The 288,358-nt window shown below is 42.9% G+C and overlaps 2 protein-coding genes across 7 annotated transcripts; one reads left to right on the top strand and one right to left on the bottom strand.

Moving 5' to 3' along the window:
- Positions 1-107,049: 107,049 nt before the first annotated feature.
- Positions 107,050-240,483, top strand: unc5a (unc-5 netrin receptor A). Of its 3 annotated transcripts, XM_062970193.1 has the most exons (16): positions 107,050-107,749; positions 210,519-210,740; positions 219,063-219,206; positions 219,553-219,656; positions 220,091-220,271; positions 221,043-221,210; positions 222,149-222,313; positions 227,500-227,688; positions 231,271-231,570; positions 231,820-231,907; positions 233,925-234,093; positions 235,292-235,525; positions 236,310-236,459; positions 236,842-237,006; positions 238,757-238,935; positions 239,339-240,483. In XM_062970193.1, the coding sequence occupies exons 1-16, from the start codon at positions 107,647-107,649 to the stop codon at positions 239,502-239,504; spliced, it is 2,727 nt and encodes a 908-aa protein (XP_062826263.1). In that variant the 5' UTR covers positions 107,050-107,646; the 3' UTR covers positions 239,505-240,483. The 3 variants fall into 3 exon arrangements, with proteins under 3 accessions (XP_062826263.1, XP_062826265.1, XP_062826264.1); XM_062970195.1 differs by lacking the exon at positions 221,043-221,210; XM_062970194.1 differs by lacking the exon at positions 222,149-222,313.
- A 197-nt stretch (positions 240,484-240,680) lies between these two features.
- On the bottom strand, positions 240,681-270,807 carry hk3 (hexokinase 3). 4 transcript variants are annotated; one of them, XM_062970189.1, is made up of 17 exons: positions 269,731-270,806; positions 263,823-263,971; positions 257,596-257,715; positions 254,989-255,087; positions 254,779-254,878; positions 251,964-252,147; positions 250,798-250,953; positions 248,421-248,654; positions 247,516-247,820; positions 246,688-246,836; positions 245,947-246,066; positions 245,195-245,290; positions 244,083-244,182; positions 242,581-242,764; positions 242,337-242,492; positions 241,513-241,743; positions 240,681-241,070 (listed from the first exon to the last, which is right to left on the bottom strand). In XM_062970189.1, exons 1-17 carry the CDS (start codon positions 270,413-270,415, stop codon positions 240,944-240,946), a joined length of 3,195 nt encoding a protein of 1,064 aa, XP_062826259.1. In that variant the 5' UTR covers positions 270,416-270,806; the 3' UTR covers positions 240,681-240,943. The 4 variants fall into 4 exon arrangements, with proteins under 4 accessions (XP_062826259.1, XP_062826260.1, XP_062826261.1 ...); XM_062970190.1 differs by lacking the exon at positions 241,513-241,743 and having other exon boundaries at positions 269,731-270,807; XM_062970191.1 differs by lacking the exons at positions 263,823-263,971; positions 269,731-270,806 and adding an exon at positions 259,512-260,021.
- Positions 270,808-288,358: the final 17,551 nt, after the last annotated feature.

Below are 288,358 nucleotides of genomic sequence, written 5' to 3'. Positions count from 1 at the left end.
TTAGGGCTGCTCTATATGGCTTTTTAGGATCTCTTCCCCTTTGTTCATCCATTTCCCAGCTCCTGGTGGAATGATAGCAGAGCGGCATATGCTGCAGCTGCCGAGTGGTATAATTAAATGCTGTCATTAATCCCAGCTCCAGGCTTGAGATTTCTGTTGTGCTTTTCAGCGCAACAAGGTGGGGAGCTTGGGCATGTGGGGCACGTGATGACAACCCTTGCTTCTGTTTGCAGTGCAATGAGTGCCTGCTTTTCCTAGGCTCATTCAAGCTCTCACCACAGACAAGTGTGTATAATGGCACTCCACACTGCGGCAAGAGCACCCACCCTCTGCCATTTCCCCCAGAGAAAGCACCATGGGGGCCCTCATCCACACCATGCCAAGCATCTGTATCAAAGAATTTTTTTACCCCCATGGGAGTGCCTGTTGCTTGCTGCCTCTATGGTTCCTGATCCCTGTTCTTACTTTCTTCAATTACCCATTGAGATAACATGAATTGTAGCTGCAATCAATGAATCCGTTAAAGCTCCCCATTTATTGGGTTTTGTGACCTCCAAAAGCTGACTGTAGTGCAGCAAAGGGATGAAACCTGCATGCACACACTGAGGAAGGTAAAAGAGGCCTAATTCCTATTCAGTAGCATTTTCTATTAAGGCTGGGTCTATTCAAGCAGCACAAGACATTTTGCTGCCAGAAGTGTAGTTAAGAAACCATGTTTTGGCCCTCCCACAAAAGGTGCACAATATCTAAAGTCATTTCTTACAATATTTTGGCAGAGAAAACAGAAAAATTCTTCATATATTTCTACCCATCTTTAGCAGCAAAAGTGAAATAATAACAAATTAAATTACTATTTTGTGTCCTTTCTTGACACTCCAGATCTGCTGCTCTTGCCCCACTCTGCCAAATGACAGGGCCAGTCCTGATGCAGCAGAATGCAGTGGTAAGAAGGTAGCGCAAAACACTAATAGAATGGAATGGTACTGTTTTAGGCTGCATGTTGTAGACTGCCAAAAAAAGTTCAAAAGAGCATCAAAAATCAATTTAAAAACAATAGAGATTGAAACATAGCATGCAATCACAACTACAAAATCTGAAAAAATATTTCACAGAGACAAAGTTCCTTTAAGGTACAACCTGGTCAAAAAGAATTTACATCTGTTTATGAAAACTGGGGAGTCTTCAGTCTTCATCAGCATAATAGTCCACAAATAGGCCAAAGAATTATGTTGATGAGTGTCAACTTAACATTCTTGCCATTTTTATGTGTGCTGGGAGTAGGTACTTTAAGTCATGGGTCATAATTGCCCAAGACACACCAACTTGCATCACCACCAGGATTATTCAGAACACTAGTATGGCTGGGGGAAAGCTTTACACACCAGAAACATGGGGGAGCAGAGAAGGTGAGAGAGCTTGGCAAATGACATCACTGTTCCTGCTAATCAAAAAGCCACAGTCTTCTGACCTTGTGTGCCCTGTTGACACCACATCACTGCTGGTGATAATAAAATGTTATCTGCCAGGCACTGAAAAGCCATTAAGGCATACCATCCAACTGTTCTGATTACATAGGAACAGTCTCGGTTAATTCTCAGCCACACCACTTTTTCAGCTGCTTTTAAAATGGCCCAGTCTCCCTCTCCTTCCACTTTAGTTATTGCTGAGATCAAAGTGCATCGGCTGTTTGCATTCAATTAAGTCAACAGGTGAGAGAAGGGGTAGATTCAATAGATTCAAGGAAAAGCAAACTGCTGAAACCTCTCCTAGCCTAGCTGTTTTTCCTCATTAATAATTTTTGCCATCTTGACCACACTATGAAGTTCCCTGGCTACATATGTTCTGGTTATTATCTGTGAGCTCCCAGTGGTGCAGTGGGTTAAACTCCTGTGCTGGCAGGACTGCTGACTGACAGGTCGGCAGTTCGAATCCAGGGAGAGTGGGTGAGCTTCCTCTGTCAGCTCCAGTGGGGACATAAGAGACGCTTCCCACAAAGATGGTAAAAACATCAAACATCTAAGCATCCCTTGAGCAACGTCCTTGCAAATGGCCAATTCCCTCACACCAGAAGCGACTTGACGCAAAAGTCCTCCTGACACAAAATAATAATAATAATCTGTGAAATGTAGGACAATATGAGTTTATTCTGTTATCTTGGACTATGCCTGACTTTGAAAAATAATTTAAAAGAAATTTGACAATTGGACAGAACTGGGGACTATGTGGCCCTCCAGATGCTGTTAGACTCTTGCAGTTTGCCCATCCACTCCTGCTAGTGAGGGATGAAGGGAGTACAGTATAACTGAAAAATCATGAATGGAAAAATGATTTCTATTTTTAAATCTGAGATAGCACCTCTCTAGAAATTTTTAGATCTTCCAGTACAACTTTATGGTCACGTTCCACTGGAAACTGAGATAGAATCACATCAGAAGGTTTAGAGATGCTTAGACAAATGTTCTCTCTTGAAATCTCGATCCTCCATCATGACTGGAGGAAGTTGATCATAGAGTCACAATGAAGGACCTAACCATTTTTAGAGAATTTTTTTAATCAAATCTGTGAATTCTCAAATGGCAAAACTGCAAATGTAGTGGTGACTTTAGTTGTTCGCCATCATCTAGAGGGCCTCAGGTCCTGAAGAACCACTCCTTGAAATAGAGTTTGGCTTTTTAAAAAAATAGTTTTAATATTTTACCAACACAACAATGGATAGACTTTAAGAAAAGAAATTGGTTATGACAACTATTTTTGATGTTTGTTGTAAAGTAGACAAATGTTTGAATTGTACTAAAAGCCCAGGCAGCAGCTTCCTCTGCTGACTTGTTGCAGGGTTTTTGTTCATGGCAACTGCCTCCTTGAGGCAAATGGACTTGTCTGTCCTGAGCAGACGTTGCAACGATGCACAGCATTGCTCAAATGCTCACACTGAGAAGGTCTGCTGTCTTGTGCAAAATTGCAGCATCTGCTTGTGGCAAATTAGACAACCTGTTTGTCACAAACAGGAATGCACTTCAAGGAAAGAGTAAAGGAAATGGATAGGAACAGCCCGAGTGTGTGCTGGTCTTGCATGTTTTGCTGTTTGCTGCTGTCAGCAAGCACAGCCGGGTCTAAGTAGTGGGCTTATTCTTGTGTCATCCAAAGTCAGGTAAATAAAGCAAGAAGAGCCAAACTATCCACCTCTCAGGGCAATTTTAATACCTTAGTACTGCTGCCACCAGTTGCCGTTTATTTTTTTGAATCAAGGGAAATCATCATCATCATCATCATCATCATCATCATCATCTCATCCCCCCCCCCCCCAACTGAGACTGTGATAGGAGAATTATGGCAAAAGATCCTCAATGGAGCCAAACCCAGGACTAGTATTTATCCAGCATTTTATTTCCCACAGTGGCCAAGCATTTGCGAATGGTGATCAAACACAGATAACTAAACACACACTTTTTCTAAATTCTTCTTCTACCTCTCTGGACCATGGATGTTCAGTGTACTGCTGTAAAGTCAATGCTGTAAAGCCTCTCCAACTGTCCTGATTTGGTGGGGACAGTCCCATTTAATACTTTGTCATTCCACTTTTAAATGTTCCAGCTTCCCTCTTTTCCTCTTTCCACTTTGTCAACACTTCAGCTGCTTCAACATAAGGCCCCATCCAGACAGGCCCACATCCCGGGACCTGTTTTGGTTTTACCTGAGGCATCCAAATGATGCCTCATGTAAAACTGAATTAATTTAGAGAAAACTGGGATTAATAAAACATCTGGAAAGATCCGGACCTTAACCTAAGGTCCAAATCTTTCCAGGCTTTGCAGTCCCTCAGGTCAATCCCCACAGCCATCCTAGTTCTTCAGGCTCTAAGAGCCTGGAGAAGTAGGATGGCACCCACCAGCCCCCCTCCCCTCCCCTGAAATTTACATAAGGGGCCTACCAATAGCACAAACCCCTCCAGACAGTGTGGGGGGGGGGATCTCAGGGTTATGTAAGGGTGTGTGGCCTTAATCCAGGGAGGAACTGGATTTAAATAACCCAGTTCCTCCCAGGATTAAGGCCTGTGTGAAAGGGTGCTAAATTCAAGTGGAAAAGTAGTTTGCACTCAATTAACTCTGCAGGAGGGAAAGGAGAAGAGGAGCCAGCCACATGCATCCCAGTTTTCATTCAGGTCCAGAGATACAGATCAGTGTAGATCCAGCCTTAGGATGCTTCCAGACAGCATTAAAATTCATATTAAAGAAAATTAATAAAATTGCAGGACCTAATAGTAAGTCCAGACACAGACCTGTCAGTCCTGGGAAATTGTCCCCTGCCATCCCGACCCCTTCTTTTATAGTAGATTTTACAAATCTGCAAGATGAATAAGGGGACATCTGGTGGAAGTCTTTTTAATGTTCTCTCCAAGATGTGCTGGATCTTATATGCACCCATGTGTATATGCACTCAGTGTACACTCTCTTCTCACTCAACTATAAATCCAAGCTCTGTTAATATCATAAAGATCAAAACAAAGGAATGGTTACAGAGAGTTCTAATTGTAATTGCTTTCCAACTGTGCTTTCATTTAGCCATCTGTGTGGCTGTGGCTCCATTTTCTGACAGCCCTGATCAACTGTTTCAGTCTTTTAAAACGTGCATATGCGCTGGAGCAGTTCATATAAGGGTATAGGAAGGAAGTCACATATTTTCTATGACTACATGTGAATATGCACCTTTTTTGGGTAGAATCAAGGTTTAAGCACACCTTTTAAACATGTGCTTTTCAGCTGTTAACCCAATTCCACTTGCACTTTTGCGAAACATAATGTAGCTACCCCCCCCTTTAGTTTGGTTTCTTCCAGGTTTTATGGCATGTGTGGAAGGGTCCTTAGTCATCCTAATTTCCAGGAATAACCTAGGCTTGATTTGCTCTAATATACTTTTATTTGTCTTTTTGTAGACTATAGTATTAATTGATTGAATGTGCAGTATATCCCTCCTTTCTCTCAGGCCCCATCTACACTGCTATATAAAATCCAGATTATCTTCTTTGAACTGGATTATATGGCAGTGTAGACTCATATAGTTCAGTCCAAAGAAGATAATCTGGATTATTTGATTTGATAATCTGGATTACCTGGCAGTGTAGAAGAAGCCTCAGGTTGAATCTACACTGCCCTATATCCCAGGATCTGATCCCAGATTATCTGATTTGAACTGGATTATATGAGTCTACACTGTCAGATAATCTGGGGTAATCATATAATCAGGGATCAGATCCTGGAATATAGGGCAGTGTAGATCCAGTCTCAAAGTGAGGTCCAAGGTGGCTTATGATATTTTAAAATATATAAAGTTAAAATATTAAAGTACAAAAGATAAGAAGAAATTAAATAATTAATATTGTTAAAACAACATTATACAGTAGTCTCTCACTTATCCAACATAAATGGGCTGGCAGAACATTGGATAAGCAAAAATGTTGGATAATAAGGAGGGATTAAGGAAAGGCCTATTAAATGTCAAATTACGTTATGATTTTACAAATTAAGAACCAAAAACATCATGTTTTACAACAAATCGACAGAAAAAGCAGTCCAAAACATGGTAATGTTATGTAGTAATTACTGTATTTATGAATTTAGCACCAAACCATTGCAATATATTGAAAACATTGACTACTAAAACATTGGCTACTAACGAATTGACTACAAATAAAGATAGAATTGCATAAAATGAACTTACAGTAGCCACATTGTTGGAAATTAAATCCATAAAAAGTTCAATCCTTGCTGCCTAGAGAAACAGCTGCGGATCGGGGCAGGAGGCAAACTGTGTTGGATAATCCAGAATGTTAGATAAGCGAATGTTGGATAAGTGAGACTCTACTGTAGTTACAATATTTAAAATATAATGTAAAAGCATACTAAGACTAATACAGAGGATTAGAACATTAAAGCAGCACACCAATTGCATACATACTACATATACATATAATAAAATATCCCCACATTTTTCTCATTTTTCCAATATTTACTAGAACTGTCTTTATACAACTTAGAAAGCCTCTCTGGCATCAAGTACCGCCTATACATCATCTTATAAAATTATTCTTTCAAATCATTACTCAAAGTAAATTTCACACTCTTTGTCCAGACCTTCTCTCATTGTTCCAATTGAATACGTGTACTTATATTTTGAGCCCATTTAACCGTACAATCTCTCACTTGTTCTTCCCCCATTTCATATTTTAATAGTATCTTATACATTTTTGCAAACAAATGGTCATCTGCAGAATATAATAAATGTTCAAACTCCTGTTTAACTGTTACAAATCCAAATAAGTTTTTATCCCTCATAAACCACTCCATAACTTGTCTATGAGCAAACCATTTTAGTTTACTCCTTTCTCATCTTCAGCCTGTGTTGGTCATTACATACTATTAACAGACCTTTGTAGGTCAACCATTTCCCTTCCAAAGGAATTTCTCTTTGAAACAAAGCTTCATGCAGAGAACACAACAGTGACATCTTTGAATAAAATCTATTATTGTATTAATTCCACACTCCTAATAGTGATCTCTCTCTGAAGTTATTGTTAAGGTTTGAGTCTGCTTTTATTTTCTCATACCAAAGATAAACATGTACTCCAAATTTCAGACCATCTCCTTCTAAGTATAATAATCTTTTTTCTCAACGTTAGCCAATTGTTCAACCATGCCTGAAGAGTCTCCTCTCTTATCTGTAGAAACTTCACTTTCTTTTTGGCTACAGGCAATGTCTTTTTACATTCCCCTCTTAGTGCAAATATATGCTTAACATTATCTTTGAATCCTGTTAATACTACTGCTAGCATAAACCACCAAAATTATTCTGGCCTTAGTCTTTACTATTCAACAGAACTGCTGTTTTTAGCAGGATCTTCCTGGAGGCACACATTAAAATGCTTCTGGTGCCATCACACAAAAGGCAGTGCATGCCTATAGTATCCTTAATTCAGCAATTGGCTTTTTTAGTGTTAAAAAGATGGAAGGCATGTTAGGGAAACACTAACATGTGTTGGGAAGATGGAAGGGGGGTTTAGAAATGGAAGACTTTCCCTTGCCCACACACTTAAAATTCTGTGAATGAAACAGGATGATTACATAATAAAAACATCGTTTTGAAGTAATATTTGCTTCTGAAAGAGAATAGGAAATACAGAGATAGCAGAGAGAATTCATGGAGCTTATAGTTCGCTCTGTCATGACTGCCTTTCCTTGATTTCTTTTTTGCAGGCGGCCAAGACTGTGCCAAGCTGTAAACACACCTGCTATTCCCCCTACGGACAATATAGAGAAAGTGTATGACTTTACACCATGATTTTGTAAATCAAATCTCTGTCACCCCTGGAGACTCCTAACAATGGCTCATGTCCTCCATAATGCTAATCAAACAGCATTGTAAGTTACTTTCCCCTGCCTGTAGCATATTCACAGAAAGGGGCCATTATAGATTTTCTCGCTCTTGCTTTGTCACTTCTAGCCCCATTGTTCTTTCCAGGCTGGGTACTCATCATTGATTCTTCTTTGTCTGTATTTTAGGCTGAGGAGGTAATGCTGTGTTGGTCCCACAAAACGAGATAGAAAAGTAGCTTACAATGATTCTTTTTAAAGGGGCAGACACTGTATGATATTCAGATGATTGTAAAAAGCCTTGGCTTTTGAAAAAAAGAAAAGGAAATCAGTTTCTGGAGGATGCAACCTTGAGCAGGAGGGGGAAATGCTTAACTATTTCCTTACCAGCTATTTTCTTTCTTAAAATTATACCATCCCGATTCATTATCTTTCCATAGGAGGAAAAGCAGTGTTAGGAACTGGGAGGAAGGATTTAAATATTTTCTTCACTCCATTCATCACCTGCCCCAGATAGCCTCCTGTGATGGCCTTCCACCTGGGTTTCATTATATAAACCTGCATATGTTGCATAAATCTGTCCCAAAAATCACTAACAAAAATGTATTGATTGTAACTGTGCAGTCTACAATCTGTCTTGGGAGAATTCCTGGGCTTACAGGCAATTTTTGCTAATTTTTACTCCGTAATTGGTGCCTAAACAGACCTTTACCTGTTGAGCAATTCAGGAAGTTTTGCATGAATGAATTTCCTGTATGTAATTCTGGGTAAGAATCAACTGATGGCACTACAGCAGTGTCCACAGTTTCAGTTCTAGTGTAACTGTGTCACAGGTGTGTCTCTATTCATTTTATAATTTTAACTATGGGCAATTACACGCAGACAGCTGCCCTGTTGTTGAAACCCTAAACTGTGCTATGTAGACCATATGAGCAGCTGTGTCTTTGCGAAGAACCTGCCACACCGAAAGGTCCACCATTACAGTCAGTTTTGCTCCATGTAATACACAGGTGGCTGTGGATCATGCTGGCTTAAAACAATGTGGTTTAAAAGGGTTAATCTTGGCAACCACTGAACCTGGGTATTCACCCACAAACTCCACCAGGCAGGTCACACATGTCACAGTGTAAATATAGTAATTACTACATAATGTTACTATGTATTAAACTGCTTTTTCTGTCGATTTGTTGTAAAACATAATGTTTTGGTGCTTAATTTGTAAAATCATAATGTAATTTAACGTTTAATAGGCTTTTCCTTAATCCCTCCTTATTATCCAACATTTTCACTTATCCAACATTCTGCCAGCCCATTTATGTTGGATAAGCAAGACTCTACTGTATACCTTGGAAATACTTTTGTACTCTTTAGCTTGGAATGTATTTTGAACTAGTTTTCTCTATAGAACATTATTTTCTTTAATAAACTTTTAATTAGTTGATTGATTCCTGTTGACTGAGCTATATTTGGGCTAATTAGCTCTCCATCTTGGGTGAAAAGGAGTCACATAGGTGGCTGGGCTGCAACAGTTTGCATGCTCAACTCCAGACAATCTCAGAATATTTATTTATTTATTTCTGCCTTTCTCTTGGTATAGGGGCTCAAGATGGTTAACAATAATTCTAAAAGAATATAAATTACAACTATGTAAATGCATTTACATATAAATATAAATATTTAAAACAACTAAGCCATTTGTGTAATTAAATTATTAAACATGAAAATGCATTCTGGATTTTACAGACCTATTTCAATTGTTTTTCAATTCTGGTTTTGGAGGAATACCTTCCTTAGAAAACCTGTGAGGTGATGACCTTTGTTAAGAAAATGGCAGAATGAGATCTGTCTATTTTCTTGGTTCTTTGCAATGCTTTAACTATGGAATCTTGCACAAGCTGCCCAAACTTGATATCCTTTCTGTACTTCCATTTCTCCTTTGAAAGCAATTTCTTGATGGTGGTACTAGTAACCTTACTGCTTATTGGCATTTATATTTTGAAAGCTACTTATTTTAGTCCTTCTCCTGCACTGTTCAACATCTCAATTAAGCTGCAGAGGTAGTCAGAAGTTTGAAGGGAGCAATCACCAATATGCAGGTATGCCCCCTTCTGTTTCATTCAGGTGAAATTCAGATGAATCATTAGATATCCGGATATGGCTGTGGCATTGAAATGGATGAGAGTTAATATACAGAAGATCAGTTCAAACAAGATGGAAGCATCTTTATTGTTGCTATAAGCTGCCCAGAAAACCTTGCTATAAGGATGCATATAAAGAAGACAGTGTTCTTTTATTTTTGGCAGAGGATCACATCACCTTCCAAATGGAGGCACCTGTAGCATATCACTCCTTGGTGGTTCTGAGCGGTTTTAGAATGGGTACTATTCTAAAAGTACATTTCCTGGGATGTTAGAGAACTAGACCGGAAAGGGTTTTAAAGATCAAAGCTGGAAGGATCATGGAATGGGACTGGATATAAAACTGTATACAGTGCAAATGTTTTGAAACATGCAGTTAAGCAATCCCTGATGTACACCATGAGCCTTGGGTTTATCCAATTACAAGATGCAGTAGATTTATTGAATTACAAGATACTGACTACATTTTGAGGTATATTCCGTAGCCCTATTTTAATAAAGGGGGGATCACAGTTATTCGATCCCATCAGTGTAAGAGTGTAGCCTTCACACACAATCTGTACACATAGATGTTGTCCATAGCCACATAGCTCTACTGATGAATGTATCTGTGACTGTATGGCTGTGTACTGGCTCTTTCAAACCTTCATCTAAACATGGGTAGGAAATGGGGGTAGATTTTGCAGGAATTAATCTATGACTCCAATACTTACATATATTCTGATTGCTACCCAAAATATATTTAGGTCTTCTGTTCTATATCTAAGTTGCATGTTCTGCTGATTCAATTTGTACCAACATTGTTGTCACAGAGACTCTGTTAATGGCAACCTTACTGGTTCTCTCTAGTGGGCAATGAGAATAAGCTCTTGCTCTATATTCTCCACTGGCAAACTCACTCTATGGAGCTTCTCTCAGGCTGTACTGAGACAGGCAGGTAAGCATCCTCATTGCTGTATGCCTTTGAAAGAAGCCCATTCCCTACTGTTTCTCTGCCTGTTTGCACTCACAGAAGGAGCTGAGCTTCCTTCTGCTGTCTCTCTGGTTATGTAGCACAGCTGGCACCTGTCTTCTTTCCTCCTCCATATGCTTGTCATGGTTTGGGGCTGCCGGCACACAATGTGTCCTCCTTCCTGCTCCATGAATACATGCACACATGCTGATGCCATAGTGACCCACCCAATCTATTAAGCCCATAATGGAAAGAGTCTACACTGAGGGGATTTTTCTGGACTCAGTCACCCTCCTCCTCATGCCAGAGATTGGACCTATACTTGTTGTGTGAAGCTTATCCCTCTTTCCATACTACACCATTATAGCACTATTAATTCCATTTTAACTGTTATGGCAACATTCTGTGGAATCCTCTGATTTGCAGTTTAGGGAACAGCATTTAGATTCCTGATCAGAGAGTGCTTGGGCCTCACTAAACTACAAACCCCAGACTTCCACAGGACCTTACCATAGCAATCAGAGTGAAATAGATCAGAGATCCAGAGGGAATCCTACAAACCATCTCTGAAGCCATAACCAAAGCTAACCAAGCCCCTTTAAAGTGGGGTCCCATGGGATAATTTCTCTGGTCCCATGTTTGAGTTCAGCCTTGTGCATGAAGTGGCCCATGTTTACATTGGCATTGCTGCACCACTGTAAACTTGTGCCTTTCAAGAAAAAAATCAAAAAATGTAGGTTATTGTTATACTTGCCAATGGCAGCAAGAATTATCTATGCTCAAAGATTGAAAGACTCAACTATTCTGACACAAGACAATTTGCTAATGAAAATAAGTGAACTTGCGAAAATTGATAAACTTACTATGTTGATTAAGGAGAGGTCTCTAACTTTAAGAAGGACTGTGGCCTATTCATTGTGTTCCTCCAGCAAAGTCAAATCTTCATCACTGGTTTTTTGGACTAGAAGAGTATTATTATGTGGGGAAAGGATGTATCAATTGTTCTTTTTCATTTAATGGGTGCAGAAAATTGAGCAAATAGAACTATCAGACAGAATTAGATTAGATGTAGAATTTTATGTAGTTAATTTTTTTGGTGTTTAGTATGTTGTAGTAGTATGTTTTCTTTTATTCTAGAAAAGGTATTTTAACTTTGTTTTTATTTATTTATATGTAGGTTTTGTATTAATTTGTCTAAATAATAATTAATTTAAGAAAAAGAAAAATAATGAAACCAGTGGTGGCCTATTTTTGTCAAGACCGCATGAGCAAGATGATTGCAGCCACAGACAGTGCTAAAAGCATTATGTTTAAGAATTTTTAATTGGCCTCTCCTTTGCTTTTCACATGATAGGCAGGAAAGAGAGGTGGAGGGCATCAGGGCCACCAGATTCTGGGACAAAGGGTAGATTAACTCTTTGATCCTACTCTACTGTCCTGACCGAAATCACCCTCTTAAATTGCTACTTGTTCTATTGAGACAGATACCATAGGAGTGCTTCTATGTTTTCCACCATAGAGCAAGCAGCAGCCTGGGGATGTAATGCTAATGCCTGCATAAGACATCATGCTCCATGAGAACAAGGAGTGCCCCCTTCAACATAAACATTTAAAACATTGTGCTGTAGCAACCAAACAATGGCCACCTTCTTCTATTCCTCCTAACTTTTCAGAGTGATCTCTTAATAGTATGGGAATGAGTAGCTCCTCTTTCCCCAGCACCATGGTACTACCTGGGATCCTATCACTAATACTAACTTCTGAGAGAAAAGGAGGAAGAGGAAAAGATGACATCTACCACTACCACCAGTACCAGATATAAGTAATTGATTTCCTTGTAGAGTGATCATAAAGAAAAGAGATGGTGAACTTAAGATTTCTCTTTCTCTATATACAACAAAAAATAGGCCAGCAACCTCATGTTCATCTGTAAATCACCATCTAGTCCAGGGGAAAGGATGCAGCCTCTCAGATGTTGATGAGCCCCAGCAAGCCAGACCAATTTACAGTCCACCAACATCTGGAGAACCAGATACACCACATCTCAGACCATTGATTTCATGATTACAGCCATACACTAATGGAGAAATCATGTGTGTGTGCTTTCAAGTCACTAGTCAATTTAAGGTGCCCGCAAAAATATCATTGAATTTTCTTAAGGAAAGAATTCTCAGGGGTGGTTTTTCTAGTTTCTTCCTTTGGAGTATAGCCTATAGTACCTGACATTCATTGGCAGTTTTTTCCATCTAAGTATTATCTAGGGCTAACTGTTCTTTGCTTCCATGACTAGATGGAATCTAGGCTTTTTAGGGCATTCAAGCTACAGAGAAATCTTACACTCACATAAAACTGTGGGAGTGGGATGAAGTGGATGGGTTATTACATCAATATGCCAGCAGAACAAAGTATTAACCATATGCTCTGTCCAGATGGGCAGGAGAAAACACAATACACAAAAATTGCATTAAAATGCCAGAAAACACCAATAGCACCTCTGGAAACACTGTGACAGACTGCTAGTAATGGCAGTAAACACGTGACAGAAATGTGGAGGGTGAGTTTTGGAGGGAGTTGACCAGCATATCACCATGCAAATCACACTAAAGGGAAACCTACAGAACTTTCTGGCAATGGAGAACTGTCAATGGTGTATTCAAATAAGTTCTCTTTAGTAAGCTATTTCCACAGTTCGGAGAAGACCCAGCTCCTAACTGTTGTTGAGTTTCTTTAGGAATATGGAGCAATATCTTTTTGTGTAGTCTCAGAGGAGGAGGAGGAAGAGGAGGAAGTGGGATAAGGTGTTTTTCAAAGTAGGCTGGATAGGGACTCTGCACAAAAAAGCAGAAACAAGGTGAAATTGGCAGACATGCACCAGATACTACCCTATTCCTTGTAAGTGATTTCCCATGTTAGAAAGGTGCACCAGTTCCATTTCTACCTCTGACCATTTAAGCAAAATGTGTTCCTCCATTCAGATATGTAAACAGGTTCCTTTCATAAGATTATAGGATTTCTTTATTTAATTCATTTAATTAAGATTCTCCTATGATTTTGTGAGTAAACTTGGAAATGTCCTGAGATTGTAACTGCACCAACTCACATTTTCCTACTCATTCACAAGATCTTGCTTTGTCAGTTTGTATCTCCAGATGCATTTTTGCACCAAAGGCAATGTTGGCACTGGGCACATCCACATAATGTAGTCAGGTACAGTTGTGCTTAGTAGTTTTCTTATCTCTCAGTGTAAGCCTCTTATCTCTGCTCTTGACAGTGCTGCTCACATAATTTTTCTTTCTTTGCACTTCAGTCATGTTACACTTCTATATGTTTCTCTTCACTGACTTTCTTTATTGTTCCACTTTGAGTTTAAACTTCTAACTTTTATGTCTTTTCATGGCCCTGCACCCTATTATCTATCTACCTTGTTTTCTCTCCATTCTCATCATTGGCTCCCCTATTCAGTAAATATAGCCACTCCCTTATATAATGTTATATAAGAAAAATGCACAACAACCCAATGTTATCTGTTTGCTTCCTCTCTTAGGGCCCTTTTACACATGCAGTAAAACCTGGAAGTAACCAGGTTTTAAAAAAGGGGGAGGGTTGGCTAAACAACATTTGGGGCAAGTGCAAGCAGAATAGGGTGAACAGCTGAAAAGCATGTGTTTAAAAGGTGTGCTTAAAACCTGATTCTGCTCCAAAATACGCAACTTCATATTACTATATCCCTGTAGTTATAGAAAATATGTGACTTCCTTCCCATCCCCCCATGTGGACTGCTTCAGCGCACATGTTTTAAAAGCCTGAAACAGCTGATTGGCCTGTTAAAAGTGCAGCCACAGCCACACAGGTGGCTAAAGGGAAGCACAATTGGAAAGCAATTAGAACTCCTGCAAACATTCCTTTCTTTCTTAAACAGAGCTTGAATTAACAATTGGGTGAAGAGAGAGATAAGAAATCTACTTGTGTGTACATTGGGATCTCCACATTTGCACATAGAAAGCCTAGCACATCTTGGAGAGATTTTTTTTTTTTAAAAAAAACTTATGTCGGATGTCCCCTGTCCCCCCTCCATCTTGATCCGCTTCAAAGGAAGGTGTGAGGACAGTGGGAGACCATTTCCCAGGACTGACAGGTCTGTGTGTGGACTTGCTGTCAGGTCCTGGGATTTTTTGCCCCAGTTTTTAAACCCACATTTTGACACTGTCTTGAAGTGCCTTTAGTCCCTCTCTGTTTATTTGATATTCAGCCACCTCCTTCTTTGCTTTGCTTCAAAAAATATTAAAAACACATTGGTTCTTCGCTTATATTTCTTTCTTGATGTTCTATTTGTGTTTTGTTTTTTATTTGTGTTTTTTAATTTGGTAGGTTAATTATTGAACAGTTTTAAACTATTCTTCTTCTTCTTTTAAGAGTCTCATCCACCAAGAACAAAGTTTTTCCTCACCCTCTAGAACCTCTCTCTCTTTTCTCTCATGTATTTTAAATTGTGAGCCTGCAGGCAGGGGCCTGTGCATTTTATTCATGAACAGTGCCTGGTATATATTAGTCATTTTATAAATAATAAAGGATGATGATGCCATGCAGGCACTTGATGAACTCCGATGCAAATGGTTCCAAGCTATTGGTACAAAGAAACAAGAACAAAAGACAACAACCCCTAACATTAAAGCACTGGTGAGACAAAACACACATTTCAGGTTTATAAAACCCATACACCCCAACGAACCCTGGCACCTGAACATGACTATAACAGCTCACCAGCAGAGTATGTGCTTTTAAGTGTGAAGATGTGTGTGTGTGTGTGTGTGTGTGTGTGTGTGTGTGTGGTCAGAAGTTTCAAACACTGGTAGTCAAGTCCCAAGAAGCCATACAAAGCTAGCTGGTGTTTTGCAAATGGAGGCTCCTGGAAACAAGCCATCGACTGAGTGCTTTTGCAAGCCCACAGGCAGCCTCCATGAGGACATAAAGATCTGCTTCTCTTGTCCTCATGGCTGGGCGTTTCCCCAGCACCCCTCCTTCCCTGGGCTCCCAGGACTGTCAGAATGACTTTGTCTAATTCTACCTGCTGCAGAGAATCAAGCTGATTACCATCCTTGATGTAGATTTATCTGAACAGCGAGTGGTGGGGGGACTCCATTATCACCAGCCCAGCTCTCCCAGAGTGCATGTAGCTCCTGACAGGTGAGAAGCTCTGTGCTTTGCACAGCTCCTGCAAAGGCTGAGAGCCAAGACCCAGCGGTCTGCATGGAGGGTGGGAGCATGATGTGAGGCAGGGCCACCAAGACACGCAAAGAATGAAGTGCTACAGGAAAGGAGGGTTGCCAGAAATATGGGCTCCACCAACAGGCCTGCATTTCCACACTACACAGTCTTTTCCACACCATGCAACCTTCATTTCATACTTAAAATCTTCCTTCTTGAGCAGGCAAGCCCGCCAGAATCCCCATGTGGATGACTATCTGAGCCAAGTATGGGATTACTCTCTGGTTGAGTACTAGCTCTGATTATTTACCATTGTTAAACTCTAATTAGCTCTTAGGAAAATCCAGTCATGGCAACCAGTATCGAATTGTGCTATACAATATTGCTGTAATACAACGGAGAGGATTCCTTCTCTGTGATATAACTGTGATAGATAAGCATCCTTAAGTGGGCAGTGTACCACAGGTGACATACTTCTAGTTTGCAGGGCAGTGTTAAAAAGCCATGTTATTTATGGCCAGCACTTTAGAGCAGCCTAGCTGTGTCTCCTGTTTTTTCATCTCCTGCACACACACACCAATGCCTTTATCTGGGTCTCCCAAAAACTTAATGGGAGGTCGGTTGAGATTTCTTTTCTTTTTGGTCCAGCAGAGCACATGGCTGGATAAAAGGAGACAAGAAGAAAAGAAGGGAATGTTACTGATTCTATCCAGAGTTGGTGTATAAACATGTTATGAGAGCAGACAATACAGCTTTATGGGATAGATGTTGCATAGCCAGTTTCCCCCCTGGGAAAAAGAATGGGAGGGGAGGCAGGGAGAGAATGGTGTTTTTATGACTGCCAGAGAGAAATTGGTGACAAGAACTGGGGTCAAGCTGAATGGAATCAAGCAAAAAGCAGAGGCAGGTCAACTTTCAGATTAGTTAAATGTCAAGAAGGAAAAGGAATCGATGGCAGAAGGAAAAGTGGGGGAGGAATGGGTCATCACTACTGGCATCTGACAGCAAACACAAATGCAGAGACTGAAGAACTACTCTTTTTGCATCCTCATTTGCATTTCTGAAATCCATTTCCCCTTTTCTCCATCTATATTTTCCCTCCACCTCTCCCCTTCCACCTCCTGTAAGATCAGGTGCACTTGCTTCAGGGATGGAGCCTTTGTGTTGAACTGTAATGAGATTTCTGCTTGGCTGCATGGAGAGAGGATCCACAGCAGACATCTTGCAGTGTCTCTCTCCAAGCCAGGCTATCAGCCAGCCCCATGTAACTCACTCTCCTCAGCTTCTGAGGGCCCAGACCTTGTACTAACCTGACAGAAAGAGTGTATGACAAAGCCAGGAGCAATTGCTACAGTGACAATTATTTAAAAATCTGTAGGAAACAAAAGTCTGGGTGACATATAGAACCATAGGATTGTAGAGTGTAAAGTGTCCCCCAAGAGTTACAAAGTCCAATTCCCTGCCAGTGCAGAAGTCCATATCTAATCTGTTTTTTTTTTAAAAAAACAACAACCCTAAAATGAAGCAGAATTCACCACTTTCCAAAACAGCCCACTTACTAATTCCCAGTTTAACATAGATTCTGTTAAGGAAGTAATGACCCTGAGTTTGGAGGACCTGAGCAGGGTTGTTGATAAGCAGATGACTTAGTGACCTAGAGAGTTTCCCAAAGTCAAATTTGAATTGATGCAAATTACCAAAAACAGCAACGTTAACATTATGTATGTATTTGAGTCTGATCCCATCTTCTCTCAAGTGTTTCTGAGAAGTGAAGAGAAATATTCGCTTTTGTTCTTCTGTCATTTCAGTCAAAGCAGAAATGGTGGTTAGTTCATACCACAAGTTCTTTGAACAAGCAAGGATCCTGTTTGCTGTTGTTTTGGATAATAAAAATTAAAAACAATCATGATGTATCTTTATTTGGACAAAACAACAAGCTGTGGCTTGTTGAAGATCAAAGTGGGTGCTTTTCCTCTCCTCCTCATGCCTGCACCAGAACAGAAGAGAAATAGAAGGGAGAGAATGAGTTTGAATCTTATTCATGTAGCCCTGAAGTACTGTTTAGCATTCTATCAAAATTCAGTTGTGCACAAATGGTCAATAAATATTTAAGGCTGGGCAAAGGTGAAGTTATTAGAAAGTAGAATTAGTATTAGCAAAAATGTTACCAAGCCACAGTAACCCCCCCCCCCACTGGAAAATTTATAGTTCACCAAGAGACCACCATATGATCCCCCCCCCTTTATTATTAAAAAGGCTTTTTCGGAGGTCCACAGTTGCACAAGATCAGAGCTTCAGAAAATCAAGGATAGACCCAGCAGCAGCTGTACCCCCATGAAATATATTGTATCTAACCCTTCAATAAATTGTATCTACTTTATGATTTTGTGTAACTTGTATCTTTCAGCTGTGTACTGTATCTTTTTCCTGTATAAAATGTATAAATTGCCTTACAGAGATTATCAAAATGTAGCCCAGAGACAGCCACCACTCTGTGACCCTGCTGAAATAATTATAGAATCATAGAGTTGGAAGAGACCTCATGGGCGATCCAGTCCAACCCCCTGCCAAGAAGCAGGAAATCCTCTGAGAATAGAAAGGTTGAACAAATTCCTCTGGCTGTTTCCCAGACCAGATAACATAGGTGACTTCCTTTGCCAGCCAGATAAGCAAAATGTTTGTATAATTAACCTGAGGCTGAGAGCCTGATGCTCCCTTGAAGAATCAGGGGCTCAGAATATGTGCATTTATTCCCTCTTTTATTGACAGCCATGCCCTTGATTGCCCAAAATCAGCACCTTCGAGTCTCGCACTTTTGTTTCTTCAGCTCCATATCTTTGTTTAGCATGGAAATGAATAGTTGAGCTAATCAAAAACTTATCAGCATATCATTAGTATTGTTTACCCCCAGATCGTGCCCTCCCGGGGGGTGTCTCTACAGCTAATTGATCCTTCACCCTGATAAATCCCCAGCCGCCATTCCCCCGCCAATAGAATCCCCACCTGGAAGCCATGACATCAGTGGAGCTTTCAGTCAACCCCAGTGCAGATACTAGCCAGTTTCTTTTCTGGCCAGTCACGGGAGGGAGTGGGAGGTTTGAATGGCTGTCAGAATTGTATAAAATGTCTTGAATTTCTCTGTATGGTTATGCATGTACATTTTGAAGCAAATTGCTTGTACTTGCATCCTTTTTGCGTGAATCGTAATAAACTTCTGTGACTGGTCTTAAACCTGGTGAGTTGGTTTCTCTGCCGTGGCCCTTCTCGTTTAGCATACACTCGTCAGGCACAGATTCTATTCTCCATGGTCCTAGCTAAATCACTTCAAAATTTATAGAAATTTTGCAACAGCATGAGCAACTGGGCAACTTTATTACCACATTTGCATCTTGTCCTTTGTCCAGGCCCCAATTTTAACCTCCTAGCTATTTTGTAAGATGAACTTGGCAGAAATTTCTACAGGAGTGGAAACTGTGCATATTGTCATGTGCCTACAAATTGAAGAAATTAATGATATCGGATGTGCATGACTAGTTTCTATAGTCATACTTCCTGCTTTTTCCATGTTACTTGCTGCCTATCAAATTATCTCAGTAAATGGGGACCTTAGAGCTTCAGAGTCTTCAGTTGCTGTCCCATGTTTCCCTTTAAAATGAGTTTAGGGGGTTTATTTTTGTGGTGTATATGAGTAATATAAAAATGAATAACAAATTTAAACTATCCTTTAAAAACTGTAACAGAAAGGTAAAGATAAATGTTTTCCCCTGACATTAAGTCTAGTCATGTCCGATTCTGTGGACTGGTGCTCATCTCCATTTCTAAGCTGAAGAGCCAGTGTTGTCCGTAGACACCTCCAAGGTCATGTGGCTGGCATGACTGCATGGAGCATCTTTATCTTCTTGCTGGAGCATTACCTATTGATCTATTGAGAGTTCTTGGAGAACGGGAGAAGTCCCAGCAGATTGGAGGAGGGCGAATATGGTCCCTATCTTCAAGAAGGGAAAAAAGAACGACCCAAACAATTACTGTCCAGTTAGCCTCACATTGATATCAGGCAAGATTCTGGAAAAGATCATTAAGAAGGTGGTTTGCAAACACTTAGAAACAAATGTGGTCATTGCTAATAGTCAACACGGATTTACCAGAAACAAGTCATGCCAGACTAATCTGATCTCTTTTTTCGATAGAGTTACAAGCTGGGTAGATGCGGGGAATGCTGTGGATGTAGCCTATCTGGATTTCAGTAAGGCCTTCTACAAGGTCCCCTGTGACCTTCTGGCAAACAAGCTAGTCAAATGTGGGCTAGGCAAAACTACAGTTAGGCGGATCTGTAATTGGTTAAGCGAACGAACCCAAAGAGTGCTCACCAATGCGTCGTCTTCATCTTGGAAAGAAGTCACGAGTGGAGTGCCGCAGGGTTCCGTCCTGGGCCCGGTTCTGTTCAACATCTTTATTAATTACTTAGATGAAGGGTTAGAAGGCACGATCATCAAGTTTGCAGATGACACCAAAGTGGGAGGGATAGCTAATACTTCAGAAGACAGGAGCAGAATTCAAAACGATCTTGACAGATTACAGAGATGGGCTGAAACAAACAAAATGAAGTTCAACAGGGACAAATACAAGATACTTCATTTCAGCAGAAAAAATGAATGCAAAGATACAGTATGGGGGACGATGCCTGGCTCGACAGCAGTACATGTGAAAAAGACCTTGGAGTCCTTGTGGACAACAAGTTAAACATGAGCCAACAATGTGATGCGGCGAAAAAAGCCAATGGGATTTTGGCTTGCATAAATAGGGGTATAGCGTCTGGATCCAGGGAAGTCATGCTATCCCTCTATTCTGCCTTGGTCAGACCACACCTGGAATACTGTGTCCGATTCTGGACACCGCAATTGAAGGGAGATGTTGACAAACTGGAAAGTGTCCAGAGGAGGATGACTAAAACGATTAAGGATCTGGAGAACAAGCCCTATAAGGAGCGGCTTAAAGAACTGGGTAATGTTAGCCTGTAGAAGAGAAGGCTGAGAGGAGACATGATAGCCATGTACAAATATGTGAGGGGAAGTCATAGGGAGGAGGGAGCAAGCTTGTTTTCTGCTGCCCTGCAGACTAGGACACGGAACAATGGCTTCAAACTACAGGAAAGGAGATTCCACCTGAACATCAGGAAGAACTTCCTCACAGTGAGAGCTGTTCGGCAGTGGAACTCTCTTCCCCGGACTGTGGTGGAGGCTCCTTCTTTGGAGGCTTTTAAGCAAAGGCTGGATGGCCATCTGTCAGGGGTGCTTTGAATGAGATTTTCCTGCTTCTTGCAGGGGGTTGGACTGGATGAAAGTCCAGGGCTCATGAGGTCTCTTCCAACTCTATGATTCTATGATCCTATGACCTACTCACATTTGCATGTTTTTGAACTGCTAGGTTGGCAGAAGCTGGGGCTAACAGTGGGAGCACACCCCGCTCTGCAGATTCAAACCACCAACCTTTCAATCAGCAAGTTCAGCAGCTCAGTGGTTTAATCCACTGCACCACTGGGGGGCAGGAAACATATACAAAAAAAACAAACAAAATGTGCTCTATGTAGGGCCAACAGCACTCAAAATAACTACAAACTGCCCTGCTGTTTAAGAGTTTTATGGATGCATGAACTGAGCCTTTATTGATGAATATTATTCAGTCACTTTCTCTTTCCATCTCTAATTTGCATTCCTGTGGCAGAACATAATGCTCTGCTAGATATCCTTGTTCTGTGCCCAGGGCTCCCAGCACTTCCTCAACTACTGCGATTTTAAAAATCTTGATCCTATGAAGTAGTGTGCATTTATATAGTACATAAGCATGCCCCACTTTGCATAGGATTGTATCATGGAAGGTTTGGATGTTACAACACAGCTGAGAACTCCCACAATTCAATCTTTATTATACGTTAGGAAAAAAAATTCTTGTGAACTTATTCTTTTAATGATATGTTGACATTATCTTCTATCAAATGCAGCATTTTGTAATCTCCAGAGAAGTTCTCAATGTTTGGGTTTTTCTGCACACACAGGAAAACAGTAATGGAAAAAATCTGTCTCTATTCAAGCACTAAGCACAGGTTTGTCTCATCTTATCCACTAAAATGGCTGAACTAGACTTGAACTCAGATCCCTGTATTCAAAATTTAATGTCGATTGGTAAAGTATATTCATTAAACAGGTCAGCTGTCAGTCCTTCACTATATATTTTCATGGTATGAATTAGTATTGTTTAAAATTTTATTGAAGCAATGTAGTAGATAGAAGTATTGCACCTCAGGGTAACAGATTGGACAAATGACCTGAGATCACTTCCAACCTTGCAGTACAAATTCTGCTGTGACTCAGTGCTTGTTAGACTAAAGGGCAACCGATGTGGCCACAGTCTTGGCTTAATTCAATCTGTGCAGCCACCATCCTCTGCCTCCTTCCCTCCCCACTCCTGAATGGATTGAACATGTGCATGGCAAACTGGTCATGTGCATCAAACCTCCCTAAGCACAAACTGACAGCATGCCATCGATAAGCTGTGGGAGAAAATCCACATAGCTCATTGTGAGCATGCTAGCGATTTGTGCTTGTGCCAGGCCAATGCACATGACCAGTTTCCCACAAGCACAGTTCGCTTACACAGGATGCAGGGTGGAGGGTGGGGAGTAAGGAGCACCTGAACAGTTAAAAAACCCAGCCTCCAAAGACATGGACAAATACCGGTAAAGATTGTTTCTCCCTGCACAGCATTCAGCTGAATTTTGTATACCGATAAGCAATGTGGATTCCCTCTGTCACAATACAATTTCCTTTCTGACAGCCTTCAGGGAGGCCGCTCCATTTGCCAGCCTGCCCATCGGCTCAGGGTGCTTTTACAAGTGATTCTAAAAATGTCTTTTAGTCTAGAATGTGTCAGTTGTGAATGTTATTAATGCAGAAGCATGGAGGGAGAGAATGCCATTTACCAGCTGAATGTACACGCTGGCCATTGTAGCCTTTACATTTGCATTGCAGATGTTTATACCAAGTACCTCGCATTTGTAAAAATGGTTTTAGCAAACAGAATGGAGTTTTTTAGATACCAAATAAGATAATGTATGACAGGCTATCTGTGGAAGAATTTGTGGCCATATACAGAAGTAATAGCTATGTAAGGAACAGCTTGTGAACCCATTTAACATTTTACCCTTTCCTTAAATTTCATTATATATGCTAAACCTGGCTATCCACAAACTCTGAATCTAGCTACTTCATGACCATGTCTTATACTGTTTTTTTCTTGATTTCAGGTTGGGGTGAGAAATTCATGCCACATCACACTTTGGGGAATGTGTAAGTGGATTTTCACAAAGCCAGGTTAAAGACTAGTGGGAAACCTACACTCTCTATTCAGGAAGGGAGAACACAGTATATATGCTGAACATATTTTAAAAAGGAGAACAAAACTGAAATAAAGTGAACTGCAACAAAGGTAGGTTGTCTGCAAGTGCCATTAGCAGTAAGAGTGAGTGTGTAAAAGGCTGTAGCAAGGCAACAGCTTCTGGAAAGTCTGACTACAAACTGGATTGAGGAATCTAACATAGAGTGAAAATACAAAATTGTCCCAAGGTTTGCACAAGATTTTTGAACTGTGCTATCCAGTGGTACTCTCAAGGTCAATGCCTTTAGGACAGTTTGGCGGCCCTGGCTATACCCATTTATTCTGATGCTCAGCCTCCACCAGAAAATGACCCTAATCATCTTGAGAAAAAATGTGGGGATCAAACATATATGAACTCTATGAGCTTATTTGCCACAACAGTGACAGGGAACAGGGGTACATAAGGTGCAGAGTTCCCACAGCATGTTGTCCATGGTTGCAACCTAGCCAGATGGGGGGATTTTAGCATCGTAGGACACTTTCACCCCCATAATGGACAGAGCCCCATGCTGGCCATCGCATGGCGTCGTGTGACTTCTGGCGGAGGCCCTGCCCCCAACCCTGTGATGGGGAAAGCGTTGCCAAGAGGGAGTTGCGCATGGATTCACCTCGCTTCCCCTCTCCTTTCTTTTCACCTGGCCTTTGTGATGAGGCACCTGATGCATTTTCTACAGTTGTTTCTGATCGTTTTAAAATATATGCATTTGAAATATGCTTTAAATATGTGTCTGTTTTGGTTATGCTTTATTTCTTTTGTTTAATTATTTGATTATGATTTTATGTTTCTAATGACTATGTTTTCCTAATCCTTCTGTCTGTCTTGTTTCAATATCTCCATGACCATAAAATAAATACACTGTCTTGTGCTGAACTGATTAAATTTGTGACCCTTGTTTTCAGCCCTGCCACCAATATGCTGAAACATTTCAAATAGAAAGAAAGATAACCATATACGAGTATATTGTGTTTGTATTTCATTCAGTTTGTGTAAATGAATTGTCAGTCTAGTTAGCATCTTGACTGTGAACTGAGGAGAATGCCATCTTGTCCTCAAGCAAAAGAGAGAGAAAAAGTCTTGAACTAGCCCTGTTTAATAAAGTATTGTTATATAATGTTATTTTTGCCTACTGGTGACTGCAGCATGTCCTTACCAATCTCAATAAGAGAACTCTGAGGCATTACATGAGCACACAACTTTAGAAGTAGTTACTATATTTTAAGTAACATTACGGAACATTTTGCTGTAGTGGGAAAGAACAGGGCACTGACAGTCTGTGACTTGTCCTGGGGATAGTTGTTGATAGCAGGTTCAGTGTTGGGAAAAGGGCTGGGGACACACAAAGAGACTGCCTGGGATAATTGGCTTTAAAGTGCTTTATCTCAATGAAGAAGAACACTAGAATTTGGAAAGGCAGCTTGGAAGGAACTAGGCAAAATCCGGAAGGGTCAATATATAGTTGAATATTAACATTAGGATTGTTCACAACATCTCATTTCCCATTTGTGGTTGTGAAAGCTGGAGAGAGAAGAAAGTTGATAAGAAAAAAATCTACTCATTTGAGATGTGGCGCTAGAGAAAAGTTCCACAGATGCCATGGGCTGCTAAAAAGATAAATAAATGAGTCTCAGAGCAAATTAAATCTGAACTCTTTCTAGAACTGAAGATGCTTAAAGTAAGATGGTTGTACTTTGGCCATATCATGAAAAGACATACAGTAGAGTCTCACTTATCCAACACTCACTTATCCAACATTCTGGATTATCCAACGCATTTTTGTAGTCAATGTTTTCAATATATCATGATATTTTGGTGCTAAATTTGTAAATACAGTAATTACTACATAGCATTACTGTATATTGAACTACTTTTTCTGTCAAATTTGTTGTATAACATGATGTTTTGGTGCTTAATTTGTAAAATCATAACCTAATGTAATGTTTAATAGGCTTTTCCTTAATCTCTCCTTATTATCCAACATATTTGCTTATCCAACATTCTGCCGGCCCGTTTACGTTGGATAAGCGAGACTCTACTGCATTAGGAAAAGAAAAAGACAACACTCCAGACAGAGAGAAACCATGGCTCTGAGTCTACCAGACCTGAGCTGGGATATTGGTAAGTGTGGCTTGGAAGTCTCTCATTCAGTGAGTCACCATAAATCAAGGTCACCTTGACAACAGTTAACAATAACAAACAGTATTTGGCATCTCTTGTTCAGGCTCTGGTTTTGGTGCATCACTGGGCTCGAGATGTCTTCCGTTTGGTAGAGGGGTTGATTGATGAGGGATAGACATGTGTGGGCAGAGAAGGATGAAGAACTGGGCCATGCAGAAGCAAAGAAAACTGTTGACAGTAAATGTGGAGTTGGGAGATGGCCAACCAAAAATGACAAGCAAAACAGACAAGGGTGCATCTACACTGTAGAATGAATGCATTATGACATCACTTTAACTACTATGGCTCAATGTGATCGAATCCAATGATTCCATCACATTGAGACATGGGCAGTTAAAGTGGTGTCAAATGTAGATGCACCCAATAACAAATGGAGAGCTATGCCCCTAAGGGGCCGGCATTGAGGACGGGAAGAGGAGAAGACTAGAAAGGGGAGCTGGTACCCCCTCCCACTCCCCACTTCTCAAAGCCAACCAGCCACATGCTTCTGGGTGACCTCCTTTTGAAATACCTCCATGGAAACTGGGACAGATTATATGCTCATCAAACGAGGAGCAGCCGCCGCAGCCTGGGGCCGAGGGGGCTTTTTCTTCACCCCTTTTCCCGCCAAGCAAAAGCAACCTTCTTGAGAGTTCACACACGCACGCAGGCTCCCTCCTCCCCAACTTACACACCATTCCTTGACAACTTGTTAGTCTTCTGTATGACAAGCTATGGGCAGTGGAGAGGGAGAAGTGTGGATGTTTTTTCTTTTTCTTTTGAAACCATGAGGACCTAAGCCTTGGGTCTTTTTTTCTCAGCTTGGCAAGGCCATGAAGCATGGGATGGGTGTCAACCAATTTTCAGGCAGACATAAGTGGGGAGGAATGAAGAGGAATAATTTCCAATGAAAGTGCCTCAGGTGGGGAAATAATGTGTCACTTGACTTGTCAACCCTTTTCCTTGCCAAGGTCCTGGCACCAACGCAGACACAGTCCACTTGAATTATTTCCAGGCAGAGAGAAAAGCAAAGGCCTTTCAGGGTGTGTCTACACTGTAGAATGAATGTGATTTGACCCCACTTTAACTGCCATGGCTCAATGCAATGGAAACATGGGAGTTGGTATTTTTACCAGGTCTTTAGTCCTCTCTAACAAAGAACACTTAGTGCCTCACCAAACTACACCTCCAAGGATTCCATGGCATTGAGCCATGACATTTAAAGTAGTGTCAAACTGCATTTATTTTACATTGTAGACACTCTCAAACTGAGGGAAAGGGGCTGGTGTGTAAACCTTCACCTTCACACCTGCTCTGTGTTGCTATTCCTGCCACCACCTCTCCTTTTGAATTCATTCCCAGCTCAGCTGCTTAAAGATGTATTTCGGCTCTGATCTTTGGTTACGAATTTGCTGGGCCTAAAAAGTGCCAATCTGGCAGTCTGTGGATTTGGACTAACTTGAAATCACGAGGAAAACGCTGCAGCTGCTTGTCTTCCTCCCAAACACACCACTGGTTTGGATAGTGTGTATACGGTGTCTAGAGGGCAGGAAGAACTGCTTTTATTGGAGCTGTTTTAAATGTATTTGTGGGTACTGAATTGGATAAAACACAATAAAGATGCCATGCCACACACTCTTCTTTCACAGATTTCATCACTCATTTCAATTTTAATTTCATTCATCCATGTATTACAACTTAAATACTTCAAAGCAAAAAATGGTCATTTTTGGATTAGGAACAGGTTTCTACAAAACCAGCATTTTAAAAGCAGTTTTTGACCCTCAGTTTTGTTGACCTGTGTAATGTTCCCTGAAGCCAGGGAGGTGCTCTTGATGCACTCTTGCTTTGTGTGGCAGGTGCATTTGCAAGAACAAGAGAATGCTCATGTTAGTTGCCTTTTGCTGGAATGCCTTTAGCTGGGTAGGATGCAACACTACTTATACATAGTGGGAGTACAGGCGGTCCCCAAGCTGCGAACAAGATAGATTCTGTAGGTTTGTTCTTAAGTTGAATTTGTAGGTTAAGCACATTTTAAGTGTAAATCCAGCCAAAAGTATATATGTTCTAGCTTTAGATGGCATAGGGAAGGGCTAACACCCCTGTGGTTTTTGTTTTGCTGTCTGTGCCCCAGTTCAGAAGATTTCACCTCACTTTCTGTCCCTGTGATAATTAGATTTTGAAAAAAATTGGCTTGTTGGAAACAAGGATTGGTGATAAAGTTTTGGTGGAGGCAACTTTCTCTATTATTCAAGAGTGAATTTCCCTTCCTAGTGGTAGATTTCTCTCACTTTCTGTTGTCTCACCCCTGTTCCTAACTATGAGTAATTTGTAAGTCAGATGTTTGTAACTCGGGGACTGCCTGTACATCTACTATATGAGCTGGGAGTTCATCTCACCAAGCCCTAAGGGAATTACTTTTCATGTTTAGGAAAGCACTGCAGAGGTTGCAATATCTGCAAGTCACACATTTCTAAAGGAGCTGGAAGAGTGTCCATTCACGTGATGCTACTATTCTAGGTGGAGCTGAGTGGCAAGCCAGAACTTCATGGATTCTTTATAATGTGCAACCTTCAAAGTCTGCCATCTTTCACAGCTCATCACACCCTAAGTGCTGTGGTGACATTACTCCCTTTTGGCTGAGCTTTAGCTAAAGATGCTAAAGAGAGAGATCTCTTTAAAGCCCTAAATCTTGGGAAAAGGAGAAGTGATTGCAAAAACAGCCTTAGCTGAAAGAGGGGCCTCTTCCCACCTTAATCTGTTAGATTCCTGTTGTAAATTAATCAAGAGTCTCCCCTGGACTCTGCCTAACTCATCAGCCGCATCCTTGGGACTACATGATGCAAAGTACACATTAGAGGGCAAGCTACCTTGGAGAGAAGCTTGTTAGCACAATGCTAAATCTCTGGTAAGTTTCTAAGGAACTCAGAGAGAAGCATCCTTGGGTTCTTGGGAATGCTTTACCACCACCACGAACAATGAGAAACAAGCTGAGGACAGCAGAAGTAGTTTTCTGGTCATTCCTCCTAAGCTCAAATTCACAAATATGTATGCCACATGGTCTGTCTTCCACATCCCAAACTTGTCTACTACCCTAAAGTGTAGTGGAACACAGGAACTTTCTTAGCATTGTTGAAGTACAGTTCACCTACCAATTCAGTTTGCTTCTATGATTTCATGAAATTCTGGGAAAGCGTGGGTTGTATTTCATACATATTGGCAGGAACATTTTTGTTAATAATCCCACAACTGGGCTTTAAACTGAGTTGTGTGTGTGGTAGGGAGGCAGTATAATCATCCTTGACATATACTCCTCCTCCTTTCCTGTTCAGTCTGTTTCTCTAAAATAGGTTATACCCCTCTACTATTACATTCCGGTTATGAGATTTATCCACCAGGTTTCAGTGATGTCTATTATATCATATTTGTTTTGCTGTGTTAAGAGTTAAAGTCAATCTCATTTATTTTCCATGTTCTGTGCATTAGTGTAGAGAAAGTTAAGGACTTGCCATTATCCCAAACTGCTCATTTAACCTCCCCCCCACCCACCCACCCCCACTGCTGAGTTCTTATATCTTTTGCCCAGTTATCTCTTTAACTGTCAGGCTTTTATCTCTAGCTCCTTTTGTGGAGAGGTGGCTGCCAAGGTAGTGGAAATTGTCAACGTTTTTAAATGTTACACCATTAAGCTGCATTCCTGGCATTGCAGAGGGATTGGCTGATGCCTGCTAGAAGACCACTTTGGTTTTTTCAATGTTCAATGAGAGGCCAAGCTTCTCATCTGCTTCTACAAAGGTGTTTAGAGTGGCTTGTATGTCTTCTTCTGAATGCGCACACACTATGTTATCATCAGCATATTGGAGTTCTATAACAGATGTTGTGACATCTGGATTTATACTTAGGTGACTAACTGAACCAATGGCTCCTCTTCATCCTGAAGAGAAGTGACTAGTGGGGTTCTGTCCTGGGCCCAATGCTATTTACCATCTTTATCAGTGACTTGGATGATGGAATAGAGGGAAGGTTTCTTAAATTTGCAAATGACACCAAATTAGGAGGGGTAGTTAATATCCCGGAAGCCAGGATCAGAATTCAAAATGACCTTAATAGATTAGAGAGCTGGTCCAAAACTAACAAAATGAATCTCAGCAGGAAGAAAATTAAGGTACTACACTTTGGTAAAAATGCACAGAAATAGGATGGGAGATACCTGACTTGATAACAGTACAACATGCTGATGACACTTAAATCTATTGCTGATGACACCTTTCTAATCACTTAGAAAGAAATGCTGTGATTACTAAAAGTCAACATGGATTTATCAAAAACAAGTTGTGCCAGACTAATCTTATCTCTATTTTGATAGCATTAGAAGCTTGGTATATGCAGGGAATGCTGTGGATAAAGCATATCTTGATATCAGAAAGGCTTTTGACAAGATCCCCCATGACCTTTTTGCAAGCAAACTAGTCAAATGTGGGCTAGGCAATACTACTATAAGGTGATTCTGTAATTGGTTAAGTGACCAAACCCAAAGGGTGCTCACCAATGGTTCCTCTTCATCCTGGAAATAAGTGACTAGTGGAGTGCCGCAGGGTTTGGTCCTGGGCCCAGTATTGTTCAACATCTTAATTAATGATTTGGATGAAGGTTTAGAGGGCGTGCTTATCAAGTTTGCAGATGACACCAAATTAGAAGGGATAGCTAATATTTCAGAGGACAGGATCAGAATTCAAAATTACCTTAACAGATTAGAGGTGGGCCAAAACTAACAAAATGAATTTCAACAAGGACAAATGTCAGATATTATACTTAGGCAAAAAAAAAAAAAATGAAATGCAAAGATACAAAATGTGTGATGCCTGACTCACAACAGTCCATGTGAGAAAGATATTGGAGTTTTTGTGGACAACAAGTTGAACATGAGCCAACCGTGTGATGAGCAGCTAAAAAAGTCAATGGGGTTTTGGCCAAATCAGAAGTATAGTGTCTACTAGATCGAGGGAAGTTATGGTGCCTTTGTATTCTGCTTTGGTTAGACCTGTCCTAGAATACTGTGTCTAATTCTGGGCACCACAGTTCAAAAGAGATATTGACAAGCTGGAAGGCCTCCAAAGGAGGGCGACTAAAATGATCAAAGGTCTGGAGACAATTGCCTATGAGGAGCATCTTAAAGAGCTGAGCATGTTTAGGCTGCAGAAAAGAAGGCTGAGAGGAGACATGATCACCATGTATAAATATGTGAAAGGATGTCACAAGGAAGAGGGAACTGGCTTGTTTTCTGCTGCCCTTGGAACTAGGACTTGGAGTAATGGGTTCAAATTACAAGAAAGGAGATTCCACATGAACATTAGAAAGAACATCCTTACCATACGAGCTGTTCAACAGTGGAGCCCTCTGCCCCGGAGTGTGGTGTAAGCTCCTTTCTTGGAAACTTTTAAACAGAAGCTGTATGGCCGTCTGTCTGGGATACTTTGATTGTGCATTTCCTGCATGGCAGAGGGTTTGACTAGATGGCCCATGTGATCTCTTCCAACTCTATTATTCTATGATTCCATTATTCCTTTCCACAACAAGCCATGGAGGCTTAATCCTAAACTAGTGTCTGTCATCAGTAATGGACTGGATTAGGTTTATAAATAGAGGTTGAACAGCCATCCATTGGAGTGGTTTGATTATGTACTCCTGCATGGCAGGGAATTGGACTGTGTGACACATGTGGTCCCTTCCAATTCTATTATTCTATGTATGTAGGGAAAGGGGAAACATGCCATTTTATCTGTTACCTCAGGGAGCAAAATGCCATGGGTGTCACGACCCAGGCTGCAGAGCACCAATAACCATACACAGAGGCCAGAATCTATCTAATATCTTTATTGTAGGAATATATAAAGTTAATAAAAACAAGTGTAGAAAATAGTCCAGAATTAGACCTTTCAGGAAAGGTCAGAATTAGTCCAAAAAAGCAATGTCCAATAAGAAATATTAAGGTCCAAAGTTGTAATCCAATAACCGAAACACTCACTTTGCCAAGCAAAGTGAGGGGAGATGACAAGGTCCTTTAGTCCATGAAACTTGAGCGAGGCTAGGAAATAACTTGGTACTTGAAACAAGGCTTGAACGTGGAACAAGGCAACTAAGAACAAGAACAAGGTCCGTGGAATAACTTGATAAATCCGTGGAACAAGGCAAGGATTGATCCTGGGAAACAAGGCAAAGTCCGTAGATAAACAAAGGCTGGGAAGCAAGGCGAAGGCTGGATAGCAAGGCAAGGCTTGAGCAGGAGCGAGGCTTGAACCGGAGCGCGCTGTCCAGACACAACTCGCTCCGTAGGCTGACGAATTGACTCCGCGAAGTTACTACGCGGGTAAAACACCTAAATAGAGTCTAGCTTCCCGCCGAAGCAGTTCTCTGGGAATCAGAACCGAAAGCTAACTCTGAGACCAGATGTGAGACTCCCCAAAGATTCTCACGAGAAGCAGTCTTAATTGGCCACATTCTTAGCTGCAATCCTCGCACTCCTGCGCGAAGCTGAATCCAAACTTCTCTGTTGTTTACAAAACTCCCGGCGCAAGAATACGGGAGAAGTAGGCTCTGGGCTTGTTTGACATACTTCTGGGAGACAACTTTCTTGCAGGTGCAAGGTTCCCAGATCTGCCTGGGAAAGATCTGGCTGAGAGGAATCCAGTTCAGACTGGGAAGGTAAAAAACCCAAGTTTTCATCTTCATCAGGAATTACAATGTCCTGAGCAGGACTACAAGGCCCATGGGTCATCACACTATCCCCCTCCTCAAGGCCCCTCCCAAACTGGGGCCCTCTCCCCGAGGCGCGAGGTCGCGGTTTGGTGGGATAGGTCTGATGAAAGCGACGGGTTAGATCAGGAGCATGGACTGTGGAGGCGTCTTCCCAAGAGCGTTCCTCAGGGCCAAAACCCACCCAGTCAATGAGATATTGTAGGCGGCGGCGGTGAAAGCGAGAATCCAAAATGTCCTCAACCTCGAACTCCTCCTCCCCATTCATCAAAACAGGAGGGGGGGCCGGTTGGTCTGTATCAGGTCGCACACCATCCGCCGGAAGGAGCAGGGAACGGTGAAACACTGGGTGAATGCGCATTGAACGCGGAAGTTGGAGTTTGAAAGTCACGGGGTTTAATTGCGCCACCACTGGATAGGGACCAATGAAACGGGCATCTAACTTCCGGCAAGGGCGGTGGGAGGGCAGAAAGCGAGTGGACAGGAAAACCCGATCTCCTACCTTGATTTCAGGGCCCGGCTGGCGATGTTTGTCAGCGTGGCGTTTATAGTCCTCCTTGGCTTGGTCCAGTTGCTGGAGCAAAAGTTGTTGCACCGCTGTGAGTTCCTGCAGCCAATCCTCTGCTGCGGGAACCTCTGAAGTTTCAATGACAGGGGGAAAGAAACGTGGATGGAAGCCGTAGTTTGCAAAGAACGGCGTTTCTTTTGTAGAAGCTTGAACTCCATTGTTGTAGGCAAACTCAGACAGTGGTAACAGAGAAGCCCAATTGTCCTGTTGATAGTTTACATAACAGCGAAGATACTGCTCCAAAGTGGCATTGGTGCGCTCCGTTTGCCCATCTGTTTGGGGATGATGAGCTGAAGATAAGCGAGAGTCTATGCCCAATAGTTTTTGTAGTGCCTTCCAAAAACGAGAGGTGAATTGAGATCCACGGTCTGTGACTAAACTCTTGGGCAATCCATGTAGTCTGAAGACATGTTGAAGAAATAGATCCGCAGTTTCCTTGGCCGTGGGGAGGCCTTCGCAGGGAATGAAATGGGCTAACTTGGTGAATAGGTCCACCACCACTAAGATCGTGGTGAATCCACAGGAAGGTGGTAGGTCAGTGATGAAATCCGCGGAAATTATTTCCCATGGGCGAGATGGGGTAGGAAGGGGGTGTAAAAGCCCTGAGGGCTTCTCCCTTCGTATCTTGGAGCGCTGGCATACTGGGCAGGTGTTGACATATTTTTCCACATCCTTGCGGATCTTGGGCCACCAAAAATCCCTTAGGATCAAATGCATAGTTTTAAATAGTCCGAAGTGTCCTGCTGGTTTGCAGTCATGACACAGACGAAGCGCTTTTTCCCTGCCCGGTCCGGGTGGGATATAAACATGATTTCTATAGCAGAGCAGCCCATCTTTAAGCGAAAAGGGGAAATGCAGACCTTGGCGAAGTTGGTCCTGCGCCCAGGCATCTGCTTGCTGACTAGCCCTGATTTCTTGAGCACAGATGGGTCCTGGAGTAGGGGAAGTTGAACCAATGGGAATGGATTTGGTGTTCCCCACCGTGAGCGTGGCAAAGTTCTCAGGTTGTAGCAGTTGGGATTCAAAGGTCTCCTTGCGTCCTGCAGCGTATTCCGGTTTACGTGACAGGGCGTCTGCTTGCTTGGTTTGGGCTGGGGTCACATAATGGATCTGGAAGTTGAAACGTTCAAAGAATAAAGCCCAACGTTGCTGCCTCTGATTTAGTTTGCGGGCAGTTCTTAGATGTTCTAGATTACGATGATCAGTGTGGACTTCAATGGGAAATTTGGCCCCTTCTAGCCAATGTCTCCAAGTTTCAAAGGCTGCCTTTATGGCCAGTAGTTCTTTTTCCCAAATGGTGTAATTCCTCTCTGGTGTGGTTAGTTGACGAGAATAAAAGGCACAGGGGTGGAGGTGATCTCCCACCGGTTGTAAGAGTACAGCCCCAATTGCCACATCAGAGGCGTCCGCTTGCACCACAAAAGGGGTTCCAGGATTTGGGTGCTGTAGAATTGGCTGGGAGGTGAATAGTTTCTTTAGTTGCTGGAACCCTTTCTCTGCTTGATCAGTCCAGCGGAAAGGCTGCTTTCCACGGATGCAGCTAGTGATGGGGTCGGACCAGCGGGCAAAATCTGGAATGAACTTGCGGTAGTAGTTCGCGAACCCCAAGAAACGCTGCACCTCTTTCTTGTTAGTTGGCGCCCGCCATTCCAATACTGCTGAAACTTTGGCTGGATCCATGGAAAGCCCTAGAGGCGAGATGCGGTAACCAAGGAAATCTACCTCTTGTAGATCAAAAGCGCATTTTTCCAGCTTGGCATAAAGTCCATGATCCCGCAATCGTTGTAACACCATTTTGACGTGGTTCTCATGTTCTGATTGTGATCTGGAAAACACCAAAAAATCGTCCAGGTAGATTATCAAGAACCTGTCTAGATAGTCCTGAAAAATGTCATTGACAAAATGCTGGAACGTTGCGGGGGCTCCGCATAAACCGAAATTCATAACTCGGGACTCAAATAATCCGAATTTGGTCTGGAAGGCGGTCTTCCACTCGTCCCCTTCCCTGATGCGAACTAAGTTGTAAGCCCCCCGAAGATCCAGCTTGGTGTAAACCTTGGCTCCTCGAAGCCGATCCAGTAGATCCGAGATTAAAGGCAGGGGATAGCTGTTCCGCTTGGTGATATTGTTCAATGCTCTGTAGTCCACCACCAAGCGTAGTTCCCCTGACTTCTTCTTCACAAACATCACTGGGGAGGCGGCTGGGGATTGAGAGGGTCTGATGAATCCCTTGCGAAGGTTTGTCTCTAGGAATTCCCTGAGAGCTTCTTGCTCTGGTTCAGTCAGGGAGTAGAGATGCCCTCGCGGGATCGGGGCCCCCTCCACCAAGTCAATGGCACAGTCATAAGGTCTATGTGGGGGTAATTTTTCGGCTTCTTTCTCATTGAATACATCCCAATACTCGGAGTACTTCTTTGGCAAGGTGATGATGGGCTCGGTGTCTGTGGCATGGCATACCTTGGCTACGAGGCAATGGTTTTGGCAGTACGGTGAAGCAAACTGCAGTTCTCTGTTGGACCAGGAGATGTTAGGGTCGTGGAGAGTCAGCCATGGAATTCCCAAAATCACAGGGAAATGGGGGACCTCGGTAACAAAGAAGGAAATCTCTTCCATATGTTCCCTTATCCACATCCTGGTGGGTTCCGACCACTGACTTACGGGGCCCGTCTTGAGGGGACGGCCGTCTATGGCTTGCACCACACGGGCATTCTTGAAATCATGATATTGTAATCCCAGAGAGTCGGCATACTCTCTATCGATGAAATTGTTGGTAGCTCCAGAGTCTATCATGGCGTGGATCATGACGGGTCCCCTTTTTGCTGACCATAATGTGACCACGAGAAGGAACAGGACCCCGGTTGGCGGCTCTTGGATGGATTTTTTGACCGGGTTGGCGAGCCCCTCTACACCCGGTCGTTGGCTTCCCCCGCCGGCTGTGTGCCAGTCGGCTCAGACGCCTTCGTCTCCGTGGAGGACGCCGCCGCAAGACGGGCGGCAGGCTTCCCTTTGGCTGGGCACTCTCTGGCGAAATGGCCCCCGTTCCCGCAGTACCAGCAGAGGTTTAAGCGTTGACGACGGGCCTTCTCGGCGGCATCTAGTCTGGGACGCACATTGCCCAACTGCATCGGCACCTCCTCGCCTCCTCTGGGGTATGGGGTTGGCGGTGGGGGTCTCCACACCGGACGTGGCTGAACGCTGGCGGGAGCGGGGGGTTTTGCCCCGGCTCTACTGCCCTGGCCTCGAACCCACTGTTTCCTGTTGGCAATCATGACTTCAGCCCGTAAACATTGATCAATGAGTGCCTCGAGGGTCTGGGGAGGATCCACCTTGGAGATTTCTTCCAGCATTTCAATGTTGAGACCCTCCCGGAATTGTCCCCTGAGGGCTACATCGTTCCAGCCGGTGTTGTGGGCCAGCACTCGGAACTCGGCTATATACTGAGACATAGGTCTGTCTCCTTGGAAAAGGCGACGGAGTTTGTGACCGGCTGCCTCCAAATTGTCCTCGATTCCCCAAGTCTCCTTGAGGTGGTCCAAGAAGTGTTGCGCTGATCTTAGGTGTGGAGAGGCTTGGTCGAACAGTGCCGTCGCCCAGCTGGCCGCTGGCCCGTCTAGAAGACTGTAAACCCATGCCACTTTGATGTCTTCTTGGGGAAACTCGGCAGCACGGGCCTCCAGATAAGCTTGACATTGGCGACGGAAGACATGAACCTTAGAAGCTTCTCCAGTAAACTTGGTTGGCAACGCCATGGCCGGAAGACGAACTCCGCGTTCCTTCAAACCCCTTATTTCTCCATCCTGTGCATTGAGCTTATCACGGATTCGGTCCACCTCTTCCTTGTCGATGGTGTAGGTAATCGGCTGGCCGCTCGGCCCAGGTACGACTCCGGTAGACATTCTGGCCGAGGTTAATTGGTGCTTAGGGTGGCGGAGTCAAACTGTCACGACCCAGGCTGCAGAGCACCAATAACCATACACAGAGGCCAGAATCTATCTAATATCTTTATTGTAGGAATATATAAAGTTAATAAAAACAAGTGTAGAAAATAGTCCAGAATTAGACCTTTCAGGAAAGGTCAGAATTAGTCCAAAAAAGCAATGTCCAATAAGAAATATTAAGGTCCAAAGTTGTAATCCAATAACCGAAACACTCACTTTGCCAAGCAAAGTGAGGGGAGATGACAAGGTCCTTTAGTCCATGAAACTTGAGCGAGGCTAGGAAATAACTTGGTACTTGAAACAAGGCTTGAACGTGGAACAAGGCAACTAAGAACAAGAACAAGGTCCGTGGAATAACTTGATAAATCCGTGGAACAAGGCAAGGATTGATCCTGGGAAACAAGGCAAAGTCCGTAGATAAACAAAGGCTGGGAAGCAAGGCGAAGGCTGGATAGCAAGGCAAGGCTTGAGCAGGAGCGAGGCTTGAACCGGAGCGCGCTGTCCAGACACAACTCGCTCCGTAGGCTGACGAATTGACTCCGCGAAGTTACTACGCGGGTAAAACACCTAAATAGAGTCTAGCTTCCCGCCGAAGCAGTTCTCTGGGAATCAGAACCGAAAGCTAACTCTGAGACCAGATGTGAGACTCCCCAAAGATTCTCACGAGAAGCAGTCTTAATTGGCCACATTCTTAGCTGCAATCCTCGCACTCCTGCGCGAAGCTGAATCCAAACTTCTCTGTTGTTTACAAAACTCCCGGCGCAAGAATACGGGAGAAGTAGGCTCTGGGCTTGTTTGACATACTTCTGGGAGACAACTTTCTTGCAGGTGCAAGGTTCCCAGATCTGCCTGGGAAAGATCTGGCTGAGAGGAATCCAGTTCAGACTGGGAAGGTAAAAAACCCAAGTTTTCATCTTCATCAGGAATTACAATGTCCTGAGCAGGACTACAAGGCCCATGGGTCATCACAATGGGTCAATTTTGCTTACCAAGTTTTTCTTTGTTTCACAGCACCCATAAATAGAAGTATTTGCAAGACCTAGAGCTCAAGAGTGGAATCCTATTAGTGAGAGCATTTCCAGACAGGACTACAACCCATACTGAAGTGGATTTTAAAAACTCGCTTTAGTGCAGGTTTGAGTCCCCACTTACCTCAAAAAACCCGGACTGTCCTGGGGTGTGTGTGGCTGGCTACATGCCATCTTGATTAAAATCTGCATGGCATGTAGCCACCCGGAAGCCCTCCAACTTTCCCCTAAAAGTTAAGTAAAAGGTACCTGGCTGCCATAAGTTCCCCCCTCAGAAGTGAGTTCCCACAGGCCCAATAGCCCATGGGGTATCAAATTAATTTGGAACAAACTATGGAAACCTTGGTTTGTTCCAAATTCATGCATTTTCACCAGAGGCGTTGTTTGGACACCTCCGGTAAAAACTGAGACAGGTCTTGTTTTTTGAGCCTGTCTGGATGGGTCCTGAGATACACTCACATAAGGGTGGCTTACATGTTTTTGTATGTATATATCTCCTTTTTGGAAGGGGCACGGTGGTTTTAGCTGCAGCAGCAGCTTACCTATAGGGAAGGAAGCGAGGGGGGAAGCAATTAGACAATGAAGATGTGGCTTGTCTGGGCTCCAAGAGGAAGAGAAAGGTGGGTGTACTCTATTTCTTCCCTGTTTGACCCAAGATCAGCTGCTGCTTCATCATTGGAATTGTTTTCCCCTCCATATTGGTAAACACTAGGCTTGTGCATTTTGGCTGAACTTTGATCCATTTCTGCTGGCCAGATTCTGGTAGACCTCCACATCCATTTTTGCACACCTCCCAAAAATGGGTGAGCAGCCGAGTGGTGTTTTTGGAAAAATACAGCTAGATCCAGCCCATTGGCAGCAATGGGGGGGGGGGGCGCTCCTCGGGCTCCCCTTCCTGTCATTTTAAGCAATAGCATTGTTTGTTCTTATATCCTTCATTAAGACCTGGATTAAAAAGCATCAGAATTAAGATACCACTCTTTCTGCAATCTTTTCCCCTTCCGTCTGTAGAGGACACCTGGCTTTAATGCTTTCTTAAAGCTGTTTCTACTGTAGAGGAGACAGGCGCTATAGGCACTGCAGGTGCTCTCGTTCTCTCCCTGCATGAAGGTTTCCAAGGCATTTTAAGGAGGTTTCCCACTTCCCAGGGAAGGAAGAGCAATGACCTGGAGCTATCCTGCCCTGGGCTTCCTTTAAAAAGCCCTCTCTTTTCTCTTGATTTGCACTGCAGGCACTGCCTGGAGTGGTGCCTGCCTTTTCCCCCTCACACCTTTCTGCTTCCTTAAAGCTATTTCTAATTTCTACTCTAAAGGAGAGGTAACTAGATGGTAGCAGTTTTCTGAGAATAAGACTTTTCTTTTTGTTTGCTGGGATTAGTATTATTAATGATAATACTGATCTTTTAGAAGTATTTTCTGAAGGAGAGAAGGGGAGGAGAAAAAGAAGCTAAAGGGTGACCCCCAAGCCCCCAAACATGCATGCACACTCCACCCACCCATCCCACATATTCCTAACTCCCAGTCCCACTAAATAAAAAGAATCCAGAAAATAAAGAGAAATCAAAAAGATTCAAGAGAGAGGCCAAGCCAGAAGCCAAGCCAAAAAATACACTGAAGCCAGGATGCAACTGTGATGCTGAATAAGGGAGAAGGAGCCATGATCGATTGCCACGTGGTCCCATTATGGGTGGGAAAATGTGATGGCTGGGCCCTTGCAGTTACAGCCATCCAGTAGAGCCGAAGAAGCCCGTATGACCAGAGTAAAAGGGCTAAAATGGATCTGCGCACAAGCCTAGTAAGCACCAATCCCTTTTAGACCTGACTGCTCGAGGGCAAGGAGAGAAGATGGATCTGTGCAGGCTTTCCACTCCGCCTCCTGACCGTAGGCATAATTCAGCCATGCTGGTACTGGAGGCTGCACAAAGAAACTGCCTGACTTAAGATATCCCAAGACCTCCCTTGAACCAATTGACTTGCTATTAATTTATCTCATATTCAGCATCTCCTCATCCCAACCCTTTTACCCTTTTATGTCTCCCCAGCTCTTGGAAGCCTATACGAGCCACATGAGTTCAACAGCTGTCAGATAATGCGAGAAATGTTCAGGCCTGATTGATTTAAATAAGGAAAAAATTCTCCACCACATTGACCAAGTGACATAACATCGATCTGTGATGGAAGGAAAGTGGCCATCAATCTCCACGCTGCCTGCCCGTGCAGAAGGAGGGATGGGTAGAAGGTAGGTCTCCTTCTCCTAAGGGATTTTAAAAGAATGAACCATAGTCAGTGAAAAGACCAACACACTGGCACACTATCTGAAAAGCTGCCAGCTTTTGACATCACAATGTCACTTCTATGTGCTTAAAAATTCTGAATTGTCTGAGCCACTTATTGGAAAAAGAGTTTGAAAACCTTTGTGTATGGAAACATATTTCTGAGCTTGACCACAGCCAGTCTGGTACTGAATTAGCTGGGAGAAAGGTTCAGAGAGAAACTGGGTGGGAGAAGACATAAGACATTGCTGTGCCTTTTTGCAAGCAACCCCACTCTCTTCTTCTATGCAATTATGACTGCATGGAGAACATTTATAGGAGAATCTTACTAAAGAAGCAAGTTGAACTGGAACTTTTTTTTGTCTTTCTTGTCCAGAAAGATCCTCCCTAACTAGCCTGAGTGGGAACTGGGCAGAGTCAGTCAAAAAGACTGATAGTGGCAAGGGCAGCTATTTAGAGAAGGCGCTGTAGTGCACAGTTCTGTGACTTACTCAGAACTTGCCAACAAACCTATTAGTTCCAGGTAAGAGCCTAGCTCTTGAGAGAGAGTTCCCAGATGTACAAGCTGGGTTTAGAAAAGGCAGGGGAACGAGAGACCAAATTGCCAATATCTGCTGGATAATGGAGGAAGGCAGAAAGTTTCAGAAAAACATCTATTTCTGTTTTATTGACTATTCTAAAGCCTTTGACTGTGTGGATCATAATAAATTGTGGCAGGTTCTTGGTGGTATGGGGATACCAAGTCACCTTGTCTGTCTCTTGAAGAATCTGTATAACGACCAAGTAGTAACAGTAAGAAGAGACCATGGAACAACAGACTGGTTCGAGACTGGGAAAGGAGCATGGCTGGGCTGTATACTCTCACACTACCTATTCAACTTGTATGTAGAACACATTATGCAACGTGTGTGGCCTGATGAATCCACGTCTGGAGTTAAAATTGCTGGCAGAAACATTAATATCCTCAGATATAAAGATGACTGAAAGCGAGGAGGAGCCGAGGAACCAAGGTGAAAGAAGAAAGTGCAAACGCTGGTTTGCAGTTAAACATCAAGAAAACCAAGATTATGGCAACCAAACGGATTGACAATTGGCAAATAGAGGGAGAAAATGTGGAGGCAGTGGCAGGCTTTGTATTTCTAGGCACAAAGATTACTGCAGATGCAGAATGCAGCCAGGAAATCAGAAGACATTCACTTCTTGGGCAGAGAGCAATGACCAACCTCGATAAAATAGTAAAGAGTAGAGACATCACACTGGCAATGAAGGTTCACATAATTAAAGCAATGGTATTCCCCATAGTAACATATGGATGCGAGAGCTGGACCATAAGGAAGGCTGAGCGAAGGAAGATAGACTCATTTGAACTGTGGTGTTGGAGGAAAATTCTGAGAGTGCCTTGGACCGCAAGAAGATCCAACCAATCCATACTCCAGGAAATAATGCCCAGCTGCTCACTGGAGGGAAGGATATTAGAGGCAAAGTTGAAGTACTTTTGTCACGTCATGAGAAGACACAAAAGCTTGGAGAAGAGAATGATGCTGGGGAAAATGGAAGGAAAAAGGAAGAGAGGCTGACCAAGGGCAAGATGGATGGATGGTATCCACAAAGTCAGTGGCTTGACCTTGAAGTAGCTGTGGGTGGCCATGGCCGACAGAGAGCTCTGGCGTGGGCTGGTCATTAGATCACAAAAAGTCAGAAGCGACTGAATGAATAAACAACAACAAGAGCCCTAGTAGCATCAGATAGAACATACTTTCCTTCCTATATCAAGATGAATAACATCACTGGGACAAGGGGACAATTTTCTGACCTGGGAACCTTTGCGGGTCTTCTGGATTGTCACAAATGAGAGGGGGACATGAAGAGCCTGGAAATTTTTTTTGAAAAATTGTTCCCCACCCCCACCCCCAATGTTACATAGTATCAGGGGAAGCCTGCAACATATCTGAAATATGAATTGTCATTTCTAAAAGCTTCCAGAAAAGGCAATCCCTCCCTCCCATCCATCTGTGGGAGTTGAGGGCCATGCAAATAGCTTTAAGGACCACACTTTATCTGCTGTTGCTCTACATTAAATGACCTCTTGCCATATATAACACACCTTGATCTTGACAATCTTTAGTTTGGCCCTTTCTCAAAGTCTCTGGAGTACCCTATCATGTTGTGAAATCCCATATGTGCATTTTCTCTTGGCATGAAAAACCCACGGATAGATTGGACAGCTATCAATGTTGGCATCTCAGTGATGGAGCTATGTCCTTTCTGTAGTACAAGAATCTTGGAGCTATTACCTTCTTTTGGACCATGTTGACTTTTGGAGGAGGGGCTATAATAATTAAAAGTATCTTCCCTAATATCTGTGTAAGACTAGCTCTGCTGTGCCATTTAGAATTATCTGACCTAAATGGGTTATTCAAATGTTATTCCACATTACCCCATGTAAATAGTGTCCAGAGATGACTGGTAATGATGATTCTGGTTGCATCTACACTGTAAAATTAATCCAATTTGACACCACTTTAGCTGCCATGGCTTAATGATATGGAATCATGGGAGCTGTAGCTCACTGAGGCTCCAGTACTATTTGCCAGAGAAGGATAAAGAGTTTATAAAGCTACAGCTCCCAAAATTCTAAACACTGAGTCTGGGCATTAATTACCACATTGTAAATGCACCCTCTTTAAAAATGTCACATTTTGAACTACTGTTCCAGTCCACAGGCCAGCAGTCGCGTCCAATCTCCTCTTAGCCTGGAGAGAGCTAAGAGTCCTTAAGAGCAGTTTTCCTGTCTCTGCATTTCCATAAGAGCAGCTTCTGTCCCATCTTTCACCCTCCTTTTAAGTATGCCAACACCCCCTCTCACATGGGGGGACTTAAAGGCAACTCTGGGCCCCTGGCCAGCTGCTGGCCTGTTTGCTAGCAAGACAGCAGTAAATTAATGTCCTTAACCAGCTCTGCACATCTCCTTGCCCAGCCAAAAGTTTGCAGAAGGCACAACTACCAGGCCATGTGGAATGGCAAAATAGCATTCACTGCATATTTTAATAGATGCTTTCTACCCCCAGCATTAAAGGTAGTTAATCTGCTCTTGCAAATGGCTAATTTTGAAAATCCTCTTATCAGCATTAGCTCCTCAGCAGTGGTATTTATTTACTGTTCATTTTCATAATCTTTCTTCCCCCACCCACTCCTCTCCATTTGTGTGACTGAGGCTGGCTCCCTTTCAGAGAATCCTGACAGAGAAGAGAGGTGAGAGAGGAGGACAGGCTGGTGGAAAAGAGAATTGTCATGTTTGGTGATGTCAGAGAAGCAGAGAAAAGAGGACAGGGGATGCAAGGAGGAGCACAGTTTCTTTTGTGTGTCAAATCAGGCGAGGAATGCAGAGTGCAATGAAAACCTTGAATGCACTGGGCTTGTTGTTCACTAATGTGCTATTATGTAATCAGAGGAGTGCAACTGCAACATGTTGCTGGCTCTATGCATCTACATCCCATCCTAAAATCTTGTACATCTTCTGCATCAGTTTTTGTACCTGGCTACATATCATACCACTCAAGGATAAGACTTTGTGTCTTTCCATTGACATTTCTTATAGCAATGGGACTTGAGTGTCTAGAGAATCACCTGTCGAAAAGTGAGGTGTCTTGAACGCATTCTCTAAGACAATGTCACTCTTTTCTTCTGGATTAAAGAGCTGTGGTCACTGTTTTACTTTGTATCAACCTGGAATAAAGATGGATATCTAGTTTGTCATACTGCAATTTTAAATGGTCATTTGGAAGCTGAGATGCTTGCATTGACATGATCTCACAGTCTCTGCTTTTAAAAATGTTATTTTGGTTAGTTGCATTTGGAGTTAACATGGAACAGAATAGTTCATTATAACTTATTCTCCTGAAGAATAATAAATATTCCCCATTTTGCCATTCTTTAAACCACTTTTCTCTGTTCAAAAGTGCTTCAGATGCATGTAATAAATATACATGTACAACACAATCCTATAAATTGTCTTTGGAAGTGAGTCCCAGTCTGGACAGTATTTATTCAAAGCATTTTAGCCCTCTCATTAGCTAAAGGGGCTTCAAAAGTGCTCATGTACAGACATTACAACCAAGAATAGCCCTGCTTGCAGGTGTACCATCTGAAAGGCACCACACTCATACACACACAGAGAAGGAAAGAGGAGGAAAGAGACAAAAAGTAAACTCAGGCACCAATTATTCAGTTTTCCCGATGGGATTTGATCCCATGACAGCTTCTGTGGTAGTAGTTTGAGCCTCTGATTATGACTCTGGAGACCAGAGTATGAATTCCTGCTCAGACTGAGTGACCTTGGGCAAGTCACATTCTCTCAGCCTCTGATGAAGGTAAAGGCGAACACCTTCTGAACAATCGTACTAAGAAACCTCCATGATAGGTTTTCCATAGGCTTGCATAAGTCAGAAATTACTTGAAGGCACATAACAACAAAGTATGCATAAGAGTACAAGTTAGTCTTCTGAGTGTTTCCTTTGTCTCCATTTCAGCTTTTTTACTCTATCTCAGATTGATTTGCGATTCTGAGTGATTACTGCAAAATCTTTGCTCATATGTAACCCAGCCTGATCCCGTCTCTGATTGTTTCCTGCCCAGGGAAATAAGGCTGGCTTGCTGAAGGCTCCTTTAGTCCCCATTCAACTGTTTCACTTCTGTTCAGAGAAAGATCTATATGTAGCCTCATTGAATAACAAACGGCAGTTATGCTGCTTAGTGAGAGACAAGGACAGTCCACCCTGGGCCTTAGCTTTTTTTTCTCCGTCTTGCTGTAGTCCTTGCATTCTATCTGCAGAATTCAAATGAATGGCAGCACCCATTATTTATTAACTCTCACCCCATGCAGCCTCCTTTCCGCACCTCCCTTGGGTTAAAATAAGAGAGAGAGAGACTGGAAAAGCGAGTGAAAGAACATATCTTGGGTCTCCTGCTCTGTACTAACCCAGCTCGAAAGGATCACGTTTTCCCCTTGAGCAGCAGAGTCCAGTCTAAAATATTAACACCTAAGAATTCTGAAGGGGGAAGATCACAGAATGGTCAGTTGATGGGGAGGAATGGTAAAAGCAGCCAGGGATGTGCAAAGAAAGAAAGGGGAGGAATGAAGAAAAAAGGCATGTCACTCACACGTCCCTGTCTCTTCTCTTTCACATGGCTCTCCCTAACTATCTCTTTTGTCAGACAGTGAACAAATGCTACTGCCAGTCTCTGTTCTGGGAGATGAGAACAGGGATCAGGAAGCACTAGTTTTGCCAAAGCTTTCCAGCTAAGCCTCTGGTTATGAGCCCTGATGTGGGGAGCATTCATGACAGTTGACATACATACAGTTTAAGGGGAAAAAATCACATAGGATCTCTTTTATTTTCTACATCTGCAGGACAATAACTGACATTTTCTGCTCCTTCAATGGTGCAGGGTGCCTGGTTTTCAGTAATGGGCAGCCCAGAGCTTGGGGAGAAAAAAAATATTTCGAGATTACCACTCCGTAGCTACCACTGGTTATGCTGGCTGGGAGATGCTGGGAATTGTAGCACCTCAAAAAGAACTCTTTGAAATTGGCTAACTAAAATGTGGGGGGAGCTCTAGAAGTGTATTTTATCTGGGTTAGGGTTAGCCCTTTGTTAGAAATTGGGCTGTGGGTTTCATTTTAAAATAGAAAATGAGGTGCCCCCTCTATTTGGACTATGAACCACTGATGATCTGGAGTAAAACTAGTAGAACAGAAGATTGGTTTGATGTCAGGGGTGTGACATAATTTAAAAAACCAAAATGTATAATCCACACAATGCCTTGCCAGATATGGCTCAACCAATCAGCTTCATGCATTTTATTTTGCAGTCCAAACACACACATTAAATGATTTCTTACATATCGTAACAAGGCGTAGCATCTACCAGGAATTTCTCACGCAGGCCTTGTACAATAAAACTCTCAATGGATTGTGTCTGTGTTTGTGTAATCATCATTTATTCAAGTTATTTAAACCATTTTCTTTAATCAAAGGGTTCTCAGGTAATCAACAGGTAATCAGTCATATATTACCACTGTCAAAAACTGATAGGCGGCAGACTGTCATTCAAGCTCTTAGACTACCACTCTGAAAAGCACTACCTTAGCAATCCAGCTAATGGCTGGGGCAGAGTATACTTCTCTTTGGATGTGCATTTGCAGGGCTAATGGTTATAATGTAGAGCCAAATGTTCTTTCTTTGGAGGGGGCAATTGTTTCTCCTCTGCACAACTTGGAAATTTACTTTGAATGAGAATGGATATGATGACATTCTGAAACCACCCGCAACTCAGTTATATCCATTCTGAACCCCAGTTATAGCCATTATTTTAGACTGACTCTTCCAGTTCTGCTGATCTGGCCAATAAATGGGACTATATTGATTTATCTTTTTAAGAATGATATTCTGCTAGGAAGGCATGTTGGTGAAACTTCCCAATGGTCCTTTGAATCCTGGCCAGAGGCCAATATATGCTATGCATATCCTCCGCCTTCCAGTTTGAAGACAAGTTGGAACTGGAGCCAAAATGAACATACTTCCAGACAGAGAACTCTTAGCATTAGTAATGAAAAGCCATTGTGCAGTTATTTTATTTCCCTTGACAATGGAGCTTCTGTTGTACGAAAAGAAACAGGGGCACAACACAAGGCAGAAGATGATGATGTCTCCTGGCTGTTCTGCCAAAAATAAACAAAACCATGAATGAGGCTGGAATGATAAAAAAAAGCCTTGTTTGGAAGGGCCCCAAGTATCAGCAGGGGTGTCCCAGGCACTTTGGGCCCTCAGCACTAGAATGTGCCTTGAGCTGCTTCTGCCAATTTAAAAACACTGCCATTATTATTCCTCAAGGGTTTCATAGCCTCACAGAACAGAATGATTTGTTTCCCCACCTCCTTGGTGCCTTCTGCACACACCGATTACTGCTTCCAAGAAAACAGTGCACTTACCTCCAGAACTATCACCAGTTCCACACTTGGTTACAAAAATAAAAAATGCACAGCTCTTAGGCATGCCTATAATAAAGCCAAGTACAGGCTTATTTAACAGGTTCTTTGATAAAGATTCAAATAGTGGCAAGGAGAAGGATGGGAAACAGATGGCTACAGAGAAAAGAAAAGAAAAGCTACAATTAAAAGCCTCTGCTCATTAACAAGATTCTTTCCTGACTAATAAGGTATGTCTCATCCAAATGGTCAATCCATACAGAGCTCATTTAGCCAAAAGAACTAGAATACAGTTTTCCTGAGACGCTCCTGCTGGCAGGGTTCCATTCCTAAGAAGTCAGAGAATGGTTTCTTCTCATTCCATTGTTGTACGGGGTTTATTCTCCTGAAAATACACAACCTGATCCTTGCCATTCTGATTTGGCCCCAATAAATTCAGTGGATTTAACTTCTACATTAATGTGCACAAGAATCTAGCCTTTGATTTATTGTTGAAACAAGAAAATAATGTTATAGTCAGAAAATGGTTTCACTTCTAGGTTTATGATTTTTTTTTGAACTGGACTTTGTCTTCATATCAAGGGGAGGTCTGGCTCTATTTGGGTGCCTTAAAAGCAGAGGTGCATGCTAGAAAAGCTCAAGAGATGCCAAAGTAAATCAATGGGGCAGATCTTTGACACATTTGTCCAGAATAACTGAAGCAAGATAGATGTTGCTCCTATGATGTGTCTGGTATAGTGGTCCGAGTCCTAACATAACTTTAACTGCCATGGCTCATAGCTATGGAAACATGGAAATTGTGGTTTTACAAGGTCTTTAGCCTTCTCAGTCAAAGAGTGCTGGTGCCTCATCAAACTACAACTCCCAGGATTCCATAGCATTGAGTCATGACAGTTAGAGAGATTTTTAACTGCATTCTTTCTACAGTGTAGATAAATTGTTCTTCTCGATTTAATATCCAGTCCACAGAAGAGTTCTGTAGAGCTCAAAAAACACCACCCTTCTTTCCCTCTCCTGTCATACTGTTCTAACCTCACAGTCTCTGGGCACCTGGAAAACAGGAAAAGAGGCCTTGCCCAGCACATAATAACCCCTTTTTCACATTCAGGTGAGCCAGGAGCATTGGCCTGAAAACTTTGAAATCCTGGGCACCACAATTCAAGAATGATATTAAAAGGCTGGTAAGTGTACAGAGAAGTCGACCAAAATTATCAAAGGTTTGGAAGCCAAGTCCTATGAGTAGCAGCTGAAGAACCTGGGTATCTTTAACTTGGAGAAAAGAAGGTTGAGAAAAGACACAATGTCCATGTTGAAATATTTGAAGGGATGTCATCTTGAAGATGGGTTGGACTTGTTTTCTGTTGATCTGGAGACTGACACTAAGCAATGGGTTCAAAAAGAGATTCCACTTAAACATTAGACAGAACATCAATGGCAAGAGTTGTTTGGCAGTAGAATATGCTGCTTTGGAGTGCAATGGAGCATCCTCCTCTGGAGGTGTTTAAGCAGAGCCTGAGTGGCCATCTGTTGAGTTATCTAGCAATCATGCATGCATTTTCAATGTGGGATGGTTTATGTAGTTAGTTTTGTTTGTTGCTTAGTAACCTGAGCCAAGCTGCATTCCAAAGTTGATGGCACCATTTTAAGGGTTGTGCATGTGAAGTGAGAAAGGGGAGTATCCTTTCTGGGGACACACAGGAAGTGATGTACACCTTTAGAATTTGGGGCATAAAAGGGGAGACTCTCTTCTTGCTCTCTCTCTGCTCTTCCTATTTTCTTGATCCAGCCATCCCATGCTGATGTTACTTCTTTGTTAAGAGATATGTAGCATCCTGAACTGTATTCTTTTGGAACTAAAATGTTTTTTGCCTGTATGACCATCATCATACAAGACTGTGAGTAAACATATTTTTACTATTTTACTTTTGATGTCTCTGATGCTTATTTTATGCGCATGACTCTTTAAAGGGAAAAGGAGGCTGGCTATTTTGTTTTTTCTCACTTCTGCTCACATAAACCCCTAGTCTTCTGCGTTTTTGCTACTCTGCACCAATATCTAACCATATTAGTATCATAATCCTAACAGGTTATGAATATATTCCTAATACCATCTGTCAGGAGTGCTTTGCTTGTGTGTCCCTGCATGGCAGAAGGGGGTTGGACTGGATGGCCCTTGGGGGTCCCTTCCAAGTCTAGGGCTCTGTGAAACCCAGGAAAATGAATTTTGGAACCAGGTCTCCCTTTCTCGCCCAAAAAGGCATGTTCTTCCCATAGCCAGTAGGTGGTGCTGTTCCACAGGGGCGAGAGCACAAAGGGCACCAACCTCATGAGCCTCCTTCCCACACGAGGAAGACAAAAGGCCCCACTCTTCGCTTCCATGCCTGATGCACCCCCCCACACACACACACACTTGCTGTTTTTCTACTCAGACATTGCTCATCTGATACAATGGTGCTTAATTCTAATAATATCCCACTTGCCTAAATACCACAAAATGGAGACGGGCCAAAGTCATTCATTCTGTCAGGGGATGATGGGTAGCAGAGTGGATTCCAAAAATCATCATTCTGGTCTCACCGCCCCCTTTCTTCCGCAGGCTGACTTCTCTTGCGGAGAAACAGCACTGGCCAACAGAATTCCAGCAGCCGGAGGTTCAGTTGTAAATCCAACTGTTGTTAAACTTTATTTACATATTTACAGTTACATTTCCCGGCTTCGGAGCATAGCATTCATTGTCCATCTCCAGCGAAAAGCTCACGCCGAACACCGGAGATAAGATAACACACACATTCCTCTGTCCAGAGGAAGTTCCAACCCTCAAAGGCAGGAAATCAATCCTGATAGGTCACAGTAATCACAACAGGCTCTCAGTCAAAACTAGCCTGCTATTAACTATTTCATTACTGAAAATACACATTCTAGCTCATCAGCAGTAAACACTTGATTTACATTTCATACAAATACAACCATACTCCAACACATTCATCACGAACCTTAGATACACCTTGTTAAATATTTCATCAAAATTTAGACAAAAGAGTCTTGGGGCTATGAGGAGGTGTACTTTCTTGGAGTAAAAAGGGCACTCAGCTTGTGGCCCCCTGAGGCGAAAGGGAAGAAGGCTCCACCACTTTTATAGAGCCCCATTGAGTTGGTAGAAGGACTGTTAATAAGGATGATTGGAGAAAGACATCCACCCTTCACTTCAGATGGTTGTTTCAGATATAAAGGGTATGACAGGAAGGGGGAAAAGGGAAAATGAACTAAGATGGACCACAAGACGTTTTGCTGTGGTGTAGCAAAGGAGAAGATGGTGGCCTCCATTCTGCTGTCTAGACTAACAACTGAAGCTCCTCTCAACAATGGCAATGGAATAGCTTCCCCCACTATTATGGAGGGATGAAAGCAGCCTGTTAACAGGCAGTGCCTGGAAAATTTACTGTTTTGGACTTGTGTCCCTTTAGACAGTGTGCCTTCAAGTTATAATGACCCTGTCACAGGATTTTGTGAGAGTGTTTGACTCACCAAAGTCACCCAGTGGGTTTCCATGGCCAAGCAGGAAATTGGCCCCATTATCCAGAGTCTTAGGCCTCATCTACACTGACTACAGATAACAAACTCACAAAAGCCTGTGAAAGAAAGCCCTTTATAGGCATCAGTGCTCTGTGCTTTGTGCAACCATCATCCAGACCTCAAACTGGTTCCAGGATTTTCTATTTTCTGCACAGCGAAACTACTTTCTTCAATATCATTGTGAAACTGCATTAAATAGTCAGCATAAATGGGGCCATAGGTTGATGCTCACACTGCTTCACATTCTAGCCCTTTGGAAAACAGCTCCCAAATTTCCACAGTTGTAGTGGTCATGCTGATAATGGCTTCTGAGAGTTTTAGTCAAAAATAAATAAATAAAGGAATCAGGAAGTCACAACCACTATCCAGGCTATTCATCATTTCTGCTTAATGGGCAATAGTCACACCTATAAAAGAGAGATCCTTTTAGGATCTGGACCATAACAGAAGAAGGCATTGTCTCTGTACTGAATCTGAGCCAGATGTTTCTAATCTACATGTTGATTCAGAGTGACATGCTGGAGATTAGACTGATGACTATTCCCGTAAACTAGAACTAGTCAGAGAAAGTTACACAACGGGAACGATAAGCCCTGGAGCAGACTTGGAGGTGCTTCTTCTGAGATATATAGATATAGATATACGTATACACACATGCACACATACCCAGAGCTTGGGAAAAATAGATTTTTGGATTACAACCTCAAGCACATCCTCAACACTAAACCAGGATGGGATTCTGGGCAAAGTGGCCAGGATATTCAGGGAGCAAAAAAAAATATTTTTTTCTGCATGGATCTCTATTACAAATTAAGAAAGCTAAAAAGCTGCACAGCCCACTGGGTAGAGTAGGTGAAGAGACTGGAGCCCCAGTTTTATGGAGCCAAAGCTTACTATGTGCAGTCCAGAACAAATAGTCTTCTCAGGATTTGTGGGCTTGCTATGTGTGCACCACAGGAAAGATATAATGGCCTACTTCTGCCGGGATGATGAACATACTGTGCAAATTAAAAGTTCTACATGCATGATTAATAGAGGCTAAATTAGACAAAGAAAAGGCCAGGAGGAAGGGGCAGCACAAGATGTGCTAATGAAGAAGTGACCTTCTGGGTTAGGGAATCAAAGCCACATATTGCTCTAGATTTAAGTCTACACAGTAATCTATATAGACTAGACCCAAACTGCAGCATATGTAAATATTCAGCTGCCATGTCAATATCAAAAGATCAAGGATGTTCTGCAGCAGTGGTACTGGTTCAGTAAAAATGATAGGTTACATTCTACAGGAGGGAGAGCTGATTTCAACAATATATTCAGAGCCCCAATCAAACAGGAAGGGTTTCTGTGTGAAATAAATTACCTGAAGTCAATCTGAGGAGCTGGTAAGTGCTTATCTCAGTTTTAAAATATCAGTACAGTAGAGTCTCACTTATCCAAGCTAAATGGGCCGGCAGAAGCTTGGATAAGCGAATATCTTGGATAATAAGGAGTGATTAAGGAAAAGCCTATTAAACATCAAATTAGGTTATGATTTTACAAATTAAGCACCAAAACATCATGTTATACAACAAATTTGACAGAAAAAGTAGTTCAATACACAGTAATGTTATGTTGTAATTACTGTATTTATGAATTTGGCACCAAAATATCACGATATATTGAAAACACTGACTACAAAAATGGCTTGGATTATCCAGAGGCTTGGATAAGCGAGGCTTGGATAAGTGAGACTCTACTGTACATGTTTCCATACTACACGTTCATCTTACTCTTGCATCTCTACATATATCAGTCTCTCATGCCATTTATGTTCATAAGCAAAGTGTGAGAAAGGAATGCCATCAGGGTGGGAATGGTTTCTTCTCCACTTTGCTCTGCCCTGGAATCAAACTCTTCAAGAGACTGACTGTTAGTTCTTTCCTATAGCTTGGGAAATGGTCTTCCTGACCTTGTAATAGAGAATAGCCATTCTGATAAGAATGTGCAGAGGGTCAGAGGGCCATATCAGGTCCTTCCAATGCTGAGCAGACCACACACAACATTTGCCAAAGAAGTAACATTGTGATAATTTCTGTTTATTTGCAAAATAAGAGTTTCAGATATTTTGGATTCTTTACAGGCATAAACATAGGCAAAAATTTCAGAGAAAAATAGCATGTTTTCAGATTTTTTTTAAAAAAATGCAAAGGTTTGGGAAATTAGCAGCGGTGCAAGGGAGGCTGCAGGCAGCCTGTAAACATTATAGCCCCCACCACTGTGCTTTAGGAAGCTTTTAGGTGTAGTGAGTCATGGGTTGAGGTTTTGTTCCAGTTGGATTCTTGCTTAAATGCAAAGCTGAGTCAGTCACTGTCATCAGCAGTTCTGTTCAGATGTCAAACAGCAAGGGGAATAGGGAAGGGAAAAATAGACAGTTTAACTGAGTTTTAATGGCCATGAGGCAAGACAGTAGACCTCTAGCCTCCTCTTCTAGCTTTGACCTTTGGCAGAGCCACCAAGTTTTATTCTGGCTAAGTGACCTTGAAGAATATTATCATCAAAACCATAGTGATTGGGGAGTTCTCTGTGTTATAGTCCAAAATAAATATTTTACAGCTCTGGTTGAAGTACTAAACTACTGAGATGTCTTAAAGAACCCTTGTCTGGTATCCTTCATAGCTCCGTTAACAAGGCAATTAAACAGTTTCAGTATCAGAACTAGGTCAGAAACCACGAGAATTGTGTTTGTGTTGGCATATTGATTGTTGTCTTTTTTTCTTTTATACATGAATACTAGAGGTGGAGAGGTTCCTGAGAATATGGTTTACCAAGATGAGTTTCTCCCACCATTATTTTGTCCTGGAAATAAATAGAATTCAAATATAGAGACTGCCAAACTATACAACTGTAATCTGCAACACTGGCATCCCAGAATAATGCTTAGAATGGGGAGAGGAGCCTCCATCATCTTAAGGACCAAATTGCACACCCTCCAGCTGTCCCAGCTTGGCAGGACAATACCAATTTATGTCCCACTTTTTCAGTTACTTTTTAAATGTCCTGGATTTGTTCACCTCATTCAGCATTCTCCCTTTGTCTTTAGCTTACTTCAGTTGTCACTAATAGCTCAAAGTGCAAAGTATTCAGTTCTCAGGAGGCAGAGGGAAGGGACAGAACCTTACCCTAGCTGATAGGTTCAGGGAAAATGAAATTTTGGCAGTATCTCCTAGCTTGCCCATTCTTCTTTTTTAATTTGACATTTTGACCACTCTATGATGTTGCTTGTTCACATGCAACCTCCAAAGTGCCTGCACTCTCCCTTGTGCAAAATGCACACACTCCTATGCACACACACACATACAGATGCACAGGCTCAGCATCCACCAACAGAAGAAAGGCCAGGGACATGGGCATAACTATGGAACGAGGGGGCAAAATGAGGGCATTGCCACCACAGATGACTTTTGCTTCAGCCAAATTAAATTTTCTTTCATTCTTCAAATTTCTAGCACTGTGAAGAATAAGACTGGAAATCATTCACACCTAGCACTCTATTATTTGCTGTGTCTGCACTCCTTTGATACTTTTGCTGGCCTTCATTTCTTTGGGTGCGCAAACTGTTTTCTAAATGCTCAAGTTACTGCAATGCTAGAAATTTGGGGACTCAAGGCAAATTATATCTAAGGGGGAGAATTCTATGAGGGTAGGGCATCACTTGCCCACTCCACTCCAATAACTGAACTACTGGGGAATATTGCATTTATTCATCTATTATTTATTTAATTTATATCCCATCCTTCTTCTAGCATGGGTTTCAAGGCAGTGTTCAATGTTATAAAACATACAGTGTCTCTGACTGAGTTGTGGTCTTGAGACATATTACTAAAGTCATTCATGAGAAGTATCTCATTCATTTCTCCTTTTTCCCCTCAATGGCTTCGGTGCTTGGAGAGGAACCTCTCCTGAGGCTTCCATAAGTTAGATAATGTGGTTTGGAGAGCCAGATTGAGCCAGATTGGGAAAATATAACTGCGCACATAGGTAAGCTAGGCATGGAAGTGACTCTAGAACATTCAATCAGATATTCTGGCCTTTTTGTTTTTTGCCAAGCTGGACCTTCATTGTTTGATACTGTCATGAATTTTTGTTGTACTGGCAATTTCAGAGAATTTGCAGAATTCCCTTACACATGCCTGGCTGGACTGGCTTGCAGAAAGCATGCTAGCTTCTACAACCCACTCCAGAGTTTAAACAGAGTGGAATGAGTCCATTTCACACTCTCCTAAAACCATTTTTTAAGCAGAGTCAAGAGATTATGCCCACCTCTAATTCAGTTTTAGAGGAAGGAACTGGCAAAACCACCTCTTGGTATCCCTTGCCTAAGAAAATCCTATAACATTAATGGGTTTGCTATAAGTCAACAAACAACTTGAAGGCAGATATGCATGTGATCAGTAAAGTCAGTGATGGGCAGATAGATAAGCAACATTCTGTACTGAGAAAGCAGTTCCCTAACTTGCATACCAGTATTTGTATAAATCAAGCACAGTGGTAAAGTCTTGCTTATGATTTCTTTGATTTCTGTTAGTCAGAGGGAGAACTAAACACACATGCAGAGCACTAGGCAATTATTCACTGACCACTGAATATCTGGTCAATAGTGACAGGCCACAGATATGAGTACTGGATGTATTACACTACAAAGGCCCCTGGCATTCACATTTGTGTCCTAACACTTTCTTAGACAGCTCCATAGTAGCACTTAGGTTTAAAAAGAGAACTACCAAAATAGGATCTCTATTTGAAATGTTCCCTTGCTCATTAGGTCTTAGACACCTGGTCTCAAGAAGAACTTGCTTCCCTAAGTCGCCAGCTTTATCCAACAATGTTGGTGGAATGTACTGTGTAGGCAGCGCCCTGCCCCACCTGGGACAAGAAGAAAGACGACAGATTCCTGTGACAAGAGAATGGGGCCTGCCAGCCAAACAAAGAGAGGCCCCGCTGAGTATCTCATCAAACCAAGACATCTCAGTCCAAGCTCATTTCTCATGCAAGTCATTTAACAGGCGGTTAATCCCTGTCCAATCTCCCCCGCCCGACACAATCCAATTTAATTTAGAGAAAAATCACACAAAGGCTGTAACATCCAGCTTATCCCTTGAAATGCAATCGCTCTGTAGAAAAGAATTAATTTTTAATTCCATCTTAATTACTCAGAGTAATAATCCATTTACACAGACCGGCGTGGTCAACCCCATACATTCCATCGTGCTGGAGGGTCAGAGTCATGTGACTAATGCCCTTGTCAGCTGACCGGCTGAACTAATCAATCAGGGGTGATTATTATGCCAGGAGCCCTGAGAGAATCTGAAGCCATCGATTAGTCCCTTTGGGTTGTGTGGCTGTGTCTTTCCCATTGCTCACATTTAATTAGTAATTATTTTGGCACTAAGCAGCACCACTCAGCTGCCTTTGCTACAATGACCCCAACCTTCGTCTTGTAAATATCTGCCTTCCCCTTTAGCACGGGCCAGGATTAAAACAAAATGTGTGTGTGTGTGTGTGTGTGTGTGTGTGTGTGGTATAATGGTTTGGAGTGTTGAACTGGAACTTCAAAGACCCAGGTTCAAGTTATTAATAAGTTGTGTCCAGCCACTGGGGAACTCTCTCTTAGCATGAAAGGCCATTATGAGGATATCATGTAGGGAAAGAGTGTCATCTACTCTGTCTTGAGCTCACTGGAAGAACAGTGGGATATCAATTTAATTGAACAATGAAAACTGTGATGCCCCTGTATTTCTGTTCAGTTTTGACCTTCAGGTGTTAAACATCACCCATACAGCAAATGCCCCTTAAGTTCCTTGCCCAAGCCCCTTGCTTCTTTGACGCATTACCTGATTCCTCTAGTCTCTGCCTTTGGATAGATTGACTCTCAAACTGACCATATGATGGTCCAGTTGTTTGGTCATTGAAAGTGGACATTCATTATATACACTAAGTTGCTTCTAGTTGCTATAGTTAATGTCAACAGAACCTAATACTCTGGCAAGTGGCCCTTAGTAAAATTATCTGAGGAGGAGACCAGCTTCTAAAAACCATATCTGCATCCTAACTGACCAGCAGTGGTGTTTTGCTATAACCTGCCTCAAGCCACGAGGAGAGGCATGTAAGAAATAAAATTATTATTATCGATAACCCATCAAAATTATTATTATTTATTACATGTACATAACAACACACGCATGTGTCTGGGATTCATCTCTTCCCAAGGACCTAAGATATTAGAGATATTATTATTAATAATAATAATAATAATAATGACAAGGATGAGAGAGTCAGTTAAGCCAGCAGATGGGAACATGTGGGCATCCTCCCTCCCTAGGCTGGCACAGTGGTCTCAGCCTGGGATGTTATGATCTGAATAATATAGACTGATCTCTTGTAGTCATATGTAGACTCCAGTCATCTCTTTCGGCAGGCCTACCCGGACAGTTTTAATGACAAATTTTAAACTTCCATTTTATGTCTGATTTTTGTTTTGTGTATTTTAATATGTATTATGGAAATATGTTTTAATATGTGCATTCTATGATTATGTGTTTTGATTATGTGTTTTAGCAATGTTGTAACCCACCTTGAACCATGTGGAGAGGCGGGTAAGAAATTAAATTAAATTATTATTATTATTATTATTATTATTATTATTATTATTATTATTACACCCGATACACATAAACAATTTGGTGGGAGGGATTTTTGCCCCCAAACTCACAGCACAGCAGTCCTCGTCCTCCCCCAAATTTCTAAGAGCTCCACTTATCTTGAAAATTGGTTGAAGATTGGGAGAAAACAAAACTGGAAGTAATGTGACATCACCTTTGATTGTATCAGGTGTTCTTTGGTTGCCTCAGGCACCGGGAGGAAGATTGTCACCCACTGTCTCCATGGTTGCCCATATCTGGTTTAGATCACAATAATCCACAATCTGTTGGAGAAAATCTCCCGGTAACTACATGCTAGCAGTGGATGCTGTTGAAACGGGTGATGTCATCTTATCTTCTTTCATATACATGCATAATAAACAGATAGAACAGTAGATCCTTTTCAATCTTATTTTTCTTGTTTTCTGTGCTTTTGTGGTCCCATCTGGGTTTTTTTCTCCATGAGATGCTCTGCGTAAAGAATTGACTGCACTGTGACCCCACTTCCTTATGCATGCTGACAGCGGTGGTGAAGAGTGTAAAGCTAAGAGGATGCTTCCTGAATCCACTCCATGTTATTACTTTTATGCATTGTCCTTAGTTTCAAAGATGAGAAGTAGGAGATCTGTGATGGAATTGTCTAACATTTCCTTTTCTTTATAAAAGCAAATTGGAATTAAAGCAAGGGGTTCATTGCTGGGTGAATGGCATTTTAGGCTTTTCCCCACCCTATGTTCCCAGTCTGAATCCTTCTCTAAATCTTTTTTTTTTCCTATTGGTAGCAAAAGGTGGGAGGTGCCATCCTGTTACTGTTTGCACCATAAGTCAACAATTGGGTTGAGTATACAGGTTGCTGTTGGTTTTCATCAGTGAAAGATGTAGCACAATTGAAAGAAGAGATTTAGATCAAGAAGAGGGCCATGCAGCACTTCTCTATGAGCCCTGAGTATGTTTTTGACACTTTATTTTTTATCTACAAATATACAGAAAGCATCCAGCAAAAGCAAATACAGTCTTCCAGCAGGCTGCCCTGCTGACAAATCTACATCAGATACCCAGAGCAACAGTGTGGTTCTTTGTGGTCCTACGAGCTTGCTTCCAGGTCATTGAAATTCTTAATTCCTTCTCTTCTTCTCTTTTTGTTCTGTTCCACACTGTGATCGAGGTGACCACCCCCCCCCCCCCCAGGACTTTGTAAAAGATAGTTCAAAAATCAAGACTTTATGTTCTATATGTCATATATTTATAGTAGAAGGTGATTGAGTCTTTTTACTGGAGTTTACTGTGGATTATCCCTGCACTCTGAGGCAAGAGATAACAACTTCATGAAGTGTAAAATCATGCTGCTAAAACTCCACTTTTATGAATTCTCCCTTATTTCCATGAAATCTATCTATCTGCCTATATGTATTTGTACTCTTTGGGATCCCCGGAAAATATGTATTTTTCCCAGCATGGTTTATATTCCAACTTTATTTTATTTTTCATTTTATTTCATATAATTGTCAAATCATGAAATCAAATAGGAAATATTTTGAACCCAACATGAACCCCAGATCCTATGACCCAGGCTTCCCTTCCCAAAAACAAAAGGATAATCCTCCACCGCTTAACCCAATCAAATTCAGATTGCATGGACAATATAGGGCCTGAGTCGCCGAATTCCTAAAGGTGATTCGCCCCCAAGGCAAACATTGTCATATCTCCTCCAAAAGGAAATCCAGGACACCTCAGGAAGGCGCCCTGCAGAGTTTGTCAATTATGGCCCATCACCACCCCAAGGCATATCTAAAATCTGTATACGTGACAGGAACCCTTGATTGCTGTCATTAATCCCTTTAGAAATCGGTCTAGCAGGAATTAATATGATATTTCCTGCCCTGTCACTTCATTGTTTCAATAACTCCCGCCTTCTCCTTCCTGATTGGCTCGAGTGGGGACAAAAAGCAGCTCCCTATTGGGCCAACAGAGCAAGGCGGGAAACGAAAGCCCGCCTCGTTCAACCTTCTAGCCTATCCGCGATCAGATGGGCGGGGGAGCGGGGCGGGAAATTCAAAGGGCTGTCAGACTGAAATTTTGTATAAATATGGCTGTATTTTGATTATATGGTACCCTAGTAGACTGAATGATCACTACTAGAGTCCTTTTCAGCTGAATCGCTCAATAAAGACTCCTTGGCGGATTTTCCTTCAACTTTGGCGGACCTTCTTCATTTCGGCTTCAGGTTGTATTGCGGCTCATATTTTCCTATTGGCTCCGCCAAGGTCCGTTCTCTCAGGACCGGATCGGGACTCTCCTTAAGGGCCCGATCCCCTAAAGCGCGGTCGACAACATAATTTGGCTTTACCACGAAGGGACTTGCTTGGAAGTTCCAAAAATCAATTTTTAGGCTAAAATTCCAAGCGGCGACCTTGGAATATATTCTGGAACAGGTTGGGGAGAGAAACGGCTGCAAGGAGGGCCCTCCGACCAACAATTTGACCTCATTTCACATCCAAATTTCTCTGGCAGTCCCTTTCTCTCTCTAGATCTGATTCAGGGTACTGAACAAAGGAGCCAGATAGGAGGAAGCAGATTTTTAGCTCCTCGAAGGAAAGGCGCCAACGTGAAACAGGGGACGCCCTGAAAAGGAACCGGTTCCGTTGTTAAGACCCAGGTGGGAGGAGCTCTGGAGGTATTGCACTTCGGATCAGGGCTCGGTAACAAATTCCTGGTGAAACGCGGGAACATCTGGCACCTGAAAGCATGTGAGAGCAGTCTAGCTTGCAGATTGCAGGTTCAAGGATCGTAGGGTAGGGGAACAGTTGTGCTCCCTGGTCACCTGCGGATTCCACGAACGCTAGCCATTCAGCCTTAGTGGAGGGAACTCTTGAAAGGACGAGCTGCATCCTGCCGGTTGGGTGAGTCGTTACTCCATTAACTGTCGGTGTAGGCAGGGGCTGAGCTAAGGATGGGTGTTTGTTCAGCATGTCTAGGGTGTCCCACCCCAGCAGACATCCCCAGGGATTCTCCATTGGGTAAGATCCTGGCCAATTGGGGTGGGTTTGCATCGAAAAACATGGTGCAGGCCAGGTTGGGCTAACTCAGCGCGCAGTCGAAGCACTCTCTGAATCTACTTTAATTGCTATGGCATCATCTATAAAATCCAGTGGCTTGCAGTTTAGGGAGGGATATATAGAACTCCAAGCCTAGAGAGCATCTCTAGTTCCTCACCAAGGCCCAAGATGCTGTAGAAACAGGGGTGTCCAATTTTTTTGCTTCCCTGGGCTACACTGGAAGAAGACAAATTGCCTTGAGCCACACAAAATATGCTAACACTAACAATACCTGATCAGCAAAAAAAAAAAAAATGAAAAAGGTCCGTGCATACTTTGTGTAAACAAAAAAATGTCCTCACGTAATAACCCTAATTACATGCAACCACTTTTAGGTGAGTCTTTTAAAATCATGGAGTGGGTCTACTGGCCAAACTGTTTGCAATTGTAATGCAAATTACATATAGGTACTCTTATATTTGTAGATGTAACATATTTTGCCATCACTGAGATTTTATGTTGGGCTGCATTCATAGGCATCCTGGGCTACATGCGGTCCGCAACCCACAGATTGGACAAGTCTGCTGCAGAATGATGCCATAGCAGTTAAAGTGAAATCAGAGTGCTGTAGTTGTGCAATGTAAAAAGGCCTTTTGATCCTTCTGCCAAATGAAGACATTGTAGTTGGTCCAAGTAAGTGCATTGTCTTTCTGTTCAATTTAGAGTTCTAATGGATCAAAATGATTCCCTATATTCATGCTCTATACTAGGTATGGGCGAATTCCTCGGAACCGTTGTAAATCAGAATAAAATCGGATCTATATCGATTTTCGAACAGGATTCCAACGCACCTTAATGCATTGGAATTAACCCTCAGTTCCAAAGTGTTGAAGCTCATTCATTTAATGGGCTCGTAATTTAGATTGGATATATGAGAAAGCGTTTTTGAAGCAACCCAAACTTGTTTGCAGGGAAGAGCAGACTAGCCTGGGCTTGCCTCCCTACCCAATCGGTGTGGATGTTCATGTAAGGGGAGGGGTTTGGACGTCCTCTTTTAAAAGCGTCTGCTGCATGCCACAAGGCTCATTCTGGCTTGGAAGTTGGAGTGAGGAAGGTGGTTGGTCTTTTGCTGCCTGTGAATGCCTGCCTGGCCTGTTGTTGTTTGTTGCAGTAGGACCTAGAGCACTGGCAGCCATTGGGGGAAAAAAAAGGAATCGACTCTTTAGAGAGAAGGCATTTTTTGGGGTGGGAAAGGGGTTGTTGTTTTTTGTTTTAAAAATCTAAAATAAAGGAGTAAAAGAAGAAGTACAGTAGAGTCTCACTTATCCAACACTCACTTACCCAACATTCTGGATTATCCAACGCATTTTTGTAATCAATATTTTCAATACATCGTGATATTTTGGTACTAAATTCGTAAATACAGTAATTACTACATAGCATTACTGTGTATTGAACTACTTTTTCTGTCAAATTTGTTGTATAATGTGATGTTTTGGTGCTTAATTTGTAAAATCATAACCTAATTTAATGTTTAATAGGCTTTTCCTTAATCTCTCCTTATTATCCAACATATTTGCTTATCCAACGTTCTGCCAGCCCGTTTACGTTGGATAAGCGAGACTCTACTGTATTTATTTTTTGAGACAAAAGTGGGGGTTGGAAGTTTGGGGAGGGGAAAGGGGTTATTTAAAAAATCTTCTAAAATCAAGGAGCAAGAAGAAGCACTTTTTTTTGAGACAAAAGTGGAGGTTGGAAGTTTGGGGAGGGGAAAGGGGTTGTTTTGTTTTAAAAATCTGACGCCTTTGTCCTGCTCAAAGCACTGTGTGTCCCATCATTCCCAAAAACCCTCTCTGCTGTACCCCCTTAGTCTGGGGAGCCCAACGATGTTACACAGCTGAATCCTTCTCTAGGTTCAAGCCCTTTCTGCCTTTTGGGTTTGTTTGTTTGTTTGGCCTCCTCAAAACTGCGTGTCCCATCATTTACAAAAACCCTCTCTGCTGTACTCCCTTAATCTGGGGAGCCCATGATGTTACATAGCTGAATCCTTCTCTGGGTTCAAGCCCTCTCTGCCTGTTGGGTTTGTTTGTTTGTTTTGGTTGAGCCTCCTCAAAGCACTGCATGTCCCATCATTTCCAAAAAGCCTCTCTGCTGGTGGTGTACTGCCCTCTTTTCGTCTGGGGAGAGGCAGCAACATTACATAGCTGATTCCTCTGGGTTCAAGGCCCTCTTTGTTTGTTTGTTTGGCCTCCTCAAAGCATTGCGTGTCCCATTATTTCCAAAAACCCTCTCTGCTGGTGGTGAACTTCCCTCCTTTTGTCTTGGGAGAGGCAGCAAACGTTACATAGCTGAATCCTTTGGGTTCAAGGCCCTCTCTTTGTTTGTTTGTTTGGCCTCCTCAAAGCACTGTATGTCCCATCATTCCAAGGGGGAGGCAGAGAGGATCTTTTAAAAACGTGGATTTAAAAAGCTGCAATAATTCCCTAAAATTCCATGGATAAATGAAACATGAAGTTCATTATGAGTTTCAGCCACAAAAACAAAATTCCTGAAGTAGAACAATGACTTTCAAAGTAAAAACAACCCAATGAAACAGGAAATAACACTTTCAAACCAGGAACAGATTTCCTTATTCTGAGGCTGATGGACATCTGCCGGGAATGGTTTCATGGTGTGCTATGATTTCTGTTCCTAGTTGATAAATGTCTTTTCCTAATTGGTTCTGTCGCAAAAACATGGCAAAACCTTATTACACTGCCAAAACTTTGCGCAAGGGACATAATTCTATAAATAGGACATTATGGTTTCCTGGGTGTCCTTTCCACCAATTTAACAGTTTCTGCCACAAAAACAAAGTTTCTGAAGTATAATAATGACTTTCAAAGTAAAGACAACCCAATAAAACAGGAAATAAGACTTTCAAACCATGAACAGATTTATAATGTAATGACTAAAAATGTTTTTTTTATAAAAGCTATGAAAATTCGCCAAAAACCAGAGGATAAGGGAAACGTGAGCTAACAGTGGTAAATGTGTTCTACCACAGTAGCATGTTTGATCATGATAGCACAAAAATGAGGGTGGGAGAATCCCCTAAAGTCCCCCCCCCCCATGCTGCTTTTTGCTATTGCACATGCGTGTCCACCATTAACAAATTAATTACAAATATTCTGAAGTTTTGGAGAGTTTGGATTTTTTTGCCTCAAAATTTGGAAATGACTTAAGAAACGAAGTGCCAGCAGCCCCTACTTTCGAAGAGAGTTTAGAACCTTTTTTTTCTGGATCGCACAAGTCTACTCTATACCTGTCCCCCTCTCAAGTTCAGAGTTCAATTGTGTCTGTTTCCTTTTCTTTCTCGTCCCTCTTTCTCATCTCCATATCTTCCTACTGTTCTGATTTGTCAAGGACAGTCCTGATTAGTACTCTGTTGCTTCACTTTTTCAGATGCTTTTGAAATATCTGTTTCTCTCTCTACCTCTGCTTTTGCCTTTTGTCCTCAGCTTGCCTCAGTTACTATAAACTGAATTTGAAGTGCAGAAGTATGAATTTGCGTAGAGTCAATTCAGCACTGGAAAGAGAAGAAGACGCATCAGAATCTTGCTCTTTTAAATAGGCTGAAGCCCTACTCTAGCCTCACTTTTCAGATGCATTAACAACTATGGCCAAATCCCAAGGAATAGGTAGCTTGCAATCATGGCCCCATTTATAAAAAGAAAGGGGGAAAGGATGACCCTGCAAATTACAGACCAATCAGCCTCAATACAATCAGCAAACTATATGCAAGACATCTACAATGGAAACTCCAGTACTGACTGGAACAAGAAGACATACTTGCTGAGGAGGAAGCTGGATTTGGGAGAGGCCAATCCACTATAGATTAATGTATGGTACTACAACATCTTATAGAAAATACTTCTCCCATAATGTATTTTCACTCTATGTCATCTTCATAGACTTTAAAGCAGCTTTCAATTCCATCTCCCAAGTTAAACTATGGGAAAAATTGAAGACCTTCTAAACTGACCAACGACTATTCTACGTAATCTGCTTTTTCCATGAAGGGATAATATGTTAACCTCACCAATGTAGTTGGAACTGAGAGAGGTGTCAAGCAAAGTTGCATCCTGGCCCCACTATTATTTAACTTTTACATCAACTCCATGGTGAATCATCTTCACAACACAGACTTCCACCTTACAAGGAAGACATATCTCCATCTTACTCTATGCAGATGATGTAGCACTACTCTCAAGAACACCTATTGGCCTTAAAAGAGCACTGAGAGCACTAACACAATACTGCAACACAGGTCAGCTACAACTTAACTACCAGAAAACAACATGGGAGACAATGCTGAACCCTGTGGCACCCCACAGGACAAAGGCTGTGGGGTTCAAGCAAGTGCCCCCGAGCAACACATTCAGAGAGTGATCCTCCGGGAAGGACTGAAGCCACTTAAGGGCAGTGCCTCCAAGCCCCATTCCCGCAAGGCATCTAGCAGAAAGTTGTTCAATTGAGTGGGGTCCAGTGATGATTTTTTTCAACAGTGGTTTTATCACGGCCTCCTTTAGGCCTGCTGGAATTTATCCTTCTTGTAAGGAGGCATTCACTACCATCTTCATCAACTCTTCCAAACCCCCTCTGGCCTCCTTTATCAGCCAGGATGGGTAGGGGTTCAAATGCATGTGGTTGCTCTCGCCTCTCCAAGGATATTATCCATGTCCTCAGGTTGCACTAATTGAAATAAATCTATTAAAACAGGACAAGCAGATGATCATGCTACATCTTCAGAGACTGCAGTTAAAGTGGTGTCCAGGTCAGAACGGATCAGAGCAAAAACTGAGTAAATGCTTCACAGTGACCTGCCAAATGGCCAGGGATCCCATCTTGCGAGGCAGGATGTAACAAGCCTTTGACTGTTATCATAATTCCCTCACAATGCCCTGGAAAATCCCAGGACACGTAATGGGTTTTTCTCATAAAGTAACAGAAAGGCTTCCCACCTTTATCTGATTTTATCTAAAACTTTATCCTGGGAACATACTATACCACCTATAGTAACCCACTCTGTGAAGTTAGCATTGTAGGTAATTGCACCTTGAACACCTTTTGTCTATCACCAGTACCTTCTTTGTCTAAGCTGGCATTGGACCATCAGGACCCATCAGCCACCCATCAAACCACATTCCACCCAGATGCACCAAGTTTTTTGGAAGGATTCACAAACAGATGGAAGATTTGAAATCCACAAATGACTGTTTATTAAATTTCCCACCTCACCTCTGTTAGGCTCAGAGGCTGAAGTGGACTTGTGCTTTCTCCAATGAGGCTTTGGATCCTAGCTGGCACCCTCCAGGAACAATGAGGGACTGCCACTGCCATTCTAAATTGTTCTGCCTTTCTGTCAAATGTACTATATATGAACCCATGAGTACTAAGTTGCAGTATGTCAGTTCATTGGAGTGGTGACTCCATTGACATCCTCCCTGGCCATTGAGTATAAAGCCTCTGATTTTGCCTTCAGCTCATCTGTGTCTTATCTGGTCCTTTAGAAGCCTGGCACTCTGGGCCCCGAACCTGCAGTTTTAGCAGAGCTGAAATCACATAACACTGGGAACAAGGAAACCTTTTAATGAAGGCTGATCAGTCAGAGCCCATAACACAGCAGGAATCTTTCTCTTGCTGGAAGCACCTTTTCCTAGTGAATACAAAATTACTTGCTATGGCCCTTGTGCCTGCTGTGCGCATCCAGGGGTAGAGCTGATAAGGGCTGGGAGGATTTCACCTTGGGTGGCTAAGGAAGTGACCTTCCTTTCACCTCTCACTTCATTCTGCCATATAGAGCAGCCACCTGAGCTTCATATGCACCCCACATATTAGTTGAATGGATGTTGCTCATACAAAAACAGGCCTTGCTACCTTCCTACCCATCAAGGGGGAAGGAAGGTGGAAAGCAATACAGGAATCCTGAGTGGGACAATAAGAGAAAAGGAAGAATTCCTGATAATCAGATTTTTAATGGCCATTTCCTGGTGCTGTAGTGCTTTCCCAGATTAAAAGCTTCCGAAGTTTCTTGGACCTAGAATTGCTATTGATCCAAAGGCTTTGGACAGATGCCCATGCAGGTGCAGAGAAACTGGTTGACAGCAATTTCCCCATTGGATCAACAATGTCATGAGCTGCTGGCTTCTTAATAGTAGAGGAGGGCTTAACCCAAAGGGAATGGTCCTAAACGTAAATGCTGCATCGCTCGGTGACAGAGCAATTGCTTTGTATAGAAGAAGTCACTGGTTCGATCCCTTGTACCCCATGTAGAACTAGTGAAGAACCCTGCTGAAATCACGCAGAGCGGCTGCCAGAACATGCCAAGTATGTTGCACTAGGGAGACCATTGGAATAAGTCAGTTTCCAGTGTACCATCAGAAATATAGACATGGTTATGAATTTGAAAGTTTCCTTTGGAACAAGGAAGCCTATTTGCTTACTGTTTGTCTTTCTTTCTTTCTTTCTTTCTTTCTTTCTTTCTTTCTTTCTTTCTTTCTTTCTTTCTTTCTTTCTTTCTTTTGTGAGGAGTTGTGCCTGTCAATAGAGCCATAAAAGAATAAACATTTTCTTCAATGAAATATTGATATAAAAGAGGAATATGAGGTTCTTGAAACAACAGGGCATTGCTTCAGGGTCAAGCAATTTTACGCTACATTTTTTTCATTTTAAGGATCTGTATGAGTGTTTACCTGCTACAGTTAGTAAAGATGCACTCTGTGAAATAATCCTTTAAAAGACAATTACAAAACAGTGTTGGAAACAAAAGGAAGTGTGAGTGACCTTTCACCATGTATGTTATGAGCATGCCTAGTTGGCATTTGTGTCAACTACATGCTGCTGTTAGCTTTCTGTTGAGCAGAATTTTCCAGCTTTTTCAAAATATAAAATCCAGAATGAAACATCTCAACTACAACTTAAGGGTAAAGGAAGATAACAAGGAGCACTGGCTGCCCATAAGACAGCCAGAGAGCTATTACATTTCAGAGAAGATTCTGGGCTGGATCCAGATGTTGGCATATTTAATTTAGATTGATTAAGAGTCTACCTGAGTCAAGACGATCTAAAGGCTCATAAATTCTTAACAGGTCTCCTTTAAATATGACTAAATCTGGATCCAACCCATTGTTTTGTACCTTTTATTTTCCCCAAGTGAGCAGTTTTCCCTGGTTTACTTTACTGGAGTGAAAAGAGATGTGGCTGTGCTTTAAGTATTGTTTATTTACAAGTGCAAAAGCTAGGCAGGTTAGAAACAAGTATATGGAGGCAATACTGAGTATAAAATCACCTCAGCATACAATAAAATCCTCAAAAAGCCAACCAGAAACCTTTTTCACAGCTTTTCATGGCTATCTCTAAATTACGGACAAGGCAGATCCTTGCTATTAGAGCTCTGGATCATTTGCCCTGGACTGGCAGGGATCTCTTAATTATCTAACAATAGCAACCCACAAATTTGGATGCTGGAAAAGAACGGAGCTGGGAGAAAAGTGAAATTTTATGTGAAAGGAACAGTGTGTTCGGTTCTTATGCTGCTTACAAATTCCTAGTCTCAGGATGTATTTAGAGACATGCAGCTCTGTAGTCAGAATAAAATGAATAATGGAACTGTAAAGGCACCCTAAGGATCCTTCTTGCCAATAACAAGAATCCACATCTGAAGCACTCCTGATGGTTTATGGCATGTCTGCCCACTTGAACTATTATGTTGCATCTGGCCCTAACCAAATGTTTTTGCAGGTTCCTTGAAAAGCAAAGTTAACCTGCAAAGCCTATTAACTTCTATGCTATAACAGTATGAATGATGTATATGCTTACAATTCCTGTCTTCCCTGACCACTGACCATGCTGCCTGCAGGATGATGAGAGTCAGAGTTCAACAATATTTGGAGGACCACAGACCACTCAGTATCACTGTAAAAGGTTTCACTCCCCTCATGGAAAATAGAAAATAAGAGGAAAGGAAATGGAGTGCCATGAAAGAGGACACATTTGACTGACTGACTGGCACCCTAAACATAAACATCTTATTGTAAGCACGATGTCAAAAAGGAGGAATACCTATGTTAAAACTAACAAAATAAATTCCATCAGGGAGGAAAAAATGGTACTACACTTAGGTAATAAACATGAATTGCAGAAATATAGGATGGGTGAATCTTAGTAGACCACAAGATGAACATGAGCCAACAGTGTGATGCGGCAGCTAAAAAAGCCAATGCAATTCTAGGCTGCATCAATAGGAGTATAGTGTCAATACTGAGGGAAATCTTAGGCCCTTTCTACACTGGCCTATATGCCAGGATCTGATCCCAGATTATCTGCTTTAAACTGGATTATATGAGTCTACACTGTCAGATAATCTGGGATAAGCAAATAATCTGGGCTCAAATCCTGGTATATAGGGGCAGTGTCGAAGGGGTCATAGTCCCACTCTATTCTGCTTTGGTCAGACCTCACCTGGAATAACACTGAGTCCAGTTCTGGGCACCACAATTTTAAGAAAGATATTGACAAGCTAAAACATGTCCAGAGAAGGGTGACCAAAATGATCAAAGGTTCGGAAGCCAAGCCCTATGAAGAGTGGTTTAGGAAGATGAATATGTTTAGCTTGAAGAAAAGAAGGCTGAGAGGGGGCATGATAGCCATGTTTTAATATATATTTTTTAAAAAAACATCACATTGAGAAAGGTGCAAGCTTGTTTTCTGTTGCTCTGGAGACTAGGGCATGGATTAATGAATTCAAGTGCAGGAAAAAAAGATTACATTAGGAAGAAGTTCCTGATGGTAAGAGCAGTTTGGCAGTGGAATATGCTACATTGGAATATGGTGGAGTCTTCTTCTGGGGAGGTTTTTGAGCAGAGGCCGGATGGTTATCTATCAGAGTGGGGGTGATTTTGATTGTGTGATCATGCATGGCAAAATGAAGTTGGATTGGATGGCCCTTGTGGTCTCTTCCAACTCTTTGATTCTAAAACATTCCACCAAATAGCAAGTTGTTTGAGAGCCTAGAGTAGGGAATATTTTTCTCTATGACACAAACAATGATTCCCCATCATTGGGACATTTCAAAAAGGAAGAAGCATTAAAAAATAAAGCAGCAGCAATAGCTAAATATTTCTGGAGACATGTTGCCATGCTGTCTCCCTCATCTCTCTGGGGAGAAGAAAGAAAAAAGACTGAGACCTTTCCATATGGTCAGGAAACTTGAAGAAAGAGGTGTATCCCTAAGAAGAATCACAACACCACAGGAAATATAAAGGGAGAAAGAGGTAGGCGTAGATGATAAGGTGGAAGGGCTTTCTCTACAAGCTATCTCAGCTACCTGCCTATCTCCTTATTGAGGACTATAATCTTGTGCAGAATATTGTTGATTTCCAATGCTCATATCATCTTATGGATTCTAAACAAAAGAGTTCTGGCTATTGATTGCCATAATACTGGCATAAAGGGAGTAAAAAAACCAATTTAGTCTCTGGTTAGGATTCTTCAAGAAGCCCCCAATTAATGTTTATTGCAGCAATGAGTTCCAAGAAATATGGGGATGAATAAATTATTTTCAACTGTTGATAGCTGGAACAGATCCTCTCTGGTGGCAGTTGTTTAGACTCATTCTCCCTGGATTGGAGTGGGGAGTAAGGCATGTTTAGGTAAGGATTGGGGATAGGATAGGGCAGATAAGACAATCCCCTTTTCTTTTGGGGTCCTTGGGGCCCTGTCCCTGGTGGTCCAGCATAGCTAAGCTCTAATTAATGCAGAGAAGGTTCAGGCAGAAGGGCCTCTGCCTTGAAGGATCAACTTAAGTTGAAATTGAAGCTGAAAATTTCAGTTTTCTAATGACCACGAATATGGAGGACCGCCTGGTGAGTTCTGGTAACCGCTAATCAGAAATCAGGACCTCACCAGTTCAAAGGCAAATGACAGAAACTTTATTCAATCTCCAGAAGGGATGCTGTGTACCACAATGAATGCTAAAATGTACAAGCATAAAGCATATGGGAGATGCAGTCACTTTTATACAAAAGAAATGCCATGCATTAACATTGCAAGGATTGAAATTCCCTCCCCTCTCCCTGATTGGCTAGCACTAAAAAGCCGGCCGGCATTTTCCAGGCCCCTGACTGGTTGAGGGGCGGGCCTATGCGTCACATGCACTAATTGGCCTGGGTGGTGATGATGCAACTGGGGATCCCTCCCTGCCAGGTGGGAAATCCCTGGGGCCTCCAATCAGCAGGCTGAGGCATTTCCTGGGGTGGAAAGGCTCTCAAGATGTTGCACCGACCTCTGCGTGTTTGAGAATGGCATTTGTGAAACAATGAATGTCCGGGTGGGTAAACGATGAGATTAGGCAGATATCAAGTCCAGGATATAGGAGGAAACTGGGTGGTGAGTCCCCAGGTCCATTCCTATGTTGGGAACATAATGATTAAGTTCAGAAAATGCCCATTGGAAATGGTGGCGTCATTAGCGTCATCATGATCCTTGCCTAGGTCTTTGTCCGGCTGGCGACCCATGTCCCCCAAAGGGGGAGTTCTAGATGGCAATTCAGTGGTTCTCAGTAGGGTGCCAAGAAGGATACTGTCGGAGTGATCATTGTCTTCTGAGCCCTTACTGTCAAGCTCTTCTGGGTACATAGTAGGAGATACACTGTTTCAAGTATGCTGGTCCAAAACCATAAAGAGTTTTATAGGTTAAAACCAGCACTTTGAATTGTGCCCGGAAACAAATTGGCAGCCAGTGGAGCTTTCTCAGGAAAGGGGTAGTATGTTCCCTTAGCCCAGCTCCAATTAGAATCCTGGCTGCTGTCCTTTGGACAAATTGAAGTTTTCAAACACTTTTCAAAGGCAGACCCATGTAGAGCGGGTTGCAGTAATCCAAAGGGGATGTAACCAATGCATCTACTACCATGGTCAAGTCTGACTTTTCCAGTAGCATTTGTAGCTGGCGTAGCAGTTTTAACTGAGCAAAGGCAGTCCTGGTTACTGCCACCATCTGGACTTCCAGATTTAGGGCAGAGTCCAGGGCTATCCCTAAGCTACAAACCTGTGATTTCAGGGGGAGTGCTACCCCATCCAGCACAGATGGTGTCACTATTCCCAGTTCTATCATACAGGAGACCAGGAGTACCTCCCTCTTGTCTGGATTAAGTTTCAACTTGTTAACCCTCATCCAATCTATGACAGCCGATAGACACCGGTTTAGGTCCTCAACAGCTTCCTGTTGAAAAGGAGTGATAGAGCTGAGTGTCATCCGCATATATATGACACCAAACCCCAAAACTCCAAATGACCTCTCCCAGTGGTTTCAGGTAGATTTTGAAGAGCATGGGGAATAAAATCGAGCCCTGTGGTAACCCCTAGGACACAGACCACGAATTTTGTCAGCATCCTCAGATGTCACAAGTTGAAAGATATCCAATGAAAAAGGACTAGGTGGGTCATTGGCTACATCCACTGGAGCTGGGTAAATTGTGTTGTCTAAATCAATGTAAATCTGACTGATCTCATTAGCAAAATAGAGGTCAAAGCCTCACAGTGGGCAGTTGTGTGGAATCAATGTTCATTTGAGTCATGATGTAAAAGACCTTTGACTACATGAAAAAGCTCAGATGGTCTATTACTGGCTGACCCTATACAATCTGAGATTTCTTTGCTATCTTAATTGCTGTCTCATACCCTTTATGATGTTTCATTGCTAATTTTAGTTGGATTTCCACTTAATTTTCCTCCACACATGCCCTTCCACCAAACAAAACATGAGGTCAAGAGTGTGTCCAGCATGATGTGTGGCTATATACCTGTTGGGACAGACATATGGTTGCCATGGTAGCCATGAAATCCTGAGGCACTCCAGTTAAGGTCCCCTTGGCACGAATGTTGAAGTCTCCCAAGGATGATGGCCCAAGGAGACTCCAACACCAGGTTTGAGACCACCCTGGTCAGCTCAGGAAGGGCAGCGAGGTGGCCGGTATACCAAGGTCAGGAGTGAGAAATTGTACAGCTCAGAATAGTAAATTGAGAGATTGGGGACTACTACGGGGTGAAGAAAGAGATACCACATAGCAGGGATGAAGGAAAAAGTCATAGGATTCAATTTGGGGTATGTTTGTGTGTAGAAATCTCCCAAACTGAGTCCTGTGGAGACTATATTTGACTGTCATACTCATCTGCAGAATTATTTCCTTTTCAGTATGTTGCAATCCAGTTTACAGCTCAGTCACACATACACACGCACAAATGTGTGCACATAAAGGAAAAATGAGCACAAAATACATGCAGATTTTTTAAACTGTTTCTTTGCCACTGTTGCAAAATGATGTAAATGCTGCACAACAAACATGCAAGCAAGGAAATGAAAAAGTTATCAAAATCTTTATCTTCAACAAAGATATGCATGGGATAAACACATAGAAGCTGACATAGGTACCGCTAGGGGTGCGCACTCATAATCTTTTGAATAGTGCATTTGTATGCTAGATTTAATAAAGAGTGGGTAGACAGAGCAAGAGAACGGGAAATGATCAAAACGATCAAACAAATGATTAAAACAGTTAGGAATTCTGAGCAGAAATGTTTAAAGGCCTAGAGTTCCATAAAGAAGAATCACCTGAAAACTGACCTTGGTTTGGAAAAGGACAACAGACTGGAAAAATAGAAAACTTCATCATCAGCTGTCCAAATCCCAGCCCTAGCATTGGAGAAGGGATATTTTTAATGAATGTTTCCAAATTTCTAATTTGTTCCTGGGTTCCATGGTCTCAAAACCTTATTTTAAATGTTATTTGTAACTTTCAGCTTCTGAATGCATGCCTCTTTAAACTCAGATACCCCACCAAAAAAACTTTCTTAGTAGCTGTTTGATCCCATTTTCTTGACTATGAAAAGATTTCACTGAACTTGTTGCGTGTGTATGAAATTGCACATTGCTTTGATCCTCTTATTTGTGTTGAAATGAAATGTAGTAAAGAGCCCCTGTAGTGCAACGGGTTACACTGCTAAGCTGCTGAACTTGCTGAGCAAAAGGTTGGGGTTCAAATCCAGAGAGCAGGGTGAGGTCCTCCTGTTAGCCGTGGCTTCTGTCAACCTAGCAGTTTGAAAACATGCAAATGTGAGTAGATCCATAGGTACCACTCTGGCAGGAAGGTAACGGTGCTCCATGCAGACATGCTGGCCACATGACCTTGGAGGTATCTAGGGACAACGCCGGCTCTTCGGCTTAGAAATGGAGATGAGCACCAACCCCCAGAGTTGAACACGACTAGACTTAATGTCAGGGGGAAACCTTTACTTAAAGATATTCTCCAGTTCTTCATTTACATCATTTGCTCATGTTGAGAGTTTGGATTGTGTATATATTACACTTTTAAAAAGGATTCTGAAAAAAGACAGATTTTTAAAAATGTGATTTATTCTAAATTACTTTAAATTACATCAATACGGTGAATGCAAACTATACTGGGTGGCACCATCAAAGTGGGCAACAGCAAAATGACTGTGTATAAACATGTTGCACAATGTTTCAGCCAAATGTTCTTTATAAGTGTGCACTCTTGTTTTTGTTGCTGCTGGGGTTTTTTTAGAGTCATTAATTTTGTCAAATTTTCTAATATTTTAGCTACAATATTGAAGCATAGTATAAGGTTCATGAAGGTAACACTATGAATTAGCATACTGGGTGACACCAACTCTAGTGATGCCACTGATTACATGTTTTTCTCTTAAGATTGGGTCTTGAGGACATGTCACCTGGATTTTGTGTAGTCACAAACCCACAATTAGTTCTGTTATATACTACCTTTTAAAGATGTGAACCCCAAAGGGCTGAGTGTTTCCAGTAAAGATGTCTTGAAGGAACTGAAGGAAATAGTCTGTGTTCAAGGCACAAACTAGGAAGAATCATTAGGGCATGCATAATCTCTGAGAACAGGCCTTTTTCAATTATTTTTTTCTTTTAATTTAGACATCATTCTCTGTCCTAAGTTGTTTTAATCAATATAGTTACCTTCCAACATTTCACTGATGAAAACAAAGGAATATGTGGCCAAGCAACATCAAGATGTGGTTAAGATGACAAAAATAATTAATGAGGAGGAACATAGAAGCAGGATGAAAATTTGCTATTGTTTGCTATTGCCTGAGTAAATTGGGAAGAGCTAGATCTCCTCCCTCCCCCGCCCAGTGGAACACAATATACTTTTTTGCTCTGAACTCAGTTTGCAGCAATGGAAGTAGGCTGAGAACAAAGGAGGAAAATAAGAGAAAGTGAGAGAATCAGGGACATTTTAAAAGCATCAGGATAGGTAAAGGTAAAGGTTTCCCCTGACATTAAGTTTAGTTGTTTCTGACTCTGTTGGTTGGTGCTCATTCTAAACCAAAGAGCCAGTGTTGTCCGTAGATACCTCCTAGGTTATGTGGTTGGCATGACTGCATGGAGGACCGTTATCTTCCCACCAGAGTGGTACCTATTGATCTACTCACATTTGCATATTTTCAAACTGCTAGGTTGGCAGAAGCTGGAGCTAACATCAGGCGCTCACCCTGCCCCCCAGATTCGAACCGCTGACCTTTCGGTTGGCAAGTTCAAGCGGTTAAACCCCCGGCACCACCAAGGACTCCTTAATCGGGATAGTCCCTTCCAAATTAGGACAGTAGAAAGGTATGGTTACCTGATGACATGTATGTGTACCACTCTTTACCATGCACAAGAACTTCTTCCTCCTAGAAATCCAGGTGAAACCTAGTTCCTTCACCACTAGCAGAAACGAATCCATTCAGTCTTCAGTCTCCACATTGAGATTATGGGTGGTTCTGGGTGATGTGTATTATGCAATCATTCTGCTCGGCCTCAGGATTTTACTAGGGGTCCAGATACTGATATCTGCCATGTGCAAAACTTCCATATTTACCTAGCACTTGTATGCTTTTTTTTTAACACCAGATGAAATCCATTAAAGAGAGGAAGATAGTAGAAGTGTACAATATCTTTTGGCTGATAGCACTATGAGTCTTCCATTTGGAAACAACCAGAGAATAATGCACTCTATGGATACAATGCATGCAGTTTGCTCAGTCTTTTCCCTTGCCTCCAGCATCATGTTGAAGATTTCTGACGTTTTGATCCTGTTTGTGGGTTTTGGTTAACTGTGAATTTTGGAGTTGCAGTCAAAAATGTGGCCATTTGTACAATCAATATCCCTTATTGCCAGTTCAGTTTCCATTAAGCTAAAACGCTGCTCAATGCCACACTAGCTCATTTTCCACGGATGAAGAAAAGCCCTGGAGAAGATATAAGACCTTTGTTCTTGGTAATATTCTAATCTGTATAGCAGAGCCTGTAAAGTTGCTTTTAAGGAGAATGAATATAATGATTTGCTGAAGCCATCCAAATCCTCTCAGTGGTAGGATGATGCTGTGAGAGCGAGAGCATCCTCCTACCGCTGCTCAGTTATGGATGGATTCAGCATGTCATTGTATTCATTCTTCTTAAAAGTAATTTTCCAAGCTCTGCTTCATAGTTCTTTGTATGCTTGTCCTATTGTTTAGCCTTCAATGTCTACACTAGGGCAGAATATTAGTGAGATGAACACATTTGTTTCCTTATTCTCTTGACTCTCATGTCATGTTTTCACTAAATAAACCTTTCTCTCATATTAGATTATCCACTTGGCCCCTGGGAGATTCACTAACTCTGTCCTAAAGCCACATAACACATGAACTCTGGTTTCCTGTTACTTTGCTCAGTAATAGAGTTTGCACGGTGGATGGTGAGAAATAAAACATTAAATGAGGATGGGTATGGTAGCAGTGGGAATTTTGCAGCACCCTCCCAATATGTTATTGGAATTCCCATTATCTCTAGTCATTGGCTATGTTGCCTGGGGTTCCTAGAAATTAATAGCTTAACATCAGGGGGCTGCATAACTGCTACATGATATTGAAAAAACCTACATCATTTCACTCTGTTAATTTGTTTACATGGATCAGAAGGGCAGCTGCCAGGAGTTGAAGGGCCACATGCACCCTACCAAGCCCTCTGGCTGCATTTCCCTCCTTTTTTCCTTATTGATTGTGGTTTTTGAGTGGATGAATTTTAAAAGCAAAAAATCCCCCCAAAAAACAAATACATACCCTTAATTAATTTATTGGGGGAAGGCTGGAGCCACTCAAAAACAGTCCTGATTGATTGTATGTGGTTGTGGCCACAATTTCTGCACCCCTAATATAAGTAACATCCCACTTTTCCAGCTTAAGGATGCTTAGAAATGGTTTAGAGCAGGCCTGCACAACATATGGCCTGTGAGCCACATGCGTTCCATTGGTGCAGTCCACCAAGCTCTGGCCCAGCAACCCCACCTACTGCTACTGCCTGCCACTGTTTACATGCCCTGCAAACATCTTCCCTCACCTGCCACCATTTACATGCCCCGTCACACCTGCCTGCCTCCTCCAGCTGCCATTTGCATGCCCCGCCGCTGCTCCTGCCCCTGCCATTAACAAGTCCTGCTGCAGTCCCTGCCTGCTACCACTTGCCACTGTTTGCACGCCCTGCCTGCCACCATTTGCATGTCCTCCTGCCACTGTGGCATGGCACGGCACAGCAAGAATGTACAACGGAGGAGAGGAGAAAGAAAGAAAGAAAGAAAGAAAGAAAGAAAGAAAGAAAGAAAGAAAGAAAGAAAGAAAGAAAAGAAGATAGGTGGGAGAGGGAAGGAATTCAGAATTCAGAAAGCATGATGTAGTGATTTGAACCTCAGACTATGGCTCTGAATCTATGCTCAAGGCAAAGACAAAATCTCTTTAAATAAGTTGCTCTAGGGTCACCCTGAGTCTGAAATGATGTGAAGGTACAAAACAACAACAATCTTAATTAATTGTTAATTGTACCTTACTTTGAAACTGAGCCTATCTAATTTTGGCCCCTTATTACTGGCAAGTTGTACAGGCCTGGCTTGGAGTTTAGTTCAACAAGAATATTGTTGTAGCAGAAAATTATTTTTTACACAGATTTACTCATCTATACCAAGTGAAGTGCCAGTGTATAAAAACTCCTGTCTCCTTGATTAAAAGTCACCCTTAGCCCAGATGAGAGGTCAAATCTAAGACTCTAAACATTTCCATATCATATTTTCTGCCTTCTGGATGATTTCACTACAAGAAGAAAGAAGTCTAAACTTAGCAAGGCCAGAAGGAAGAGATGCACAATAACCTTTCTCTAGAACACATTGGAAAACATTGGGCCATCCAGTTGATTTTGGCCTACACTTCCCAAAAAAACGCATACTAGAGATTTATAGGAATTGTAGGTCCAAATATATGTAGGATCAAGCCTTCCCTACTCCTATTTTAAAATGTAAGGTTCTTTACTCACTCTGAGATGCAGAAGGGGTTCCATCTCATGTCTCCCTAGCTTGGCACTGAGTCATCCAAAGCCAGGCCACAAGAAGTCTGGTAAGGTCCACTCTCCTGGCAAGAGTGGTGACATTTTGTGTGGCTCAGGTACAGTACTACTGAAACTGACCTTCTCATGCCACCTTGAGGAAACCAGCCTCTCTTCCTGTGGTCCTTGCAAAATCCATCAATTTCGGCCTAGGCTGAGCAGCAATTGGGAGATGTGGTGGAGGGGGAAGTGTTGTTCCTGGCTCTGCATGAAAACTCTCTACAGGCACTACAGCCAGCATCCACTGCAGCTCTTCAGCAAGAGGGAGAGCCAGGGAAATTGAAAGTGATTGCCCCAATCTGTATTAATTAGAGTCTATTAACTCATCAGAGCGCACAGAGGCGGCTGCACGGACTGCTTCCCCCATGAAGGGAGCTGCCATTACCATCGCTTGGCAGAAGGGGTGCAGGGCTGGCGAGGGCGAGAAGCAGGAAAGGACGAGAAGAGACCTCCCGGTAACCACTTGGTTGGGACAAGGCCTTGCCCTCTGATATCAGTGTCCTGCAGGCCACAAGGGATCCATGCTGGCCAGACAGGGTCAGCCTGGCACTGTCTCTATAACACTCTTTTTTTGCCTCCTAATATTTTGCTTGGTAGGAGAAATGAAGGATGAAGACAAGGAATGGAGTGCATCTGCAGTAAAATGACTGCCAGTAAGAATGACATGGAGAGTATCACCTGAACTTGGAAGAGTTACATTTCTCTCTTGTGAATTCCCTGAATTCTTCCAGCCCCAAAGGGAGCATTTAAGGAGTAATAACTGAAAAGGGTAACATTTCCAGGCTGCTGGGGATTACCTTGATATATTTTGGTCCTGCTTGATCATTGAAATGCTCCGGCTCTGACTTAGGGTGCTTCCAGACAGCACCAAAACCCATGCCAAAGTGGGTTTAAGTAACCCACTTTGGCGCAGGTTCCTGTCCCCACTCCCATAACCAAACCCCGATTTAGCTCCAAAAACTTACTGAAATGTCCCTGGACACCATAACATCTCTCCTCGCGTCCTCCTGGTGCCTGAAAATGATGCCTGAGGAGACGAGAGGGGCAGGCAGGAAAATCCATCCTTTCCTACCCTCCTGTCTTATCACACGTCACTTTCTCACACCAGGAGGATGCAAGGAGAGAAGTTATAGTGGCCAGACACAGTTTTAGTAAGTTTTTGGGGTAAATGGGAGGCTGGAGGGGAGGGTTGCCCTCCCACACCTTTGGACTCCAGGAGCCCAAAAGCTGCAGAGTGGCAGTGGAGACTCATCCCCGAGGCGTCCCAAGAGAGAGCCCCCACAGAGCCAATACCCCATTAAACTCAGCCCTTTTAGGAAGGCCCAGATCTAATGGGGTATCTAATGGAGAGGAAGAAGAGTGGAAATGACATGAGGGGAAAAATCTTGTCCTTCCCAGGAAATTTGAACAAAAGTAAACTGCTCCACCCTCTCTTTCTCATGAATAACTTTTGCCATTTTGACAACACTCTGCTGTTGCTTACTCATATATAGACCCATTTTCATTATTCATGGGGATGCAATAGCAGGGATTGGAAGCCTGTGACACTCTAGGAGTAGTTAGACCACAATAGTCATAATTCCTGACTATTGGCCATTTTAGGGAAGCTGGACTAGCACAGCTTACATCTCCTGGACTGAGGTGTAATTGAAAGCCCTTTCCCAGTACACCAAGTACCAGGATTCTGCTTTAACTGCCATGTTTCATCCTAGGGAATAGGCACATTGGGCCATTCTTTGAAGTTTTGTGAGGCACTAGAGGAATTCTCTGGTTGGGAATTCAAACTACCCTTCCATGACCTGCATTCCATAGGATGGAAACGGGGCTGTTAAATTGGACATATAGTGCTATAATGGTGTGGCTCGAAAGGGCTGGAAGGCAGCAGAAAAGCAAAGTTTGCGGCTGAATGTAAAAAAAATACATTCATTGTTATGACAACAATGCATGTTTGTGATTTGTGTACATTGTGGTGGGAAACTTATTAAAGTCTTTCATTGGAAAAATCTTCCCTCTGTCTTCTGTAGCCATGCTGGCCACTTTCTTCCAGTGGAGAGCTTCTTGGAAAGGAAAGCGATCACTGGGGGTGGGGGCGATGGCTGCCAATTGCTATGGGGACTGGAAAGAGGATGGTTCCTTGATCAAACAATATATAGCAGCCTTGGGATGGTGGACTTAGGATTTCTTTGGGGCGAATTCATTGTGTGGGATCAGTATGCTTCCTGAGTGAATCTGCATTCTAATCTTTTCTTCTGAGTCAAGGGCTTGACTGAAGAGGAAATTCTGGTATTTTTAACCCATCAGGTGGTGGTAGAAACAAATGGATAAGCTTACAGTGCCGCTCGGTGGGGGTTGTTTTCCTGCTTCTGAAGCCAAATGAGGAAACTGGAGGTCATTTACCTGAATCTACTTTTCGGGGTTCCAGTTTTGGATATATGGGATAGTGGTAGTCCCCTTAAAGGTAATGGCCATAATGGCAACAATGTGAGCATGTGCATTTCACCTTCTTGATTTCACACTGCACTATCAGCACTGAGACCCACTTGGCTTCCTCCATCTAGCTCATTGCTGGAGTGCCATCACCGCACCGTATCTTTTTAATTTTTGTCCCTTGAGCAGAGCTCAGAGTAAAAAGTTGTTGGCTTGCTCAAGATAGGAAGGATGAGACAGGACATTAGGTTATCCTGAAAGCAACCTGACTTGGCATAAAGAATTTCTCACCAGAAGGAGGCATGAAACTGGTCTAACTGCATTTGGGATGGAAGCCTTTAGAGTTACCAAGGTAACAAGGACAGAGTCAACCAGAGACAAGGAAACCTATGAAATATCACCTGCTTCCTTGAGTGGGTTTTCTCTACCCCTCTGTTTATATGAGGGGGGAAAAGAGAGAGAAAGAGCACAGTTTACCCCTGTGAATTCTGCGGCTCTCTAAGGTTTAAGGAAGAAGAAAAAGCGGAGGTTAAAAAAAACCCCAAAAGCAGAAGTGAAGCATTTTTAATTAAAATTGCCTCTATAGGTCTGAGTTCATACTTCCACATGAAGGTCTCTGTTTGAATGCTCAGAAATGTTTTTGCAAATGTTTTATCATAGTTTTAGCTTCTGGCATTTGAGCCAGAACCAGCTATGGCAGGACCCTCTGGTGAATGGTAGGCAGGGTGGTCAACAGAAGGCAAAGTGTAAGAACTTTATTACACTACCCTGTTGTCTCATCACAATTGCATTCTTAAAGCAAACAGAGCAGTACCGTTAATATAATGATCACTTTCATACGTTATATAATAATAATAATAATAATAATAATAATAATTATTATTATTATTATTATTATTATTATTTTATCCTGCTTTTCTCCCTCACTGGACCCAAAGCAGCTTACAATATATTAAAATAATGTAAACTACAATCCAAATACATCAGTAATAAGTATAAAACAACATAAAATAAACAATTTAAAACAACAATCATATATATAGCTGGTTCTGGCTCAAATGTCAGAAGCTAAAACTTTGATTCACATTGTGAATGTTGCCACAGTAGTGTAATGGTGGCACTTTCTTGATACAAATTCCCATGATCAGTCTGCTCCATAGCCATGCTTCCTAATTGTGTTTGTTCTGTTTTTTTCTGTTTTCTCTCACCCCCTTCCCCTTTGCAGTTGTGGCAGTTTAGTGAAACCTTATTCCAAATTGTGATATCAGGATTACAGTGGAAGGACTTCATATCACAAAGAAGAATGACAGAAGAATAGAAACATTGGATTCATTGATGAGTTTTTCTCATAAATGAAAAGAGATAATCCAGTCATGATTCAAGCATAATGTGAGTACAGGAAACATCATGTATGATAAGTTCCATTTAGATGTGTTTTGATCTACTGTAATTGCACTATCAGGCTCATGTGATAAAGTCTTAGGTCAACTAATTGTGGCTTTGTCCCTTGTCCACAGCACAACCCCTTAGTAATATCTATCTAAACAATATACACCCTTATGTTGGTTTAGTAGGCCTCCAATCTTTCTTCTGATAGGGAAGGTGTCATCTTTGGCACTTTTTCTTGTCTTCCGGTTAAGCTACCATTACCTCCTGCTGAATTCTGCAAGGACAAAGACTGAGGGTCATCCTTCCACAATATTAAATTATAATGGTATGGTTGCACTTTAATAGCCATAGCAATATCCAATGGGATCCTAGGTTTTATAATTTGATGAGGTTCTAGAATTCTGTGGCTAAGAATTTTAAGCACCTCCCTGAACTGCAATTCACAGGATTCCATAGGATGTTTCTATGACAGTTAAAGTTCAATTATAGTGCTATGTTTGTGTAGTGTAAAAATGTTCTGAAAGATTGGCAAAGGAAGGAGGTAAAAGCTAATGCCTCCCTATGGATTGGTTATAAGTAAAGAGGCAGGCAAGAACAGACTGAGTGGTGACAAGGAATGGCATGAAACTAGGGTGGAAGACTGCGGCAAAGGAAATACCCACTTTCCCCCAACAAATCACCCTTCAGGATCAAATTCCTTTTAAGGGGTGCTTTAAAACTCAAGCTGCCTGAACCAGAAAACTGAGTTTTAGTCCTCAAAACTAAGGATTTTATGAAAAATTAGAACATTTGCAAGTTTACCAGATTGCATTAAGCATTTGCAAATGAGAGGAATGAGTGGAATTCTTCCATCCTTGCCATGTTTTATTTCCACACTAAGCAAAGAGGTGTAGGCAAGACTATATTACCAGTACGCCTCCTCCCATCCTCATCCCTGCAGGGGGCTTTTGGCCAGCTTTCTACTAAACTGGGTGTGTGTTTTTCCTGGCATTGAATTGCCAGCACAGAAGCCAGAGCTGGAGACCATCCTGAACAGGGAGAAGATAGAATAATAACAGAGGGGGGAACAGATGGAGCGTTTGAGCGCTGGCCGTTTTGGCAAAGGAGAGATATACCACTGTGCTTTGCCCTAAGATAGCTCCACTTGGAAATGTGTGTAGATGCATTTCTGGGTGGGGGATAGATATGGATGACCTGGTTGTCTGATGTTTGCATGCCCAATGTGCACTTTGGGCATGTGTGTGCAATGCTTTGGTTGCTGTATCTACATGCAGAGCTTGCTTCTGTTTGTCCTGTTATCTGATGTGTATGCGCTCATGGGGAAAGCACCTAATCCATTGCTGTGTTCTTCAGCACCCCCTTGTGGGGAAAGGAAGCATTGGGCTCCCACTTGCCCTCTGCAAGGCTTCTAGGGCTGGTGGTTGTACGGCTTCGGTTTTTGATGTACAACACCTTGGGGTTGACCCAGACGAAGTGACACATTTGCCATGTTGTGCATATATTCTATAAGCAACCAGGGCAGGCCAAGCTGCTCTTGTTTGTACAGCCACCTGTTAGTTCTGCACAGGAGCTAGGCTGCTGAACAGCTGCATCCTTCCCTCCCCACCTTCCCTCCATTCATGCGCCTTTGATGGTGCTTTTTCAAAGACCAGGCTCAGCTGCGCTCAGCAGGACCAAGCCCAGAGGCCAGCTGCCTCCCCCTGCGCACCTTCTGTGCTCCAAGATAGTGATGGTCTCTGTCTTCATGCTCCAGCCTCCCCTTTCCTCACGTGTTCTAATAGAGCATGCGATGCAGAAAATGAGGCGGGGGGTAGAAGGGACAGAATGACAAATGTGGAAGGAAGATAGTGCCACCCAAGAAGCAGCAGTGGCAAAGAAGAATATACATGCAAAAGGTGAGGGCTCAGACTTGCATTTGGTTCGGGGAACATCAAAAGAGGAGCCTTGGACAAAGGAAAGAGAAAGGTATTAATGCATTACCATATTTAGGTGAATCAGAAGGGTGCAAACTGCTCATGCTTCTTTTGAGCAGAGCTTGACTACTACTCATAGGTTCTGGAAAGTGATACCTTTTAAAAAGGAACTTCTGAAGCTCTGCTGAAATTTTACATGCATAGTTGTGCCATTCTGGGTGATCTAATGAAGGCGGTTTTCACAGTGTGACCTGTGGAGCCTCCGGTGGCCTAGGGGATAAAAGCCTTGTAACTTGAAGGTTGGGTTGCTGACCTGAAGGCTGCCAGGTTTGAATCCCACCCAGGGAGAGCGCGGATGAGCTCCCTCTATCAGCTCCAGCTCCATGCGGGGACATGAGAGAAGCCTCCCACAAGGATGGTAAAACATCAAAACATCCGGGCGTCCCCTGGGCAACATCCTTGCAGACGACCAATTCTCTCACTCCAGAAGTGACTCAAGTTGCTCCTGACATGAAAAAAAAAAACCCAGTGTGATCTCTGCCCAATCTTTAAGATGAACTAGTGATGAGTGGTTATCTGCAATTGTTTAAAGTGGCTGCAGACTGATGTGCCCTTGTCATCACCAAGGTGCTGAACAAAGAGTGTGCCCACAGAATGGGAACAATGACTGACAGAATAGCATGCTTGGCTATATCCCTAGTCAGGAACTGAGAAATGAGCCAGCATGCAATGCTGCAAGGACAGAAAAGCTGAAGGCTGTCAATACTGCAAGCTGTTTGTGGAGATTTTGTTTATATTGTCTTTTATCACATACAGTGACTTCATCAGATTACACTGGGAAGTGTTCAGAAGTGTTCAAAAGAAGACAGTTCAGTCTAACCCCATTCCATAATAAGAAGGAGTTTTTTCCCTACCTTGGGATCACACTGTTTAGTGCACTCAGTTGTCTTGCGTACTTTTCAATGAAGAGGTTTCCACACTGCAGACATTTGGCCCCGCCCACCATCCCTCTGGTGCTTTTTGGTATTTCTAATCCCACAATTCCCAAAAGCAGAGAGGAAGGGAGAGGGAGAGAAAAGGGGTGGGAGAAAGGGAATCTTATTTGGAAGGGCAGAAGCAGAGGCTCAGCTGGTGTTTTGGACTACAACTCCCACAATTCCCAACAGCAGAGAGGGAGAGGGAGAGAGGGGGGGTGGGAGGGACGGGATCCCATTTGGAATGGCAATAGCACTGGCCTTCCCAACAGAGGACACAGACAAATCGTGGAAGGAAGGGAAAAGATACCCTAAAAGGCTATTTTATTTTTTTGCTAAGTAGAAGTGTTATGAGGTACAGTAGAGTCTCACTTATCCAAGCTAAACAGGCCGGCAGAAGCTTGGATAAGCAAATATCTTGGATAATAAGGAGGGATTAAGGAAAAGCCTATTAAACATCAAATTAGGTTATGATTTTACAAATTAAGCACCAAAATATCATGTTATACAACAAATTTGACAGAAAAAGTAGTTCAATACGCGGTAATGTTATGTTGTAATTACTGTATTTACGAATTTAGCACCAAAATATCATGATATATTGAAAACATTGACTACAAAAATGGCTTGGATAATCCAGAAGCTTGGATAAGCGAGGCTTGGATAAGTGAGACTCTACTGTAGCTTTAGCTTACAACCAAACCTTTCTGCTTGGGGAGCAAAAGAAAATGCCAGAAATTGCCCAAAAATGTTTATTTTGACTCCTCCCCCAATTTCTCCTCTCACAAATTGGGTGATTCTAACCTGAGAGCAATGAGGGCTACTTCATTAGAAATTTGGCAAAACATCTGGAGTTTTGAGAAAAATCCATTTCCTCACCTCTTCCTGATATGTTGGAGAAAAATGCTGCCCTCCGTTTGAAAATGCTCAAAAACTGCACTTTAACCAAAACGAATGTAGTGGACCCACAGAATACCAGATGTTAAGCGTAGAACTCAGTGGAATTTAAGTTATGTGATGAAGTGGCAATGTAGCAACTTACAGAAAGTGGAAACTTAATTTCAAAAGAATAAAAAAAAACAATTAAAACACATAGAAATATACACTATACCTCTAAAGTAGCTACCAGCAGCTACATGCAGAATCAATCCAGTGGATGCCACCTGAAACAAAACTATTAACTGATAACTCAGAATGAAAGCAAAGGAGCAAGACATTTCTTATAGAAAAAGAATGAGTGCTACCACAGAGAAGCCCCTATTTTGTGTTACAGTGAGCCACAGAAGCTTTAACAAGTTTTCAACTGTAATTGACAATGCAAGGTAGAGAGCTGAGATTGCTAGCAGCCTGGATGGGCAGGGTGGGACGCTCCTTTGCTCTGTACCCATGCACATTGACACTGTACTGTGCGTTCGCTCTGCTACCCCTGCCATTGAGGTCACTAACCCGGCTCATTCCCCTTCTGTCCAGGGGAGTATTCCTTCACATGTGAGATCATGGTTGTCACCATGGCAGCCCGCAATGAGCTCATGCTCAGGGGCTGTGACTTCAGCAGGAACAGATGGAGCTGAGAGCAGCAAAACATCCTGTTTTTATGCAAATGCTGTTAGTAATTTTTAACCAAAAAAATGGAGGGAGGATTGTGCCAGGAGATGCTGTTTTTCTCTGTATCGTGGCGTGTTTACAAGTGTGTGTACATGTGCAAAACAAAAAAAAAAGCTCTTATTAAAAACCTTTTGCCCACATGGGGGGAAAGAGCATGAACAGTTCCTCTTCTTCTTAACAAGGTGACCCCCTGGGCAAAGGTGTTCCTTTCAAGGTAACAAATGACATGCCTCCTTTTGTGGAAAGTTGACAAGAGTGTGACCTGCAAGTCAGGGTGATAGATTTGAGATCCTGGAGCCGTTGGTTGCCTTCTTCTGGGTTGAAGGGAGAAGATGGGAAGCAAGATAACATTAGTTCCAACTCTCCTTTCATCCCTGTATCATTCCCACCCCCCAACACTCCTGAAAGCTTGCCCTTCTGCTTGGCACAGGCCTCATTCATATTCCAACCTGATGGGTGCTGGTGATCAGATAATTTCTGGAGGGTTTAATAAGCTCCTGGTTATTAAAATCAGACACAGAATCTGTTGCCGCTGACCCCGTGTCAGAGATGCTATCCAGGTCTCTCAGAAACTGCATAGCCTTCTAGCAGCACCAGTCTAATTGCTGCCTCCTTCCCTTCCCTGGCAGGTCTGCTAGGTGGTTTCTTGTTCAAAAGTTTGAGAGGTATCTGTACTGTACCTTTGTGTGTGAGAGGGAGATGTTGCTAGAGTCTGGACTTGTGTATGAATCAGTTTTGCGTGCTCCTACATAGCCAAGAGAGTAGCAAGAGAAGCCAGCTGCTTAGTTGATGAAATGGACAGATGAAGATATTTGGAGACTCCTAAACTGACCTATAAAGCCCTACACGGCTCGGGCCCTACCTATCTCCGGGATCGCATCTCCTCCTATGAGCCAGTACGGACCTTGAGATCTTCCGGGGAGGCTCGTCTCAAGTGCGGCTGGTGGGGACGAGGGAACGAGCCTTCTCGGCAGTGGCCCCCCGGCTCTGGAATGCACTGCCAAAAGAGATCAATCCCCTACATTATCCAATTTCCGTAAGGAACTGAAGACCTGGTGGTGTCGACAGGTTTTTGAGTAATTATATTGGACTACCGCCGATTTCTGAGCCTGAATATATTGCATAAGATTTCCCTTTATGGTTCCCGTCCCCTTGATCTGGTCATGTAAGTGTGATTTATTGTTATAATTGTATTATTTTACTTTGTTTAATAATGTGTATTATGTATTATGTATTATGTTGTTATGTAATGTTTGTGTTGCTTTTATGACTGTAAACCGCCCTGAGTCCCATCCGGGCGATAGGGCGGTATATAAATAAAGTTTTTATTATTATTATTATTATAAACCAGGGCTTTTCTGATGTTTGGGACCAGCATTTTCCCCCTAATGCATTGGGGACTGGTAATATATTTGTGCTCATTGGCAACAACTTTTTTTACTTTCCAAAAAACCTGCTATGAACTGTCAGCCAATGGCTTGTTGATTTGTACTGGTCCACGTATCCCCTCTTTGTGTAGCACTGCTCTAAACTATATGAAATGTCAGAGATCCCATAACTCTATCCCCCTCCCCAAGTGTATCATTCTAACAGGATATAACTTCAAATTTTATATTAACTTTATTATTTTGTATTTAAAATCCCTTCATAATTTGAGCCCCCATGCTGTAGTTTAAATCTGACACTAAAAAAGGCAAATGAGTCTGGGTTGGAGAAACAGTTTGGTCTGGATTGAAGATACCAATATAAGGAGATGCCTGCAGGGACACAACCTGGGTTTCTGTTATTGTAGTGTCCCAGTCTAGACCTATAATAATAATAATAATAATAATAATAATAATAATAATAATAATAATAATACGAAGAAGAAGAAGAAGAAGAAGAAGAAGAAGAAGAAGAAGAAGAAGTACAGTAGAGTCTCACTTATCCAACATAAACGGGCCGACACAATGTTGGATAAGCGAATATGTTGGATAATAAGGAGGCATTAAGGAAAAGCCTATTAAACATCAAATTAGGTTATGATTTTACAAATGAAACACCAAAACATCATGTTAGACAACAAATTTGGCAGAAAAAGTAGTTCAATACGCAGTAATGCTATGTAGTAATTACTGTATTTATGAATTTAGCACCAAAATATCACGATATATTGAAAACATTGACTACAAAAATGCGTTGGATAATCCAGAACGTTGGATATGCGAGTGTTGGATAAGTGAGACTCTACTGTAGTTGTTTATTTGTATCCGCCTCCATCTGCCCCGAAGGGGACTCGAGGCGGCTCACAGAAATATCAGATACAAGAACAATTATCTATATATATAAAAGAGTGATGGCATCACGGCAATTCACAAAACAACAAAAGTACAGGCCCCCCAACCTCAAAATTTGACAACACAACCCATCATCCACGCCTCAAGGTTGATACAACAAAAAGAAAAGAAAAATAAAGTCCTAATTAGAGGGAGAGCAATAATTTTTTTTATCCAATTGCTGCCAGTTTAGAGGGCTAATCTCTGCCCACTTGGTTGCCTAGCAACCAAGGGACAGCCAGGTTTCAGTTAGGGGACAGGCAGATTTAGGCTTCACTTAGACTTCTTCCACAGATTATCTAATTTGCACTGGAATTTATGGCAGTGTAGACTCAAGGCCCTTCAACACAGCTATATAACCCATTTATAATCTTATATTATCTGCTTTGCACTGGATTATCTTGACTCCACACTGCCATATAATCCACTTCAGTGGGCATTTTATAAAGCTGTGAAGAAGGGGCCTCATATAATCCAGTTCTAAGCAGATAATATAAGATTATCAATATACAGTAGAGTCTCACTTATCCAACGTAAACAGGCCGACAGGATACGTGAATATGTTGGATAATAAGAAGGGATTCAGGAAAAGCCAATTAAACATCAAATTAGGTAATCGTTATACAAATTAAGCACCAAAACATCATATTATACAACAAATTTGACAGAAAAAGTAGTTCCATGCGCAGTAATGCTATGTAGTATTTACAGTAGAGTCTCACTTATCCAGCACTCGCTTATCCAACGTTCTGGATTATCCAACGCATTTTTGTAGTCAGTGCTTTCAATATATCATGATATTTTGGTGCTAAATTCATAAATACAGTAATTACTATATAGCATTACTGTGTACTGAACTACTTTTCTGACAAATTTGTTGTCTAACATGATGTTTTGGTGCTTAATTTGTAAAATCATAACTTAATTTGATGTTTAATAGGGTTATCCTTAATTCCTCATTATCCAACATATTCGCTTATCCAACGTTCTGCTGGCCCGTTTATGTTGGATAAGTGAGACTCTACTGTACTGTATTTACAAATTTACCACTAAAATATCACAATGAATTTAAAACACTTGACTACAAAAACATTGATTATGAAAAGGCAGACTGCGTTGGATAATCCAGAACATTGTATAAGTGAATGTTGGATAAGTGAGATTCTTCTTTAATATGAAATAATTACTGGGATAGAATAATGCAGAACAATATAATCTCTAAAACCAGGACAGTAAATAAACAGGGGAATTCCACACAGGAAACAATCGGGGCCAGCTAACACCTCCCAACAAAGTATTCCCATCATCAAAGTCTGGCAAATCCTCTGTTTTCTCAGGGCCACAGACAGTAGAAGCACATAAAATATCGCAAACAACACCACTCTGAAAACAAGGGAATTCCAGACAGGAAACAATCAGGGCCAGCTAACACCTCCCAACAAAAAATTCACTCAGGGAGGAAACAGCCAGGCTTTAAAGCTGCAAGGCCATTACATCCTAATCATTTTTCCTAATTGCAGCATTCATACTTGCCTCCAACAAACAAAAAAAACCAATCAGAAATATTGTATATTCACAACCTTTAGGAAATAATATCCCCTGATGGCGCAGCGTGTTAAAGCGCTGAGCTGCTGAACTTCTGGACCGAAAGGCCACAGGTTTGAATTGGGGGAGCGGAGAGAGCCCCCACTGTTAGCCCCAGCTTCTGCCAACCCAGAAGTTTGAAAACATGCAAATGTGAGTGCATCAATAGGCACTGCTCCGGTGGGAAGGTAACGCCGCTCCATGTAGTCATCCCACATGACCTTGGAGGAGTCTACGGACAACGCCGGCTCTTTGGCTTAGAAATGGAGATGAGCACCAACCTCCAGAGTCAGACACGACTGGACTTAATGTCTGGGGAAAACCTTTACCCTTGACCTTAACTACCACCAATTCCTCAATACTTTATTTCCCATACCACCAGACTTCGCCACAGCAGCGCGTGGCCGGGCATAGCTAGTATATATATAAAAGAGTGATGGAATCAGGGCACCGGACAAAACAACAAAACTACAGGCCCCCCAACCTCAAAATTTGACAACACAACCCATCATCCATGGCTCTAGGTTGATATAATAAAAAGAAAAGAAAAATAAAGTCCTAATTAGAGGGAGAACAATAATTGTTTTTATCCAATTGCTGCCAGTTAGAGGGCTAAGCTCCGCACATAGACCCCCCTCTATCGTCACCACTTTCACAGTACACAAACAACCAAATGCATACTAAACATTAAAGACAACCATACAACACACATTCAATACCACCACTACCTCAACAATTCCTCACCAACACCACCAGACAATACCACAGCAATGCGTGGCTGGGCACAGCTAGTTACAATATACAATACATCAACAAACAATAACATGCACCAGTAATAGCATTTACACAAAATGGAATTCCACATAACCACAAGAGACTAGGCATTTTGCCAAAACAGGCCTTGGGATTTTTAAATGGTAGCCATTGATCCTGCATCATGGAAGTGTGGCATAAAGGTTCCACATGTGAGACTATACTACTAGTATGTCTCCTATCCTTTTCCCTTTCAAATACACCTTTTCGCTACAAGATCATCTCTCATTCACAGCCGTTTAGTGACCAGTGGAGAGCAGAAGGTCTTGGCAGATGGCATCATATTTCTTCCTCCAGCTATATCATAGGAAGTGCAGAAGCATTTTTCAGTTTTTGGTCCCCTGGGTCATTTTAGGGTCAAGAGAGACCTTTTTAAAAACAGGAAGTGTCTTCTAAGCTACTTCATGTTGTCTAAAGGACCCTAAAAGTAGCTCCTCTAAGGGATGTTTAAGGAGCATTTGGGTTCCTTTATTTTTTTTGTTTTGTTATTTTTGTAGCAGGTGAGGGGAAACATGACACTTCAAAGTCTCTTGTGGGACTAATGCAGTTCCCCAATCTCCCAAAGAGCCAGGTACTTCTGTGGTGGATCCTGCTCTCCACCAGCCACTAAATGACTGTAGAGCAGGGGTCCTCAAACTTACGACTTCATCAGATGGGGGAAGAATCGGTGACACACTCCACTTTGTTACCCTTTTAAGCACAAAGCCCGCTGGCTCCCATTACATGACACAATGCCACTTCCAGCGGGGCTCCATGCTTAAGGGACAGTGAAGTGGAGCATGCTGCCACAGCAGCAATGCAGGAGGCTTCCTGTGTTGCCTTGGATCAATGGGGGGAAGCCGGATGGTCGACGCTTCACCCCTCCCCCTCCATGGGATCACCCTACCAGGAAGCCAGGCGGTGCAGGGCATGGGGATTCGCTACGATGCTTGGTGATTCCATCAGCCAATGTAAAGAAGTTGTAAGCCTGTGAGCCAGATGTAGCCCTCCAACATCATTTACCTGGCCCCTGCCCTAAATTCTGGGCTTAGGGGCACACTAATTTTGAAATGACTGGAAGGCACACAAAAACAGCAATCCTAATTAACTTGACTTTCTCATCAGACAAAAGCAGGCCCACACTTCACATTGAAATACTGGTAAGTCTATGTTGATTGAAATTGTCCTTCATTTTAAATATTGTATTGTTCTTTCATGGGTTTTTTTTTCACTACAAATAACATATGTGCAGTGTGCATAGGGATTTGTTCATCTTTTTTTCAATCTATAGTCTGGCCCATCAGCTTAAAAAGTTTGAGGCCTCCTGCCATAGAGAATGGAATTCTTTGGCTTAAAGATGGGGTTGTGTGAGGTTGCCATATTCCACTTCTTCAAATCTGGGTGTCTAATCTGCATATTGTGCATATTATTCTAATTATATCACTACATCCATTTGAACACTTTCCCTTCCCTCTTGTTCACTTCCTCACTTCACCAGACTCTCTCAGAAGATATCTCCCTGGTTTCTTGTGCTCCCCTGCTTGCAACACTCATCACTTCAACTCTCCTGCACCCTCCCTCCCCTCACCTCATGTCTTCACGGTGCACCCCGTATTTATTTGCTTCTTGCACATCACTGCTTGTATTGCTAACTTTCCTGTCTCCTGTTCCTCCCTTGCCTCTCCTTGCAACTTTGTAATGAGCTCCTTGCTTGCTTCTTGCACTCGTCATCTCTGCTCACTCTCCCATCTCTTCTACTCCAGCCCTCAATGAACCTCGCACTCAGGTGATGTGATCCTTCCTTGTTCCATGAGAACCACTACTCAAACCCTTGCAGTGCAATCCTTGCTTGTTTCTTATATTACTGTCATTTCACTTTTCCTTTCCTCATGCTTGAAATTCCTGGGTGGACTTGATTCATGTGAAATTATTTTACAAAAGTGTTTTCCATGTTTTGCCCCACATCACAATTTTTACAAGGGCTAGAGACTTAATTTTTTAAAAAAGGAAAGCTTGGAATCTGGACCGAATAAACAGGCACTGAACAATTTGCCTGGATTTGGGTAGAATCTGACTATCCAGTTGATATATCAACCCTAAATTGTGGGGGGTGGGGGATTTTGGTCATTGCACAGAGAATTCTGACCTCTGCAACAGACAAAAAGTGACATGGGGGATGCCAACTAATACATTTTATATGTCAGCTTTGGGATTTCAGAATATATTTGTTTCAACTCTGATCTGAATTGGGTGATAGTAAGCAAAAAAAAAATCAGAAAAAAACTGCATCTTGAGGAAGAAATGAGGTGATAGAAACAATGTGAGCCTTACTCTTAAGAAGAATAAGACCACCAGTACTTGATTTTTATTGACATAAAATGACAACAAAATGTTAGTTGTTAACTTGGCAGGTGTAATATTTCTACAGTCAAATTGTGATGACTCATGGGCCTTGTAGTCCTGTTCCTAGTACTATTGTGGCAGACGAAGAGGAAAACATGGGATTTCTGCCGTTTCAGCCAGAGCCGGGGCCTATCCACCTGGAGGATGTTTGCCCTCAAGAATCTAGCCAAACAGGCCTTGGGCAGAATTCCCCCCCGTTTTCCCGGAGGGACAATTATAATAGAGATAGAGGAGTCAGAGAGGCTAATCGCCGGAGCCTGAGAATCGCTGCCAAACAACTAGCTGATTAGGTCTGCTTCCCTTGGGAAATTCTAAGGAGTCATGCATCTGGACCGAGTTGGGTTTCGCTTCTCGTTCTCTAGGGAAAGTGTTCTGTTGGCGGGAAAACGAGACCCGATATAGGTGCTGGTCGCAAGGGGAACTTTGCGGAGTCAATTGATCAGCTTGAGGAGAGAGATCGTGTGTGGACTTCGTACCCCAGTTCCTTGCTTTCCGGATCAAGTTTCAAGCCTGCCTTGTTTCACGTTTTGCCACGGACAGTGTTCATGCTTCATGTTTGCCTAGTTTCAAGTCTTTGATCTAGCCAAGAATCAAGTTTATTTTCCAGCCTTGTTGTCAAGCTACATTGGACTTTAAAGACTCTGTCATTTCCCCACACTTTGCTTGGCAAAGTGTGTGTTTCGGTCAAGTGGATTAAAACTTTGAACTCTAATATCTTATATTGGACAATACATTTCTGGACTATATTTGACCTCATCTGAAAGGTCTGCTTCTGAACTATATTCTTCACTTGTTTTTATTGACTTTATATATTTCTATAATAAAGATATTAGATAGATTCTGGCCTCTGTGTAAGGTTATTGGTGCTCTGCAGCCTGGGTCCTGACACAAATGCACAGTGATTTGGTGTCTATGGTGGTGGGATTTTGGGTGTGTGTATGTTGTTTTGGCTTCTTTTACCAAAATAACTTCTTGAGTCTTTGATAATGTATACCTTGATCTGGATAAAATGGTGGCATGGGTTGCTGTTTACTGCTCAGATTCAAATAGTAGAATATCTTGGGTTGACCTGCAGAGAAAAATCATAAAATGGGATTTCTGGAAACAGTTGGCATTTAAAAGCAGAGTAAATGGAATTTTCTGCTGCCAACACACATACACAGAGCTTTTTAGAAATGTCAGATTTTGGCACTGAGTTTTAAATGTTGTGGTTTGATTCTGAGCTACTGATAATCTTACAATTGTGACATTTATGGATGTGATTGACTATTTTCTTAATCTCAGTATAATTTTCATTGTCTCCCACTACTAGTAAACAGAAGGAAGAATGGCCTTCAGTGTTCTGGCTCAAAGCATGCAGGTGTGTCTTTTTCAGCCATTGTTGGGACAGTTTATCACTGCTCTTAAATTACAAGTGTTGTTCTTTTTAGGGGTTTCTCTTGTCCACAGATCCTTAATCCAGGAAATCAGTTTGGCAAAAGCCATGTCCTTACAAAACCCCAGACCTTAGACAAAATTGTTTTTTATATATATATTAGAAGTAGGCTTGTCATGGTGTGAAGTGGTATGCTATATTTTTAATCTTAGGCTGATCTTTTAAAAATTGTTGTAAGTCGCCTTGAGTCCCAGCTAAGAAGAAAATCAGATATAAATTCAATAAATTAAATAAATAAGAGATTTGGTAAAACGGTGATTTCCAAAGGCTTTAGCCAGCTAGACCTGGGATCACTAATTATAACTCCTGGAATCCCTAATCACCCTGGTCTTGGGCATTCTGGGAGCTACAGTCCAAAGCAATAAACTTTACCAAGCTCTGCCAAGAACTTTACCATGTGTTTCCCTACCTCTCCCCGAGATCTGATGCAGTTGCATATTGACTGCTAAAATACAGAAGGGCAGGACTAAAAGTGGTTGATATAAAGCTGCCTTCCTCTTCTCCCACCCAGTTTCCTATTTACTAATTCTCAGTTCCAGAAAACCATCTGGGATTTCACCCTTCACAAGGGGAAGGAGCCTCATCTGGAATGTCATTTTTCCCCCAGGAAAGAATCAAAGAGAATAATTACTTGAACAAAGGCAGTAGGAGGAGCTAGAAAGTTCTATCTTAAGAATAAGTTAGAAAAGCAGTTTCTTTCCATCTAGAATTATTGCTGGGCTGCCACCTTTAGCTGTCCTCAACTGACTGTAGAATATAAATAAATAAATATTTTCATACATGGAAAAATCACACATTTTAAGTTATGTAGAGCTAGCCTGGGCAATGTGTTATTTCCCATTTGTGGTTGCTTTGAGCAATTCCAACCAGGCCTGGGGGATGATGGGAATTTCATTCTAACAGCTGTTAGAAGATTTCAGGTTTCTACTGGCTAAGATGACTGACAGATATCTAGGACTGTATGCTGTTAGTTAGTCCCCAAAAGAGTGGACACATTGAATTTATTGATTTATGGTGAGTTGATGCATATGTCAATACCATAAATGCAGAGAGTTTCCTCTAGTTGAGACTAAGAATATGATTTAGGCTATAGTCCAAAAAAGTAGGTTTTCAAAACTCTTTTCAAGTTGATTGAAGGCTTGTGTGTTTGGGGAGAATCTATGGTCGTTTCCAAGCAGTGAAGGCAGGGTAAGCTGGTAAAAGTCTTTGCTTTAAAGAAGAAAAACATTTTTAAAGGACTCCTAGGAGGAGTCGTGTTATCCTCCTTGAATGAAATCAACTGGTGCTTGTCTTCCAATGCAGATGGAGCCTGACAAGAATACAGAATAAAGCCATGCCCTCCCCATGCCACCATCCCAATTCAGGTCAGAGACCTTGAAGTTTTTTTATGATATGCAGTAAAAATACAAATATGCAAGACAGGGCCAGTCCTACCTTTTCTAAGCTAGAATTTAGAAAAGTTACTTTTCAGGATCACAGCTACAAGAATCCTCCAGGCACCTCTTCTGGCTGAGGAATTATCTGAGCTGCAATCCAAATATGTTATTTTTTTTTACCAGCTGTTGTTGAAAAAGCATGTCATCTCTATTTCTGGAAGTGTGGTTATTGGTCTTCTGTGGAGGAATCTTCATGTCACTTGGAGCAGCAGGGATGGGAAATAGGCAATTGGGCATGTCTCTTCTGTACTGGTTTTGTGGGCAATCCGAAGGCTGTCCTGAACCTGAGATGCCAAGCAATACACCATTTAGTGGCCAAGGCCATGTGCTGAAGCTGAAGCTGAAGGGGTGGGGACCTGACCTTGAGCACATGTGTTCTTAGGGTGAAGGAAGGCAGCAGCTGGCCTAGCCTTTTCCCCACCCCTTTCAGCTCTTAAAGGCATCAGAGCATCTTGTTAATTGTTCATTCCCCTGGAGCTACCCATGAAATTAGCTCTGCGGAGCATGCAGGCACATGGCAAGGAAGAAAGCACGTCGTCACTGCAAAGAAGGCCCGTTTTCCCCTCTGCCATTCCTTTTTCTGCTGTGACCCCTTTTCATTGCCTTCTCTACTAGTTTTCACCTCTGCAGGTTTCTTGGCCTCCAGCTGGCCCACATTAAATGAATGTTCAAAGGAATTCACCTTTTCCTTTGCTGCCTGTGCCCTGCCTGGCCCAACCTAAAAACAAATGGACTCTGGAAGACAGGGTGAGAATAAACATTTGGCAGCGGAGGCTTGTGACTCCTAGGTTATTGGAGTGAGGAATCTTCTCCAGTATTTAGTCTATAAAGGAGCTAGCCAAGGTGCTGAATCTGTTTTGAGAATTGGATAAGTGAATTAATTTCTTTAGAGTTAAGACTAAAACATTGGGTAGATTCATTGTCCCTCTGATATTGGTTATGGCAGGTGAGAATAGATGTGTGGCTATTATAGATCTGTCTGTCCGGAAAGGCAGGTACTGGAACATGGAAGTATATGAATCATTTCATGAGAGCTGTTCGGCAGTGGAACTCTCTGCCCCGGACTGTGGTGGAGGTTCCTTCTTTGGAGGGTTTTAAGCAGAGGCTGGATGGCCATCTGTCGGGGGAGCTTTGAATAAGATTTTCCTGCTTCTTGCAGGGGGTTGGATTTGATGGCCCATGAGGTCTCTTCCAACTCTACGATTCTATGATTCTATGATTTGTTGGTTTGGTTCACAGAATGTCCAAGAGAGTCATGGTTTGCCAAAGAAACCCCTTAAGTATATTGAAATCTTACAAGGAATCCCTCAGTGGGATTAGCAATGGCATTTGAGATTTCTTAAAAGACAGTTTTCTAACCACAAATTATCTTTAGTATTGGTGATCTTTTTTAAAACCATGGATGATTGGTAATGCTCAGTTTTTGGAACCCCAGAAAACTTCTAAGGTAGACATCAGAAACCTCTGACCTTCTAGATGCTGTTGGACTATAGCTTCTATCATACATCTGTACTGGCCAAGTTAGCAGTAGCTTAGGGAACTGGAGTCAAAAATACTTAGAGATCCACAGACACTCTTCTTGGTCTAAGATCTAGTTTATGCTCATCTATACTAGCGCATGCTTGTGCTCTAGGCCAGGGATGGATGCTGTAACCCATAACAAGTTTGCTGTGTATTTTTGCCTGAACTTTAAATGAGTTATCTAAGGTTCGTAATCCTATCTTCCAAATGTGTTTAGTGTCTTGGATGACCCCTTTGTGGTTCAGAGTAAAAATGGAACAGATTCACCACACCATTGTGACACCTCTGTCCTAAGCCTGGAACATGAGCCATAATATGCTGAGTCCAATCAATCTTCATTCTTTCACAATACAGTTATAGCTCAATTAATGAAGTCGATATATTCCTGAGCATTACCAGAGGCAGAATAGCATGGAAAGAATAAGGATAGGTTCCCACTCCATAAAGATAATGGACATTCAGCATATATCTACAATATTACATCAGTAAACAAAACACTTGGGACTTACTGGAGACTATTCAGAAGCTTAATCCAAAACCCATCCAGGAATGACTCTTTCTTTCACCAGCCTTCACTCTCCATATGATTTCTATTTTGGTAGCTAAAATTTTCTGCTTTTTTAACATCCTGGGAATAGCTGGTGAGATGAGCTAGTTTCTCTTCCCTTTTTTCTCTGTTTTGCTGTTTGTCCATACTCAGTGACAGATTCTGGAGGCAGTTGCTGTTTGCCTTTGCTGTTCTGAGGAGGTACACACAGCTATGTTAGGATAAGCTGTATAATTTTTATATATGCGTTTTATTGTAAGCCGCCCTGAGTCCCCTGTTGGGTGAGAAGGGCAGGATATAAATATTGTAATAAATAAATAAGCTAAAGTAGAATCCCATTCTTTCCCAACTCAAGCTTTATTGTAGACATACTACTTCAACCCAACACTGAAAGTTTCCACCCTCCATCAACATCTTCACAATGCTAATTTTGCGAAATACCTTCAAGCAAGACAGAAAATGAGGTAGGACTAGAGGAGATGGTTGGGCATTAACAGACAAAAAGGAGCTTCTGTGTCAGAAACTATGTTAATTGAGGTATGTCTGTATTGTCTTCCCTCGAGTGGCAATTTTGAAGGGGTTGCCATGTTAGTTTGTTAAATACTCCATGCCTCTGAGCAAAGGAATCATAATGTATGAAAGCACATATGAATAGAAATCTGTTAGTCTTCAATGATCAATTTAAGGATTTAGATATTAATTTCTCAGCAACAAACTAAGATGTTCTCTAGCACGCCTTTTCACTATCTCCCACAAAATTCTTCTTCATCTAACTATGAATCATGCTTTAGGATGGTAGGACGCATTTTTGTAGTCAATGTTTTCAATACATCATGATATTTTGGTGCTAAATTCGTAAATACAGTAATTACTACATAGCATTACTGCATATTGAACTACTGTTTCTGTCAAATTTGTTGTATAACATGATGTTTTGGTGCTTAATTTGTAAAACCATAATGTAATTTGATGTTTAATAGGCTTTTCCTCAATGCCTCCTTATTATACAACATATTTGCTTATCCAACATTCTGCTGGCTCATTTATATTGGATAAGTGAGACTCTACTGTATAGACGAAGGGGCTAGGGACAGAACTTAAGGTCTTAATGTATGAAGTGTGTGTGCTACAACTGAACTATCGGTGACCCCCTGCTGCAATGTCCCATCATTCAGCAGTAGACAGAGCCTTAGAAAGTTATGTCTTTAGGATTACAGCTCCCAGAATCCTTCACCCAACATGGCCACTGGTCTTAATTTCTAGGGGTTCTGGGAGCTGCAGTCCAAAAAGTAATTTTTCCATAGATGTGCAGGGAAGTTGATTTGCAAAGATTACCTGCACAAGGCACAGAGGTCATAGTCCTAATGTTGGTACAGCATAGTGGCTCTCCCATAGTACTTAATGGTGAATAATCATTTACATAAATCTCAGTGATCCAATGAATCAACTGTAGTTGAGAGTAAGTGTAGGATTATCATAGGCTGCATAGCATAAAGCTTTGCATTCAAAGTTACACTGATTGCTCTATATGAGTCTTATGCAACATTGTAACCCAACATGCAAATTGGAATGTGTACCCAAATGTGCAACCAAAGGAGTATTACCAGAAATTTCAGTTGAGCACATGGATACACATTGGCCAAGAATACTCGTCTGCATGCTTTATGGCACCTGTGTTCAAGAGCACTGCATGCACAATTCTGTGTCTGTAGTATTGAGCTAGAAGGGAGCATATGCTGGTGTAAAACAGGGTCAAGGCCTTCAGAAATCTGAGTGCAAGAGAGCATTCTGCTTGTCTGATGTCTGATTCTTGCACTATTCATTGTACAGAGATTATGTCTGGTGTATTCAAGTCTTAAGAACCAGCATGATGTAGAGGTTTGGGTATTGGTCTACCAGAGTTTAATTCTCTGCTTAGGCATGGAAACACACTGGATGATCTTGGTCAAGTCATATTCTCTCTGCCTTAAAGAAAGACAAGAGCAACTCCCCTCTGAACAAATTCTCCAAATAAGACCCTGTGTAAGATTGCTTTAAGGTTGCCGTACACTGGAAATGATTTCAAGGCACACAAGAACAGGAACACTTACAACCATTGGGGTAGCCAAAATCATATTTTTTTTTTTTGAATCCATCTTTCATTGGGGCCCAATTCCGTTGCTTGTGCTTTTAAGCCCCGGTGCACCCAGAGTCAGCTGGTCTGCCACACAGCACTTCAAACAGAATTTATAGTGCAACATCAACAATTTTATTAAGGAAGGTATGAGATAATCTAGGTTGGCTGGCCAGGCGGGATGATGTTAGCAAGATGCAAAATGGCTGTGCAGAGATAAAACACCAAAGAGTTTCTATTTTAAGATTTAGATTCCTAATTAATATTCATATTTGCAGCAATTCACTATTATGATCCCAGAGACCTCCTAATCTTCCTCATATGGAAGAGAGAATTATATGGGGTGGTGTTGGGGTTCTCTTTTTAGGGTGTTCCACCCAAACTCTTTGACCAGAATCTGTTTGCAGTTTTGTGCTTCTTGTGCAAGTGTAATTCCTGTTGCACAAGAAGTTGGGTTTTCTTGGTTTTGAAGTATTCAGACCATGTCTGTGGAATTGATATTCTTGTTATTTTTTTTATTGTATATCATACTTTTCTCCTGACATGTGACCTATGTAACTCACTGCAACAAGATACAACCAAATATTGACTTTTTGCAGCAGCGCTGTGTATGTGTGTGTATATATACAAACCCTAATCGGGACATGTTCCTTACTGACAGTTTTACAAGACATGCTACCTAAATGCTGAATAGGATCTTGGCCTTTACAGTTTGGTAAAATTATGAGAAAACACTGAACTAGATCCTTCTATTTTCCATGGCTGACCATCCCTACCAAATGTATTTGGTTCCCCAATGAGAAATATCTTAGAACTGATTTGAGACGGGAACGGTTGATCTGTTGTGGTTTTTACAGCCAGGAAGAAGAAGTATGGGGATTTTAACCAGTCTTGGGAATTATATTCTGCCACTTCCAGGAAGTAGAACTTTTGCTGCTTAGCCTCAGACAACAAAATACCTTAAGACAGCTGCGGAGCATGTCTTGGTGCTGTCCCATGGGCATAAACATTATTATTGTTGCTGCCAATTCTTTTGCCAGATTCTGTCAAGTGGTAGCTTTTAGTAGCCACATTTGTCCCATGGGATCACCTTTTGTTGACCCCCCCCCCCCCCCCCTTACATTATAAATAAGGAGCCTGCACTTTCTCCAGAAGGTTGTGCTTGTAGTTTTTCTTAAGTTGTGGTCAACATGTTGTGTATTGAATAAGCATTGCCTCTGCTTGCAAGAAATGAAAGACAGCAGGGAACTCCTACTCCATCTGCAGAAGCTTTCCCATGGCCAGCTCTAACATGCAGCAGATTGTGCTAGGTGCCTCAGGCAGCATATCTGGGGTGTATAAAAAAGCAACAAGTTATTATTGCTTGACTCTTGTTATGGTGTTCTGAGAGACAGACACGGAGAAAGACATAGCAGTGCTTTTGGGATTTTCCGCCAAATTAACTTGACTGGTTTTGGGTGGTATTGTCTTGACCTGAGGGCATACATACCATTTTCTGTTCTGCCTCAGGTGGCAAAATATCACCTGAGCTTTCCTAGTGAGACCATCTGATCTTCCCCCAAATACAGCAAGTAGTAGTGTTGGCCCAATACATTATGCTGACTAAGACATAATGGCAAATTACCTCCTCAAAACGCACACATACACACACAATGCAGGAACAGGCACATACATACAGATCATGTTGAAATCCCTTGTAACCTAGGCTGGACAGTGGGGACAGTTACTTTGCCAGTGGAGGCAGAACATACATATGCAGGTTTCTCAGTGAATTTAAAAATGCAGTAGTCATCAGTTAAGTAACTAGCCCTTTTCCATTTAGATGGCATCTCTTTTCAGATTGCCTGTGGTCACTGCTTTGCTCTGCCTAATGGTAGGGCTTGCTTTGGCATTGTTGCCTGTTCCTGTGACCAGCAACTGACCAGGACATGCATATTCATGTACAATAATTTGCATATGCAACACACGACTAGTAGGGAATTAATCCTGCATGCCACAGCCAGGGAGCAGTGTGTACTGCTGGGAAAGAAGAACCTAAATGTGGCACAAAGTTCTCCTTAAGGACAATTTCATTAGCTTTGTGCAAAACGGCTAATCATTCAACAACTTTGAGCTCCCAAATGTAAGTGAATATATATTCTACCAAGAGGACTGGTAAGTGGGACCAAATGTGTTTTTGTATCTCCCAAACCAACCACAAAGTGTTCTCAAACAGCAGGGAACTGTCACGTTATTTGCAGAAACTGATTCCTGTCAGGCACACAGGCAAGAGGCCATTGGGAAAGACTTGGCAAGAAAAGCCAATGTGGAGGAATAGAACCTAAATTTGGAACTGGACAGAGTAAAGTTTTTTACTATCCTCAATCATAGTGAATAAACAGCCAGAGGGGAAAGCCCCCACCACAAAACCTCCTCCTCCTTCTGCTGGAGGAGTCCTCTGACAAGAGAAGAAGGGTAACTAGAAGTCAGTCCAGTGGCTGTAAAAGGTACTATTTCAGCACCCAGAATTGCATACATCTGAAAGGTGAGCAAAGTCTCCCAACTCAAATTGGCATAGGAAAAGCCGAGAGCTGTGACCATATTGTGCCAACAAAGGACCTCATGAAGGACGTTTTTGATAGATTCTGCTCTCACAGCATACATTTTCCAAGCTGGTAGCATTTGTTCTCAGTCCAATAATAGGTATCTGCAAATTTGGACTATTTTGGCAAAGATTATAAAGGCAAGAAAGCAAGGCACTTGGGAGAGATGCATGTCTCAAAGGATGTGAAAGCCAGAGGGCAAAAGGGACTTGGGAAAAGGGAGCTGAGGGAGATGAGGGAATGCTGAAATATTCAGCTCAAAATCCCCATTTTATTTTGACCTGTGAAAAACTTTTTAAAAAAACTGCTGAGATGTCAAGCAGACATGCACAACAGCTTTCTGGGAAGTAATAAGATGTAAAAATATGGCCATGAACCCCAAACCAGGGGTGGGGCAAGGGGATCATGCCCTAATAAAATTTGTTTTTAGTGCTGACCCCTCTCCCTAAAATGATCTAGCAGAATTGGACCACTAAGCTCTGCATAGCTGACCCCTTCAGGAAGTATCAATCAGAAGCGCACAAACTGATCCTCATTTTGCCTGCTTCAGCTGGATGATGGTGGTGATGACAACAATGACTGTTTTAACACAACATACTCCGCATTTTATTGTTTTGTTTAACTATTTGCCTTGCCAATGTTCAACACTCCCTCCCACCTGCATCTGAAAAATAGTTGTGGGGTCCCTGTGCCTGTCTTTCTTTCAAACAAAACTCTGTTAATGACTAATTCCACATCATAATCTGTGTGTGCTTTTTTGTCTATAAGAGTGAACGTTGTTACACCTGCATAGTGCAGAATAGATTCAGAGACATTGACTTTCATCCATGGTTTTGTTTTGTTTTTTAATTATAACTCATTCTTGGGCTAAGAGATCCTTCATCTCCTGACCACTTTCATGGGCATGGGGGACAGCTTCAGTCCCTTTGCCATTTCTGTCTGCTCCCCTTTCCACAAGATGGTGAAAGGGAGTCATGTGCATGTTTGTTTGTGTATTTATATCTCCCAGGCTGCCTCCAGCCTTCAGCCTGGGAAGGAAGCTGGTGGAAAGGTGGGGTGGGGGTGATATCAAGTCATGGGGGGGGGGGGCTTCTGTCACCTTTCACTGACATCAGGAGAGCAGCCAAATCACCGGAACATGGCCACAAGCGGGGATCAGTGCATTCACATTTACTTGATACAGCTCACATACCTGCAATCCCTCTCCCCACCCGGTCAAAACCTTCCCAGGGATGATGAGCATCAGCTGGCACATGGCCACAGCTTCCCCCGCCCCACTCCCCTCTCTCCATCAGCTCAGGGTCATTGTGTGTTGGAAAGGGGAGGCTCTATAGCCCCCCCCCCCATATTGGGCAGTAGTGCCCCTGCTGACACACTGTCTTATGGGGAGTGGGCATGGCTGCTGGTGTAAGTACCCTCCTCCAAGAGAGGTCAGTGCTTTTCTCTGACATTTAAAAGGAGCCTGTCTTTGCCCTCTGTCAGATGCTGAGGTCAAGATAACCAAGATCTAGCAAGTGCTGTCAAAAACAACAGTCACACTGGTTATACATGGTATGGCAACCCTCCCTCTAAGATACCTGAGGGTAGGGTGGGCACCCCAGTAAGTCAAGTAGAAAATTCCTTAAATCTGTGCTAAACCAACCCAAAGTGAATCTGTAGAGTAGAATGGTTCGAAGTTGTAAATCAGACAATTGCATTCAAAAAGCCTAATGCTTTTGGGGGGCTACTGGGGAACAGTATGTGTTAAGGAAATGCATGCTTTAAGTAAGCCAAATAGCTTTTTGTTTTGCTTTGCTTTGAAAGGTCCTCCTTGGTCTCTTTCCTCCATCCGTCTGCTCCTGTGGCACATTCCCACCCGCCCCCATCCTGTTAGCAATCATATTCTTGGGCATCCAAACCTGCTTGAGAAATAAAGGACCCTGGAGAGGGGATGGGGTGATGGCATTGCCTTGTTTCTTGGCACATGGGGGGAGTGCACTCCTGATGCTCACTGCCGCTGGGCACACTACAATGCCGGGGGCTTCATTATGGCAGGAGGTTTCATTCTCTAGTGCTAAAGTAAGGCAGGGAGGGGGAGGCTGCATGTCAGGAAACCTTGGGGGGCTTTTTGCTTCCATGTTGGATTTTCTGTCAGCGCTCAGCTCAATCTGTGGGTGGATTTTGGTCCTCTTCTTTTCCAGGATTCCACAACACATACAGCTTTGCCACTGGCATTGAACCCATGGAACTGACCAGAACCATACAAAGACTTAATAGTTGCCTGAGGCAAAGGCCAAGAGAGTGTGCATACCCACACACCAGCACACAAGTCCATGGACAGAAAGTGCCCAGACTGACAGCCGAGTCTCACTTCAAGCTTAGCAATGACTCCCATGTCTTCTGTCACAACTGGAAGGAGCAGGGCTCTCTCAGGCAGTGATGGGCAGGGTGCAAGGCTCTAATACAACCATGGTGCCACAACTACACATCTTCCCCACACCTGCAGCCTGAAGTGGCTGCCTCACTGGACCTAGCTGCAGGGCCCGTCTGGATAGTGCTATAGCCACTGGTGTCGGGAGAGCCCTTCTTTCAAGCTCCACAGACCTTGTGCAGACACAGGGAACTTTTCTGAGGGTGGGTGTGGATTTGTGCAGAAACCTAAGCATGAGTTCCACACAAAAGCATCTATGTATATGTGTGTATGTGTGTGAGAGAGAGAAAGAGCGAGCTGCATGGGTTTCTGTGAGTTTTCCGGCCTGTGTGGCCATTTTCCAGAAACATTTTCTCCTGACGTTTCACTTGCATCTATGGCAAGCATCCTCAGAGGTTGTAAGGTACTTCGACAACACAAAGAGCTGCATGTATGTATGGTGCGCACCTCATTTACTGACACAGTGACTCCACGCTGTCTTCGTGTGAACAGGGTCGGTGCCTGTTTTGCTGGGTCTGGGGAAGAATGTTTTCCTTCCTCTGGCTCTGCCTGTTTGTTCTGTGCTCCTCGCATGTTCTCGGATGTCCTTCATGCTCCCCTCCCCTACAGATCATATTATTGCGCCTGTCTGGAGCATGCCCATGGCCACGCGTGCCCTTCCCCCGGTGCCTGCTTCTCTGCCCGCGTGGCGCCGGAGTCTGCCCGTATTGTTCTCTGCCTGTTTTGCCCCGTCCTTTGTGTCTCTCCGCCGCCGCCGCCGCCGCCGCCGCCGCAGCGTGTCTCGGCGTTGAAAGCGGCACACGCGGGTCCCTCCCTCTCCTCGGCTGCCCATCCTCCTTGTCTGACCCTGGCTCCGCCACCCCCTTCTTCCCAACCCCGAGACCCCTTCTGTTTCTTCCCGAGACCCCCCCCCCCTTCTCCTCCTCTTCCTCCTCCGTCTCCTTCCCGCTGCGGCAGAGGCGGCGGGCCCGGGAGAGCGGCGCGGGGTCGGTCCCAGGCAGCGGCTCCTCGGGGGACGTTTGTCCAGAACATGAAATGCGGATGATTGGCAGGCCCTGCTCCAGACAAGCGCAGGACTGGAGTCCGGAGGAGGAAGGGGAGGAGAAGGCCGGATCGGGCTCCGGGCCCCTGGGGGGAGGGGGGAGGGGCCGGGAGGAGCTCCGCGGGGCTTCCCCAAAGGGGCTCGCTCTCCTTCCCAGCGCCCCACTCCGCGCCTTCCGCCCTCCCTCCTGCGGAGGCTTGCGGCGCGCTCTCGGAGCAGCGAGGTGGTGGAGGTGTGCTGCCTTCCCCAACGCCGGAGGTGTGTCTCTGGGTGTCTTCCGAGGAAGCGCGAAGTGCTCGCAGGCTGCGGCCGCCGGCTAAGAAACGCCGAGACTATTGCTCGTTTCCAGAGTTATCATTTGGAGTGACTGAGGGGGGGTGGAAGCAGCGAGAGACGGGGCGACCTCTTGGCCCTCTCCTCGGGGCGGGGGCGACAGAAGAGCCAGGAGGGTTTCCTTGGCTCCCTTCCCGGCCCACCTGTGGATTCGCCAGGCGGGAAGAAAGGGAGGGAAGAAGAGCTCGGCTGCCAGACCAAAGCGGGGTATAAAGACATACAACAATACAATAATAACAATCATAATAATAGCCGAGGCCTTGCTGAGGGGGTAAAGGGGAGGTGTGGAGCCCAGGTGGCGATTAATCCCCCCCATTGAGCGGGAAAAGGGGGCTCCCTTAGACGGGCGCCACAGGCAGGCCCTCCCCTCTTCCTCCCCCTCCCGCTCCTTTTCTCCTTCTTCTTCTTCCCGAGTCCGAAGAGGAGGCGGAGGAAGGCGCGCGGGGCTCCTCGTGGCTCCCTCGCCCTCTGCCTCTTCCCTCCCCGCCGAGGCTCGTTTGCGTCTCCGGAGCCTGTCAGCCTGGAACCAGCTGTTGCTCCCTCCTTCCTTCCCTCCCTCCCTCCCTTCCCGCGGCGGAGATTCCAGTCCGGGTTTTGCGGCCCCTCGCTGGCGCCTTTCTCCTTCCCTTCTGCAGTGCCGCCGCCGCCGCGGACAAGGTGCTCGCAGCCACCCAGCGCTGCCTGGCGAGGAGAGGAAGGGAAGGAAGGAAGGAAAGAAGGAAGGAAGGAAAGCGGCGGCGACGGGGGCAGTGGCGAGACACACCACGGAGGAGAGAGAGGGAAGGAAGGAAGGGGGGGGGGGGGGAGACCAGAAGGGAAGGCGGGCGCTCCCGCCCCCTCGCCCGCCCGCTCGCTCGCTCCCGCGCTGCCTCTCTCTCTCTCAGTCTCAATCTCTCAGACTCGGCCGGCGAGGGGTGGATGCGGCTGGACCGAGTGGCCCGCTCCGTCGCCTCTGCCTGCTGCTCGCTTCCAAGTCCCGGCGGCGGGTCCGTCCGGCTGAGCCCCAACCAAGGCGCGGGCGGCGAGGAGGCCGGGAGGCGCCCATGGAGCCTGCCTTGAGCCCGGGGCGCGCGGTGGCGGCGCGGAGTGGCCCCCAGGTGCCCTAAGGAGCCGCGCCTGGTCGGGTGGCCTCAGCGGCGGCGGCAGCAGCAGCGCCGAGCGGACCCCAGCCGGGACAGAGCCCCCCTCTCTTCCCACGGGCGCCCCCGCCCCTTCGAAGCCGCCCGCCTCGCCGGTCCCGTCCTGTCCCGTCCCTCCCGCTGCCCACTGGGATGGCTCTATGGCAGCCGCTCGGAGCCGGCGCCCGCGTGGGCCCGGGGCTGTGGCAGGTCCTGCTGGCTGGCACCCTCCTCACCAGCCACGTCCGTCCCAACGGTGAGTCAGAGCGGCTTTCGCGCGCGGCGGCGGCGGGGGTGGGCTGTCCTTGGACGGCGGCGCTGCTGCTGCTTCGGCTCCTGCGCCCGCCTTGACGGGGGAGCGAAGGGGGCACGGCGATGGGGTTAAGTGGGGCTCGGAGGACGTCGTAAGCGTGGCCGGCGAGGTCCGTGGGGGGGCGGGGCGGGAACGCAGGAGGGCGAGGGGCAACTCATGTTCCCTCCCTCCCTCAAACTTGCGGCGGGGTCGCCGTCTTCGGAAAAGTGGGGGCAATGCTCGCGGCAGGACCGCTGGGCTGCAGGGAATGAGAGAGAGAGAGAGCCTTTGGCACCACGAAGCAAACTTTGCAGCCTGGTTGCATCTTGCACCCCCTGAAAGGATCCATCGGGCTAAATGCCATGTGCCGTTCTGCCTCCGCTCCCCGCCCCCTTTGGCCTCGGCGATGCCCCGCTGCGGGGTTGGGTGTGCCGGTATTCCCGCTCTCCCAGGGCTCCATCCCGAACAACCTCTTGGCCAGTTCTTTGACTATGTCCCTAGGTGTGGGGCTAGATGGGGCTGCCATCATTCCCCCCCCCCCCGCCGCCCCTTCTTGGTCGGCTACACACCCCATATCTTCTGTTGGCTTCAGCGGTGAACACTGGGCACCCATGTCCCCATCTGTCGCTCACCCTTCTAGATTTGGCTACCAGCTCTTTTAGCAAAGGGGCTGGAAGACTTCTTAGGAAAGCTGTCAAAGAAAGGTCGCCTGGGCTGGGCCCCACTCAGAGAGCCAGGTATCTCTGCAGGTGAACTATACCAAAGTGAGACCTGGGCAGCTAGGAAGGTAGTTGTACCCAGCGGCTGGCAAGGGAAGCTGCTGTCAAGAGGAAAGGATGAAGAGCACACACATAGTTTCCCCTGATTAGCCCTGGATCCCTGTGTGGGGCACCCCAAGGTGAAGTTTTGACAGGAGCCTGGCAGCCTGGGTTGTACTGAAGGACTGCCTGCCAAAGAGAGGCGTCCTGATGTGGTGATGCTTACTGCCAGCTGGCATGTGAGCCTATGTATGATCAGGTTGACAGGGAGGGGTGTCTTTGGAGATCTGGCCGATAAGTGTTCCTCATTCCTCACCAACAATGACACCCATCTGTTCGTCACGGCCTGGCTGGGCGCAGAAGCAGTTTAACGATCGTGGCAGCATCTGGTTCTTGAAGAAGCAGACCGTGCGGTCCCCCAGTCCATGGGAAGCAAGGTTTTCATTCCCCGAGTGGAGGTTGTGGACTGAGACCCAAAGTCTTAGAGACTTTGCCAAGGTCAACAAGCAGGTCAGTGGCAGCACGTAGATCTGGAGCCTTCCCCCATTTTCCCATGGTGCTTTGTTAATCCCAGAAAAACGAAACTGGTGCACAGGTGTCTCTTACTTACTCTCAGAGACACAGTAGCTGAAGATTTTCTAAGCTACGGTCCCAGTCACTCCGTCATAATGCACCAAAAAGACACATACACGCACACACATGCACCCTCACTTGGGAGACTCTCTTGAGGATTGAAGGGTCTTTTATAAATTGAGGGACAGATTGAAGCCACCCCTGATGAGCCTCAGACATAAGCAAACTGCACATACCGAGGTACACATACACATACCAAAGATCACATGCACATTTGGGGGTTGCATTAGCAACACACATGTTCACATGTGCAACATGGTACCCCCAATCCTTCCTGTGCAGGTGGGCCCCTCACTAGGTAACATTCCCCCAGTCCTTTATGGCTGTGCATTTGCATGACAGGAGTCATTACGTCTCTCCATACATGGGCAGAGAATATTTAGCAACAAGGCATGCCCCTCTCTATAGAGCAGCCGCCGCACACACAGAGTTGCATACTGTCCTCCCATTTACAGCAGTTCTGTGATTATTTTAAAACCCACACATTCCGTATGCTGCTATGAAGGGGAGGATCTGGTCCTGGAAGCAGGACTAGATACTGCTTTTGTCTTTCCCTCCCCTTGCCCGCAGCTCTCAATGCCAGCGCATGGGAGCCAACCAACTCTCAAGCCAAGTCGGGACAGGTCTGCCAGCCTGGAGACACAAGTACTAAAGGGGCCCATGGAAGGGTGACATCCCTGGCTGAAGAGGGATAGTGTCTTGTTGTATGTGGACAATGAATGGGGCTCACAAAAGGAGGAGACATGATGCTTGGCCAAATTTGACCTATTTGTACTAGGCCGAAGGGGAGGGGAGCAGACAGTTCCATTCTTCAACCCACTAGCCAGAGCCAGTTGTTTCCTCCCTCCAACTCATATTATTGTGTTCTCAGGAGTCACAGTGCCAGGCATAGCTGGGCACATTGTAGGAACTGGAACAAGCTTTACAAAATCACTTGACTAATTCCACTTGCTCCCCATTCCCTGCCACCCTGACTTCCCCAGCTCTCTCCCTTTGAAGCTCACAGTTGTCCTTCTGTCTCAGATTATATTTGTCCCTTTTGCAGGGAAAACAATTAAGACTTGCAGAAGCTTATAAACTAGTAAATCTATTATAGCACAAGCTTGCATGGATTACAGCCCATTTCTTCAGAGCCATAAAATGCTAAGAACAATACAGTTGTGATTGTCAGTGCTTTCTGCATGTCATTTTGATTTGTCATACTGTCCACAATCTCCTCCTCTGCCCCACCACAGTTTTGAATAACACCTGATGATGTGGACTATAGTCCATAAAAACTTCCTTCTTTTAAAGAAACAATAGGTCTTGTTGTTATTCCCTAGTAATAGTATATGTCTTCAAGTCACCTGTCAATTTCTGGGTCTGAGGAAATGGGCTGTTGTTTGTGAAAGCTTGTGCTATAATAGATGTGTTAGTTTTGAAGGTGCCACGGGACTTGGTTATTTTTATTGTGACAGGCTGACATGGAAACTGTACAAGAAATGACCCCTATTCTTGATGAATGTGCAGAGGTGTATTTGTAGAAATGGGCTGCCCAGCTCCCTGAGAATCTCATTTTCAGTTCTCACTAGCAGACCTGAGAAATAGGATCTGGCACTGAGATCAGTAATGGGAAGACATAGATATTAAAACAGCTAATCTTAATAGGGCCAGTATTTAAGAACACCATGAGACAAAAATCGGAGGAGAGCTGAATGTATCAACTTATGGCAACCCCAATGATTTCACAAGGTTTTTTTTAAGGCAATGAATGCTCAGAGGTGGGTTGCCATTGCCTTCGTCTGAAGAATAGTCTAGGATACCACCTACTATTCCCTGGCAGTCTTCCTCACAAGTACTAGCCAGGCCTGATGCTGCTTGTAATACCAGACAGGGTCTGGTGCCTTCTCTACATAATCACAAGAATAAATCATTATCCCCTCACTTTATCTCCATGAAGTGGGGGATAATAAGTGTGGGGATTAAAGCGGTACCCCCACTTGTTTCTTTTGAATTTCTCTGATCCTTAATATGCAATATGCTCTTGCAGCACCTTTCAATTTGAGAGAAAGGAATTGTAGGAGACAGAATTGTAGTATAAGCTTTCATAGATTTAGTATACTTCCTTAGATACAGACTAAGTCTATGAAAGCTTATGCAGCGATGTCTTTCAATAAGTCTCAAAGGTGCAACAAGATTCATTTGCCTACTGATATTCCAGATTAACACTGCTGTGTCTTTGCATTTTGATATTTTAATGTGTTGGTAAAAGGACATTAGAGGGCAAAGAGGAGATGTGTCCATGCTGAATTTCTGTTGTGGCCTTTTAGGAAGGGAACACTGCTGGACAGATTGCCAAAATCTGCTTGACCATCTCCAGTGAGACAAAGCAACAGCTGAAGACAAAGGGTGCCTCTGAGCTCTGTATGTGGTGGGATGCAGGAGCTTGGCTTCAGTTGAGAGGAGGAAAGGAAAAAGAAAAGTGGATCCTGTAATTAAGTTGGCATATTACTAGAATGCTTCTTGATTGAGCCCCATTTGTCCTTCGTGGCTGCCAGTACTGTAGTCAGATGGAACAAGGCACTGTCTGCTCATTTGGCACCAGAATGGAGCCTGGAGATCAACCATCTCTCTTCCCCTTCTTTCTTTGAGGTAGGGTACATATTAAGCAAAGAGAAACAGCACCCCACTTCATTTGACAGGCAGGAGAAAAGGGTAGGGTTGCCAGATACAACCAAATCAAAACAAAAGGGTGTTCTGTTTGCTCCACATGAATTCTGCAGAGATGTCATTCTTTCGTGTGAAAGGGGCTAGCAGTCTCTTCACTGTTTTTGATCTGCTCAGAAGAAAGTCACAGCTCCTAATAAGCCCTGACACTTAATCAAACAAGCAAACAAAACACACATATACAAGGATGTCTGCTGAGCTTGGGGAAACTGCTTTGGATCCCCCTTTTCACTTCTTGACTTTAATCCAGACTTACTAGGTTGGGTGTTCTGCACATACTTTGGACAACCATTTCCAGCATTGTCTTGCTGGCTGGTGCTGATGGGGCAAAGCATACATGGAGCAGATAAGGGAGGCTGCAGCCCAAGGGCAAATGGGCCAGTCACTATTTCTCAGCTAAAACTGCCTCATAGGATTATTGAGAGGACAAACATAAGAAGGAAACTCACTTATGCAGCTTTCTGTCTCTTGGAAAGAAAGGCAAAATGTAAAAGCTGAAAAGAGAATTCCTACACAAGCTTCTTATCTGCCCAAGATGAACAGGAATGAACATTTACCCCCATTCACACAGTGAGAGATGCACCTTCCTTCCTTCCTTCCTTCCTTCCTTCCTTCCTTCCTTCCTTCCTTCCTTCCTTCCTTCCTTCCTTCCTTCCTTCCTTCTCTGTGGTCATAGAGCAGCATGTAGGAGAAGGACTCCGCTTCAAATAATTGTGAGAAAAATCTTGGGCCTGGGTATCTTGTCCCCAACTCTTCTGATTACACTCTTATCATTATCAAATAGTTATGGTAGTAATTACTTAGCTGGACAGTTGTGAACCAAGGACACTGCTGCACAATCACACAGCAAAGAAGAGATGTTACCTCCAAAGCTCCTACAGCCCAACTTGACAACATCTGTGAGGGAATGAAAACACAAGGAAAATTTCCTATCCATTTGGTGGTTTCAAAGCTCAGTGGTCCATTATATTAATTGTATTAGCATCATTGAACTGGAATAGCCTGACTAGAGCACGTCTGGAGGCTGCATAAGATGTGGCCCAAGAGCTCCCCTTTACATGCCACAGGAACAAAGGCAAACTCCAGAATCAAGGTTGCATCCACTAACAGTGTGAATAGCTCAAGAACCCTTTGGAAGCCTTAGTTGCTGATGATATCTCTCATAGGAGGAAGAGAGATAATGTAATGAGAAATGTTTTAAGATACACTGCCTTTAATTTATTGGGTCTTTGAGGTGGGTGAGAAGAAGCAGCCAAACTATAGATGCTTTCTCATAAGGCTTCTCTATGCTGTGTTTTGGGGTGCCATCTCAGTTCCTTCTTCTAATAGACAGAAGAACAATTTTGCTGGAAACTGTCCAGTGTTTAAAATCACCATCAGCACCAGCTAGTCTACACTCTGCTGGTGACTGTTCCTGTTTTAAATGTGCAGGAGGAAACAGCAGAGCCTGGAGTGGCTCAAAGGTCCACTGTGAAAAGTGCAGATAAAATTTCTATGCTATTCACAAATCACACCTTTTTATTCCAGAGTAATCCCCATCCTCAACATGGATTTGAACCATTCCTTCATGTGGCTGCTCATGATTACTTCCCTTTCTTTAGCCATCCTTTTGTTCCCAAATTGCAGGACTTAAAGCACAGGAGGTTGATGGGTTCTCACCTGAAAAGCTGTCTTTCTCCCCGCCCCCAGTTTTTAATGCCCGTCCCAAGGAGTGTTGCTCTCCCAATCCCTTGCTAATCTGCCACTTTGATTCTAGGCTAATTAACCTAAAGTGTTCTTCGCAATTATTAACAGGTATTATAATCACTATTGCATTCTTGGAACCCTGTTTGGAACAGAAGGTTATCAGTGGATATGGTGGGAAGTCCACCTCTCACTATTCTTCAGAGATCCTGATGATAAAAATACTGTTTAAAGGTGCTTAAGGTGTGTGAAAGGTTAGCATTATGTTATTTTGTAAACAACCCTTTTAAATTAGCAGGGGTTGTTGCAAAAGGAATAAGGAGGCAGCATTGCCTTCCTATCTGCGTAGTGTTAAAAGATCATAGCTAAAAACTGCATCCAGAGCTGTGCTTATACTGCAAAAAAAAAAAATACGTGTCCTTTTTTTAAAAAAGTGTTGATAAATCAGAGGCAGTATGTGGAGATGCTGTACGAATGACTGGAGGGCTAGCAGCCCTGGCTTACCAAAGCAGTTCGATCTGTTTAGTCTCTCCGAGAGAAGGGTAAAGGGTGACTTGATCACAATCTCTAAGTACCTACATGGTACGGAAAGAGATTTCTGACGGCAGCCGGCTCTTTAATGCAGCAGACAAAGGCAGAATGAGAGCCCCTGGCTGAAAGCTGAAGGCAGACAAATTCAGACAAGAAATTAGGTGCAGATAAGCTGCACCCTCTTAGCACAGAGGAAGAAAGAAAGTAACCATTGGAACAATCTCGCTAAAGAATTGCCTGTCTTGCCATTGCTTTATGCAATAAAGCTTCCTTTCACAATAGCTCGTTTGGCAGGATGAGGCACGTGTAACATCTTTCCATATCCCCATCTTCTAAGCAGCCGTGAGCATCTAGCACTGCCTCCCGGCATTGGGGTGGCATCCGCTAGGCCCATGGAAACTTGAGCTAAGCTGACCTGGGACTCCTTGGCAGCTTGTGCAGGGGTCAGTTGAATCCAGCACCACCTCCCCTCAACGGCATACAGAAGTGGGAAGGAGACCAAAGGAACCGTTTCTTCTCTCCTTGAAGAAGAAAGATCAATAGTGAGAAAAAGGGCTAAAAGCAAACTAACACTTCTAGGAACTGTGTGCCAAGATTCTTCTAGGGGGGAAAATGGTTGGATAAGACTACTTGGCCCAGTTTTTGCAACAACTCACCACAGACACTTTGGATGTTACAGTTTTCTTATGCATAATTCCTGCATTTGGGTGCTCAACCAATTTCCAACGTTTTTTCTGTGCACCAGAAGTGAGCACTTGAAACCTCTCCCCCCCCCCACCCTACACAACCCTAATAGCCCCCTCACTCCCATTTATAAAGACCAAAGGAATGGTTGGTCTAGAAACCCATTTGTCATGACATGAATCCACAGCACTGGGGGAGTTATGAATGTTCAGTACTTACAAGAAGAAGTGCATAAATAGGAAGGGAAGGCGACTCGGTGACCTCTGCTAATATTTAGTAGGTGTCTGGAGAAGGCACTGCCTCAATCTTTGCTTGCCATTGTGCTTCTGCTGAGCACATAATGCTCCTTACTTGCTCAGCTTAGGCTTGCATTCACAGTATTTCCATTGTGTTGAGGAGTGCTCCATATAATTTCAATTCCACTGCAACAGATCCAGACCAGAGAAATTCTCATCATAGAATAACCACCTTTAACTCACAGTCTAATGCAATGGTTCCCAACCTTTTGTCCTCCAGGTGTTTTGGACTTCAATGCCCCAAAATCACAGCCAGTTTACCAGCTGTTAGGGATTGTGGGAATCGAAATCCAAAACACCTAGAGGACCAAAGGTCGGGAACTGCTGGTCTAAAGGCACCAGATCCTGTCTGATCATGGAAACTGAACAGGGTCAGGCCTGGTTAGTATACGTAGGCTGGATTAGCAATAAATACCTGGTACTGTAGAGAAGAAACTGTCAGGAATTAATTGCCTCAGAAAATGCTGTGAAATCCATGGAGTTGTCATAAGATAACAGGTGACTTAAAGGCACATGCCCACATGGGTTGGGTGGGTTAAAGCATGAGATACCCTAAGACTAGTTTTAAGTTCAATACAATAGTATTGAAACCATCTTCCAATCAGATCTGAGTCTTACCTGTGCTTAATCCCAACTGCCCAGCCTGTAGTTTAGAAAAATTACATTTTTGAATTACTGTACAACTTTCCGGGGGAAAGGGGTTCTGGGAGTTGTAGTCCAAAAAATAATTGTTCAAAGCTCTTTTGGATTCTTTCCTCCCTTCTCATCTCCATAGCCCAGGTAACTCTGATGCTGATGTTATTGTTTAGTAAATGTCAGGCCCTGTCCACAACCCCATGTACTCGCCAACTCTGCTCTGTACTTGAGCTTCAACTCACTGTGTTTTATTCTAAAGAATTCAAGGTATGACCAATGTCATCTGCTGGACTGTCACACTGCACTGCAGACATACAGGTTTGGAGCATTCATCCCATGATAAAGTCTGTGTGGTGAGATGTATTCACACAATCAGTCTTTTAGGATAACAACCCTTTATCTCCCTGCATTCAGTCAATTTATTAGCTCTTCAGGGAGTGAATCATAAGAAGAGAGTCTCTTGGGGTAGGGGGGATTCGATTCAAAAGCCTTTGTCTTGCTTTTCTTTTATCCTCCAACTAAGTGTACACAACGGAAAGATTGTTGTCTCTGATTTGAATTAGTGGTGTATAGGGTTCCTGCCATAATCAAATTACTGTACACAATCCAAAACAGTAGGAATATTGGATTACATAGAGAGTTTGGGGAAGTTACTTTGTTGTACTACAACCCCGGAATTCTTCAGGAAGCATGACCATTGGCCATGTTGCTTAGAGGATTCCATCAAGTACTCTAGACAGAATTTGTTTTATGAGTTTTAGACACAAGAAGTTGCTTTATATGGGGCCAGACCAATAGTTCAGTATAGTAAGACAAATATAGATTCATGTATTCATGCAAAGTGCACAGAAATTAGTACTGGGCATGGCTTAGACATGTCCATAGTCCCTTTATTTTCAGTTACAACGTGGTGCTATTCCAATTTGGGATTTCTTAATTTCTGGCCCTGCTACTTCTCCCAGTCCCAGAATACAAGCAGAGCTGTTCTAGTTACATATCCCATTGGTACCACTGAGGGTGCATCTACACTGAAGAATGAATGCAGTTTGACAGCACATGGAAGCTATGAATTTACATGGTCTTCATGATACTCTGCTAAATAGTATTGGTGCCTCACCAAACTAATCCCAGGTTCCAGTCTTCAACTATCTTTGAGCTGATGTTCAGATAATTGCCAATAACAGCATGAAAGCATAAGGATGGCTTTCTTGGGTCAGACCAAAGACTCACCTTTTCTAAAACAGGAAAGTCAGATGTTCCTAGGTGGACTTTTGTTTGTCCCATAGTCAGTGACATTTAGAAATATGCTGCCTCTCAATTACAGCCTGGAAAGTTATTTTTAAGTAGAATTAAGATAATGACATGCTGAAGCCATTCATAACTAAGCAGTGTGTAGGATGGTGCTTCGAGTTCTCAGAGCATCCTCCTACCATTGCTCAGTTATGGATGGCTTCAGTGTATCATTATCTTCATTCTTAAAAGATCTTTCCAAGCTTGCTTCTTAAGATGGCATTCTTTTCTTAGTTCACATGGCCAATGCTCATTGACAGAAGTGCCTTGAATTAATTTGAATTCTAAAGCTAGTGGCTGTCACCCCATCATGTGGCAATGAATTCCATATGCTAATTAGGTACTGCATGGGTATGCTGAGCCTACTGTCAGTCAGCTTCATCTGGATAACCAAAAGCCTAACACTTTGTAGGGAAAATGTTTTTACATCCCTCTTGATTTTTTTAATAAACTGTGAGATCCTCCAATTTCTTTATGTTAACCTCTGCTGCATCTTCTCCAGCTATAGTGATGAAGCCCCTCGCCAAGACCTCTAGGCTTTCCATGCTTTATCCCAACTTCAGACTAGGCAGACTTCCAGAAACTGATGACTGTTTTTTGTTTTGTATAAGCAAATATTGGCTGAAAACTGATTTCATTCATGACATCAACTGTACTCATATGTCAGTGCTTCTTAAAATACACCCATAAGTGTATTCTAACCCAGACAGGCCCATTGTTCCAGTGTCTGAACACAGGCAAACCATTCTGTGCATTCGGAAATGTAAACCAGCCCTACTCTAATGCTGGCCCACAAGCCATCAGCTGTCGTTCGATGGTGTATCTCTAGGAAACTGTACAAACAGGAAAATAATGTGGTGCAAATATGAAACAGGCTTGAGCATCTCTTATCTGGAAATCCAAAATATTCCAAAATCCAAAATTGTCCATGTGAGGGGCTGAGAGTGACACTTTTGCTTTCTTATGGTTCAGTGTTCAGAACTTTGCTTCATGCATATTATTAAATAATTGTATAAAATAACCTGCAGGCTATGTGCATAAGGTGTATATGAAACATAAATGAATTTTGTGTTTAGACCTGGACCCCATCTCCAGGATATTTCATTATGTACATATATGAAAACACAGGTATTCCAAAATCTAAAACACTCCTGATCTTAAGCATCTCAGATATTGGGAGATAACTGGGAGCAGGGGGAAATTGCTGGTTCATTACATCAGATAGCTTGACTATCTGTAGTTGCTTGGAAGTGAACGCAGGAGAGCAATGTTGCAATTGAATGGCCTCCCAAAATTAAATCTCCTTGACCTCAGAACATAATTATAAGAAAAGACATAAAAGGAATACCAATCAACCAGAAAATAGTGTTCTTACAGTGGTCACTGAGAAGCCTATGGGAATGGCACATGCAGAACATGGAGGTCTACCCCTAGTTTTGGCCCCTGTGCAACTGTTATGATTCAAAGAAATGCTACTTCTTTTTCAGAACTTAGGAAGCTTGGGAAAGGTCTTCTTTTGAATTATAACTTCAACAATGCCCTAACTAGCATAGTCACAGCTGAAGGTTTCTGAGAGTTGTAGCCAATGACTGAGATCCTGTTGGTACATTATGTCAGCCTAACTGATGGCAGAAGAAAGGGCCATGGGCATTGCATCTGTGAAAGAAGCAAACTGTTGGATTTGGCCTTCTTTCCCTTGCCTCTACTGTAATTATCCCAGATCCTGTAATCAGAAATAAGGAGATGTTAGAAGAGGGATTGGAAGAAAAGCATTAGAAAGTAACATACTTACAGTAGAGTCTCACTTATCCAACACTCGCTTATCCAACGTTCTGGATTATCCAACGCATTTTTGTAGTCAATGTTTTCAATATATCGTGATATTTTGGTGCTAAATTCATAAATACAGTAATTACTACATAGCATTACTGCGTATTGAATTACTTTTTCTGCCAAATTTGTTGTCTAACATGATGTTTTGGTGCTTCATTTGTAAAATCATAACCTAATTTGATGTTTAATAGGCTTTTCCTTAATGCCTCCTTATTATCCAACATATTCGCTTATCCAACATTCTGCTGGCCCGTTTATGTTGGATAAGTGAGACTCTACTGTACTTGTAACAAGTTACTGTTTGTTTTGGGATAGCAGTAGTATCATATGTGAGAATGATGCTATTGGTGTGTGTAAGTAAGTAAAACTTTATTTGTATCCTGCCCCATCTCCCTGTGAGGATTCAGGGCGGCTTACAACATAAATGGCGAACATTCAATGCTGAACAATTACAACAATACAGATGAATAGTATAAAACATTCAACCATGTAAACAAATCACATAAAGAGCAATAAAACACATTACACAATATCAGTAAAAATGGGGATCAGTAAAATGTGGTGTGGTGAGCAATGCTTTCTGGTTAGTTTTTAAAGTTACTCTTTCAGTGTGCTTTAGAAGAATTTTCCATGCTGTATTAAGCCGAAAAGAAAAGAAAAGAAAAGCAAAAAAAAAAAAAAAGACAATAGAAATATAATGCGTAAATAAACAAGTCCTCTATGTACAACACACCAAAACAGAGAATGGGGATTTTATAGCAAGTTAAAAGTTCATTTCCACTGCCTGAGTTGTTTCTTTCTTCCCAGTAATTCCCAGTCTTTTCTAGGGTGGTGGTGTAAATGTTGGGCCGTATTCGCTCATACAGATCCATCCCCCTTTAATTTTGAAGTGGAACACTCCCACACACCTGGACCATGTGATAATTCTGAACATGTATTTCAGTTCTGAATTCTCTCCCTGTTTTTCTTGGCTGGGATTGATCTGACTGCCTAAGGGCCCTTTCAAGTAATAATCCTGTCTGAGTCTTGGATTTTCCTTCATTTGTCCCTGCATTACAAGAGGAGTCTCAAGGGGTGTGTGCTTTGCATAATGGAAGAGCAAGGAGGACCAGAGCGGCCAATAGTATTTAAAACTTCATTGGGTGGCCTGAGCTCTGATCAGAAAAGCAGGCAGCCAGCCTGAAGGGTGGATGTGGCAAGTGCACCTCCCAGGGCTGATGGGGCTCCCAAGGGAGATTTTCATAGCTTCCCATTTCTGCATGGATATTGGTGTGACGATCTGCAGAGCTGTGCCGGCACCAGTGGATTGGGCAAGGCAGATAAGTATGTTTGCCTCATGCAGCGTTACTGTGGAAATAGGGATGAATCAATCTATGTGAATATGAGCCTGGGAGTCTATACCAGCTTGTGTTTATATCAGAGATTCTGAAAATTACTTTTTTGGATTACAGCTCCCAAGATCCCTCAGCCAGCATAAGCACTGCTTGAGAGTTATGGTCCAAAAAAGGAACTTTTTCATTCAGGTTTTTATGGTGCCATGTTTCCTAATCAGCAAAAAGGGACAGCCAAAATTCATGACATGCAGGGCTGACAATTAGGAAGTAGCTATTAACAAGTTTGTGTTCTACCTAAATACCAAATGAAAGTATTGATTTCAGTTAATTAGCCATGTATTTCTCTGTAAAGTTAACATATTGTCTACACTTGGAAATCACATGATGCACACATTTTTGTCCTTATGAAGAGCCCACATCCCAATATATGGAGGTTGGGACATTTCATTCAATCTATGTAAAAAGGCAAGCTTCTCAACCCTTAACGAGTGAACATCTGTTAAACTAAGGGACACTAGTCAATCCTATAAAAGACAAGATTCTAACTCTCAAATAAGGGACACCTGCTAATCCTATCAGATTGATGTAATGGGTGCTTCATAGGCCTACTCTTTAGTCTCGATGCAATCATTAGGTTTTTTTTGTGTCAGTAGTAACTTGAGAAATTGCAAATCACTTCTGGTGCGAGAAAATTGGCTGTCTGCAAGGACGTTGCTCAGGGGATGCCAGGATGTTTTGATGTTTTTAGCATCCTTGTGGGAGGCTTCTCTCATGTCCCTGCATGGAGTTGGAGCTGAGGGAGGGAGCTCATCTGATGATTTGAAGGTTGGGTTGCTGACCTGAAGGTTGCCGGTTTGAATCCAACCCGGGGAGAGTGCGGATGAGTAACCATTGGTGTAGTGGAGCCAGTGCTCACAAGATCAGAATGCATAACTGGAGCAAAACTGGGTTCTCCCAGCAAAAAGCAGATTGTTGTGAGCTGTCCTTGTAATCCAAAGTATTTAGAGTGGTCTGGTCTTGAGTGTGCAATCTCTATTAGATTTACTCATCATGAAGGTGAAAACTGCTAGAAAATACATTTTTACATAAAGAAGAAACAACACATCAACCAACATATCACTGCCACTCAAGGAAGTGTCCCTGTGGTCTACAACAAGAAGAAAAGAAATCCTTTGCCCCAAATCAAATCCAGGACTCAACACTGAACATGTGAATTTTCTCTAAATTACACTAAAAATCATCCTTGTGTTGTTTGCATACACAAGTGAATGTTGTTCATGCAGGCTTGTGGATGAAAAAAGAGTGGATTGAAAATAAATATATTCAAACCAAGCAGACAGCCCATGGAATTGCAAACGAAATAGATGCAAGTACATCCCCTAACCTTTGGAAGAAGGTTATTGGCTTTTGCTGTATTGCTGGGTTAGATGGTGGAAGAAATTCATTTAAGCTTGACCTGACCTGGTCGTGCATAATACATCTACAGGTAGTTGCTGCTGTTTTTCTTCCTCTTCCCTCTGTGATGATCACTATGGTTAATGGGATTGTGGGTTGTAAGAGACTGTTGAGATGCAAACAGCTGGTGGAAGTGCTACTTGCACACAAACCTGACTGCCAACAATTCCCTGCTTCACAAGTCTGTCTGCTGCATAATTGCCCTCTCTCTACATGGATGCATTTCTTCATGGGGCCAGGAGATGGTGAGAAGGAATGAAATGGAGGAAGAGCTGGCAGATTACCTAAGTATAAGACTGAGGATGCTGAATTTGGGAGAGTTTGCAGTCAGGATTGACTTGCCCCCTCTCCAATCTAAATTTTTTGTTTCTAATACAGGTAGGGCCAACATGATGTTATTGTGCACTTTCAAAACATTTCCAACTTATGGCAAACCGAAGGCGTATTAATGGGGGTTTCTGGGCAAGATTTGTTCAGAGGGAATTTGCTTTTGCCTCCCTCTAAGGTTGAGAAAAAAGTGTGACTTGTCCAAGGTCACTAAGTGGGTTTCCATGGCCAGGTGGGGATTTAAATGGGTAAAGGTAAAAGTTTTCCCCTGACATTAAGTTTGGTTGTGTCCGACTTTGGCGATTGGTGCTCATCTCGATTTCTAAGCCGAAGAGCCAGCATTGTCCGTAGACATCCCAAGGTCACGTGGCTGGCATGACTGCATTGCGCACTGTTACTTTCTCGTTGGAGCGGTACCTATTGATCTACTCACATTTGCATGTTTTCGAACTGCTAGGTTGGCAGAAGCTGGGGCTAACAGCAGGAGCTCACCCTGTTTACCAGATTTGTACCGCTGACCTTTCGGTCAGCAAGTTCAGCAGCTCAATGGTTTAATCTGCTGCACCACCAAGGGCTCAGGGATTCAAATTCATGGTATCAAAAACGTATGTTTGGCTCTTGGGACAAACACATATATCTATCTATGCATGCTGAGAAGAATTAAGAGCTTTCTCTCTGCACTGTGTTATTCTTCCTTGTGTGGGGCAAGGCAGGGGTCCCATGGCTGGATGTGGGCTGAGTATGGGGAGAGACTTGAGGAGCAGCCTCTGCGTGCCGCAACCCCTTCCTCCTTGAGGCCTGTGTCATCTCCTCCTCTCTGCAGCTGGAGGGACCAGGGCTCAGGGTGACCTTGAGGCTCCAGCAGGAGCGTTATTGAATCCATGCGTTTGATCCTCAGCTGCAATTAAAGGAGAGACTGAGAATTTTGCTCGGCCTCCTGGAGACTCTGCCACACTCCCTGCTGGAGCAATGACTGTAGCGCTTCCCTGGGAGGAACATTGAGGGGGGAGAGGAGGAAGGGAGGAAGAAGGCGGCACAATGGGACAGGGGAGCCATAGCAAAGCAAGCTTGCCTCTCCAGAGGCCCACTCTGCCCTCCCCCCATTTGTGAGCCTTCTGATGCCCTTCAGCTCCACTAGGCAGTCTCCTTGCTCCCTCTTCCCCCTTCCCAACCCCTGGGGAGTCTTCCTTGTTTAAATCTGGATATCTTTAGTTCCCTACCTGCCAACCCCACCCAGTGCTCAGACCCTCTTCACAATTTCTACTTCTTCACCACATTTGCTGCAGCCCCTAAATCTGGGCAGGTGGAAGTGGCTGTGGCAAGCGGTTGCTGAGGTGAGTTGTTGCCACGGCAGCACGGCTGATGCCTGACGACCGGGAAGCATCTGCCATTAATCAGGGCAATAAGTGGGTCTCTCAAGGCAGGATGCCTGGTGCAGATCAGCAATTACCTAGAGCGGCCTCCCTGTAACGAGCCATTGTGGTAACAAGGCGGTGGAGCACAAGGTGGGGGCGGAAGGCCCAGCAGGCCAGACCACACTGGACCCCCTTCCCTTCTCTTCCCCCTTCCCCACTTCCCCCATAGACCCCTCTGGCCATTAAAGAAGCTGTTAACAGCTTCTGCGCTGAGCCACGTTCAAGCCCAGCGGCCTTTTCCCCAATTAGCCTGGTGCCCTTTCCACTCCGAGCTGATGTTTCCAACGTTGCTTTCCGTCTGGCCTTTGAAGAAACCACTATAATGTATTCAGTGACAACCAAGGAGCTGTGTTCAGTTCTCACTGTCAGAGCAGCATCACAGGCACCAGATGGTGGCTGACCCAGGCACCCTCATGAGCCCCAGTGAAAGGAGGCAGGGAGATGAGGGGTGATGGAGGAGGGAGACATATGAGGAGGGACAGAGTATAATCCTCCAGATCCTTTTGGACTGCATATCCCAACATTCTTCTCTGTCAGCTGATGCTCATGGGAGTTGCAGCTTGACAGCAGCTGAGGAGCCTTTCTTTTTCCTACCCTGCTCCAACTCCACCTTCCCCAAAGACTATATCCTCAGATATTTTGGATTAGAACTCCCATCCTCCCCAGCCAGTATGGGCAATGCTTTGGAATGACAGGAGGTATAGTCCAAAATGTCTGAAAGGACCAGGTCTACAGGATGCAGCTCTTCAGCATCAACCTCACATCTCCCATTGTTGCTGGATTGAAGCTCCTTTCAGACCATGCCAGCATAGCCAGGGGTGAAGGATCATGGAAGCTGCAGTCCAAACATCTGGGAGGCCACAGTTGCCTACTCCACCTTTTGCCTAGCACAATGGGTATAGCTTTGATAGCAGGGACACGAGGGCATTGTCACCACAAATAATAATTCAACTCATGAAATTTTCCTTCAGCCCCCACATTTCTAGCATTGCAGAAATCTGAAACCTCACGTGAGGATTGAAAAATACAGTTTAGCCATCCAAAGAAAAAGGGCATGCCAGGTTACCAAGGGAATGCCAAGAAAGCAAATAGAAATAGTAGAGTTCAAAAGGTGAACCATTTTCCATGTCTCATTCTCTGCAGTGGTGGAAAATTGTGGACTGAATAAAAAAATTCATGCAAAGGGGCTAAGTTCTTTTTTGGAGAAGGAATATCCCCATTTTGTCTCCTGTCTCCAATAGCTCAACCGTTAGTCCAGAGTTCAATGCTTCATAGACACAGATATGGGAGTTTTATTGTATAACTACCTGACAATTGAGATCTCCAGGAAAGGTCTTTCTCTATGTCCCAGCATTGGGGGAAATGCAAAGGGAGGACATGGGGAGAAGGGACTTTCTTGGCTTTGGCTGTCTTATTGTGGAACACCTTTCCCTTTTGGGGGCCAGTGTTGAATTCTTTTCAACACCAAACCAAAACATGGCTCTTTATTAAAGCCTCTGGGGAATAATTCATTTTGAAATACATATGCACTTGTTTTTAAAATGTAATTTCAAAAGTGGTACAGCTGTTGCAATGTCCCATACATTTGTCTTCTTCAAGTTATTTTTGTTTTTAATCTGGAAGTGTTTTAAGTTGCTTATACTGAATGAGGCCTTGAGACCCTGTGATAAAATGCAGGAAGGAAACACATTAATAAATAAATAATAAATAAAATGATAAGATATGTTATTGCCTAAAGGGGAACAGCAAATAGAACCCACAGCAAGGCAGCCCATTGGAAAAAGTGGTAATAGCCAGCCACATGATGTGGTAACCTGAGACAGAACAACCCACAAACACTTCTTGGCAATATATATTCCAGCATTTGTAAACGGAATAAGTGACAATTTGCTGCCTTCTCACAGCATCCCAAAACAGCTGCCTCAGTCTGTCAAATGGTAAGCCCTGTTTTGAGCTCCAGGGCTACCTTTTAATTGTTGTTTTCATTTTTAAAATGGGTGATAGCTGCCTAAATACCCTAAAGGTACCAAATCCCAACTGATATTGGAAGTTAAGCAGCATTTGCCCTGGTTAGTACTCGAGTGGGAGATTGCCAACAATTGCCAGGAACTATAGGCTATATTTGAGGGGGGGGGGGGGGAATGGCAAAAGCACCTCTGAGCATTCCTTGCCTAAGAAAAACTTGCAAAATCCATGGGCTCATCGTAAGTCAACAGGTAACTTGAGGGCACATACGTGCACACAGCTGCTCCAAGGAATGAGAAAGCAAACCTGATGCTGCTATGCATGTTAAAATGAGGCTGTAAATGTCACTGGGGAGTGACAGGGTGTGATGACAGTCTTTCTTCACCCAGGGATATTGCACAGACAAAAAAGATGGGACGTCATCATGTCTCTCTGCTCCCAGGGGCACCTGCAGACCCCTTTTCAACATGTACAACACCAGCCATACTCGTTAGTTGCTTGGAGCAAGCATCTGTTTAAAACAAAGGCAATACAAGACATTTTTTAAAAAGCCACCAGGCCACCATGGAACTGTGAATGCATTCCTCTTTTTTGGGCTTTAAATTGTGTGTGGAATGCTTTGGGGCAGAAAAGCTTGTGAAGGGAAGAAAGGGCATAAAAAGAAACCCAGGCAAAGTGGGATGAGCTGAAAATGAGCATATTCACTCCTCCATGGAGCAGACTATAGATGGGGGCTCTCCAAATCATGTGAAGTTTGAAGTGTTTTAATATTGTGGCTCACTTAATTCTATTTTAATATTCACTTTATGAATACTGGTTTGAGTGTTGTACTACAACTCTGGAGACCAGGATATGATTTCTTATTTGACCATGGAGACCCACTGAGTGACCTTGAGTGAGTCACACTTTTTCAGCTCCAGCCTGATAGGTTCACCATAAGTCAGAAATGACTTTAAAGCACTACAGCGACCATAACTCTTTCAGTTCTCATGAGGAAATGTGGTTATGTTAAACCCTGTTTGTACATTCCAAATAAAAAACAAATAAACCATCACTCTTTCAATGAACAATAACAATAGTAATAAAAGCATCTCAGGAAGATCAAGTGAATTTGCTGGCAACCCAAATGGGGCAAGTGGGCTTTACCTTTAATAGTTTCTCAATAATTTATTCCCCTGGGCAATTGTTTGGGTTGTACCACAGTGTCTCGGTTATGTAATTTTTGCAGGACAAGAGATCAATTTGGTACCATCACATTTAGTTACCTGAGCCTGGGAAAGTTACTATTTTTTCTCTACAATTCCTAATTTCCTCAGCTAGCAGTTTTAGTGACTGAAGGGATTCTGGAAGCAGGAGTCCTCAAAAGTAACCTTTTCAAGGTCTGCCAATAATGATAAAAGAGTGATCTTTATATCCACTCACATTTGCCTTACGAATATTTGCCCGGGCCCTGGGAAAAAATATAGAAAATTGGCAATTTTGTGGACCACTAAACACAACTTCCATTCTGAGCTGCTGGGTGGTCTTTGTAGCCCAACCCCAGCCCTCGTTGGAGGGGAGGTAGCACAGATCTTTCCAGCCTCTAGCGTTTTGCTAATTGCATGTAATGGGAGAAGTGTTATCAGCTGAAATACTTAATTAGCTAAATTCCATTGTGATGCAAAAACACCACTGACAAATTCATTTATAACAATCACTGACTTAATCATCACTTGGCCCTACCGTTTATTGCGAGTACAACATGAGGCTGGGAACTGGGAACCAACTTCTGCCTCATGAGCGCAACTCTGCTTGGCTTCCCTAGTCTAGCCTTTGGCAGCAATAGGGAATGTCATACACTGCTGCTGCTGTTTGAGCTAAACGCTGAGAAGAGAACTTCCCAACAGCTCTCCAGGTGGAAGGAGGCAGGAGCAGAGCTGAGCAACATCACTCTTTTCGATGACAGCTCCAGGCATCCCACAGCCTGTGGCCATTCTGGCTGGGATATTCTGGGTGTTCTTGTTCAAAGGGATAATATTTCCTGGTTCTGGACAGGCAAGCATGGGGAAAGGGCTACTGCCTTTATTTTGTAGGGGCCTGAAGGGTTTTATAACATCACAAATGATGACAAATTGAGGGAGGGGGGAAGTGATAGGGGTGGATGGAAGAAACAGATGGAGCAAAGCCAGATCCAGTCTGTGACAATAGATAGACAATGAAATTGGGCTGTGCAGTAGCCTTTGTGCAGGAATCTCAAATATATCAGGCTTAAATACTGCCAAGGCTGACCCACAGATACCATATCAAAATAATGGCTACATCCTATAAATTAATAATAAAGGGTTAATGTAAGGGTACCTCTCCCTCTCCCTGCCATCAGAGGTAGATGTTGGGTTCGAGGTTAGTGGGGCAATGAATCTGCTCTGAGTTTGAGTCCAGATTTTAAAGAAGCTATTCAAAGGGATGAACTCGATTCCCCAAAAAGGTTCAGCAAAAGGAGGCATGCCTTGACAGTTTGGATTAGAACCCAGCCCCAATTCATCATCCCATTGATGTTGGAATCACCATATTTTCCTGCCAGTGAGGAAGCTCAACCTGTCCTACTTTAACTCAGAGTCCATATTTTAAAAGGGGCGTCACTTGCTCTTGTCTTGTTCTGGGTGGGCTCTGCCAGGCAGCGTATGGGGACAATGCCTTATAAATACAGTAGAGTCTCACTTATCCAACATAAACGGGCTGGCAGAACGTTGGATAAGCGAATATGTTGGATAATAAGGAGAGATTAAGAAAAAGCATATTAAACATCAAAATAGGTTATGATTTTACAAATGAAGCACCAAAAAATCATGTTATACAACAAATTTGACAGAAAAAGTAATTCATTACACATTAATGCTATGTAGTAATTACTGTATTTATGAATTTAGCACTAAAATATCACAATGCATTGAAACATTGAATACAAAAATGCGTTGGATAATCCAGAATGTTGGATAAGTGAGTGTTGGATAAGTGAGACTCTACTGTAGTACATTGTGCCCTGTCACTGAGATTCCTGATCAAATTTGACAGGAGAGTTACAGCCTGGCCCAGTATGTACATAACCTCTGCCATACAGATGTTATGGTAAACTACTTTCAGTGGCTTGTTCCCATTAGACAGTGTCCCCATCATGTACATGTGCCAATTAGTTTGGCTCTCCAAGTCGTATGAGTATTTTACATGCCTGCAGTGCACAGTGCTGCCGATGCTAGGTGTTTTTATGCATTACAGTGCCAGGTGCTGGCCCCTGCTGGTGGACTGTTGGGACTCACAGTCAGGGAGCTGCTTCATGGGCCCAATCAGGCCCCATAAGAAACAAAACATACACCAGTGGGACATCTTAGGAAAAAAAGATGGCATCTCTGAGCCTCCTTGAGCTTTGGAATTTTTTGGTGTGGGATTCCCGGGGATTACTCCAAGCAAGAAGGAGGTGAACATGGATGATAGTGTGCAATAGCTTTCTGTAAAACTCTTCATGGCTGACATGTCCTCCCATGCTTTTGCTGCTCCTGGCTTTTGGCAGGCTGGCTGGCGCAATTCCAGTGCTGACAACCAGGACTTCCTGCCAGTTCAGCTCGGTCCAGGTGTGATGGATGTATATGAGCATGTGGCTGATGCAGAGTCAGTGGCAGAAGCGACACAGAGGTGCTTTAAGAACAGCCTTTCCCAAGTAGATGCCCTCATGTTGTATCCAGTTAAATCTCATTTTTTCATGAAAAATGGTTTTGTGTATTTGTGTACTATTCTGCTCTGCTTCCACTGCCTTGACCAATAAGAAATTTCAATACCAGTGTGGGCTAGTGAAACCAAGGGCAGTTAGCACAGATACAACAAGGGACTCATGACAGGTGGATCCAGTGATAGGCAAAGGATGGCCCTGGGCTGACAGGCATTTTTTGTGACCTTCAACCCACTAGCCCTCCCCCCAAAATAAAAAAAACCCAAATTGCTTCTCATAGATGGTTCCAAGCAAAGAAGGGTCCCAAGGGGGTCTCCTACAACACTGAACATTTTTTTAAACCCCTGTTTCTCAAAATCAAAATCCTGTCACTTTCAGCTGTTTTGTTTTCCTTTTGATATTGGGGCATTTTAGCAAACTTGAGTTGGAGGACAGGAAAGCAGCCTGTGGGGACATCACAGATAGACAGAAAAGACAGAAAAACAGCTTTTGAACCCAGCACTATCTCATGAAAGGGCAAACAAAATTCCATTTAATTTAACATCATGCTATGGAAGATGCGTGGATTTTTTTTTTGGATTTTTTTGGTGGTTGGGGAGGTATGATAAATTCCTACAGCAGACTGTAGAAAAAAGTTCTTTGAATTCTGTAACAGCCAATAGCCCCTAGAACAGAGAGGTGAAACTGAGCATATGAGCTAATATAAAATTCACATTGGAAGCAAGAAGAAGAAACCTTCCGGTACAAAATCCATCTCATGCATGTCTCCTCAGAGCTAAATGGAGTACACTATGCCTATCCAAAAGACCAACATCCTGGTGATGTGAGCATTTTGGAGGCTTGTGAAGTTCAGCAGCAGTATGGACTTACGTATACCCAAATTTTCATTCAAACTGTCTGGGTACTTCATAATAAAATACTGGAGAATTTAAAACTGGTAGAGGAGGTAGGAAACAAGTAGGCACTTAAAGCAGTGCTAGTTCCAAAGTCCTGTCTGTATCCAAGAGTGATAGCAGCACTCAAGTTGTTTTTCCTTCAAGATGTTTAGGAACGTAAGAAGAGCGATGCTAGTTTAAATCAAAGGGGCCGATCTATTTTAGTCACTCAGTTCACACCATGGGCAACCTGTGGGAAGCCCTCCAGCAGAACATGAGTGCACTAGACTTCACCCACTCATGAATTCTGCCTCTGGACAGACATCTTGGCTATCAGTTTCAAAATACATTTCTCTCTCTGCCCAGAATCAAATAATGAGTCATAGGAGCCCAACAATCTCCTTGTGGCAAAGCAGGCCATTGTTCTAGCTAGACTGACTCTATGTAGATTGGTCCAGCTAGTTTAATATTATCTCCACCAGCCTTCCAGCATCTGATGGCTTTCAGAAGGTTTGGGCTGCAATTTTCATCATCTCTGACTGTTAGTCATGCCAGAGGGTGCGTGGACTATGCAAATAAGGAGAAGGCAAGTTTCTAGTCTTATTCTTCCCTCTGTCCATTCTCTGGCATTTTACTTGCTTTCCTTGCCTCTGTTGGGAGGGGGGAAAGGCTATGTGCAAGGTCTGATTCACTGTAGGGCAAACACAGATTTTCTTGAGATGTTCAGCTCCATGCCTCTGTGCACTGAATATATCTCATAGATCTGGCTTTAAAAAAACACAACAATCTGTTCAAGATAAGGGATTTCATCTAGGCTTCACCAACCTGGCATTTTACAGATGTGTTGGGATGATAAAAACTCATCATATCCAGCCTAATGCTATTTGGGAATGATGGAGGATAGGTTGTCAAGACAAGCTTGTGTCATTAAACTAATGCAGAATGCTCCAGGACGTGATCTCACTGGACTGTGGATCTGGATTTTCATACAGACACTGTCCAGCAAGTCCTACATTGGTCTATTTCTCATCTATAAATTGAAATGAGTTCTTGCATGAGCTTTTTTGTACTTAATCTTCTCCATCAGACACACAAAGAAGTAGTCTGTATGAAAGCTTATGCTACAACATACTTCAGTTAGTCCCAAAAGTGCTTTGAGATCCCTTTGTGTGCTGACACTCCAGACTAACATGACTTTGGGTACATCTACATTTTAGAATTAATGCAGTTTGACACCACTTCAACTGCCACAGCTCAGTACTATGTAATTCTAGAAACTGTAGCCTTCAAGTCAACTCTGACCTATAGCAAGCCTTTCCTAGAATTTTCTTGGCAAGATATATTCAGAGGCTGAGAGAATATGATGTAACTAAAGTCAACCAGTGGATTTCCAGGGCTGAGCAGGGATTTGATCCATCAGTTCTTGGAGTCCTAGCACAATAATCAAACCACTTCATAGTTTGCTACAGAGAGAGAATATTCTGTGAAGGGAACACTTTTACCCACTCTGAAGTAGCACAATTCAGATGCAAGTGGACCACTACTGTAAGAACTAGGCCCTCATATTTTATGTTTATTTATTTGCATAAATATTGGCACATCGTCTTCACCAGAGTTAGGAGGGAGCATCCTTTGTTAACCTCTGTTGCAATAACCAGACTACCTTCTGATCTTTTTCTTTTCCTCCTTTTGCAAAGGGCATCTTTTAAGATCCTATTTCGTTTATACTAAAGAATAAGTACCCATCACATTCCTTCTACCTGGCAAAAGATAGAGATCCATTCATTCATTTTAGTTTCTGCAACTCCAGAGTGATTTGGGTACCAGCACTAAGTAAGGTCTGATATTCTGCCATTCATTAACCTGGGACTGTCACTTCCTCTCCACATCTATGCCCCCAAATTTCCTTTTCCTTAGGGGACAATGGAAAATTCCACTGAGAGGCCTTCCTGTTACATGTCTGCTTAGAGCTAGGGAGCCAACCAGCTTGTCTGAGCAATAAAAAAGTGCCAGTCCTTGTGAGAAGTTGGCTGACCCAGACAGCCTTTGATAACCTCACTTCCCAGTGGTCTAGAGACACCAGCCACGGCTTGCCAGCCCTAGCCTGTCTTTGGCTGCTAACTCACTGGAGCTCTGCCCAGGTAGAATTGGTGCTTGACAACTCCAGCTGGCGTTTCCCAGTCTTCTAGTATTTGCCCAGCTGGATGCCCATCAATATAACATTCCAGTGTCATTAGCAATAATGAGTAAGGCATACTTCCTGACAGTATATATATTCTTGATTGCCAGGTAGTTTCACATAAGGCGCTTCTGAGTATTAAGTACAATGTAGACATTGTACATTTTTGTTGTGTTTGCCTTCAAGTCATTTCCGACTCATGGTGACCCCAAGGTAAACCTATCACGGGGGTTTCTGGGAGTATGTATCTTGTCCAAGGTCACATAGTGGGTTCTCGTGGTTGAGCAGGGGTTCAAACTTTGGTCCCCAGAGTTGTAATTCAACACTCAAACCATGATGCCACATCAGCATACAAGCAGTGTGGAATTGGCTGTATACATGTCACAGGCACCTGTTGGCTAGTAACTTTAATATCAGGAGTAATTGGTAACAACCACATTCTCCCCTAGCCTAGGGCTGGACCTACCATTAAGCAGAGTGAAGTAGCTACCTCAAATAGAGAAATTCGGGGTGATATGAAGCAGCCACAATTTTTAAATTACTTGATTTATGTTCTTGTATTTTAGTGCTAGGATGAGGTACTTTATCACATTTCAAAGTAATTTGCCTGGCTCTGAGTGTTGTGCAACCTGATTTGGATGGGTAGGCACCATTTACTCTTTCACCTCAAGAAACAAAATGTCTTAGACTAACCCTATGCATGCACTAAGTAACCCTAATGCATTCTTATGCATATTCTTTTTAGAAACTGAATATTTAGCACTGTAGTTTCCATGCACAGCACACATCAGACCCTTGTGATGGCCAGCATTAGCCCTTTTGCCTCCTCACCACTGATGTGCCTATTTTCTCTATTGCAAACTGTTTCTTGCCACCTCAAACACTTGTTCTTTGGAAAGAACATTATGCTGTTGGTTCTGAATAAACATGAGCACTATTGCCCTCCTCAACTGCAAAGATTCAAACTGCCTGAGAAGTTTCTGAGCTCATGGCAAGAACATTCAGAGTACTTTCAAACAGCAACAAAAATGTTAAAATCCATATTCATGTAATACTTAATCCAACTTAAAGATCACAAAGTACATACAGTGCAAGCTTTCACGTTGTGCAGAACTCTTCATTGGGCTCGAGAGTAAACGAGGTTGTCTGATGAAGAGTTCTGGAGAACATGAATGCTTGGAGAGTATTATCATTTTTCTTTTTGGAATTTTCCTTTTGGTCAATACAACTGCTTTCAGTTCCTATCTCCCACAGTATTTTTATGCTCCTCTGTGACTCACCAGAGTCTGGATTCAGTGGATCAGGCATTATGGAGTGGTGAACCAAGCATGGATGACCCACCTTTAAAGGGAGAAGTTGAGTAAAAAAAAAATCCCTGTTTCTTCAAGCTGTAGCATTCTAGGCTTACTATATATTATGAAAACCAATCATAAGCATGCAAATATCCTTAATTAGCATAACTTGCTCAATTGGCATATTTTATCCTTAACCAAATATTTGAGCATTAGGAGAATTTGCAGTTCTTTTGGCATGGCTGGATGACAATGGGAGAAACAACGGTGGAAAATACAAAGAGCAATCCACAGAAGCTTGATCATCTGGTTGTTAATTGTTGATGTTACTGTTGTTTACCTCCAAGTCTTTTCTAACTTATGACCCTTAGGCAAACCTATCATGGGCGTTTCTTGATAGGAGTTCTTCAGAGGAGGTTTACCCTTGCCTTCCTCTGAAGCTGAGAGAGTGTGATTTGCCCAAGGCCATCAAGTGGGTCTCCTTGGATGAGTGGGAATTCAAACCCTTTTCTCCCAAGGCCCTATTCCAATGCTCAAACCATTACACCACTCTGGTTCTTTGTTCCTTGAGTACAAGGGTTTTTTTTTTGCAGATAGCTGCTCCACTACATACTATGCTTATAGCAATGCCATGAATTGCTATGTCCCTCTGAGTACATGGGTCTCCCCTATAATGTGGCGCTTATGGACTGACCACTTTCCCCTGCTTAGTCTCTGAGGCACCACCTTCCTCTACTAAAATAAGAAGATGAGCCTGTGCTCATCTTCATTTCTAAGCCGAAGAGCCGGCATTGTCTGTAAACACCTCCAAGGTCATGTGGCCAGCATGACTGCATGGAGTTTCGTTACCTTCCCGCTGGAGCAGTTCCTATTTATCTACTCACATTTGTTTTCAAACTGCTAAGTTGGTAGAAGCCTGGGCTAACAAGGAGAGCTCATCCTGCTCCCAGGATTTGAACTGCTGACCTTTCCGTCAGCAAGTTCAGCAGCTCAGCTTTGTGCACTAGAATATGCAAAAGGCTCAGGATAAGAGTGACTGTCATTTTAAAATCTTCCTTGCACGATGAGGATGAGACACTTGCATTTTTTTTTTAAAAAAAGTTAAATTTATCAGAAAGCCAAATTGTGCAAATAGAGCCATGTGTAACAAAATGCATGAGGGAAAAAACAGGGATGAAAAGAAAAGACGCTTTACAGTGGATCACAAGTGCAACATAGGTCAGTAAGCATAATGTAGGATTTTCTTTTAAAGAATGAGCCATGCATAATAATATAATTTGACTTGGCACTGGATAGATTAAAGCTGGAGCACTGTTATGTCCAGTTTCAGCTACCAGATCTTAAGCAGGCTGTGGACAAACTCCACAAGAGGAAGTTCAAAGGAGGGTAGCTAAGATGATAAATGGTTTGGAATGGCAGGCGTATGGGGAAAGGTTGAAGGAATTGAGGATGTTCAGCTTAGAGAAAAGAAGATTAAGAACATGATAACAGTCTTCAAATATTTAAAAGGCTGCTAGAAAGAAAATCGGATATAGTTGTTTTCCTTCACTACAGACAGCAGGACAGAAGAAAATAGCCTTCCGATGCAGGAAGGCAGATTTAAGCCAAATATAGGGAAGTATCTATGTACAGCAAATACTGGGCTACTGAATATACACTTACCAGTATATTGAAGTTTAAGTCCTTCTCTAAAGAAGACACTATTCTTTTTAGCAAGAAGCTCAAAGACTAGCACACATATGATTTACAGGATTTAGACTGCCAAATATATCTGATCTGGTAAAAACCAAAGCAGCAGCCAGCATCCTTATGCCCACATCCCTCAAATTTAGTACATGCTGCTTAAGGTATTTCAGAACAACATTATTTTTGTCATATCCTCTTTTTTCCTCCTCCCCCCTTCCTCTCAACATCTCTTGGAGGAAGAAGCCCTGAAGCTCCAAGGGTTTCCTTCCCCCATGCTTCATAATGTGAATCTATCAACCATAAAGTGTATGATCATCTTCATTGCAGCAGGCTGAAAATTGATTAGGTCAAAGGGTGGGTCGATCTCTGAAGTTTCTTTCTGTCGGGTCATGGTGGTTCTATTAGCAAGGCATAGAGGCCACTGCCAGATTTTGCTCTGTGAAGATGTTGGGAGGGGATTTCTCAAACCTTCTTTCCCAGGTGCAGGGAAAGGAAAAGAAAGAAGTAGATATTATTTGCTAGATTAGGACTGGGAAACATTCTGCCCTCCTGCCGTTAATGAACTGTTGTTCCCATCATACCTCACCAGGGATTGGGTTGGCTAAGGCTGATAGAACAAAGTCTGGTGCAACACAGGTTTTCCAGTCCTGCCCAATGGAGAGAACTACAATTCAGCACACACAGATGGCTATATTAAACCATTCCGTCTTCATAGTCCATATCAAAGGAAGCAAAGGACTGTGAGATCCCTGTAACTAGTATGATTCTTGAACAACTGTTAGCCCTTGAAGTAGACCAAAGTGGGCAACATGCAGTCCTAATGCTAATATCTCAAGCCTTCTGCAAGTTAATATTTTAGGCCTCTTGCAAGAGTAATATATTCTTCATCCAGAAACTCATTTGAAAAAGAGAGAGGAGAGTGAAATAGAAAGTATGTACAAGAGCCCAAAAAAGGGGTAGAGGTGGGGGTAGGGGTGGAAAATCTCCCCACTTTGGTTCTGGTCTTCCCACATTGGCACATGCCTCTCTCATTTGCCATTGATCATAGAATCATAAAATCATAGAATTGGAAGAGACCACATGGGCCATCTAGTCCAAACCGCTGCTATGATAATCCTTCAAGGAACAAGACCTTCAGCAAAATGGTTTCCCACCATGCTGTAGATGAAGTGGGGCAGGAGAGAACAAGGGCCCTTCCACACAGCTGTATAAAATCCACATTGAACTGGATTATATGGCAGTGTGGACTCAGATATTCCAGTTCAAAGCCGACATCTGCCTTGATAAGGGTTATATGGCTGTGTTGAAGGGCCCCAAGGGTCCTCAAGCTTTTTTAATGATTTCTCTTACTGCCCCTCTGTTCCTCCAGCTGCTGATGAACTACTCCTAGCATCCCTCTTTCAGATAGAGACTGAATGGCCATCCATCAGTGGTACTTTGAATGTTCTTTTCCTGCATGACAGGGGGTTGGACTAGATGGCCTGTGCGGTCTTTTTCATCTTGATGATTCTATGATTCTGGTCGTGCTGGCTGGTGCTCACAGGAATGAGAGTATCTACAGCTGAAGTAGCATAGCACCCCCTGCACACACGCGTAGCAGTGTGTCTCCAAATAGACAACAGTACAAAGAAGACAGAAGAGCTGGGCTGCATTATTAAAGTTCAAATACGTCTAGACAGTCTGTTGTTATTTGTGTTCTCCTTGGACAAAAATTGAAGGAAATGCCACCAAAATAAGCAAAGCAAAATGAAATCTCAAAACAGCATTTTTGTGCTGACCCACTTTTCAAGTCTGTCTTTTACCTTTAGAAAGAGCCACCTGCCAGAACTAACCTCAGTCTCTGCTGTATAACTCATAGAAAAGAACTAGCTAGGTTGCGTCTAATTGTACCTCTCGGTTCCCCACATCCCTTATGCATAGGCAGAGCCCCACAAGCCCCCACTCTTGCTGGTGCATTTTCAATTCTGGGAGAGATTGAAGGCTCCCAGAAAATCCAGCTCAATGACAGAGTTGGGCACGCTCTCCATTTATCCTTGAGCTTTTGAGGCAATGCAGAAGGAAGCGAGAGGAGGGGGTCCTTTGCTCTACAGACAGCTGCTTTTCACTCTTGTCTTTTCCATCTTTCCACTAGTTCACAGCCTTCCAGTATGAAAGAACAGGGATGCTATTTCCAAGGGGTATTTTCCCACTTCAAAGAGCCAGTGTGGCATTGTGGCTTCAGTGTAGGACTATGTTTCCAGGGGACCAGGGTAAAAAATCATTGATCCTGGAAACCTGTTGGGTGACCTTGAGCACTTGCTGTCACAGGGTTTTGCCTTCTGCGGAGGTTGAGAGAGTATCACTTGATACTCTCTCAACCTCTGCAGAAGGCAATGATAAATCTCCTTTGAATAATTCTTGTCCAGAAAACCCTGTGACAGAGTTGCCATAAATCATAGTTGACTTGAAGGCACATAAAAACAACCATGCCCGTTAAGTAGCACATGTATGTGTTAGCCATTACCATAGTACAAAGTGGATCACTTTGGATCACTAGGTATTTTGACTATAATTCCTTTAAATCGTTTTCTGTTGGCCATGCGAGGTGGGACTGCTGGGAGTTAAAGGCTTAAAACAACATGAAAGCTTATGATTCCCTGCTCCTACATCTGGTACACACATTCCATTTTGGCAGATAGTTGAGCTAATGATTTCTGTGCTGCAAAGCTGCAACAAGGCCATGCTGGACCCCTCTGGGAGCTGGGGAATTCTGGGAACCTGGCTGGTATTGGTCTGTGAGAGATTTCTATCAAAAAATTAAAAGGTACCCCTGAACTGAAACACATGAACACAAAAATTATAAATGCATTCGCCGCTCATGGTTGCCATAAGTATCTAGATTGCCTCCAGAAAGGAGCCTGTTCTTGTGCCTTTAACAAGAATTTTTGATCTTCAGAGGGAACTTTTCATGGTCACCTCCTGGTGTTTATGAATGAAGCTGATGTCAAAAGGCAGATGAAAGGGATGGTAAAAGAAGATAACAGCAGTGTTCTCCCCCTTCCCTTAGCCACCTCTGCTCACTCCATTTGGATTACCCCGGTTATCTTTTCCCAGCCATGGAGGCTGGAGGCTTCTCTTCTTTGTTGCTCCCTGAATAACTGTGCAAGTTTGCGGCATGAGTTGGTGCTTCCACATAATAGAATTCAAGCACTAAAAAAAGACATGGGTGAAGAAAACAACAAAATACAGAACTGCCTTTTTGGCAACAAATAGCCTACTGCTGCATAAACACTGGGTTCACCTTTAATTTGGCAGTAGATAATAAAAGAACACATGGCTGGATAAATACCAAAACCCCTGTGTAGAACATTCCTGCTTTATGAAATTAAGCTACTGAGAAAGACATCCCCTAATGGGACTAGAGTACTGAAATCTGGCAGTGAGGGACAAAAAGCGATAGGGCCTTGCTGGTTCAAACCACCAAGCAATGTTGGACCAAGTAACAAGCTGCTCTTTTTCTATGATCAGGTTAAGACGTATTTATTCAGGCAGGCATTTGAGTTTTAAATTATATCATCATAATGTCTCCAGTGGAGCAGCAGGTTAAACCATTGAGCTGCTGAACTTGCTGACTGAAAGGTTGGTGATTCGAATCCAGGGAGCGGGGTGAGCACCCACTGTTAGCCCCAGCTTCTGCCAACCTAGCCGTTCCAAAACATACAAATGTGAGTAGATCAATAGGTAAGTTCTGGTGGTCCATGCAGTCATGCTTGCCACATGACAAGCATGTGTCTATGGTGTCATGGACAAAGGTGTCTATGGACAAAGCTGGCTCTTCAGCTTAGAAATAGAGATGAGCACCAAGCCCCAGAGTTGGACATGACTAGACTTATTATCAGCGGAAAACCTTTACCTTTACCCAGTGTGCGCAAAATAGAAAAGAGATTCCACCTAAACATTAGGAAATACTTCTGATGGTAAGAGCTGTTTGACAGTGGAATATGCTTCCTTGGAGTGTGATGGAGTCTCATTCTCTGTAAGCAGACACTGTGTCAATATGTTATCAAAGGCTTTCATGGCCGGAATCACTGGGTTGCTATGAGTTTTCTGGGCTGCATGGCCATGCTCCAGAAGCATTCTTTTCTGATGTTTTGGCTGCATCTTTGGCAGGCATCATCAGAGGTAATTAGGTATGTTGGAAACTAGTCAAGTGGAGTTTATATATCTGTGAAATATCCAGAGTGGGAGGAAGAACTCTTGTCTGCTTGAGGCAAGTGTGAATGTTTCAGTTGACCACCTTGATTAGCACTGAATAACCCTTCAGCTTCAAGGTCTGGCTGCTTACTGCCAAGGGAATCCTTTGTTGGGAGGTGTTAGCTGGCCCTGATTGATTCATGTCTGGAATTTCTCTGTTTTCAGAGTGTTGTTCTTTATTTACTGTCCTGATTTTAGTTTTTTTAAATACTGGTTAGCCAGGTTTTTTTTCATTTGCATGGTTTCCTCTTTTCTGTGTAGTCTGACATGGCAGTTGTTATGAGTGGTCCAGCATTTTTGTGTTCTGAAATAATAAACTGTGTCCAGGATGGTTTATCAAGTGCTCTGCTATGGCTGACTTCTCTGGTTGGATTAGTCTGCCGCGCCTTTCATATTCCTTGATTCATATGGTGCTGCATTTGGTGGTTCCTATGTAGACTTGTCCACAGCTGCACAGTATACGGTTGACTCCTGCAGAGGTGAGAGGATCCCTCTTGTCCTTTGCTGAACGTAGCATTGTTGGATTTTCTTAGTGGGTCTGTAGATAGTTTGTAGGTTGTGCTTCTTCATCAGCTTGCCTATGAGGTCAGTGGTTCCCTTGATGTATGGTAAGAACACTTTTCCTCTGGGACAGTTGTTCTCAACCTTTGGCTCCCCAGATGTTTTGGCCTTCAATTCCCAGAAATCCTAACAGCTGGTAATCTGGCTGGGATTTCTGGGAATTGTAGGTCAAAAACCTGGGGACCCACAGATTGAGAACTACTGCTCTGGGAGGATCTTTGTCTTTACTGTCATGGCTCCTCTCACTGCTGCAGATTGACGCCACTTAAACTGCCCTGGCTCAATACTATGGGGTCATGAGAGATATAGTTTTATGTGGTCTTTAGCTTTTGCTGCCAACGAGTGCTTGTGCCTTGCCAATCTACAACTCTCGGGGTTTCATAGCATTGAGACCTAGCAGCTTAAGTGGGGTTAAACTGTATTAATGCTACAGTGTAGATGCACCTATAGTCGCCTGTGCTAACTTCATACACATCCATTCTAAGCACAATAATATCGAAGTGCAGGTGTGGGAAGCAGAATGGGACATTCCGGGTCTAGGTCATGACATATTTTGGGGAATTTGGGGAAGAAGGAGTTGGAGGGGGCATGTTGTCTTGGGGGATGCTGGGAGCTGCAATTTAAAAAAAATCCAAGCATCACCTTGATGGACTGTAGACTCAACATATGCGCTCGTGTGACGCATAGCAATTGCCGAGATGTCGCCTCGTCTTTGCAAACAAACAGAGCTGCTCGTTTTCAGGAGGAGGGACACAATCACCACCGGCAGGCTCCTTCGGAAGAACGATTGGGCATGCGCAGCGGGAGAGGTTGTAAAGTTCTCCCCCCCCCCTTTTGCGGGTCTCAAGGTGGGCGTGGTGTCTGCTGTCCTAGGCCCCGCCCCCTTTCCTCCTCCCGCCCCGCGGCGCCCTTTCCGCGCTCCAAAGGGTTAACCCCCAACTTCCCCCGTTTAGGCAGCGCCATCAGAAGCAATTATGGCTTTAATTACCTGCTGTCGGCGCGGGCCGGGGAGGTTGTAAAGTGCGCTCAAATCTTTCATGGTAATGGAGTGCCAACCCCGCGGCGGGGACGCGATTTATAAGGCTCCAGATGGTATCTTTAACTCCGCCGGTGCTCTAAAGCACCCCCCCTTCGTAAAACCCCCTGGGGCGCCGGCGGCTTTGTTTCTGGGGGAAGCGGGAGGGAAGAGGGGCCAGGAGACCGGCTTTGGCTACAAAAGAGCCGGGGCGAAAGGGCGACGGGCACGCTGGCTTGTGACCAGGGAGGAGGGGAAGGATCTGAGGGGATCCCGTCGCACGCCGCTCTTTTGTCTGCTGCGCTTGAACTTCTGAAAGGGAAGCGAAGCGAAGCCTGGCTGTCGAGAATCTGCCTTTCCAGTCTGTCGAAGTTGGAGCGCTGCTTTGCTGGGTCTCCGTTCGGAAAAGGGAGACGCGCCGCATGTTCGCACGAAGCCATGCCCTTCTTGCCACCCCGAGTCCTTGCAGCGGATTCTTTGGCTGCAAAGGGCAGAACGAGCAAATGGGAGTGCGGCGGGGTCGCCCTCCCTGGAGGTTTTTAAGCAGAAGCTGGAGGACTATGTGTCGGGAGGGCTCAGACGGCGTGTTCCTGCAGAGCAGGGGGTTGAACTGGGTGACCCTCTGGGTTTCTTCCAACTCCAGGGTTCTGTCATTTGGGATCTCCGCCCCGTCCGCCTATAACACTGGCCAACACACATATTTGACCTGCTGGGCACATCACTACGTAGTTGGGCACCTGGGCAAGAGAGGGGACTTGGGAGATTTCCTCCTTTTTGGGCAAAAGGCCCAAGCTACATTGTAGCTTAATCCTGAGACATGCATAGAGGTGAACTATGCATTAAAAACAGTGGCTCCCAACCTTTGGTCCTCCAAGTCTTTTGGGCTTCAGCTCCCAGATACCCCAGCCAACGTGGCCAACTGTCAGGAACTCCGGGAGTTAAAGTCTAAAAATCCCCAGAAACAAAATTTGGGAACCAGTGCCCAATGTTAGGAATCTATTGAGCGGTTAGACTAAAAATAACCCTCTCTTGGGATGATTCCACATAAAATACAGCAGAGTGCCAGAAGCACACTTCACAAACAGCAGAAACTTACCTATGGTGAGCTGGGATAAGCCTTTGTTCCTTAGGATAGCAAAGGATTGCAAAGTCAAAATTATAGGTTCAAAATATTTATTGTGGTTAAAAAGAAATCCATTCTAGATAGAAAAGGTTCTTGGAGCTGACTAGCTCTCTAAGCTATCTTCTAAGAAAGGAAAAATGGTAAAAATATCAAAATACCCATGTAGCTACATTTTGCCTGGAAACTAGGAGAACAAAAGGTAGAAGGAAGTAAGTAATGGTCAAAGCCTAGGGGCAATCAAAATACCAATAGAGAGGAAGTTACCTCATACCTCAAAGAGATCACGTTACTACATCTTCAAATGGGGGAGGTGATAGCGGTCAAGCAGGAAGAGTAGAGACAGGAAAGGCCCCTTCTTGGAAGGCATGCATGGGAACAGAGGAAGGGTTCCCTCATTCTAATCCTGTTTTCTAGTCTAGCTACTCATTGGAAACTGGAGACTTGTGGAGTCTAGGATGACACCCAACACCCAAGACATGTTTCTGATCAGACTTAGATAGATTTCAGGGTTTTTTTTGGGGGGGGGGGGTTGGTACACTTAATGGGAAAAGGTCTTAATTTGCAAGAATCAGTTCTGATCTGTTGGAAATAGCAACCTCCCAAACCTCTCACTATTTGTTTTTATATATATATATATATATATATATATATATATATACACACATATACATATATATATATATATATATATATATATACACACACACACACACACACACACACACACATATACATATACATACATGCTAACCTGTATCCTATGTGTATGTTGATGTGCCAGTTTGACTGTGCCTCTTTGGTGTGGGAGGAGTTGTAGACATGTGATTGTACTGAGCATATTCAGACTCAGGACTCCATTTTGTATTCTTGAGTTTGTATCAGATCCCAGTGGAGGTGGATGCATGTATGTGCCCTACCTCAGTGGAGGTGGATACATGTTGCTGTTAGGAATTCAATAGAGAAGTATGCTTATGCCCTTCAGTAAGTACAACTAAAAGACTATGGACTATTGATTAAGAATGATACCCTGTGTACTCAACACAGAGAGAAGCTACATCCTATCCATAACTGAACTTTAATAAGAAATGTGCCTGTATGATGAATTAATACAAGATGTTTATAAGTAAACAAGATATGTTATTTTTCAACTAAAGAAGACTTTTTTTAAAAAAAAAATTAAACTAAAAGATTTAAGGGAGTGTATAAATTTTTGGGTAACTGCAATTACAACTGCAACTTCAGTTTCAAAGAAACAACCATCATCTGCTAACCAAATATATTTTGTAGTGGCATGTCTTTGTCCTTGGCAGTCCAAAAACATGGTTCTTCAGTTTAACAGCTGAGTTACCAGTGTGCACATTAATGCTTGTGAATATCACTTGTTCAAAGAGTTGACTTCTAACAAGGTCATGCTTTTCTTGACTAGTGGTTTTCAAAAGATGGTCTCCATATGTTCATGTGGATTCACATTTGCCAGACGAATGTGACATCATATTTTCCTTTTCAACAAGGTTATGATTGTCATTTATTCCCAAAAGGTTATTGCCCCAGAGAGTGGGTGCAGTAATTCCCAATATGAGCCTACCAGTTTTGTCCCAACTCATGTGTTAGTCCAATTCACAGCTGGAATACTCTCATTTAATCCCATGTTGCAGTTGGAATATTCCCCCTTTCCACATTGGAACTGTGTTCCTGGACAAAAAAGTATAATAATTATAATGTGTACTGTTGTTATGTCATGGCAATCACTCATGATTGAGTATGATTGTCTTCCAAGGGTAGAGTCTTAGAGGTGGGTCCATAAGTGACTGTGGAGACCTATTTATTTATTATTATTTATTTCAGACATTTGTATCCTGTCCTTCTCACCCTGGGGGCGGGGAGGGCTCAGGGCGACCTCACAACCAGCAATCATTAGATGCCAGATGCTGGCTCTACATGGTCTTTCACAAGAGGACCTAGATTTCCAGATAGAAGGTAGTCATGACAAGGGTTTGCTTGATACACCTTCCTCTTGACCCATTTCTCTCTTTTGCCCTTTATTTATACCTCTTCGAAATCCACAGCACTGTTGATAATAACTGACCTCCAGTTACAATGCTCGAGGGCTAGAGCTTCCCAGTTCTCTGTGTTTATTAAACATTTGTTTAGGTTAGCTTTAAGCCCATCTTTAAATCTCCTTTGTTGTCTACTGACATTCCATTTTTAAGTTGAGAATAAAGTAATGCACTGTGGTAGTACACAGCTCACTGGTGACCCAAGTGAGAAAACTTGCAGAAGACCCAAAAGAAGACTCACTGGACTACCCATGACTGGTGAATACTAGGGTGAATACCACTGGTGTCACTGGGGTTGGTGCCATCCAGTGTTGTAACACTGGACTTCATCCCATCCCAGACCACAGTGTACCAGACCACAATCCAAAGTACCAGAAAATTTGTCAAAAACTGTGTGTGTGTGTATATATATATATATAAACCCAGCAGTAACAAAAACAACAGTGTGGTGTTTGTAGCTCTTGTAGTCCAATGAATCCAAATGAAATGGAGTTTCATTATCTTTGGGTAATGGTGACAGTTATGACCATAGTGCATAGGCATTGGAAGTTTCAAAAACTAAATTAGCAGAGAATTTTAGCCTTGGAGGTATTCTGCTACACAACATATATGATAAAAATGGTATACAAAAATATTTTGTGGTTGTATCTAATGGCAGAGATATTTTTTACAAACACAATGCATTTTTGTTGAAATACTGCACAAAAATCTTAAGTCATTTTGGTGTCTCACAGAAGGTGAGACACCAAAAAAGAAGATATATATATGTATATATATATTGCATAGTTCTCCTGGGGGTTAATGTAGGCCCCCTCTCTTCCACAGTTGCCCATCCTTGATGTCTAGGGCAAGGCTGGAGTGATGGGTGTTTGGAAAAATAAAGGCATTGTCTTCCCCAAATAAGAATTTGAATCTGTTGGCTGAAGTCTTTCCAGAACTGCAGTAATTTAACACTTCAGCTGATCATTTAGCAATACAGTGAGAATACCCCCCATGGGTTTCAGCATCCAAAAAGGAGGGCAGGAACAGTTACCAAGGGAATGCAAGCACTGCAAATGTAACCATATGAGTTGTGAATGGCTTTCATTGCCTTGCTCTCTGCAATGCTAGAAATCTGGGAACGAGGAAGATTTCATTGGGAGACAGAATTTTTATTTGGGAGGGCAGTGCCCTCAATTTGCACGCACATACATCCCTCCATCATTACACTCCTGCTCCAGACTAAGCAGAGGGATTTACATTCTTGCTGTGCATCCCCAAATAGCCAAATCTAACCCAGTAGAAGATGCTCCTTGATGGCTGGGCTGTGTGGCATACTGTGACAGGATTTCGTGATTCACGTGGGCTAGTCTCACTTTACATTAATCAACACGATGGTGAAGTGGCAGGGGACAGCGTTTCATAAAGTCATCAGGCAAATTTCTCTAAACGGATGCCGTGTAATAGAATACACAGAATCTATTTCAGGTCATTGCGGGATATATTAAAGTAGCCTTTGCAAAGCTGGTAATGAGAACAGTAGAAATACGTTGTTAAAATGATGGATCAGGGTAAGCAATTGCTGTGATTCTATGCTACCTTGAGCTACAGGCATAAGGAGAGGAACTGACAAGGCAATACATTCTTGTACGCTAGAGGGGTGGGAATCACGCGATCCTCCAGATGTTGTTGGGCCATCTCCCTTCACCACAGGCTACACCGGCAGGAACTGCGGGGACTTTTAGTTGACCACTATCAGAAGGGCAGCATGATTTCCACTTATTATACAGTGATATATATTGATGAGAGAAGATGAGACTTTTGAGATATGCAAAATGCTTCCTTAGGCAAATATTCTCTCTCTCTCATACAGATTCTATGCTTACATACCCCTGAACCAGGGATGGGCAGAGTGCAGCCCTCCAGTGTTGTTGGACTCCTCTGTTTATGCTGACTGGAGCTGATAGGAGTTGCATCCTAACCATAAACAAATGGTTAGCACTTCACCCACCAATAACAGGCCTTGTTCCTTGCTCTCTGATGAAGGGTGCATCTACATTGTGGAATTAATGTGGTTTGACCCCACTTCAACTGACATTTCTGTGGAATCTTAGGAGTTGCAGTTTTACCAAGTCTTTGGCGTTCTCTACCAAAGAGTGTTGGTGCCTCACCACACTACAACACTCAGAATCCCATTGCACTGATCCACAGCAATTAAAGTCATGTCAAACCATATTAATTCTACAGCACAGATGCACCCAAAGCCATCTGTTTAACAATACAGCTGCCTATTGCAACACTAACTAAAATGCATCACTGCCCCTATTCTGCATCTCATTCCTCAGGGCCAACAGAGAAACAGTGGTTATCCCAATCCCTGTGTCCTCTCAGACTGGTTACACCAGATGGTAACAGTCAGGAGTTGGACCTTTGGGGCTGCACTATTGTTCTCTCCTCTTGGTGCCTGGCTCTGTAGTTCTCTTATGGAATCTCAGCTCCAGAGCTGCAGCGCTTGGGGGCAATCCGTGGGAGAGGCTATTGATTTATAACTTGTGAATCGCCATTGTCAAGGAACAATAGCATCTTATCTAATCCATTTTTATCTTTATAAACAGCTGTCCGCAGATCTTTTTAGCCTTAAGCTGCAATTACTGAGAATTCATTGACTGCATTTCAAAGTTAGCCGCTATGTTATCTTTGTACCTTCAGATTTCAATTAATAACATACTTCCCTTCTGGGCTGTCTGTAGTGTTCACTTACATCAGAAGGAGAAAAGGAAGAGTAGGTGCAAGCTTGTATAGGTTGAAATAGCTGTAGATGTGAGTCTCTATGATGCCCAGAGTGGATAGACATGCATCTAAAAAAGGAGGTTGTAAGGGAGAACAGCCATTCTTTGGGAAGACCTACCTTGCAATGTTGTTGGCAAGACGAGTACAATAAAGACCTCATAAGGGCTGTGAAAGGCAAAAGTATTAAACAGAGCAATAGTACAGTTCATTTGTTTCCGATGATGATGAAAGTAACAAATTCATCTCCAAGAATTCACCATCATGTGTAATAGCTATAATGGCAGTTCCTTCCTTAAAGCTATTAGATATCATAATGCTGAAACAATGAAAATGATAACTACAAATACAATCATTAAAAAAGAAACCTTAGGCATCAAGCAATGCGATTTGCCATATAGTATGCTTTTATTTTAGCTGTGACAGCAAATGTCACCCAATAAACAATGTTCTTATGCCACATCGATAAGCAGCCATCTGATTGCTGTAATTTTGGAGATGTTCTTTTTTTTAAAAAAAAAATATCCAGCTAAAACAGCACTAGCTGTTTAGGGAGACCTGGATCACAGTGACCTCCAGTTTTGTGACTCACAAATTTGTTAAGAAGGCCTCTGTACATTTCCCATCCACCCCATTCCTTGCTTCTAAATGACAGCAGAGAAACCAAATAGGGCAGCTCCCTTCACAAAAGAAATTGATATAAAAAGCCACACATTGTTTTTTACCAATTGACATTCTGCAGTGCTGCTACTTCTACCAAGTCCCGCTTAAATAATAGATCAACTTCAGGACGCAATTTATGCTTGTGAGCAGGCCAAGATAATCTGCTTTGACCCCAGGAGCAAAGGGCATGCAAAGCAATTAGAAAGCAATGTGTCTCTGAGCACGTGCAGAGTGCTTTTTCCTCTCCCTTCTACTATAAGTCCTCATCCTCAAAGGAGTGAGGACTAGATGTTCTAGATTCCCAAAGCAGAGTTAATGTAGTTTGACACACTTTAACTGTGATGTCTCAGTGTAATAGAATAATGGGAGTTGTCGTTTTACAAAGTCTTCCAGTAGTGGGTTGCTGTGAGTTTTCCGGACTGTATGGCCATGTTCCAAAAGTATTCTTAACTGATGTTTCACCTGCATTTGTTACCAGTACTAAAAACTCTAAAATCAAGACAGTAAATAAAAAACATCACTCAGAAAACAGAGGAATTCCAGACATGAATCAATCAGAGCCAGCTAACACCTCCCAACAAAAGATTCCCCCAGACCTTGAAGCTGAAAGGCTATTCAATGCTAATCAAGGTGACCAGTTGCAACATTCACACTTGCCTCAAGCAGACAAGAGTTCTTTCCCACACCCTGAACATTCCACAAATATATAAACCCCAATTGCCTAGTTTCCAACAGACCTCATTACCTCTGAGGATGCCTGCCATAGCTGCAGGAGAAACATCAGGAAAGAATGCTTCTGGAACATGGCCATACAGCCTGGTAAACTCACAGCAACCCAGTGATTCCAAGCCATGAAAGCCTTTGACAACACATCTTCCAGTAGTGTCAACCTTGTGGCCCTCCAGACATTTGGGGCTTGCCACTGGACAAGTTGGCAAGGGCTTCTGGGAATTGGAGGCCCAAACACCTGAAGGGCCACACATTTGACATCTCTGCTTAGTCCTATCTGCCAAAGAGTGATGGTGCCTCACCAAACGATAACTCCCAGGATTCCGTACCACTGGGCCATGGGAGTTATAAAGGTGTCAAACTGCACAAACCCTACCCTATAGATCAGTGGTTCTCAACCTGTGGGTCCCCAGATGTTTTGGCCTACAACTCCCAAAAATCCAAACAAGTTGACCAGCTGTTAGGATTGCTGGGAGTTGAAGGCCAAAATATCCGGGGACCCACAGGTCGCGAACCACTGCTATTGATGCAGCCAAAGGAGGAGTTGTTAAATGTACTTTTGGAAGCAGGGCGGTTCCAAGGCTGCGTCCACACAGTAGAATTAATGCAGTTTGACACTGCGTTAACTGCCATGGCTCAATGCTATGGAATCATGGGAGTTGTAGTTTTACAACATCTTTAGCATTCTCTGTCAAAGAGTGCTGGGGCCCAAACTACACCTATTTACAGTAGAGTCTCACTTATCCAACATAAACGGGCTGGCAGAACGTTGGATAAGCGAATATGTTGGATAATAAGGAGGTATTAAGGAAAAGCCTATTAAACATCAAATTAGGTTATGATTTTACAAATTAAGCACCAAAACATCATGTTATACAACAAATTTGACAGAAAAAGTAGTTCAATATGCAGTAATGCTGTGTAGTAATTACTGTATTTATGAATTTAGCACCAAAATATCACGATGTATTGAAAACATTTGACTACAAAAATGCGTTGGATAATCCAGAACGTTGGATAAGTGAGTGTTGGGTAAATGAGACTCTACTGTATTTATTTTTATTTATTTATTTAATTTATATACGGCTCTTCTCCCCAGGTTCGACAACATTCTGCTCAGAACCTCTTATTAAGCCCTAGAAAAGAACCCATGAAGTATTATACAGGTCAGAGCGGGAATTAGTTTGCCAATTCGTCTGTCCAAGCGAGCGAGACTAGTGGTCGGAGGGGGCGGGGCGACACCAAAGTCCCGCCCCCCGTCTAGGAGATTGATTGATTGATTGATGCTTCCTCCCCCCCGCCCCGGAGCTGCGCTTTCCTTCGCAGTCCATCCTTCAGCCGCCACCTGATACGGGGGGCTAATAGATTCCCCGGCGCTTGTTGTGAGAGGGCGATTAATTAAAGGGCTCCCAGAGGGACTGGCCGCAAGGGACTCCTGGAGGAAAAAGGAAGGCAGGGGAGGTGATAGGAAGGAAATGGGGAGAGGGGAAGGGAAGGAGCATGCGGCCGAGACTGCTCTAATGGGGCCAACACCTCGGCCGTTCTCCGTCTGCACACACCCCACAAGTCGCCCGGGAAAGGGGGGAGGGCTCGTCGTCGAGGGCCCGAAGCGTGGCTGCCCCTCCCCTCTTCCCCCTCCTCCTCTCCTTTCCTTTCCCGCAGGTGGCCTCGCAATCTTGCTGAGTCTCCAGTTCCTAGCAAACTGTGAGACTCTCCCGTGGATTTCGAATATTTTTGGAACTCGACCTGGCAAGAAGAGACTTGCTCAAGAATGATTCATCTGGAGACCGGGAGAGGGGGTGGGGGAGGCAGACCCCAACAAACAGGTGCCAATACGCATCAAATGGATCTCATCGGAGCGGTCTCGAGGCGGGAGAAAACAACGTATGGAGGAGGGCAGAGCTTACACGTTCCTGACTGTCGGGAGGCAGGAGCAGGCGGACGCGGCGGAAACACTTTCGGCTCCCTCGTAGCGCTTCAAGGAGGAAGCCACGTGCGGACAGGGCGCTGGGTGGACACGTGCGCGTCTAGACGGAGGGCCGCTTGCCCTTGAGGGGAGGGGGAGCGCGGCAGGGGGCGGAATGAACCAGCCCGGGATCTGCCCCTAGGTTTCCATCAGAGAAGAGACCCCAGTCCAACCCCCTTCTGCCATGATGGAACACCCAATCAATCCACCCCCGACAGATAGCCATTCAACCTCTGCTTAGAAACCTCTGGAGAAGGAGGCACCATCACTTTCCAAGGCAGCACATTCCACTCTCAAACAGCTTTTAGTGTCAGGAAGTTCTTCGTAAGGCTTAAGTGGAATTTATTTTCCTACAGTTTGAATCCATTGCTTCCTGTCCTAGAATCATAGAATCATAGAGTGGGAAGAGACAACCTGGGCCATCCAGTCCAACCCCCTGCCAAGAAGCAGGAAAATTGCATTCAAAGCACCCCCAACAGATGACCATCCAGCTTGTGTTTAAAAGCCTCCAAAGAAGGAGCCCCCACCACACTGGCAGAGTTCTACTGCTGAGCAGCTCTCACGGTGAGGAAGTTCTTCCTAATGTTCAGGTGGAATGTCCTTTCCTGACATTTGAAGCTGTTGTTCCCCATCCTAGTCTCCAGGGCAGCAGAAAACAAGCTTGCTCCCTCCTCCCTATGACTTCCCCTCACATATTTATACATGGCCCTTATCATGTCTCCTCTCAGCCTTCTCTTCTGCAGGCTAAACATGCCCAGCTCTTTCAACTGCTCCTCTTAAGGCTTGTTCTCCAGACCCTTGCCATCCTCTGGACACATTCCAGCTTGTCAACGTCTCCCTTTAATTGCAGTGCCCAGAATTGGACACAATGTGATTCCAGGTGTGGTCTGACTAAGGCAGAATAGAGGGGGAGCATGACTTCCCTGGATCTAGACACTACATTGTTGGCTCCTGCTTAACTTGTTGTCCACGAGGACTCCCAAGAACTTTTTCACATGTACTCCTGTCGAGCCAGGCATTGTCCTCCATTCTGTATCTTTGCAGTTCATGTTTTCTGCCTAAGTGGAGTATCTAGCATTTGTCCCTGTTGAACTTCATTTTGTTAGTTTTGGCCCATCTCTCTAATCTGTTAAGATTGTTTTAAATTTTGCTCCTGTCTTCTGGAGTATTGGCTATCCCTCCCAATTTGGTGTTGGCTGCAAACTTGATGATCATGCCTTATAACCCTTCATTAATAAGTCATTAATAAAGATGTTGAACAGAACCGGGCCCAGGACAGAACCCTGCTTATGGCACTCCACTCGTCACTTCTTCCCAGGATGAAGAGGAAGCATTGGTGAGCAACCTTTGGGTTTGTTCACTTAATCAATTACAAATCCACCTAACCGTAGTTTTGCCTAGACCACATTTGACTTCTTGTTTCTTGGAAGTTCTCTCTGGAGTTTCATCTTCCTCCTGAGCTTAGGAAGTTCTTTTGCTCTCTTTCTACTTAGCCACTGGTCCAGGAGGAGCTCCCCAAGGGCAATGGGCACCAGGCAAGGTCAGGGTGAGAATACCCATCCTGTAGGTATTCCCTCTTGCTCCTCAGGGGCCTGTTTCAGGTTGCTGGTTATAGATCTCATTAGAAGGCAAGAATGAGTTCCTCCATAATTTATTTTGATAATGTTTACATGGAGCCTAGAAAATTTTCCTTTTGGAAGCAACTCTGTCCAGATCCCCCACCAGCCTTCCTGAACTTCAAGGGAATCATAGAATTGGATGGGACCGCAAGGACCATTCATTCTCTCCCCCCCCCCCCTCTCTCTCTCTCTCCCCCCCCCCCCCCTTGCCATGCAGGGATGGACAGCTCAAGCACTGCAGAGAGAAGGCTATCTCATCTTTGTTTACAGACCTCCAGAGATGGAAAGTCCACCACCATCCAAGGCAGTATATTCCATTGCCAAACTGCTTTTAGCATCATCTACTTCCTAATGGAATGTCTTGTCTTGTAATTTGAATCTAGTTTTAGGAGCAGTAGCAATCAAGATTATTCCATATTGTATATGACATCCTTGCAGTTATTTCAACATGGTTCTCATGCTGCTTCTCAAATCTTTCTTTTCCAACCTAAATATACACATTGCTCACACATTTATACCCCATTTTTTGAACCTTTGACCTCTGGATACATTCCAGCTTGTTGCTAGTTTGCCAGAGCCAAACAACAAAAGATTCTTCTTGAAGCACTATAAATACTTAACTTGACATGAGCTTCTGTGGGCTGCAGCTCACTTCCTTGGATGCATGGATAGTCGCCCCACTTGGCAGCTGTTTATTCACATGCTTAGGTAGGAAAGAAGAAACGTGAACAATTGAAATACAGGAGGCAGTAGCAGGGGATGATCTTAAGGGGGCCAGGCTGTGGCGCAGGCTGTTGAGCAGCTGCAATAAATCACTCTGACCATGAGGTCATGAGTTCGAGGCCAGCCCGTAGCGGGGTGAGCACCCGTCAATCAAAAATAAAAAATAGCCCCTGCTCGTTGCTGACCTGGCAACCCGAAAGATAGTTGCATCTATCAAGTAGGAAATAAGGTACCACTTATAAAAAAAAGTGGGGAGGCAAGTTTAACTAATTTACGACCTGGAATGAGGAAGCACCATCAGAGTGGATGATGAAGCAGCTGCTCCCCCCTGTGGCCAGAATCGAACATCCCTTCAGGAGAAGGTTAAATTGCCTCTGCGTCTGTCTGTCTCGGTCTCTGTTTGATGTGATTATGGGCATTGAATGTTTGCCCTATGTGTGTATAATGTGATCCGCCCTGAGTCCCCTTCGGGGTGAGAAGGACGGAATATAAATACTGTAAATAAAAAAAATAAATTAGCAGTAGCACATGCTGGCCAACAACTGTGCATGCCAGTTGGAGAGTTCTGTGAGTTTTAATTCAGAAAGTAACTTTTTCCAATATTTGATTCAGTAGCAAGAATGGAGAAGAGAGGCTTGTGGGATTTTCAGCCCCAGGTGTCAAAATAACCTGCTTGGTCTTGGTTATCATGCATTTTGGCTTGCTAGGAGGGGGGCAGAAGATTTGCAGCTCGACCTGAAGCAGCAAAATACTGTTAGTCATCTCCACCACAAGAGTGCCACTGGCTCTGAAAGAATCACAGTGGAAAGAAGCAAATCCCTTTACAACTCAAGCTCAGCATTTGACTATACGCACACCATAGATGTGAAAGCAAATCTTGCTAAAGGTCCAATCCATACAGGTCTATTGGGATGGAACATACTGTCACAGCACAGTTGAAACCTCAGGGCAGAACCTCCTGGATAGGTCTGAGTCGCCCAAGACCACTGACTGTCTGAGGTGGACAATCTCATTCCTGAATCAGAGAGATGTGTAATCCAGCTCAAGCAGCCAGAAGTTTCATATGTTATGCCCAATGTCCATATATTCTCTGGCTCCCCATGATCTCCCTATGGTTTTCCTGAGGTCTAACTCAATGGTTGATTATCCTATATTGTATCTTTTTGTGATGTCTTGTGGAGTTGTAATTTCTTCCACCCAATAAATAACATGCAGTAGAGTCTCGCTTATCCAACGTAAACGGGCCGACAGAATGTTGGATAAGCAAATATGTTGGATAATAAGGAGAGATTAAGGAAAAGCCTATTAAACATCAAATTAGGTTATGATTTTACAAATTAAGCACCAAAACATCATGTTATACAACAAATTTTACAGAAAAAGTAGTTCAATACACAGTAATGCTATGTAGTAATAATGTATTTACAAATTTAGCACCAAAATATCATGATATATTGAAAACATTGACTACAAAAATGCGTTGGATAATCCAGAATGTTGGATAAGCGAGTGTTGGATAAGTGAGACTCTACTGTATTACTATTGTGGAGAAGGTTACTATTCTAAAATATATTCCTTAGAAGTATGGTGAAAATGCATTTGTGTCCCACATCATTCCAGAAGCACAACTTCATGTCATTGATAGTTTTCAGCAGGCAGCTTGCTCCATTAGTATTTTTGCTTCTAGATTTTTCTGATCTGATGCTTTGGGTGACACGGGAGGGGGGAAAGAGTTTGCAGCCTTCAGAACTTGACAGTGAACATGCTGGCTGGAGTTGAGAGGAGTTGAAAGAAACAATATAACAGCCATGGATTCCTCACCACTGCCATCTATTGTGTGTTTAGGGTTTTGCTTCCATTGCACCTACTGTTTGGCTTTGGCAGACTGAAAGTGGCAGCACATATGCACCACAGCTGGGGAGTTAAAGTATATAAAGGTTTTGCATTTCATGCTAAACCATGTTTTATATTAACTATGATTTGTTACTTTAGGCGTGGCTTATCCTTTAAATGACAAAAGCAATAATAACCCCCCTTCCTGGCACCATTTTTCCTCAGTTTCTCTTCCACACTTTTTATAAGTTTATCTGGGGTGACAAACACCAGGGGTAATAAACTAAGGGCCAACCACAGTTCTCAGTTCAGACACAACAAGAAGCAATATTTTAAATAAGCCAGATTTCATAAACCACCAACAAACTAAGACTTCTAATTATGGATTGTAACTACTACCGACAGGGATTTGAGTGCAACAGTTCTAAAAATGCAGCCACACTTACAAGTGATGCACATTTGTCATGGTGCCAGTCAGCTTGTGGGTCTGTGAGTAGCACTTGTCCACTGCTAATTCCTCCAAAGTGGTAACTGTATTCAGCCCTCTGCTGCCTCAGTTGTGCCTCAGTGATAAACTGCAAACAGCTTGAATTGAGCTCCAGAGGGGGATGCTTTGGAAGGCTCTTTGCCTGGTGCTCAGCCAGCATGCCTGAACCATAACCTACTGGGATGTCCCCTCTGTGTGTTCTTGGCTCGGCTTTCTGTGTAGGTCTGGTTGGCTGCATCCATTGTCACTGGAGCGGCCGTGTGCTGGGGATCTAGAGGGCTCAGAAAGCCACTTAGTGGACAATGGCCCAATCACGCAAATGCATCATGGAGCTGTCCACTGCCAGACTCAATGAGCCTGCTGGGGACAATAGCCCTCCAGTTAATGTCCTTGCCAGACTGGCCTCATCTTTCAGAGAAAATGTTTTCCTCTCTTTTTGTCAACAAATCCAGGACACAACTGAAAGGGCTGGACTCTGAAATAAAGACTGCACCAAAGAGAGCATAATTAGCACATGGCTGTGATTATTTCATCAGCTTTGTCTTTCTTTATGTGGACAGAAATCAGGACGCCCCACTGTGTGCGCTAAAGACAAGTGTGACCTGTAGTCAAGAGAACAATATCAGCACCACGGACAGTTCTCCATGCAAAATGAAATGGCTTTAAAGTAGGTCTCGCAGCAAGGATCTACCAGGGCAACCTTTTGTTACATTTATGGGCTACAGTTTCCTAACTCCCTCCCCCCCCTCCCCCCCCTCCCCCCGGTTTGCATGGAGGAATTGTGTTCTGCCTGGACTATATCAGATAATGATATTTAGGAAAGACAGCACTGAGTGTCCCTGGGGTGGGGAAGGAGGCTGTTGAGAGATCAATTTTGTTGTAGCTTGAAATTCATTGATAAATAGAGGGCAGGAACTAAGGCACCCTACAAGTCCTATTGAGCTCTTTGAAGGGGAACTGAACTCTGTGAATACTTTCACACTCTGTCAGACATTGCAGGAGTATGCCAAAAAACCCTTTCCTTTGGCTGGGGAAATCATAATCTTAGGCAGTCAATTGTGGTTTTAAGAGAGAACAAGTACTACAAGATGTGTTATGAATGAGCTGCCACAAGAATTAGTTACTTCCAGGAAGGGTTCTGGAAAGAAGTTTTGGAAAAGGAGCCCAGTGACCAACACTATTTACATTCAATATTTGCACAAATCTGGTCTACAGCATAGCAATTGATACTAGACACAGCAAATAGCATCATGAAAATAAAAGATTTTCATGTGAAAAAGCACATTTTTAAGCCTTAAAGCTATGGTGATAGGCTTAAAATGCTATGGTAATACTAGAAAACGTTCAGAAATCAGAGGAAGAATTTGTAAGATTCTCAACTATTACACAAGACATAAGTGTTTTCCCATGGGAATATAAAGACTACTGGGAAAAAAACCTAAGCATGAAAACAAATAAATTGGTGTGAATTCTCATTTTGCATAATTGATAACAGAATACAAAAGTCACCTTTTCTTAGTACAGCATTAAAAGTAATTTGACAAACTTTTCTAATTACACCTTGATCCCTGGGCAATTCTTACTGAAGTGCAGATTGTTTACACAAACACACTCTCTCACAGTCTTATCCGGTGGAGGCTTTTGACATATGTGGCCACAGACCAGTGAATCGACTCTGGCTTTTAGTCTGAATTTTAAAGAAACTCTCCAAGCCTCAAAATTTATTCAGCATATTGGGTCTTTTTCTGAAAGTTTAGACAAAAACATAAAGCAGATTCACTCATTCTGCTAGTATAGAGCTACAGACTTTCCATCTACCTTGTGCCTTTAAGCTGTCTTGGAATTGAGTCATCATCCCCAGTATAGGCAATGGCCATGTTGGCTAGGGAAAGTTGGAGTTGTTGGATGACAGATCTGGAGGGTGCCAAGTCAAGAAAGGCTGAACTGTATGGCTGAATAATAGATTTGGGAGGTGAGTGCCTCCCAAGTCAGTGCAATGCTGCTTAGAAAGTCTTTCCTGATAACATTAGCTTACCCTTTGATTGTAAGTGGCCTTGTGGCACAGGTGGTATCTCCTTTCTCCCAGTTTGAGTGATGGCTAGCAGGGTCCATTTGAGGGCCTTGCCTTTTCTTAGCTTTCTCCACCCAACATCTCTCTGTATACAATTCATCCCATCGGAGGGGATGAGTCCTCACATCTCCTTTCTCTTCACCCATCAGAGGTAGTGTAGAAAGAACTGTCTGTCCATTCATAAAGGGAACATTCCCACAGTGCTTAATTAGGCCTGGCATCTGAAGTGAGCCGTGTGTTGGAGGCTTGATCTTTCGTTAACAAAGTCTGAAGGGACAGTAACTGTGGAGTGACTGATGGCCACACACCTCCAGCAGAAGAAATTTGGAGGCATTGCTTCTGCTGTCTACTTCAGGGACAGGTTGGAGAGGCAATTTGCTTTTGAACAGGTAATACATCGAATTTGTAATTTGGTCCTCCTGACACCGCCGACTCCCATCCTATGTGGACAGACAGACAGATGTACTCTTAACAAACATGGGAACTTTCCAGGAATTCCTCTGCATTGATTTGGGAGCAGGGAGTTGCTTGTGTAATAGCTTAATAAATCTTTTCTAGTCATGATGCCACTTTGCTATAACAAGATGTGTTGTAGCTCATGTTCTCCCAGTGCATCGCTTCTCTCTTATACACATTTCTTCATGCCAGTATATTTCCTACTGCACTGTAGGAGAACAAAGGTCCACTGTCTGCTGCCTCGATTGAATCAGAGTGCCATGCGGGTCAGGATTTGCCAGGGTGTCATTCACAGCAGGAAGAGTCAGAGCCACTCAGCACCATGTGCTAACACGGTCACCAGAGTGGATGTGCTAGCTTGAGATGCTGAACTTGCCCATCAGAGTAAAGTCCAACATGATGCCAAGACCTGGCTGCTCCCAGCAGCCTTGCTTATTAAGGTCTTTCATTCCTTTAGGGAAAAACCGGGAACTGGCTGGAGCTTGCTCAGGGGCCTGGAGCTTAGAAGTTCCTGGTGAGCTCTGGTCACAATATATTCACATTCCTTGATGTTTGCAGAGCTAAAAGTGATTGGAAATCAATTTGTGCAAATAAAATCTTTTTTATGAGAAGACCCGGGGAAACTGTGGCCCTTCAGATTTCAACACCCCATTCATCTTTATCATGTAACTGTGTTGGGTGGAGCTGAAGGAAGTGGAGGCCAACCACTCAGAGAGTCAAAGGTTACCTGCCCTTCATTTATGACTTTGTGGCCTAAATCCTGTTGCTAGTCCTGGCTACAGCTAACCCATTAAATCAATGGAATTTGCCTATGTGTTGACTCATCATTTGACTATTCGGGCAACAGGTGTACTCCTGCTGGGGCTAACAAATAGGAACAAGATCAGTATACTGTATATTTGGGCTTTGTTTTTGGCTTTAGTCTAATCCTATAATTGCTACCACCACCTTCCTAGTAGGGAAACATCAATTTGTGTTAGATCACAACTCCCATCACCCCAGCCAGCTTGGATCATGCTAGTTGGAGTATGGGAGATGGAACCCCTAACAGGAACATCAGGTTAAGAAAGACTGATTTATAGGAATATTGTCTGGATTCCGTGTCTGAAGTTAGTGGGGAGACATGAAGAAAGAGTTGCAAAGTGTCTGCTAAGACCTCCTTACAAGTGTCTCCTGCTCTTTTTCAGACCTTTGACAGAGTTACTCCCCCACATACGTATTGTGCTTGTTTACATGGAGGTTGACCTCAACCCTGACTACAAGACCAAACCCCATTTTTGAGCCAAGGCCACTGTGCCATAGCATTTCATAAACCCGTCGCAATGTAAATTTCAGAACATCAACAGAACAGCAGCTATTTTTTCCTAGCCCAGATCTATTGACAGCTTTGGCTGATGAATGGTGGCCTTAAAACAGCAATGGAGGAAACACTCCTAGAATAGCAAGCTCTCAAGTACTTAAGATGTGATTCTGGAGTAACACTAAGCATGCAATATTTCTGCTCATATTGCAAAAGGTTATAACATTTCCAGATGCTTGAATCTGAGGCTAAAGGATATGGGAATTGTAATTCAGAAATAACTTTTCTAAGCTTTGGACTAAGCCGTTGTAGTATTGTCGCCCATGGAAGTTGATGGATTCCATGTCAATGGGGCAATGAATCCACTCTGGATTTTAGTCTGGGCTTCAAAGGTGCTGTTCATGCTGCTGAACCCTATCCTCAAAATAGAGGGACAAAACTTGGACTGGTGCCCCACTGATATGAAGCCAGTAGCTACAATTGGCTGCTGCTAAGAGTTTGCACTATGAACCAGGGGCTCTCTCCTTCTTTGCTGATCTCACCCATTGACCCTCAGAGAATATCTTTCAACTTCTTTTTTCCTCATCTCAATTTTGGAAAATAAAAATAATACTCTGTCCATCTTAATGGTAGTGTAGTGAACTATATGAAGTGCTTGTAATGCTGCAAAGGACAGATTCATAGGGGCAGAATGAGTCAGAAAGGCCTAGTCAGAGATGCAATGTTGCCACACATGGCTCTATGGAGGCCTTTGGTAGCCATTCCACCATTTTTGAGAGATGGACCCTCTCTATGGTTCAAAGAAGTATGCCAAACACCCCCACACACACTCAATTTTCTTTCTTTTAGAGGCAAAGAGCACTATTCTAGACTAATTCCATATCAGACTGTTATGCTTATGGCTTGCTAGATCTTATGAAAACAGCTTGATAGGGGGCAGAAGGTGTAGAGCATTGACTGGCCAATGTATCTGCTGGGTCTGGAGAACTCACGTACTTCTTCCTTCACCCCTGAGCCCCTTTCAAGTGCTCAGGCTGATCTCCTGAACTGCAAGTAGGATGTTACTGAATAGCAGTACATTCAATGTGTTTGTCTTTGCTGTCTATTAACTAGTATATTAAATCATCTCATTTATTGTGTCTTAAAGGATGTAATATTTGAGCTTTCCTGTTTTTCTCTTACCCCATTGAATGGGGACAAATGTTTATAAAAAACAGCTTTCCTTTAGCTCTCAATCTCTTCCCCCCTCCCACAGTATGGGGGTGCTAAGTGCACAATGTCCCTTCCCTCTCTACAATGGCAGCCATAGCCTTTGACTCACTAAGCAAAGGCTCTGCCATTTCTATCTGAGGCATTCTGTACATGTGCTTGCTTGCATCCATACGTGCGCACCTGGCAAAGCCCTCCCACAGAGTGTAACTGCACATAATATTCATGCTTCTCACAATGCATCCATTTCCCTAAATGAGCTCACACTCGGTTAGCAGTTCTCTCTCCACACTGTCAAGGCTGTAATAATAACCAGCCAGACTGGGAAGAGGTGAGCTTTTTGATGCTTATCTCAAAATGTCTTCTTGGCTCAGATAGCATGCATTACCATAGCCATATAAAGAAGTACCTGAAATGGCAGGGTGATCGCCAGCAGTTCCTGGAGCTGGGAGCCAGACCTGAGCACTCTGTTCCTGGGACCTTAGGAGGACATTTTAGCAGTGTGATCTGTTCTGTTATTGCCTTTTTGGACATTTCTCTTTAACCTGAGATTGGCATTGCCCCATGGATTACCACCAGGACCAGCATATGATCATGATGCTATTGGCTTACTCATTTCCTCCTTAGAATCAATGAATGTTCATTTGTTTGTGCCAATGTGCATGGACTGTGCACACTAGAATCATAGTGTTGGAAGTGACCACAAGGGCCATCAAATCCAAGCCCATGCCAAGCAGGAAAATACAACCAAAGTACTCCTGACAGATGTCTATCCAGTAGGCTTGCTCAAATAATTCGATTTCCCCGTTACCCGTTATTAATTCGTTATTTTCGTTTGTTTTGAAGCAATATACGACCTTGATTGTCCACATGTCTGGATATTGCGGTTTCGAATCGCGAGAGGCCGTTTTTCGTTATGTCGTCGTTTTTTTCGTTAGGAAAAAACAGCTTTTGCAAATCACCCAAACTCCCACCATTCAGGCCCTTTCCTTTTGCCCCTCAGCAAAAGGGGCGTCACGGGCTCAGCCAATGGGAGGGGGCGAGGGGGAAGGAGGCCGAGGAGGAGGAGGAAGACGGAGGGGGGAAATGGCCGCCGCCGCCGCCTCGCCTCAGCTCAGGCCTGGTGTCTCTCTGTGAGGCGGGAAGGCGGCGGATGGAGCCGGGAATGGAGAGACCGAGAGAGACAGAGAGGGGCCCGGCGGTGAGGTTTTGATGTCTGTGCGAAGCTAGGCAAGTGGGGTTTATATATCTGTGGAAGGTCCAGGGTGGGAGAAAGAACTCTTGTCTGTGGGAGGCAAGTGTGAATGTTGCAATTGGTCACCTTGATTAGCATTGAATAGCCTTGCAGCTTCAAAGCCTGGCTGCTTCCTACCTGGGGGAATCCTTTGTTGGTAGGTATTAGCTGGCCCTGATTGTTTCCTGTCTGGAATTCCCATTTTCTGGGTGTTGTTCTTTTACTGTCCTGATTTTAGCTTTTCTGTAGCTAAAAATGCATATAAAATTGATTCTATAGGGAGGATAAATGATTGGATTTCAACTCCTACAGCTTGGCTTTCTCTGCCAATAATGGTACCCATCTTGGATATTGTAAGGGATTTATTATTATTATTATTATTATTATTATTATTATTATTATTATTATTATTATTAGACCTTGCTCCCAGGAAGGTGCCTTCGCTGTGGCTCCCAACTTATCTATCTATCTACCTTTCCACATATTCTCCACATTGTGTGTATGTGTATGTATATTATATATACATGAGCCCCGATGGCGAAGTGTGTTAAAGCACTGAGCTGCTGAACTTGTAGACCGAAAGGTCCCAGGTTCAAATCCCGGGAGCAGAGTGAGTGCCCGCTGTTAGCTCCAGCTTCTGCCAACCTAGCAGCTTGAAAACATGCCAATGTGAGTAGATCAATAGGTACCGCTCTGGCGGGAAGGTAATGGCACTCCATGTAGTCATGCCGGCCACATGACCTTGGAGGTGTCTATGGACAACACTGGCTCTTGGGCTTAGAAATGGAGATGAGCACAACCCCCAGAGTCAGACATGACTGAACTTAACGTCAAGGGATACCTTTACCTTTACCTATACACACACACACACACACACACACACACACACACACACACACACATGCAGGGACTATACACAGTATATATCACACACACACCAATTTAACAAAGTTTCAGCCACAAAAACAAAGTTTCTGAAGTAGAACAATGACTTTCACAGTAAAGACAACCCAATTTAACAGGAAATAAGACTTTCAAACCAGGAACAGATTTCTGCAATTATTAAAAAATGGTTTATTATAAAAGCTATGAAAATTCGCCAAAAATCAGAGGATAAGGGAAACGTTCCAAATTTTGGTGAGCTATCAGTGTTAAATGTGTTCTACCACTGTACCAAGTTTGAAGAAGATCACTAAAAAAATGAGGGTGGGAGAGTCCTGTAAAGTCCTCTCCCTCTGTGCTGTTTTTGGGAATTGCGCATGCGTGTCCGCCATTAACGAATTAATTTAGAAAATAACGAATTTTCGTTAATTTCGAAATTTTTTGGGGGCAAAATTCGGAAATACCTTCAAAAACGAAACGCTGCCCCCCTCTACTTTTGCAACGAGTTTAGAATCAAATTTTTCGTGGATCGATCAAGCCTACTATCCAGCCTCTGCTTTAAAACCTCCAGGGAAGGAGACTCCACTATCCTGCCAGGCAGTATATTACACTGCTGAGCAGTTCATAGAATCATAGAATCATAGAATAGTAGAATTGGAAGAGACCTCATGGGCCATCTAGTCCAACTCCCCGCTAAGAAGTAGGAAATCGCATTCAAAGCACCCCCGACAGATGGCCATCCAGCCTTTGCTTAAAAGCCTCCAAAGAAGGAGCCTCCACCACAGCCCAGGGCAGAGAGTTCCACTGTCGAACAGCTCTCACAGTGAGGAAGTTCTTCCTGATGTTCAGGTGGAATCTCCTTTCCTGTAGTTTGAAGCCATTGTTCCGTGTCCTAGTCTTCAGGGCAGCAGAAAACAAGCTTGCTCCCTCCTCCCTATGACTTCCCTTCACGTATTTGTACATGGCTATCATGTCTCCTCTCAGCCTTCTCTTCTGCAGGCTAAACATGCCCAGCTCTTTAAGCCGCTCCTCATAGGGCTTGTTCTCCAGACCTTTAATCATTTTAGTCGCCCTCCTCTGGACGCTTTCCAGCTTGTCAACATCTCCCTTCAACTGCGGTGCCCAAAATTGGACACAGTATTCCAGGTGTGGTCTGACCAAGGCAGAATAGAGGGGTACCATGACTTCCCTGGATCTAGACGCTATTCCCCTATTTATGCAGGCCAGAATCCCATTGGCTTTTTTAGCTGCCGTATCACATAGTTGGCTCATGTTTAACTTTAAAATATCGCATTGTTCTTTTATAGGGTTTTTTTTTTGCATTACAAATAAGAGATGTGCAGTGTGCATAGGTATTTGTTTTTGAAACAATAGTATGGCCTCCTCAACTGTCTGAGGGACTGTGAACCAGCCCTCTGCTTAAAAGGTTTAAGGACTCCTCCTTTAGAGCAACAGAAAACAACATGACACACATTCAAATATTTAAACATGGCTATCATGCCCCCTCTTAGCCTTCTTTTCTCCAAACTAAATATAACCAGCTCTCTCACCCATTCCTCATAAGGCTAAGCTTCCAAACCTTTGATTACCCTTCTCTGGAAACATTCTAGCTTGTCAATATCCTTGAACTGAGGTGCACAGAATTGGACACAGCATTCCAGGTTCATAATAGAGTAGGACAATGATTTCCCTCAATCTAGACACTGTACTTCTATTGATGCAGCAACAGAGCTATCTTCACCCCCACAGTATCAGGCAATGAATTAGTATAGGAAGGTGCAGGCAGCACTCAGGCAGATCTTACCTGTGACATGCTGTGACTCATGTATTTCCATGTATTTGACCTGACAAATTTCAGTGCATCTGGACCTAGGACCAACCTTGTCATTAAGTAGCTAGACAGCAGCCTTGGACTGTAAACTTTGGAGACATCAAGAAGGTGCTTTGGAGACATCAAGGAGCAAAGCTTATCTTCTAAACTTTGCACATGCAGAATTCCTCTTTTGTACTGGATGCCTTCTGTGTGTGGAATGGGGAAAAGTACAATTTTCTTCCTTGTTTCAGGTACCAAAATGACTTGGATGCCCTGTCTGGACCATCTCCTTACACTGCTACTACCTGATGCAGTCCCAAGGAGGCCAGCAAGAAGATATTCTATTTCCTTTTCCTACTTACCTGACCAGGCATTTGGGGGGGGGGGGTGAATGGGGCAAGGGGCACTCTAAATGGCAGTTCTGTTGACAGACAAAACAGCAGACCTGCCTGGCTGCTGCTGCTACTATCAGTCCAGATTTAATGCTGGAGCTAACCAACAAGCCACCTGGCTGTTAGCTCGAGTAGGCACATGGCCAGGTTTTATCTGCAGATCATTCTGCTGCCAGAACAACAGCATGTAAGGGAAGGAGGAGACCGGCAGGTGTGTAAGTGCTGGTAGTAGATGGCAAAGAAGAGCAAGGAGTAGCTAGTTTCTCAAAGATTGCATGAATGTATTATGCCACCCTAGACTAGGTCTGGATCTACACTGCCATATAATACAGTTTGGAACTGCGTTCTATGATCAATATAGACAAATAGAGTGCGATTTAATGCAATTAAATAACATTATTTAGCAGTATTGATTCCATTTGAGTCAGACTTGACCTAGCCCCTTACTACTAACTTTCCAGTTTTCTCAGGGGTAGGATCTTTCTTTCAAAACAGCTGAAAAATACTTTAGATAATTTAATAGATGATAGAGATGGAACTTGGAGACGTAGGTTCTTACCTTCTTTCCCTGCACTCTTTATTTAGACAGCCACGGTGAACACGGGTGTTCACAGCTTTATTGGAGAAGAGGAACATGTTCAGTGATTATCTGGTCCTGGGTGGTTTAGTGACTTACTTAGAGTTGGCCAGTGGTTTAGCAGAGACTCTGGCCCCTTCTACACTTCCATATAATCCAGATTCTCAAAGCAGATAATCCATACTATCTGCTTTGAACTGGATTATATGAGTCTATACTGCCATATAATACAGTTCAAAGCAGACAATCTGGATTTTATATGACAGCGTAGAATGGACCTGTGCACACAAACATGAGCCACTAATGGGCATATTCTTTTTTCATGTTATTCATCATATTTTTTATCCCACTCTGAAACTCAAGGTGATGTTTATAGGCTTTTCTGGCCCCTTAATTTGATCTTTTAAGCAACCCTATGGGGTAGATTATGTGGAGAAAAGCATGATTTTTCCAGAATCAGCCAGTGAGCTTCATTGCTTAAATACATATTTGAATCTGAGTCTTGGCCCTTAGTGCAAATCTCTAAACCAGCCTTCTTTGACAGTTTGCCCTCCATGTTAACAATAGCAGGCTATTCTGGCTGAAAATCATGGGACTTATTGCCTAGCACATCTGGAGGGAATCCCCACCATGTTTGAGAAGATTGCTTCAACCAATATGGCATTCTTATAACAGAACTGATTAACCAAAATGGCAAGATGCTGATGTGGAATGTTACTAAGACACAGAAGATGCAGGAAGAATATTTAGGATGCATGGATCAGTGAAACAACTATTGCTCTGAAACAACTATTGCTCTAGAGAAAGAATACTTGCACGAAAAATGATTTACACAAACATGCATGCATGCACATCACATACTATTGAAATATGTGCTGCTGGTTTTTTTTTTAAGACATGATATTACAGTCCCCCTTCTTTTATAAGGGGCCAGAAACCTCTTTTCTACTTGAAGTGATGAACACATTCAGGAGAAACCAACAGCTGGCATCCTACAAATAACCTCAAAGAATGCCAGTGATACAGCAGAGTTGCCAGGAGAGGCAGCTGTGAGACTTTCAGAGAGACATACTCCCACTGGCCTCGCAATCCAGAGGCCACACTAATTCACACACACACCAAGGCCACTCCAGTTTCCTTGCTCACTTTTAAATGCAAAACAACCGACTTCATGCAGAGTGAACTTTAGAATGAATTCCATGTTCAAGCTGTTGATCTTTATTAGTTGGTGGATTGTTTCAGTGAAAGGTGGATGCATTTACTTGAGTGGACCCAGGTGAAATGGAATAGGACATATTAAAAATTATTTTAGAGCAAAAGGTGGCAAATACTTTGGGTCAGGATTCTGCATCCCAGGATTTCTGGCACCACTGCTGCAATTCAGTATCAACCATTGAGTTTCCTCGTAGATTGCAGAGTAAGAACTAGAGACGGCTCTTGTCCTTTCAATAGTTGGATGGAAGAGGTAGAGGTTGCACTTCATTCAAACCAGCCATCAGCATTCCCTTTCTATTCAATCTCTAAAGGGATAGGTGTCATCTCCAGTTTTCACTCTGCTAACATTAATTGCCATTGCTACCAAAACTTGTGAGAAGCGTATTGACTCTCTATGGTGCAGAGAGTACTTTACTGTGGCTCCATCTCCTGCTCCTGACAGAGTAGGGAAGGGGGAGCCCTCTTCCAAATCTTCGCTGCCACCATCAGCCCTGATTCACCGTTTATGGCTCACTAACCTACACAGAATTACTGATGGGTATAACCTGTACTTTTTCACCCTCTGATACTGCAGAGACTTCCTTCCCCTTCGGTGGGAGATGAGAGTCCATCACACACACGTGTGGGCACTACAAGTAAAAGCAAATATGAAATGAGTGTGGAAAAGAGGATGATTTTTAAGGAAAGCTTTTGTTCTAAGCAATAAATCTTATATTAGCTGAAGGGTATCTTGTACATGAACTACTTAGTAATAATTACAAATTTACAAAAACATATTAAGTCATATTTAGCTAAGGATAGAAGAAACATAAGCCTTAATGCATCTAATTAAAGATTCCTTTCAGCTCACAGTACAGATGGTGTTCTGGGTTTGGATGTTCATGAGAAACTAGGAATCTGGGGCCCTTTGACCAGCCTATAACCAAGCTTCTCTAGGGATGGTGAAGCAGGTTGTACCTCGACCTTTCCATCCATCCCAAAAGTCTATTCAAAGACTCTGAAGATAAATAATAATAATAATAATAATAATAATAATAATAATAATAATAATAATAATAATACTTTATTTTTCTATCCTGCCACCATCTCCCCGAAGGGACTTGGGGCGGCTAACATGGGGGCAATGCCCAAAACAAAAGCAGAATAAAACAATTACAACAAATATCAAAACAAAAACAATGATAACACCAATCAAATAAAATAAACAATTTAACATTTTAAATACAATAAAACACATAAAACCAGAAAAAATGGGTAATGATACAACATCAACCACTAAAGATAAAAGGAGTTGGGTATATAAAAACACAATATCCAAAGCTTTTAATAAAGTGCATAATCTTTTTTTTAATTTTCTTTTTGATACATCATAACAATTAACAATTAACTATTTTTGCCATACATAACTTATTTCAGTATACATTGTTCCAAAGGTAACTATTTCTTAAATGACATTTTAAACAGTTCTTAGAAATGTATCACCCTCCACCCCCACCCTCCCCCCATACCCCCCACCCCCCTGGAACAGCCCTTCAAAATTGTCAAGACATGTATTGACAATAAAGTGCATAATCAAGTGTCAGATTGTTAACTGGGATAATATGGGATAAAGTAAGGTAGGAAGAAAGTAAAGTGTTAAGAAGTAAGATCTCTCGGTCAGTCTCGTTTCTATTTTATAACACAGTGTTTTATAACCTCTCGTCCTGGAGGCATCTTGAAACTTCCACACTTCTCCCTGAATTGATCATCTTAATTGGGAAATTGTTTTTCATGACCTCAGTTGCTCCTATCTGATGCTGACCCCAAACAAATGTAACTTGAAACATACCATAATCCTTTTGTTTACCCAAAGAAAGATTATCCCCATACAAATAACCCAAACACATAGACAAGAAAAACATTGCCTCTCTTAGAAAAGAAGGCTAGAAGATCCTAGCATATTATCTATATATGCAAAATAGTTGTTTGTTGGAGAGGAGAGGATTAAAAATGTTTGGTAAGGAGATCACATGTGAGCTATGGGCGATTGCATGTTTCATACTCCTATTTTATAGCAACACTTACCTATTTGCAAGATGCTTTTTGCTGAGTTACAAAATAAATGAATATCCATGCCAGTTATTCCATTTTTTTTTGCATTTTGGTCTCTTTCCTAAATCATATTTTCTGAGAGACCTATTTGAGGTGATCACCTCATTTAGTCTCATGGTTAGTCCAGGGGTAAATTGGAGTCATTACAATGACAGCTGTTTATATAATCTAGGCTTGCTACTGCACTGTGTAACATTACAGCTTGCTGGTGAGATCCTGGGTGAAGTTGGCCCAAGATGAATTCAAAATGAAAGATTGCTCAAAATGGCTGACTGTGGTAAGTACACTAGTGAAAAGCCCTATTAGAGGCAACAGTCAAGGTGCGGCAATGAAGAAATGCATAAAAGGATAAACACCTGCCTGTGTTGGGAATTTTGCCCACCTAGTTGTGGTTAAATTGTGGTAAAATGTTCTGAACTTTGCTATTTAGAGATTTTGTGGAAGATATCTGTGGTTTGGCTATGATGTCAACTGATGGGAAGAAGGCTGGCTTCTTTCTTGGCAGAAAAACCCCACCAAGACTTTGTTGCTTTTAAGGTGGTTTGCACCACATGAGTACTGCTATATTTTATTCTCATTTTTCTCCTGAAAGAACTATATATTTACACAACATGTCTCAAATAATTTTGTTGTATCTTAACTGAGACAAGGTCCGGAGGTGATGAACATATATGTACTGAGTAGAGCCTTGCGCTCATTCAAATTGTGCATGTTCATTGAGTCTTTCTTCATTAGAAATTGTATTTTTTTTCCCCTGTCAGGAGTGACTTGAGAAACTGCAAGTCACTTCTGGTGTGAGAGATTTGGCTGTCTGCAAGGACGTTGCCCAGGGGACGCCCAGATGTTCTACCATCCCATGGGAGGCTTCTCTCATGTCCCCACATGGGAAGCTGAAGCTGACAGACGGGAGCTCACCCTGCTCCCCGGATTCGAACCACCAGTCTTTCGGTCAGCAGTCCTGCCGGCACAAGGGTTTAACCCATTGCACTACCGGGGACTCCTGGTAATTGTAAGAATTAATGTAATCAACTAAGGAGAATTGAGTTATTAAGTGATCTAGATCTAATGAGGTATTTTTACATTCAAAAGGCTGTTCATGAAGACCTGTAGGACCATCTTTCCTGTTTCTTCCAACGCCCCCCCCCCCCAAGTATTTACATATACACAAAATATAGAATTTTAGCAGACATGCCTACCTGAAATGTTCATATTAATTTGAGATTTCATTCTTGAGGCAATTCATTTTAGTATCTACCTGACCCAGTGCCAAGATGGTCTAAGGCCCCATCTACACTGCCAGATTATCTGCTTTGAATTGGATTATATGGCAGTGTAGATTCAGATAGTCAAGTTCAAAGCAGATAATGTGGATTTATCTGCTTTGATAATCTTGATGATATGGCAGTGTGAATGGGAGTCTAAGAAAGCATGAGGCTCCTTATACTGAGTCAGAACATTGGTCATTGAACTCAGCAGTGTTGTCAGTGGGATGGATAAAAGTGGCTGTTCAGATGTTGTTGTACTGCAGCTCACATCATCCTCCCCTATTGGCTAATGGGTAGGGTATAGCAGTTAACATCTGGAAGCTTACAAGTTGTAAACTGCTGTTGGACAACTCATTATTGGCCACTCCGAGCCCTACTTGGAGTTGCCAGGAACTGAATCTGGGACATTTTGGAGGCAAAGCATTCAACATGGGCTATGATGATACCACCACTCCAGCCATGTGTGTAGAACATCTGCCAATACATTGTTTGCATACTACTAGTTTGAATGTTCCAAAAATGTTTCAAAGTGTTCCAAAGTATGTGTGCATGTAAAATGTTGTGCTTCCATCTGGAAATTAGAATATTCTATCCTATATCTCAAGTTGAGCATCTCCAAGAATTGTGCTTTTTTGTTACAATGGGCAAGAGGTGAGGAGAGGCATATAGATTGCATTATTGTTGTTGTTGCTGTTAATTGTCATCAAAACAATTTCATCTTATAGTGAAAAACTTCCAAGTCAACCTGTCATCAGTAGCCTTGCTCAGATCTTTCAAACATAGACCAGTGCCTTTCTTGATTTAGTTTATCCATCTAGAATGCAGTCTTCCTCTTTTCCTACTGCCTTCTACTATTATTACTATTTCTGGTGATTCATGTCTTTTCTTGGTGTCTTCAAAGTGTCTCTTGGTGTCTCAGTTTAGTCATCTTGGCTTCTAGGGAGAGTTTAGGCTTGATTTGTTCAAAGATCCATTTATTTGTCTTTTTAACAGCCCACAGTATCTGTAGACTCTTGTACAACACATTTCAGATAAGTTGATTTTTTTCCTATCAACTTTCTTCACCGTTGAGCTTTCACAGCCATACGTAGAATTCGAATATACAATGGCACAGACAATCCTAACGATGGTATTCAGTGATATATCTTGATACTTCAGGATTTGATTTACTTCTTTCATATCTTCCCTTCTAAGTCCTAGTCTTCTGATTTCTTGACTGCAATCTCCCATTTTGATTAATGACTAATGGAAAATCTTGAATTATTTCAGTGTCTTCATTATCTACTTTAAAGTGAAGCAAATCATCTGTAGTCATTATTTTTGTTTTCTTAATGTTCAGCTGCAAATGTTCCACTGCGCTTACTTCTTTGAATTTTTTCAGTAATAGTTCCAAGTGTTTGGTAATTTTTTCTAGTATTATGAGGTCATCTGCATATTTTAAATTGTTTATGTTCCTTTCTCCAGTTTTCTTGCCTCCTTTCTCTGAGCCTAATCCTACTTTATATATGATACAGTCATCATACAAGTTAAACAGATAGGATGATCAAACGCACCCTTGCTGAACCACCTTCACAATTGGTAATGATTTCATTTGTTTGTATTCTGTCCTGACAATAGCCTCTCGTCCTTAGTACAAGCTATGTGCAACAATTATCAAATGATGTGGTACAACCATTTCTTCAACAGTGATTTTTTTTTTACGCTCTACGGTACAGTCAAGGACTTTGCTATAGAGCACAAGCTGATTTTATTCTGAAATTCTTCAGTATACTCCATTATTCAACACGTTTGCTGTATGGTCCCTAGTGCCTCTTTCTTTTCTGAATTCAACTTGGACATCTGGCAATGCCCACTCCATTACTTTGCTAACATAGGAAATTAATGCAAAGGTCCTGTGGTTTGTGTAATCCCTGTGCCCACTTTCTTCAGGACTGCTGGAACGTGTATATACTATTTCCAATCTGTGGGCTATTCCTTCATTTTCCATAATTATTAACATATTTTAGTTCAAACTGTGGTAGATTCTGTCTCTATAACCTGAAGTAGTTCTATTGTTATGTCATCTGTTCCTGGAGATTTATTTCACCCAAGTGTTTTGAATGCAGCTTCCACTTCCATTGTAGGTTTGCAGCTTCCACTTCCATTGTAGGTTTATCTTAAAAAAATTTTTTTCCTTTAATGACTTTATCATCTTTTACTCTCTTTTTTATAGATCCAGTGTTTATTTGGTCATGTAATGTATTTCCCTGCTGATTGTAGAGCTCAAGGCCTAAGCAAAAGGGCTGAATCTAGTCCTCCATGTCATTTTATGTGGCCTTCCAGATTCTGGACTGCAACTCCTGTATTTCTGTATACCCTAAACATCACGATTAAAGCTGATGGGAATTGTGATACAGTAACATCTGGAAAGCTATGGTTTATTCTGTTTATTCAGGATACTCGGATTTGAATTTAGATACTAGGCTTCTGGATATGATATCTGAGTTTAAAAAGTCCTTTCTCCAACCTCAGAGTCACAAGTGCTGTTGGGTTGCAATTCCCATTATCCCCCGTCTGTAAGTGATGGGAGTTGTTGTTCAATACCATCTGGGAATCCAATTTAGGCAAACACAAAAGAATACTGACCACTATGTTTAAAAAAAATTGGTCCTCTGTATCCACAAATTCCCCTTCTATGGATTTAACAGCTCTTTGGAGGCAACTATTGGGCTCAGGTGGCCCTAGATGAAAATCAGTTGGACTCATTTACACTCTTGGTTTAAATTTCCCTTTGATTTCTCAGATCTTGTGGAAGAGGTCTCTTGTTCATCCTTTCTTGGTCATCACTTTCTGTTTCTCTGGAATAATTATTGTAGTAGATATGGTCCCTGCATGCAAGTCACTGAACATTTGCATTCAGGGTTCTGACTTAATTTCAGTCACCTTTTGCTTTTGCTTCTTGTTTGTCCTTAACTCCTTGAAAAATGTAACCTGTCATCCATTGAGGCTTCTTTTTCTTTTTGGTTGCAGATAAGGTCTTTTTGCATTCCATGCTGACAATGTCCTGAGCTTCAGTCTTTTGGCTCCTAGTTAGTTAGTAGTGCAAATCTATTTTACATTATATTTAAATTCTATTGAGATAATTCCTTCAAGTTGTGTTTTAGCAGAATTTCTATTTCTGTGTTCTTCATTAGCTTTAACAAAAAACCAAAAAAATTATATATATCCCACCCCATCTCTCAGTGGGGACTCAGGGTAGCTTTATTTATTTATTTAATTTTTATTCCATCTTTCTCCTGATATATGGATGACCAATTTTTTATTTGAGCAATTCATGGTCAATGCCACAATCTGCCCATGGCCTTGTTTTTGCCAAGAGAATGGAATTTCTCCATCTTCTACTTCCAATTATGTACTGTATTTGATTTTTAGATTAACCATCAGGTGATATCCATGTATACAGCCAACCCTTTCATTACTTGAAGAATGCATTTGCAATTAACAAGCTTGAAAAATTCAATCAGTCAGTCTCCTGCTTCATTTCTTGATCCTAGGCCAATTTTTGTACAGTCTTTGGTTCTGCTGTTTCCTACTTTTGTATTCCAATTGCCTGTGATTAAAAAGAACTCCTGTTGTGGTGTGTGATCAATTTTCACCTGGACCCAAGCATAGACTTTTTCAATTTCTTCTTCTTCTGTCTCTGTAATTGAAGCAAAAACTTGGATTGTGGATTGATGAGTCTTCCCTGTCATCTTATTGATATTATTTGATCAAGCTTTGCATTATATCCTTTGACTATTTTTACTACTTCTCCCCTCATTAATAATGATACCCCATTTTAAAGATTCTCAATTTCCAAATAAACCACTTTTGTTGTTATTTTGCTGAAAATATTCAATTCCTGCCTACTTTAGCTCACTCAATTCAAATATTGTAATGTTTTGTTTATATGTTCCACATTTTGTTTTACTGTGTCTAGCTTCCCTTGATTCATGCTTCTCATATTCCAAATTGCTATAATACATGTTGCTCAGCTTTAAACTTTTCTTTCACCTCTGAGCATGTCAATAGCTGAATACTCTTTTGATTTGAGTCCAGTGGCACGAATCATAAGTATTCTCTTCTGTAAATAGCTTATTGAGTGAGATTCGACCAGAGAATTTCATTTTTTAGCAAAACTGTATCTTGTTTTATTTTTAATTGTCTCATTATACGATTTTTGTGATAAAAGACATTCCAAGAAGATTCACTGTGCTTCTTTCTGTGCAATAGGTGATAGCTATGGTGCCAATACTGTTGTTTCTTAGATGTGGCCATCCCTACTACTACTGCTGTCTAGTAGCTATTTGACATGTTTAGTCTTGCTCATAACAAAATTCTACCAGATATGGAAGGCCCTATTAAAAGCACTGCTGCCATCAGTGCATACTCTTGCCTCAAAGAAGCACACAATACCACCTCCATGGAAATATAGTTCCATTTGAGATGTACCTATTTGGGAGATGGGTATTTTCAGAAGGAAATGGTGTGAAAGTGAAAAGTCAACTTCTCCACCTCATCAACCACAGTCTCATTCCAGACTTATTCCCCTACTCCCCCCCCCCCCCCCATGGATGCTTTATCTTCAAAAAGAAAATCAAGCCCAGGATATGGCAAACATATAGCAACCATATAATCTTGATTGTGTCTTCGTTTTCTCTAATTGTGGAAATGATTTTGATCTCTTTCTGAAACACATTTGTTCACTGAGAAGTCTCAAATTATAATATACCATTATCCACTGTCAGGACATTTATATCCTTTGTTCTCTTTAGAGAACAAAGACAATATGAGGCTGGATGAACAAATCAACGGGAAGGCCTACAAGCTGCAGGGTAATTGCCCCTGGAAAGCAGCTGATTTGCATAACCTGCCACCCATTGGGGAATAGCTTCAGAATGCTATGGGATCATTTGTGACATTGACATTGAAAAGAAATTAACTGGGTGGAGGCAGGGGGAACCAACATCTTCCCCATAAGTACTGATGTTCAGGCACCTTTTACACTGCAGAGTTATAGCATAATAATCCCAGTTTAGCCAGTGTGGACAACATCCTAGAGAATCTTGGCATTTTTAGGGGTTTGGGGGGGAGTAGACATTTGGGATGATTAGCTAGAGAATTCCTCAAGTACCTTAAAAACTACATTCCTCAGAATCCTACAGAATGCAGCCATGATTGTTAATTTGTTTACTGTTTATTAATTGGGTCATTTATATATTCAATGCTCTGTTTTTCTCCTGTATGGGACCCAAAATGGAATTGTAGACACCCCCTAGAGTAAAGACTCAGCAGATCTAAGCTCAGCTATAATGTTTCATCCAAGCCCCACCATTAAGCAGAATGAGAGACTCGCCTCAGGCAGCAGATGCTGGCAAGGGTGGATAATTGTTCCCTATTATTTGATAAGAGAACTGTGTGTTCCAGACATTATCCTTTCCCACCCTTAGGGGATTTACTGACCCCATCATAGCACAAAAGTAAGATTCAACTGCAAGGGAATTTGGTTCCAATATCTGGAACTGGAAGGTGGCCCTCTTGTTTGCAGGAAAATTTAATGAGCCAGCCATAGTCTCATCTATAAAACAGCATGACAAGGGGAGGTACTTAACATACTGAACATGTTAATTTATATGTATATATGCCAAATTAAAAATCATTAACATGAATTTAGAGAGAAGGGCACAACCTCAACTCTGTACTGAGGAAAGTGTACCCGTAGTGAACCTGTGTGCCTGTTGCTCAGTAGGTTCTTAGGGTGTGAACTGCAAGGTGCAGATTTAAGTTATTTTATCTCTTACAGTTTTATCTTTATTTAGAAATGAGATTTTGACTAAGTATCCCTTCAGATAGATAAAATTGTCCACTATTAAATGGGATGTATGTCTATCCTGTTTGCAGTCTGCTTCATCTTTATTCTTGAGAAGTCTGGATGTGTGAAACAAAAATCAACAAACTGAAAAGCTGGCTGGTGGCTGAAAGTTACATCTAACGATTACCTTTCTCCCTCTAATCCCCAAAATGTGTGGTCTTAGTATAAAACCCTCTACCCAAAGTAAAAGGTACTCTATTCCCACATTTCACCAGTTTCCATCTTTCTGCTTTAGACATATGAAAGACTTTTAAAAACCAAGACACCTCCGGTTATTTTGATTTCCTCCACCCCTCATAAGCCCAATCAATTTATACCATATAAACCAAGGAATGATTTTAGAAGCAAATCTATACATTTTATGGATTGACTGCTAAAACTACTCTCTAGTTTCATTTTGTGTGTGTGTGTATATATATATAGATATGCCCACTGCAGTCTTGCTGTGGGGAAATCACTTGAACATTCACATCCACACAGAAACCTGCACAGAAAGTTCTTGCTTCTGGGCCTCTTCCTCCCTTCTCTCAGCATTTGGGGCAGGGGCAGGCAGAAAAAGACCCCTGCCAGGCTGAAAAGACATCACTTTCTCCATTCAAGACTACTGAGAGGGATAATTGATACTAAAGCCCTGGTTAATGCACTGGCTTTTCTGGGGGATTTATTGCCGCCGATAGCGTCTCCTGCTCCCAATTACCCATTTAGCTGCCGAGATAACAGGCTGCTCAATCAGCCCCATCCCCATGGTTATATACTGCGGCTCAACGCTCATAAATATACCGTCCAGGCACAGCTGCAAGGCAGGCAAACAAGGAGGCACCTCCTTGCAGGGGTTTTGGTGGGAGCTGTTGCCATCCATTCCACAGGGTGATGCCTGGGTGCTGCTACCTGGCTCCTTCGTATTCTTCTTTCTCTTTCTCCTTTCCTTTCCCACTTCGGCCCCTTGCCCTTCTTCAAGGCGCCTCCTTGCTCTGCTTCCTGCTTGAGAAGTGTAGCTCGGATATATCACCTAGGTGACTTGAAAAGCATCAGAGCCTGTTTCCATGACAATCCTGAAACAGGTGAACAGGGCAGCAGAGGCGAGAGAGGGCACAGAGGGTGGCTTCACGGCAGTCTGATGCCTCCTAGGACATTGGCAGCACCTCTGCTTCAACTTTATAGAAGACAGCCCTCTGCTTGAAAGGATATACTCAGTCCAGTTTGATTTGAAATGAACACTAGAAAGGAAGGATAAAAGCAGCCTTGAGAAATGTTGCCCATTCTCAAATGGACAGCAGACAAAGCAGCCAGGCTAAGGGCTCACCTGACTACTACCATCTCCACTGCAGTGCCATGTTGTATAGGTAAAGTTTTTCCCCTGACATGAAGTCTAACTGTGCCCGACTCTGGGGGTTGGTGTTCATCTCAATTTCTAAGACGAAGAGCCAGTGTTGTCCGTAGATGCCTCCAAGGTCATGTGGCCGGCATGACTGCATGGAGCACTGTTACCTTCCTGCCGGAATGTGATCTACTCAAATTTGCTTGTTTTCGAACTGCTAGGTTGGCAGAAGCTGGGGCTAACAGCAAGAGCTCACCCCACTCCCTGGATTTGAACCAACGACCTTTCGATCATGTTGTATATTCCTATTTAAATCATATTTCTCCATTTGTCCTTTAATATGTGTAACTCTGAGGCATATGTGTCCCTTTTCCTTTGTGACATTTTTGGTTGCGTCTTTTCTCGTCTGTGGAGACTGAGCCCAAAATGGTCATGCAAGAGATCTTGTTGCTTCTGTGCATGTAAGTCTTTGCTGTAGATGCCACACTTTGTATTACGAAGTCCGAGACATGCACAGTATTTTTTCAGATTAGTGGAGCAGGCTAACAGCACCATTATTTTATGCTGCAGACAAGCATCATCCCTATTTTAACTCTCTCCCAAAATCACAAGGCAGCTATAAGCAATAATTTTCAACCGAAAGACCTACTTCCAGATTCAGGTAGTGTAAGAATTACCCAGGTGTAAGAACTGAGGTGTTTACTGTCTTACCAAGCAAGCTGTTTTCTTGGCAAAGAAGATTATTTCTCCATCTAGTTCAGGATTGTCTACTTTGGCTGATAAGAATTCTCCAGTGTCTCAAGACAAAGAGTATTCTGGCTACTGGCCAGGTTTTTTTTAATTTTGGAGATGCCAAGAACTGAACTGGAGAAGTTTAGCATGCCAAACATGCACCTTCTCAACTTTTGCATGTCTGCATGTTGTCTTGCGCCAGAACCCCTATATAATACACTAGCTGTGCCCGGCCACGCGTTGCTGTGGCGAAGTCTGGTGGTATGGGAAATAAAGTATTGAGGAATTGGTGGTAGTTAAGGTTAAAGGGTAAAGGTTTCCGCCCGACATTAAGTCCAGTCATGTCTGATTCTGGGGGTTGGTGCTCATCTCCATTTCTAAGCCGAAGAGCCGGCGTTGTCCGTAGACTCCTCCAAGGTCATGTGGTATGACTGCATGGAGAGGCGTTACCTTCCCGCCGGAGCAGTACCTATTGATGCACTCACATTTGCATGTTTTTGAACTTCTGGGTTGGCAGAAGCTGGGGCTAACAGTGGGGGCTCTCTCCGCTCCCCCAATTCAAACCTGTGGCCTTTCGGTCCAGAAGTTCAGCAGCTCAGCGCTTTAACACGCTGCGCCATCAGGGGATATTATTTCCTAAAGGTTGTGAATATACAATATTTCTGATTGGTTTTTTTTTCCTGTTGGACGCAAGTATGAATGCTGCAATTAGGAAAATGATTAGGATGTAATGGCCTTGCAGCTTTAAAGCCTGGCTGTTTCCTCCCTGAGTGAATTTTTTGTTGGGAGGTGTTAGCTGGCCCTGATTCTTTCCTGTTTGGAATTCCCTTGTTTTCAGAGTGGTGTTGTTTGCAATTTTTTATGTGCTTCTACTGTCTGTGGCCCTGAGAAAACAGAGGATTTGCAAGACTTTGATGATGGGAATACTTTGTTGGGAGGTGTTAGCTGGCCCTGATTGTTTCCTGTGTGGAATTCCCCTGTTTATTTACTGTCCTGGTTTTAAAGATTATATTGTTCTGCATTATTCTATCCCAGTAATTATTTCATATTAAAGTAGAATCTCAATTATTCAACATTCACTTATACAATGTTCTGGATTATCCAACGCAGTCTGCCTTTTCATAATCAATGTTTTTGTAGTCAGTGTTTTAAATTCATTGTGATATTTTAGTGGTAAATTTGTAAATACAGTACAGTAGAGTCTCACTTATCCAACATAAACGGGCTGGCACAATATTGGATAAGCGAATATATTGGATAATAAGGAGGCATTAAGGAAAAGCCTATTAAACATCAAATTAGATTATGATTTTACAAATGAAGCACCAAAATATCATGTTAGACAACAAATTTGGCAGAAAAAGTAGTTCAATACACAGTAATGCTATGTAGTAATTACTGTATTTACGAATTTAGCACCAAAAATATCACGATATATTGAAAGCATTGACTACAAAAATGCGTTGGATAATCCAGAACATTGGATAAGCGAGTGTTGGATAAGTGAGACTCTACTGTAATTACTACATAGCATTACTGTGCATGGAACTACTTTTTCTGTCAAATTTGTTGTATAATATGATGTTCTGTTAGGATTACCTAATTTGATGTTTAATAGGCTTTTCCTTAATCCCTTCTTATTATCCAACATATTCACTTATCCTGCCGGCCTGTTTATGTTGGATAAGTGAGAGTCTACTGTTTCTTGATAATCTTATATTATCTGCTTAGAACTGGATTATATGAGGCCCCTTCTTCACAGCTGTATAAAATGCACACTGAAGTGGATTATATGGCAGTGTGGAGTCAAGATAATCCAGTGCAAAGCAGATAATATAAGATTATAAATGGGTTATATAGCTGTGTGGAAGGGCCTTGAGTCTACACTGCTATATAATCCAGTGCAAATTAGATAGCCTAAGTCTGCCTGTCCCCTAACTGAATCCTGGCTGTCCCTTGGCTTGCTAGGAGTTGGTTGCTAGGAGACGAAGTGGGCAGAGATTAGCCCTCTAAACTGGCAGCAATTGGATAAAAAAAATTATTGCTCTCCCTCTAATTAGGACTTTGTTTTTCTTTTCTTTTTGTTGTATCAACCTGGAGGCATGGATGATGGGTTGTTTTGTCAAATTTCGAGGTTGTGGGGCCTGTACTTTTGTTGTTTTGTGAGTCGCCGTGATGCCATCACTCTTTTATATATATAGATAACAAGCAGCCTCTTCTGTGCAAGTGGGCAATTCAGGTGCCTTGCTGCATCATCAGGAACAACTGCATAAAGCACTCACACTTGATGTCAAATATCTGACTGAACAGCACAGCCTGATTGAAAAGGGATATGACCAGCGCAGTAACTCATATAGAGATGCAACAGGTAATCCCCTTTACAAGTGGAAAGACTCAGATCCAAGAAGTGTTTAACATGTCAATTACATTCAAAATTACAGAATTAGACTGAGAGGGATAACTATACATTTGCTGAGGTTAGGGGCACAGGATTCCTATGAAAGCAAAAAAATGTGAATAAAGAAATTGGAGGGATGACTGTAGTATGAACTGTAGTATTGTGTTCTCCGAGGCTAATTCTATGGGCCTTTTTGTACTTTGCCAACCTCTCTCTTTTTCCTGCCCCAGATAATCCCTGGCAGCTCAAAATGGCAGATTCCTCTGCTGAAGAAGAGTGAGGAAGTTGCTTTTATCCACCATGTGTTCATGCTGATGGCAGTGTTGAATGGTACAAAAGAACTAGTTTGCTATTACAACCATTAGTGTAATGAAAGGCGGCAGCCCCTTGACGTTGCTGCAACCTGGCATAAGAAAGGGATTCGCTTTGCTCCTGCCTCTTCTTCCATGCTCTTTCCCACCCCCAGTGTGTGTGTATATATATATACACACACACCCTCCCTGCCACATCCCCAGCTATTAAAGGGGCTGGAAAGATAATGAGCTGACAGGGAAACACAAAATCAAGGCAGCCCCCAAGCTCCCGTTGTGCTCATAGAGAGAAACAAGATGGTAATTACGAGGACAGTGGGCAATTAAATGGGTTGAGGGCTAATTAGTGCCTTCAGGTGGGGGCCGCCACAAGGGACTTCCCCCAACAGCCCTGCAGGGATAGATAGGATCAGGAGAATTTGCCAAGGGCATGTCTGGGAACGAGGCTGCTTCCAGCTGGCTGGCACCCAAGAGCCACTCAACTCCAGGGAAGTCCTGATCTCATCAGTACATATGCTGCAGGAATGAGCCCAGGCCATGCTCCTCAGCCACCAGCTCCTGAGCCACTCCAGGGTCTCCGTGTAGTCCAGGTGTGTATGTACATTCATGTCTGTGCCTGCACACAAATGGACATGCATACCTGCATTTGTATTTGTGAAAATTAGATCACCATTTGTTATAGAGTGGCTTTCTGTTTTCAGTCATAGAAGTATAGAACTGTAAAGTTGGAAGTGGCCGCAAGGGCCATTCAATTCAACCCCCTGCCATATAGGAATAGACAAAGCACTCCCAACAGACGGCCCTCTAGTTTTTGTTTAAAAACCTCGAAAAAAGAGATTCTACCACACTCCAAGAAAGTGTATTCCAGTGTTGAACAGCTCTTACCATCAGGAAGTTATTTCTACTGTTTAGGTGGAATTTCTTTCCCTATAGTTTGTCTCCGTTGTTCTGTGATTTTGTCTCTGGAGCAGCAGAAAACAAGCTTGCTTCATCTTCAATATGACATCCTTTAAAGGATTTAAACTTGGCTGTCATGTCACCTCTTTACCTTCTCTTCTCCATGCTAAGCATATCCAGTTCCCTGAGCCATTCTCAAATCTGACCAAAGCATTCTGGGGACATTTACTCTTAGGGAAAATTCTGGAGAAAATTATGCTCATACTTACTTACTTACTTACTTAGGTGATCCCTTGTAGTTCGAGGATGATTGTCTTCCACCCTGGGTGTGTGTCCGTAGATGGCTGAAGAGACCTATTCTTGATCTGCATGTTCTTCCGCAGTGAGGACATCGGTTTCCAGGTGGAAGGTGTCCTGATCAGAGTTGGCTTGACGCTCCTTCCTCTTGGCACATTTCTCCCTTAAGCCCTCCATTCGTGCCTCTTCGAACTCCGCAGCACTGCTGGTCACAGCTGACCTCCAATTAGAGCGCTCAAGTGCCAGGGCTTCCCAGTTGTCAGTGTCTATGCCACAGTTTTTAAGGTTGGCTTAGGCTCATAGGATGGAAGTGAAGCAATATTTTTGATTTATTGATTAATGATGGACTGAGTGATTAGCCTGCCTGGTCCTCCTTCCAAAACATTTGATATCAACACACATGATTTAAAAAAAAAAACAACCTTCCATTTTATACCTAGAATAATCTGGCATGGAAGATTCAGGAGAAGAGAGCAATTAGGCCAGATTCACCAGTGAGCTGTCTGTCCGAGAGGTCACTTGAAGTTGGCTTTCAAAGCACTTGCACAGGCTGCCAATACACTTCTGGTATGAAAGCAAGGTACTAGTGATAAAACTGAAAGTCCTAATTAGCTTAGGACCTCAGGAATCGAGGGAGCACATCTCCCTTCATATTCTTGATCAAGGTCCCACCTCTGGATACATCTACCCCGTAGCATTAATGCAGTTTAACAACACTTTAACTGCCATGTCTCAATACTATGAAATCACAGAAGTTGTAATTTTACAAGGTCTTTAGCTTTCTCTGCTAAAAAGCATTGGTACCCCACTAAACTACAAATTCCAGGATTCCATAGCATTGAGTCATGGCAATTAAAACAGTGCATTAATTCTCAGTATATATGCATCCTCTGTATCCCACTAGAAGATGCAATATACTAAGGAAAGACATGGGAGGGAGCCTTCTCCTCTATGACACCCAGTTATGGAAGATAATCTGATTAGAGGCCCAATTGATGCCACTGCTAGTGTCATTGTGGCACCAAGTCAAAATACCATAATTTATTAAAGCCTTCAGGACCTAATCAGTTTACAGATTGAGCATTCCTTATCTGGAATTCTGAAATAGGAAATCCTTGTGTTCATGTGCATGGCTAAGGGCTCTTCCAGACAAGCCCTATATCCCAGGATCTGATCCCAGGTTTTTTGCTTTAAACTGGATTATATGAGCCCGCACTGCCAGATAATCTGGGATAAACAGAAAACCTGGAATCAGATCTTGGGATATAGGGCTTGTCTGGAAGAACCCTGAGTTAATGACACCTTTGTTTTTTTTATGGCTCAAGGTACACTCTATTTCATGCACACAATTATTACAATATTGTATAAAATTACCTTCAGGCTATGTTTATAAATTAATTTTGTGTTTAGACTTGGGTCCCATCTTCAAGATATCTCAGATATCATTTTTCCAAAATCCAAATAAATAAATAAATCTGAATTCCAAGACATCTAATTCCAAGCATTTTGAATAAAGGATTCTCATCTTGTAATACATTTTACTCATGTACTATAGTTGGCATTATATTAAACTGTTCAAGCTAGTTTTTAATTGTTTGGTTTTAAGACATGCATTATTTAATTTCTTTTGTCTTTTAAAATGATTGCTATTCTTATCGTTGTCTGAAATTGATTTTTTATGCCACCTTGAGATTATCAGATATAGGATGGGATATAAATATTTAAATACATACACATAAAATAAAATATAAAATAATAACCTGGCACTCTTAAGTCAGCCTGCCCAATCTGTTGGCATTCAGCATGCTGGTTGGGTTTAATATGAAGCATAGTTTATCATATCTAAAGAGGAGCACTTCTCACTTCCATAGCCTTCACATCAAGAGAGGCTGAGGAAGGACATAAAACCCTGTCAATCTTTCACAACATAGCCTCCCCATTTCTAGTGGAACACTATCCTCTATTCAGAGCTCAGGGAAGTTGCTGTCAAGAGGGAATGCAACACTGAGTTCCCCAGCCAACATGGCCAGTGACTGGAATGAGTGGGTGGATTTTGAAAGTTGTAGTCCAAAAAGGCAATCTATACACATAATAAAAGTGAAAATGTGAATGTGTATATGTGGAAGGGGTGCCCACTTACACAGACAGCCTCCCACCTCCACAAATAGCTATAGTTCTCACTGAGCAGGAGACACCAATGGCCCTCTCTCCACTGACATGCAGGTCATAGTGAGCACTATGGACATGTAGCCGAAACCCTGCCAGTGTCCTTGACAAACACCAGTCTGCTCCCCACCCAAGTAAAGGCTTTCATATGGGGACCATTTCATCCTAGATGTTCTGTTTTTCCTCCAGAATGGACATCCCCGGGTTCCTTAATTTGCATGACCCCGCCCACTGCCTTTACTTTAACCCTTAACCCTTTTCTACCCCTACCTATAGCACACAGTTAACAGAGGAATTGATTAGCAACTGAACAAGAGGTTTGCGGAGAATTCACCATAATTTACAAGAGTTGTACTTGAACAAAATCCAGAGATCACTGTTAACACAACCAACGATGGATCTGTTCCAAACTTGCCACAGATAATGGGATTTGCAGTACCTTCACTGATACTGTGACCCCCACCAACAATGAACTGGGACCAAACTTGGCACAGAGAAGCCACATGACTAACTGAACATACTGCAGGGGTTAGTGGGAATGGACCTTGATTTTGGGAGTTATATTTCATCTACATCCAGAAAGCACTGAACCCAGCTGACATTAGATCTGGACCAAACTTGGCACACAGACCCAACATGGCCAACTGTGCATACGGTCCTGGTTTGGGGGTGATTGACCTCAGATCTGGGAGTTGTAGTTCACCCTTCTCCAGACAGCACTGAACCCAGCCAACAACAGCTCTGGAGCAAACTGCAGTAATATTACCTATCATCCCAAAACAAATAATGCCTTCTTCTAATAACCTGACCACCTCTGTGTCCCCAAGCTAATATGTTATATAATGGGTTTGCCAGTGAAGTGTAGTGTTAGGGAGGGACCTGGGACACCAAGGTTCAAGTCTCTGCTCAGCCATATAAACTCCCTGGGTGATCTGGGGCAAGTCATATAGTCTTAGCATTGAAGAAAGGCAATGTCAAACTTCCTCTGAATAAATCTTACCAAAAAATCCGTCATAGATTCACCTTATGGTTTGTCTCCTGCTTGAAAAACTCCAGAGTGACACAGTTTGCTTGGATCAAGCATCCCAACTTCACTTCTGCTTTTGGGATTTCATGGTTTTAACCTGGATTTCTATGGAATGAGGAACAAATTGGGATGGCACATGGCCACATTGGGTTTTCTGGATACTTGGCACTCTGCTTATTAATTACTTGGGGGAATGATACTGAAATTAGGAAGCTCAGCTGGCAGTATCAGGCCCCAAAATGCCAGTGGCTAAAGTCCAGCCATGGTAAACAATGCATTATTAATAACCAGTTTGTTATAGCACTGTCAGCTGGCAGAGGGGATGTCACTAATTCTTTGCGAAAATCCTTAAATCTGTAATGGGAATAAATTATGTAAATCCTAACATATTTATGCAGATATATTTAATCTGTATGCTGTACACAGCTGGTATGATGTACAATCATAGTCACTTTGCTAGTCAAAAGCAAACAAACAAAAATAGTGATGAATCAGGTATACCACTTTCAATACTATCAAGTAGAACAGAGTCCAAGCTTTGTTTATCTGAGCAAAGGGCATGAGAAGTCTTCTATGTTTGTCAGAGAATACATGCTTCCGCCCTCAACTACCAAACATCCATAATTCCTTCATAGGTTCTGTGGTTCTCTAGATGTTGTTGGACTCCCATCATTCCTGACCATTCACCACGCAGGCTGGTTCAATGGCCATTCTGAGTCCAACAGTATTCAGATATCACATATTCCTTATATTATACCACATCAGTTCTTACACACACATGTGCATACACACACACTACATCAGTGGTGCACAACCTGTGGCCCTGCGGGTGTCTGGGATTTCAACTCCCAGAAGCCCTAGCCAACTTGTCCAGCAGTCAGAAATACTGGGAGCTAAAGTCCAAAATACTCACAGAACCACAGGCTGTGCACCATTCCATTATGCCTCTTATACTAGAAAAGTCTTTTTTGCATTATGCTTCAAAGGTGCTACAGGGTTATACACACACACACACACATCTCTCAAGCCTGCTTATATTCACACACAAATAATTGCATTATATATACAGCATCTGTTAACTGTGCAGTCCATAATGCTATGTGACTGAGCCACACCACTCCACACACAGATACAAAGTCTCTTGTACTATTTGTTATATAGAATAAACAAAAGATGTAAGTGTGGGAAGGATTTTTAGTAGTAATTGGAAAAACAAACAGTTGTTGCCTGGAAAATTAGTATATGAAGCCTCTTGGTCTGTGTAGCCAGCCAATTAGTCCCTGAACTATTAATATTAGAAATTAATTAATATGTTTGGAGACAGCTAAGAGGATGGGGCACAAGACATCATCATCTTGCTAATGAAAAAGATTAGAGCAGAAATATAATTTCTATTATGCTTAAAAAATCCAGAGCCGTTTCATATCAGAAAAGCTGGTCCCTGGTGAATACCAAAATCCATGGATGCTCAAATCCCATTATGTACAATGATGTAGTAAAATGGTGTCCCTGATATAACTTGGGAAAATAAAAAACTACCTTTTTATTGAATATTTTCACGTAGTGGATAATTACATTTGTGAGTGCAGAATCCATGGATACAGAGGGCTGGCTGTATGGCATTTGTCCTGACTTGGTGCCACTGGTAAGTTCATCCATCCCCAAATAACAGAGGATGGCAATCTCATGCCCCTGTTTGCCACTTGTTTTAATTTAGGAGGAAAGGTGAATACTTTGCAGAGCAGGAGAGCACAAGCAACAAGAAAATAGGGCAGGGAAGTAGTAACTTCATATAAAGTTTCTTGATATGGCAGCAAAAGGAGGCATCTTTCAGCTTTGGCACTTCATTTTGATTAAACAAGTGTCAGACAAACATACCATGGCTTCTCTGAACACACTGGGGAAACATACAGGTATTTTTTAAAATATAAGACTGAAAAAAGAACTTAGCAAAATGATGCACCTTGTTGTTTTATTTTGTTCATATTCTTGCCTGCTCAGGAAGAGTCTGGGGCATTGTAAATAGCCACTCAACAAGGTTGCCTGTGGTGAGGGACACAATGAATATGACAGTAATTACACAATTAGCAATTGTGGAATTGTCGGTTACTTGTTTTTAATTAAATAGCAGTGTGTGTGTATGTGTGTGTGGGGGGGGGGATTACAAACATAGGAAAGACTATTATAATGTTAATATGTTTTAATGTGCTTTTTAACTCTAATTTTTAAATTTTTACTTAAATGTATTTAATTGTCTGTTGTCTAAAGACATCAAATAGTTGCCATATGTGCAGCTGCCTTGCGTCCCCTTTGGGACAGAGAAAGGCAGGATACAAATAGAGTAAATAAATAAATAAATATTGTGGCCAACCTATTCCAAGAATATGTACACAGTGCCCAACAAGTTGCCTATGGAAAGCCCAAAAGACAAACATGGGTGGAATTCAACTGGGATCATGGTTGGGTAGAAGGATGTGAACTAGACAGTATTAAAGCGCAGTGGAGCTGCACCTGTTTGACAGACAGAACTCAGATAATACTCAATGGTTGCTCTTCATCTTGGAGTGAAATGTCGAGTGGGCTGCCTTAAAGTTCTGTCCTGGGACCAGTGTTGTTTAACACCTTTGTAAATAGTTTGAATGATAGAATGGAAGGCATTCTTCTCAAGTGTGCAGATAACACCAAAAAAGGTAGGGGTGGCTAATATCGCAGAAGACAGGTATAGGATTCAAAATAACCTTGACAGGTTGAAATGTTGAGCCATAACTAACAAAATGAACATCAGCACAGATAAATGTTGGATTGTAAGTGCATTCCTGAGTTGTCAGCCTCTTTCCTAGGAAAGACAGAGACAACTGGTTCAATCTCCAGCAGTCTCCTTTTATCTGAGTTCATATGTGGAAGCCCTAAATTTCTTGGGTTTCTCTGACTCTAATGTTAGGTAAGTTAGGCAGGTAGGCAGTTTGCAAGTTTAAAAGTGCCAACCATTACTAATTTATACATTCAGATTCATTCAGACATATATATATTCAGGCAGTGCCTGATCCCTAGTTAACTGCAGCAACGTTTCAAGAAGAGGAGCAGCTGAATGGAGCATGCAGTCACCATTTTGGAGGAGGAGGAGGAAGAAAAAAAATAAAAGAGGGCATCACATTGGGAGATAATCCATTCATATCAGTGTGCATTCCATATTTATTTTATGACTGGATGCATACTGTATTCAGATGGAATGCATATTCTCCCCATCACACCCAATTATTACGATTCTTATGATTTGAAAATACTCTGCTTTGACTCATCACACCATGGAAGGCTGGCTCCTCCCAATCTGTTTGAATCCCTCCCAATATCACTTTTGTAAAAAAAAATACAATCTAATATTGTGTAGTGATGTAGCCTGGAAGTCTTGAACTACTGTTCTTGCAGGAGTGTAGCTGACGGAATGCATACTGATTTTCTGATCACATGTTAAAACATTGCCTCAGCAATGTATAAAATCATAGTAAATTAAAAAACATGATTAGAATCCCATGTGCAATTGCTCCATTTCTGCAATGTTTTGCAGATGGATTCCAATAAATTCCTGATAGAATGGGATAAACGTCATGTGATAAGACCTGTTCAGAATTGTGTTCGAAGAGTCTCAGAAACTGAGTATATCCCAATGGGATGAGGCCAGGGAGGGAGAGAAAGAGAGGGGGGGGGGAGAGAGAGGGAGAGAGAGAGAGAGAGAGAGAGAGAAGGAAAGGAGGAAGGGAGGGAGGGAGGAAGGAAACAAACAAACAAACTTGAAAACACACCTGGAAGGTTCTCTGGTCACATGGCATGGTTGCTTAGATACTTCTTCACAATGGGCGATTGAGGACATAGGGGAAGTTTTAGAGACGGCATATGTAGGATAGAGACATGTAGGAAACCCTTACTTTCCAAAGCCCTCATACGAAGTGGGTGAAGGGGGTTAAAGATAATGCTTGGTTGTGGAGTATTTTCCAACAATAGATGCATCTATTCTTGATTGATTGATTGATTTCCTTGATTTCTATCCTGCCTTTCTCCCAATATAGGAACTCAAGGCAGCTAACAATATGTATAAAACTAAGAAAATCAATACACTATAAATGCATAAAAACATAAATATAAAAAGTAAAAAAACAAACTATTTATGTCACTAAAATAATTAAAATGTTAAAATGTATTAAAACTTTAGTCTACACTCACCCCAAAATCACATCATCCCCAAATGGCCACCTTTTATCAGTTCATATATGCGCAATGGCAGAGAAACATTTTTACCTGCCTACAAAAGGCAGGCAGAGACAGCACCATCATGGTCTAGGCAGGAAAAATGAAATGGACAAATATAGGAGGGAGGAACACTTGGTTTATAACTGGCAAATAGAGGGAGAAAATGTGGAGGCAGTGACTCGAAGATCTAGGCTCGAAGATCACTGCAGATGCAGACTGCAGCCAGGAAATCAGAAGACGTTTACTTCTTGGGAAGAGAGCAATGGCCAACCTCGATAAAACAGTGAAGAGCAGAGACATCACACTGGCAACAAAGGTCCGCATAGTTAAAGCAATAGTGACCTATGGAAGCGAGAGCTGGACCTTAAGGAAGGCTGAGCGAAGGAAGATTGATGCTTTTGAACTGTGGAGTTGGAGGAAAATTCTGAGTGTCCCTTGGACTGCAAGAAGATCCAACCAGTCCATACTCCAGGAAAGAATGTCTGGCTGCTCACAAGAGGGAAGGATATTAGAGGCAAAGATGAAGTACTATCACCACATAATGAGAAAATAGGAAAGCTTGGAAAAGATCATGATGCTGGGGGAAAAGGAAGGAAAAAAGAAGAGAGGCCAACCAAGGGCAAGAGAGATGGACGGTATCCTTGAAGTGACTGGCTTGACCTTGAAGGAACTTGGGGCAGCGACGGCCGACAGGGAACTCTGGTGTGGACTGGTCCATGAGGTCACGAAGAGTCGAAAATGAACGAATAAACAACAAACAACACTTGGTTTGAAGGCAGTACATATGAAAGGTATATAAGAGTTTTAGCAGACCACATCTAAACAGGAATCAACAGTGAGATGCAGCATCAAAGGGTGCGGAATGGGGAGCGGGAGCCAATGCAGTTCTGAGCTACATCAGTAATTTAGTCTCCCAATCAAGTGAAGTATAAGTGCCACTCTATCCTACTGCATTCAGATTTCAAGTGGACTGCCATGTCCTGTTCTTCAAGAAGGATATTGACAAACATAAACATGTCCAGAGAAAAGCAACCAAAATGATCAAAGTTCTGGAAAGCAAGCGTTGGGAGGAATGTTTTAGGGAACTGGGTATATTTAACATGAAGAAGAAACAATTGAGAGATGATATGAGAGCTATTTTAAATATCTGAAGGGATGTTGTGTAGAAAATTGAGTGAAATTCATTTCTGTTGCTCCTGAAATTAGTGACACAAACCAATGTATTTAGATTTAGATGACAAGAAATCTAAACATTGAGAAGAACTTTTATTTCTTGTATGAGCTGTTCAATCATGAAATAGTTTGTCTCAGAGAGTGGTGGACTCTGCATCTTTGATGGTCATTATTATTATGATTATTGACACAACGACGTTGTATGACACAGCAAACAAGATAGATATGCTGGATTTCGTTTCACAAAATCACAAGTCGAACACTTCCCAAGTGTCTAGAACTGTGTGATGTATTTTCGGATGATGCGTGCAGATCCCAGTAAGGTGGCCTTTTGCAGTTGGCAGATCGTAATTTTGTCAATGTCTATTGTTTCCAAGTGCCGGCTGAGATCTTATTATTATTATTATTATTATTATTATTATTATTATTATATTTATGTATATCCTGCTTTCTTTCTCCATATGGAGACTCAAAGTGGTTCACAACTAAAAGCATTTCAGTACAAGTTAAAATATACAAATACACAAATATTAAAACAGTATTAAACAACATTAATATTAAAACCATCCAGGTATAAACCATGAAAAACATATACAATCACATCACAAAAGCACAGGGGTCCTTGATAATCTTAAACACCTTCATCGTTAAAATTCTGCCTGAATAGAAATGTTTTAGCTTTCTGCCGAAAAGACAGCAAGGAGAGGGCCATTCTGGGTTTCCTGGGCAGGGAGTTCCAGAGTCAAGGGGCAGCCACCGAGAAGGAAGGCCTGTTCTCGCGTTCCCACCAACCAAGCCTGACATTTTTTAAACAGACTTTGAATGGGAATCTTACAGGAGTGCTTTAATCATGTATTCCAGCATTGCAGGAGGTTGGATTAGATGGATCTTGTGGTCTCTTCCAACTCATTCTATGATTTTTCAAAAACAATTTGTATTATCACAGCAACCACTCATACCACTACATTATTGCTAAAGGGAAAATGAAAATTTCCAACACTGTAAGTCCTCTTTAACTGACAAGGCAACATTATATGGAATCTTGAAGTCTCTAGTTTGGTCAGAGGCACCAGAGGATTCTAGACCCACCTCTCTAATCTTCAAATCTCAGGATTCCATAGAATGGCATGTTCTGTGCAAATGTAGCCGATGCTTAGTGGCATCACCATGTATTACCCTTGTAAACATTACTAGCATTAACATTACTGTCCCCTGTGAGATCACCTGATCTTGTCCTTACGTCTATAACTTTGGCCTGAAATCCCAGAGTCTGAGACTGGATCTACACCACCATATAATGCAGTTTGGAACTACATCATGTGGCTCTAGATCCATCTAATGTAGTTAAACTGAATTAGATTGGTCTATACTGACCATATAATGCAGTGCAATATATGGTAGTGTAGATCCAGCCTGAGGGCCCTTCTACACTTAATAATAATAATAATAATAATAATAATAATAATAATACTTTATTTTTATACCCCACCTCCATCTTCCCACAGGGACTCGGGGCGGCTAACATGGGGCCAAGCCCAAATTTCCACAATAAAACAGGATAAAATACATACAGAACAAAAACAAGCATCATCAGCATTAAAATTACACAATAATGTAATAATAAATAAAACCGCCAAATAGGAAGAATATAGTGAGTTAAAATAGTAAAAGACTGGGCAGTAGTGTGAGAAGTGCATAATTAAACTCTGATGAGGTAAAAAAAAGTGCTGTAATGTAATAGGAGATTACACTTACTTAAACCCAGGAGGAAGCGGGTTAAAATAACCCGCTTCCTCCTGGGTTTGAGTCCCCAGCCCTTCCTATAGCCTCAGGCTTTCCCTCGGCGGGTGGTTAAATGCCATCCTGAGTCTATTTATTTGTTTACTGTATTTTTACCCCTCTCTACCACACCCCAAATGGGGCTCAGAGCAGCTTTCAAATTGGCAATAATTCAATGCTGCATTAAAACAGGAAAACAAACAAAACAAAACACATAGTGGATTAAAATCAAAACAGTAACATATAAATAAAAATAAAGGTTGACCCGGGATGGCATCCAGTCACCTCCCATCCCCCCCCCCACGTACCCGAGGGGGCCTACTGGCAGCACAGGCCCCTCCAGAGAATCCTCCTGATGCTTGGAAATGATGCATTAGGAGGGGAAGGGGAAAATCCCTTCTCCCCCCTCACCTCTTGATATGTCATTTCAAAGCATCAAGAGGATTCTGAAAAGGGGCCAGTGTTGCCTACAGCCCCCTCCAGTAAATTTGGGGGGTGAAATGGGAGGGGAAGGGGGCACCCTCCTACTCCTCCAGGATTTTGGGAGCCTGAAGAAGTGGGATGTCTGTGGGGACTGACACCCAGGACTGCAGAAGCAGTCCCTGAAGTCAGTCCCCACAGGGTCCTCACCTCTAAAGGCCCAGACCATAGCTTAAGGTCCAGATGTTTAGAGGTGTTTAATAAATGAAGAGTAAACTGGGAAGACCAGGGTTACTCTGCATTATTTCACTTGTACCTAAGGCATTGCTTGGATGCCTCAGGTAAAAGCGAATCAGGTCCCGCATTTTGGGCCTGTCTGGAAGGGCCTAGAGATAGCACTGGCCTAATAACCATACTGAGAGCAGAGGCTAGTTTTAATTCCCCAGATTCCTAATAGGTGCTGGCACACAGTCAGGAAATCTGTGTCTCTAGTCACTGGCCAAAGAGACAAAGGATGCATCTAAACTGTAGAATTAATGCAGTTTAACATCATTTTAACTGCCATGGCTCAATGCTATAGAATCATGGGAACTGTAGTAACACTGCGAAGTGTGCTGGTGCCTCACCAAAGTACAACTCCCAGGGCTCCATAGTATTGAGCTATGTCAATTAAAGTGCTGTAAAAACTGCATTGTTGATGTACACAGAGCTGCAGCATAATACACACATACAGGTCTGTAGCGGGGGGGGGGGGGGTTGTTAGGTGTTCACCCCCCCCCCCCAAATTTCCAAAAAAAAAAAAACCCGAAAAAAATTCTGGCTACAGCCCTGCACGCACACACACACACAGTCGTTGTACATCCAAGGGAAGAAGCAGGGAAAGGGGAGCAACTCCTTCCCCCTCTCTTTACCCATTCCATGTGATTTTGCTTGCTTATGTCCTGCCACTACCTTTCAGTTCTCTGCTATCCTCATGTGAGGTTTCATTCTTGACCAAACTGACAATTTGCTCTTCTCTCGCAGAGTTGGAATGCAAATGGCTTTCCCTGAGCACCTGCCTGACCATTCCATGTCACTAAGCTAGCAAAACCAATGAGTGTTGGAGGCTCTTCCATCACGTGCACTTCTATATAGTGTGCTAACTGAAGGAGGAAAAAACTATTTCCCTGCTGACAAAAACACAAAGCAAACATTCTGTGTTGGCCATAGCAATGCAGTTTCCCAGAGCACCATCATTTCGAGCTTGTACAGCACCTTGTTATCTTAATTCTCTTTCCCTGCACTTCTGCCAACACCATTCTCAATCTGACCTTTCTTTCCACCTTTCCATTATTCCACCTCTCTGTTCCCATATGCATATCTCTCTGTAGATCTTCCTCATCTCCTTCTCTCAAATCCTTTCTGTTCCACAGAAAGATACACAAAACACACAGTGCTGCCAATGCACCTTCTCTGAGCCTGCAGCTGCTTGTTAATGGTACATATGTGAGTGCCTTGTTTAAGCTTCTTTTCTCAACATTTTTTTAGTTTGAAAATTACAAATACAAAAATAAGGGGGGAAGTAGAGAAAAGGGAAGGGGAGTGGAAACAGACTTTGAGAAATCAGGGGAGACAAATAGGCATTGGCATTAAACTGACATTTAATAATTGTTTGAATGCTGGTATCTGTATGGGACACTATCCTGCACAGACAGAGCACTAGGATCCTTCAACCATTGCACAATGGATGGTGCTTTTCCAATCCTGAAATATAACTCTTTTTGCTACAATAAAGACTCAGTCCTGGGCTATAGTAAGGGTCCAACCATACTGTCCTTCAGTACAGTTTCATTTTCCAGGAATATGTGTTTTGAAAGTGCTGAAGCACCCACAAATATTTAGTATTTTTCTAATACGGTGTGAATACATAGCAACACATCCCTACCCCCTATCATAGTCCATACCCCCCCCCCCCAGCAATCCTTCCCTCAAAGTCCAGTCACCTCCCCTCTGAACCTCCTTTTTGAGGGATCTCTCCCAACAAGGACTGTCGATTGTACGCCTGTGCTAGATTGAGTGCATTTGTTTTTGCGACAAAGCTGAATGCCCAATTTTAGAGGCTGCTAAATCCATTTCACATGGTGGGATTAAAAGCATGGGGCTCTGCGGAAGCACTCTTGCATGGCCAGGTGCTTTTTCCTTGTGCTGGCACAAGAGGCCTTCGGATGTGCACAGAGAACAGAAGAAAAAGATGTATCGTGCTTTATTGCCATAATGTGGTGCCGAAGGGTAGGTGGGGGAAGGAAAGAAGAGTAAATGGCATAAATAAAGTGTTTTCCAATAAGATGATGTTTCTGCCTGTAGGTAACTTGCCCAGCAATAGATGGATTGGCCAGATACACAGGCAATGTTTATGCGAGACCGTAGGAAGCCATGTAATTCAGGATTACGAGTGGGGTATTTAATACCCAAAGAGAGTTCCTATGTGCAAATCCTTGTGTGTATTTTAAGGCACAGCTTTTCCATCATCGTCATGTGTGCTTTGCAGAGGAATCACCTAGCATACGCATTTTTGTTTGTAACCCTTTGGCTGTCAGTTCTTCTCCTTCAGTACCTTTCTGGCATGTTTGTAGGTAATTCAGTTCTTGGCCTTTTGTTTTGATGTCTCCTTCACCTCAACATGTGTGGGGTAAGAACACAGGGCATACTTGTCATGAGTACTTGATGATAATTCTTAATGACTCATTGGGTACATCTGCATGGATGCATTTACACATAGGTAAACCAACATGTTTTTTGCCTCTCTGTTTGGCTGAGGCGAAGGCATGCAATACCTCTCCAAGTGTAAAAGTGCTCATGTACTTGTAGTCTGGGGGACCCACATTTCCCCTCCCGCCCCGAACTCCATGAGCGGCAGGTGGCAGGGCCAGGGAGTGGGCTGAGGGTTGAGAGTTGTTAAATCAGTGAATTATGAAATGCCTTTATATCCAGGACAGGGGTTTTAATTAAATTAATTGCCAGCAACGCTGTAAAAGTGCTGAGGGGTAATAACCGGAGCGTTATGGCGCCATTTATCTTCCCCACGTAAATTAGCTGCAGCACCTTCCTCCACTAACCAGCCAGACGTGAGCAGGGTGCAATTGCTAGCAGGTTGGCCTGCCTGGGAGCTGTGGAGAGAGCCAGGGAAACCCTCTCATCCCCTGGGGAGTGGGCGGGAAGGAGAGACATCTCTTCTCATCCAGCTGCAGTGAGTGGTCTGTGTCATAAATTAAAACACATCTGGGTGATGTGGGGGCAGCGCGTGGAGGAGGAAGAGCACAGCTGACTCAGCAAAGAAGCCATGCACACTAGTCCTCACTGCCCTCTTCCGGCTTGTGGAGAAGCTGCAGGTCAGAGATCAACCTTGGGAGTGATCTCTGCCAGACCGAAGGGAGGAGGACATAAAAAGCAGACAGTTTAGTTACTGATTAGACTGTGGATGGGACATGTTATCATATGTATCAATCACAGCAGCATCTTGGAGATCTGCTCAGCAGGAAAAGGGCAAGCAAAGGAAGAAATTTCAACGGCTTCTCTGTGTAGTACCTTGTGAGACTACACAGAAAAGCCATTGAAATCCACAAGCATGTGGACAATTTCAACAGAAAGGAGGAAACCATGAAAATGAACAAAATCTGGCTACCAGTATTAAAAAACTCTAAAATCAGTACAGTGAATAAAGAACAACACTCAAAAACAGGGAAATTCCAGACAAGAAACAATCAGGGCCAGCTAATCACCTCCCAACAAAGGATTCCCCCAGGCAGGAAGCAGCCAAACTTTGAAGCTGCAAGGCTTTTAATGCTAATCAAGGAGATCAGTTGCAACATTCACACTTGCTTCAAACAGACGAGTTGTTTCTTCCACCCTGGACATTCCACAGATATATAAACCCCACTTGCCTAGTTTCTAATAAACCTCACAACCTCTGAGGATGCCTGCCATAGATGTGGGTGAAATGTCAGGAGAAAATGCTTTTGGAATATGGCCATTCAGCCCGGAAAGCTCACAGCAACCCAGTGGTTCTGGCCATGAAAGCCTTCAGCAACACAAAGAAAGAAAGAGATTTGATGTTGCTGAGAATGCAGGAGGAAGACTAGGCATAGAGCAAGGATTACAAAGGAAATGATCCACGATTCGATTTGTTACTTCTGGGAATGACAATGCCAACTGACAGGGCCAGCTTGGAGTGAGACTGCTGCCTTAGGCAACAGATATGAGGTGTCCTGAAGGGATAACCAGTTGTCAGCTGCTTGCTGTTCTTGTATGCTAGCAATGGAAAGACTGTGTGGTGGGCACTTGTGGGATTTTTCTGCTTCAGGTGCACAAATAATGACTGGCTCTTGGATGCCATTCACCATGACCTGGATGGGTGATAGAATGCTATTTGCTACTGCCCTTCCCTTAAGGCAGGAAAAATTTTGCGCTGGGACCACCAATCATCCCGAGGCTGATGAAGTATATGGTGGGACTATAAGTCATCTCACTAATGCGGTGGTTCCCAACCTTTGGGCCTCCAGGTGTTTTGGACTTCAGCCCCCACAGTTCCTAACAGCTGATAAGCTGGCTGGGATTTCTGCGAATTGAAATCCAAAACACCTGGAGGCCCAAAGGTTGGGAACCACTGCACTAATGGGTGCAAGCAAACTTTTATGGCCAAGCTCAGGGGCTGGGCCATTCAGAGACACCCTTGAGGCTCAAAATATACACAAAGGGTTGATCCTAAGAGGGCAGAAATACTATCACCACCTTCAAAAAGAGCAGAAGGGCCTCCTCCCTGTCTTCCCCTCTGAACTGAAACTAGCAACTCTTATGCATCTTTAAATACAGACAGACATCCACATTTGCAGGTTTTATTATTCATGGATTTGATTAAAATGTTTTTTGTTGTAAATTAATCATACAATCCTACTAGAGGATATCTTTAGGAATCTCCAGATCCTCTAGCACAATTCTATGTTCAATATCTGGTAAATGCTGACAACAGAATCATGTTGGAGAACCTAGTTATTTCTATGTAAGTGTTTTCTTGAGTAAACAAATAGCAATTTTATTAATATTGGTTAGCATTTTTATGTTGTTAACTTCAGTAAATGTAGAAGACTGACTGTAGAAGGCATAAAGTAAAGGTAAAGGTTTTCCCCTGACATTAAGTCTAGTCATGTCCGACTCTGGGTGTTGGTGCTCATCTCCATTTCTAAGTCAAAGAGCCGGAGTCGTCTGTAGATGTCTCCAAGGTCATGTGATTGGTATGACTGCATGGAGCACTGTTACCTTGCCACCGGAACGGTACCTATTGATCTACTCACATTTGCATGTTTTTCAACTGCTAGGTTGGCAGAAGCTGGGGCTAACAGCAGGAGCTCACCCCACTCTCCAGATTCGAACCACCAACCTTTTGGTCTGCATGTTCAGAAGCTCAGTGATTTAATCTGCTGTGCCACCGGGGGCTCCCTGTAGAAGGCATAAAAAGGAGAAAATTCAGGCCACTTCTGGTATTGAAGACCCTGGTCAGAACAAGAAGACAGAGCATCAGGTTCCGGCCCCTTTCTATTAATACTAATTTCTAATTTGGCCCTAATGTTAGCAGGAGACTGCTATTAGAGACAGATCATCTATAATGATTGAAAGCAAACACATCATTCTGAAATCAAGTCTATCTTTCATACATTATTCCAGCAGTTCCAAAAAAGTTTGCAGTTACTCACAGATGATTCTATATATTCCCCACCACTACCTCTGAAGAGCAAAAATGTCAGTTTCTACAGCTCTGCGGTTTTCTCACAGATTAGTCAACCAGCTTTTCAGTTCTTTCTTTACTTCAGCCATGGTGATATTTGCTACTGTCAGAAGGTACAACAAACATCTCTCTCACCCTCTTAGCACCTACTACTCAAATAACCTAGATCTTCAGTACTTTAGAGGAGACGTTTTTCTTGCTGTTTACAATTTGAGTCAGATTGCTGCACGCCTCCCTCCAGCTGCAGTACTGAATGTGTACTGAGTGCTTTTGCTACAGCTTGGGTGGGGGATAGGGGGAGATAATCTTAGGGCAAGAATGCTGCCTTGAAAGTTGTGTCCATTTCCCTCATTGGTTAGACTTGTTTTGTTTTTGTTTTGTTTTTTAAAAAAATCAGTAACACTTTATGCAGCTAGGACTGATGTTTAATGTATTATGCTTAATGGCATCACCAGTAGATGCCCCTTTTATCCATGTGACATTGGCATAATTGGTCTGGAGACTTCAGTCTTTCAGCCTGACATATCCTAACCTGAAAATATGAAACATGTCTTTCATGTGTTTTCAGTGTCATATGCTGCCCTCACAGCGTGATAGGGTCTCCATCTCTAGAGGTGCTTAAGCAGAGGTTGGTTGGCCATCTGTTGAGGGTGCTTTGATTCTGTGTTCCTGCATGGCACAATGGGGTTGGACTGGATGGCCCTTGGGGTCTCTTCCAACTCTAGGATTCTATGATTCGATGAACCTTCCTTCCTATTCTCAGTAACTAAGCAAAAGTGGTTGGGGGCTGAGTGACTTAAAATTAGCATTGGGTGGACTTGTGGCCCATATGTAACATTCACTACAAGTTAATTGTGTTGTCATAGGTTAGACCTATGACATCATAATTACTGAACAAGTTGCCAGCTCAGTGATGTGTAAAATATACATTGCCTTAACTCCATGGCTCCATTTCTGAAATTGTCATGAAAGAAGGTGGCTGTATCCTAAATGCCCCAAGGGCACCAGATCTCATCTGATTTTGGAAACTAAGCTGGGTCAGGTCTAGTTAGTGCTCAGCTGTGTGGGCTGCCAGAAATACCAGGAATATACAGTATTTCAGAGGAAGACAATGACAAACTACCTCTGAGTATTTACTGCCTACTATAATCTTATGAAATTCATGGAGTTGTCATAAGTCAACAGATAACTTGGAGGCACACTTACATACACATACACAAAAGTACTCTGGTGTTGGGATTAGGAATCAACAGAATTACCCTGAACAAATATGTGTTCACTAAATAAACCTAGTTCTTTGACACAAATATGGTACTGCCAGTACTGTAGCTAGGTATGTTAAAACCAAAATATCCATCCATGATTTTCAGATGGAAAAGCATTATATTCTTTGTGTGCCTGAATACATGTATGCAGCATGTAACTGACATTGTTAAATTCTAAGTGAAAAGGATACTTACTCTTCCCATAATCACTGATTTAGCAAAACAAAAGGGAAAATAGCCTTCGTTATTACAGAGAAAGATAAAAAGCACAAGGCAAAGGGACTTGTTTCTACCCATGTGCTCAGTGGGTTTTCTAAAACCAGAAACACCTTTGCAGAAATAATCTAGTGTGTACATAGAATCTTGGTGTTGACTTGATGCAATGCACTGTTGTGTCCAGAACAAGATGGTCCATAAATTCGACGGTCTAAATCCTATTATTAGTTCTGACCTGAATAGACTCATTGAATCAATGAGATTTGCCTATGTGTTGACTCACAATACGACAATTGAGTCAATACATCTAGTCTAGCAGGATTCCAGTCAATATCTCTGATAAATGCCTGCCCAGTCTTTTAAAATCCAAAAAAAGAGATTTCATAGTTTCCTTAGGCATGTTGTTTTCTAGTTCCACATTACATAAAGATTAATTCAACTGCCCTGCACTTCTAGATGGAACTTGCATATATTTTTAGCCAGTTTTCATAATTGGAATCTAGACAGTGATTAAACAGAACTCACCATGCTGAATATGAATAAGCTTTTAGGAGAATGTGGAAAGTAGGTGTACATCATCCTGAATGTGAAGAAGACATTTTTAGGCATGATAGCTAAAACAGAATTTCTATATTCAGAGCCAGTATCATTCTCATCTACTCTCAGCCTCGGGGGAAGAAAAAAAGGCAAACCCTTTCTGAACAACTCTCGCCAAGAAAACCCCATGATAGGATTGTCTCAGGTTTGCTGTAAGTCAGAAATGACTTGAAGGCACACACGAAACAAAAACAACCACAACCAGCTATTGGCTGTATAAAACAAGTGAATATTATTGCCTTTTTACCCTGCTGGTGAACTTCCCATGGGCTGTTGGACAAAAAGCCAGACTAAAAGCTTTAGAGACCAATACAACAAAGCATTTCTTGTGTCCTTAAGAACCTGAAGGCATATGCACTTTTCGTATTTTCATTGTACTTACCATTGATTAAACTATTTAAAGTTGCTTTCAGTCTTTTCATTATGTGTTGGGTAGATTCCCATTGACTTCTAATCAATTGCTTCTAAAAACAGTTTAGCTACCTGATTATTTATTTATTACATTTAAACCGTACTTTCCCTGTAAGGAGCTCAAGAAAATGCATGTTAATCTCCCCTTTTCATCCTCACAAGGTTGTTACGAGGTAGGTTAGGATGAGAGACAGTAACCTGTTCCCAATCCATATCCCAACTGAATAGGGATTTGAACTAGGAATTCCATTGAACTAGGGATTAATTTGATTTTAATTACTGAGCATTTATTGAACTAGAGATTAGCTTGCTCTGTACTAGCGTGGGCATCATTCCTATACGTATCACTAGGCTGGGCTTAAACATTTTCATAATTTAAACCAAATTGGTTTTTTTTCTTTTCTTTTTCTTTTCTTTTCAGTTTGTCTATCCCTAGTTTGAAACTTGGTCTCCCTAGCTTTAGTATGAAACCCTTTTCCAGAATTGGTGCCCTCCAGCTATTTTGGATTAAAAACAATATTCTTACTGGACATCTTGGATGGAGATGGTGAGGTTGTAGTCCAATACATCGAGAACACATCAGTTTGAGGAAGAAAGAGCTTTTGGTGAAATTGCCAAGCAATTATCAATTAATTATTCAGGCAACCTATGGAATGCAAAGAGCCATGTGTGTAGTTTAATCTAGAGCTTGGGAAGTGGATGTAGAGGAACACAGAGCTGCATGAAACCTGTTGCAGGTGAGCATGGGATATATGGAGGTACACACAATGTGGCTTGGTGACAGGGACATGCCTTGAGTGTCTGGAGTGGCCTGAGTATGAAGCAGGTTCAAGACCATCTGTGCACAATCTAACATGGACAACCTGTAGGACGCATGTGAGTGACTCATATGTATTTGAAGTCTGTCAGGAATATAAAGGACATCACTTTGCTGTCAGGCTTCCAAAACTGTATGGAGGGTGTGGGAATTCTGGCACGAGGAGAACATGTGGAAAGTTCCAGGTGAAGGCAATACACATGGGAAGCTGGTGGGCAGCAATCTGCTGGCTGGAGAGCAGGGTATGTGGGGAGCAGGTGGAAAGTGTACATACAGGTGGGCGGGGAGCAGGCGGGGAGCATGCTCGGCATTAATTCCCCTGAATTCCATTCTGTTTAATTGCTTATTAAATTCTAAGCAGCCAATTATCAGCAGCAATTACAGCTCCGCACAGTGACACAATCGCCGCTTTAGCATTTGTTAATCAAATGCTTATTTAGGACTCGGCTTTATTAGCTGCTGCTGGAGGGAGAGCCCAGTCTCTGAGGCTGGGGGAAGGGAGCCTTTCTGATCCCTCCCACTATCCACATTCTCTATATAGTTTCCCTCCAGGATGTGTCTCTGGACTTCTCTCTCTTGAGGTATGAAGGCAGATGCCTTTGAAAGATTATTCCTCCCATAGGAAGATGATTCCTCTAATCTTCCATAGAAGAACCAAATACAACAGCCATGACATGACTCTATTACATGGTATGGTATCTCTGCAGGTCATGAGGAATGATGGATTCATCCACTGCTTGATAGGCAGGTCATCCCTTGCTCTGTTACTTGTATGTCCAGTTAGTATCATTTGTAGGATGGCCAGCAAGCATGTTACTTCTAGTGGTCTCTGGATGGGTAATGGAGTTGGAGGAGTGGAGGTAACTGATGCCTCGGATTAGGGTCTGAATGGTACAACAAAACCTTTAAAATATTAGCTCTAGTAAGGAGATGAAGAGGGGAGTCCATCCTGCTTTTAAGATACAATCAGCACTTTAGGTATAGTTAAAAACTAAATGAACATAAACCGAAGCCCTTATAATTCCCATTGCCACTTGACCATAAGAAAAGTTCATCCCCAGATGTTACTAAGGCACCTATCGCTCTTGTATTAATTTCATTAAAGGCCTGATTCCAGAGTAAAGTCATAGCTTTTAGAGATGATCAACCTTCTGCATCTTCATGACTTCCAAAAAGACTGGACTACAACCCACCAGCTCTTCGGGAGGTGAAAGGAGCTGTAGCATGAGCCACATGAAGGACATCAGATTGAGGGGAGAGTGTCAAAATACTACAATGGGCTTGACCAGAACTTGGAAGGGAAAGGTTCCTCTTTGGGTTACAAGTCCCAGAAATCTAAGCTATTCAGATTAGTAGCCATTTGCCTAGGAAATTCTAGGAGGTGTAGTTTCATAAACATAAATTTTCCTAACTCTGTGCTAGATAAACAAATAGCCTAACCTAATATAAGCCTAACCACTTTCATGTGATCTGGTGCAATGCACCATGAGGGATGTAGATTTATGTAGCAGGAAGCCAGAGCCTCAGGACTCTTTGCAGAAAGATCAACCTTTGCCCTGAGCCTAGCCCACGGCGCTATTAAAAAACTTTTGCTTGGAATGCAGTGGCTGTGTTGCCTTGGGCCAGGCACTTTTGCCTTTCAATCACCTCTGGGTAGCCATCGCCAATCATGGGCAGGGAAAATACCCCCAGTCAGAGGCAGGCAGATAATAGTGCAACCACTGGCAGGCAATTGTTAGCCCTCGCTCTCCCTCCCACCCACCCACCCCTCTCTCTCCCCCTCCCTCCCGTCTTTCTTTTTTTTCTTTCTTTCTCTACATCTTTCCTCCCACCTCTTCCTTTACAATAACTGCACAATTCTTTGTATCTGGGCATGGGATACAATTTGTTCTAGTTGTGAAAAGACAATCAAAACATGGAGAGGATGGCAGAATTGGGATGTGTGCATTTAAGGAAGGAAAGCATTTCTGTTTATTTGACTTTCCTGTTCTATTGACTGTATTTATAGCACACTCACACCACAAGTTTTTTTTGATGGCTCCCATAGCAAATATTGCATTAAATACAACATAAAACCATAATTAAAAACTTCCAATTATAAACTAAAATACAATTCAACACAATTTTAAACAGAGATGGTTGAATGGGCAATATGGTTGTGCAAGAAGTGTATACACAGAAGAATGATACGTTGGTCCTGAAATTGCTGTGTCCAAAGTGTGCAAAAGTACAGCAACCTGTGTGATTCATTAGCTAGAATCAAAGTGATTAAATGGGCTTGTGAGTGATCAAAATGGCCATCTGGAGTCTTTGGGGAACAAAAAAAAGGAAGGGTGCTGGTTTTTTAAAAATGTGTGGTAGCTAACAATCTAATAAACAAAACCTCTGCCATGCATCATTAGAGAGAAAAGCTGTCGTTAATGCATTTTCCCCTCTCTTCAGTTTGGCAGTCTGGCAGATAGTATTCCCTATAATAGCAACACACCCGAGCCAAAACATGGTTTCATAAGTTCAAATCCCATCAGTGCTGAGAATTCAAATTTAAAGCTGTATCGCTACTGATATTTCTTATGTCTGTGGTTCTTTTAGTTACTAGAATGAAAGCTTTCAGGTTTTACCCTGAAGTGCAAATTTCTGGTAGTGTTAGCTTTAGATACAGAATGATGTAACTACCTTCAGGGTTTTGTTTTTTTAGCTAAAAAAATTGCCCTAGGTTTTAATAACATGAAATTCTACACCGAGAGGATGTAGCATAACTTTACACTACCATTGTGCAATATCACTTCATTGCTGAATTGAAATATTGTGGAACTGTGTGTGCAATCAAATCCACATTTGCATTCACATCTGCAATGCACTTCCACGTGCAAATGTGCACATCCATGCCCAATCCATGTGCATTGGCACCTTGTGGAAAAATTTTCCTTTCTCAACATTGTACTGAGTCAGACAAAAATATCTTAATGCTTTGTGAAAGTGGGAGTTACCAAAAAATGTACACTCAAGAGGTGATGGTTGCTTTCCACAATCTCAGAGGCAGCAAGAATGAATCAAATTGCTGGACCCTCATTGCTGCTGCCTAACCACTCGCATGCCTTCTCCTCTTGCCTGGTGCAAGGCAAAATTAGACTCTTCAGTTGGTTGCAGGGGCAAATGATGGTTCCCATATCAAGCATGTAGTGAATCTGTTCCAGGGTGCATCTATACTATAGAGTTCATGCAATTTGACACCACTTGAGTCATGTAGCATCCACTGTCTTTAGCCTCCTCTGTCCAGGAGTGCTAGCGCCTTCCCAAACGACAACTCCTATACTTCCATAACGTTGAGCCATGGCATCATTCTACAATGTAAGATATACCCTTAGAGTGGATTTCCCACACCCCTGACATGGAGTCCACTGGCTGCCACTGGGCCATTGAGCCTCTCAGCTTCACCAGTTAACTTCAGGGCAAATGTTAACCAACAATTAAAGATTTGTCTATTGATTTACTAATTACATTGATTTAGACTTGCAGATCTAAACAGAGTAGTGAACCAGGACTTAAAAGATCTATGGTACATTGAAAGCCTCTTTTCAAAGGTGTCCATGTTGGCCTGTTGCATCATAAAACCATCCTGTATGCTCATAATATATTGTTTCTAAATCCCAGCTTTTGATTTTCACACTGGAAATAAAATGGCTTCTTCCAAATGCTCATGGGATTAGAGAGGACAGAAATAGGACTGTATAGATTCTCTATTCCTTTTTAAAACCCCAACCTGCCTCCCAGGAGGTCAGGATGACATTCGTTAGTTTGTAAATTGGTTATATACCTGGCCTTTCCTCTCTACTCAGCACAAGGAAGCATACATAGCTCTCTTGCCATCTCCACAAGAGCCTCTTGATGTTGGGTTAGGCTGAAGGAAAGAGGCAGGGCCCAAGGCCACACTATGGTTCAGGTCTTGGTTCAGGTTGTTCATTTTCTAAGATTTTATGAGGAACTTTCCAGGCAAAATCCTCCTCTAAAGGCAGAATGCAACAAAATATTAAACCATGGAACACTGTTATCTTAAACACATGATGGTAATTCAAACACAGCTTTCCTGCCTGGTGTAAAGACCAAATTCAATGGGATGTCAGGAATGTTGTGACTTGATCTCTCATGATTTTTTCAAAAAGTTGAAGGGCAATAGGATATGAGCCTACTTTATACTGGGGATGAAAGAAAGTGGAAGGAAGACCTGATTCCTATAGGATTCTTTCCTTCCATTTTAAGACTCCTTCCATTTTAACCATACACAGCAACCACTGAGAACTCATTGCAAGGAAACACACCTGAAAGCATATGGAAGCTAATTCAGTGTCATTGCCAGAAGCAGCCCTACCAATGGCCAGAGTGAAACAGCTGCCTGAAACCAATCTTGAACCTCATGAAATGACAGTTAAATGACAAGATTTACTTCATTGCTGTTATATTTTGTTGCCAAAGGGCAAGACATTTGAGTTGTTTTTAATAAAACACACACCCTACCATTAGCTTTTATACACATTGGGGGGGGGGGGGGTCAGCACCATCTGCCTCAGGCATCAAACTATTTTGCTGTGGCCTGGCTCATTGGTTGCATGCATGTTTGTACATGGATGCACATTGATTGTAAAAGGTGGTCCGGATGGGATAAGCTTAAACTGGGTGAAGGAAATGAATGGAAATAGCAGCAGCCTGGCCTAAGGCCATGAAGTAACGAGAAGGAGGGGGAGACTTATCAGGGTGAAGCAGCAGGAAGGGAAGGCAGTAACTGAGACTGAGGAAGAAGAACCACATGCAAAAAAGAGAGAGAGATGTGGCTCCTGTACACTTAACAACTGTGTACCAAGTGTAATTTGGGCAGACATTGCCTGCTTATCATATTGTGATGCTGCAGAAGCAAGAAAACCTGCCACTAGGGCTGGTAATTCCTTTTTGTACATATAGAACCATTAAAGGAGCGAGTGGTCTTGTGGTCTCCTGTCACATCAAGCCTTTGGCTGATGTGAAATGGAACAACAACCCTGCAGAAAAGGGAGGAGGGGGCTGCTGATGTGCAAAGCAGAAGTTGAGGTTGTAGCAACAGATGCTGAATGCAAGGGGAAGCCCCCAATATAGCTGAAAGGGGTTCGCTTGTTGGCTGGTTGGAAGAGTTGGAGAGCACCTCTATGGGAATCCCTTGGTCCTCCAGTACAACCTGGCCAAAGTTGACCATAGAGTCGCCCAGGAAAAGCTAGATATTCCTAGAGAGGTGTTCCCTGAGATTCTTTTTTAAAATACCAGTGATGTCATTATTTGTGGTTTTTCATTTTGGCAGGGGGTCCTCTGCCCCTAGCTCCAGCAAATCTGTAGGGCTGGCTGTACAGCCCTTCCTTGGATTGGATGGCCCTTGTGGTCTCTTCCAAGTCTATGATTCTGTGATTCCTCCTCTTGCTTGCTTGGTCTCATTGTAGCCAGGGCTAGAGTAAATGAAGCTTCACCTGCAGGCAGTGCTGCAGCCAGGCCCTTGCTGGCCCCAGGCAACCAAGAGCAATGTGGCCATAGCTCTTCCCTTGTCCATTCAGGGCTTGGTGGCACTGCCCTTCCTACTCAGAAGCCTGGTCTGCCAGTGGTGGCAGCCACAGCAGTCAAATGGCTGTGCGAGGCAGAGGAAGGGGCAGAGGGGAGGGAGCGGGATCAGCTCAGCATGGCATGACGAGACGAGGCCCCCGGAGAAGTGAGCTATGTCCCTTATTGGTCACACTACATTTCTTTTTCATTAGCAGTTAAATGCAGACATGAGGGATCGGCACAGGTTCACTGGGCGCCTGCCGTGCAGCATTTCCTGCCGTGATGGATTAGACCCGGTGGAGGCTGGGATGGCAAAGGGGGGCGGCTTCTTGTCAGCAGTGCCAGCTGCTTGCAGCCCTGATGCAGGGGGCACTGTGGGGATCGTGAAAGGGGTGGTGGGAAGAGAGAACCAGGACTTTGCTGAGGGCACTGGGACAAGATGGGAAGGGGCATTCTTTATGTATCAGATATGCGTTTCATGGATGGCTCTAGCAGCACCCATATTCTCAATAGAATATCTATTGCACTGTTTTCTTATTTAAGACTTGAATTTAAAAACATTACTATGTGAGGCACAGAAAGTAATTTGGATCATTAGCCATTACAATGTTTGCAAAGTAACCTGGTGCCTTTCCTTTCTCAACATGGGAAAAGAAAACAGCTTGCCATAATGAAAACTGGAAAGGGTTCCAGTATGTTTAATGGTTGTGTAGAAGATGGTGTGTTAGCAAGTATTGCTTGACACACAACCAAAATACAAGCCAATAGCTCCTGAAATTCTCTCTTCTTCACAACCATTAAACATATAGGAGATGATTCCAGTTGTCACTGTGGCAAGACTGGGTAAATACCATATACGTATACTTATGTATAAGTTGACCTCATGTATGAGTCAAAGGCAGGTTTAGAGACAAAAGTTATGAATTTTGATATGGCTCATGGATATGTCAAAGGCTGTTCCACTGAGAGGGGAAGGCACAAATGCCAGCTTAGAGAGTGAGCATCCCCTGGCTGCTGCTCCCTTTTCCCCATCCAGGCATTCAAAAAGGCTATAAGCAATTGGTGCTTCTTTTAGATTTTCTCTGGACAGACTAAACCAGGCATGGGCAAACTTTGGCCCTCCAGGTGTTTTGGACTACAACTCCCACCAACAGCCTCAGGCCCTTTCCAAAAGGAATGGTGGGAGTTGTAGTCCAAAACACTTGGAGGGCCAAAGTTTACTCACACCTGAACTAAACTCTCACCTTCATTGCTCTACTCAGAGAAAGGCATGGGTCCTTTTAAATAAGAATTAAGGTACAAAATTTACAGATTTCTTCCAAGAAGTTCACACAACCCTGCATTAGGCTGAGTTTGGAAGCAATAGTTAATGCAGTTCCCTGTAACTAATGAACTGTTGGGCAACATATTTCAAGTGTATGAAGAATAAAGTTATTTTATACCTGTAAAGACTAAACAGTGACTAGTTACTTTTGAGTTAGGTTACTTTTGAAACCTAACTTTAAATGGCATTTTTCATATTTTATGCCATTCTTGTATCAGCCTAAAAGGTTTTCTTTTCAAAACTGTAATGGGGGAATAGTAGAAAAGGGATGTGCGGTATAAAAAGTAAAATACAATTAGTTGTTTGGACTGAGCCAAGTGGCTGAGTGGCATTTTGAATGTGAATCTTCTCCATTCTAGCTCACTACGCTGCACTGGTTTTCTCCATGAAACCATAGTAGTATGAATTGCATTTATTGGTTTTGTCAGCCTATCAGATGATGACACTATCATCTACCTCAAAGGTAAGGGTTGGATTTAAGACATAGAAATGGGAATCTAAATCTGAACACCAAGTCTGTCTGTATATCACAATAATACATAGGTTGTTCACCTGTCTCTACCGGAAACTGCAGAATATTTACAACCTAACTGTGAAAAGAAAGTGAACCTAAAGTGAACCTATCACAGGGGTTTCTGGGCAAGACTTATTCAGAATAGATTGGCCATTGGGTGGTGGTTCACAGGTGGAGGAGGGGTGAGTATGGTAGATGAATGTGTTTGTATTATGTGTATCTGATGTATTTCTTTTATTTTCTTTTACATTCTGTATGCCATCTTTACACAATAAATATTTTAAAAGAAGAAGAAGAAGAGATTAGCCATTGCCTTTTTCTGAGGCTGAGAGAGTGTGGCTTGCCCAAGGCCACTCAGTGAGTTTCCATGGCTCAGCAGAGATTTTTAACCCAATGCTCAAATGATTACAAGCCAAATCAAATGCCACCACTCCCAAAGGCTGCTATAGCAATGCTAATTTCTATACTGAGACCTCAAATACCCAATACCAATAGGTGTAACTGGAACTACATATGCTGCTGATATTGTGAATGTCCTGGTTAGAGTGCATGTGCAGCCAAATGCCAAAATAACTAATAGCCTTTGAGGTGTAGTAGGGCACATGCTCATTCACCTTTATCTTCAGTGATAAAGCAGATATACACTGATACTTCTACACTGCCATATAATCCAGAATATCAAGGCAGATAATCCGTATTATCTGCTTTGAATTGGATTTTTGAAAGTCTACACTGCCATATAATCCAGTTCAAACAGATAAGATGGATGTGTAGAAGGGGCCAGTACCCATCATTGTTACTATGACACCATCTCTGGGAAGCATTGGCTTTAAGGAGACTGCCTTTGTCTTTTGTCTCTGATTATCCCTATTGATATATCATCATGGAGCAAATGTAAAATGATGTATGGCATAGAATAATTGTTGATATTTACTTCTTTATTTATCATTACTTTTTAAAAAGTGTTTTGACATTTATAGTAATCCTTAACATTGTAGGATACCCAGCGTCAAGGACTGGGAATATTTGCTGGAACATAGTACCATTTGGACTTTCCACTGTCTTTACTCCCACTGCTATTTGGAAGACTGAAGCCCCTTCTACACTGTCCTTATATCCCAGGTTATCTGCTTTGAACTGGATTATAAAATTTTCCACTGCCATATAATTTGGAATAATAAAATAATCTGGGATCAGATCCTGGGATATAAGGACACTGTAAAAGGGGCCTGAAGCCTTTTCTACACAGCTGTATAAAATCCAGATTATCTGCTTTGGACTGGAGTATATAGCAGCGTAGACTCAGATAATCCAGTTTAAAACAGATAATGTGGATTTTCTTCTTTGATAATCTGAATTATATGGCAATGTAGAAGGGCCCTGACAAGGTGACCACCTGAGCTGTTTGTGTGGAAAGCATTGTGGTCAAGAATGCCTGCTGCAGTTACTTCCATTAATGTTACAAACCAATTAACTGTGTAATTAGCTCAGATCCCCACAGAGCTGCCTTTACCCTGATTACAGTGAAGGGAAGATGAAGCCTTCTCTTTAACTGAAAAAAGTTTGATCAGTGGGTCTAGTGACCAGAGGAGCAACGGCACCATAACTTGAGACAGAATGAAAGACTATGTAATCTCAACAAGGAATTGGTTAGATTTACTGCAGGAGTTGGCAACAGAATATCCCCCCTGCTGAATTTGGCAAAATACCAGTTTTAAAAATGCATTTTCAGGTTAAAATGAAGTTTTCTTTGCTTTAAAGGTGAATTAGGCTCCATATGCCTTCTGATCTAGAAGCATAATTCCATATTGAAGGAAGGTGTACATTCACTGCATACATTACTTAATTTTTTTTGGGGGGGGGGCAGGGTTGATTGTGTGCATTGTAACAATGTGAGAGGGGTTGTAAGCTCCAATGATGGGAGGGGAACCAATCACAAGAGCCACTGAAGTTAATCCCCCAAATCTGTGGGAATCTTCACAGGACCTATGGCAGAAGGCTGAATGATCTTGGCTTGCTATTATGCTGGTTTCTAACTCCTTCCTCTCTGTTCACCCTGTCCAGGTGCCCAGCAAAGTGCCACAGTTCCCATCCCCATGCCTGGCTCCACCTCAGACCTGCTCCCTCATTTCCTTCTGGAACCTGAGGATGTTTATATTGTTAAGAACAAACCAGTGACATTGGCCTGCAAGGCTGTGCCTGCCACCCAGATTTACTTCAAGTGCAATGGGGAGTGGGTGCACCAGGGTGACCACATCATACAACGCAGCAAGGACAAAAGCACTGGTGAGTGATGGAAAGGGAGTTGGGGAATGGCAACCTTTGTGAGAGAGTGGTGGAGCATTAGTTTCCATTCTGGCACTGACATTTAGTTCAAACCAACTTAACTCAGAGCTTGAAAATGTCGCTTTTTTGGACTACAGCTGTCACGGGTCTTCATGCCAGGATAGCTATTGATCATCCTGGCGGTGGGATTCTGGAAGTTGCAATCCAAAAAAGAATTTCCCCAAGATATGCTTTAACTGTAATGGATTTTTACAAAACTGTACTTCGATGAAAGTGCTGAGTGATAAAAATCATTTTCAAAAAAGGAGTCAAGTATTAAACCAGCTCTGGTACACTGTACAGATAAATGTATAGTTCTGTGGAGCTCACACAAGATGCGTTCAACATCTCCTTGTCCTCATATAGTTAAATACTGGCAGCAGCATCCCTCAGGTTCAATCCTACAGAGGCAGGATGAAATCTTTTTAGGTAGGTACCACTGACAAGTTAGACCTCAACACATCATCCTAACCAGAACAAGATTCAGACTGAAGGTTGAGAAAACCTAACAAGAAAGATGGAAAAGTCAAGATTCCCTTTAAAAAGCGCACCTCTGTTCGTTCTTGTTCCATGTTCTCTTGATTTGCTGTTCTCTGAATAAAGACAAAAATAGTACCAGGGTCACAGCTGGCCCTTGGGAGATACTGAGGAGATTCTATGATAGGTAGGTGAGGCCAGGGCTTTCTGCTGTTCTACAGCTTTTGTACATTAAAAACCAACCAACCAGAGTCCTGCACTGTAATAACAAAAATTCTGCAGCTTCAACATTTGAATTCTGTGACTGATGTTGATTATGCAAATTTCTGTAGTTTTTTTTTGTACTGTACATAATTGATGATGGTTACAATTTTGCATAATTTATTCTGTTTCTGTAATTATGGGGAAGAGAAAGAATGTATTCAGTGCACTAAACCCCTTACCCTGATTATGAAAAATCACATTCAGCAAGCCCTCTGGTTCCTGAGAATTGCCAATAGATTTGCAACTGTAAGAGCTTAAAAAGCTCTTTGACTATTCACAATGAAAGCAGAGGTTAACAGGAAGTTAAATTTTGCACTCCATCCTTGAACTCCAGTTTAGGTTCAGCTATGAATCAAGAGAGAATGTGGTTTCCATTTTTTCAGCTTTCAAAGCTGTATTACCGATACTCTCTTACAGCGTAAAAAGGAAGAATGAAAGGAAAGGAAAAAGAGAAAAAAGGTAGTAGCATCTTGAAGACTATTTTTGCATGAGTTTTTGTGGTAATAAACCCACTTCCTCAGATGCATTCTGTACTGCACATAAAAAAGTGAAAAAAAGCTCATGCAAAAATAAAAAATGGTTTGTATTAAAAATTCTGTTACTTTTTTCCTCTTTTCTTTTTTCTTCCCTCATCCTTCTTGCAAATGCAAATATAGAAATAACAGGACAATCAAGTCAAATCATTCATCTTTGGCAATATATTTTTTGAAATTGAAAATTGATATAATTGTAAAGAGAACAAGTTCTAGAAAAGAATATGAATTGGAAATGTGGATGGTTGGTAAATTACTGTATAATGAATGGTATATTTGATATAGATATAGAGAATTAACATGGTTTGGTTTTGTTGTGCGTTTTACTTATGAGTTTTTTGTTCACTTTTGTTTCTGACTTTGTTGTTTAGTATGAAATTTGATGTACTTGGATAGATAGATTGTTAGATTTGTGGGAATAGTTCCCCATCTAGCACCTTCAGGCTGTTTTAAGACAACTTCCAATGTGTCACGACCCAGGCTACAGAGCACCGATAACCATACGCAGAGGCCAGATTCTATCTAATATCTTTATTAAGGAAATATATAAAGTTAGTAAAAGCAAATGTAAAAGATAGTCCAGAAGCAGACCTTTCAGGAAAGGTCAAAATTAGTCCAAGGAAATAATGTCCAATATGAAATATTAAGGTCCAAAGTTGTAATCCAATAACCGAAACACTCACTTTGCCAAGCAAAGTGAGGGGAGATGACAAGGTCCTTTAGTCCATAAACTTGAGCAAGGCTAGGAAATAACTTGATACTTGAAACAAGGCTTAAAACGTGGAACAAGGTAACTAGGAACAAGAACAAGGTCCGTGGAATAACTTGGTAAAATCCGTGGAACAAGGCAAGGATTGGTCCTGGGAAACAAGGCAAAGTCCGTAGATAAACAAAGGCTGGGAAGCAAGGCGAAGGCTGGATAGCAAGGCAAGGCTTGAGCAGGAGCGAGGCTTGAATCGGAGCGCGCTGTCCAGACACAACCCGCTCCGTAGGCTGACGAATTGACTCCGCGAAGTTACTACGCGGGTAAAACATCTATATAGAGTCTAACTTTCCCACCGAAGCAGTTCTCTGGGAATCAGAAACGAAAGCTAAACTCTGAGACCAGATGTTAAACTCCTTAAAGATTCTCACGAGAAGCAGTCTTAATTGGCTACATTCTTAGCTGCAATCCTCGCACTCCTGCGCGAAGCTGAATCCAAACTTCTCTGTTGTTTACAAAACTCCCGGCGCAAGAACACGGGAGAAGTAGGCTCTGGGCTTGTTTGACATACTTCTGGGAGACAACTTTCTTGCAGGTGCAAGGTTCCCAGATCTGCCTGGGAAAGATCTGGCTGAGAGGAATCCAGTTCAGACTGGGAAGGTAAAAAACCCAAGTTTTCATCTTCATCAGGAATTACAATGTCCTGAGCAGGACTACAAGGCCCATGGATCATCACACTATCCCCCTCCTCAAGGCCCCTCCCAAACTGGGACTCTCTCCCCGAAGCGCGAGGCCGCGGTTTGGTGGGATAGGTCTGATGAAAGCGACGGGTTAGATCAGGAGCGTGAACTGTGGAGGCGTCTTCCCAAGAGCGCTCCTCAGGGCCAAAACCCACCCAGTCAATGAGATATTGCAGGCGGCGGCGGTGAAAGCGAGAATCCAAAATGTCCTCAACCTCGAACTCCTCCTCCCCATTCATCAAAACAGGAGGGGGGGCCGGTTGGTCTGTATCAGGACGCACACCATCCGCCGGAAGGAGCAGGGAACGGTGAAACACTGGGTGGATGCGCATTGAACGCGGAAGTTGGAGTTTGAAAGTCACGGGGTTTAATTGCGCCACCACTGGATAGGGGCCAATGAAACGGGCATCTAACTTCCGGCAAGGGCGGTGGGAGGGCAGAAAGCGAGTGGACAGGAAAACCCGATCTCCTACCTTGATTTCGGGGCCCGGCTGGCGATGTTTGTCAGCGTGGCGTTTATAGTCCTCCTTGGCTTGGTCCAGTTGCTGGAGCAAAAGTTGTTGTACCGCTGTGAGTTCCTGCAGCCAATCCTCTGCTGCGGGAACTTCTGAAGTTTCAATGACAGGGGGAAAGAAACGTGGGTGGAAGCCGTAGTTTGCAAAGAACGGCGTTTCTTTTGTAGAAGCTTGAACTCCATTGTTATAAGCAAACTCTGACAGTGGTAACAGAGAAGCCCAATTGTCCTGTTGGTAGTTTACATAACAGCGAAGATACTGCTCCAAAGTGGCATTGGTGCGCTCCGTTTGCCCATCTGTTTGGGGATGATGAGCTGAAGATAAGCGAGAGTCTATGCCCAATAGTTTTTGTAGCGCCTTCCAAAAACGAGAGGTGAATTGAGATCCACGGTCTGTGACTAAACTCTTGGGCAATCCATGTAGTCTGAAAACATGTTGGAGGAATAGATCTGCAGTCTCTTTGGCCGTGGGAAGACCTTCACAGGGTATGAAATGGGCTAACTTGGTGAAAAGGTCCACCACCACTAGGATCGTGGTGAATCCACAGGAAGGTGGTAGGTCAGTGATGAAATCCGCAGAAATTATTTCCCATGGGCGAGATGGGGTAGGAAGGGGATGTAGAAGCCCTGAGGGTTTCTCCCTTCTTATCTTGGAGCGCTGGCATACTGGGCAGGTGTTGACATATTTTTCCACATCTTTGCGGATCTTGGGCCACCAAAAATCCCTTAGGATCAGATGCATGGTTTTAAATAGTCCGAAATGCCCTGCTGGTTTGCAGTCATGACACAGACGAAGCGCTTTTTCCCTGCCCGGTCCGGGTGGGATATAAACATGATTTCTATAGCAAAGTAGTCCATCTTTAAGCGAAAAGGGAAAATGCAGACCTTGACGAAGTTGGTCCTGCGCCCAGGCATCTGCTTGCTGACTAGCCCTGATTTCTTGAGCACAGATGGGTCCTGGAGTAGAGGGAGTTGAATCAATGGGAGTGGATTTGGTGTTCCCCACTGTGAGCGTGGCAAAGTTCTCGGGTTGTAGTAGTTGGGATTCAAAGGTCTCCTTGCGTCCTGCAGCGTATTCCGGTTTACGTGACAGGGCGTCTGCTTGCTTGGTTTGGGCTGGGGTCACATAATGGATCTGGAAGTTGAAACGTTCAAAGAATAAAGCCCAACGTTGCTGCCTCTGATTTAGTTTGCGGGCAGTTCTTAGATGTTCTAGATTACGATGATCAGTGTGGACTTCAATGGGAAATTTGGCCCCTTCTAGCCAATGTCTCCAAGTTTCAAAGGCTGCCTTTATGGCCAGTAGTTCTTTTTCCCAAATGGTGTAATTCCTCTCTGGTGTGGTTAGTTGACGAGAGTAAAAGGCACAGGGATGGAGGTGATCTCCCACCGGTTGTAAGAGTACAGCCCCAATTGCCACATCAGAGGCGTCCGCTTGCACCACAAAAGGGGTTCCAGGATTTGGGTGCTGTAGAATTGGCTGGGAGGTGAATAGTTTCTTTAGTTGCTGGAACCCTTTCTCTGCTTGATCAGTCCAGCGGAAAGGCTGCTTTCCACGGATGCAGCTAGTGATGGGGTCGGACCAGCGGGCAAAATCTGGAATGAACTTGCGGTAATAGTTCGCGAACCCCAAGAAACGCTGCACCTCTTTCTTGTTAGTTGGCGCCCGCCATTCCAATACTGCTGAAACCTTGGCTGGATCCATGGAAAGCCCTAGAGGCGAGATGCGGTAACCAAGGAAATCTACCTCTTGTAGATCAAAGGCGCATTTTTCCAGCTTGGCATAAAGTCCATGATCCCGCAATCGTTGTAACACCATTTTGACGTGGTTCTCATGTTCTGATTGTGATCTAGAAAACACCAAAAAATCGTCCAGGTAGATTATCAAGAACCTGTCTAGATAGTCCTGAAAAATGTCATTGACAAAATGCTGGAACGTTGCGGGAGCTCCGCATAAACCGAAATTCATAACTCGGGACTCGAATAATCCGAATTTGGTCTGGAAGGCGGTCTTCCACTCGTCCCCTTCCCTGATGCGAACTAAGTTGTAAGCCCCCCGAAGATCCAGCTTGGTGTAAACCTTGGCTCCTCGAAGCCGGTCCAGTAGATCCGAGATTAAGGGCAGGGGATAGCTGTTCCGCTTGGTGATATTGTTCAATGCTCTGTAGTCCACCACCAAGCGTAGTTCCCCTGACTTCTTCTTCACAAACATCACTGGGGAGGCGGCTGGGGATTGAGAGGGTCTGATGAATCCCTTGCGAAGGTTTGTCTCTAGGAATTCCCTGAGAGCTTCTTGCTCTGGTTCAGTCAGGGAGTAGAGATGCCCTCGCGGGATCGAGGCCCCCTCCACCAAGTCAATGGCACAGTCATAAGGTCTATGTGGGGGTAATTTTTCGGCTTCTTTCTCATTGAATACATCCCAATACTCGGAGTACTTCTTTGGCAAGGTGATGATGGGCTCGGTGTCTGTGGCATGGCAGACCTTGGCTACGAGGCAATGGTTTTGGCAGTACGGTGAAGCAAACTGCAGTTCTCTGTTGGACCAGGAAATGTTAGGGTCGTGGAGAGTCAGCCATGGAATTCCCAAAATCACAGGGAAATGGGGGACCTCGGTAACAAAGAAGGAAATCTCTTCCATATGTTCCCTTATCCACATCCTGGTGGGTTCCGACCACTGACTTACGGGCCCCGTCTTGAGGGGGCGGCCGTCTATGGCTTGCACCACACGGGCATTCTTGAAATCATGATATTGTAATCCCAGAGAGTCGGCATACTCTCTATCAATGAAATTGTTGGTAGCTCCAGAGTCTATCATGGCGTGGATCATGACGGGTCCCCTTTTTGCTGACCATAATGTGACCACGAGAAGGAACAGGACCCCGGTTGGCGGCTCTTGAATGGATTTTTTGACCGGGTTGGCGAGCCTCTCTACACCCGGTCGTTGGCTTCCCCCGCCGGCTGTGTGCCAGTCGGCTCAGACGCCTTCGTCTCCGTGGAGGACGCCGCCGCAAGACGGGCGGCCGGCTTCCCTTTGGCTGGGCACTCTCTGGCGAAGTGGCCCCCGTTCCCGCAGTACCAGCAGAGGTTTAAGCGTTGCCGACGGGCCTTCTCGGCGGCATCTAGTCTGGGACGCACATTGCCCAACTGCATCGGCACCTCCTCGCCTCCTCTGGGGTATGGGGTTGGCGGTGGGGGTCTCCACACTGGACGTGGCTGAACGCTGGCGGGAGCGGGGGGTTTTGCCCCGGCTCTACTGCCCTGGCCTCGAACCCACTGTTTCCTGTTGGCAATCATGACTTCAGCCCGTAAACATTGATCAATGAGTGCCTCGAGGGTCTGGGGAGGATCCACCTTGGAGATTTCTTCCAGCATTTCAATGTTGAGACCCTCCCGGAATTGTCCTCTGAGGGCTACATCGTTCCAGCCGGTGTTGTGGGCCAGCACTCGGAACTCGGCTATATACTGAGACATAGGTCTGTCTCCTTGGAAAAGGCGACGGAGTTTGTGACCGGCTGCCTCCAAATTGTCCTCGATTCCCCAAGTCTCCTTGAGGTGGTCCAAGAAGTGTTGCGCTGATCTTAGGTGTGGAGAGGCTTGGTCGAACAGTGCCGTCGCCCAGCTGGCCGCTGGCCCGTCTAGAAGACTGTAAACCCATGCCACTTTGATGTCTTCTTGGGGAAACTCGGCATCACGGGCCTCTAGATAAGCTTGACATTGGCGACGGAAAACATGAACCTTAGAAGCTTCTCCAGTAAACTTGGTAGGCAACGCCATGGCCGGGAGGCGGATTCCGCGCTCCCGCAAGCCCTTTATTTCTCCATCCTGGGCGTTGAGTCTGTCGCGGATGCGATCCACTTCGTCCTTGCTGATGGTGTAGCTCAGTGGCTGCCCACCGGGCACGGTTCCGGTAGACATTCTGGCCGAGGTTAATTGGTGCTTAGGGTGGCGGAGTCAAACTGTCACGACCCAGGCTACAGAGCACCGATAACCATACGCAGAGGCCAGATTCTATCTAATATCTTTATTAAGGAAATATATAAAGTTAGTAAAAGCAAATGTAAAAGATAGTCCAGAAGCAGACCTTTCAGGAAAGGTCAAAATTAGTCCAAGGAAATAATGTCCAATATGAAATATTAAGGTCCAAAGTTGTAATCCAATAACCGAAACACTCACTTTGCCAAGCAAAGTGAGGGGAGATGACAAGGTCCTTTAGTCCATAAACTTGAGCAAGGCTAGGAAATAACTTGATACTTGAAACAAGGCTTAAAACGTGGAACAAGGTAACTAGGAACAAGAACAAGGTCCGTGGAATAACTTGGTAAAATCCGTGGAACAAGGCAAGGATTGGTCCTGGGAAACAAGGCAAAGTCCGTAGATAAACAAAGGCTGGGAAGCAAGGCGAAGGCTGGATAGCAAGGCAAGGCTTGAGCAGGAGCGAGGCTTGAATCGGAGCGCGCTGTCCAGACACAACCCGCTCCGTAGGCTGACGAATTGACTCCGCGAAGTTACTACGCGGGTAAAACATCTATATAGAGTCTAACTTTCCCACCGAAGCAGTTCTCTGGGAATCAGAAACGAAAGCTAAACTCTGAGACCAGATGTTAAACTCCTTAAAGATTCTCACGAGAAGCAGTCTTAATTGGCTACATTCTTAGCTGCAATCCTCGCACTCCTGCGCGAAGCTGAATCCAAACTTCTCTGTTGTTTACAAAACTCCCGGCGCAAGAACACGGGAGAAGTAGGCTCTGGGCTTGTTTGACATACTTCTGGGAGACAACTTTCTTGCAGGTGCAAGGTTCCCAGATCTGCCTGGGAAAGATCTGGCTGAGAGGAATCCAGTTCAGACTGGGAAGGTAAAAAACCCAAGTTTTCATCTTCATCAGGAATTACAATGTCCTGAGCAGGACTACAAGGCCCATGGATCATCACACAATGTTCTCTTCATTTTGTACACCTCCACAGATTTTCTGTTTATACAGTGCTGCCTAGTGAGCAATTTCACCATGTGATCTTTTTTTCCCTTTCCCTCTTGCTCCTGTGTCCTTTTGACAGACCTGCCGCTTATGGAGGTACGGATTGACATCTCTAGGCAGCAAGTGGAGAAGATCTTTGGCTTAGAAGAGTATTGGTGCCAGTGTGTTGCATGGAGCACTTCTGGCACAACCAAGAGCCAGAAAGCTTATGTGCGCATTGCCTGTGAGTGACACTTTATTTGTCTGCCTAACTGCCACAGGAGGCCTATCTAGGACCTCTGATCACCTGCAATCCCTACCCACAAGCCTTATGATCATTATCTTTCAAGTTACCTTTCCTCCTGGCCAGGGCACCCAATATAATTGATGGTTATAATGGATTAACCACGACTCAAATTTCACAGCTGAATTTTAGAACATGACAATGGCCCTTTGGGGTAATGAACATTTGGACACTGGTGTTGGCCAGATGTAGATGTGTCTGTGTGTAACAGATGAGTAGTTTCATGTGACAAGGGGGTCTTTGCAGGTGTCATTGTCGCACCATTTTGAGCATTTTTTCTTTCTAGATCTGCGGAAGAACTTTGAGCAGGAGCCTCTGGCCAAAGAGGTCTCCATTGAGCAAGGGATTGTACTGCCTTGCCGACCTCCAGAGGGGATCCCACCAGCTGAAGTGAGTACTAGTCCCATAGACTTGTCCCTGGGGCAGTAATACAATGTCATGACATAGATTGGGCCAAAGTCCCAAGTAGTTTGACAGGCATCATCACACATGATATGCACATACTAGCCTCCAGTTATCTCCCACTTCCCTGGCTTTACCATCATGCAACAGCTGCAGAATATTTGGGTTGGGCTTGTGGCAACTCTTGCCTGACATATTGACCATTTTTGCTTGATTAACTCCAGCTCATCTGTCTGCAGAGCTCATTAACTCACATTTTTGGAGCCCCCTTCCCTGCCCTGCTGACTGACATGTCAGTCTCTCACTAGGTCAGTGCCAGGACGTGTTTCCCTCTGAGACATCTTCAGAGCCATAGTGTCCTTAAAGGCTCCTGAGCAGAGTGACTCACAACCCTTCTGATTCATGACTTATGTCTCCTGCAGGTCGAGTGGCTACGCAATGAAGAGCTTGTGGACCCAGCCCTGGACCCCAATTTCTATATCACCCTAGAGCACAGCCTGGTGCTGAAGCAGGCTCGCCTGGCAGACACGGGCAACTATACCTGTGTGGCCAAAAACATTGTGGCCCGACGTCGTAGCTCATCTGCTGCTATCACTGTCTATGGTAGGGACTCATCGGGGAGAAAAATGGGGACCAGTGGGGAATAGCAATCTCTACTTAAGACCTCAGGTCAGGGATCCAGTGGGTTGGGATGTGTGCAGCCTGTCCTGCTCTAAGCCCCAGATATTGGATTAGTTTTAGATTAGAGGGTGAAATGAGTTATGCAACCTTCCCTAACCTAACACCCTTCAGATGTCTTGGATCTCCCATCATTCTTAGCTAGTATGGCCATTGGTGGGAGATGTACTCTAACATACCTGAAGGATAACAGATCTGGGAAGTTTGAGTTCTGGAGCACAAGCTGCTTTGGGGTGTGATGTTAAAGGAATTGTGCTAAGAATATATCTGGTATCTTGGAGGAAATTGTTTTGAGTGAGATACTTGGAGTATAAGAACTCCAGTCTTAGTGGAAGGGTATTGCCAAAGTAATCAGGGAGCAACTGTTTCTTCTGCAGAATCCCACAGAGGAAAACTGCATGACCCCCTCCTCCCCGTTCCTCCAAGTGTTCACCCCTTTGCTTGTGACTCCTCCTACATATGCCCCCCATGTTTTCCTGTGTATTTTCCCCAAACTGTGCATACACAAAAGGAAAGTGCAAATCCCAGAGCCAGTCATCTTACCCCTCCCCAAAGTCCCAAAGGGCTCAACTTCTCCTCCAACCCTGGAAGTCACTCTTCTCCAGATGGGGGTGGCTATATCCACTCAGCCCTTGGCCCTCCCAGTCATTGGCCTGTCTCTTGGGAGCTCTAGCTGATGCTGTCCCTTCCCCCCAGTGAATGGTGGCTGGTCGACGTGGACGGACTGGTCACCCTGCAGCACCAGCTGTGGACGGGGCTGGCAGAAGCGAAGCCGGAGCTGCACCAACCCAACGCCACTCAACGGGGGGGCCTTCTGTGAGGGTCAGAATGTGCAGAAAAGTTCCTGCGCCACCCTGTGCCCAGGTACTGCCCATGCCCATAACTGTGCACTTACTCCCACAATTCTTGTTTGCTGTGCTCACTTTCACCCCCCAAGTCAGGACTAGGAAGAACTTGTTGGCCCTCCAGTTATTGATGACATACCATTCCTTCTTCCATTGGAACTGCTGTGAATTGGGATGAAACAATGCATGAGAGTGATAGGTCCCTCAACCCAGACATAAGAATTTGCTCAGAGTTCCCACTAAAAAAAATTATTGGGAGTAAACCCACAATAAGCCCAGAATAGGCTGAGCACTTTTGCTCAAGTTTTTTATTCACATTTCCTAACAATCCTTTCTGTTTTGGCTCTGGGTTCAGAATGAGTGGTCTCCTTCACACAGCTCTGCCCATAGGACACTGGCCATCAAGGCACCGCTGCCTTTGTCCTTTCTCAAGATCAATCTTTCTTAGTTGACTATGGATCCAGAATGGTTTTGTGTGCGTCTGAGACTGATCTTTCTGTGTCTTCGTTCATCTCTGTTTGAACCAATACTCACTTCCTGCCTTGGGCAGCCATCCTTTGCCTTGCCTCCCCACCATCTACCTGTCTTCCCCACATCCACCCATGTGTCTGTGTTTGTTCCCCTTCCCATATCTGAGCCATTGTTCTTCTGAGGCATGAAGAAAGGACTCCCTTTCCTAGTTTAGGTGGTTTCTCTGAGCCAACCATAAGCTCTGCAGTCCCAGTCTCTCTTCTCCCAATGTATCCCAACAGTGTTTTAAGGCCCTTGAAGTTACTTCAATCATTTGACTAGAGAAAGAGAGAGAAAGATGCTGGGGTAGAGGGAGGAGCTAGGATGTTGGTGAATGGAGGAATAAAAGGACACAGAGAGGGTCCCCTTTGTGAAATTGCAGAAACCCCTTTGGTTTGTATTATGGTTTGTCTAAGCCTCTTTACTGCCTCCTGTCCTATCTGACAGTGCCTGGTGGTTGGGCATCCTGGAGCATATGGTCTGTGTGTGGTGCAGACTGTACACACTGGCGTAGTCGTGAGTGCTCGGATCCAGTGCCCCGGAATGGTGGAGACGAGTGCCAGGGACCTGAACTAGAGACCCGCAATTGCACCAGTGAATTGTGTTCTCATGGTGAGTCTCTGTCACTTCTATCGTGTTTGAAAAAAGAGAGAGAGACCTGGGGTTGAGATGGAAAGATTGGTGTGTATAGGGAATTGTGGGGTGGGCAAAGATAAAAGAGGGGACATCTGCGTATATTTTGCATATGCTTGTTTCTGTGTCAGGGTGCCAAGTAAGAAATAACTATTGTAGTCTAAATCAGTAGTGTCAAACTTGTGGCCCTCCAGGTATTTTGCACTTCAATGCCTAGAATTCCTGGTCATTAGACAAGCTGTCTAGGGCTTCTGGGAGTTGGAGTCCCAAACATCTGGAGGGCCACAGGTTTGACCCCTCTGATATAAACAGAAATACAATACCACACATCAGAATGAGGAAGATAATGGGCCAGGGGACCTTTATACTTTTCTCTGCTCTCGGGGTGATGTTAAACGGTGCCTTTCTGTGCATCACACAGAAAGAAAAAGGGGAGAAACTTCCACTGGTGCCACACTTCTTGTTGTTAACTGCTATCAAGTTGAATTCAGCTTGTGGCTACTCTATGAATGGGAGACTTCCATATTAACCTTTCATCACTGCACCACTCGGGTCTTCCTTCACTGAATCTATCCATCTGAAATGCGGTCTTCCCATTTTCCTTCTGCCTTCTACCTTACGTAGAATTATTATCTTTTCTAGAGAGTCACATCTTTTCAGTTTGATCATCTTGGTTTCTAGGGAGAGCTCAGGCTTGATTTGCAATTCAGGTCCAGTCTATTTGGCTAATCGCATTCCCTTCTACAAGCCTGCCCAAGCCCTGAGATCTTTAAGAGAGACCCTTCTCTCAGTCCCACCTCCATCCCAAGCTTGGTTGGTGGGAATGAGAGAGAGAGGGCCTCCTTCTCGGTGGCTGCCCCTCGACTCTGGAACTCCCTGTCCAGGGAAGCCAAAATGGCTCCCTCGCTGCTGTCCTTCTGGCAGCAGACTAAAACCTTTTTATTCAGGCAGCCTTTTTTTTAAAAAAAAGGCTTTTTAAGATCATGTCAGTGGTAGCTGTGGTTTTATATGTTTTTATAGATTGAATCTGAATTCTTTTTAATACTAATGACATTTAATGCTGTTTTAATATTTGCATCTTTGTATATTTTATATGGTATGCTGACGTTTTTACGTTAAGCTGCTTTGAGTATTCTGCGGGAGAGATAAAGCAGGGTAATAATAATAATAATAATAATAATAATAATAATAATAATAATAATAATAATAATAATAAGAAGCCCGGGCTGTGGTGCAGGCGGGTGAGCAGCCTGCTGCAGCCAGCTGCAACAAATCACTCTGACCAAGAGGTCATGAGTTCGAGGCCAGCTCGGAGCCTGCGTTTGTCTTTGTCTTTGTTCAATGTTAAGGCAATGAATGTTTGCCTTATATGTGTAATGTGATCCACCCTGAGTCCCCTTCGGGGTGAGAAGGGTGGAATATTAATACTGTAAATAAATAAATAGATAGATAGATAGATAGATAGATAATTTACTTTAGGAACCATTTATTTGCATTTTTAGCAGTCCACAGCATTCATAAATCTCTTCTCCAGCATCAGATTTTAAATTAATTGGTTTTCTTCCTATTAGCTTTCTTCATTGTGCAACTTTCAAAACTATACATAAAAATATGAAATACAATAGCATGGAGAATCCTAACTTTAGTATTCAATGATATATCTTTACACATCTTGCCAAGTTCCTCCATAACTGCCCTTCTAAGTCCTGTTCTTCTGATTTCTTGACTGCAATATCAATTCCAATATATAACTGAATGAAAACGTGGAGAATCTTGATCTATTTCAATGTTTTTATCATCCATTTAAAGTTGTGTAGATCATCCATGGTCATTTTTGGTTAATCTGTTTTTGTATGTTCTACCTTGATTTTCTTTAGTAATCATTCCAGGTCTTTGCTATTTTCTGTTTATAGGATGGTGTCATCTGCATATTTAAAATTGTTGATGTTCCTTCCTCCCATTTTCATGCCTCCTTTCTCTGGATCTAATCCTGCTTCACACATGATAATTTCATCTTCCAACTTAAAAAGATAGGGTGTCAAAATGTAACCTCTTGACCACCTCACCTCAAGAAACTATTCTGTCCTGATGGTAGCCTCTTGTCCTGGGCAAACATTACACAACAGGACAATCAAATATTGTGACACACTCCCATGTCTTTAAAGTACTATATAGCTTTTCATGATCTATACCAGTGGCTCTCAAGCTGCGAGTCCCCAGGTGTTTTGGCCTACAACTCCCAGAAATCCCAGTCAGTTTACCAGCTGTTAGGATTTCTGGGAGTTGAAGGCCAAAACATCTTGGGACCCACAGGTTGAGAACGACTGATCTATACAATCAAAGGCTTTGCTATAATCACAGATTTCTTTGGAAATTCTTTGGTGTGTTCCATTATCCAACGTTTATTTATGATATGATCCCTAGTGCCTCCTCCTTCCTGAACTTGGCTTGGACATCTGTCATCTTTTCCTACAAAGATGTTAAAAATTGTTGCAGAATTTTGCTTGTTGAGAAATTAATGCAATGATCCTGTGGTCACTGCAATCTCTGGTCCCTCCTTTCTTGGGGACTGCAACGTAAATTGAGTGCTTCCGATCTGTGGACCATTGTTTTGTTTTCCATGTTTGTTGACAGATTCTGTGTCTGTAGACTGATGCAACTCAATCAGTATACCTTCCCATTTTTTCAGCTTTAATGGCAAATGGGGAAATTAAAATATAGAAAGACTTTGGGAGGAATATGTTATTTTGGAGAAAGAAAGAAGTTGCAATTCAACTGTGCACTATTTGACAGTGTTCGTTGTTTAGACCTGGGGGCTTTTCCTCTTTAGACAGGGCCTGTGCCTGGCTGCTTTTCAAACAGAGGGCAGCTCTCTGGCAGCCTTTCAAGGAGAGGGCACCTTCATACAGGGGACCCCCCTCCGATCTCTGCAATGTAGGCCAAGTGATCACCCTCACATGTGTATGCATCTCCCCTGAGTTTTCTGAATCTTCTGAGTGGAAAATATGGAGAATGAGAGTGGGGTCTCTTGTTGCTGTCTGAGCTGACTTTCATTCCTGGCTGATTGAGATGTAAGGGCACTGAGGCCTGTCAGCTCTGCTCTGCCCATCCGTCCGCACAGGAACTAGCAGCCGTCTGCCGAGCACAGATGGAATCGCCGCTGTCTAGTTTAGCATTGCCCGGCAGCCATAAGGCGCCAACCCAAGAATCCACCTTGGCAATGACACCCTCTTCCTCCCAAGCCTGGCAGCCTGTACCCCCATACCCCCCTCCTTCCACGGCCCCATTGCTCCAAGGGGAATCTACAACCCTCTCCCCAAAGATAAGTCCTTCGCCTCCCAAGATCACAGCCCAGCATGTGTCAGCCCAGCAAGCTGCCTGTTGGCCCTCCAGGGCCGGAGAGCTCTGCGCTGGCATGCCAGGGTGGGAGAGTGAGTGACAGGTCCCATCCTGGCTCATTAACCATCTTAGCTTGTTGGGCCTCCTAGGGGTTTTCTCTTCCTTTTACATCACATTAACCATTCTCATAGTTGAAATGAAGCAAAATCCCCCCTGCCCTCCCAGAGGAACTGAACCTGACAGTTTGGCTCAGCTGCTGGTGGGGGCGGCAGTGGGATCCAGCAGGGACAGCAGGCCAGAGTGCTGGCTCTCATAAAACTATCTCACTTTTCCTCTCCCTCCCCCCACCCCCTTCACCTCACAAACACACGCACACTCCACACACACTTTGCACATATGTTACCTTATAAACTAGGCTAATGCATGCATGACTGGTTGTGCTTTTAACACAGAAACATTGCTGTCACATCTATAGAAGACCTGCATATTTTACTTCTGCTCCCTCTGTTCTTTACTTCCCATTCAGTTCATATGTGCCACTTTGTTGCCCATCTGTCTGCCTGTTTGTGTGGGTACCTCTAAAAAGGACAGTCTTCCATCTTCATGGGAAGGCAAGCGACCGTCACAGACATAAACAAGATATGGTGGATGCAGAAGGACAATTACAATACAATTCCTATATCTGCAGAGCTTACATCCAATACTCCCTGTGGGTACCTAAAATTATGGAAAATAGGAAACCCTATATTTGACTAAACCTGAGCAGAAAGAATACTATATAATTGCACCGATGACTGTAGAAAGGCCACAAACACTTCCAAGGGGGACTATTTTTTACAGAGTTGATAAGTGAAATATTGGGTTATTGAATCCATTGAAAAGGGATGTGTACTATATTCAAGAGTATATGTTTGTACTTTAAAAATATAACCAGATGGGAGAGAAAGGGATCTTTCTAACACAAATTCTCTATAACATTTGTTACCACAAAACCTTTCTAGTAGGGACACATTGCAGATGACAATAAACATTCCTCTCTCCATTCCTGAAAGACACATAGACATCTAGCTAACTTATAAAAATTGAAACGAAAAATAATTTTGAGATTAAAGCATTTGTCCCCTTTCCGAGGGGACATTTTAGTCAATACAATGCACACAGAGCACTATGTGTCTTGTGGTATAGGTGAACCATGATTCCCAGACTGTTTAACTATGTGTGTGTGTGTGGGGGGGGGGGGTTAAAAATGGGTCATATTAGAGGAGTCTCTGGGGACTGCATGCAGCCTGCAGGCCACATGTTGCCCTCTCCTCTTATAGAAAATTAAGCATAACAAATGCTGCTAAAATGCCATCTGCTTGTTCTTCAATTTCATTTTGATTGTATCTAAGTTTAAGACAGTTGACCCTGCTGAGAATTAGGTCTTCCCCTCCAGCAAGAAAACCAGACACCCACCCACCCCAAGATTCAAGTGGGGGGCCCTATGTCATGCTTTCAAAGTTGCTCTTTTCTCTGCTCTGGGTGGGAAAATCAAAGGAAGCTGTGTGTTTAAGGCTCTGCTCAAAAAAAGGGGACTGAAAATATTGTTCTCCTTTTCCTCTTAAATGGGGAGGCCAGGACAAGTTTTAGATGCAAACCCCTTGGTGTGCCTCATCCAAAAGAGTCTGATTCAATGCTTTTTCTTCCATTTGCTCTCAGGTTCCATTCCCTAGAGACATTGGGAGGATTGGTATCCTCCTCCTCCAGAAAGAGATGCTATCATTTTGCACGTTATCACAATGGCTGGTTCAGCCTGGACTTCTCTGTTTTCCTGCTTCCTTCCATAGGGACTGGTGGCTCTGAGGATGTGGCTCTGTATGTCGGCCTGATTGCTGTGGCTGTTTGCTTGGTGCTGCTGCTTCTGGTAGTAACCCTTGTCTACTGCCGCAAGAAAGAAGGCCTGGATTCGGATGTAGCTGACTCATCTATTCTCACAGCTGGCTTCCAGCCAGTCAGCATCAAGCCCACCAAAGCAGGTGAATGTTAATCTAGATAGGAGGCATCTTTGGAAGCATGTATATCCATTGCAACCTGTATCAGACCTTTAGCTTGTGTGATAAAATAGGAGATGGTGGAAAACTACCTCTTGATCAAGCAATTTCTATGGATACGGGCTATGTATATCCAGTTTCCAGATTTCAGTGTGGAGAGAGCACTTTTCTCTTTTGCTGCCCTATTGGTATGAGAGAGGAAGCATCTGTAGAGTCTTTTACACTGATTGAAAATAGGATTCTCATGTTACATTTTCTCATGTTAAAGAGGAAGATTGGTGTATAATGGCCAGAATCCTGTTGAGTTCCTACTAGAGTAGGTCTTTGAATCAGTGGGATTTACCAAAATTCTGACTCAACATCCAGCCATGGATTCAATAGGTCTACTTTATTTTGCACTAACTGGTAGGATTCAGGCCTACATGCCCACAGGCTACTGCATCATTAATCAAGCCTCTTGACATATCCCTTTACTCTTCCCTTCTACTTCTTTTTGTTATCACAATGAGAGTTTGTAATTTGCTCTGCAACACACAGAAAAGAAAAATGGGTAAAGGAACTGGACAAGCTATAGTGACAGAGCTTCTAAAATAGCAAGCATTCTCTGGTTTGAGATGTGAAAATCCCTCTCCATTGAAAGGAAGGTGCAGGACAGTTGCAATTAGGTTTCAGAAAAGATTTCACAAGCGTTCAGGGGAGGCTTTTATTAAGCAGAACTATACCACACGTGTAAGCAGTGGGGTGGGTGCTGCAACTGGAGATGGGGGAAGACATAACCTTTCCCAGCTGTAACTCTCCTATTCCACCCACCACACATTCCTCCACACTGCAGTTATATTTGGAAAACCTTCCAGATCTGTTTGTAGTATGAGATGGGGGGATGGAGGAAGAGACTTCTTTCAACATAATAGTAGGAGTGAGAATGGATTTTCAGGTGTGTGCATATGAAAAGATAATGTGGATGGCCCTGTCCATATTAAATTGATCATGCTAACTTTATAGGATAGTGTGTAAACTTTCTAGTAGAATTTTATCTCCTGTGGTTGGCCAAAGTTTTCTTGGCCAAAAAAATGATTCACTCTGCTCTAGTCTTGCGGCATCTTCATTTTTACCAATGGGAAACCAAAGCTACCCACCAAAGGCAATGCCACCTGGACTGCAGAGGAGAAGAAAGAGAAGGATAATGATAGGCTTTATTGACGGAACATAGCCTATTGGATTTCTTTCTTTGGTGGCTTAAAACTTTATTGGCATTTGTGGTGTTGATGGTCTAACAAGAGTCCTATTTATTTAATGGGGCTGCTTTCCATTATGTCAATACAGCTTACAGGTAACAATCAGAGCTATAAAAAAACATAATGGAAAACAGGTAGCAGCCAAAACAGAATGTTCAAGTGTGAGATCACTTTCTCAAAGAAATGAAAGGGCTGAACTTGGAAAGGCTTCTTATGGTTAGTTGCTTAAATGGAGATTCTGTACAGAGAGTTTATGTGGAAAACTGGAGTCTACAGACACAACAATCACACCAAAAAAATCTATTACAATTATAGCCAGACACTCAAATGTCAGAGGTGCTCCCTTCCCCATCCATATAGGCACTATTAAATCCTGCCTTCACCAAAGAGACATGCTGCATCAGAGGTTAGAAGTGTTTTTTGAGAGAACCTGCTGAAACATCCTATTTTGACTGCATGACTTTCTAATATCATCTCATTGGAACGTCTTCAAAACAGTGAAGGCAGCTCATCACTGACCTTTCAGGAAAGATTTTGTATTTGCTCTTACTATCCTTCACACATCTGAGGTATTCTTCAAATTTTTCTGAACCAATATGTGGAACTGGATTCCTTATTAAGCAGGAACCATTAACTTCCCATGGGAAGAAAATGCTGATGGGGTAGATGCAACACTTATCTCAAACATCTCTGGTCTAATGGGCCAGTGTTACACTCTGTCACAATCAATCCTCCATTGCACAGGGGAGAAGATTGGGAAAGTCAAAGGAATTGTTCCAGTGGTTTCTATATGGGTCATGTCATTTTGCCCTTGAGAATCAAAACCACTTGTATAGTAAAAGGACTCAAATATAACAAGAGCCACTTTACTGACAGTGTGGAGCTAATTTACAGGACACATATTCAATTCTGGGAAAATGCAATCCCCACATGCCACAGCATCCCAAAATACCTTATAAGTAGTTAATTCCACTCGCAAGGCTTCTGTGAGTGTTAGCCAGCCCTGAAAAGCTAAAGGTGAGAGAGTAAAGATGAGCTTGAAGGGACACAGGAATCCCCAAGCTGACACAGAGTCTGACCTCATACTAGACATGGGGATAAAAAGTGCAGTTTTTTGTGGGATTCACAGTGAACTCTTCTATGTAATTATTGAATAGTTATGCTTTGGAAGAGCCCCATGGGTTTTGTGTGTGTGCATGCACGCACGTGTTTTAGGAGCTGGAAGCGTTACTTCCCACCCTCCTGCTTACACAGAGTCAAGTAGATTTCATAGATCTTCCCCCGTGAGATGGCATCATGTGGGGTGAGCAAGCGGACACCTAAAAGGAGAGAAAAATTGCTGCTCAATGGGATGTCTGTACTGAGGGTTCTTTGTGGGTTCAGGATTGAAAGACCTAAAACAGAACTGTTTGTGGCATTTTGGGCTTTATCTAACCCCCAACCTGGGGGTTGGAATGGGCCTACATGACCTAGAAGATGCATATTACCCATGGGTCCAACTTTGACCAGTCTTTGTGAATGTTCTTTCACAGTATACAGCTATAGCACTTTGATACTACTTTAACCACCTGTGGTTTGTAATTTGAGGAGACATTAGAATTATCAGTCTCAGAAATCTAAGCATTTCCCCCTAAACTACAAATCTGAGGAAGGATCAGCAGCAGTGGTATCAAAATGCTGTCATTGTTTAGCATAAAATAGACCTAATTGTAAGTTGAGGAAATGTCCCTTGACACCCCAAAAGTCACTTAAATGCCTCTATATCTCATGATGTGAACTCTATGAAATGCTTAATCTCACCATGTGGGCCCTGTAGCCTTTTAATCTCCACTGTTCACATCCTGACAAATATTATGAGGCATTAAAACGACACCTGTGTTATGTGAAGCCAGCTTATTCCATCAGTCTACCTTTAAGATGCGCAGATGGGTTGTGTAAGCTCTATTAGCCCAGAACCCCAGCTCTGTAAGGGATAATGCCCTGCATCTTTTGAAAACCTGTCTCTGGGAAATAATATGCATAACCTTATTAATGTGGGGAAAAAGTGTCAGCTTAAACAGCAATCTTTGTTTCTTGGGTCATTGCAGCAGTCTGTTACCCCTGCTGGTTAACGTATTTTATGCAACACTGTCTGATGAGATAATGTTTTGTGATTAGGCTGCTACCTACCTGCGATGACTCAAAATATCAGCATTTGCATTTGTAATGTAATGTAGCTCTGTATATAGAGCTAAGAATGAACTCTTTTTCCATTCTGTCAGGCAAAGAGTTTCTGTGTCTCTTCCTCTTTTGCAGGCTGATTCATCCCATATTGATATAATTTCTTTCACAGATAACTCTCACTTGCTCACTATCCAACCCGATTTGAGCACCACCACCATGACGTACCAAGGCTCCCTATGTCCACGTCAGGATGGATCCAGCAAGTTCCAGATTGGCAATGGGCACCTACTGAGCCCCTTGGGAAGTGGACGCCACACCCTGCACCACAGCTCCCCCAGTGCTGACCCAGTGGACTTTGTCTCGCGATTCTCTACAGCGAGTTTCTTCCGGTCCTTGCCAAGGGGTGGTGCCAACATGGCCTATGGAACCTTCAACTTCCTGGGTGGACGTTTAATGATACCCAACACAGGTGAGGGCAGTGCCATAGCTGGGAATTGGGGAAAAGTGGGTACTAAGGATGGCAAAACAGGAAATGTGCTTTGAAGTGCTCTTAGCTCCTACTGAACCAGTGCTTTGGCACATGCTTTGAAGTGGCATCATTTCACCCCCAGATCTGAGCTTAGAAGTTAACATAAATCCTGATTCTAACTTTATTCACCCTAGCAGTCACTTTTTGTCTCTCCTTTATAGTTGAGCAGCAATTTCTTTCTCATTTTAGGTGCCAGCTTGCTCATTCCACCTGATGCCATCCCACGAGGGAAGATCTATGAAATCTATCTGACCCTGCATAAGCAGGAGGATGTGAGGTAACATACCCATCTCCGGAATACATACATACACACACACACACACACACACACACACACACACACACACACACACACAATCCATGGGGCATTTTCACAGAACACCTATACTCTCATTTCTACTATTGCATATAAGAATTTACAGTGAATCCTGCAGGTAACTGCACTTTTTGTTCCCTAGTCTAGTATGAGGTGAAACTCACTGTTATCTTACCAACTCCTGTGTCCCTTCAAATTCTCAGGATGTACCTTAACTTGATTAGCCTACCAGGACTGACTCAAGGTATCTTGCTGCCTGAGATAAAGGATAAGGTAGTGCTCACTTCCCTCCCTCTAGTTCTGCATTCCTAAGCTTAGCAGACTGATTTGCTCATATTCTTCAATATGAGCGAATGGGTAATATCCTCTATAACATTAGTGGGCAGCAGGGTAGCTTGGGATTTGGAGGATGAACATCTCTGGCTTTCCAACAACGTGCTGCTGCTCTCCACTTCCTAGGATCATGTTTCTGAGGTGATTGCCTAATTTTTCTTAATGGCAAGACCAACCGGTGCTATAGCTTACATTCATGCAGTTGGGTTGGCAGGAATTTGCTTATGAGATAGATGCAGCTGAATGTCTTCATGATGTTGATGATGATGTAATTGTGGGCTCTGTAGCCCTAGTCACCACCTTCTGCCGAGATTCTGTATGAAGAGTAAACAGCTTTGTCTTGGCATACAGATGATGCCTCTTGCTGGAAGTGTTTACCTTTGAGATCCACAGCACTAGACTCTCCCCTAAGGAGTTCAGAACTCTTTTATCAGGCACACACTTGCCTGAAGTAAACACAACTAATTTGAGATAAACACTAGGGCTCCATTACTAGGGCAGAAGCAGCTGTAACTGAGCACAGAATGTGAAAATCAGCTCTTTTCATATCTGTGAACATGAATTCATATGCATACCAATATAAATGTGACTCACATCATGTTCATAGGTTCAGAAAATATAATCAATAAAGACTACAAATCTGTGAATTTGTCTGATAGTAACCTAATTGCATTGCTTGAGAAAACCCAGTGTTTCTCTAATATTTTCATTCTGCCCTTCTACAACTTGCTCTTGCTTGCAGGCCACATCTCAGGACCGTGGCTACAGCAAATGGAGAAAGTATGCTTCTGTCATGGCACATTTAGTCAAGAAATCCTTTGGTGCTGGCTGAGGAAGTAGATTTGATTAGGAAGGTTGAAGTGGACCTGGCCTGGAGCACTGTAGATAGCAGTCTTATTAGCTAAGCTGGTAGGACTGCCAGCCAGAAAGTACCCAGCCAGACTGCCCGGAGGCAAGCAGTTCACTTGGACAGCTGGCTAGGCATTTGCTAAAGAACTCGACTACTGCATATGTTAAAATTTCCACATTTCTGCCCCCCTTCCATACCATTGTCCCCTAGAAGAGGACCTCCAGTTGTTGCTCTTGGACATATTCTCAGAGCTGTTTCTGGAGATTCTACCAGCAAGAATTCCCCAATAATATATCTAGACCACAACTATAGCATTTGTATTATTGTGACATTGTCAGCCTTGGATACACATGATGCAGCTTCTTAGCTCCTGGATTCAAAGAATATTTCCATTGAGATTGTTAAGTAATATATTATCAAACCTTAGTTCCTCATGTTGCTTAAATTCTGCACCCCTTAGGATGCTGATTGCATTTCCTCTCTGTGGTCATGGGGATGATAGTAGGGCACAGTGGTTAAGAATGTTGTGCTGGGACTCAAGAGAGCCATGTTCAGGTATTCACTGAGCCACTGGGCTGTTACTTTCTCTCAGCCTTAACTTCCTCACAAAGTGATTGTGAAGATAAAGTGGGGCGAACCGTGTACACTTCCTTCTGTTCACTGAAAGAAAGGTGGGATACCAATGTAAGTAATACATAACCAAGAGAAGGCAGCTGATCATAGTAGCTAGGACCTATCTTATGTGGCTTCATGTCCCCCTCCTCTGTCCAACTCAAACTTCTTTCTCACCTTGAGGCTGCCCCTCGCTGGCTGTCAGACTCTGCTGAGCCCCATTGTCAGCTGTGGCCCTCCAGGAGTGCTGCTCACCAGACCTGTCATCCTTGCCATGGATCACTGTGTGGAGCCCAACCCTGAGACATGGAGCCTCCGCCTCAAGAAGCAGTCATGTGAGGGCACATGGGAGGTAAGTGCCTAGTTCTGAGAAGTGTTGAGTCATTAAAAGGTTTTAGCAAAGCAGTGTGTACCTGAAGATAACAGAAATATCATATGCCAATATCATTCTAGTTCTACAATTTGTAAAAATTCTGCAAGCTAAACACAGTTTCATATTTATGCTAATTTTGTTTAACTTTTCATGCTTCTGCTAGTTCTGTGAGAGGAAAGAATTCTTAATAGATGGCCTTGCTACTGTACAATTGCAAAGAAGCAGACACAGTGGAAGTGAACTCTTGATTATGAGTTTCTCCTCAGGAAAGTTTGCCTAGGTGCCTACATTAAGATGGGGTGTGGTTTTTTTTAATTCTCCTAGGAGTTTAAATCTATTTTTGTTATATTTTATTCATGATGTCTGGTGGACTCTTTGCATTCTGATATTCTTTACCTCTTAGCTTTTTGGTTTGCTTTGCTTTTGCCTCTCTCTGAGACTGAGAGTGTCTCTTGCCCAAGGTCTCTCAGTGGGCTTCCATGGCTGAGCAGGAATGCCAGCCTACAGAGTGGTAGCCCCATGCTCAAAACATTACACCACACTGGCTTACTGGGGTTCCATACTGGAAATCATATTTAGTAATTCCTCTGGTTTTATCAGGCAAAATACTTTCAAGTCCATCTTTGCATCTGAAACAACTATGAATTTTCTTCTTTGTAGAAATGGAAAGTGAATTCTGACTCCTGTGCTGCACCCATTTCTATACTGAATTTTCCAAAATTGCAGTATATACCCAGCATTGCTACTACATTAATGCAGAAAAATTGGTTGTATAGTCCTCAAAAGAGACATACTTAAGTGCAAGAGGCTCTCTTTGGTGTCCTGCAATAAGGGTTCTGATAAATCCTGAGTACTCAGATGAGATTAAATGCAGTGCAAGTCATGATAAATGTATTTGAGGAATTGTGCATCTTTCATCTTACGTGCTTTATACTACATGTCATTATATTTGTCATTTGAGAGTTACCCTTACTCCCCCCATGTGGTTTCATATGGCAGTGAACCATTTTTTTTCTGGTAGTGTGCTGAGGCATACTTTCTATTCTCTCAGTCTGCACTCTTCTTCTGCCATCACTGCATTTACTAAAACAATTCACACTGACTCCCTTGTAACTCTGTGCTCCTTATACTGAGCACAGGTGAACTATCCTTTCCTCTCCTATTTCTATTCTCTCAGGATGTGCTGCATTTGGGTGAGCCATCTCCTTCAGAATTCTTCCACTGCCAGCTGGAACCTCAGGCTTGCTTCATCTTCACCGAGCAACTTGGCCGCTTTGCATTGGTGGGGGAATCCCTCAGCATGGCTGCATCGAAACGCCTCAAACTGGTCCTCTTTGCACCCACAATTTGTACTGGACTGGAATATGATGTGCGTGTGTATTGCCTCAGTGACACCCGGGATGCCCTCAAGGTACTATCCCCAAGAAACTCCCACATTTCTCTGGGTTCAATTACCCATTATTTGTTCAAAAACACCTAACCGGTCTGTGGTAATAACTATGTACTCAATATACTGCCTCTCATGAGGACCACCTCAGTACAGTTGCAGGTTGTCTTTTCTCACCTTTCTCACGATGTTTTCCCCACCACATCATCAGTATCTTTTCTCCACTGTGCTAATATTGTCCATCCAAGCATTTTGGCACAGTAACAAAGGATGAATCCAAAGTCAATGGCTCAGGAACCACTAGAGCCAGAAGTAGGAGTTGGCTGCCTGGGAGATGGCATTGGCAGTCTTAGTGCTTCATCACACTAGAGAATGAATCCACTTTAAAACCAGTTTCTGCCTCCTGCAGAATTCTAGGGTTTGTAGTTTGCTGAGGCCCGGGACCTTTCTGGCTGAGCTGTTTAAAAACCCCTCCCTAAAGTGCATTTAAAGTGGATCCAAGCTCGAGTGTGTTGGCCTTCCGCAGGGCATGTAAGACACATCTGTTTCGACAGGCTTTTGAGTTCTGTTGTTGATGTTTTAAAAGGTGCTTTTAGGATGTTTTTAAGATGTTTTTGAAGATGTTTTTAAGATGTTTTTTAAATTGTTGATTTTAGCCGGTTCTTGTATGCCGCTCCGAGCCCTAGGGGAGTGGCGGCATATAAGTTTGAAAAATAAAATAAAATAAATAAATAAATAAATAAATAAGGTCCTTATTAGAAACTCAACTACTTCTTCTTTGCTCCTTCCCATGTTCCTCCCAACACAGGAAGTGGTACAAGTAGAGAAGCAGATGGGGGGACAGCTGATTGGGGCACCACGGATCCTGCACTTCAAGGACAGTTACCACAACCTGCGCCTCTCCATTCATGATGTGCCCAGCTCACTGTGGAAAAGCAAGCTCCTTGTTAGCTATCAGGTAATTATGCCCACTAGCTTTGGGAACCTCTTCTTCCAGGGAAAGAAGGGGCAATGTGTTCACTCTTTCCTGCAAGAATTGATGCTCCTGTTTCCATTGTAGATCTCCTACATTTCCTCTTCTGTGTGCTAATATTCAGAGTTTAAATAGAGCCCTGATTCCTTATGTCAGACACTATAGTTCCCCATGCTAAGCTTGCCCATCTGCATAGCATATCTATAGTCTAATCTTTCTGTTTGGTCAAATCGTTTTCTCTCTCATTGCTAACTCAGTTGGTTGCTGCTCACACCTTTAACTTTGTCATTATGCAGAAACCTCCTGCTTTATCACCCTTTAGGAAAATAGCGCATTCTAACCTAATATTGTCCTTTTTCTCTTGCAGGAGATTCCCTTCTATCACCTTTGGAGTGGGCTGCAACCCTACTTGCACTGCACCTTCACATTGGAGCGACTCAGCACCAGCACTTGCCAGTTGGCTTGCAAAATCTGGATCTGGCAAGTGGAGGGCGATGGGCAGAGCTTCAATATCGACTTCAACATTGCCAAGGTGATCACAAGGGCACAGTGTTGACGAAATGTCTTCTGTCATATCCTTTATGCTGGAAAGAGCCTCCAGTGTTGTGTGGAACTTGCCATGAAGGACCCTCTTACACATAACATCCTGGAGATTGGCAGGGCAGCAGTCAGATATTTGGCTAGGTTGACATCTCTTTAGGAGTTCTGTATTCTATATAAATATATAGTAGTGGCATTGATGCAGAGCTTGGAAATCTTACTTAATTGGATTACAGTACCCATAACTCCACATTTGCTATGTCAGGAATGCTTCTCATTTCCATAACCTTTCTCGTAAGTTCTTCAGGTTGTTTGATTTTCTTCTTAAAAACACATAGCCAGGACAGTATATAGTTCTGTGTGTGTTCACAAAAAGCACATGAGCTGGTCAAAGGCTTTTCCAGATTGGTCTAAAGGAAGATGTGTTCTCACAATAGAGCTCCTTAGGTTTTGTCATGTTTTGCCAGTTGTCCGCACCTCTGCATTCATTTGTTCCATCTGCCAGGGTTTTTCTAAAGGTGCTTTTAAAAGGAGTCAATTTGGTTCTATGGTCTGAAGGAGAAATTTTCTCATCTCTGATTTTCTTTTTTAAAAACCCATAAGAGTTGTAATGGTATAATGCAGAGGTGTCATTTCACTCATGCACTTAAGCACTCTAATTCCAAAAAGAAAAAGAAAAAAAAGAAAGAAAAAGACAAAGGAAAGGAGATTTATTTATTTTGGGATGTCAAAGAATTAAAAAGGAATATATTTGAGGTTGGAAATAAAATACTGTGGCCAATATTTGGAGTTGTTAGAAAATAGTCCAGGACAGCAGAAATATAATTTGGGTCTATGTAAAAAAAAAAAAAAAACTCAAGAATTACAGCAACCTCCAGTAATGTTTACCTTTCTAGGGAAGCCCCAAGACACAGTGTTGCTAGTTTCATTAAGCCCTGCTTTGTCAAGTAGAAAGAATGTCAAGCCTATATATCCCTCCTTCTTTCTTTTGTGTACCCAGGCTGAAGAACTCTTGGCTTAGCTGGTTTACAAACTAGGATAATAAGCAAGAGTTTGATCCTGAACTATGTTTGTTCTTTGTTTCTTAAGTCATGGATTATATTGCTGGGAATAATATGTCTTGAGTTTATGTGGAACAAAGGTTACATTCATGCAATTGCAGTGCTTTGTTCTATCAAGGTAGGTTTCTGGATATAGTTATACAAATGTCCTTGAAAGCATCAGGGTAATATTTTTGAGTAAATCTAGGAGTGTCTCAATAATTTTATGCATATAGCGCATAATTTGTGAAATTCACAGCATCCCATCTCACTCAACCTGCTCATAATTGACTTCAGTGAAAATTTGCTTTTCTCCATAGACCTCCATCTTTAAGTTTTCTTTCATATTCCTCTTTCCTCTTTTTTTCCAGTGAAGCAGTAGAGATGGGGCAGAGAGGGTTTGGGTGATCTTTCAGCATCTTTCCTGCTCCCTTGTCTGACTAAGCAGATAGCCCTTTCTTTCTTGGGGCATATCTGAGAGAAAATAATGCTATGGGTCAGGCCAAGGGGAGGAAAGTATCCTCACTTAAAAACAGTATGTTTCCAAACACTGTTTTAAAACATACCAAATAGAATTTGAAAGCAAAAAGCAACCTCACCAGAACAGGAATGTTCTCTCCTGGTGTCCCCTCCCACTCAGAGCTCTCACCATGAATATGTTACTTGCCCAGTAGAGCCTAACAGCTACTGTCCTCTTTCCAGGATGCTCGGTTCTCGGACTGGCTGCCCCCAGACACTGAGGCTGGCTCCCCTGCCCTGGTGGGCCCCAGTGCCTTCAAGATCCCCTTCCTCATCCGCCAGAAGATCATAAGCAGCCTGGATGCACCAGGGGCCCGAGGGGCTGACTGGAGAGCATTAGCCCAGAAATTGCACCTTGACAGGTAACGGGATTCTCTGTATAAAACTGTGACTGGAGAACTACAAGGCTCAGCTAGTTCCATCTACAGAGTGGTTGGATCCTGCAAAAATTGATGAATAGGTGGGAGGTGGGGTAGTGGAACAGATGGAGTACTAGATCTTGTCTGGAGGGACAAGAGCACAGAGTGATGTGCTCTCTTTCTTCTAGGAGAGTGGTTCTCAACTTGTGGGTCCCCAGATGTTTTGGCCTTCAATCCCAGAAATCCTAACAGCTGGTAAACTGGCTGGAATTTCTGGGAGTGGTAGGCCAAAACACCTAGGCCAAAACACCACAGGTTGAGAACCACTCTTCTAGGACAAGGGAAGGTATGGGATTGGCACTGGGGCTTTTGATCTGGATGGTGATTGACTCCCCTCTTTCCACAGCCATCTCAACTTCTTTGCTTCAAAACCCAGCCCGACAGCCATGATCTTGAACTTATGGGAGGCACGTCACTTCCCCAACGGGAACCTCAACCAGCTGGCTGCTGCTGTGGCCGAAGTGGGCAAGCAGGACAGCTCCCTCTTTATGGTTTCAGAGGCTGAGTGTTAAGTTGCTCAGAAGGGGCAGCACAGGCTTTCATGGCGGCGGGATGACAGGAGGCATCTCTGTTTGAAGGGGACACTGCTTTCAACACTCATCCTGCTTTGAATTGGCTTGTGTTCCCCATCTGAAGCATAATGGCATCACTCTCTCTACTCCTTGTGCCAAATACAGCCAGAAGGCAAGCACATTGGGCTTAGTCTCCAGTAGCCCTTGAAGTGGCTACTGCATGCCTGCTCTCCCAATGCCAAGGAAGCTCTGGGACTGGCCGCAGACGGCCTGTCCTTCTTGCTGAAGTAGGCTGGCAATGGATTCTGGTACAGTGCCTGGCTTGGTCATGCATCCAGTGCCCTCTTTTACCTCATCATGGGGAGAAGGGGGCAGGGAGGTGGCAAGCACAGTGCTCCTTGTGAGTACCAGGATAAACAGGTAAGCTTGATCTTGAAGCTGAGATGTCTGTGCCCTTCCCACTGAAGCCCCAAGCAGGAAGCCCCATGTTGTGGTAACATAGGAAGTGGGGTGGGGGGAGTAGCTCAGGGTCATTCCAGAGCCATCTCTGTATAGTGGGGTTTTGTTTTGTTTTGTTTTTTTCTAGCCCAAGAGATATCCAAGGCCCAGTCCTGTAGAACAGCCCAGCTGTGGGTGGCTTGGTGACACTGGGAGCCCTAGGGGACATGAGAGGGACATGTGATGTAGGCACAGGGCAGCCTAGGGCTAAAGGCCAGGCTGTCCTGGATGACTGGGTCTGTGTCTCCTTAGTCCTTGCCCAGTGTATATGCAAAGGGAATTGTGCGTGTGCGTGGCAGTCCAATCCGTGCAGTGAACATGTGCTGGACCAGGAGGGTCCGTGCCGTATTGTGTAAAGATCGTTTTTTATTCTGTATTCAAGTGCATTCAAGTATTTACACTTGGCCTTATGTACATATAAGCATCCCGCACAATGTTTTGGCGGGCACGAATGTAAATAAATTATATATATATATTGCTACATGGGATTCTTTTGTCTGTGCTCACACTGAACACACAGAAGGACCATTGCATCTGAAATAAAGACAGATGGAGACCTTGGCTAGAGTTCACAGCCTCAAGAGAGCTCTCCAAAATATCCTCAATTTTAACCCCCAATGTTAGAGTTATCTTTGGGTCTGGCTCTTTGACAAAAAGAATTGCTTGAGAATCAAGAGATCATGGCAGAATTTGCTTTATTTCCTTATCTCACTTCCGTACTTAATTGTGAATCAGAGATCTCAAGAGAAAAGAGTTGCAAAGACAAAACACTACAGCTATCATAACTTGTCTTTTCTCCAGCTTTGCCACAACTGTCTCAAAGAAGGGTGAAATTGCATGTGCTGATCAAAGTGCTGATCAAAGTTCTCAGTATGTGGCAGAGAACAATCCAGTGTCCTGCTTACTGAGAGACATTTATACAAGTCAAACAGGTATGTATCTTATGTGTGGGCAGCTACAGCAGCTATCAGGGCAGCTCCTTTCCCGGAGCCATCTTCAGACAACAAGAATTTGACAGTACAGTTTGGAGCTAGTTGTGCCACAGTGTCATGAAGCTTCTTTGAAAAGCTGAGAATGGGAAGAGAAAACGTTGGTCAGTTGTAAAGGCAATGTTCATCCCAGAATCCCTCTCTGTCTTGCCAGTAACACAGCATATAAATTGGATGCCACCTGGAAATGTAGGATTTTCATGCCCCCAAAATTGGGGCAACATTCCTCTTGGTGACATAAGCTTTCAAATCCCAAATACAGTACCCACAAAAGGAGCAAGGTCACCCATGGATTATACAACAATTTAGCAATTGCCACCCACCAACTTTCCAAGCCGCAGGTTCCTCTTAAAGGGAACAGCGTTAGTTCATTTCTCTCCATCCCTAAAGATACTGTAGTCATCTTAGCTGTCCCTGCTCATGCCACCCAGTAGGCAACCACGGTTTCTATTTATCTTTGCACAGAATATTAGATTGAAGCCTCACTTTCCCCACAACCAGATGCAGAAAAAACAACTCACTATTTATGCATCTTATAGAGTGTCCCATCCACTCCAACGGTCACCTCCAGCTTTGCCATGCGCTTATTCTCTCTGATCTTTTCCACAACAGCAGCCACTCCAGCTGCACACACCTTAGCAGCACGTGCAGAGACGGTGTGGCACACTTCTTGCACCATGAGTGCATCCTCAGGAGACACAGACAACCCGAGTTCTTCCAGAGCACTACACACGTTTTGGTGGCCTTCACTGCTGCTTTCAGAACATCGGAATCAGTTTGTGGAGAACTTGGACATTCTGCAACCTTATTGTATGTGGAAATAAGGGGGCTCTGGAACAGATTCTAGTCAAAAGAACTATCTCCCTTTTAGGCATTCCCCCCAGTGTGTCTTTGTGAGCTGTCATGACCAGTAACAGATTTTGCAAATTACAATCTCAACTATCAGCACTATGTTCAAATAAATAAATAACCCCAAATTATCATTATAAACAAACACACTCAGTGTTCAAACACACTTATTCAGCACTCAGAATAAGCCATTAAAATACATACAATGTATCTAAATTTATCTATTTTCCACCAGCTTGCCCTGATTGTTTGCTTGCCAAATTAAGAATCTGGGACAAGGAGTAGTGGTTTAGGAGGAGGAGGTGTCAGTTTAGGCAAAAGGTAGGTAATAAAAAGAACAAGAATAGACAGATAGCCAAGCAAAGCAGAGACACACTGCTCTAGTTTGAACAATGCCATCTTCTGCAAGAAAAACCCCAAACTAACAATCTCAGGCATGTGGAATCTGCATGGAATTGCAGGATTCTTGGTATAAAGCCAACAGAAACATACTTACTCCTCAACACTTGATAGGAATTTAGTGGGAAAGATATCTTTGGTGTTTAGTATAGATGATTCTCGACCCTTAAATATAATATTGTGAGATGCTAGTTCCAGGAGAATGTAGCGTACTATCTCTCCCAAATACATGCCACTGATAAGCTTCTCATACCTAGAAGAGAAATGGAATTAGTGCCTTGAGACAGACTGTGGTGTCAACTATCACCACAGACTCCAGTCCACTGACAGTCCCAGCTTACCTCTGCTGGCCAGCATTGATGGAGTGTGCATCCACTTTTTTGTCAAAAGATGTCATGTAATGTTCAAGACAACCATCGTCTCCAAATGCTCCCCATTCCATATTGACACACATTCTTCCCTCGTCACCCTCCACAGTGCCAATGTTTCGCATCTCCTCCATGTAGCAAGCATTGCAACCCGTTCCTGAGAAAGAATATGGGACAGAAATTAATCACCACACAAATGAGTCTGTCTCAGAAAAATAATTCTTAGGGTCAATAATAACAATAATAACAATACATTTTATTTATTACCTGCCTTGCCTGATGGCTCAAGGCAGGGTACAATAAATTCAAAAACAAATAATCATAAAAATGCAATAAATTACTAGATTGCATAGATAAACACACACACATATGAAAACTTATACCAAACATAGCTACAGAATGGATATATAGTGGTTTTTAGGTTTTCCCTTGACATTAAGTCTAGTTGTGACCAACTCTGGAGGGTGGTCCTCACCTCCATTTCTAAGCCAAGGAGCTGGCATTGTCCGTAGACACCTCCAAGGTCATGTGGCCGGCATGACTGCATGGGGTGCCGTTACCTTCCCACCAGAGCAGTACCTGTTGATCTACTCACATTTGCATGTTTTTGAACTGCTAGGTTGGCAGAAGCAGGGACTAACAGCACGAGCTCACTCTGCTCCCTGGAATCGAACTACCGACCTTTAGGTCAGCAAGTTCAGCAGCTCAGCGGTTTAATCCAATGCACCACCAGGGGCAATAGTGGTAATAGAATGCAAATCAAAACTCATGATTGAAAGTTGACTGGGTAGGCCAGCCAGAAGAAATGGATCTTAAAATTGGTTTTTAAATTACAACACCTTTTTAAGCTGTCAGAGCTCTTCCAGCAGGTTATTCCACAGTCTTGGGGTGGCTGATGAAAAGGTCCTCTAGGTGATAGTTGCCAGACGGGTTCTGGCAGGCTGGAGTAGCTGCCAACCCCCCCCCCCCCCCCCCGCCCAAGAGGACCTCAGTATCCGAAAGGGCGGATTGTGCAGGAGAACATGATCCTGTAGGTAACTTGGATCCAAACCATAATGATGAAACTTCAGCCCTTGCTCTTCAGTTACCTGCAAGTCAGTTTCTGGCCATAATTCCCCAAAGGCATACAGGGGTGCCTACTTGTGGGAAGCTACTCCCTGGACTTTGAGAGCTGTTCGGCAGTGGAACTCTCTCCCCCGAAGTGTGGTGGAGGCTCCTTCTTTGGAGGCTTTTAAGCAGAAGCTGGATGGCCATCTGTCAGGGGTGCTTTCAATGAGATTTTCCTGCTTCTTGCAGGAGGTTGGACTGGATGGCCCATGAGGTCTCTTCCAACTCTACGATTCTATGATTCTATGAAGAAGGCATCACATGCCTAATCTCACTGCCCATCAAAAGCCATTCCTACCCTCTATTCCTAGCTAGGAATTTTGTTGAAGGGCTGAATACTTTCCTAAAGTAAATACCCCCATCCTTACCAACAATAAGGCCGACCTCGCATTTGGGGTCCCCATAGGCACATGACATCATGGTTCCTACAGTGTCATTCACTATGGCAACCACATCTATATCAACATCCTGGGGAGGGGGGGGGGGGTTAGAGAGGGAGGGAGAGACAGAGAGAGCAGTGAGATGTGTTACCAAGCAACACGATTTTGTATCACCACAGTAACCAGCACAGACCCATAGGCCCTGTCGCCTGGGAAATAGCTCCCCCCACCAGCCTCCCTTGTGTATATCCCTGGGGCCATCAGTCTGAAAGGAGCTCTCAGGCTCTGACACTGCTATCCAAGCTGTTTTGGTGGAAGGACACAGTGGCAGCTGGGATAGCTTCCACCCTCGTGCTGGGATGTAGTGACCTATCAGACTAGATGACAGAAGTGTGCATATGTGGGAATGACTTTCAAGAATATAAAACCCAGCAATGCTTTAACACCACGAAAGCAACAATCGGAAAAAAGGAAATACTACTCAGGGCTGTTGAATATACCAGGGTTTTCACCTTAATGTCATCTCCAGTTTTAAGCCCGTTTTCTCTCTCTGATCCTTATGCCCAAGTGCATGCACTCTTCTAGGTACATGCCTAACTTTCCATATTAGACAAGAAAACTATGCTTCCTTCAAGCCTACTGTACCTCAGTATACGCATGCTTTACATATGCACAGTCATAGATCACTACACTGGCATGCTCATTAGATCAAAAGCCAGGACAGAGTTACATGTAACATACATAAACATGTAACAAACATGAAATTATTTCCTCAGGAAAAACTCCCTTGGAAAGGGCAATTTTAAGCAGAGATGCGGGGAGTGGGAAGAGGAATTCCTTGCCTGTTTCTGTGCTCACCTGGCGAGCCCATATCTGGCAGGAGAACATTTAAAGCAGAGAAGTAGCAAGTAAGGATATAGTTATGTACTCATTCCTGTGTTCAGATTACTTACCCTATGAACAACATGTATGAGGTTGTCATCACATAAATGCATATATAATAGGTAGCCCCTAACAGGTGTAGCCTTTTGTTTTGGTAAGAAGTCAAGCCAAAACTCTGCAGTATCTAGCCAGATTTTAGCCCCAGGCCCCTGACATACCGGTGTCCGCTGCATTGCCTCCTTCAGCAAAGCCACTGCATCTTCTCCCACACAACCTTCAGCACTGAATCCTTTTGTCCATCTCAGCAAGATGCCCTGTGCAACCACGAAGGAGAAAAGGTGCAGCTGAATCATTTTCCGTGAGCTTTTTTCCAACACTACCTCCCTTCCTATGCCCTACTTTATGCTATTTTGGTGCAATCTTGGACTCAAACTACAGCACAATGGAGAAAGGGAAACAGAGTACCCTGGGCAGTGCTGTGTATGTGCCTCTAGGGAAGCCCTAGCACGACCAAGTGTACTTGCTGTATGAAAAGGACATCCGCATTCTGCAGGCTTTGTCTATGCTGAGCTTGTATCAGGCTTTGCTCATTTATTTTCAGGTTTATGTTTCGTACAGCTATAAGGACTAGCAGCATGCTAAGATTAAATTCACCAGCTTTTCTGTGAAGTGAAGAATTGCAGTGTCTACTATAATACAGAATGGAAACACCAGAACTACTAAGCAAATGTCCTCATCCGCTTTTTTGGTCAAAAGTGGCAATCTCAACAGTCTTCTGGGTTGCACCATTTATAAAATGTATTAGACTATTTTGTGAATTTGTATGTTATATTTTCAGTAAATGTTATAAAATCAATGCTGTTCCCATCCAGGAAGCCATCTTGGGGGCTTCAGTCTCCTTTCTCTCCCACACTCGTCTGAGAAATCATTATATATTTCACCACCTGAGTGCCAGAATGCTGTTCTGTACCTTGTCCAGGCTGACCTGATGACAGGGAAAGGAAAAAGTGAAACCGAGTGGCAGTCCTCGCCCCAAGATGTTGTGCTTGTTGTGGAAATCCACCATGCAGCTAACAATGTGGCCAAAGAGCTGCAGGAATAAAAGAGGCATGACTCCCATGTGAGACAGAAATAAAGCCAGACCGAAGACAGCTGAGCTAGCAAAGGGACTGGCCCTGACCCTAACAGGGTCATTCCTCCCCACAGGCACCCATATCCCAGTTGTAATGGTCAAACTAGACTGTAGGCTTTCAGCAAATGGGCTTCATCAAGTGATAAAAGACATAGGCTTCTTATTTTATGCCTGGTTATTAGAAGGTAAACATAGGCTTAATTGGCAAATTTAATTATTAATTTAATCATCTTTGAAGAGTTCCCATTGTGAGAGGGAGGAAAGATTGATCATAGGGCATAGAGGAATACAGATTCACCTGAGTGTCCAGTTTGACCCTATAGTCAAACGTAGTTTCCCAGAATAGTGTAATGGTTTCAATGTTAGACTACAACTCTGGAAACCAGGTTTGCAATCCTCCACTCAGCCATGAAAAACCACAGGGCAAGTCAGAGGAAGGGAATGGCATGCCCTTCCTAAACAAATCTTGCTGGGTAACAACTATAATAGGGTCACCGTAGAGTTGTCAGAAATTACTTACTTAACACAACAAAAGTTTCCCCTTCAATGCTACTTTGTAATTTCCACATCTACACCTACCTTTTCTGCATCGCTCTGGGCTATTTCTAGTGGAACAGTGTAAATTTCACTGGTCATGTGCACACCGCCTTCCTCTTTGCTTTGCACCTGCACCAGCAGCACTCGGAAATTGGTTCCACCCAGATCCAGTGCCAGGAAGTCACCTCTCTCTACAAGAAGGAAAATTTGGGTAAAAGAGGCAACACTACACAAACCCACTATCAGCTTCAGCTGATGAAAACGGAACTTACTTTATCCACATCCCCAGGGCTCACCGCCATGCCAACCAGTATTGGCAATTGCAATCAAAAAAATTAAGGGAAGTATCTAGTTTGCCCTCTGGCATGATGCTGTTCAGCTGATGTGTTGGAGCTTACTGCATAGAAGTGGAAGGGATCCTGAGGGTCATCCAATCTATTCTCCTGCCATGGAAGAATCCAGAACTAAGGTATTCCCAGGAGATGTTTTTTTTAAAAAAACTCAAAGAAGGAGACTCTATTACCTTCTGAAATCTTCTATTCGAGGTATTAGTCAGCCCTATGGTGGGTCACAACAGCAGCACTACTATACTACCATATAATTAAAAGTTAAGAAGGAAGTCTTCATGAAAATGTTTGGGCTACGGAGAATGGTTGAAGCCTAATTTCTAAGCAGCACTAGAAGATATATGTCATTTTCAGGGAGAGGAACATACGTAGTTGCAATAGTTCCAGAACCAGTAAAAAGACCAGATCCAGGTAAGGCCTTCAGCACCATATCTCTGAGACAACCAGGCTGACACAAATACTTCAGAGCTCATGCTGCCCTAGATATTGAGCAGTTCCCCACTATGCTGTTCCCTGCCCTCACCGGTGCCATCAGGCAAATGGCGCACATAAGTGGGCAACATGCGGACAATGGATGTGTCGTGTGTCTCCTTCCCCAGGCCCTTCTCCATCTCCTGCCTCATCAAGCTCTGTAGTCTTTCCAGGTCCACCATAGAAAGTTGAAAAGGTGCCAGGATCTGGGCCATCCCCTTCTGCTGGCCTCTAAGTCGCATGGCTACAGCTGCTGCTAAGGCAGCCCCATAGCCACTGCCATTTTCCGACAGGACAAAGTGGACAGTACATTCAGGAACCAGCGATTTCAAGATCTGCTGCAGGATTTCACGATATCTGGAGGGGAAAGTAATATAAGTCATGTTGAAGGAGAATGACTAAAAGTGATATATACAGTTTGTCAATTGTCAGTCACCTGCCCCCCCTCCTTAGGATTGTGACAACTTCAAATGGTAACCAAAAATTTAAACAACTCTTTTCCTGAGGTCACTTAATAAATGTTGATAATGTAGCTTGGGAAGCCCCAATATACCAAGCTTTGGTGTCAAGTGAGATTAGGTTTGGGAGTTATTTAATTATATCAACTACTTAATGTCTGATAAACTGGATATATGATTGGTATGTGTAGGCTACTGTCCTAGAAAGAATGACATGGCAGAAGAGTGCACCAAGTAAGCATAAAGCACTGAGAGTATGGAAAAAGTTCAAATCTATTGGCTTCCTGGTGTACTTTCAAAATGGAAACCTTTGGACAAATAAACTATTGAAAGAAAGATGTTACTGGCTAATTAATACACTTCAAAGAAAGCTTGACCCAAAGTTCTATGCTTGAAATAACGTTAAGAAATGGTGACTGGCCATTGGCCCAAGGGATTGTGGGACTGGTGAGCCTGTTAGTTTTGAATAAAAGCTCTTATTCTCAGTACAGCGTCTTACTGTGTCTGACTCTCGAACAGTTCCCCATCCACAGCCACAAAGGTCTTCAGCGTTGACAGCCCTTGAACGGTACGGATATGGGTAAGGAGACCAGCCAGTCCAGCAGCACAGAGGTTGGCGGATCGGGTAAATACAGCTTGGCATATTTGCTGCACTTGGAAACAGTCTTGATTGCTTGCCACCAGTCCAAGGCGCAAAAGAAAGTTCTTGGCTTTGGCCAGGCCCACTTTGTCACTGTAATTCAAAACAACAATCACAACTTAAGTAATGGGGGAAACGCATGAGCAAGACTCTGCAGCGGCTGTTCAATGACCTCAGTAAACAATTGAAATCAACTCCAACTCCATGATTGTCCCCTTCTTTTTATAACAGAGTAGTACAAGTCATTGTGGATAGATGCTTTTCTAACTGACATATTATGGAAGTATTAGGATAAATAACAAAACACATGCAAATCATGGTCTATTGTGCATAAGGAAAAAAAACAAAAATGCATAGTTAAGCAATATATTTATTAGAATCGATTCATTAGGAGAACTGCAGGGCTTATTTTTTTGTGGTGGTGGTGGTAGTGGTGTGCCTCCAAGTCATTTAAGACTTATGATAACCCACTAGGATGAACTTTCTTAGTGTAGTTTGTTCTGAAGAGGTTTGCCTTTTCACTCTTCTCTGATGCTAAAGAGACTCAACAGGGTCGCCATGTTATACAACATTACTAGCAAGGCTCTGTCGGGAGCTGCCTCTAGTTGGTTATATTGCGGTTGGTTTGTTGATGTGTGATGCCAAACAAATATGGTGGGAGCAGTGGCTTCCTGGATTTTAAGTGTAGCACGCAGTGGAATTTAATACATATGATGAAGTGGTAGGTAGACAAGTCCTAAGACTTGTTAAGATATACATATTGGGAGAGGAGATTTATGTTATTGTAGGAAGAAGGCAGGAGGTTGTATTTGCAAAGCTGTCTCCTGATAAGGAGGGGCTGTGGTAGTCCAACGAATTAAATGGCTAAGCTGCAGAACTTGCTGACCAGAAGGTTGGTGGTTCGAATCCATGGGACGGGGTGAGCTCCTGTTGCTAGCCCCAGCTTCTGCCAACCTAGCAGTTCAAAAATATGCAAATGTGAGTAGATCAATAGGTTCCGCTTCAGCAGGATGGTAACGGCACTCCATGCTGTCATGCTGGTCATGGGCCTAGGATGCATCTATGGACAACGCCAGCTCTTACCTTTACCTCCTGATAAGGAAACACTTTGAGGGGAACCAGTTCTTTCCACTAGTTCTGTGAATTCTTTCCCTAAATCTTCATGGGGTCCCATTAAGTAGCACTCATTCCATACACAAGAGTGTTTTCAATGCAGGAAAACATTTGACAGTCATCATTTATAAAACTCAGCCATGGAGAATTATATATTACTTTCATAATATTTTTCCCTACATGGAAAATACTTTTACTTAGAAAATGCAAACCATTGAAGAAACCACAGACCTTTACTGAAGAATGTGAAACAATTAGCTGTCACTTTTTTGTATGTGTTAGATTGTTTTTTCAAGTGGTTGGCTAATACATTTTAAAGAAAAGAATTAAATGGCAACCCTGGGGATACCATACTGTTTATCTTATCCATGTGAAAACTTATTCTTTATGCTTGTCTCTGGTTTTTATTTTTAAAGCTACTTTTCATCTTCAAAAAGGAGATGTCTTGCGGTGATGATTATCGCTGAGACTGTTCATCAAATATTTCACATTTTTAACAAAAGAATTAATCTTCCCCTTTATAACAATTTATCTTTCTCGCAAACATACATACATAATAATGCTGCACATCCCAAGACATCCTACACTACATAGCTGTAGAGATGTTTGTGTGTGTCCGGAGAGAGAGAAGCTTGCTCAACTGGATGAGGCAAGAAAAATGAAAGGAACAAAATAGCCAGGACCTGAAGAGAGCAAAGAGGTGAAATGAAATGCAAAGGTCAATTGGGAGGCAGTGAAAAAGAAAGCAGGGGATTTAATTGGAAATGAATACCACAGTATTTCATGAGTAAAGTATGTGTGATATTACATTTTAGCCTTTTCATAACTTGGTGAGAGGGCTACTCTACAAATGACCTCTGAGTGCTCATTTCTTTTGATGCTTCCATCTATCATGGTGTTTTATTCTGACAGATATGTTGGCTATATAACTGGGTGCTTTATGGCACATTCAAATGTGCCAAGTTAACTCAGCAATTCATCTGTTTCAATGCATGAAAAATAAAATTAATTTGGAGGGTTCCTCCCCCCCTGGCTGATTGGCCTAGAAGTTAGTAATAGGACATGCCAAGTCCTGCTCCGCTACTACTGGGATGACCTGGTATCTCAACCCAGACTCACTTACTCAATGATCTCCACAATGTCTTGAAGCTCCAGGTTTCCCTTGGTCAGCAGGGTAGGAGTCAAGACCCCATTGAAAAGCTCGCCCTTCTCAGCCAAGTTGGCCAAAGTCACGCGGACAAGTTCACAGAGGTGCTTGCTGCCAACCAACTTCTCAAATCTAGCAGAAGAAGTACAAATGAAAATCAGTGCAGAAAGGGAAGGAATTGGAGTGAAAGCAGTGAATCCTCAGTTGCTGGCAGGTAATTCACCCACGTTCAATTCATCTTGTGCATATGAGAAGGCATGACTGTGTTTCAAAATACCAACTGCTAAGAAAGACAAGTCTCCAAGGCATCATAGGCTCTATCCTATAATAACAATCTAGTGAAAGTATATGAAGCATTTGCCTACATTTTTATGGTTCTAGGATCTTACTTTCAGGGTTACATTTTCATTGTTTTTTTGATACAAAATCAAAAATCTTGAAAATAGTCAGATGGAGGTAGGGATAAGGTAAAGCAAATATAAAAGCTTGATATCAATTTGCTTGAGATCTCAAAAAGATAGGACCAAAATCTAAATACTTGGTCTAATTAATATTTTACTTACTTTTTATACTACAGATTCCCATTGGCTTTTCAAACACTAACATGGGTCTGAATAATGAGTATCATTTTGGGAGGTGCCGGGAGGAAGGGGGACCAGTGAGCCAACTGCAGTTCTGCAGCACATGCCCACATGCACATCTCTCTATCCTACTTTCCAGAATCTCCCTCTGCAAACATCTGTGCATATGCAGCAAATGTATTTGGCATGTAAAATGCAAATTGGTCCTCAGAGTCTGAGATCTGCAATCCTTCCTCCCTTGGACGTTTTTCAAGAAGATGTTATTAGGTTATGCAGAACAAGTAAAATGATGCTAATGAAACTGTTGCAAGCCAAGACATGACATTCCTTACTATAGAAAAAAGCGCTGTTGGGCACCACAAGTGTGCCTAACCCACATTATGCTGCTAGATCCCATTTATCAAGTTGGGCAATAATTGATTATTCCCTTTCTTCTCCTCTTATAATATCTGATTCTTGGAAATAGGCTCTGTCGCAGGTCAAAGTGTAGCAACATCAAACAGGCTAGTGTTTCAGATCTTCACTGAAAATACCTCCTTCATTTCTTTCACAGTAACCCACCTGTGTTTGCCTTGATCTGTAGACTGCTTATCCATTATCAGGTCAAACTCTGTCAATAGGTCATCCATCTCAGCAGAATTCCCAAAAGATCCCCATTCCACATTCAGACACATGCGCCCTGCATCATCACCCATGCCGACTATGCGCTGTGTCTCCTCCATGTAGCAGCAGTTAGTGCCAAAATCTATGAGGCACAGGAAGACAGGAGGCAAGGAGAGAAGCCAAAAGCAGAGGAATAAGCAATTTTAATAAAAACTTCTGGCTGCATGGTGATGTGAAAACGAATGAAAGATTCTGCCTCTGATAAAAGCAAACGCTGTACCATGTAAGATGCAACATCCATCAGTGTCATAATTCTGCCTCTGACAATGTCTAAATGCCTACCATTTCAATTAAATACAATGTTTTGCTGTTTTGTTGTGTATAAAATAATCCACTCAACTCATTCTTTATAGAAATTCTCTACCTATAGACAGAGTGAATGTGGTGGAGTGGCTTGAGTGTTGGGATATATATATGGTAAAGGTTCCAGGTCATCTCCAGGTCATGTGGCCGGCATGACTGCATGGAGCGCCGTTACCTTCCCGCTGGAGCGGTATTTATTTATTTATTTATTTATTTTATTTACAACATTTATATCCTGCCCTTCTCACCCGAAGGGACTCACGGCGGCGTACAAATTGGCAACAATTCAATGCCTACACATAATTAAAACAGCAATGAAAATCCAATAAAACAATTAAAACAATATAAAAATATAAAACATATGATTAAAATCCATTCCTCCAAAATCCTCGTGCTGTAGCCGTAAATCAGTCCGGGGTCGTCTTTACCATTTAATCTTCGAAAGCCTGGGCACATAGCCATGTTTTCAGGGCTTTTCTAAAACTCAGAAAGGTTGGGGCCTGTCGTATTTCTCTGGGGAGGGTGTTCCACAGCCGGGGAGCCACCACCGAGAAGGCCCTGTCTCTTGTCCCCACCAGCCGTGCCTGTGAGGCAGGCGGGACCAAGTGCAGGGCCTCACCAGATGACCTTAGGGATCTTCCTGGCTCATAGGAGGAGATACGTTCGGACAAGTAGATTGGGCCAGAACCGTTTAGGGCTTTATAGGTCAAGACCAGCACTTTGAATTGGGCTCGGTAGCATATCGGCAGCCAGTGGAGCTGGCTTAACAAGGGGGTGGTACGCTCCCTGTAAGCTGCCCCAGTTATTAATCTGGCTGCTGCCCATTGTACTAGTTGGAGCTTCCGGGCCGTCTTCAAAGGCAACCCCACATAGAGGGCGTTGCAGTAGTCCAAACGAGCTGTAACCAGAGTGTGGACCACCGTGGCCAAGTCAAACCTCCCAAGGAACGGGCGCAGCTGGCGCACAAGTCTTAGTTGTGCGAAGGCTCCCCTGGCCACCGCCGAGACCTGGGGTTCCAGGCTCAGCGATGAGTCCAGGAGAACCCCCAGACTGTGAACCTGTGTCTTCAGGGGGAGTGCGACCCCATCCAACAGAGGCTGTAACCCTATTCCCTGTTCGGCCCTACGACTGACCAGGAGGACCTCTGTCTTGTCTGGATTCAGTTTCAATTTGTTGGCCCTCATCCAGTCCGACACAGCGGCCAGACACCGGTTCAGGACCTGAACAGCCTCCTTAGTGACAGGTGGGAAGGAGTGACAGAGCTGGACATCATCTGCGTGCAGATGACACCGGACCCCGAAACTCCGGATGATCTCTCCCAGTGGCTTCATGTAGATGTTGAACAACATGGGGGACAGTACTGAACCCTGCGGGACCCCACAAGTCAATGGTTGTGGGGCCAAGCAGGTGTCCCCCAATGACACCATCTGGGAACGACCCTCCAGTAAGGACCGGAGCCACTGCAAAACAGTGCCTCCGAGCCCCATCCCAGCGAGGCGCCCCAGAAGGATACCGTGATCGACGGTATCAAAGGCCGCTGAGAGGTCCAGCAGAACCAGCAGGGACACACTCCCCCTGTCCAGTTCCCGGCGTAGATCATCGACTAAGGCGACCAAGACTGTCTCGGTACCATGCCCCGGCCTGAAGCTGGTACCTATTGATGTACTCACATTTGCATGTTTTCAAACTGTTAGGTTGGCAGGAGCTGGGGCTAACAGCAGGCACTCATTCCGCTCCCGGGATTTGAGCCTGGGACCTTTTGGTCCGCAATTTCAGCAGCTCAGTGCTTTAAGACACTGTGCCACCAGGGGCCCCTATGTATATATATTACAGTTGATGACCAGCACCAAAAATGTACAAGCATCAGAATAAAAATAGAAATATATACATTTAGGTATTAGGAAACACTGTCAAAAGCAAAGTTAAAACCCAGTATTGAATATGGTAGTGAAAACGGTATTAAATATTTAAATGCTAAGGTGACAAAAGTAAATACTGAAGTAAATATTGTTGGACTATGATTCTGGAGACGAGTGACCCTTGGGCTAGTCACATTCTCTCAGCCTCAGAGGAAAGCTGTGGCAAATCCCCCGTGAACAAATCTTGCCAAGACAATCTCAAGGTAGGGTCATTGGGGGCCACCATAGGTTGGGAATGATTTGAAGGGAGACAACAACTAAGATCCTGCTCATGGACACAATCTCAGACTGTCCAGAGACTTTTGGCTATTATATTTTCAAGAATGTAAAGAATAAATGAATAAACAAATGGGGGAAAACCCAACATGTGGCCCAAAGGCTTCCAGTCTGAAAATAACAGCTAGCTTCCTAATAAAAAGCCCAATATAAAATACGTGTCCTCCTTGCAGAGGACCCGCATTGCAACTAGCACAGAGCCAGGTTTTGCTTACCTAGAAGTAGCCCAATGTCACAAGGCTCTGTTTCAGAACTGCAACTCAGCAAGATCCCCACAGTATTATTCACTATAGCAAGGACCTCTATTTGGTAGTCCTGGAGGAGTCAACAGACAGCAAAGGACCAAAGTCACACAGTTGCCCTTCCTACCCTTCCCACCCATCTCCATACCCTTCAGCCATAGCTGGCCCTGCCATTGTTCTCACCTTGCAGTATTGGTTAATGGCTATCTGGAGCATTTGCGCCACATCATGTTCCTCCATGCCTGGCCAGCGGCAATTCATACTCCATCTGATCAGTTTACACTGTGGGACACAAAGCAGGGAAGTCTTGAAAACTGCTGCCAGGCTCAGTAACAGAGACTCAGCTCGGCTTTCTGCAAGCACCCTTTCTGAAGACATAATGTACGGATGTGTTGTCGAAGGCTTTCATGGCCAGGATCACAGGGTTGTTGTGTGTCTTTCGGGCTGTGTGGCCATGTTCCAGAAGCATTCTCTCCTGACGTTTCGCCCACATCTATGGCAGGCATCCTCAGAGGTTGTGAGGTATGGAGAAAACTAAGCAAAGAGGTAAATATATATCTGTGGAAAGTCTAGGGTGAGAGAGGTCAGTGTGAATGTGTGTAGTTAACTACACACATTCACACTGACCTCTCTCACCCTAGACTTTCCACAGATATATATTTACCTCTTTGCTTAGTTTTCTCCATACCTCACAACCTCTGAGGATGCCTGCCATAGATGTGGGCGAAACGTCAGGAGAGAATGCTTCTGGAACATGGCCACACAGCCCGAAAGACACACAACAACCCTATAATGTACGGACTAACAACAACACTTGCAGCTCAGGCCAACCCAAAACATTTTCCCATCTGCTTACTAAGAAGGACAAAATAGCACTCCTAACCCCATTCCTGATACAGAAATTGGCCAAGGGTGACAGCTGAATCTCACTTCAGCCCTGGCTGGTGTTCTTCATCACAGATAAGGGCTGCATGGTACCGTAGCTACAAGGTCCAGTTGTGCAGAATCCACAACTCTGCTAGTTTTTATAGCAGAGCCCTCATTATTTGTCTGTTATTATTACTACCACGGGATGTTGCACCTGGAGTCCCATATTGGGTGGGAGTGGGATAAAAATAAAATAAAAATGTGAAAAATATGGTTGGGTCGCTGTTTTCTCAACATGGCTCCTTAAGAGGCCATGCTAATGAATGCAATACAGTCTTCATCATGTTTATGACAAAAAAAATCAAGTCCAACCCACCACCAGCGAGTAGTGTGGCAACTGCGGGACAACTGGGAGGCCAGCTTGCCACTTCCCAGACGCTGCTCTTTTCCCTTTTCTGTCTGGGACTGGGAGGCTCAACCTCACAGCTGTGAAGTAATGCAGGTTTAAAAATAAGTCCGGTGGTTATTCACAGCTGCATAGCAATAACGGAGCACCATTTTTAAAAAAGATTTTGAAAGAATTCAGGGATTTCCTACTTGCAAATCTTATCAAAATCCATGCGGGGAAAGATTGGGGGGAAGGATGGGATAGAGGAAGGGAGCAGGCAGAGAAATCGAGCTGCCATTTCAGGTTGCTTTTTTCTACGGTTTTTCACAGCTGCACAGCTCTGTAGGTGGCTGAGAGAAAAAGAGCTTCAAAAAGAACCCCAGCCACACCAATTTCCTGCTTCAAAATCCAGACTCCCCCCTGCAAGGGAAGCGCTAGAGAAGCAGGGCGGGCGGGGGAGAAGGAAGCAAAAGATTAGGTAGGCAAAAACATGGCAAAATAGATCCCTTAGCTTAAAAGCCACTTGCATCAGTAATAGTTGTGACACCACTAGACTGATTATACACACACACACACACACACACACACATATATATACACACACACACACACACACACACACACATATATATATATATATAAAACAATGTGGGTGAGCATGTGTGTGTGTAGTTCTGTAAAAATGCAGAATACTGAGAGAGAAATGCCACTGAGGCCCCATCTATTCTGCCATATAATTCCGTTTGAACTGCATTATAATGGTCAGACTCATATGATACAGATCGAACCACATTGACCTGGATTATATTAGTTCAATGAGTTCAATTCAGTTAATCTGCATTCTGAAACCGGATTATATGGCAGTGTAGATGGGACCCCAAATTTTGTAGCATTTGTCATACTCTCCAACATTTCACAGATGAAAACTGGGACACAGGTCAAATAACGTAAGACTGGGAAAATTATCAATGAGGAAGAAAAGACAAGCTAGGAAAGGCTGCAGTCATTTGCTTTTGCATGAGCCTTCTGGGATGGGCGAAATTTTATTTCCTTTTTTCTTCTCCCTCCTGCTGAATTAAGTGAGTGAGAACTAATTCAGTATTTTGAACTCAGTTTGCAACAGGTGAAATACAAGGAACACAAATGGAGAAAGGAGAAGGAAAGAGAAACTGGAATAACTGAAAAGCCACTGATGACTAGAGAATCAATTGGACTGTTTCCGCCAAAGCAGGACAAGCGGAAAGTATGCATGAGCTGTGTAACTCAAGCAGACATTATAGTCCTCAGATAAAGAATAATATGGATCAGTTTTCCGTTTTTCACCATCAGTATTGTATTTCCCCCACATTTAAGGGAGTATCCAGAAGTCCATCTTTCCTCTTGGGATCTTTTGTGGCTGGATTGTATGCATAGCAAAATGTGGGTCCTATTTTTTATTCCTCATCCTTCTTTCCCCTCAACCAATGTCCTCCAAGGAAACACAAGGCACCTCCAGCCTGTCATTTAGCCTGCTACTAGTCCATCACAATAGTCACCTGGCTCAGTGAGGTATGTTCACAAGGGAAAGGAAAGGAAAAACCCAGTGGGAAAAACTTTGTGTTGATGTTAAGTCCACTCAAAAACGTAGCCAGGCATTGAGCCAGGAATTCAAAAACCTGGAAAAACAAGAAAGGACATTGTGAAACCAGCAGGGCCACCCTCCCTCTTCCAACAGCATCTGCTCATGGTGGGACAGGATGACAAATATGCCCAAAAGTTATAGCCTACCAGTATAGAACCAGCAATTTCACCAGGCTCCCCATCATTTATTAAGTAGTATTCTTTAAACCACAATTTATATCAGATATAAATAAAATAAAAAAGGGCTACTGATGCGAAAGGACTGTTGGAAATAAGAGGCAACGTTGCATCAAGTTAGCCATAAAACCCATTATAGGGTTGGGTTTCATTCAGATTAGTTTGAGACTGAATCAAACTAAAGGAGGTATACAAGACAGGAGTATTTAACCCCCATCCCCAAATGTCAGTTTCATGGCCTAAAATGCACAAACAGAGAAAGGTAGTACAATGCTCAGGGCCGGTCCAACAATGGAGGCCGTTTAAGCGGCCGCTTCGGGCGCACGTCAAGGGGGGCGCTGTTGAGGCTCCCTCTCGCACTCCTCGGCCCACTCGCGCATCTCTCGCACTCGTCCCACTCGCGGCCCTCTCGCACTCTGCTCAATCGCGCCCCTCTCACACTCGGCCCACTCACGCCTCTCTCACACTCGGCCCACTCACGCATCTCTCTCTCTCGGCCCACTCGCGCCCCTCTCGCACTCGGCCCACTCACGCATCTCTCTCACTCGGCCCACTCACGCCCCTCTCGCACTTGGCCCACTCACGCCTCTCTCGCACTCGGCCCACTCGCACCTCTCTCTCACTCGGCCCACTCGCACCTCTCTCTCACTCGTCCCACTCATGCCCCTCTCGCACTCGGCCCACTCACGCCTCTCTCGCACTCGGCCCACTTGCGCCTCTCTCTCACTCGGCCCACTCACACCCCTCTTGCACTCGGCCCACTCACGCATCTCTCTCACTCGGCCCACTCACGCCCCTCTTGCACTCGGCCCACTCACGCCTCTCTCGCACTCGGCCCACTCACGCCCCTCTCGCACTCGGCCCACTCACGCCTCTCTCGCACTCGGCCCACTCATGCCCCTCTCGCACTCGGCCCACTCACGCCTCTCTCGCACTTGGCCCACTCACGCCCCTCTCGCACTCGGCCCACTCACGCCTCTCTCGCACTCGGCCCACTCACGCCCCTCTCGCACTCGGCCCACTCACGCATCTCTCTCACTCGGCCCACTCACGCCCCTCTCGCACTCGGCCCACTCGCGCCTCTCTCTCACTCGGCCCACTCACGCCCCTCTCGCACTCGGCCCACTCACGCCCCTCTCGCACTCGGCCCACTCACGCATCTCTCTCACTCGGCCCACTCACGCCCCTCTCGCACTCGGCCCACTCGCGCCTCTCTCTCACACGGCCCACTCGCGCCTCTCTCTCACTCGGCCCACTCACGCCTCTCTCGCACTCGGCCCACTCGCACCTCTCTCTCACTCGGCCCACTCGCACCCCTCTTGCACTCAGCCCACTCACGCATCTCTCTCACTCGGCCCACTCACGCCCCTCTCGCACTCGGCCCACTCACGCATCTCTCGCACTCGGCCCACTCACGCATCTCTCTCACTCGGCCCACTCACGCCCCTCTCGCACTCGGCCCACTCACGCCTCTCTCGCATTCGGCCCACTCACGCCCCTCTCGCACTCGGCCCACTCACGCCCCTCTCGCACTCGGCCCACTCACGCCTCTCTCGCACTCGGCCCACTCACGCCCCTCTCGCACTCGGCCCACTCACGCCTCTCTCGCACTCGGCCCTCTCGCCCTTGCAGCCCTCTTGCCCCTGAACAAGACCTGAGGCCAGGCCTCTGGGCCTGCTGCTCCACCTGCACCCTTCCTGGATTCCTCCCGCAACGCCCGGCAGCCCTCCGAGGCTGGAAGGAGCTCTGGCAGGTCGAGCAGGCCTGTGCCCCTGCCATGCACCTCCTTGGGGACCCTCTCAGCCATGAAGACGGGGCAGGTAGGAACCCGTCCCTGTTCCCAGCATTTCGCCAGGCATGTCTCCAGGGCAGGCCTGGGCCAACTTGGCAACTGAGGGGGAAATGGAGGGGCCTGAGGCTGGGTTGCTGCAGGTTTTTCAGCTGCCTGGCCATGTTCCAGAAGCTGGGACATGTGGGCCTACTCCTAGGATTTATAGTTTCCTAAGGCCCCTTCTTCACAGCCATAGAAGACAGATTATCAAGGCAGATAATCCACATTTTCTGCTTTGAACCAGATTATATGCATCCACACAGCCATATAATCCAGTTCAGAGCAGATAGTCTGGATTTTATATGGCAGGGTATGGGTTCTTCTACATAACCATATAATTGAGATTATGAAGGCAGATAATCCAGGTCATATGCACTGAACCGGATTACATGCATCCATATAGCCATATAATCCAGTTCAGAGCAGATAGTCTGGATTTTATATGGCAGGGTATGGGTTCTTCTACATAACCATATAATTGAGATTATGAAGGCAGATAATCCAGGTCATATGCACTGAACCGGATTACATGCATCCATACAGCCATATAATCCAGTTCGGAGCAGATAGTCTGGATCTTATATGGCAGGGTATGGGTTCTTCTACATAACCATATAATTCAGATTATCAACACAGATAATCCACATTATCTGCCTTGAACTGGGTTATCTGAGTCTACACTCCCATATAATCCAGTTAAAAGCAGATAACCTGCATTTTATATGGCAATACAGAAAGGGCCTAAGGGTATATTGTAGTGTATATTGTAGTGGTGTACTTCAGAGGGATGCATATATCTCACCAAAGGGCAGCTGCACTTTGGAATTAATGCAGTTTGACTCCAATTTCATTGCCATGGCTCAATGCTATGAAACCCTGGGAATTGTAGTTTTATAAGGTCTTTAAACCTTCTCTGCCAAATAGTTTAGATGCCTCACCGAACTATAACTCCCAGGATTCCATAGCATTGAGCCGTGGCAGTGAAAGTGGAGTCAAACTATGTTAATTCCACGGTGCCTCACTTCTTCCAATGGAGAAATAAAGATACAAGTGCCAGTTAAGTCCAGTGGATTTCTTTATTCATACCAGGGGTCCCCAAACTTTTTAAACAGGGGGCCAGTTCACGATCCTTCGGACCGTTGGAGGGCCAGACTATAGTTGGCCACCGAGCAATAATAAATAAATATCTAAATAAATAAATAAATAATAACAATAACAATAAAAAAGAGGGTTGGAAGACACCCTTTGGGCCATTGAGTCCAATCCCCTTCTGCTTTGTGCATCGAAAGCACAAACAAAGCACCCCTGACAGATGACCACCCAGCGTCAATGTGAAGAAGAAGAAGAAGAAGAAGAAGAAGAAGAAGAAAGAGGTTTGGAAGAGACCCCTTGGGCCATTTAGTCCAACCCCCTTCTGCCTGTGTGCACCAAAAGCACAAGCAAAGCATCCCTGATAGATGGCCACCCAGCCTCAATAATAATAATAATAATAATAATAATAATAATAATAATAATAATAGGATTGGAAGAGACCCCTTGGGCCATTTAGTTCAACCCCCTTCTGCCTGTGTGCACCAAAAGCACAAGCAAAGCATCCCTGATAGATGGCCACCCAGCCTTAATAATAATAATAATAATAATAATAATAATAATAATAATAATAATAGGATTGGAAGAGACCCCTTGGGCCATTTAGTCCAACTACCTTCTGTCTCTGTGCACCAAAAGCACAAGCAAAGCATCCCTGATAGATGGCCACCCAGCCTCAATATTAATAATAATAATAATAATAATAATAATAATAATAATAATAATAATAATGGTTGTAAGAGAAGAAGAGACCCCTTGGGTTACTTAGCCCAACCCCCTTCTGCTCTTGTGCCGTGGGGCTGGATAAATGGCTTCGATGGGCCGCATCCGGCCCCCGGGCCTTAGTTTGGGGACCCCTGATTCATACCATATGGAGAGGGGCAGATTTCTCGCCCTTTTCATGATATTGTTTAAACTTCCACTCTATGTCTAATTTTTGTTTTGTGTAAGGTAAAGGTAAAGGTTTCCCCTGACGTTAAGTCCAGTCATGTCTGACTCTGGGGGTTGGTGCTCATCTCCATTTCTAAGCCAAAGAGCCAGTGTTGTCCGTAGACACCTCCAAGGTCATGTGGCCAGCATGACTGCATGGAGCACCGTTACCTTCCCGCCGGAAGTGGCACCTATTGATCTACTCACATTGGCATGTTTTCGAACTACTAGGTTGGCAAAAGCTGGAGCTAACAGCGGGCGCTCATTTCGCTCCCGGGATTTGAACCTGGGACCTTTCGGTCTGCAAGTTCAGCAGCTCAGTGCTTTAACACACTTCGCTACCGGGGCTCCTTTTTGTTTTGTGTATTTTATGGAAATATGTTTCCATATGTATATTTTACGGAGTGTTTTTAAATTATTATGTGTTCTAGCAATGTTGTCAACCGTCTTGAGCGGGTAAGAAATAAAATTATCATTATCATTATTGAGTTGCTGTGCATTTTCTGGGCTGTCTGGCCATGCTCCAGAAGCATTCTCTCCTGACATTTCACCCACATCTATGGCAGGCATCCTCAGAGGTTGTGAGGTTGAGGCAAGTGTGAACGTTGCAGTTGGCCACCTTGATTAGCATTGAATGTCCCTCACATATTCATAGCTGGCTGCTTCCTGCCTGAGGGAATCTTTGTTGGGTGGTGTTAGCTGGCCCTGATTGTTTCATGTCTGGAATTCCCCTGTTTTGAGTGTTCTTTTTTTACTGTCCTGGTTTTATTTATTTATTTATTTATTTCCCATACTTGTGTCCCGCCCTTCTCACCCTGAAGAGGACTCAGGGTAGCCTCACAACTGCCAACAATTCGATATCCGATTGTTTTGGGGGGGGGCGCCAAAATTCTGTTCGCTTACACTTGAAAATTACCTTGGGCCGGTCCTGACAATGCTGCAGTGAAAACAGACAGGTGTGTTTTGAATTTAGGGCGAGATCAAGGAAAGTGCATGATAGTAGCCATTGCCCTACACCAACAGCTGCTTTTGATGTTAAAATGTAGTAGAGTTTCTTTATCATTCAGAATCAGGGAAGTGAAGTTGGAAAATGTTCTTTAAGAAGAGAAAGACTGCAAAGCAGGGGAAAGGAGTACTGTAGTAGGGCAAATGCAGAGGGCAGAAATCAGATTAGCAATCTACCGAATCCTATATATGTTTATTGAGAGGTATGCCTCAGTATTAAGTGGAGTTTACTCCCACACAATTATATACAAGATTGCAGTTTAAAAAAACAAAAACAGATTTTAAAGAGCCAAAGACTGAATGAGATGGTGGGTGGAGCAAGTGGAGGGAGGCACAGTCAAGTAATAGGGGGCAGAATTCCAGAAACAATGGAAGCGAGGAGGGGCAATGGAGCATTGAGATCATTGTGATTTATAAAAATAGAATAATTAAAAATAATTATGAACAATTTTGATATTTATTGTGCTAATGAGGACAGCTGAAGGGAAGGTTGGCAACATGGGATAGATTAAGCATGCTGAAAAGCCCTGTATGTTGGCCTTCCGATGTCTACGACCCGAAAGCTCTGTATTGTTCAGAATGCGGCAGCCAGGCTAATCACAAGAACACCCATGAAATGCCACATAAAACCAGTGCTGCAGCATCTGCATTGGCTTCCAACTGATTACCGTGGTCTATATGATGCTAGTTCTGACCTTTAAAATTCTTTACGGCCAGGGCCCATCGTACCTTAGGGACCGTCTCTCCTTCTCCCATCATCGGAGGTCGCAACGACCATCCCAACGTGACTTACTTTATGTACCAGGTCCTAGAGAAGTGCACTTGGAAAGGACCAGACGCAGAGCTTTTTCTATTTCTGCCCCTACCTTATGGAATGCCTTGCCGCCCTATATGAGAGCCATGCATGAGTTAGGGCCTTTTACCCTAGCACTCAAGACCTGGCTCTTTACTAGAGCTTTTCATCTAGGTTAATTTTATCAATATTTGTATGTATATATTTTTATCCTTTACCATTTTATCTTGTAAATCGCCTAGAGCATCTTGGATGGAGGGCAATTAATAAGTAATTAAATGATGATGATGATGATGATGAAGACAGAGAAAGTGTACCTGCTCCCCATTGCCACTCATAACCTTCTCAGGAAGAGGGAAAGACTTTTTCTTCAGTATCTCTGGCTCCTCCAAGTTATCTGTCAGCTGCAACAAAAGGACCTTGGCCTGGTTGTAGTACAGCTCAAGGCCAAGGAAATCCCCTCTTTCTGCAAAACAGATATAAACAGGAGAGTAGTGAACAAACAACCCAAGCTTTGTTCACCCTAGGACACCCACATTACACTTTAAAATAAAGATTTTTACACATATCAACATTTCTTGGATATTTGTTTGTCCAAATTTTGGTATTAACCAGTTTTGCACACACATACATACACAGGATTTAAAGAATACAGTACTCACAAATGTTCTGGTTCTCAGCAAGTCTCCCAGGTTTTTCAAATGATGGTACATTTTGAACACATTTCACAAAGAGATTTTTTTTTGCATACACATATAAGCATATACAGTATATATATTCTGCTCTCTCTCTCTTGCTCTCTCTCTCTCTCTCTCTCTCTATATATATATATATATATATATACATATATATATATATACTAGCTGTGCCCGGCCACGCGTTGCTGTGGCGTTGTCTGGTGGTGTTGGTGAGAAATTGTTGAGGTAGTGGTGGTATTGAATGTCTGTTGTATGATTGTTTTTATGTTTAGTATGCACACTGAAGTGGATTATATGGCAGTGTGGAGTCAAGATAATCCAGTTCAAAGCAGATAAGATTATAAATGGGTTATATAGCTGTTTGGAACGGCCTTGAGTCTACATTGCCATATAATCCAGTTAAAATCTGATAATCTGTGAAAGAGGCCTAAGTGAGGCCTAACTGTGCCTGTCCCCTGGGCTGAGTAGGTTGCTAGGAGACCAAGTGGGCGGAGCTTAGCCTTCTAACTGGCAGCAATTGGATAAAAGCTATTATTCCTCTCCCTGTAATTAGGACTTTATTTTTCTTTTCTTTTTGTTGTATCAACCTAGAGCCGTGAATGATGGGTTGTGTTGTCAAATTTCGAGGTTGGGGGGCTGTAGTTTTGTTGTTTTGTCCGCTGCCCTGATGCCATCACTCATATATATATATATATATATATATATATATATATATATATATATATATTATACACACATAATAAAAGTGAAAAATTTGTATGTGTGTATGTGGAGGAAGTGTCCACTTACACTAACAATCTCCTGCCTCCACAAACAGCTATAGTTCCCACTGAGCAGGAGACACCCATGGCCCCCCCCCTCCAAAGACCATTGCAGGTTATAGTGAGCACCATGAACATGTAGCCCAAATCCTACCAGTGTCCTTCACAAACACCATTCTGCCCCCCACCCAAGTGAAAGCTTTCATGTGAAGACAATTTCATCCTAGATGTTCTGTTTTTCCTCCAGAATGGACATCTCAGGGTTCCTCATTTTGCATGACCCCGCCCACTGCCTCTACCTTAACCCTTTCTTGCCCTTTCCTATGGCACACAGTTAACAGAGGAATTAATCAGCAACTGAACAAGAAGTTTGGGGAGAATTCACCATGATTTACAAGAGTTGTACTTGACCTACATCCAGAAAGCACTGTTAACTCAACCAGTGATGGATCTGGACTAAACGTGCCATGAATTATGTGACTTGCAGTGCTTTCACTGATACTGGACTGGGGCCAAACTTGGCACAGAGAAGCCCCATAACCAACTGAACATACTGCACTGGTTTGGGGGACTTGATTTTGGGAGTTGTAGTTCATCTGCATCCAGAAAGCACTGAACCCAGCTGACATCAGTTCTTCGCTAAACTTGGCACACAGACCCAACATGGCCAACTGAATACTGGCAGAGATTGGAGGTGATTGCCCTGGGAATCTGGGAGTTGTAGTTCACCCTTATCCAGACAGCACTGAACCCAGCCAACAACAGATCTGGACCAAACTTAAGTGATATTACCTAACATCCCAAAATAAACAATGCCTTCTTCTAATAACCCATGCACCGCCGGATCCATATATATCTACATCTATATCTATATAATAATAACCATCATCATCATCATCATTTTATTTATATTCCGCCCTTAGTGCTCATATTCTGAATTAATATAGAGAAAAACTTCGAACTTTTCCCAACACAAAGATTGTCTGCCTGTAAGTGCATGTATGCATACCCATACACAACATAAGCAGCAGTAGATTATTTCCATCTGGAAGGGAGGCAGGGGTACTCAATGTTCATAATTTCAGTAGGAATTTCTGTTGCTAATTCAGTGTTATTTGGACACATTTTGGAGAAAGCAGGAGTGGGAAACTGTGGCTCTCCAAATGTTTTTGGCCTAAAATTCCCAGTAGAGATTTAGGCTAAAAGGAGTATGAAATTTGCAGCAGTGGCCCTCCATAAATAGCTATCAGGCCACAGTTGCCACACCTGTCATATAGTCCTTAATATTTGAAGAAACACCTCTTCCTCCTCAACACTTGCTCAGGGGGCCCTCCTCTGTGTCCCATTAGAAGGGGCAACACAAAGTTCATCTGAGAGAAGGTCTACTTTGTCGTGACACAGTGGTTATGGAATAACCTCCCTAAAGAGGATTGACTGGTGCAAGTGCTCTTGTAATTCGGTGTGAAATAAAAAAAGTGGCTTTTCCAAAAAGGCTTTAGTCTGCATTGATTTTATAAAAACTCACATGGGCACAGTTTTAATTTTTTGAAATTGTGTTTACTGTTTTAAGCTGCAATAACTCAAAATGTTTAATATTTTGTGTATATGTAAATTATCTTTTTACTGCTTTAAATGGTTTTAAATTGGTAAAATTGATTTTTATTACATGCCTGCCTCCAAGCTGGACAGAAATATTTAAATAAATAAAGCTTCTGATACAGGGTGGGGCATATACATTTAAATAAATAAATGCATCTATTGGTCTTTAATGGCATGCTCTGTAAATATAGGTTCATTTCTGCAGTGGACATTCAACACTTGACAACAGCTGTGCAGGCAGGTACACTGAGTCCCCAAGTTACAAGTAAGATAGGTTCTGTAAGTTTGTTCTTAAGTTGAATTTGTTTGTAAGTTTGAACAGGTACATTTTATGTGCAATTCCATATATATACTCTGTGTGTGTGTGTGTGTGTGTGTGTGTGTGTGTATTTGGATAGTATATGGAAGGGTTAACACCCCTGTGGTGTTTGTTTTGCTGTCTCTGTCCCCGTTCAAAAGATTTCTCTCATTTACTGTCCCTGTGAAAATTGGATTTTTTTAAAAAATTGGCTTGTTTGCAAACAAGGGACCTTGTAAGATGTGCCACCGGAACCATGGCATTTCACTGTGTCCTGGTGGCAGTTACACAGGAGGCAAGGGTACCTGTCACCCCATCCCCTACTCTGTTGCGGCTTCCCCCCCTACCCTATCACATGGAAGCCTTTTTTCGGCGGCTCAACCACCATGGAAAGATGGGGAGCTTGCCATTGTCTGCTGCCACCACTTTTTTGGTGGTGACAGGAATTTTCAACTTCAGCCACAGACCCACCCCAGTAGTAGTTCTCTGGGGTGTGGTGGGAGCCATTGGGCTCCATGGCTGAACTTGTAAACTTCCGTTGTTGCCACTGAAAAAAAGGTAAGTGTGAAGAAGTCCAAAAAAGCTTCAATGGAGGTATAAGTTATAAGGGCAGTCACCTATTTTTGATCGCCCTTATACCTCCTAGGACCCCTATTAACAGCTCTACACAATTTTTCCCTCTGAATGTTTAATTATTATTATTGTCCTGGTTTTAATTCTGTTGATGTGTTTTATTGTTATATGTAGTTATAGGCCGGGCTGTGGCGCAGGCTGGTTAGCAGCCAGCTGCAACAAATCACTCTGACCATGAGGTCATGAGTTCAAGGCCCGCCCGTGCCCGTGCCTGCGTCTCGTCTCTGTCTCTGTTCTATGTTATGGCATTGAATGTTTGCCTTTATGTGTGCAATGTGATCCGCCCTGAGTCCCCTTCGAGGTGAGAAGGGTGGAATATAATTTCTGTAAATAAAATAAATAAATAGTGTTTTTAAGTGATTGTTCTGTGTTTTAACTTGTGCTGTTGGGCTTGTCCCCATGTGAGCCACACCGAGGCCCTTTGGGGAGATGGAGGTGGGATACAAAAATAAAGTTGTTGTTGTTGTTGTTGTTGTTGTTGTTGTTGTTGTTGTTATTTTCCCCATGATAACTCTTTGCAGAGTGAATTTCTCTTCCAAGGGATAGATTTCTCTCACTTCCTTTTGTAGGTCAGATGTTTGCAACCCGGGGACTGCCCGTAGTTTCATTCCACAAGCTGTGTTCAGCATGTTTGCACATGCTTATGCTAACTTTCTTTCTATTACAGGCAAGGTAATGAATGGCCAAGCTCTCCACCCTCATTCTAGTGACAGCCTGCAATCCCATCCCAGGCTGTCAGTCATTCAGACAATACCAGCATTCATGAAAAATTATCCCATTAGGAAGGCAAATATTGGGGAAAACAGGTTATACAGATCTGGGAACATTCACAAAGTCAACTAAAGGAATACTCCTTTACTAGATGTTGGAGATAAGGGTATCTCATCATCCTTAAGAAAATCATGCCTTCTAGCTTGGAAGAAACTCTGTGCACACACACACACATCTCCTATTTTTTTGGCAACAAAAGTGGCAAGCCTTGTGTGAGAGGTGGACTAGGATAAGATACCTCACTGAAAATTATGAGCAGAATGTGAAGCAGTGGAAAGGAAAACAGTAGATGGAAGTTCAACTGAAACAAAAGGGATCTTTTTCTATTCGGCTTCTGTCATGTTAGCAATGGCTCTTGCCTTGCCTCTTTTCCTTAGCCAAAGTAGACACAATGCCAACTGATTTTTTTTTTTTTTAAAAAAACAATGTTCAGTCTGAAGGTTCTTTATATTTATCACCATTTTGATCTGAAGAATTCAGAGAGGAAGATTTTCACAACACTAAGGTAAACATGAGCTCCTTCTAACATCTGCATATCAAAGTGGTCGTAATGGTACAGCTGTTTCAAAAGTTGACAACTCTAGTTACCATACTGAGATATAAAGTATCACTTCTCTCATTTTTATGTTCAAGAATTAGAAACTGGAAACGCTTCACTTCCACTTGTAACAGAGCAAAATAGTTCATGTTAGTCTCCAGAGGGTCTTTTTGTTTTCTAAAATTATATTTGCACAAATTGGGTAGCTGAGCTACAGTAAGCACTGACCTGCCACATGAGTTTTCAAAAATAAGAAACCTTTTGCATATTTTATCAACATGGCAGCCACTCTGTGCTTGCCACATGCATGCAATTTAGCTTCATGCACAGACACATTTTGTGCAAATTGCAAAAACTGTATCACATGATAGTATTTATTGTCATGTTCTTCAACTGGAGATGAGCAGTTGCAAGAGGGAGAATCAACTATCAATGAGAATCAGTAATTTAGGAAGATTGTTCACATTCTCAGTGTTGCCTCATTTCTTCAGTCTCAGAAATACAATCTACTGGAATTGCAGATGAAATGAAGATGGATCTTTCCAAGGAATGTGACAGTCCACACATATGGCATCACCAAAAGCCTATCAATGAACTGAAAGCACCATAGACCTCAGACAATGTTTCTCTCTCTAGCAGTTCTTCCATTTCAGAGGGAAGGTGAATTTTCACAAGCAGTTTGCCTAGGATCTTCCCTGTGTGTGTGTATTCATGCCTTCAAGTTGCCTGTTGATTAATGGCAAACCAATGAATTTTATAGGGTTTCCTTAGACAAAGAATATCCAGAAGTGTGTTTGCCAGTTCCTTCCTCTGAAATGTAAGCTAGAGCATCTGGTATTCATTGGCATTAATATTGCAATGATGAAAGCCATCTAGACCAGAATTTTGAGTGCAAAGATCAAGATAAACACAGTAAATCATACTTACCAGTGTCATCAGGCATTGCACAAACATAAGTAGGTAACATGAGTAAAGAGTTGCCTTCTTTAACCTTCTGCTTTAGGCACCTCTCCATGGCAGCTAACATGGCATCCTTCACTTGCAGAAGTTTCTCCTTGGATAGGTAAAAACCCTCTATACGCTTCTGGATCTGGTCAGAAACAGGAGAAACTTTAGAAGAAGCACGGCGAGGTGCTAGTCGGTGAACAAAGGCCATTTCCCTCTCCTTTTTGTCAGAATCTAAACCTGTCTTAGAAAAGGATGCAAATGAGCTTGTAATATTTGTCCTTGACTTGGGAGTGATCTGAAACTCCCTGGAACCTTGTGCCCCAGATGAATGTGAGATGGCAAAAGACACAAAAGAGGAACTGGCATTATCATGCTCTTGTTTGGGAGTTCTGAAGGACTCTCTTGAATGTCTGCTTATAGTGTTCATCTCTAAGGGATCTATGGCTCTAGGCCCAGTAGTATTAAAAGCAAATAAGGTGTTGGAGCTATGGTGTCGATCTGTTGAGGCATCTAAAAGAAAGGAAACTTTACGTGTGTCCTCAATTGATGGGTCTGACTCTGCTGAGGTATTCAGCACAAAGGAAACTCTGGAAGATGGGCTAAAGCCTGACATGTTGGAGCCAGAAGCATTCAAACGTGACCTGCGGTGGTCTGAACTTGACATGGTGTCTGTCCCCAAAGCACTTGTTGTGAAATCACCAAGGAATGGAAAGAGTGGGAAAAAGACAGCCCTGTGGGTGTGACACCTGGAAGCCAACTGAGATTTAGGATGGGTCAGGAAGTGAGGGGGAAGGTGGGTGGGCCACTTTTAAAGCCACGTGGGAAAGGCATGAAGTGTCTCAGGTCTCATTGTTGGTAAGACATTGTGGGCAGGACGTGAGGAAGATAGGAATAGGGAGGGAAGAAAGTAGAGCGAGCCAGAGAAGGGAGAGAAGAAGAAAGAGAAAGTTTGGTGCAGTGGGGAGGAGAAGAAGAGGTGTTGTTCCAGATGGCAGTTGGAAGGACAGAGCAGAGAGAACAGAACGGAAGCCTGGAGGGGGCGGGGGAGGCGGGGCGGAAGAATGGAACCCAGAGTCACAGAGTCACAACGTTCTAGAGAAGGCCACCTCATCGGCCACAGGTCCCAGCACACCCTGAGAAGACAGTTTTGAATGTCCCTCAGTGGCAGTGGCAAAAGAGCTTCTTAAAGAATTCAGCGGAGAAAGCCAGGGTTTCAACTGTAGCTGTGTCAGGCCATCAGTGTATTGACCCCCCAGAGAAAAAGTAACATTAATGAGAGCTTGTGCTTGTTCTGACTCAGGGTCTTATTTTGTATGGGAAAAATGATTTTATTTATTAATGTCTGCTTCTGTGCCAGTACTCGCATAGGCACAGTTTTTCAGGGACAAGGAATCTTTGAGATATTTCAGATTTCTAGGCGCCCTAGCCAGCATTAATTGTGGAAGATGCAGGACGAAACTGTAGCCTCCCCAGGTTACATAATATTAACTAGACAAAATTACACACACACATGGCCTCACAGGAACTGGGGTCCAAACACATCTGTGGAGTAATAATTGTCCACCCTGATCGAGATACTAGCAAGAGGGCAAACAGCAGATTTTGAGGCTATTTGGGAAATGTCAGTTGGCCAGTGCTGTTTGTTAACCAGGTTTGTGGTTTTATTATATGAACATGTAGCCAGGATAAAACTAGCTTGAGAGAAGTACTCTTACCCTTGGGTCACAGTACTGGCCTTGCAAAAGAAGATCTTGCTGGAGGGCATTCTGCTGGGAGTTCATTGGAACTGGAGCTTGGACTCTGGAGACTATAAGTGAACAGGAATTTAGGTCAGAATTTGGGACAGATTTTATATGCAGAGGTCCCCACTCCCTTGACAGAGTTGGGAAAAAATATTTCTAAAGTGCCTTCTTTATGCCTTATTATAAATTAGTGTGTAATCTGGAACCTTCCAGATGTTATGGACTACAGTTCTCACAATTCCTTACCCCTTGTCATACTAGTTTAGGCTTCTGGGATTTGAAAACCCACAACATCTAGATGGCCAAAGACTCCCTATCCCTGGTGCAGATAGAACTGGTTGGGTTAAAGCAGCTTTCCATATTTTTCTGGTCATGCTCATTCAACATACAGATAGCCATTCCAGACATCTGGACAAAAAATTTGTCCAAATTTGTCCGTGGGCCATATCTCAGAACGTTAAGAATCAACTAGACTTTTTCTGCATCATATCAATCCCACAGCTTAGAAAGTCAGAATTAAAAGCTCAACAGGAGTAATGCAAAGTACTGTCTTTCTAGGTTTGAGTTGGAAATGACTGAACAAGGAAGGGGTCTTGTGGTTGTGGTAAACAAGTCAATTAAAACGGCAACTGTCAGGGATAAGCACAGGTCTAATTCGGGGAAGGACTGAAAGTAAACTTGCCTATATGTTATTGCTACTATAGAAATAGATAGTGTGATCACATTTCAAATACTGCATATAGTTCTGGTTGCTGTGCCTCAGAATGGAAGTTGTAGAGATGGAAACAGTATAGGGATGTAGCAAAGGTTGCAATGCTTGAGTGTTTTTCATTTTGAAAAAAAACACATAATTAGGGGGACACGCTGAAGATGTAACTAATGATACATGTGTGGGGAAAGTGAACAGGGAGAAGTTTTATTCATAACACTAGAACCTGGGGGCATCCAATTAAGCTAAATGGTTGGATATTTAGGACAGATAAAATGAAGTACTTCTTCACAAAGCTTATAATTAAACTATGAAATTCAGTAGGCAGTGAGATTATGAGAGCCAGCATGGTATAGTGGTTTGAATGTTGACTAGGTCCAAGATTTCATCCTTCCTTGGCCATGGAAACCCACCAGATGACTGTGTGGGCAAGCCAGTCTCAGAAGAAGGCAATGTCAAATCCCCTCTGAAGAAATCCTGCCATGAAACTACATGACAGGGTTGCCATAAGTTAAAATCTACATATGTTGAAGGCATATTATAACAAGATATAGTGATGGCTTCCAACTTGAAAGGGGAGCATTAGATAAAAATATGGTGAATACAGCTATCGGTGGATTCTATTCACAATGACTTCTTCAAGAGTCCAAGTGACTATGCCTCTGGGGGAACATGTGGACTCTCTTAACCATCAGCCTGGCCACTAAGGGTAATATGATGCTAAATATGATATGCTTTTAATCTGACACAGGAGAATTACTTTTATTTTGTTATGTGATTTCAGGCTAACAAAATGTTCTAAGCTAAATTTACAAGCAAGAATGAATGAATGTTCCGTTCTGATTTATCTGAGATAGGCATCTTCCAGGAGTTTAAGGATCCACACTGACACTCCCTAAAACTTCCACTTGGACATGGAAATCCATTGAGTAACCCTGAACAAGTCATATTCTCTCATCTTAAGGATTAGGAAGACCATGGCAATCCACCTCAAAACAACTCTTGCCAAGAAAACAACATGATTGGGTTGCCACAGGTTGGAAACTACCGGTACCTGAAGTACTACAATAACCAAGATATTGCCCATTGACACAATCCCAGACTTTGTCCAGAGAAGTCTGGTAGTTGACTCTGATGTGTGCAAAGAAAAAATGACTAAACATTTGGCTAAACAGAATAGACACTCCTGGGCCAAAACCTACCCCAGGGAGTTCACTTCTGACAATAGCAGCCATCGTCCTGACAAAAAGCCAAATGCAAAATAAGTGCGATCTTTGCAGATCAACCACATTGCTGGTAGCATGGGGCCAGCTTTTGCCTATCTACAACTAGCACAACATCACACAACTCTTGTGTCCCAAGTGCAACTCAGAAAGGTGCCCACAGCATTATTCACCACAGCTAAGACTCCATGATAATGTTGCCATAAACAGGAAACAAACTCCATTCCAGCACTCAGCTACTGTTGGTGTTACCACCAAATCAATGTGATAGAGGCAACAAGAAAGCTCATGGTGTCACCCTTATAACAAGGTGCATGTGCCCTGGTAATAACAAAAAAAATTCAGGGAGCTTTTAGGGCAAATGATTCCACTTGTAAATAAAGTATACACACAGCAGGCATCTTATTTTTAAGGAAAAGTACAATATTGTTGTGGTTGCTGTAGCAACTTTGGGCAATGTGAGAAACTGCCAAGTGGGCTACATATGTATTAGTCCGATGAATATACACCCTTTAAACATACAGTGCTTAATTCTAGCTCCAAACATTTTCATGGAAAGCCATTGGTGTCAGCCTTTATCTGATCCACATAACTTGCATCCAGCAGGAGAGCAAGGCTTCACACCTCAGTGAAACACAGGGTAGCTGCAATTATCCCCAGCTCTACCAACATGCGGCAATTAGCAGCAAATGCAAAACACAGCTAGATAGAGACACATTGCTATGCGCACCCTAGGACAAAGATAGTGCATCGCTAGGCAGAATTATTCAGTCATCCTATTGCAGGGTGATCTGGCTCATTAAAGCCTGTTATTAGGTATTTTCTATCATAACTGGCCAATTATTAAAAAAGGATCAAACAAAAGAAAGTTGCAGTAAGGGATTTTTGTGCGTACTTCACTCCTTCCTCGGGTTCTTCAAAGGACTTGTGGCTCATGCTACTGTTATCAGCTTCAATCAGGTTAACTTTTACTTATGGCAATCCTATGAATGTCAATAGCAGCCTTGTTCAAGTATTCCAAATTTTGACCTGTGGCTTTCTTGACTGAAGGCTTGCCTACACTTGAAAAGAACTATGAACCCTCCCCAAATGGAAGTCTGGCTGTTCCCACAGTGCACAGCAACCACTGGAGTGTATCACAGACTTTTTTGGTCTAAATCAGGGGTCCCCAAACTAAGGCCCGGGGGCCGGATGCGGCCCTCCAAGCTCATTTACCTGGCCCCCGCCCTCAGTTTTATAATATAATATTTTATATCATTTTAAATAATATAATATATTGTATATACATATAATATTGATAATAATATTATAATGTTATGCAATATAATACTACTAATAATACCATATAATAATATTAATTATATGTTATATATTACATATAATATTACAGTATAGTGGTATAGTTCAATATAGTAATATATAATGCTAATATTGTGCTATGCTAATAATATATTGTATGTACATACAGCTTCTGAGTCCCTTTCAGGGTGAGAAGGGCGGGATATAAATGTAGTAAATAAATGTAGTAAATGAACAAATAAATAATTTTAGACTTAGGCTCACCCAAAGTCTGAAATGACTTGAAGGCACACAACAACAACAATCCTAATTAACTTGACTATCTCATTGGCCAGAAGCAGGCCCACACTTCCCATTGAAATCCTGATAGGTTTATGTTGGTTACAATTGTTTTCATTTTTAAATATTGTATTGTTCTTTCATTGTTGTTGCTGTTTTGCACTATAAATAAGACATGTGCAGTGTGCATAGGAATTTGTTCATTTTTTTTCCAAATGATAATTCGGCCCCTCCACAGTCTGAAGGATTGTGGACCGGCCCTCTGCTTTAAAAGTTTGAGGACCTCTGGTCTAAATCTAACTTTTCTCTGCTTGGGGCAAAGTTGGGGGACACTCTAATGTCTCAAATGGACACCCACACAACCACCCTTTCCCTGCACTCCTCCAAGGCAGCCAAAGAGCTTTTTGGAAGTATCTGTTTGTTGCAGGTACCTCTGCTGATATTGGCAGAGGTGCCCACGCAACCAACACAAAGGAAGGGGGATTGTCCCCTCTTTTTTGTTGGTTGCAATGGCACTCCATTCTGATATTAACAGAAATACACACAGCATGAAGTAGGTGACACACAGTGGAGTGGATGCACTCCTGTTTGAACAATGTCCCCACATCCAGGGCTTTTCTGAAGCCCAGTGTAGATGAGACCTGAGTCTTCATCTTTTCCTACGGCCTTCCAACATCACAAGCATTATTGTCCTTTTAGTGAGACATATCTTTTTATGATAAGGCCAAAGTACAACAGTCTCTAGTTAGTCAAGTTGAGTTCCAGGGAGAACTTAGGCTTCATTTGATCCAGAACCCATTTATTTGTCTTTTTGGCAGTCTAGGAGTTTCCCCAAAACACTCCTTCTGCACCACATTTCAAGTGAGTTGATTCTCTTTCTCACTGTTCAGTGTTTACAATCATACACAAATTGGTATGGACATTAATATTTAAACTTCTGAATCGCCTCTAGTTCCTTCACAGTTGCCCTTAGAAGTACTAGTATTCTGACTTCTTGACTGCAGCCTCCATTTTGATTAATGGCTGAGCCAAGATATATGAAATCTTTGATTATCTCAGTATCTTCATTGTCTACTTTAAAATTATGTAACTCATCTATGGTCATAATATTTGTTTGCTTAAAGTTCAACTGTATACCTGGAAGGCTGCAATCACTAGAGTGTATCACAATTTTTTTTGGTCTAGTGAAGACCTATCTTTTCCGGCAGGCCTACCCTGACAGTTTTAATGGTGAATTTTAAACTCCACTGTATGCCTTGTTTTTGTTTTGTGCATTTTGATCTGTATTTTATGGAGGTATATTTTAATATGTGTATTTTACAAAGCATTTTAAAATGAGTATGTGTTTGTTTATGTTTTAGTAATGCTGTAACCTGCCTCGAGCCGTGAAGAAAGGCGGGCAAGATATAAAACTATTATTATTATTACACCTGCCTTTGCACTTTCTTCCTTTATTTTCTTCAGTAGTTGTTACAAGCCTTTGCTACTTTTGTGCTAGTAGTATGATATCATCCATATATTCTAAATCACTGATGTACCTTCCTCCAATTTTTAACTTCCTTCCTCAGAATCGAATCCAGTTTTGTTTATATATATATATATATATATTCACCATATAAATGAAACAAATAAGGTGATAAAATGCAGACCTGTCAGATCCCTTTGCCAATCGGAAATCATTCTGTTAGTTCATATTGTGTCCTAAGAGGGGCCTCCTTTCCTATGTCCAAGGTAATCAATGTTGTGTCATACCCATTTAAGAACAATCCATATTTTTCTTTTACTACATAATCTAAGGTTTTTTTACGGCCTTATCAGAAAGGCCAGGCAAAGCATCCTGCTTCACCTGGCTTCTGCAGAAAAGAGAGGGGCAGCAGGGCAAATCCATTGCCCCACACCCAGCTCCCTTTCGGTGACACTTTCCCCATCACATGAGAGAGTGTCACCCTCTTGGAGCCTCCTGTGTTGGGGAGAAAGCGTCCAGCAACATTTTCACTCCAGTTAGGGGCGGGGCCTCCGCTGGAAATCGCACAATGGTAGATCAATGTAATGGTACAGTGGTAGCCTCCTTCTTGGGGATTGGAATATATATTGTATTTCTAATCTGTGGGCCAGCTCTTGATTTCCATATTGCTGAGATGCTTTAGTAAGAATTTGAGAGGACTCCGTCTCTGTTGCTTGAAAAGTTCAATTGGCATGCCATCTGTTCCCAGTGACTTATTCCTCCCAAGTGCTTTGTGTACAGCTTCTCATTTCACTTTTCAAAATTCTGGGTTCATCTTCAAATGTGAAAAAGTATAAAGAATGGAAGCAAGGATGATCTACCAAGAGAGCGTACAGTCCAAGCTTGCAGAAATAATATCTACATTATAGCTAAAGCTCCGGATATGCTAAACTGACTAGACAAGCAGGGAGCAGCAAAAAGAAACTTTTTTCACCCAGATATATTCCAGGCAAGAGAATGACCCAAAAAGTAGTGGAGATAGTGGAGATTCATTAAGGCTGGTAAAATGCTAAAAGTTTATAATTAAAAGGCAGAATTACTAAATACTTATTTTGCCCCAATACCAGGAAAAATAAGTTATACAAGAGTCTGTCTGCAGGTATTTTGATCACAATGCAATGATCTGTAGGAGCCAACGTGGGTTTGTTAAGAGCAAATCCTGTCCAACTAATCTTGTATCTTTTTTTCAAAGAGATCATTAGTGTAGTAGATGGTGGAAATGCTGTTAATGTCATTTATCTGGATTTTAGCAAAGCATTTGATATAGTCCCCCATAATATTGTGATTAGCAAACTGATGAAGCATGGAATAAATGGTAACATTGTCAGATGGACCAAGCTCAAAGAGTCACCATTGATGATCATGCTTTAAACTAGTGGTTCCCAACCTTTGGGCTGGAGCCCACTGCTAGGCTGCGAGACCTAGAATCAGGTCCTCGAGATATGCGGAGAAAATTGCAACTGTGCATGTGCCAGGAGTGCATGCTGCCGTTGGAGGAGTGCGAGAGAAGGATGGAAGGAGATGCCAGCTCATTGCCCTCACTAGTGCTTTCTTGGCTTCTCAGGCCAGGGTGGAAAAGACTCACCTGGTGGTGAGAGCGAGAGAGAGGAGAGGGAGAGAAGGAAGGAAGGCCATTGCGCTCGCCAGCCCTTTCTCAGCCTTGGGAAGCTTCCCAGGTCAGGGCGGAAGTGAGAGAGAGAAGGAGAGTCACCCAAAGTAGTAGTAGTAGTAGTAATAGTAGTAGTAATTAGCTCCCATTGCCACACATCAGTTGTAATGGGAAAGCAGCCCATTGTAAGACCCTCTTTAGTCCCACAAAGTAATTATTATTATTAGCTCCCTTTTCCAAACACAAGGGTTGTAATGGGAAAGCAGCCCTTTGTGAGACCCTGTTTAGCCCCCCAAAGTTGCTGTTGTTGTTGTTGTTGTTGTTGTTGTTGTTGTTGTTAACGCAGTTAGGGACAGTTTCTTGGGTCTTGCACTTCGCTTTTTGTATTTTTTTCAATCTCAGCCCCCTCCCCTTCTTTTTTTACACAAGCATTAACAAAATCCTCAAATAATAACACAACACAACACAAAAAATGTTTTCTTGTCTTCATTTTTAGGCCTTTGTCTGGGGTCATTTGGGGTGCTGATTCAGAAAATTGCATTGGATAGACCACACCAGCTCTAGATCATTAAATATGGTTTTCTCTGGGTGGGTGGCATATGTTTTGTATAGGAAACTAAAGCTGTTGTTGTCTATCCAATGCAATTTTCTGAATCAGCACCCCAAATAACCAGACTGAATCTAAAGTTGACCAAAAATTGATTCGTAACCCTTTTGGCACTAATGTTAGAGAGTGGTCCCTGGTCAAGTGATCCCTAGTCAAAAAAAGGTTGGGAACTACTGTCTTAAACTGAAAGAAGGTCTTGAAGAGAGTGCTTCTGGGGGCAATTACTTCTCAACATTTTTATCTATGACTTAGATGACAGGATGAAGAGAATCCTTCCGAAGTTTGCAGATGACACAAAAATGGAAGAGATAACTAGCACACTGGAAGACAAGAACAGAATTTAAAAGGACCTAAATAAACTAGAAAATTGGGCAGAAATCAATAAAACGAAACTTGCTATTTTGTGAGAGTGAAAGGCCATGGGGACAATGACGGATGGTGATTTCTGTGTCTTGTGAACCAAAAGATAACTTTTTAAGACACTGACCTTTGAAGTATATCCAGATTTAAGGGAGAAATGTGTGGTGCGTATGAACAAATTCCGTAGTTAGCTTGCCAGATTGCTTTTCCTTAACAGGCAAAAGTTTCAAATACTATTACTATCCATCTAGATAACGCTGCTTCTAATGTGAAAGAGAAGACTTATATAAACAAAACCCAGAGGGCATTTTTTTCTGTTAACTTCTGAAATTAGAACAGACAAGTTATATATCAATTAATTTATCACAGTTTAATGCTTATGTAATAATTAAGTCAACTGACAATAAATATGTATATGCTATGAGAACCAAGGCTTTTGCTAAAATCATTTTTTGCTGTCTTGATAACTGCTGTCCATCTTTCATCCATAACATGATTGTTATAACATGACTGTTAAACAGCTTGTGGAAGGTCATTCATCATAAAGTAAAAAGCAAAAAAGAAGTAACAGTTTACTTGTTGGCTTTTGTACTAATGCAACATTATAGATGAATTTTTCATGTTTTAATTGCAGCTGAATTACAACCAAACCCTGTGTTTAAATTGCATTGGACTGTGTCAAGAGAACTACTACCCACTATTGGCAGGATCGTTTTCTTTCTCTGGTTGGCAACGGTTTGATTTGCTGTGACAACCATAAAATGTAGCTTTTGCATTTAAAAAAATATAGTGGAGAAGCAAGTGGTTACACAAAATCCATCAACAAATCACCCACAATTGTTTAATTCTGGAAATTACTTGCTGTGGCCGAAAAGTCCAGCCAAACAATAGGATGGAAAACTGTCTTGTCTGCTATACTTGGCAGAATATACAAAGCAGGTGGATGAAAGGACAGAAAACACACAACGAGCTTGATAGTCAGATATTGGGGATTCTTTTTCCACATACTTTTGATGCAATGTTATCATGGGAGTAATAATGCATTCTAATGAGCTTGCACCTTAGATTTTATTAAGAGACTTATAATATTTTTGAAGATTTCAAATGTTTTTGGTGCAGTGAATCTGAATGCATTAATAAAATCTCTTAGGACTTTATCACACAACAGATTCGTGGGATAAAATAAAAGATAAATGTGGCCAAGGGAACTGGATAGCATGGTTAGGTTTGTCCAGTAAAGCCCAGGCCATGAAAAGAAGAGAAGCAGGTGAAACCCCCCTGGATAGAATAATTAGAAGGAAATTAGAAACAGACAACGGAATGATTGGGCTATGGTACGATGTACTAATTACCTTAACTTATAATACGAAAGAAGATCTGGAAACAGGAAAAAAACTTTACTGAGAAACTAATTGGGTCATGGATCAATAATATTCATAAAATTAATCATATAAGGATCAAAGAAACACAAAGGAAAATAATCACAAAATGGTATAGAACCCCCCTACAATTGGCTCATATAACGGGAAGTACCTCGAACAAATGTTGGCATAAATGTGGAAATAGGTTCATTCTCCCACATGTGGTGGGACTGTAGAAAAATTCAAATCTTTTATAGCAAAATAAGAAAAGAAATGGAAGAAATAATAGGGAAAGAATTAATATGGGACAATGCCAGATTTATGTCCCTCACAATAAAGGTAAGGGAAGATAACAATAATTGGACCGAGATTCTAAAATATATGACAGCCGCAATACAAGCCACAATAGCCCGAGGATGGAGGGATGAGACAAAATGGAACGTAGAAATTTGGTGGTCTTATATATCAGAATATATCATCAATGATTTCATTAATCAAAGGAAAAGAAAATATACAAATTGTCTAAAAGAACCTGACTGGTTCAGGAAATGGTCAGTCCTAATTAACAAAATAGATGGAGACGAAAGATACACCACCTTGAACCAGGCGTTCCACACAGTTAAAATGATACAATGATAATATATTGAATTGCTGTTCCAGGGGGGAGGGGGAATGGGGGAGGGGAGGGGGAGGGGGTGGGTGTAACATTCCAAAGGATCCTTTAAAATGTCATTTAAGCATTACTTACTTTTGGTATTATGTATATTGAAATAAGACATGCATCGCAAAATTTTTGTTAATTGTTGGAATGTAATAAAAATTTTAAAAAAACAGAACAGATTCGTTACACAATTACACTGCGTTTGATTTTTCCTTATCACACAACATTGTGACTCTCCCATTGTTACATTGTTTACTCCATTTCCCAGCTTTTATTTTTCAAATCTTGTTTTGCTATAATTGTAAAATTACACAGGTCACTAACATGCTGCAATTATGCAATTACAGCAGCAGCCTTCATTTGCAAGATACATTGAAATAGCACAATTGCCACACAAAAAGAAGAAAAAATAAATATATGTGCTCTGTAGGGTGAACACAGGTAGGAAGGCAGGGTCAAGCAAAACAGCCTAGAAAATCACTACAGTGGCACCATAGCACTATTGGAGAGATAGCAAGCAGTAGGGAGAGGCAGATAATCAATATTATTATTATTATTATTATTATTATTATTATTATTATTATTGTTGTTGCATTATTGTTATCATAACATGTTTCCATTTGCTTAAACAAGACAATTGCTGAGCAACAACTGTTACTTCCCCATCTGTCTAAATCGAAACCCTCCACACCCTATCTAGCAACTCTCTTGTGCTACACTTTACTAAGACCATATCCAATTATCTAAAGCATTAAGAGGAACACCTAGTCAGAGTAGCAGCAGTTGGAGATTCGAGATTTTGTTGGGGTTTTCCACGTTTTGGGGAGGTGGAGTTCAGGCCCTTGGTAAATTCTCCTACTTTCAGTATCAAATCACAATCAAGATTCAAAAAGGGCCAGAGATAAGGATCATATTGTACAGAAAGAAGGCCCCACATTAAATCCTTGCATTTCCAGCTATAAAATAGCTAAAATCACAACGCTAGGGAAGGTCCCTAGTGCAGCCATTGCAGCATTGAACCCAATGAATCAATGATCTGAATGAGCAGAAAGCAGCTTCAGATTGACCATAAACCAGGAAATATCCCTTGTAGGCTTAAAATCATCTTGAAGACATGTCCCAGTGTAGGAAAAGCTTCAACACAATAATATTTTCTTCCCAACACAATCATAATGAAGGTGAGTTCAAATGTCCTTGTATTGATTGTGCAGATTATGCTAGGGAGAGAGAGAACTTTTCAAAATGGTAAAAGATGGCTTCTTAGAATCCTTCATTCTGAGGCTTATGGAAGGAACATTAGTCCTTGATTTAGCCGTATGTGAAGCTCAGAGATTAGATCGATAAATAAATATAGCCTAGCCACTAGGAAAGAGCAATCATAACATTGTCAGATTCTGCATCTTGATGGGAGGGGAAATACGACACTGTAAACCCAGAAGAATGAGGAATTAAAGCTCTTAATAAGGAAAACCTTGGCAAAAATGCTCTGGTGATGTTTTAAAACATTGTGCTGAAAGCACAAAGAGAAATATGAATATATGCCCCAAATAAAAAGAGACGAAGTTGTGAGACAGGCATAAGATAATGATAATATCTCACCAAAGAGACAGATAAATGTCTGGTTTGTATCAAGATTCTGGTTCTTTCTCTTAACTGATTACTAGTTTCCTGGCATAGGGATGGGATGGTTAAGTTACAAAATAAGTGCATACAAACCAGCATTGTGAATCCCTAAACAGTTTACATGGAGATGTCATAATACAGTGACAAGATTGGTGAGTGCATGCAGAGACAATATGAATAGAGAACAATATATGAACCTAAACTATAGTTTAAGTGCCTACCTGTACTCAGTAGATTTTTTGCTACCAAATTGGCCAATGTCACTCTTGAAAGCATTGTGGGCTGCTTCTAGAACAGCGTTCTAGAATAGAACCTCTCAGTATGGTGCAGTTATCAAAAAAGCAAACTGAATAATAGGGACTATTAGGAGAAAATGCCACTATATCTTGCATAAAATCAGTGGGTTGAAGCTTGAACATCAGAGCTGCATTTTATACAGTCAGATTATTTGTCATTCTAGTTTGGCAGACAGCAGTTCTTAATGTTTTTTGTCAATTTTTTGGAGGGGAAGGTGGGTGCTAATCCAATGTTGTGGTAATGCCATGTAGTGCTTCCATGGGATAATCTTCCTTTCTTTCCTATAGATTTCTGTGTCACCAGCAAACATGTTCCAGATGGGTTATCAAATCTCTGGAGGAATCATAGGGCTGGAAAAAATCCTAAAGGTCATCTAATCAGTAATTGAATAAAGAACACCTGATAGATGACTGTCCATCCTATAAAGATCTCCAGTGAAGAAGAGCCTGCCTCTCTCTGTGGCAGTCCATTCCACTATGGAATAGCTCTTATCACCTGATGTTCAGGGAGTTACATGATGAGACAGATCCCACCCTGGTTCAGTTGACAAAGGCATTTTCATTAGCAGAAGAACCCTGTTGGATCTTGGCTGATGGCCTGTTCCAAACTTCTGGAGGATGTTGATAGGTTGAGTAAAACAGCCCAGATCCTGTGACATCTTTACATAAACAGAAGACCTTCTTCTACAAATGAGAGGAACTCCATGCAGTAATTGTGCCTGCTGGTGCAAGGATGTTGACTTTTGCAGACTGCCCCTCACTCCTACACCCTGTTTCTGTTTCTCAGCCCCCAAAGCAGCTTTGCAGAAGGTACTGAAGGAAGAAAAGGAAATCAAGAGAAATGGACTCCTTTCCATCTTCCAACAGGAATATCACGATTGGATTTCCACTCATAGTATGATGGAATCCAAGCGAATGCATCTGATCAAAGGATCTAAAAATATTGCAGAACCCTGAAGCAGAGAGAAAATAATCAGAAATATGGCATAATTATGTGCACTTTAGACATCTGATTTCTGTGTAACACAAGCATATGTCAGGCTGAGCTGGTCTACAGCCAAGGTTTTATATGAGAAATGTCTTCAAAAGAAGCAATCTGGTAGTTAGTGGAAAGTAGTTTGTGGAAGAAATATTAGAGGTATGTGAAATAAAGATGCATTTTGCCAGGGATTGAATGAGAAAGAATATACTTGAACTCAAAACTATCCAGTTTAATGATCACGCAAGATGATTGTATGTAATCTATCTTGCAGCTGGTAGTAATGAGCTAAAAAATAAGCTTGGGAAAATAATAACTGGCCTTAACTAAGATTTCAGAGAGGCCTTTTATCAAAGGCATTTTAAAACATTACTGTCTGAAACTGAATCATAAAAAGAGCCTGGACACTCTTCCATTAAATGCTAGCAAATATGCTATTCAGATAGATTGGCATTCTGTGTATGGAACTACTGAAGACAGCTCTCTGCTGTGGTTCAAACTGACTACTATGGTATGGTACCCCAATGGCCCAACTTAATTTGTGTTTGGCATGACACAATTCTCTCCCATCAGCCTTTTAAATATTGATATATTGTCCTACATCATGAGATATTTGAGGAGCTTATATTACTAGCCGTCATTTTTACACTTGTAGAGAGTTTGGCACAATCTATCATATGCTTTTAAATATGCACATTTTTCACAGTTTCCAAGGTTTTAGCTGTGGTAGTCTAATGCAGCAAAAACACCAGTCTTGTGGCAATTTAAAACAACCCTATTTTATTCATAATTTATATAGGTCATTACATATCAAAACCATGCTGGATACAAACCAGCATTGAAAACAAACATATACATGGACATGACTTCACAATTTAATGAGTGGAATTGCCTTCATCCTTGGGAGGGCAATTAATTTAACATATAGCTAATGAAAAGACCCACATCTAAACTAGGCAGATCCAAGATTTATTTTACAGTTGTTTTAAATCTCTGGACTTGTGAGGACTCATGGGCCTTGTAGTCCTGTTCCTAGTACTATTGTGACAGATGAAGAGGAAAACATGGGGTTTTCGCCGGTTCAGCAAGAGCCGGAGTCTCTTCACCTGCAGGATGTTGATGTTTGCCCTCAAGAATTCAGCCAAACAGGCCTTGGGCAGAACTCCCCACTGTTTCCCAGAAAAGAATCTTATTCCAGAGAAAGGGGAGCCAGGGAGGCCCAACGGAGGAGTTCACACTTAGCTGCCAAACATCAAGCTGATTAGGTCTGCTTCCCTTGAGAAATTCTAAGGAGTCACACATCTGGACAGAGTTGGGTTTCGTTTCCCGTTCTCTAGGGAAAGAGTTCTGTTGGCGGGAAAACGAGACCCAATATAGGTGTTTGGCGCGAGGGATTCTTTGCGGAGTCAATTGATCAGCTAGAGGAGAGAGATCGTGTGTAGACTTCGTAATCCCAGTTCCTTGCTTCCCGGATCAAGCTTCAAGCCTTGCCCTGTCTCACGGTTTTACCACGGACTCTGTTTCATGCTTCATGTTTGCCTCGTTTTCAGTCACGGATCTAGCCAAGAATCAAGTTTATTTCCAGCCTTGTTGTCAAGCTTCTTTGGACTTTAAAGACTCTGTTATTTCCCCACACTATTGCTTGGCAAAGTGTGTGTTTCGGTCAAGTGGATTAAAACTTTGAACTCTAATATCTTATATTGGACAATACATTTCTGGACTATATTTGACCTCATCTGAAAGGTCTGCTTCTGAACTATATTCTTCACTTGTTTTTATTGATTTTATATATTTCTTTAATAAAGATATTAGATAGAGACTGGCCTCTGTGTAAGGTTATTGGTGCTCTGCAGCCTGGGTCCTGACAGGACTGAAGGGAGATCACTGTTTGCTCAGTACAAAAAAAAAATGTGGACTGCTACCAATGCTTTGTCCATTCATTTCACTTTGATTGGGAGCAAACAGGTTTTCCAGGGATTTGTATAATTTAAACACCTCTGGCAAAAGATGACAGTGGCACAAAAGACAAGTTTGTCTACATATCATAATGTACCATAAGATAATGCATTTCTAATCATATTAGATTTCATTCTCTTTAAAATAATTGTATGCACCCATCTTGAGAGACTCCTTTTATTCTCTGTGACTTTGCAATGAGAAAGCATATCCCAAAGAGTTTTTGAATTATTTTATTTGCAAGTTCGCTTTATATCTTGCCTTTCCTCTGAAGAACTCAAGGCAGTGCACTTGGTTCTCTCCTTCTCCTCATTTTAACCTCTCAAAAAAAATCTCAGAAGGAGATCAAACTGAGTAAGAGTGATTAGCCCATGGTCAGCCAAAGTGTTTCATGGCTTGGTGGGGATTTCTCAATTCCCAGTCCAACAATTTAATCACTTTACCTCACTGGCTTATCCATATGAATGTTGTCCACCAGTCTTTTGATCCAGCCTCAAAATCTCAGCCCAGAACCCTTGCTGAAATCAGAAGTGTGAGGTAGCTCTGCTCTTGCGGCTACTTGCAATTGGCAAGCTTGTCTGTATGCACATAAATAACTTCTCCAGTCTCTGCTACTGCCAGTTGTTTTGAAACATTTAGTTATCATCAACAGAGCACACTAGGCTCACTTACCAAAGGCCTGCTGGTAATATTAAGGGGTGGGAAAGTGTCACAATCCTTCTGGGGTCCAAGGTATCCTCCCCCTCCCCTGCTATGCTGTTTCCGCTGTTTAAAATTGCAGTTTGTGTTTTTTCCTCAGGTTGATCCTTGCATTCTAGACAACCTCATTTCCTTTCTGACACACAGAAGGCAAGGTGGGAGACAGCTGGCGCTCCCCCATTTGCATAGATTTAGCTAAGGTGAGCAGAATATAAAAAAGGTTCTATTACCCAGCAGGTGGGAGCTGAGAGAGTTGGGGCCACTTCTCATGTTAAGGGGGAAAAGGGTTTCTGATTTGTCCACCCTTAGGGGTGCCATTTCAGGATTTGCAGGGAGTGATGAAAGGAATTCAGTCATCAAGGGAGAGGTGCACAGCAGGGTTCAGGAATGCCTGGATACTTTCAATATTAAATTGCAAGAAAAGCAATATATTTAGAAACTATTTGTTGTGGTATATTTTTATAACCTCACCAAAACAGTGTGATATAGACGTCTCTCTCTGAAAAATGCAGAACAATGATCCTCCTTTCTGAAAGAAAGCTTCCCTCCACTACAAACAAGTGACTGACATAAAATAGAAATTAATGATCCTATCCAATATATGCCATCATAATTCACCATTAGCCACTACGTAGGTTGGAAGTCTGTAGCAATCATGCAGTGGTCAAAACCACACCATTCCCTCCAAAAACTTCCACTTTTTCTCTACTAGACAGTGATAGGCATCCTCTTGTCATGGAATCATAGAGTTGGGAGGGACCACAAACTTAATTTAGTTCAATTCTCTGCTATATAGGAAAAGACAACTAAAGCACACCTGAAAGATGGTCATCCAATTTCTTCTTAAAGACCCCCAAAGAAGGAGAGTCTACCATCTTCTGAGGTGATCTATTCAACTGTTGAATGGCTCTGAGAGTGAAAAACGTTCTTCCTAATGCTCAAGTCAAATCTATTTCCTTGTCAATTGAATCCAATGGATTGTGTTTTAGTCCCTGGAACAGCAGAAAACAAGCTTGTGTCATTTCCAACATGACATCCTTTCAAATGTTTAAAGACAGCTATTGTGTCACCTTTCAGGCTTCTGTTTTCCAAGCTAACCAGATCCATCTTCATAGTTCCTCAGAAAATCTCTGAGGATGGTGACATTACTTTGTGTCCAGCTGTATGAGAATCACTGGATACTTCTTTACCTTCCCTTCTGCTCTCCAATGGCCATGAAATTGCCATGTGCTACATTACAATATATGACAGTAAGATACCTGACTGTAAATCTGTAGTAACAACTCACTTGGCCAACTGAGCAATGGCCAACTGAAAATCCTAGGCAAATTTTGATTTGTATATGTATGTACTCTACATGTCATGATGGGTCTTACCCCAATGTTTGGAGCAGAGAGGGAGCTGCCTCAGGTAGCAGTTTGTGGATGCATGTCATCAAAGAGCAGTAAACTGTATTACATTATTACTGTCAGACATGGAAAGAAGTATTTGTGAGATTTTATTTATTTAAAACATTTGTTTATTGTCTCTCAGGCTGCCAGGGCTTCTAAGGCAACACAAACACATAAAAATAGTGAAAAACATTTTTAAATAGCAGTTGTTAAGACACAGTTTTAACATTTTGTGTTTCATAAGTCTAGGTAATAAGGCTGGATTTACTGTAGATGCTATGTACTCTAACTTTTTTGGGCCAGGAGGTA

Source organism: Anolis carolinensis, chromosome 2 (assembly GCF_035594765.1).
Source record: "Anolis carolinensis isolate JA03-04 chromosome 2, rAnoCar3.1.pri, whole genome shotgun sequence".
Lineage (NCBI taxonomy): Eukaryota > Metazoa > Chordata > Lepidosauria > Squamata > Dactyloidae > Anolis > Anolis carolinensis.
This window is presented reverse-complemented; position numbering and strand designations above follow the sequence as displayed.

What these genes read in the sequence shown, in the direction of transcription:
- hk3 (XM_062970189.1), bottom strand. Translation starts at nt 270,415, where the DNA reads ATGTCAAGTTCAGACCACCGCAGGTCACGTTTGAATGCTTCTGGCTCC. An exon ending in TGAGTGGCAATGGGGAGCAG is followed by an intron (nt 257,716 to 263,822) that starts GTACACTTTCTC and finishes TTGTTTTTCCAG; the next exon opens with GTTTTTGAATTCCTGGCTCA. An exon ending in ATCAATGCTGGCCAGCAGAG is followed by an intron (nt 242,493 to 242,580) that starts GTAAGCTGGGAC and finishes TTTCTCTTCTAG; the next exon opens with GTATGAGAAGCTTATCAGTG.
- unc5a (XM_062970193.1), top strand. Translation starts at nt 107,647, where the DNA reads ATGGCTCTATGGCAGCCGCTCGGAGCCGGCGCCCGCGTGGGCCCGGGG. An exon ending in ACACCCGGGATGCCCTCAAG is followed by an intron (nt 235,526 to 236,309) that starts GTACTATCCCCA and finishes CTCCCAACACAG; the next exon opens with GAAGTGGTACAAGTAGAGAA. An exon ending in TCGACTTCAACATTGCCAAG is followed by an intron (nt 237,007 to 238,756) that starts GTGATCACAAGG and finishes TCCTCTTTCCAG; the next exon opens with GATGCTCGGTTCTCGGACTG.